Raw genomic sequence first — 288,358 nt, 5'->3', positions numbered from 1 at the left:
CTGTGGGGAGAAGGCAGCTCTTCAGCCATGTGGCCTGGGAGTTTCTACACTTCCTCAGCCAAGGATGAAAACATCAGAAGGAAACTGCATCTACAATGAACACACACAGCCTCTTTCTGTCTCTGCTCTCTATTAGGGATCTGGGACAGCTGTTCCCATAGACCTTCCAGTGAGGTTAGTCACAGAGGGATCCTTTTAGAATGGGTAGGATGTATGTAGCTTACATTAGTGTGTTAAGTTTCTTTCCTGCTGTCTTAGTGAAATACTCTGTCAAAAGCAACTCAAGAGGAGAAAGGTTTGTTTTAGCTCATAATTTCTTCCAGATTACAGTCCACCACGGAGGGGAAGTCAGAATAGCCAGCCCAGAATTCAGTGCTTATGGAATGCATCTATTACTTATGTGGATCTCCTCATATCCACTAGTGTAATCAAGAAAATCCCTCACAGACGTTCTCAGAGGCTAGCCCATTCTTCGTAACACCCCCCCACACCCAGTGTTCCTAGAAGCTTGCCTCCTAGGTGTTGGGCTGACAGCAAAGCCATCACAACTATATACCTTTTTTGTACCAGGGACTTGAGCATCTGCAGATCTGGAGGTCCTTGGGGGTCTGTCCTGGAGACAACCATCCAGTATGCTAAGGATACTTGTATTTCCCAAAAGGCAATTGGCCTTTCATCAGCAACAATGTATCTTATTCTATTAATATATTTACATATGTCCTGTTTAGATGTTGCATTCCAGACATTCGCTTTTCAAAGCGCAGTAACCTGAAAGCACACAATTGAAGTGGCAGCTCCTTGGGAAGGACTGGGGCCAGTTCTTTCCTGTTGACCCAGGTAGATGAATCCTTCTCATGATTCAAAGGTCAAGGTGGAGATTTAGAAAGCCAGCCCTAATGAGGCAGTGGTCTGGGTGACAACTGTGTCTCCCATCTCAGGCCATCCTAAGAGGGTGACAGTTTCTTGCACATGCCACACAAGGTGCAAGATTGTTTGAATATGCTCCGTAGCCTTCTTGCTGTCTTGGAAAGTACAGTCAGAGGTCCCATCCTAAGCCTACCTAGGAGCCCTCTGCCCTGTAGCTCTTGGCTGCCCTCTGGCCCACGTTGCTCCCCAGGGAGGACCCAGGAGGTGGAAGGAACACACACACAGGCAGTGATGGCCATTGTGACCCTCCCTGTATCCCCTTGGGTGGTCTGGGCATAGCCTTAGATCTCTGTGCTTGTGGTTTAGGAAGACGTGCACAGAGAGAGAAGAGGGGAGTTCCTTGCAGCCTCCACACGCAGGGAGCAGAGAGCACAGGGCTGGCTGTGTTGGCAACTGATCATCTACTCTATTTCTATGACTCCTATTACCATGGCATCGAAAATCTTGGCAGCTCCAGGCTAAAAACAGAAGCCGGGGGTGGGGGGAGTGTGCCCTTCCTGACTCCAGATCATCAGGAGTTACGTTCTTCAGGAAACAAAGAACACGGAGCTGGCTGCCTCCCTGACCCTGTGGCTTGACAAGGAGCCACCTATGGTGGCTCTAGATTGGTCTCCAGCAAGCAGGCAGACATGGGCTGTGCGGCAGTCCATATGCATGCTCAGGTCCTGCCTAGAACTTGAGACCTAGGACCCTCAGTCCATCCACCTATATCTAGGGTCCATTAAAAGGCTCGGGGCAACTAGTGAAGACCTTGGACCTTTCCTCACAGAAGCTCCCACAGAATCTGGTGTCATCCGGAACTTCCTATGACCAGATGAGGTGGGCTGAGAATATTGGTTGAGCTTCTAGAAAAAATGTTTTGGGTCCTGAGACGGGCCCCAGAAGGCTTGCTAGAGGGGAAGGTGGGCCCTACATGTTAGACAGCACTGGGGCATAGTGAGGACAAGCAGGGCAATCTAAGAAAGAAAGCCAGGGTGGGGCAGAGGGCAACGCAGGCCAGCAGCATGCAATCCGTCACCTCCTTGTAGCCCTCTGAGCACTGAGCACAGCAAGGGTGGCAGGTTCAGGAAATAACTGTGTACCATTCATACTTGGTAGATTTGGTTCTGGGCCATACTAAGCCAGACGAGAGGGTTTTACTGGAACAGTCCATGATGAAACCTTTCTTAGGGTTTTGCAGGTGGGAACTTGGTAATTGTGATGGTTAATATTGACCCTCAACTCGATTAGGTTGAGAGGAACCTTGGAGGCTAGCAAAGCAGACCCTTGGTGTGTTTGTGAGGGCATTTCAGAGAGGATTGGCTAAGGGAGCCCTACCCTGAGTGTGTATGGCACCATCCCTTAGGCAGAGGGCTTGGACGAGCTAAAGGGGAGGAAGAGGGCCCACAGCACAGGCTCACTTCCCCCTTCTCTGTTGTGTAAGTGTGTGCATGTGAGTGAGTGTGTGTGTGTATGTATGTGCATGTATGTGCATATACATGTATGTATGTGCATGTATGTGCATATACATGTATGTATGTGCATGTATGTGCATATGCATGCATGTACATGTGAGTGTGAGTGTGTGTACACGTGTGTGTGCATGTGTGTGCATGTATGCACATATGCATGCATGTGCATGTGACTGTGAGTGTGTGTACATGTGTATGTGTGCATGTGTACATGTGGGTGCATGTGTGTATGTGTGTGAATGTGTATACATACAAGCATGCGCACACACACGTGTATGTATGCATATGCATGGGTGTGAATGTGAGTGTGAGTGTGTTTCCTGGCAGCCCTGGTGTCAGCTGCCAGTCTCTGCTATACCCTGTTCACCACGAGGCACTGAGGTTTCTAAAGCAGAGGCAGTCAAGTCCTTCTGCATTGACTCGGCCATTGTCATAGTAGCAGCAGGTCAGCCTGCAGGACCATCAACTTCTGTCATGAGAAGGCATTGTCTGCACCTCGGGTCTGAGCAGAGATGACGTCTGTGCTCTGTCAGTCCCCTAAAGTCCCATTTCAGCGTTCATGTGTGTGAGAAGCCTGCCATTAGACAAAATCTTACTTCACAGTGCCTGGTTGTTTAGGATACATTCCAGGTACAGGGCTTGGAGGGTAGGGAGGAGTTTGAGGTTGAGCCCTGTAGTACAGTCCATATGTCTGGTGAGTGGGCGCCCCTCTTGGGAGCCAGAGATCCTGAAGCAGGGGTGCTGTGGCTATTGCAGTCTCTCAGCCTGCACTCCAGGAGCAAAGCCTCCGGAGCTGAGAAGATGAGCTCTTAGGCTGAGCCTGCCTGTGACAGCATCAACCATCCCAGCTCTCCTGGAGAAGCTAAATATTGGGGGAAGTTGCTAAAGCTGATTTCCTGATGGTAAAGATGCCTGTTCCCTGGGCTGTTACTAGTGTGGGCAGCTTTCTTACCTGAAAAGCCTGTGCTCAAGGTGGACATCCAGAATGGACGAAAAGCAAGTTAGAATGAACTGACTGGGATGCACCCTACTCCAAGAACACTGGGGTTTTTGAACAAGGGAGATGCTACGATTGTATCAGGCACAGTAAATGGAAGGTGGTAAACAGTTCTGGGAGAGAGAGTCTTCTCCAAGCCTCGGAGCAGCTGGGGTGAGCAGCACCAGACACTTCTGCTCTCATCCTGAGACCTTGACCTTAGCACCTTGCCTCCAGAACTAACGTGATAGGTTCTGGCTGTCCTGAGAAACCCAGTTGAGGACAAACACAGTGAAACACCTTAGTGCTTTTGGCACAGGGTCAACGAATTGCTTGGCCTCTCAGAAGAATGCATAACAAGTCCTCCATGAGACACATCTTGGCAGTGATGCTTGCTCCGAGAAATGCCCAGTGTTTAGAATGTCGTGTTGACGTTGCTTGGAGAAAATGAGGCTCTTTTGTTGTGACAGCGGCATAGCATCTCTGGATAGAGCAGTGGAACAAGCCTGTGGTTGTGTGAGCGCTGGGCAGTTTCAACGATGGAGCGCGTCACCTTCATTTCCTCTTGGAGTCTGATCTGTCCTCAGGTTAAGCGTGGCCATGTGGAGTCTTCTCTGTTGGTTGGCTCTTTCTCGGCCTCTTCTGTCAGTGTTAAAGTGCTCCCTCAATGATCACTTTCAGTCCCATCCCTAGGAAAGCTCCGATAATTAGATTTAAATCATAAGATATGCTAATGCATGCAGATAGTGGCAGGATGAAGATTTCAAAGGCGGCTTAATGTTCTCTTCCCAGGCAGAGACAATGCAGAGAGCTGTGTAGATAATAGGTCGTGTGCTGTTCCAAGATCCAGGAAGGTTAAATAAGAGAAGCGGAACATCTAGCTGGGGCTTGGTTCAGTGCTCAGGGCTGGGATCACTAGCAAGTTAACAGCTAATTACCTCCAGGTTTTGCGAAGCGCATTCCGAATGTGCTCTGGTGGGTACGATATGCGTGTGCCCAGTCCTGACAAATCCTTCCCTGCTACTTGTCTGTGGGGAACACACTGCGGGATACCATGGGGACTTCACAAGACCCTGCTTTCAGGAAGTAACTCACAGAAGAGCCAAGTACAGCCATGCAAACAGCACTGGTCAAGCCTCACGGTGGTCAAAAGTATGGAGGGGTTGGGGGGAGAAGGAACCCAAGAAGCAGAGTGTGTGTGTGTGTGTGTGTGTGTGTGTGTGTGTGTGTGTGTGTGTAGGGTGGGAGCCAGGCCTGTTGTGGTCTACAGTAGTAAGATCCAGGTTTGCCCAACCCTGCTGGTGTCCAAGGTATCCATGGTGTCAGTTTTGCTGGAGTAGAGCATTAACCCTAGTGGGTGCTCCTAGTGTGATTACTCCTGGGTGAACTGCAGGATTAGGAGGGAGTCCTGGGGATGACCCTGCTGTGTCTGCAGAACTGAGAAGGACCTAGAACACAGAGGAGGATTAGGCTTGAGTGTTCTTGTTGCCTGATGATGGTTCACATGGATGGGGGCAAGGACCGTGTAGCCAACACAGAGAGCAGGGATTGTGTCAGGACTGTGAATGTCCGTATTGTCAGTATTGTCAACAGGACGTCGGCACTCCCGTGAGGGCGTCATCCTCCGGATGTCCCCACAAGGGATTGTCTTGAATATATTAATAGATATAGAGAGGCCCATACTAACTGTGGACGGGACCATTCCCTAGACCATATAAAATGTGGAGGGTAAGCAGGGTGTATATAGCCTGCAGAAATTCATTACTCTCTGCCCTTGACTGTGCGTGCAAAGTAAGCCAAAAGCCAAGACTAAAAGCAAAACAAGACCAAAAAGAAAAAAAAAAACCCTTTTTCTTCCTTAAGTTGCTTTTGCCTGGCGTTTTATCACAGCAGTGGAAAGGAAACTAAGACAGCGTCAGAGCTCCTGTGTCTTAGTTTGAGTTTCTATTGCTTGTACAACACACCACAACCAAAAGGCAAGTTGGGAGGAAAGGGTTTGTTTGGCTTGCACTTCCAGGCAACAGTCCATCACTGAAGGAAAGTCAAGACAGGAACTCACACAGGGATGGAACCTGGAGGCAGCAGCTGTTGCAGAGGCCATGGAGGGTGCTGCTTACTGGCTTTCTCAGCCCGCTTTCTTATAGAACCCAGGACCACCAGCCCTGGGGGCGATGCCCTAGCATTTGTCAGGCTGACACAAAACCAGCTAATACATCCTGTCGTTTCGATGCCAGCTTGGACTGGTCATCAGCTCAGCTATCTCGGGGTATCACACTGAAGAAGTCAACTTCTGTATAAGGTACCTGCCTCAGAGGTGGTGTGCTTTAGGAATTCTGCTTGCCTGAAGAGAACATAGCAGGAGTTAACTTTACAGGTCTGGGACTAGGGGGGTGTGTCCCCCCTACCCCCTGCAACACTCTCTATGGTATAAAGGAGTGTCACAAGTGTGTCTACACGTAACACATCCTGTGCAAGCAAAAGCACTGTGGTGCCCAAACTCAAACAGATTACCAGGGAATGAGACCCTCCCTGGACACTTCATGGGAAGAGAAAGTGAATTCTGCCCATCAGCCCCCCTGAGCTCCCCTGTCTGTGCAGACAACATAGTTGTTATTGAAGGTTTCAGAGACTGTAGCCCTCACCTCTTTTCACCAAAGAACAGTGTCACTGAGGAATAGAGAGGGTGTGAGAGCTTTACTGGATAGGTGAAAGGATCATAAGGCAGGGCTTACAGTGGAGCACCAGACACCAGAGTCTCTGCAGGGCCACACCACTGTTGTATGGCCAGTGACCGTGTCAACCTAGCTTCAACTCGAAGGAGCAAACAGGGATTGCCTTATTCCTGTGTTGGGAAACATTTCCTGCAGGAAGCTCGGGGGATAGCCAAGCACAGGGAGGGGAACCCTCTGGCTCAGTGGTTCTCACCCTTCCTGGTGCTGTGACCTTAACACAGTTCCTCGTGTTGTGGTGACCCTCAACCAAAGAATTATTTTCATTGATACCTCATAACTAGAACTCTGCTACTGTTATGAACTGTACTGTAAATACCTGTGTTTTCTGAAGGTCTTGGGTGACCCCTGTGAAGGGGTCGGTTACCCCAAAGGGCTTGCGACACAGGTTTAAAACCACTGATGTAGCTCATCACATCAGTGGTCTTTGAGCTGCAAACCAGATCCTGCTGGGGCTTCCTCCATAGCCTGTCCATGCCTCCTTCTCCCACACCTGTTGGCAGATTTCCTGTTAAGCATGTCACTTGCATTGATATGGGGACATCAGAATCGATCATTTTTCTTGCTTTAACGGGATCCCTAAACAATTGACTTTGAAATGAGGGACAAAGAACATCAAGAAAAGACCTGTCCCGATGAGAGGACATGGCCCATGGACAACGGGTCCATGGGTCCAACTGCTGCTTCTCACAGTGGGGACTCATAGCAGTGAGGTCGCACCCTTCTCATCCAGAACCATTAAACATTGTAGTGTTCTACAGCGCCAACTACTGGAGGGCGATGATAGTGTTCTATACCTCCAACTATTGGAGGAGGATGATAGTGTTCTGTAGCGCCAACTACTGGAGGAGGATGATAGTGTTCTGTAGCGCCAACTACTGGAAGTGGATGATAGTGTTCTGTAGCGCCAACTACTGGAAGTGGATGATAGTGTTCTGTAGCGCCAACTACTGGAGGGTGATAATTGTGTTCTCTAGCACTACTGGAGGATAGCTGTGGCACCATCTGGATTGGCCAAGCTACCTCCCTGCCCATGATCTTCTCAGTAACTAGAGTCTTGAGTCCCCAGAGCAACACTTGGCTTCTCTTTCTCTTTCACTTTATTGATTATTTCACTGCAAAGTATATTTCCAAAGAGGTTTTTTTCCAGGCAGTATTGTTTGGATCTTCTGTTTTGCCACCAACAGAGGAAACCCAGACGATGCTTTTAGACTGAGGAGCTGAGCCTTGAGTAAGAAATTCTCAGGTCACTGCTCCTGTTGAACGTTCTCTTCCTCCTCCCACTTACCACTTTTCAGAAAAGCATCTTACAAAACCTTTCTTGGTTTTTTATTTTCCCATGGTATATTAACTACTACTATTCCTTCATTTACTTTATTTTATTTTCCCTTATATCATTTCACTTTATGTTGTGTTGTACAGTACATACTTTTCTTTATTGTTCTAGTAAATACTGTTCTGTAGTTTGAAAAGGGAAGTGCTAATCCTTTTCAAAAATACATTTTATTTATTTAAAAAATTTCGTTATACAGAATTATATTGGGTTGTTTACATGCACATATAGAATGCCTTTATGGTACTTTTAATGTGTTCTGATTTCTTCTAAATACATCTTTTTCTATTTCTTTGATGACAGTAGTTAAAATTTTAATCACCCTTGTACTGAATGGATAAGCTATGTGACTGGGTGAGGAACATTACTGAGGTCAGCAATATCCTGTGTTCCCTGTGTGTCTGGAGTTCTTGGAAAATAGGGTGAGCTCTTGACCTGTCTCTATCTGTTTTCCATTGTAGTAACAGAATGGCTCAGATCTGGAGGCTGGCAAACAGTAGCATTTACTTGGCTCCCAGTCCTGAAGCTTTTTACAGGAAGGTGGTCGGGGCTTCATGCTACCTTATCCCATGGCGGAAGGTTAATGAACATAGAGAACCAAGACAAAGAGGAAGCATGGTCCTCTATATCTTTTTGGTGGGTCCACCCAGACCAGTAGGCTACGGCCATAATTAATCTTTTGAGGAGGGTGGAGCCATCAAAGCCCATCCCCCTTCAAGGTCCTTCCTCTCAACCAATCACAGTAGCAGCTACATTTCAGCCCAGCATTGGGAAGGACGGGCTGACTTCTTTGCCTATTATGAAACTGAGAAAGATTTGTTTTTCAGGCATTACCGCGATTTGCTTTCAAACGCCCTTCTGTCTCTCTCTCAAGAGTTAATGATCTGTTGTGAACCACATCTGTGGAATTGCTGTTGCCCGACATGGCTTGGAACGGAAACGATCAAATATTTGGAAGCCAGAAAGCCAAGTGAGGATAGTCACACCAAATGCAGCTCTGGCATGGCACACGTGATAAAATCTCACAGGGACGTGCGAGGTGAAAGGGTGGGATGCTGAGACACGCGTTAAGGATGGCACGCGACAGTGCTCATTTCACAGTCTCTCCTGGCCGCTTTGACCTGTGTGTGAACACACACCTTCACAGGCCCCTGAACTCTGACAAGCACGTCCCTTCCTACTGCCATTATACCCTAGGTGCCCCAGAGGGTACCTCCACATACTTTCGCACTGGTCTCCATTCAGAAGAAATAGTTTCTGCCCAGCCTTGGCACCTCTGCCATAAGGAATCTTATTGAGCAATGAAGGAAGCTCTGCTTCCTCCCAAGGTTCTGAATTAGCATCAGGTGTGTTGTGCTAAGCTTCTGCTGCTGCCTCAGCTCACCCAGAACACGCTTTCCCTGTCCTGAGTACATGGTGGAGTCGGTCCACGTTCCATATGGTTTCTTTCCCTAGCGTCCTGGTGTTAACCATCGAGTTGCCACATGCTAGCAATTGATAACTAAAGGGATTGCTTTGCTGGTGGTCCTAACAGCTACTTTGAAGTCTTCCACACTTGGAATGGCCACAGAGTTGCAAGCAGCATTTGCAGAGGCAAACGTCCAGACTTCGTGGAGTAACTTCTTTCCTGGAAGCTGTGAGAGCTCTTCAGGCTGGTATCCCGAGTAAGTGGTATATAATGTAGGCATAGGTGAGGGTTTTCTGAGCCGGATTCTGGTGGCTCGGGAAATAATGACTGACACACGGAATCGCATAGAATTAAAAATTTCGAAGGGGACAAAGGAACAAGGGGAAGGCCTGCAGAGTGAGAGAAAAATCTGCCGGCCATTCATCTGACCAGGAATTGATACCAAGAATGTGTAAAGAACTTAAAAAATTAAACACGGGGAACAAGTAATCCAATAAAAACATGGATGGGAAACTGAACCGGTGTGTCTCATGTGAGAAAAATGCAAACAGTCACGAGCAAGTGAAAACAATGCTAGGCCTGATCTACCTGTGATGCAGAAACAAAAACTGTATCTCAGTCCAGCCGAAATGTCCACCTTCAAGGAAACAGAGCAAACGGTGGCAGAGTGGGAGAGGAGGGACTGGTACACTACGATGGGAATGTCAACTGAGCAGCCATGACAGAAATAAGTGTGGAAGGCCTCCAACAACTGAAAATATGGCTTCTACCTGACCCAGTTACACCGGGTATATGCGTGTATGTGCATTATATGTGTGCGCACACACACACACACACACACACACACACACACACACACACACATGATCATGTACTGTTGGGTCTGTACGCAAAGGGCCTACAGAGATATTTGCCTGTCCATGTTTATTGCCACACTGTTCTCAACAGCCAGGAAATAGAACAACCTTAGATACCCATCAACAGACAAATGGAAGAAGGAAATGTGAAAGCTGGGGAGATGGTTCATGGGGTAAGAGCACTTGCTGTGCAATATAAGGACCTGAGTTTGAACCCCCAGCACCCACATAAAAAGCAACCCACGGATGCAGATGCCTGTAGTACCAGCTTTGAAGTCAGTTACAAGTGAGCCTGCCTGGGAAGAGACTCACAGTGAGCTACCAGGCCATTAGCATGAGTGGGAACAAGAAAGGCTTGACCAGACTAGCCAGGTGCTCTGGCATAGGGCAGGGCCCTCTTGGTATTTGGTGGCTGTGGGCATGTGTCACTCAATATGCCTGTCCCACTAGAGGCTCTTGCAGGGTCACTCAGATACCTAGCTTTGCAACCCAGAGTCCACTGTGGCCATTTGTCAGAACATCCTTGACAGGGCTGGGCCTGGGCCTGGGGCTGGAGCTGGGACTGGGGTTGGAGCTCAGTGCTTGCCTTGTGTGTGTGAGCCCTAGGTTCTCTCTCAAGTGCTGCCAGGGAGGGTGGGGGAGAGACCACACTGTAAGCCGTTCAGCAGTGCCTGCTCCATGGCTGAGTCTCTGAGAGGTCCTTACAAGTGAGCAGGACATCTGGTAGGTCCATGGGCTCTGGGAAGAGGACAGGGAAGTGGGTGTAGGAATCTGTTCAGAGAGTCCTCAACCTTCCTAATGCTGTGACTCTACATTTGTGATGATTCCCAACAATAAAATTATTTTTGTTGCTACTTCATAACTGTAATTTCGCTACTGTTACGAATCATAATGTAAATACTTGATATGCAGGAACTATCTGATATTTAATCCTCAATGGGGTCATGACCCACAGGTTGAGAATCAGTGGTTTAGAGGCCAGGGCAAGAGAAGGACTTGGTTCTGTGACTGATGGCCTCTGATGGCCAAGGCTAGAAGGAACCACCTGTGATGTTCAAACTTCATGTCAACCTGGATGGATTCAGGATTGTACCTTTCTGGGTCTGTCTGGTGAGCAAGTTTCCAGAGAGGTTTAACCAAAGAGAGAAGATCCAATGAGTAGCACCATCCCCCTGCCTGGGGATGTAGGCTGAAAGAGAAGGGAAGATGGAAGCAGGCTAAACATTTGCATTCTCTGCGTATCTAATCCACTGGGGTGTGAGCCAGTAGTCAGCTGTCACTGGATACAAAGTCGCTGCCACTGGATACAAATTGTATCCAGTGAAACAGGGCGGAGTCAAGCCCCACTTGCCTGAATGGCTTGTGCCATGTATTATTCATAGCACAAGACAAGCAACCGATGCACTGGCCAAGGATGAGGGTTACAAAGGCCTTCAGGAACACTGTGACTGTTAGGTCTGAGGCTAGACTTCCTTTGGATACCCTCTTCATCCCCTCTGTCCAGCCCAAGTGAGGATTCCCCTTGTGACTTCCCACAAGCCCATGGTGTGTGTGCCAGGAATGAAACTGGATCACATAGGCCTTAAGCTGAGGTGCATGCATCCAACTAAGAGGATTTCTCAAGTCCCCAGGTGTAGGCTGGATTTTGGACCCAAAAGTGGCCCCCATGGAAACAGCTGGCCACACAGCCTTGTATAAACATCTCTAGTCTTCCTTTCACGTTTCCCTAATCTGCCTCAGGGCTCCTTGTGGAGCTCAGTTGCTGAGGAACGAGGGAGGCACTGGCTGTGTCATACACATGAAGCACAGGGCTATGACTACTTCCCAGTCTCCCCTGGGAAGCTGGTGGCATTTCCTTCCCACTGGATGAGTCACACTTCAGAGCTTGGGTCCAGGCTTTGCATTCTGCCCATGTACACTCAGTTCTCAGAAAGTAAAGAGAGTGGGTAGGAGGAAGAAACTCCATGACCATCTGAAAACAAAAACGTTGGTAAAACTGTAAGAACGAGACTTGACTGACGAGAGCCATTCTGACAGGCTGGCCTCCTGGCCTGCTGGGAGACTGCCTAGCCCAGCCTGAGAGATGGGCCTTCTGGACTGCTAGGAGGTCCAACCAGCCCTGTCTTTGTGAGGAAAGAGTCCCCCAAGGCTGTACTGCCCCTGAGCTTTGCAAATGAGCAGTGCTAATCTGATGAGCACGGGGCAGCTTCACCTTCTGTTTGTGATGAGAGCATCAGAGCCCCAGGGCCACAGTGGGCAGACAGGCCTGGCTCCTCTGACAGAGCTTCAAGATCACAAGGCACTGGACGGGGAGGGAGTCGGTCCCAGCCTCAGGGCCCTCAGGAGCCCTGCCATGAACCCAGACTACAGTTCTTGTGACCTTGTCCCCAGCACAGGTGCCTGCATGTGATGCCCCTTATACACCTGTCTATGTCAGCTCAGAGTCCCTTCAGCCCTATAGGCCCTTGATGGCCTCCTGCTGGACACTGGTCATTTGACACTAGTCGTCAGAGAAGAGAGGGCAGAGCTGATGTCTGTGCAAACACAAATCCCACCAAAGCAATGAACTTTGTGGGGGAGGCCGTACTCTGGTCTGTGCCAACTCCTGGCAGGAAAGGTGTGTTTAAACTCACAGGACTCAGAGGTCCATCACCCCCTCCTCCTTGGGAACAGACTTCTGATGTCCCCAATCTTGCTCCTAAGAGCGCCTCTCTGCCACCGGCTTTCCACGTCTTGACTCCCCAACAGGCATCTTGAGTTGGGGACTCAAGGCAGTGCAGCTTGGAATGGGTCCCCATGGCACCCGGTAAGGTCCCTGACGACTCCTATGGATTAGTTACCAGCCGGCTGCCCGGCTCCATTTCTTTAAATGCTGATAAGGTTGATCGCTATCTGCTCCTTAGAGTCTCCGTCAAGGTGACCAGGGCACTATCATTTGTCCCTAATCTCATTATCTTCCCTTTTTCTTTCCTTAATTGCATTCCCCACTTATCCTGCTTGGCACCCCCCCTCCCCCCTCTCTCTAACACACACACACACACACACACACACACACACACACACACACACACACACCTTCTTGTTCAGTCTTTGTTGGTCAGCTCAGGTCTCCAGGGTACCTTTGTCTCAGCTCTGAGCTGGCCTGGCCTGACCCCAGACTACAGTGATTCTCTGGCAGAGGCTGGTTGTCTCTCCAACCCAACAATGTCTTTACTAACTGGGGGGAGTCTTAGGAAGCTATGTTCCAATAGTGTAGGCATTACTTCTTTTGTCTTAATCATGCTTTGAAAAGAAACAATCAAAAACCTGCCCAGGGGACAATACTCTGTATCGCAAAATGTATCTGTGAGCTTGTCTCTGCCTCATAGCAGTTCCTTGTCAGGAGACAAAGATATGTTTGCCCAGAACGGTTGTCAGAGGCCGAGGAGTGCCTCAGTGTGGGGCTACAGAAGCCTGGGTTCTCTCAGCATCTCCCTGAGAGTATTCTGTATGTGACTCTGTGTCTATGTATGCCTCTGTGTATGTGTGGCTTTGTGTGTGTATATGTGTCTCTTTGTGCATATTCTATGTGCATCTATGTGTATCTGTGCGTGTTCATGTGTGCCAGGCCTGAGTGTAGGTACTCATATTCCGGAGTCAGCGTACATGTCTCTGTGTATAAATACATGTATGTATGCTTCTCTGTGCACACTGTCCTTTTGGGGTGGGATATGAGAAAACTAGTAGTCCGGAACCCTGCATCTCTCTTCGGAGCCCTTACGGTAGAACCTGTGGCTGTCCGTTGTTCGTTGCTGGCTGCTAGGGTTTTTCGTGTCTCCCTGTGTGGTCTGGAGGTAGATCTGCCTCAGTCCCACCGAGTCTTGGCTTATTGAATAATTCTCAGTTCCCAATCACCCACCCTGCTGAAATCACAGATCCTGCCCCCCGCCCCCGTTCATTCCAGCCTCTTCCTGTGGGAAATGGGCCCGCTGTCCTCATCTGCTGCTGGCTTTTGTGAGTGATGGGAGGAAGTATTAATTGACGTTTTAGGAATTAATTTTCAGCATGCTGCTCAGAGTCCCCGTGTCTCCTGGTGACCCCAGCTCTACAGCTTTGCATTCGGTGCCTCTCCTCATCACGGCCCGCCATGTCCTCTCATTTCAAAGCGTGACTTGCTTGCCTTCGTGTGTTTTTCTTTTAAAACTTTTTAAACTTCGTCCTGGCACAATTCCTGATTCTGCGTTCATCCCAACATTTTACACCGCAAAGGTATCTCCTCTCAGATCTGTCCTTTCCTCCTCGCTCGTATCAATACTTAGCATTTTTATAGAGCTTTCATCTTCAAAGCGCCCTGAAAATTTAGGGAGGTTTAATTGTCTCGCTCTTTGGGGCACTGCTGGATCAGCTCCTGGAGGCTGAGCTGTGGCTTCTAAGGTTCAGGAGGAGCCACAGAGCTCTGCACAGCCAGCCTCAGCTGCCCCTCTGTTGATTCTGCATGCAGGGGGTCTCTCTCTCTCTGATAAAATGAGGAGAGCCTGACTGCCGGGGAGCGTCCGCTAAGCCCACTTACACATCGCACCCCATTAAAATTGTAATCGATTTCTAAAACCTACATCATGGGGCCATGCGTGGGAAGCCAGGAACATTTACCACAAGAGAAGATGGAAAACCAGAGGCTGCACATTTAAATATCCAGCCTTCATCTCGTGAACAATCCTGCCAATGGGAAAATGAACTTCTCAGAAATTTTCAGCATTAAGCAGTGGTGGGTAAGTTGCTATTTGATATGCAAAGACCCAGCTAACGTTTGATTTAAAACAGCCCTTAAGGGGAACACTGTTAGTTGATCATCTACGAAGATCTTGTGACTCGGGTAAGGCTGCTGGGTAAGGTGAAGGCGCTAAGAGCCATTTCCGACTTGTCAAGGAAAGCAGTGGTCAAGAAGTGGCAAAGGAGGAGGCTGCTTCCAAGTGTTACCAACCACAGAGTCCCTTTATAAACAAAATCAGCAGCACACGGCCCTCGCATATCCCAACCTGAATTCCGGCTGCCCCTAGGGTCCATAAATATGGTATTTCTTTCTCCTCTCTCTTTCACTTTTAAGCCTTGACAATGAACATAAATATATGGCCGGTATCCCAAGAAAACAATATCTGGTGTCTTGTCAGATAGAGGTACTGAGGTGGCCGGTGCAGAGCAGAGGAGGGAACCCCTTGGAAGGCACAGAGGCCTCCTAGTCGTGCCTGAGAGTGAGCCGCTCAAAGAGATGCTCGCTCAGAGATGCCTGGGCACGCCAGTCTGTGCTGGTTGTGGCCCTGCCAGCCTACGGAGGTTGGTCAGGCAGTTGCCCATCTTCTTGATGAGCTTCACCTCCTTGTCCAGGAAGTGGCTTTCCAAGAAGCCACAGAGGTGGGGGTCTGTGCAGGCAGAACCCAGGGCGTGCAGATCCAAGAGGGCCTGGTTCAGGTTCTTCTCCAGGGCCATTCTTACTGGACTTAGTTAGAAGTTGGTTTTCAGGCTGGCGACCTGGCTCAATTGATCAGCGCTTACCAGGCAAGCATGAAGACATGAGTTCAGATCCCCAGCACCCAAGTAAACATCCACATGCCTTTACCTAGTGCTGCAAAGGGGGAGACAGGAGGAGGCCAGGCAGTCCAGCAGAATCAGTGCATCCAGATTTAGTTAGAGACCATCTCAAGAAAATAAGGTGAGGTTGATGGAGGGAGGCTCTCGGAGCCTCTGTTCGCATGGCACCTGCTTACACACACACATGCACATCTCGTCTGTGCTCCGCTCATGGTACCGTGTCTCTCTTCCAGCCTCACTGAGGTGAATGGCTCGGAAACAGCACCCCTGTTATATATCACCAGCAGGAAATCGTCATGTGTGAGCATGCTGTGGTCCAGTGTGAAGTAGGACAGGCAGGGGACAGCGAGCCTTCTCTACCTTGAATATTTATGCCTGTAGGCTGTGAGTCAACTCCAGAAAGGCTGCACTAGCAGAGCTTAGGAGTTAGCTTGGATGTCGAGAGCTTGGATGTCGAGACCATAGTGTCTGCATCTCACAGTGGCTTTGTGCCCCAGAAAGCCTCGCTGTGTAGGACACAACCACCAGATGAATCATTGCATATGGCTGGTGATTGGATTGCTTGCAGAGGCTGTAAGTGCATTGAGAACTTTATTGATTTCCCAGAAAATAATCATTGTCTTGACCTTGTGGCTGTTCAAATGCGATTAAATAATTCTTCCCAGCAGGAACAATGTGAGAGGCAAATGGGCTTCCTTCCCCTCATGAATGTGCTCAAACTTCATCCCAAGGATCAGGACTGACCCCATTACTTCCCAGGTGCTCAGCAACTGCCCTGAGATGCTCTTTCTCAATTATTCCTAATTGGAATTGGGTTGTCTCCCCCTATGAACTCATCTCCAGGACTGGGAGCTTGTCACTAGAGAGCCTCAAGTCTGGTGTCATTCAAACTTTCAATGAAGACGGACTGAGCGTCCAGGCATTGAGGTGAATTCCATGGGGCAAATTGGACCCAGCCATCCTGTCCTGTTGGATGGTGCTTTTCTAAATCTGCATGTGGGCCTGTGTGTTCATGCATGTGAACATATGTAGACATGTGTGTTCACGTGTCTGGACATAGGCACACAAGTGTGGATTGTGTGTTGGTGGTCAGGTGTGTTTGTGCATGTGAACATATGTGGAAATGTGTGTTCATGTGTCTGGACATAGGCACACAAGTGTGGATTGTGTGTTGGTGGTCATGTGTGTTTGTGCATGTGAACATATGTGGACATGTGTGCCCATGTGTGTGAGCATAGGCACACAAGTGTGGATACATGTGTTGCTGTAACTATGAGAGGAGCAGGAAAGGCACACTATAGAGAGCACTGGGCAATCCCACCAGTACTCAGTTAGTAACTGAGTACTGAGCACAGACAGTACCACACGCAGCTGACTGGACAGGGTACCGCCCATCTTCCTGGGCCTCGGTCTGTAGTTGCTATGTCATTGAGCTGCTGCCGCCACCTTGGGCTGAGCCGCAGCTACGCCAGGAGACTTAAACTTGGGGAGGTAAAGGCCAAACTTGTTTTCGATGCCAGCGAAAGTGGCTGTGGCAAGTCTGTAGCCGCCGATGTGGTCGGGGTTGGCAGGAGGGAGGTCTGCGATGCGTGACTTTGGTGTTGGTTCTGAGCCAGAAGGTTTCCTGTGGACAGGAAAAAGTACTCAGTTATCACCATGGGCTGAGGGGAAGGATCAGTCTTATGACCTGTGGGAGATGGTTGAAGTGGGGTTGCTCTCTTAGACCTGAAGAGCTTCATCTGGGACCCACAGGAAAGCAGTTCACATCTCAATGTGTGGGAACAGCGGAAGCACACATATGCATTTGAATGTCTGTCTCTATGTGTGTACACCAGTAATTATAACCATGCACTCTTACATGTGTTTGTTAGTGCTAAATGTGAACATTTATCACATGTGTCTTTGTTAGGTATGTTTATGTTTGTATAGCATGTGTGTGTTTGTGTATGTGGTATGTGTGATATATGTGTGTGTGCATGTGTGCAGTATATGTGTGTGTGATATGTGTGTGTGTGCATGTGTGCAGTATATGTGTGTGTGGTATATGTGTTTGTGTTTGGTGTGTGTGTGGTATATGTATGGTGTATGTGTGTGCATATGTGTGTATGAGTGTGTATGTGTCTATGTGGTTATGAGTGTGGTATATTTATGTATGGTGTATGTGTGTATGGTGTATGTGTGTATTTGTTTTGTGTGTATGTATGTTTGTGTATGTGTTTTGTGTTTGTGTATGTGTATGTATATGTATGTATAGTATATGTGTGTTTGTGTATATATGCCTTTGTGTGTCTGTATATGTATGTGTATCTGTGTGTGTATGTGTTTTGTGTTTGTGTATGTGTATGTATATGTATGTATAGTGTATTGTGTTTGTGTACATATGCCTTTGTATATGTATGTGTATCTGTATATGTATGTGTGTATGTGTCTATGTGGTTATGAGTGTGGTATATTTATGTATGGTGTATGTGTGTATGGTGTATGTGTGTATTTGTTTTGTGTGTATGTATGTTTGTGTATGTGTTTTGTGTTTGTGTATGTGTATGTATATGTATGTATAGTATATGTGTGTTTGTGTATATATGCCTTTGTGTGTCTGTATATGTATGTGTATCTGTGTGTGTATGTGTTTTGTGTTTGTGTATGTGTATGTATATGTATGTATAGTGTATTGTGTTTGTGTACATATGCCTTTGTATATGTATGTGTATCTGTATATGTATGTGTATCTGTGTGTATGTATATTTGTGTTTGTATGTGTGTATGTATATGTATGTATAGTGTATGTGTGTTTGTGTACATATACCTTTGTGTGTGTGCCTGTATATGTATGTGTATCTGTGTGTGTATGTGTATTTGTGTGTGTGTGTGTATGTGTATGTAAAGGTATGTATAGTGTATGTGTATGTATGTGTGTTTGTGTAACTATGCCTTTGTGTATGTATGTGTATCTGTATATGTATGTGTATCTGTGTGTGTATGTGTATCTGTGTGTATGTGTATTTGTGTGTGTGTGTGTGTGTGTGTGTGTGTTTGTGTTGGACATGAGACATGCAGCAAGTGCGGCAGGGTGCCAGCTGAAGGACACAAGAGCTCTAGTGAGACACCACTGTCCCCAGCCCTACAACTCGGAGCTGCAGAGCCAAAGGAAGAAGGGAGGGCGCATACCCAGCTGCTGCTGGCAGGTCACTGGCTGGACATGGGCTGGGTATGGCTGCACCATGGTGGGTGAGAGTCACTGGCTATGTGCAGAGCTTTTGTGGAAAGCTCTGGAGTTTCCAGAAGAATCTACTGTGTTTAGTCAGCATGTCTGACTTGGATTTGTCTGGTTCAAACTGGTATCAGCAAGAGCTGAGTTGGTGGGACAGGGATGCTGACAGTGACAACCTGTTTGTGCTGAGGCTCTCTGAGGACAGTGTCTGCATAATTAGCTGTACCGTGTTCTACTTGTCCAGGGCCCCAGCTGACATCTGAGGGACAGGTCTCCCACCTCCATGTGTTGCATCTGAGCCTCTTGTCTTTGCTCCTCGCTGCTCCACAAGGTGATCTAGTTGCCTCTCATTGCCTCTCTCCACTGCAAAAGCAGCCGTCCTCCCAAAAGGACAGGCAGACAAGGACCAGAACCCGTCACAAGGATGAGGACGGTGAAGGGCTGCTCCAGAGGACAGAGACATCAGGGTGCTTTTGTGGCATGCATTGTCCCAGTACTGCTGTACCTCTGAGACATGTATTCTGCTGTCATTGTGAAGACTTAGAGGACCCCTGAGCTAGTGTACGGTGTGTATGGGCAGCTGAAGGCAGCAGAGACTTGTTTTGTCATGGTTCTGGAAGCCTCAGGGCTGCTTCCTTCTGAGATTGGGAGAGACTCCCATAGCTCCTGGTATCCTTGTCCCATACCTCCTGGTGTCCCCACATTTCCTGGTTCCCCACATCTCCTGGTGTCCTTGTGCCACACCTCCTGGTGTCCTTGTCCCACACCTCCTGGTGTCCTTGTCCCATACCTCCTGGTGTCCTTGTCCCACACCTCCTGGGTGTCCTGTATCTGCCCCTTCCTTATGAGGACACAATCACACTGGGTTAAACACCTACTCTGCTTGAGTTGTCACACCCTAATTAATTATACCTGCCCACAGAGGCACACTCTGTTCATGGGGAAAGCAAGACTTCCTTGTGTGCCTCGGTGGAAACAAGTCCAGCCATGGATTCTGGGTTCAGTTGCTAGAATTCAGGGGCTTTGTTCCCGGAGCCAGACACCACAGGGTGATCTTCATGGAGTACAGGGAAGGAGGCTGTCCTCACATTGCATAACTGGGTCTTGCCTAGCTGTCTCCCCCGGAACCAACACTTCACTGCCGAAAGCTCACAGGGTCCGTCAGGTCCATGAGTTGTGTGACTTGACCTTAAGAGCTTGTACAAATGACCCCATGGCCATATACAGGGCCTTGCTGGGGTGTCCAACCGTATCCACAGAGGCAAGATGTGCAGAGTCCAGGAAGAGGGACCATGTACTAGTTCATGCATTCGATGCCATGGAGATTTTAATAAACACCTGACCCCATAGCTTTCTACCCATAATCCTGATCACACTGGTTTAACAGACCCAGGTGGCTAATGTCATTTCAGTGCTGTGTCTACACAGAGACCTGACTACACACTTACCAATGTCACCTTGTCTGTACCCACTCCGGGTAATGTGATTGTGCCCTGCCAGGTACCCCATGTCTTCTCCTCATCTGTGAAGCATGACCTCTCCCATAGCACATGCTGGAATGTAGCATCTCCAAATGGCCTGTCATGAACTCACCGGTCAGAGAAGGTGACCAAGTACAGAGTAAACCAAGTTCCTGAAGTATGAAAGTGAGACATACTTCCAACAGTGTTATCCCAGCAAACCAGAGGCCAGAACTCCCAGACCAGGGTCTGATCAACATGGTAATGCCAAACAAGGAGAAGAAATCCAGGTGATGATGGTTGAGGCACAAAGGTCCTGGGAAGGGGGCAGGAAGGAGTATAATAAGTCACGTGTGGGAAGCTAAAAAGGAGACTTTGGACCGTCTCCTGTTTTAAAGGACTCTTGCTGCTGCCTTCCTTGAAGAAAAGTAGTGAATCCAGGGCACATTTTCCCGAATTAGCGCAGGAAGGGCCACAGGAAACGCCGACACCCCATACTGCGGGTCACGTGATTTTTGACAGGGTGGGGTTGTAACGCACGCAATTGGTTGATTAGTGCCGGTGGGCCAACAGCTCGGCCTTCCGTGCTCAGGAACAGCGGCTCTGCTACTGCATAGTCCAGAGGGGACTTTTGAAAAAAAAAATAGAGCAGAGATTGACACCAGTCTGTATGTTAGCGTGCTTCTCCCCCTCCGATCTCAGGACTTTCCCAGTGCCGAGTGAAAGCTTGAGAGTCTGTTCTACATCCTCCCAGCGACCCTGGGGAGGAGCTAATGACTGTAATAGCAGGAGTGGTGTACCTGCAGCCAGCAGGCACAGCATGCTGGTTTCTACCCACCACACAGGTTAGAGCCACAAAGCCCGCGTGCTTATTTATATATTTGAGATGAAATAACTATAATGAACCTACTAAAGCAATCCCCATGTTATCAGTCGGCAGAATGCCGAGCGCTGCTCTGTGTTGCTAGGTTAAGACTTGGGGACAAATTGTATAAAATAGATGTTCTCCAGCAACATACTCAATTTTCTCAAAAAAAAAAAAATCTAAACATTCCAGGAACACTCTCGCATGTCATCACTGACATACACGCGGCGTGCTGCTGTGGCCAAGAATCCTTGCTGGAAGCAGAGTACAGCTATGCAACTGTGGGCTGAGAAGCCCTCCAGGCGGTCAAGGTGGGGATTGCTGAATGGACTGTGACCTTAAGGAGCCCTGAGGGTCACTGTACTGAAACAGGGAGAAACAGGTGCTGGTAGTACTGAAAGCCAGCTCAGACCGGACTACAGCACTGAGGGAGGGTCCCTTGGCAACAAGAGAGTGCCACCTATACACCATGTCACTGCAGAGGGAGAGGCTGAGGACCAGGAAGTGGAGTGAGCCATAGGCACCTCTTATGGAGAGACATCAAGGATAGTACTTGTACCCTGACTTCTCTGCCATAGTAACTTGTATCACTGGAAGACGGGAGAGATGGGGGTGGACCATCTGCTTGCGTCACTAGGGGACACAGATGGAAATGGAGCAGCTCTTGGCTTATTCCGTACCTTTGCTACAGAACTGTCCCATGTCACCCTCGTCCCTTGCTACCTGGTGGAGGCTTTCTGATTAGCTGATTTTGTTTGTTTGTTTGTTTGTTTGTTTGTTTGTTTGTTTGTTTTACTGTGCACAAACACACACACACACACACACACACACACACACACACCACAGTAAGACTCTAAGGACTGCTGACTGACGACAGTTTCAGGTCACAGCCGGGAGTTTTGTAACTGAAGAGACACTGGTTGCACCTACAGAAGAGGTGTCTTTCGGGCTGGGAACATCTCTCTGTTGAACCATTTGCAACCATCCTGCTGCTCCTTCTGAGCCATACCTGGACCATTGTGTTTTCTGAAGGCTATTTTTGCTATCTTACATCACACAGAATCTACAGCGAAATACTGAGTGGGGTGCAGGCTACCAAATGCTAAACACAGATCCTCAAAGTCCTGCGGTCATGCTGCACTGCTGAGTGTGACAGCTCTGGACTTCACACTCCATAGCCAGGCCCACAGGGGCAGCAGCCAGGTAGGGGCAGCAGCCAGGTGCCCCTTGCTCCTCTAGACCCTCCACGTGCAGCATATGACAGCTCAGGCTCAGTGTGGCCCCTCCTCTCAGACGCCAGTTCTCATTAACATTGCTTTGAGCAAGTGAACCTGGTAATGGCTTAAATCCCCTCTACAGGACCTAAAGAGCACATGAAGGGGAAGAAGCAGAGAAGCCAGAGGGACCCTGCGTAAGGAAGGGGAGGGGCCAGCTCCCCACCTGCTCTTTGCCCTAGGGTCTTCTGATTTCACATGTCTGCTTAGGGTATGGTAGCTGAAATGTTGCACATTATTAGGGGAAATAATTCACCACCATCAACATAAGGCTTACTTATGATAAGATCTCTCATTGTCTGGGTCATTCCAACTATGATCCCCAGAAAAGCCCCAGGCACCAACCAAACACTCTGTGTGTGTGTGTGTGTGTGTGTGTGTGTGTCTGTCTGTCTGTCTGTCTGTCTTTGTGTCTGTGTGTGTCTGCTGTGTGTGTATCTGTGTGTCTGTGTCTACTCTGTGTGTATGTATGTGTCTGTCTATGTGTGTATCTGTGTGTGTATATGTGTGTCTCTGTGTGTCTGTGTATGTGTGTCTACTCTGTGTGTATGTATGTGTCTGTCTGTGTGTGTATCTGTGTGTGTGTGTATATGTGTGTCTCTGTGTGTCTGTGTATGTGTGTCTACTCTGTGTGTATGTATGTGTCTGTCTGTGTGTGTATCTGTGTGTGTGTATATGTGTGTCTCTGTGTGTCTGTGTATGTGTGTCTACTCTGTGTGTATGTATGTGTCTGTCTGTGTGTGTACCTGTGTGTGTATATATGTGTGTCTCTGTGTGTGTCTCTCTATGTGTGTATGTGTGTGTGTCTCTGTGTGTTTCTGTCTGTGTGTGTATATGTGTCTCTCTCTCTGTGTGTGTTTGTGTCTGTGTGTGTGTATGTGTGTGTGTGTAAGAGAGAGAGAGAGAGAGAGAGAGAGAGAGAGAGAGAGAGAGAGAGAGCGAGCCATGCTGGGATTGTGCACCTCATAGGCAGGCAGTGGCACTGTGTGCTTAGGGTTGGCATAAGAGTGTGAAGCATCTTGCATTCGAAGTGTAGGCCAGCTTCCTCACTTCTTCCCTCAGAGATCTTTCTTTTAATTTTACTTTACTTGAGACCTAGTTCATGTGACAGCTACAGGAACAGTGTAAGCGTCCCCTAGGTATCTGCAAACGGATGAGTGGGCCAGGGCAAAAGTCCTCTGTGTTTCCTAAAATATTTACCTCTTTGCGTTTCAAGCCTTCTGCCTCCATCTTGTAGCTAGCTCTCTTTATGAACACGCAGCAGCCACTCTGACCCTCAGCCTCCCTCCTGTGTGTACAGACATGCACGCAGGTTCATTCCTCTAGGCTGGCTGCTTTCCCAGTGTCCTGCCTCTTTGTGTCCCTGCTTTGCCCCGTGCTGGACATTCTACTTCTCTGAAAGCAACGTTTTAGCCTCTACACCTGGGTCAGAATGTGTTCTGTGCCCGCCTCAGTTCATTTTTAAGCACCACTGGGTGGCCATGAGTTGGGAAGGAAAGCAGCTAGGCAGTAAACTTGTTGGAGGTCCTGTCTGGGATGAGCAGGAAGGGGGTCTCAGTCAGTGCTCCAACCAGCCATCCAAAGATTGCTTGGGGCGGTCTTCCTGACAGGCAGTCTCCCACACTACCCGAAACACTGCAGTGTGTGTGTGTTGGGGGGGGGTGGCTGTCTGTCAGGAAGACTGCCCCAAGGACAATGAGGGACTGTAACCTGGGGCCTGGGCCTTGTCCCCACGGTCTGCTCTATGCCTGAACCCGTGTCCCCTCCCTTCGTGCCACTGCTCCGGGCCTGCAGAGAGCAAGAGTGATGGGGACCCCACCAGGGTGTTGTTCAGGCTGTCTGGGCACACAAAAGCCCATTTCGGGTGACTGGCAGGTACTTGCCCTCTGCCTCCCGCTGAGCTATTGGTGAGCCTTCCTGTTCTCTGATTTTAAGCCGTACAGTTCCTGGCCTGAATGTTAATATGGAGGGTCCAGTACATGGGAGAAACGGCGGCATTTTGCCCCTTTATCAATGAGCGTGCGTGCAGTGTGGTGCCCCAAATCTCCCAGAGAGCTCTCCCTTCGGGTTGGTTGCATGAAAGGCAGAGCTGCATCCAAGACCTCCCCCTTCCCCACACTGGAGCTTCATTGAGTGTCTTCCTTGGAGCACATGCTCCCATGTCTGGTGTGAGAATTCACTGCTGAATGCAGACCCCGAGAAGGTCTCTCCCATGTGCACACTGAATGTGGGGTTTGTGGTGTCTGTTTTTCTTATGTTCTTTCTGGGTAAGTTTAGGGAGCTACTGCAAACAGCTTTAAAAAACAAAACAGCTTATCACAGGGAGCTGGGGACAAGTTCAGTCTGCCAAGTACTTAGTGTGAAGTGTGATGGCCTGATTTCAGACCACCTGCGTAAAAAGCCAGGAACGGCTACAAACACCTACAATCCCATGGCTGGAAAGTTGGGGGCAAGAGAATTCCACAGCTTGCTAGACAGCTAGTCCAGCCAAATCGGGGGGTTCCGGCTTTGGCAAGAGACACTGTCTCAAAAAAATATGTGTGTGTGTGTGTATATGTGTGAATGTGTGTGCATGTGTGTATGTGTGTGCATGTGTGTATGTGTGTATATGTGTGTATGTGTGTATGTGTGTGCATGTGTGTATGTGTGTATATGTGTGTATGTGTGTGCATGTGTATATGTATGTGTGTATGTGTGTGTATGTGTGTATGTGTGTATATGTATGTGTGTATATGTGTGTATGTGTGTATGTTTGTGCAAGTGTGTATGTGTGTGCATGTGTGTATATGTGTGTATGTGTGTATGTGTGTGCATGTGTGTATGTGTGTGCATGTATATGTGTGTATGTGTGTGCATGTGTATATGTGTGTGCATGTGTGTATGTATGTGTGTATATGTGTATATGTATGTGTGTATGTGTGTACGTGTATGTATTTGTGTGTATATGTGTGTATGTGTGTGCATGTGTATATGTATGTGTGTATGTGTGTGTATGTGTGTATGTGTGTATATGTATGTGTGTATATGTGTGTATGTGTGTATGTTTGTGCAAGTGTGTATGTGTGTGCATGTGTGTATATGTGTGTATGTGTGTATGTGTGTGCATGTGTGTATGTGTGTGCATGTATATGTGTGTATGTGTGTGCGTGTGTATATGTGTGTGCATGTGTGTATGTATGTGTGTATATGTGTATATGTATGTGTGTATGTGTGTACGTGTATGTATTTGTGTGTATATGTGTGCATGTGTGTGTATGTATGTGTATGTATGCGTGTGTGTGTATGTGTGTATGTGTGTATATGTATGTGTGTATATGTGTGTATGTGTGTATGTTTGTGCAAGTGGGGTCAGGGGCTGATTCTGTGTGGGTAAATGCTTACCACACTAGCATGACAGGCTCAGTCCAGATCCTCAGAACCCAGATAAAAAGCACACTCACAGGCTGGCTATCCCAGAGTTTGCAATACAGCATCAGAAACAGGAGACCCTGACTCCAACAAGGCAGGAGAGGGCCAACTCCAAAAGGTTGTCCTCTGACCTCTTTATCAGCACTATGCTTTCTCTCTTTCTCTCTCTCCCTCTCTCTCTCTCTCTCTCTCTCTCTCTCTCTCTCTCTCTCTCTCTCTCTCGGAAGTGACTGAGGAATATGCATGGCAATGGCTTCTGGCTTCCACCTGCATGCACACACATGAACACGTATGCACAGATAGTCCATACACACATACACAGGCTTTGTTCATTAGTTTTTGGTAACTTGATAGAATGTGTGTATGTGTGTATGTATGTGGGATCACATGAGAAGAGGGAACATCAACTGAAGAACTGCCTCTATTGGGTTCTCTGTGGGGTGGAATGTTTTCCCAATTAGTGAGTGATATGGTAAGGCCCATCCCACCATGGGTGGTGCCATCTCTGGATAAGTGGTCTGGTATAAGAAAGCAGGTTGAGCAAGCCATAATTCGTAAACTTCATGCCCGAATGCTTTCTGCCCTGGCCTTTCCTCATGGTGGACAGTACGCTATAAGCCTCAAGGTGAATTAAACTTGTTCCTCCTCTGATGGTTTTGGTTAGAGTGTTTAATCACAACAACAAGACCCAAAGTAGGACACAAATTCTCTCTCACACATACACACATGCACATACATTCCCCATAATGGTAGATAGCAATTGAGGAAGATAACATACCTGGCAATGACCTCCACCTGCATGCACACACATGTGCCTGCTCACATATGCACACGTGAACACATATGCATATCTTATATACACACACATACACGCACATGCACACATGCACATACACATATACACATGCATATACAGACACATATATACACACACATAAAGAGATGCACACATACACACATGCACACACATACACACATGCACACACATACATACATGCACACACATACACACATGCACACACATACACACATGCACACACATACATACATGCACACACATACACACATGCACACACATACACACATGCATACACACATACATACACACACATACATACACACATGCACACACACATACACACATATATACACACATGCACACACACATACACACATACACACACACACACGCACACACACATATACACACACACACCTCTTAGAAAAGACATCATGGAAGAACATTTATACACAAATGCCTTCTATATATCTTTACCTAGTTACTTTTAATACCTCAGTTGTATCATTTCTTTCTTTTTTTTAAAGTTGTATCATTTCTAAGGAAAATTATCCAGTGTCAGAAACATTTGTTGTCTGATTTAAGCAAACTAGGCATTAGCCAGCTTCCTGCAGAATCAGTAGGTGAGGATTCAAAGTGACAGGTGGGGATAGTCGGTGTGGGAACAGTGAGAGTCTCTATCTAGCTGAGCCTGTGGCCTAGAGACCACACAGGCTCACACCCTCATGTGAGCAGTGCAGAGAAAAACCACACTTGACACGAGAGTCCAGCCCTTTCCCACCGTGCAAGCTGTGTAACGTTGCAAAGCCTGGTTTACCAAAGACCTGCCTATATTTTTCAGGCTCACAGGAAAGTGCACCAAGTTTCAACAAAATAAAATGGGCTCTCACTGGTCTCGAACTCATCAAGTAGGCTACGGGCCTGGCTGGTGAGTTGTAGGGATCCACCTGTCCCCACCCCTCAGTGCTGGGATTACAATCAGGCCTTACCACACCTAAGTATTTCATGTGGATTCTGGGATTCAGTCTCAGGCCTAGCATGCACAAGGTCCGGGGTTCAATCCCTGCTACTGAGAAACATAAACATAAATTATTTTAATCCCCACCATGGCAGTGGTCACTACCTCTGTCCCAGGGGCAGTGATCCTCCAACAGAGCCTCCTTCTGAGTCTGCCAACAAGGTAGATGAACGATCGGTGAGTCAGCAGCATCCACGTGGTCTGAGGAGATGGTTCTGCATGGTAGAGGAAGGAAGCAGGGATTTGGGGAAAGAGAAGAGATTTGGAATGCCCTGGGGACAGAGGGAATGCATTCTATGATGTCTCCAGGACTTTAGGGGAAGTGCATGCTATGATGTCACCACGTCTCTTCAGGACGATGTTGTAGAAACTCCATGCAGCTTCTGAGGTGGCTCCACTTTTCTTTCCCTTGCTGACATTTGGAGATGCTGTGTCCTCATCCCAACTCTTCTCAGCACCTATTGCTTCCTGGCCCTTCTCTCCTCTCTTCTAAGAAAGCTATCTCCAGGCAGGAGGCTGAAAGGCTCTGCAGATGTCTGTGAGCCTCCGAGGGGAGAGAGCTGAGTTTGTTACAGGAAGAGATATCACCATGATCAACTCAAGGGGATGCCTGTCTCTGCTGAAGGTGGGCGAATGCATTTGCTTGGCCTGGGAGGCAGCCTGCCCCTGTGCCAAGACCACATGGACACCTCTGAGGGGCCTCTCATGCCTCCTGCTGTTCTGAATGGCCCTGTAACGGTCAGCCTTCACCTGTCTCTGATTCAGCCTGTAATATCCCCCACCTCAAGATGTAAGGCTTTGGCACAAAACAGTGGAATTGCTTGAGGACTAGATCCCGGAACCAGAGCCTTTGTCCTGTGTGAGGTTGGATAGAGTTCCTTGGCTGTTGTCAGCCAGGGATTACTGAAGTAGGGGGTGGGGACCTGGTCACAGACCAAGCCGATATGCATCCCATGTAAGTTGGTGACAGCCCATTCCTGTGATAACAAGCAAATCCTCTGTCAGCTTAACCTTCTTTCTCCGGTGGCTAATAATCTTAGTGGCCCAATGTTCGTGGCTCCCGGCAGGCGTGGGGTCTGGGGTTGGACAGCTTGTCCTCTTGGCAAGTCATCTCGGGTCAATGATGGGCTTCACGTCCTGCCGGGCACCCTCAGTGGCACGCCTCGTGATTGCTCCACACGGTGGAATCATGGAAATAAGTCGGTGTGTGGAAATAATAAGCAATTGATTAAAATGGAGGAGCCGGCTGATGAGAAGATATTCCCTGGTGATTCGTGTTAAGTGTGTAAAATCAGGTCATCCTCTGTGTGGTAACTGAGGGGCTCTTGTGGTGGACAAAATATCTCCATGCCTAACAATTAATTAGCAGATTAGCCAATGCTCAACCACGGGGGAGACAGGGATCCATCCGGGGAGTACCACAGCCTCACCATTCCCTATTGAGGGGTCCCGAGAACCCACTCCCTACAGGCCTAGGCAGTATGTCACATTGGGCTGACGTTAAAACGGGTTTCTGACACATGTGAGGGGACCTCGGACAGACACATCTGTTGGGCAGTGCTTTCGGGCTGAGGATGAGCCGAAGTATTGATGCCTCTCCAGGGCTTCCCCAAGAAAACAGCGGCCAGACTCTCTTCAGCAGCTCCTGGGGTACAGTGAGGGATCAAGCTGGGCATGGAGGCCTTGGGGTCTTTGCATAGGCAAGCCCCAGTACACGGGAGTCAGCAGTAGCCTCTATTCCTACGAGTATGCATAGCCCACTTTGCCTCAGAGGCTAACCTTTAGACAGACCAAGACCCCCCAGCCTGAGCCAGCAGTTGAGGGAATCACTATTTCCTATGTCCACCGGTGCAGCTGGAACAGTCGTCCTCTGGCAGTTGTGGCTGACTTACCGGAGTGTGGCCTCAGGCTCGACTTGACAGTTCCAGGCTGGGGTGTGTACTCTTGTTATGTGGCCTGGCTCAGGGAGACCTTCGGGTAGACTGTGGCATTGTGTGCATGAGCACATGGGGCAAGGCCAACCTTCCCTGTGTGTTTTCTGATACAGTCCCACAATTGGGTGAGTTCCACCTTAGGCAGGGAAGCCGATTTTAGTCACTCTAGAGGAAAGTTTGGAGGCAAGAGCTCTCTAAGGGCATGCCGTGAAGCAGTAGGCTTACTCTTAGAACATAACAGGGTTCTGCCTGAACTTTGCCTTCTGACCCTAGAATGATGACGTCAATCATACCGGTGGAAGATGGTACCTTGAGAAGGGCTGGGAGGAGTTTCCTTAGGCTTTGAGGTTACCGCCTCATGGGAAAGGGCGTCCTCACCACCTGGGATGTGGTGTGGCCTTCAAAGGGGCTGTGTTTAAGAGGAGATTCCACCGGAGACATTTTGGACTTCTGAGAACAGCGTGAACATCAAGGGACAAGGTAAGGTTCGGAACCCGCATAATACGAGCCTCCAAGGAGCAAGTGACAAGGAGAGAGTGGATCGCAGGAAGCCATGCCAAACCCATGGGTAGGGCTGTCTCTCAAAGCGTAGATATACACAATGTAGACATGGTGTCAGCCAATCCTTTACCATAAAGTTTCCCCAAGGAAAAAAGCAACCAAAACCACCAGGGCGAAGATGCTCACTACTGAGTGTGGCCAGTTTCGAGGTCACAGCTGCTCTGTTGGGAAAAGGACAGCTCAAGTCGCACACATTGCAAGGTCTCTGTGACCAGAAAGCCAAAGAGGTGGCTGCTGTTATGGTGGGTGGTGCGAGTGAGTGTACGAATGCTCGTTAGAGCAGTGGCATGCATATATATGCTGCTGTCAGGGGGTCCAGCTCACCGTAGAACGTTCAGACACATTGTCCTTAGGGAGCCTGGGCTCACAGGTGCATAAGGTCTAGGTGCAACCTCCCCGTTGCTCGCCGCTATTAGGCGTGAAGTGGGACCTTCTAAGAGGAGGAATCTGAGCTGCCTCTGCACAGAGCGCCGAGGTGATCAGAGACAATGGAGTGTGTAGGATGGCCTCTGTCCCCTACACGTTGGCCACTTTACCTCTTCCCACACCTCTGTGTGTGTGTGTGTGTGTGTGTGTGTGTGTGTGTGTGTGTGTGTGTGTGTGTGTTTTAAAGAATTATCCTTAGGGGAGTGTGTTTCATACGCTTTTGTTTGGTTCTTCCAAGAAGACCAGAGGCCATCAAATCCCCTGGAGCTGGAGTTACAGGAGGTTGAGACCTATGCTTGGAACCAGAATCAGGTCCTATACAAGAGAAGGAGGTGTAGCGTTCTACCCCCTGAGCCGTCCCTCTCTCTAGCACCTCCTCCCTTCCCAATCTGGTTGTAACAATGTAGCTTTTGTTCTGCTGCTCTTCTGAGTGGTGGAGGAGGTCCTGTGGAGGAAGCACCACTCACAGGCAGATTCCAGAGATTGAATTCCTTCTGTCCTCCCAGGCTCAGGGCTCACATCCACAGCCCAAATCTGAGCTGTTTCTTCAACTGTGGTCCTTCAGGGGTGGGACTGCATCCATCTTTTCTGATCTCCCACAACACAGGCTAGCAGTAGAACGGGTCAGCAGTGGCCCTGTGAGCAAACTTATCTCCTAATCATACTTGAGGTGAGCGACGCCTACATCCTCAGGACCACGGACAGGGGAGTCCTTACCATACTTCAGTGTATCCGGTGGGTCCTGTGGCTTTCCAACACCGCCTCAGTTACCCAGAAGAGCTCGGGCAAAAGCTACATATTTAAAACAAGACTTAGAGGAGGGAGACTGGAGCAATGGCTCGGCGGTTAACAGCTTCGAAGAGTAGTTTCTGAAAGATTCCAGGACTGTCGCAAAGAGACCCTCCCTTCCAGAAGCAGCCCAGTGCTGGAAGACCGTGGTGACTCTGGGCAACACAACCCTCTGGCCCTTGGTCCTCACTTGTCCTTTGGATAGGACCTGGTAACGTGGATGGTGGGGGTGGGTAGCCTCCTGTTCCACCTTTCTCCGGCTCTTTGTAAGTACCGTGAGCATGGGCTGTGCATTCTGCTATGACTCCAGGAAGCATCCCTTCACTCTGATCCTTTCTGTTGAAGCGTGACACTCAAATTTGAGATGGGAGCAGAGATCAACAGCCCCTGTCAGCCGCTGTCAACCCAGGTGTGACAGTGCCGTCTCCCTAAATTGCTGCTAATCTCCCGGAGCCCCCTCTCTCCGCACCCCTCCACCTCGCTGTTTGCTCACATCCCGTTAACACTTGAAATTTCCCCTCCGAGGTGTCACCGTTTGCCATTTAGCGAGCGGGAAGAACGGGGAGAGGAGCTGGAGACCCGGATTTGGGGAACTGGGAAAAAAAAAAGCTGATTAGCTATTCAGGGAGGATAATCTTATTGAGAGAGCAAGAGCTGTATAAAGAATGCCTCTCCCTTCCCAGTAACAATCTTCTAATTATGTTGTCAGGCTCACTGTTCAGTTCTCCCCTGTGACGCTAAGAAACCCGCTTCTATGTTAAGAAAGAGATTTCCTCTCTCTGATGCTGTTTGATGATTTCTTATTATTATTATTGTTTAAAGACTCCGTATGTATTAAAGCAAACATTAAAACATGATTCATGCACAGTGTAGTCAGGAGAGAGGGGGCACTCGGGCCTCCGTGGGAGTGGGAAAGAAGGGGTGCCCCATGGGGGTGCCCAGGAGCCCAGGAGTTAAGTGGGGGGTGGAGATTTTACAATTTTACGCAGGCATGTAGCTTGTGCGTAGGGGCGGAATACAGTCGCAAGGGGATGCAGGTCAGGAGGGCAGGGCAGGTGGGAAACTGCCCAGCTGTATGCGTTCCCGGGAGAACTGTGGGTTATGCTCTCCCGCATACCACTCTGCTTAAAGGGGAAGAACCTCAGACTGTCAAGCCCTAGGTGCAGTACTCCTCCCATTCCCGCCCTCTGGCAGAAGCATGCTAAAGGGCAGGGAGACCGTGAATAGAACAGGAAGGACAGACTTTGTAGTGTAGCTTGGTGAACACTGAGAGTTAAGTAGGACCGAGCACAGGAGCACAGATGACTTAAAAGCATAGGTATATCCCTGAGGAAAATGCCTCAGCAGCTGGTACCTGCTTTCGTACCCTTGGGGCTCTCCTCCCCACGGTGGAACGTTAGTGGACCCGGTCTTGTCCAAGTCTACTGCAGCCAATTGCATTGCTGAGGGCTTAAGGGAGCCATTCCACACCAGCCTTCTACAGCAGTCTGAGTCAGGACAGCTCCTTGTGCATGTGACACTGACGGGGGGCGGGAGTGGGGTGCATAGAACATTCTGGAACATCTTGGAAGAACCTGAGGTGGCCTGGATGTACAGAAAGCATGTGCCTCCTCCAGACATCTGTACTTCTTCAGATAACTGGTGTTAGGGAGAGAGGCCTACAGAAGCACTCAGAGCAGAAGAGCAGGGACAGTCCGAGAACCACGCAGGCAAAATGGCTCGTCTTCCTGCCAGGTGGGGTTGTGAGAAGTCAGAAGAGCAACCAAGTCTACCCTTAGAACTGTGCAGGCCCCTGGCTCTGTCAGGCGGGGGGCATGGTCCCCAGTTCAGTCTGGTCCTCAGCAAATTCCCAGCACCACTGTTCACAGAAGGCTGCAGAAAACATAAAGGACATGAGCATGAATAAATGTGTTCTTTGTCCCTAAGAAGAAAGATGTCTTCCCAGGAAGGTTCCAGGTGGACAGCAGTACCCACGAGCACTGAGGTGGCTCCTTGCATCTGGGAGGGGACAAGCAGGTGACGCTCACCACAGAGAAGAACAGAGCTCCACTGGAGGGTTATAAGGCTACCAGGCATGTCTGACGTTTTACCTTTGCTGCAAGCCATTGTCATTTACAATGGGTTGGACTATAGTTTTGATTTGTGGTACATTGCCAACTATCCTGGGCCTCCTGCGGCTGTGTGGCTGCATGTAGGACACACTTGGTCAGAAGAGCGAGCCCAGAGCACTCTAGGAATGGTGTGCTTCCTTTTGTGAGCTAGCTCAGGGGTCTTCCTGAATCTCGTTTTCTCATAGCCTTCTCTGCGTTTTATTTTGAACGACCAATTCATGCACGGATTTCAGTAGACAAAATATACCAACTCCCTTAAACGTCAAGACTCTGCCCTTCTGGTTGCCAATCTGAGCCCTTCCTCCTGTTTTCTCACTTGGACTAGACAGAAAGCTCAGTATGAGCTCAGCCCACCCTGAACTCCGGGCTGTGGAGGAAGACCTCACCTGGGGGCAACCTTTGTCTGATTGCGTGCATGAGCCTTGAGCTGTCTTTAGGGTCTCTTCCTTCATTAACTTTCGTAACTTTGTATTCTGCCCGTTGCCACAGCGAGTCCCTTTGAACACACATATTTCTCACGTGTATCATTCGATTTAAAGTAATAATTTCCCAGAGTATTTCTAGGTCAAGATTACGTGCATGTATAGTTTTAAAAGATTCCGCTGACACACACTGGTTATGTATTTATGGGTAGTGTGGTAATTCAACACATGGGCGTGTCATGAGAGCAGCACCATCATCTCTGGAACCTTTGATGTCTATGTCTAGCCTTCAAGCTCTTCCCCTCCAGTTCTTCATAAAACACAAGTAACTTGTGACCTCAAACCCCCCTGCTGCTCAGAAGTGTACGAGAACCCAGTCCTTCCAGATGACTGTTTTGGCACCTGTCACCCAGACCCCAGGGACTGGCCACTTTTTCTCTGCAGATCTATGCCAGAGGCCCCATGACATGCAGTCCCCCCACTCCCCCCACCCCTCACTAGCTCAGTCTGCTTCACAACTCTTTTCTCTGCTGAGCTGAGAGAACAGTGGTGTGTCAGTCCGGGTTAAATTTGCATTTCTTTTTTGTGCATTGGGAATTTCTTCAAGAGACACATTTGTGTTTCGTTTTCCACGACAACTGTTTCCTTGCATTCCTTGGTGACTTCTTCTCTTGGATGGCTGATCTTTTGCTCATGGATCTTTAGGTCCTTATCTGCTAGTCGAATTAGCACTCCCCGTTATGAATTCAAATATTTTGATCCAGTTAGTCATTTGTCTTCTCTCTTTGTTCCTGCTTCTTTTTGCAATTCAAAATTTTTCTATTTTTTTATGTAAAGTTAGGCAAAGATTTCTTGAGTATGACACAGATAGCATGGTCCATAGAAGACAAAAAAAGTGATAAATTAAATTTCACCAGAAGTTTGACATTCTGCCGTACAAAGGGCAGAGAGTGAAAGACAGGGCACAGCCTGGGAGGAAGTGTTTGCTGATCCTGTATCAGGCTGAAAGAAAGAAAGAGGCTTGCAGCCAGAATACGTAAGAAAAAAAAAGTTCTTAAACTCAATAATAAAAAGACAAATGACCCAATTAAAAATAGGCGAAAGGTTTCAATAGACATCTCTCCAAAGAAGTTCTAATAGCAGCTAATGAACCTGTAAAGACATTCGACGTTATTAATCACCATGAAAATTATGTAAAATCTATAGGAAGATAAACGTGCCCAATTGGATTTGCGCACTAACAAAAACAAAACCCACACAATACAGGGTGTCTCCCAAATCTCTGGCAGGCACAGAAGTCATGTGATCACTTGAGGAAAATTCGACCTGACACCCTCTATAGGAGTTGAACAAACTGACCATGTAGTTCAGGAGTCCTGAACTCTGGGGATAGGGGTGCCCGGAAAGACAGGAGTGCAGGCTAGTGGCTGGCAGTGTGAGCTCAAGCTGTGAAGAGCTCAAGCAGCTGTCTGCAGGTGGATGCCACGGATGGATACAGGACGTGCGGAATAGCCAGAGGGTGAAGCGCTATTCTAGGAGGAGAAGGAACGAGAGACTGATGTGTGCAGTATCATGACTAATTCTTCAAACGTTCCCAGCAATAAGAAGAGGGAGACAGAAGCGTGCTGTGTGTCTGTTTATAAGACTTACAAGAAAAGCGTGCTGGCCTTTAATAACAGACACACTGTGACACGGAAGTCACACAGTAGGGGTGGAGACTTCAGGTTTGATGGGCAGGTTATCACCTTGATTGTCATGGTATCGTATGGATACAGGCTTGTTATCCCTGTCAGTCACGTACTGTGGGGGGGGGGGCAAGGGGAAGGTTACTATACACCTTATGCATCTCTGTGAAATTGTGCGAAGATGAGAAACCAGGTGTAATAACAGTCTTTTAAATTAGGCATTTTGTATTTATTTATTCGTTGGGGAGGGCAGCTTGTGAGAGTTGGTTCTCTCCTGCCGTGTGGCTTCCAGGGACTAAACTTAGGGCCTCAGACTTGGGAACAAGCGCCTTCAGCCACTGAGCCATCTCACTGACTCTTATTTTGTGAATTCTAGATCATAGAATTTTTTCTCTCTCTGGATATGAAAAATATGTCTACCTTCCCCCCCCTCTAGTATTTGTGTAAGTCTCAACAAAGACTCCTTGGCCTTGAGAGCCAAGATGCATTTTCTTGTGTATATAATTGATCTCCCTGGAATTCGTTTGGGGATACAGTGTAATACACAGCTTTAGAATTTTCCCCCAGCTGGTCCAACATGTCTTGAAAAATAGTCAGTCTCTTTTATGGCTTTCTAAAATGTTATTTATGAGGTAGAAAGTTCCTGGACCATTCCTCAACTTTCTTTTTTGATTTTTGTGTCTCCCTTGGTCTCTGTCTCTCTATCTCTCTTTATCTCTCTGTCCCTCTCTGTCTCTATCTCTCTATCTCTCTGTTTCTGTCTCTCTGTCTCCCTATCTCTTTATGTCTCTGTCCCTCTCTGTCTCTGTCTCTATCTTTCTATCTCTATCTCTCTTTGTCCCTATCTGTCTCTATCCTATCTCTCTCTGTCTCTGTCTCTCTGTCTCCATATGTCTCTGTCTCTATTTCTCTGTCTCTGTCTCTCTGACTCCCTGTCTCTGTATGTCTCTCTCTGTCTCTGTCTCTCTCCTTTTCTTTTTATATCAATACTTCATTTTTGTCACTGTAGCTTTGAGTAATGTCCAGTCATTTCTTCATTGCTTTGTTTTCTTTTCTGTAAGGACTTTAGAGTCAGCACAATGCTCACATTCAGACAAGCTCACCCCTTTTGTAAGGCAGTACTGCAGAGCCCTGAAGGTTAGCAAGGGCACAACTGTGCCATGAACCATCCTCCCTGAGCTTCAGAGCTCTGTGCTTCCTTGCTTCAAGTGCTTGGAGATGGATCAAAATCTTTCTTTTGAGCTGAGACCTTAGAGTTAAAACATTTGGGGTTAATCTTGGTGGGGGGGCAGTTGGGAGTGCATGTGTGCACACACATTGGCAGACCAGACTGCAATCTCAGGTGGCGTTCCTCAGTAGCCCACTTCCTTTCTTTCCTTTTTAAATAAGGGCTCTTGTTAGCCTGCAGTTGGAAAAGTGGATTAGGTTGACTAGCCAGGAAGCCCTAGGGAACTGCCGGTTCTTCCCTCCTGCATGCGCTCAAAGGATACGTTCTTCATAACTGGGGCAGTGGGGCTGGGAGCAAGCCATGGAGAGCCAGGATTACCCTAGCTTTTCAGGACTCGAGGTATCCCAGGTTATCCTGTTGACACCTGCCTTTCAAGTATCCTAGTACTGACACGGGAGTGAATCTAACTTAGGGTTGGGCATGAGTTTATCTCAGCTAGCCCTCAGTCCTAAAAATGGGAGTTTAATGGAGCAGACAGGACCCCCTGGTCCTAAAAGTAAAGGCCCTGCAGAAGTGAGGCTATTCCCTCCCCTCCCCTGCCCAGTCCAGCCTGGGGTGGGGGCTTGGTGCAACGTCCTGAGGACAAAAGAGCTCCTCTCTAGCAGTTTGTGGAGCTTTGAGCTACAGGAAGTCCCCTTAAATACAGAGAGATAGGAAGAAAAAAAGGGGCCAGAAAAGAATGGGACAGCGACAAAGCCTATTCCTATTCCATAGTCCTAGGATTGCTATACCGCTCGGAAACTCTCCCCAAGGCTCCATCCTAACTATGAGGCATGACACATCCACGCAGCTTGCTGGCCACTGTGCTGATCTCAGGACAGCCCCATCACAGAGAGCACTTAGAGGGAAGGGACTGGAGGAGAGAAAGGCTCAGGGCCTGGGACCCCCGTGGTTCCCCCTGCCCCCACAAAGCCAACCGCCCTCCCAGAACTTGGTTATTTATGTGGTTACCACCATTTCTCAGACTTCTGCTCATGCCTGCTTTGAGAGCCTTGGAAGCCTGGCATAGTGGGGCTCCAACCACAATACAACTGTCAGAGCCAAAAGTCATTCATCTTTGTCTTGTCAACCTGTCCTGCGGTCTCCAAAACACACACACATTCCAGATCACTGAGGCTCCGTGCTTGGAAATTCAGGGCGTGGAATTGAACAGGCTCCTTGGTGGTGGTCGGTTGTAAGTCTGTGCTGTCCTGTGTTAGAACCGTGAGGTGTTGCTATTTTAAGGCCTTGAGAAATTACTTCTTGTATTGTTCTCTTGTATGTGTGTGTGCATGTGTGCACCTGCTTGCGTGTGCGTGCGTGCATGCGTGGGGGGGGTGTAGGGCAGAGACCAACTTCTGGTACCTTCCTCTATTCAACTTTTCTTTGGAGGTGATCTTTTACTGAACATGGCTTTACAGACATGAGCCGGACTCTAGGGTTCTCCTCTCTCCACCTCACCAGCTAGGATTACAGGCCTTTGCAGCCACACCCAGATTTTTCTTTATGTGGAGGCGAGTGGGTAGAGCGGCGCCCAGCTGCTCCCGGCTTTCCAAGTAGGTACCGGGCATCTGCACTCCGGTCCCTATACCTACAGAACAGAGACTGCTAACTGAGCCATCTCCCCAGTCTCCTTGTGTGTCCCTCTGTAGTGCGATGATGCTTCCTGCTCTCTGTGACTCTGGGGTAGCTAGCTGGGAACTGATGTAGGAGGTGAGTAGGCACCACAGTCAAGTGGTCAAGTGGTGTCCCATCGTGCTTCAAAACTCCCTCAAGAGCCTCTTGATGGAGTAGACTTAGGCTCTGTAGTTTCCACCAAGTCCATGTTGGGCTGTTTCCTCTGGACTATTTTTCCTCCTTGCCGTACCCCATCATCGTTAGTCTCTCAGCCTTTGTCTTGTTTGTTTTCCTGCATCCTCCATGCAGCAAAGCAAACTTGGCCTTTGTGCCAAGCTCCAAGCTGGGTGTGGACCTCTGCTAGTGACCTGCACACAAGAACCACCTGCGAATATGGGGTCCTCAGCGAAGATTATTGAATGAAACTAAGAAAGGGAGGAGGGGAGGGCGGAAGAGCTGCTTCATCCGGAGGTGGCCTTGGGAGAACTGCCACCTCGCTGTCAATCCGTCCCCGGGTTAAGTTCGCTGACTATACCGTGGGACTCCAGTGTGCAATTACAGTCAGAAGTGCTTTTTCACTCAGGTACATAATGACTCATGCTGAGAATGTAATTAAAATATTGTGGTAGTTTAAAAATAATACTCTATTAGGATAATACACAAGATGGCTAATTCAGAGAGAGAGAGAGAGAGAGAGAGAGAGAGAGAGAGAGAGAGAGAGAGAGAGAGAGAGTGCTTCCTGCTTTGATTGGGTCCTGGCTAGGCAGTACCTCACTTAGGCGTTTCATCTGCAGCACAGCGCTGGGCTAAAATACCTTGCCTGGCTGGAGAGTGCTGCATACTGCATGCTGGGTGGCTGACATTTGAGAATTTCTACGCACGGCCCAGAAGCATCTGAAAGCAGGGGCCCAACTTGATTTTGCTGTTTGAAGTCCGGGCTTTGGGCTGCAGCAAAGCTCCTTGAAATGCCACCTCTGGGCAGTCCCTGCCGAGATGGGGCTGGACACCTGCCCAGCGACCTTTGCTTCTGTCCTGCAGATTTCACAGGTCAGGGTTCTAAGCTTCAAGATGCGGGCTCACTGCCTGCACAGGAGAATCGTGGGAGCCTGGGCCAGCACCTCCCCATAGTCCCAGCAGGGCCGGTGTGTTTCCTTCTACAGTATTTCTTCCTTTATTTCATCTGGACCCTGGATCAATGATTTCATAACCAGTATGAACTCTAGTCACTGCCACTGGCCAAGAGCTGCCCTCCAGGTTTCTCAGCCCACCCATGACTCTCCTCTTCCCTTCCTCTCCTGGGAGCTCACCCCTGAAGCCATGCCAAGCGACTCCATGTAACTATGTTACAACTTTATAATTGTATCCACAGCAGCGGGCCATCTAATAAGCCCACACTCCATGGTCCTCAAATGCCGGCAGCCCAGCCTGATGCTCAAATGTCTCAGGGCACACAGTGGAAGCCTCTGAGGACCATAACTACCTTGTGAATTCTGAAAAGACCCTTCCTCAGGAGGATAGCTGTGTGGCTTGGCAGTGACTCAAACAAACAGCGTTGCCTCCAGGCTCCTGTCCCTGCTGCCATCTGTTGATATTTCTGTTTGCTTTGCTGTTTTGGAAATGGAGTTGCTGGGTTTGGCCGAGGTTTGAGGATGAATGTAGAACCAGGGTCAGAAGGGCTGAGGGAAGGAGCTGTCCCACCAGGAGCGCTGTCTGCAAAGGTTTTGGCTCTGTGAAATGGCCCCAGCTGTGAGCTTTGGGAGGTGTGGACTCCTTCTGAGAAATCTGCTGGGACTCCTGTGCACTGTGTGAGGACCAGCCTTCTATGCATCTGGTTCTGTGTGCTTTGGTCTGGTTTTCTGTTTAGACTGCATTTTTGTTTTTACTGAGACAGTATCTCACTGTGTAGCTCAGGTTATCCTCAAACTCTCCACCATCCTATCCTTGTCTCCTGATTACTGACATCACACACACACACACACACACACACACACACACACATACACACATATACACACACAGACACATACACACAGAGTCACACACATATACACACACATATACACACATACACACATACACACATAAACACACACAGACACAGACACATACAGTCACACACAGAGACACATACATACACACACACACAAACACACACACACACACACACACACACACACACACACACTCCTCCCCTAAGGTAGCATAGAAGGGAATTGAAGGTCTACAGAGAGCTGCTGTGGTAGTCACTTACCTTGAAAGAAGTGGGTAGGTATTTCTGCTCAGAAACTGAGTTTTCCTAGCAAGCTGCCTTTCCTCCAGAGAAGATAAATAATTGGAGCCACCATGCCACTTTGGGGTACTAGGAGTGGTAAGGGCTTGGAGCATCGTAGAGTGAGGTTCAGAAAGCCTAGTGCTGAGATGTGCCAGCACTGCCCACGTGATGGACTCCCACACCTTAGCTCTCGCTCTCCCTCTGCTGCCCCCTCCCTCCCCAGAAAGAGCCCCCTGCCCCCTGGCAAGGAGCAATCTGCCCAGGCCATCCTGCGCTTCCTTACCAGTGCCCCTAACTACATTCACCATCCATTCACTGTGGTCCCCTAGGATCCTTACTGTCATCTGCTAACTCCATCCCCCAGCCTGACTGGTTAGCTCTGTTCTTATCTAGACCGAGAAACTGAAGCTCAACACCTGTTAAGAATCCCTAACCCTGTATGTAATGCTGGCAGACAGTCTAGCATGGCTGTCCTCTGAGAGGCTCCATCCAGCATCTGACTCAGACAGATGCAGACACCCACAGCCAAACAGTGGCTGGAGCTTGGGGAGTCTTAAGGAAGAATAGGAGGAAGGATTGTGGGCCCTAAAAGGGATGGGAACTCCACAGGAGGACCAACAGAGTCAACTAACCTGGTCCCTTGGGGCTTTCAGATACTGAACCACTAACCAAAGAACATACAAGGGCTGGAGTTTCCCTGCACATATGAAGCAGTTGTGCAGCTTGGTCCTCAGGAGGGTCCCGAACATCTGGAGGGGAGGCTGTCCCAAAAGCTGTTGCCTGTGTATAGGATATGTCCTTGTAGCTGGGCTGCCCTGTCTGGACTAGTGGGAGAGGAAGCGCCTAGCCTAGCAGAGACTTGAAGTGCCAGGGTGGGAAGATAGCCGGGGGTCCCCACCTCCTTGGAGGAGACTGGGATGGGGGATGTGGGAAGGATTGTGGGAGGAGGTGGCTGGGAGGGGGCCAGTGAATGGGATATAAAGTGAATAAGTGAAAGTTAAAAAAAGAATGCCTGGATTCCATGGGAGTGGGGTGCCTCTGGAGCTCAAACAAGCATCCATCAGTCTACACCTAAGGGAACAGACCCTGCTCCCTCCTGTGGAGGTCAGCCTCTCCCTGCCTTCCCTGGCCCCATTGCTCTCTCCTAGGCCTCCTTTGGGATCTTCCCGGCTCTCTGTGGATAGTGCCACACATTTTCATATGTGTTTGCCTCTCGTGTAAGGCTGCTTTGAATAAAAAATATCGGGTTTATGTCTTTCTTTTGGAAGAAAATTCACCTTAGGAAACAAGTGTTTATTGTTTCAGATCATGGGCCAGAAACATGGAATGGTCTGGCTTCTACAAGCACATATGCCTTCGGGTCTAAAGGGAGTCAGTAAGACAGTCCCCCAACCCATCATCAGTCCCAGAAGCGGACACCTAGAACTCCCCAAATCCCCAAGTTACCGAGCACACATCTTGGTAGGTAGTCCAGAAAGTGGACCCTGGGGCTCACTACATCTCCTGTCCATAGCTGTACACATTGGCTACTGATCTGGTATCATCAGAAGCTTGAGGTTTTCCGAAGACCACATGAGTTGTCACTTTATTTCCCTCAGGGGATGCCAGCCGTACTCTCAGTCCATTCCAGTGTCCGTAGAAAAGACAACCCTCATTTCCGAGAACGTAGCCACCCCATCCCATGTCTCACCGTGTTGAGACCCAATGGAAGCTGCAGCCTCTTTCTGTCCTAGAAACTCCCTAAGCTCTCACACTGGTGTCTGGAGAGAACTCAAAGTCCACATTTTTGGTTCTTCTGGAAAGCAAACCTCTTTCAATGGACAGTACAGTGCAGTATAGGGATAGACCCAGCGTCTCTTCTGCCTCCCCTTGGTCTTCTGACTTTTCTATGTGTGTTTGCTGCCCTCAAAACACAACTCATTGATTGCTGTAGCCCCAGTCTGAGTGTGTGAGCACCTCCGTGTGTTAGCCGCATAAGCACTACATTTGGGACGGTGCTAAACAAGCACTCCGTTGTCGCTGCTGCTTCAGGGTCTGCCTTCCCTTCATCATGCTTGAGGCTTTGATGGGCAATGCCATCTCAGCTTTGTCCATAACTGCTGGGGTGTCAGCAACTTGCCACCTTTACTAATGGTACCCTACCTCTAAGGTGATCACTGCCTTGCGATTCTGACCACTTCTTGAAGGACCATGATACCGGGCATCCTTACTGGGACCCTGTAGTGTCCCCATCATGAGAAGACCACTACTCGAACGCTCTGATCTATCTTGGGGTGTTGGAGCACCAAAGCATTTACTCCCCCACTGGTTCTTGGAGTCCACAGCCTCAGGACTGCCCCCCAGACCACCAGTCAATTCACTGTGCCATCTCTGCAGTTTCAGAATTGCCTAGCACCCAGATAATTTGACATCATGCTCTGTGTGTGTGTGTGTGTGTGTGTGTATGTGTGTGTGTGTGTGCGCGCGCGCGCGCGCGCGCGCGCGCGCGCGCTGATCCCAGAGCCCGCTGCCCCTTGGGTCCCCAGGGGTCCTCTCCCGGGAAGAGTTGTGCATACTTGAGCAGAGGCCGTACCCTCAGCACAACTTATCAGTGCACATGGGCAGGGCTCCTGACTTGTCTCCATGTCTGCACGGGCTATTCTAGAGTTTTCTAGCTTTCGAATTGCATCCCTGCTGAGAAATCCAAAGCCCTTCCAATCCTTCTCCTGTCACCATTCTCCCTTTTCCTCTGAGTGTCTTTAGACTTTTTCTTTCATTCTTCCTGTCTGTGGTTCCTGGATATTTCTGGCTAGGTCCATGTTGATCTGGGTACCTGGATCCGACATTCCCCTGGCTCAGCTGCTGTCCTCTAGTTCTCTCCAGGGGTCTCCTTGTCCCTGAGCCTGGTTCTCTGCTTCAGCAACCCCTCCTGTTTGAACATACTTTTGTGTCCTTGTCTAGGCCGGTCAGCCTGGGTCTCATTGGAGACTTCCATCCACTTAGCTCTATTTCTGAGTCTTAATCTTCCTTCACATGGCTTCCTTCACAGCCATGGACTTACCAGTGTTCGGGGGGGGGGGGGCTGAGTATGTAGCAGGCATTCTGTAAGCCCTGAGGGCCATACTTATCAAGAGCAGACCTTCTCTTCAGTCTGCTACCAGTGGGGAGTATTTTCCCATGGACCTCCAAACCCTTGCTGCCCTTGTCCATGAAAACAGGACACCACAGAGAAGGAGGTGAGAGGCTACACACAGATTGTCCCAGCTCTTAATAATGCTGGATTAGACATCTCGTCTCCACGAGGCAGAGGAAATAGGGCAGGTCAAGCGCAGAGAGCCCAGAAGGCTAAACGTACTACTGCAGTCCTTTAGGAAGCAGATTGTGCTGAGTGGAACCAGCAGGCACGGGAATGGAGAAGAGAAATCCAGCAGCGGCCTAGACCCAAACAAGCCTGAGTCCAGGACAGCCAGGCCAAGTGCAGGGCCTCAGCCTGGGCCCCACCCAGCTGACTGAACCAGCAGGGTCTCCATGGAGACACAGTAGGATAAGAGCTCACCCCACCCTTCTTGGCCACACATCTTTCTTCAAAATGGCTGTGCATACCCTCTACCTGACCTCAGACCAGGGGCCTTTCCTGTCCACCGGTCAGTCAGCCCCATGTCTGCCTATGAAGTTGGTTACTATACCACGGAACTTAAAAGTGGCAGCCAGGGATGCAGAGCCTCTGTGTCCTTGATCGTGAGATTAACGATCATGATGACAAATACATTGGACGATTAAGGGAGGCAAGCTCTTCCTCATCCATTTCCATCCCTCGGGTCATTAAGCCTTGCAGTTAAAATGGAAAGATGTTCAGTGAATTAGCACAAGGCTCAGGAGCCATGCTTGGGGAGGAAGCCATCCGAGGCCGGGGATGTGTGAGAAATCCGTCTTTTCACATCAGACTACAGAGTCTTGGAGCAGCTCCAGTGTGGTCAATGGTCTGTCCACATCGCGTGCTCCTGGCCTTTGATTAGACCCATGGCTGAGATCTTACAAGCTTAGTGTAGTCTTGAGGATTGGGGCAGAATCCAGGCCTTGTGGATAAACTTCACGGAAAGTCTTTCCAAGGTCCCATTTTGAGGTGGCCAATCCCAACTTCCTGACTTGGAGATGACTCCCGAGATCGGCTCTTGCTGCCTTAGCCTGGCTCTGTTGTTGCTGCTCAGTGGGTTACACTGGGTCTCGATACACTACACAGCCAGCCTTCTGTTGTTGGTGGGAGCTGGACCTTCTGTGCCTTCAGCCGCCCTCACAGCCTTTCTCTAGCTTTGAGGTCAGCGTCCCTCTTCCCAGCTCAACTGGGACAAAAGCCCCTCCTTGCCAAGAGGCCTGACACTGACAGTTCTGGAATTTCTGGTTGGGAAAGACATCAAGCCTGGGGAGTCTCTGATTCCTCCTCTGGAACTGTGTGATCACACGACCTCATGCTCCTGCCTGTCCCCCACCTCCAGACCCAACAAGGTCCCTCCTTCCTACTGACTGTGTAGTTCTGGACTTCCTGAATCCCACAGCCAGGTCTAGCTTCGAGAGAGGCACAAAGGACTTAGAGCCATAGCTTGCCTGTGACCATGCCTGAACACAGGATTCTCCCTAAAGGCTGGCTGTGGGATCCTAGAAAAGTACCTACACAATGACCCCAAGAAGATACTGCAGGGTATGTCTTTATAGGTCACAGGACTGGGGGTGCTAACAGAAAGAAAGGACCTGGGCCCATCCTACATGCTGTGTCTGCCTATGACCCTGAGGCAAGCGCCATGCTGGGTACTATAATTCCTCCCATCTCCTTGCTGCCTATGGGGTGCTAGATGGCCATGCTGATTTCTATGGGGTGCTAGATGGCCATGCTGATTTCTATGGGGTGCTAGATGGCCATGCTGATTTCTATGGGGTGCTAGATGGCCATGCTGATTTCTATGGGGTGCTAGATGGCCATGCTGATTTCTATGGGGTGCTGATGTTCCATGCAGGGTGAGCACAGACAGACTGACAGGCTGGCTTAGCCTCTCCTTGGCCTCTACAAAGCAGCTCATGTTGTAAAAGGCGTGAGCCCAAGACAGGAAACCAAAGAGATGGTTACATGGGGACTGGAAAGCATGTGTGGGGAATCGAGGAAGCTCATGGGCTGATCCAGTGAGGAGTGACTGGAAGCAGAGCTTTCCATGGACTTCGGAGAGGGCCCTGATGGGAGGCTGGGCATGGGGTTGCATAGACAAGTGCTGGCTAATAGTGTGCGGGGTGGAAGCAGCTGGGTCCCCGAGGCTCATTTTCTCAGGAAGACGGCCATGACCACTCCAGCAGGAGGCTGGGTGATGAGGAAGGGACTGCCTGGCCTGGGGCAGAACTGTCTCAGAGCTACAGCGGGAGGGCGTCTATCCTTCAGTTCATAGTCTGAGCGCTTCAGACTAGCGGGAGATTGGAGGACTTCTTTCTAGGGAGACTGGGGGGGGGACCAGAAATTAAGTTTTGTTTTTTTTTTGTTTTTGTTTTTGTTTTTTTAGCATTTTGAAAGCAGTCACAAAGCAGAGTTAAATAGAGTTCTTCAGACTTCTCCTCTGTGAAGCCAGGAAATTCTCCTCTGTGAAGCCAGGAAACAGGAGAAACTCACTTCAAAGATAGCATAGGGAAGATGGCTTCCTGTCAGAAATTTTAACCCAGTCACTAGGGACAAAAGTCTCCTCAGAACTAGTCAATAAACTCATCTAGAAAGAGAGCAGAGAAAGGCACGATGGCAGGAAGTTCTATGGAAGAGGAGGTGGCCGGAGGGGAGCATCTCCCCGGGACAGGACATAGGCTGACAGTCTCTACCTTGTGATGGGAGACAGGATTCTCACAGTCTTTGAGTAAACCAAAATATTGCACCGCAGATGCTGGGGGAGGAGATGTGTGTGAGACGGGTGTGGCCTCCATGGCCAGGGTCTCATTTTCTCACACATGACAGCAACAGAAAAACTGAAGCTTAAAAGGTGAAGAACATGGACCTCCTGCGTGTGAGGGGTTCTCCCCTTGTTCCTTAGAATACCCTCTGCAGCCTAGCCAGGCCTCTGGCAAGCTGGGCTGGACATAGCCCTCCCGATCCTGAGCCTCCCAGGTCTAGTTGAGTGTTTTATGTTATGCAATTGGGAGCTGGTAAAACCATTTTTTTTGAAGGTAGTATTAAAAATAAATAAATAAAAGTGTACCTGGGTCCCAAGCTGGGTTTAATGAACACAGAAAAAACACAGTGGCCAACTGTTCAGGGTCCCTGGACCTTCCCAGCATTCCTTGGCACTCAGTTGGCCAGACTAAAGAATTCTGAGCCATAAATGGTTGTTTTTCCATTTGCAATTAGCTAAAAATAATTAACTGATTTTCCCTCGTTATCTAATTATCCCTATTCCCTAATTACCTGTGTGGGCTTTGCACTGGCTGTGGACTTGGTAACAAGTGAAGGAGAGGAAGCCAGGCTTACTGGCAATACTTGGCTTTGGGTTTCCAGCTTTAGAGAGTTTTATCAAGGAGGATTGCCTCAGTGATCACCCATTCCTCTGTGCCTACAGGGCTGCTGAAGCTTCCACTCGGATGATTTTAAGGTGTTCACGCTCAATTTAATGCTCTCTAAATATACATTTAACTAGAAAGTTGGTCTTCTCCCCAGAAAGACAATGGTGGGGGTTTGAGGCCCACGCCTTTGAGCTGGGACCTCACGTAGCAGCAGGAAGCCAGGCTCCCAGACTTCAGAGTCTGTATCAGGGCCTGGCTGGGCCCTGTGTCAAATTCTCACACCTCACAGCACAGAGCAGTGGCTCCTACACTCTAGCTCTGCCCCTTGACAGATGGGCACGCAAAGCCCAGAGAAGTGGAGCAGCTTATCTAAAGACACACAGCTAATGCTAGGAAGCAGGGGTGAAGCCTGGGTCCCATGGCCTGAGGACTGTCAGTGTATGGCAAGTCATCAAACTGTGTCCCTGCCCTCCAGACCTCACGTATTCAAAGCTGTACTAATCTTATGTGCAGAAGCATTCAGCTGGATAGTCCTAGAAGCCAGTGCAGTATGTCATAGAAAAGCCACGAGGGCACACGTTCCTGGTTCCCATCTTCTGATAGAAGCATAGACTCTACCTGACTAGAAACTGCAGAATCTATAGGAATGGGCTACTGTTGAGAAATGCCTAGGGTTAGAAAAAGAAGGAGGCCCACAGGATAAGCAAGGAAGGAAAAAAGAAGAGTAAAGGGGGGGAATTTGCTGTGGATTTCCAAGATGGTACCCAGAGACACCCACCACAGTAAGTTAAGGAGTTCCAGTGGACATGTGGGTTGTCATGTGACCTGGGGTCAACATCAGGTCATGACTTCCCTTCTCTGCACCCAGATGTCATGTGGGCACAGCTCTGGAATAAACATCTGCAGGCATCCAAGACCCAGGGTCAGCCAGCCTGGGGCCAGCGCAGGAGCCCCAGGATCAGGGGATGAGGCATCTTTCCCAGGACTTTCAGCTCTAGAGGTAGGCTTTGGTATTTAATCGGCCCTCTCTTATGAACCCCCAGGAACCCAGTGTTCTTCAATGTGTGGGTGACTATACGGTTAAGACCCTAAAGACAGTACCACTTTTTATGGTGACATCTTCGTTCAAACCAAGTCCAGTGGCATTTTGATATGAGAACTGGTGACAGCATATCTTAGTCACCGTTCTATTGCTGTGAAGAGACGCCATGGCCAAGGTAACAGAAAGCATTTGACTGGGGCCTTGCTTACAGTTTTAGAGGGTTAGTCCATAATCATCACACTGGGGAGCAGGCAGGCATGGTGCTGGAGCGGTAGCCAAGAGCTTTACATCCTGAGAGCTTTACATCCTGATCTGCAGACAGCAGGTAGAGAGAGCAGGACTACCCTTGGCATGGGCTTTGGAAACCTCAAAGTGCACCCCCAGTGACACACCTCCTCAACAAGGCTATGCCTCCTAATGCTTCCCAAACAGTTCCAAAAGATCTGGGGAACCAAGCATTCAAACACCGAGCCTACGGAAACCACTCTCATTCAAGCCGCCACACAGCTAAAGTCACAGGTTGGGGTATCATTGCTTCATCTCATGCCAGATGCCAGACCCTGGGGTCTCAGAGGACCCATGAGACCCCCAAGTGTGTTGGTGTAGTTCAGAGCCTAGAGGGTAGATCTGAGCCTAGGACGCTATCCTGGTGTTAATGTAGGACGCTATCCTGGTGTTAGTGTCCTCTGTTCCTGGAGCAGTTTCCTGGCAGGATTTACTGAGTGCTCTGGTTCTTGAAAGAAAGACTGAGAGTAAACACATGGGGTGGGGGGCAGTGTTCTCCGAGGCTATGGGAAATCCATGGTCCCACCCAAAATAAAGGGAAGCCGGCAATGCATAAAACACGTGGAAGATGGCTGCACCTCCGTTTAGGTCTCTGAAGACACGTGCGCCCTGCCCTTCTGATCCCAAGGGTGTGAGCCATTCTCCTCTGTTTCTGAGACATTACACTGGTTCCCCTGGAGCCAAGAATTCTTTGCTCTGACCGCAGATCTCTGCTGTGACCGTTCCTGGGGAAACACAAACAGATGTCTATTTAGACCCAAATAGGACACAGGGATGATAGACCTGAGAAAGAATTCTGCCTAAGTCTAGCTTGGTGAACCTGTGGTTTCATGGATGCCTTACATACGTATGGACGACGCAAGGCAGCCTCTTCCCCATGCTGAGTGATGGGAAAGCATCGCCCCTGTGCTCCCTGCCTGATGTGCAGGTAGCTGGTCCTGTTTGGAGTCTTCTCTCCACAGCATCAGTGCTGTGTGTCTAACCTCAGGGAGGGGCCTGTGAGTCTTCTCAGTTTCGGGATTTTGTTGAGGTTTAGAAGTTTCCTTACCTTCCTGAGGCTTACGAGTACCCCTCCACCCTCCAGAAGGAAATTTCAATTTGGAGAACATGGACAGCTACCTATTACTCTCACAACACGGCAAATTACTCCCCAGAGGCTCAGCTGACATAGGTTCAGACCCTGCAGGGCTCAGGCGGGCTCAGGAGGCCCCTCACATTGAGGGCTCAGAGACCACTTTGAAAACCACTGTCTGGGTCTTTCCAGGCAGAAGTGGAGACAGCAGGATGCGAGTCTATCTAGAAATAGCCCAACTACAGCTAGTTTCTTGGCTTTGATTATCTCTCCACTTGGGGACTGAAGGGGGAGCCCCCTTAGTTCCCTGCTCACTTGGGAATGTGAGTCTTTGTCTCTGCTCTGTCCGTATCTGGTTCTGCATTCCTGCTGCAGTGTAGCTCGGGGCCATTCATCTGGGTCACGGGGACCTTTGTAAAGAATGTGTTTTCAATTAAGCTGCTCTAACTGTGTGCTGGGTGCTCACCCAGGGCCGCCCAAGAGGCAGCACTCAAGGCCCCTGTGAAGCACCATTGTGCTGCCGTGGTCCTCATGCAGAAGTAACTCTCGGTCACGCACTCCCCTCAGAGGGACACGATGCACATGCTGCAGCAAAGCTACTGCAGTGCTGGGCGTCACAGTGAGGACGCTGGGGGCTGCATGGCTCTGGGGTTAGATCTTTCTGAGGCAATGAGAGAATGAAGAAGTGACAGATGGATAAAGGCAGACAAATGAACCGACAGGAAGCTGGGATTGGGCGGACTGGACTCTCTGTTGGAAAAAATCCCACAGCGTCCCAGAAGTGCAGCCTGTTTAGTACCCAGGGTGGAACAAGGAGATGGTGTTATGGAGTTCAGCAGGATGAGGAGGATAGATTATTACACACAGATAAAGAAGAAGGCAGGGTTCATGATACAGGTCTGGATCAAGGGGACCCAATTTAGCTGATCTCAACAGGAACGGGTCTCTATAAGGAACAGATCCCGGGCCGTAAACACCCAGGAATGAAGGCTACGGTGCACACTTTTAGTCAAGGCACAAGGCGGTGCCTACATCAACAGCACACATTCAGTCAAGGCTTCACTTCACTGTGGGGCTCTCCTCACTCCCTATAAAGTGTCACGGAGCTAATGAGAAGGTTCTGGGTATGAGACAGCTCTCCCTGCTGCTCCACGAGGTACTAATCCTTTGTTGGTAAGGTAAACATCTTCTTCTAATTGTTTGAATTCATCTCAGCTTGATAAGCTCACAATGTAAGCATTTTATAGGTGTAATTCAATTAATTTCCCCCCAAAGAAAAGTATCAGTTAGATGCTTGTAAACATACGGGTTAAATTGTATGTCTTCATTCCTCCCACTCCAGTGACGGAGATGGGGAAGAATAGACCGTAAACATCGTGCCATGAACTTGCTCTTCTTCTTTCTCCTCTTGCTTTTTCATTGCCTGTCAAATTATTGCCGAGACGCCCATAGTTGGTCGCGAAACATTGTGATCCAATACTAGCGAGCAGGGAGACGCCATGTGTAGGTTACACATTGAGTTTAGGTAATGTACCAGAAAACACGGCATGAAAACACTAATTTTCTCAATATATATCAGTAGACATGCTGTTTACCAATGAGAAGTGAAGATGGTTTTTTTTTTTAAACAATTTGTGAACTTGAAGTCTCGGCTGGGCAGCAAGCAAACTTGCTCTAGCTGTACTTGAACTGGGAATGGAAGTGCCTAGGACTCCGTAAGTCCACCTGCATGAGAGGATGTCCCAGGTCCTGGGTTCCAGAGAGAAGACTGCTTCGCTATTTGCTAGGTGGGCAACACTGCTGTTAGACCAAACCCAGGCAGCTCCCCTTTTCCCTCCATGATGACTCCTAGGGCCACTCAGAGCCTCCTCCTGGACATGACCCCCACACCCCGCAGCCCATCCTTTCGTGGCGGGAGCAGAGAGAGCTGTTATTAACCGTGCGTCTTGAGCTGTTGAACAGGAGAGATGGTTTAATTTAATTTATCTGGCCTATAAAAAAAATAAACTAAAGAGAAGCGGGAGATGTGTCATTACCCGCCTTCGATGACACCGGCACTCAAACGTTTTATTAGCGCATTATTGAACGGCGTCTCCGACGAGAGCCTCTTTGTCTCTTGTGCCATTCTGCGAAACCTATTCTTCAATTTTAAGGAATAAATGTTGTCTAAGAGCACGAGAGAGAAATAGAATCTTGTGGCTCGTGGGTTGGTCTGGAGGTGGCCCTCTGGTGCTTTCATCAGCTCTTTCCTTAGATTCAGACATCGGGGTATCGGGGAGCTTCCTCCAAGGATTCTTTAAATCAGTGAACCTTACAAAATACAGCAGAAGAAACAAACTCCACGAGCCCCCTTTGCTCGCTGGCTCTGTGGAACATTCCAGGGAACGCTGGCTTGGTCACCAGAGTCCATTTTTGGCAGCTGATGCTGCCGTGTTCCAAGGCCAGGCCTCGTCTTGCATACTAATAAGTACCTGCTAACACAGAAATGAACACAGGGTGACCCAACACAGAAGCCGTGGCTTTCTCCATGCTGCAGAACCTGGCAAGACGACACATTCATTCCACAGCCCCATTTCTTTTTTAAAAAGTGGTTGAAAAACTCTTTGAATCGTGGAACAAGGCCATCAGCCTTGAAGGGCACATTAGCCCAAGCAGGGACAAGGCCTGCCAGGTAAGCAGCCTTGGGAACCTGTACCGTGACAGGAGGAGGGGGTGCTCTCTCTGGCCTAGCCTTATATATGGCTCTCTCCTTACCCGTCCCTCTGTAGTGATGTGCTTGTGGCTGTGAAGTTTGAGGTCTGAGGAGATATTCCAAGGAGTTGAGTGAAAGGGCCAAGGAGACGCTTCTGCATGTGATCTGTCAAATAAATTAAGTACATTTTACAGACCTCTTACCTGTTATCTAAATACAGCTTTGTGAAAGGTGGTTTGATTGTGACAGGGTCTCGTGTAGCCTAGGCTAGCCTTGAACTCACTGTGAAGCTGAAGTTGCCCTGGGATTATAAACTCGCGCCACCCACCGTGTGTAGCTCTGTCACCATATTCCATTTTATCGGCACCAACAACGAAATCCTATCACTGCATTTGCTCGACAGCGACAGACCTGAGTGTCCTTATCAGCAAGCGAACGAGGATGCAGAGAAACAGCAAATGCTCTCTCCACCCCTGTCACTGGATCGTGCCACCCGATCTCCGTCAAAGCAGTTTGTAAAAGTACCAGCCAGTGAAAACACTGCCGTGGCCACTGACTTAACAGACACCAGAGCCAAAACAAGTCTTACTCTGTAATAGACAGTTTTTTAAAATCTTTTATTTTCAGAGACCTGGTTTATTGCTCTATGTTTAAAGGTTAAAAACACTGGTAATCATCTTTATATTGATCTGTGGCTCCCTCCCCCCCCAAAAAAATCTGCATGTGTTATGGATTCATAAGAGAGCATTTTAAAAGAAATGTAGGACATCCACATTAAAATCTGTCCCCAGGGATTTGCAGCAGAGGCCAAAGTGGTTAGTGATCGGACTCCGTTTCTCTCCTCTTAAGTTTCTTGGGGGCGTTCCTCCTGTGTGTCAGTGGAAGGGCAAATAAATCCTATGAAAGAAAAGCAAATCTTCAAGTTATAATCATTTTCTCATTTCTCAGAGTCAGTGCTGTGACTGTGCGTGGTCCCTGTGGTATGAATTTTTCTGTTGTGTGGTGGGGAAGTGCTGTAGGCCAGTGGATTCAGCGAGGCACTGTCCAATAGTTGCTGTTAGCTATGCGTACCTTTTCAGATTTAAATATGATTTTGATGTACTTAAAAAATCAAGTAAAATTAGAAACTCAGTTCTCCCGCAAGCCGCGTCTGCGGTGTCTGGTCACGCTGTGTGGTTCATGGCCACCACATTACATTTAGTGACATACTTTTCCATCACCAAGGTCTGTCGATGCCACTGTCTTGAGAGAGCTCAAGCTTCTAGTCGAGGTCTTGCCAAAAGTCAGGGTATGGTACAAATGGGTAGCTCTCTGCACTCTGCCCATCTTTGCATGTATGTGAGGAGTCTTTTGTAGTGAGGGGGAAAAATCATTTTGATGATGCCTCTTTTTGAGTTTAGACTTGCATGAATGTATTTCCAATTTGGCTCTAAGGTCCACTGATTTGGAGATCCACTCGCTGTTTGGAGGTTCCCAGGCTCCTACAACTATGTCCCAGGATATCCCACACTGCTGTATCCAACTCAGGATAAACCCATTCCCTAGGAAGGGGGTGCTCACAGGGTGGCGTCTTCATTTTTAGCTCTGACAGACAACAGACTGAGTAAAACCCTTAGCCAGGGTCGCCGAGAGGAGCCAAATCCCTCAGGACCACACCAAGGCTTGCACAGTGTGGCCTCTCTAGGGAGGGACTCAGAACCACAATGGGTCACACTGGCATGGAAGGTTCTGGACAATGATCCCTCCTGTACCTCAACGCCCTTAACTGCCCGCCCTTGAGCTTGGTGCGTGTTAGTCATCCTGGGGCATTTATCTGTGTTGGATCCAGTACAGGGCGGATGAGAATCGCCTGCTGCGTCCACGGGGTCATGTGGAAGTTTCTTCCTTCCTGGTACTTATCTTACTCAGCGTATCTGAAAGCTCCGATGCCCGCGAGGATATGTATAACCCCGGATGATGAAGTAGCCAGCCAGAAGGCTGCAGGTCACGTGTGATAGGACCGTGGCGCCCTTCGGAGCGCTTGCTATCCTCCTCAGGCCCTGTGCACCCATGCAGCTGCTGGCGGATGCCGTTCTGCACTCGTTTTGTTCCCCCACCCCCCTGTAGCCTCTTTGCGCAGGGAACCCAGATGCAAGTGAAACGGCCACAAAGGAAGGATCTGGGTTAAATGCGTGCTAAACAGGTTTAAAATTACTGTTCATTGTGTGGGGCAGATGCAAGCTTCACACAAATGCAAAGCATGCAGATGCCCGGGAAGGCGGTTCCACAGCCGCAGCTTCAGTGCCTGATGCTGCAGGGGTGAGGTGGGTGCCTTCCTTGTTGTCCTCAGCGAGTGGAGCAAGTGGGGCGGGCCAGCCCATGAATACTGGAGAGCTAGCACGGGGCAGGCACCCTATTCCTTAGGCTGTATGTGGTTCTCTTGTTGCTCTGACATGAGTCCTTATCTTTCCAACATCAAACAAGTGGCAAGCACATCCTTGTGTCTTCTGGATGTCCCTATAGAGGTACCTGGAGACTTCCTCTTTCTTCTTTTTTTTTTCTCAATAATTTATTCATTCACTTTACATCCTGTTCACAGCTCTCCTCCCTCCTCCCCTCCCAGTCCCACCCTTAAAGTTCCTTCCTCCCATTACTCCCTCTCCTTCTCTTCAGAGAAGGGGAAGCACCCGCACCCCTTGGGTATCACCTCTCCCTGGGACATCCAGTCCCAGCAGGACTAAGCACATCCTCTTCTACTGAGGCCCAAGCTGGCAGTCCAGTTAGGGGAAGGGGATCCAATGGCAGGGAACAGAGTCAGAGACAGCCCCTGCTCCAGTGGCAAAGAGTCCGAAAGGCACAGGAACACAGAACATAGTGAGTATTCCACTAGAACGTGTACCACGTCACACATCTAACAGCACAGCCCAGGATTCCTGAGGAACATGCTTCGTGAGCACATGGCGATGAGATTAGGAAGTTATGCCCTTCCCCCTGCTCCAGTGTTTGTCCATCAGCATCTTTATGAGGTGGGCTGGCTTTGGAGACAAACTGACTCTATGACTGACTCTTCAGAAAATACCCAACCAAAACAGCGGTGCCTCCACTGCCTAAAGGAATGCTGACGTATACGGGACCCAGGAGCAGATGCTCATACAGCAGACATAGTATGTTTAGCTGTATAAGATTGCTGTCGACGATTTCCACCTCTGAGATCCTGCTGGTGTGGTGTGTTCTTCAGAAATTAGCTCCTTTTAGAAAGACATATGTTTAATAACTCCTCTTCTGTACTATTACTGCTTGATGGATGTCAGGGCAGGAGGTCCCCTTCTCAGAAGCCTCACTCTGTGTAACAGTCACACAGAGAGCTGTGGGAGTCTGCTCCCAATCAACAGGTCCTCAGATGCCAGCTGAGGACCCAGTGCTCATCAGTCTGCTGTCCTCCCCTCTCTCTCTCTCTCTCTCTCTCTCTCTCTCTCTCTCTCTCTCACACACACACACACATTCATACTCTCTCTCTCACACACACATCTCTCTCTTTCTCACACACACACATAGTCACACACACTCACTCTCTCTCACACAGGCACACAGTCTCTCTCTCTCACGCACAATCTCTCACACACACACACAGTCTCACACACACTCACACACACACTCAGTCTCTCTCTCTTTCTCTCTCTCTCACACACACAGAGTCACACACACTCATTCTCTCTCTCTCACACACAGTCACACACACAGAGTCACACACACTCTCACACACACACACATACTCCCTCTCTCACACACAGTCTCTCTCTCTCACACACACACAAACACACACTCACACACTCAGTCTCTCTCTTTCTCTCTCACACACACACAGTAACACACACACTCTCTCTCACACACACTCATATTCTCTCTCACACACACAGTAACACACACACTCTCTCTCTCTCTCTCTCTCTCTCTCACACACACACACACACACACACACACACACACTTAGCCAAGTTTGGAACAGGGGACAGGGGTAGCTATTTTAGAAGAAGGTTCTGTTTTCCCGCTTGAAAAACATGCAATTTCTCCTGCATTCACTAAGGAGGTTCTGTGTGTTGGATGGCTCCCATGGGTGGTAAGTTCTTAGCCCATACCCACTAAATTCCCATGAGACAAATGTGCCCTCAGTGAAGACAGCGTTCTCAGTTCCTGACCCCAGCAGATTTCCCCTAAGACTACGCCATCTCTCTACCACCATCTCTCGGCTTTAATGCAGAACATGACAGTCTGCATTCTGTATCAGGCCAGACATTTGGGGGTGAGGACCAAAAGCCCCCATGCTAAAACTGGTGAGGGTGGAAGAGAGAGCATTTTTGGGGGTGTCACAAACCAGTCAGTTTCTCCTTGTGTCCCCTAGAGGAAACTGGAGCATCGGGAGTGCCCAGGCTGTTTGCTGTGCACGCAATGCTAAACAGGAAGTCAGCACGGAACAGTTTGCTGTGCACACAATGCTAAACAGGAAGTCAGCACGGAACAGTAGGACACACACATCATCCCGGCTCTCCTGCTACATTATTCCTTCTTTATTAGGTTCAGATGTGGTGAAGAGCCTGGCTCCTCCCTGGAGGGTGACAAGTGGTTGTCTAGAACCCTTTCGGGCAACAATTATCTTTATAAACAGGCCAGTGAATGGCCACCGCCACACTTGCAGGAACGGGGACACCAGGGAGAAACACTCCAGCCTTTGCACACAATGCAGCCGGGTATTAGTCACACAACTTGGGGCCATGGAACCAGGAGCATAAAGAGTGGGTCATCAACAGCAGTCCCCTGTCCCTGAAAACATTCTCTGCTCACCCACTCCACTTTCAATTAGCAGGGAACAGACGGAGCCCAGGTCAACCCTGATGTGCTGGGCTGGTGAGGCGGCAGGGAAGGATGTCAAGAAGCAAGGTGGGCGGGCGCTTGTTTGTATTGGAGAATGGGCCTTGGGAGATAGGCCTTCTGTAGGTCCCTATTCTGGTCACCCACCCCCACTACTAGCCCTTACTGTGATGGCCTTGATGACCTCTAAGGTGAGACGGTGACAGGTCTCCAGAGCCAGGGAAGATATATTTGCCACCTCGCACAGTGACAAAGTGACAGAATAGTTCTGAAAAGTTAGTGGATGTTTGAAGAAAAGCCTCATCCACTGGGGTCCACTCATCGCTCGATATGCCCATCTGCAAGTGGAAATACAAAGGGTGCCACCAGGCCTGAGTGGCTATAACCAACACACACACACATACACACACACACACACACACACACACACACACACACCAGTATTTCAAAATCACCTCTGTGGTGAAGTGGGGCAAGGAGCCTTACTCCACTCCTAGCAGGACCAACTAGGGGAGCAGTGATTTTGGTTACAATGTGGCAGATGGATTAGCCACAAGGTTTCCAGCCTGGGCAACCTACTCCCAGAGGGAGAGTTTAAGAGTCTGTAGAGAGATCTCATGAATGGTAGAGCAGTATGCAGGAGGTCTCATGACCCAGGTCAGGAACTCTGGGTCAGCCTTGTCTTTTCATGTGGGAAGCTAGGGTGGGAGGTGGAGAGAGGTTCCCAGTAGGAGGGGAGAGGGAAGCCCAGAGGAACAGAGGCTCCAACACTCCCTGTACATGGCTCTACACAAAAGGCCTCTTCCACAACACTGGTTGAAGTAACTGTACCAACCCATACTGACTGATAAACCGAGACTTGAAGAGAGAGCTCCCATCCTAGGGCTGTCCAGGAGGCTAGAATCGTCTTTTCCCAACTCAGATCTGTCGTTCTTTCCTCCAGGGAAGTTGGACCTTTGTGGAGTTTTGCCTAGCGCAGGTTCCTAAACTAAGGCAGTGGTCTCTCAGACTCACCAGAAGTTTCCTGGAAGTCTGTGGGTGCATTTTTATGTCCAAGTATAAATTTAGGAAGCAGTGTGGTCCAATCTGGCCCCAGTCAGAGACATGGACTGTTTAGTAAAAAGGGTTCTTCCCAGTCTTCCTCAGCCCCCACCCCCACCCTGTGAGCCATGAAGAGCACCCGCCAGTCAGACCAATTCCTCTGCAAGGAGCACCCAATCCAAATGGAGGAGAGCATGTAAGGGAGAGGACGGCACTCGTTTGTCAGTTCTGGTATTGGTTTAGCAGCCCCTGCAGGGTTGACACTCAGCTCGGATAGTGATACTTACAAAACAGTTGCTGTGTGGCCTCCACATTCGTGTTTTCCACTCTTGAAAATTTTTTAAATGATATTTTTCCTATGCATTGTTGTTGTGTCTGTGGAACCAAAGCTACAGATAATTGTGAGCTGCCAGGTGGGTGATGGGAATTGAACCCAGGTCCTCGGGAAGAACAGCCAGTGTTCTTCACTGCCGCGCTATCCCTCCAACCCCCCGTGTTTTCCACTTTTGAGGCAGAAAAAGAAGAGGTCATGGCTAAGCGTAAGGAGGTAAGATGTGGTGTTACAATTTCGTTTCACAGAACCCGGGATCCCTTGGCTATCTAGCCACAGCGTGGCTGGGAAGTGCTACCAAAGCAGAGGAGGGGAAAGTAAGGAACATTAGGCTGAGTTTGGGTGAGCCAGCCTAAAATAAGTCATGCTCCTGTTGTAGGATAGCTCAGGCTCCTCCCGGTCCTCTCTCATGGAAGTGGAGACGTAGTGTGTTGGTGGAATGCTTGAGTTTGCTGTGTGGACTCCACACATGTGGTGAAGAATCTGTAGAAGACAGAATGTTCTAGTAACCAACATGGGGAGAGACTATCCCAGAAACCATCCTTCAGCAGGAGAGATAAACCCATACATCAGGATATGGTATGGCATCGGGGAGAGCCCTGTGCAGGCACTCAAGGTAACTGGGACCTGAGCAGGTTGACTATGTTCAGTCAGCGTCCCATCACTGGGATAAGACATCCAAGATGCTTGGCTTATAAGGATGAAAGGTTTGTATTGGGTCGTGGCTTCAAAGGTATCTTCTGCCCATGGCTTCCATGGCTTAGTTCTCAGCACCACACTGGACCCATGGCAGAACAGTGCCTTGTGGCAGGGATGTGGTAGAGGAAGGTGGGTATGCCAAGGTATCCAGGAGGCGAGAGAAAAGCAGAAGGGCCAGGGTCCTTCTAGCTCCTTCAAGGAAATGTCCCAGTGTTGGAACTTCCTTCCCCTCCTATAGGGTCCACCACCTTCCTATAGCACCGGAGGCTGAGGACCAAGCAAGCCTTCAACGTATGAGCCTTTGGGGATAGGGTATCTAAAACATAGCATACAGATACCTGAAAAGTCTGGTCTGTGTCTCCCTAGTGGACCATGTCATGGCCAGTCTGGAGGATCCTCTTGGCTACCACACGAACCTAGCAGGCACTGTGGGAATTATGTGGCTTGGAGCCCTAGGACATCCTGCTGTCTTCTGGGATCTGTGGTTCCAAGGCATAATGGGAAGGTGGGGTGAGAAGACAGGCAGGGCCACACTGTGCTAGCCCTGAGCAAGCTGCCATGCTATCCTACCTACCCTGGGTGAACCCCTAGCCCCTTGCTGCTGCATGTTGTTTTTCTGTAACAAAGTGGCCTCTCTGTCCCCAGACAGTGTCCTTCGAGGTCCTAGAGAGATCTACCCTTGGAGCATGACAATCCGAACATGGATCGTGGATATTGGTGCTGCCTACGTGAGCACTACTAACCACCATGGCACACGGCGTTCACCCACAGGGGAGGGCCACTCTGCCAATGGGCCTTCACCACAGATGTCAAATGATAATGCCTGGGATCCAGAGTTCAGCCCATGGCTTGAGCAAGTGCCCTGTTTCTTCCTTGATCTGCACATCTCTAGGCTGAGCACTTCCCTAACTGATATCTAAACTAAATATAGAGAGCCTGTCTAAATTTAGCACCACGAATGAATCTCTCTATTCATCGCCAGTCTCTCCACTGCCAACCCCCAGCACCCCACTGAGATTTAATGATCAGACCTTGGATGTGAGCTGCTGAGCCTTCCTGGAACTGGAGGAGGCTAGCGCTGTAAGGAGAGAAGGAACAGAGAATAAACCTCCCGCCCTGTATCCTGTGCCATGAACCACACCGGGAATCAGAAATAACCATGGATGTTTGGAGAGGAGACAGCATGGTCCAGGAATGTTGGTTTATTCTAGGAAGAAATGGAGATGCTCACAGCTGAATAAGTAGCCCAAAGTTGACCGTTAGTGTTGGGTCATGAGATGATGACATGTTCGTTAGGAGAAAGCCCTGATCAGCCATGATGAGCTTTACGACCCGCAAGTAAGAAAGCCCAAGACCACCCACAATGGAGAGATCCAGAAATGGGGCTAGGCTCATGGTCTGCTGGATCTGCAGTCTCCTGACTTCTGCCTTACCTGCCATGCATCTCAGGGTTCTCAGGGTCCAAGATGGCTGCTGGTGCTCCACCCATCAAATTCTGCGCAGCAGGACAGCAGGACGTAAAAAGAGAAGTGAAAGCTGTATTCTTGTCCTTTCAAGAGACCGAGAGGTCTACACAGCCTGTTGCCTTGCATTTCATTGGGAAACCTTGGTTGAATGGCCATACAGTGTGGCAAGGGACAACCGGACACACTGCAACAGTATGATTGGTCAAGAACCAGGTCTCAGTTAAGGCAGATAAGAGGGAAGTGGGTATTAGATAGTTAAATCTGCCTCCTTCCAGAGAGAATTCCTAACCAGGGAGAACATTTCAACAGGTCCCAAGGAGCAGGGGGTGTGGGTGGATCTGGAGTTGCCTGAAGATAAATCTTTATGAGAGAATGGATAGGGTGGGAGCCTGGCCAGCCTAGTGAGGCAAGCAGGTTCTGCCGGGTCACAGAAAGATGAGTTTGGATGTGGTCATCGGTCTGCATCGCAGCCACCAGCTGGACCGGTGACCCGGCCCCAGGCTGAGCTGAGGAGTCGGACATGATTAGAAGACACCTGGAGGAATTCATCAGTAAAGAGGCACCAGTTAGGAAATCTGTTTCAGGGGTGGCCTCTGGGCAGCCGTAAAGGCCTTTTTAATGGAGGAGTACGTCCCTAACTACCCCCACACATATTCCAGAACCCAAGGGAAACAGCCTGAGGGCCTCTTGGTGTGAGCAGTGAAACACCCCGGTGGGATGAATTACTGCTGCAAGAGCAGCATATTCATATCGGACTGAGAAGCACAACAGCCGGGTACAGTGTTCCAGGCAAGACATCAAAGTGAGCCCAAGGCACAGGGGGGGGGGCCTCCAGTGGCATAAAGGGAACCGTGGGAGTGAGCTGGTACAGCCAGCCTTCCTGGGAAGGGCGCATAGCTGCTGGATACCTCAGCCTCTTCCAGCCTCCACTCCTCATCCCCACAGGGGCCTAAAGCCTGAGGTAGGGAGCGTGAGCACTTGCCATTCTCCACAGAGTAAGCCTTCCTACTAGTGGGCACTGGGCTGCTGGTGTGGAGCACCTAATAGAGTCCCCGGGTGGAAACCGCCCTGCCTGGAAGACATTGCTCCCTAAGTATCCTGGGTGCCCTGGATAGCAGTGAGTGGACCTCAAAGTGAGAAAGACAACACGTATGACTTTCACAGTATATTTGTGTGTGCGTGTGTGTGTGTGTGTGTGTGTGTGTGTGATATAGATAGAGACAAAGATATATATATATATATATATATACAGAGAGATAGAGAAATACATAGATAGATGATATATAGATATATATACATTAGATCTATAGATAGTATAGAGATATAGAGATGACATATAGATATATAGATAGATGATATATAGAGAGATGGAGATATAGAGAGATTGAGAGACAGAGAGATAGGGAGATATAAATATAGAGATAGAGTATTTTTTAACAAGTTTACGAACTTGAGTTTTAATGATGGCCCAGTTCGATGAGCAGCTAGGTCCTAAACGTGTTAATATTTTAACAAGGGGTCTTTTCCAGGGCAATAAGATAACCTCATGCACTATTTCAGACTTTCCCTTCCACATGGGGCCAGATCCCTGGCACTTTCACACCGGCCTCTACTTGGCAACCCCAAGTTCTGATGATGCACCAGGAACTCCCTTTACTGGAAAGGAATGGACACCGGCAAAAGGGAAGTGCAGGTGTAATCCCAGCATGAGGAGGCAGGGGCATGAATATCTGCTCAACTTGAGGGTAGCCTGGTCTACAGAGAGAGTCTTAGGACAGCCTGGGCATAAATAGTAATACCCTGTGTCAAAAAGGCAAACCCCTGAGAGAAAACAAACAGAGGGGGGTTGGGTTAGCTGCTCTCACTGGCACCTGTTTGTCTTGAACAAGTCTGTTGGCTTGTGACTGGCTGAGACTTACCTTCTCCTTCTGGCGGTGGGCTACTGTGTATGGTCACGGTACACAGAAAGCCTTCAGGCCAAACTTAAATAACTTGGAGGCAGCTTTCGGCCAAGCATCCCAACAGTCAGGATGTGGCTTCGATCCGATTCTGCTCTGTGTGGCTCCTTCTTCTGCACTTGCCTTTTTCACTTACTGTGTCTAAGACGGTGACCTACTTGGATATTAGCCAGTGAAAGATGGGCCCCTGGCAGACGGCAGTTCTCACCATCACAGGTCTCCCCTCTTTCCTTCACTTATTTGTACGGACACCATTTGTCATGCTCTACATTAAAATAGGCACACGCGTCTGGTCTGAACTTTCAGAGATGTCATAGATCTATCTGTGGGGCCACATGACAGGCTTTACTGCCCCTTGGGGAGTCAGTACTTTCTTTTAAAAGTAATATTTGTAGTTGGGAATGTGTGTGGCTCGGCGTTTAAGGACATGATTGTTTCAGCAGAGAACCTGAGTTCTGTTTCTAGTACCACCCATGTCTGGGGTCTCACAGCTGCCTGTAACTCCAGCTCTTGGGGATCCAGGACTGGACTTCTTCTGGACTCCGTGGGTACACACACACACACACCTGAAGATAATATTCTTAGCAGTCCTGCCTATTCATTTTTCAGAATATCCTGCCCATTTCTGAAGGGCGAGGTTTTACTGGAATTATTACTTTTCATGTGAAGAGTGAGAGCTAGACTCTAACTTCCACATTACCCTGCCGGCGTTCATTTTGGTTTCCTCTCGTTCAGCATTACCCTGTGTCCTGAGAAGCAGCCACAGCTTCCTTGTGAATTCTCTTTCCTGCTGTCTTGTTTCCTCTGGTTGTTTGAATGCTCTCCTCCTTCTGAACCCTTGTCTCAGGGTGTGACTGGCAGGTCTTCTCAGACAGATGACAATTCTCCACATTTTACGTCCTTGCCTTTCTTATGTGCTTCAGAGACGGAGGATCTCCCTCAGCCCAGCCTGAGCAAGAGCTTGCCTTCCCAGTAGTAGCTGTAGATTCTACCCTTTTGCCCGCCATACCTTAGCCACCTCAAGGTCCAATGGGTGCCTCACAGGCACATCCAACCCCAGGCCTGAAGGCTACATGTGTCCCAGCATTAAGTCATGAATTTACTGAGAGCATTATGGAATATAATATGATTATTTATTTATTTATTTATTTATTTATTTATTTATTTATTTAGGAGTGGCTCTTGGGTACGAGCTTTGCAGATGACAATATGGCCCAGAAGGAAAAGGTGATAGCTCATGCCCACTCTAAGCAATTCAGCGAGGTCTGTCTATTCATGATTTTTTTATGGCATGTTTGTCAACATGCGATTACACATAAAAGAATAAGGTGTCACTTCACAAGTGAGGGGGGTCTCTTCTCTGTGTGTAGGAGGAATGGTGTGTCGCTGTGAATATCATGTTTTTAAAAGGGAACATTCAGGTCTGCTCACCAAAATTTCCTTCCCAACTTATGACAATCTTTCCGCTTTGCAGGCCCAGGTCGTCACCCTGCAGCTAACCAGGATCCAGTGTGTCAGACATGAACTGGCTGCAGCCCAACTGTTCTCAGCTGCTAACATGACTGTAGCAAGGAGCTCATGTCACCAAGAACTGGCAGAATCTTCTCCACACCTTGCTTTGCTCTTCATCACACCTGGTATAGGTGGGGGAGGGAACCTGACTTCCAAGACATTTATAGTCCCACTGAAGTCGTGGTGTCTGCTGCGTATGGGTTTCCTGTTCCCCATTGGCTCCGTCTTCTGCCACTGAGTCTGGGTGTCTCAGAATGGGCTCCACACCCCATGGCTCACATCCGGTTTCCTAAATGGCGTCACATGGCACAAAAGGCTCTGCATATGCTAGGAGAGGTCCGTTGGCCATGGCTACCCTTGGTCTCCAGCACTGTTCTCTGAAGACGGTCAAGACACTGCCTCCCAGGAGTTGGAAACAACCAGTTGCATCACATCTGAGAGCAGAGACACTAAATACAGGCATAGAGATAACTTCATTAGTCGTATACTATTGAGGGACCAAAACCCAGGAATGGTGCCACCCAGGTGGAGCTGGGTCCTCTCACATCAATTAAGAGAATCAAGACAATCCCCCATAAATAGACCCACTGACCAACCTGGATTAGACAGTTCCTCACTGAGAGTTACTTCCCAGGGAATTCTAGGTTGAGTGATGTTGATGGAGACTTGCCATCACGTGGAGTCTCCTGGAGACACAAATATGAAGCCTCCTGTGGAAGGAACCCTAGACCCAGGAGGGCTGGGAAGACCAAAAAGTTCTGGGACCTCGGTTTGGGCGGCGCTGAGGACAGCCAGACATAGTGGGTGCTGCCTTGTGCATCCAGGAGGCTGCTGGGAAATGATAGCAGCGACCAAGGACACATTCTAGAACCTGGACTAGCCACAGGAAGGTGTCTGGAAAGGAACTCAAACAATATGGGGTAGACCTCTCCTTGCAGGCATCCAGGGCTTATCTGAGCTGAGTGGCAACTGCTTCTAGGAACAAGGGCACTGGGAGGTGCTGTCACTGCATTATGGCTGTGTAAATGGAGGGGGCGAAGCTTTAGTGTGAGGAGAGCCGAGTCTGGGCCAGGCAGGAGTATCCCCCGAAATGGAAGGCACAGGGAGAAGGACTCTGTCTTCAGCTTTAGCCACAGTGGAGTTGCACCCTTTGTTCTTCCTGACACCACCCTCCTGTTCTGAGGGAAGAGAAATTCCCCATGTGATCAAATTATCTCCTCCATAGCTCAGATTCATCCTGTTTAAGACTGGGGGTTACCCCGATGTCACAATTCTGTGCTTCCCAAGAAGTTGAACTCTGGCCCTCGAACATCCAAACATCCAAGCATCCTTTTTATCTCCTGCTAAAATCCAAACTATCAGAAGAAGGCAGGCCCTGGTCTCTACTCCCAACCACCATACACAGAGCTTTGGCTGTGTCCCCCTTGGAGTCCAAGCCCAGGGACAGCAGCACAAGTCAGCATGCCCACGAGAGCCCATTTGGATTACAAATTGCCACAGACAGAGAGGAACTCTTCAGAGAACTCCGTAGAGCACCACAAGCTGGAAAACAGCCGTCCTCTGACAGGTAAAGTCGATGTCTTTGTGCTCATGATCTCTGGGGAAGTGTGTCTTGGTACATGTAGGTCATAGAATGTTCTGGAAGTTGCTGGTTTCTGTAAGAACCTTGGCGTTGTGTTCACAGGACTCACGGAAGTTGGGTTCACAGATGGTTGCCACTGTGTTGTGATCTCCAGATGAGGAGGAGGGCTAGGCTCAGGCAGACTTGCCCGTGTTCTAGAAAATCCAAATCCAGTTCGCAAGGGGAGAGGGTAGACTCACAGGAGGGTTTCCTGAAAGACTGGAAGGTAGGCTAGTGAAGAGCCAGTACTGGGCAGAACTGGATTGTATAAAATAGGAGAGTTCAGGATTACGTCGAGTTGGTTTTTTTTTAATTGTTTACAGTAGACTGAAGAACTGGTGTGAACAGAGGCTTTTCTTGATCTGAGCTGGCTGGGAGAGTGTGGGGTGTGTGCTGATGTGGGGACCATTTTCTGAATGGATGAGGAAAGGGTAGACAGACAGTAAGGAGGTACTGTCTAAGGCTTGGCTCTGAGCTCCTTCCTCCAAATCGCCCCGCTAGCCTCTGCACCCTAAGCCTCACATGTAAAAGTGGGGAAATCAGAAAAGGCTGGTAGCCAGGCATCCAAGGGGTGAGGTGGGCTTGGGGAAGCTCTCACTGGGAAGTTAAAGCTGGGTACCTTGTGAAACAGTCACCCTCTTCCTAGTTCCAGGTTGATGGTGACACACTTCCAAAACAGGAAAGTTAATGGGGGTAACCATGGTACCCAGTGTGCTGGGGGCTTTGGCACCTCTGCAGCCATTTCCCAACCAAGGACATGCGGCTTCTTGAATGTCATAACCTATGATTCTATGGACCCACACTCAGGATTTTCTCCTAAGGGAAAAATATGATATTCGTGAGAACAAGCATGGTGACCACTTGTAAGAAAGGAGAAGAAAATGCCCAACAGTGGAGTGGTGGTGAGGACTGATATAGGGCAACCCTGCAGGACTATATGTCAAGGGGCCAATGTGGCATATGTGGATGGCATATGTCCTGATCATAAAGAAGAAAGCAGGAGACGGGGAAATGTTCTTCATATACTTGACAGTATTTTGAACTTGAGTCTGGGCTCTTTCTTTAGGCTTCCTGTGTGCCCTGTCTGTGGAGGGCAAGATTCCAGTTGCCATTAGGGTCTCCTGCCCCATGGACACAGACCATGCGACCCTCCATCTCTGTGTACAGAGATGGGCTAGCCAACATGCCAGGATAGGAGATATTGCCCAAGAGGAAGCATAGGGACAAGCTTTGTTGGTCTTGAAACATCAATAGTCCTTTGTGAGTCTGAGGAAGCCATCTATGCAGACCTCTGGGAGAACAGGGCATTTCAGGCCAGAGCCTTGAGGCACCTGCTTCTCCAACAACTAGCAAGCTTGGAAATGGGTGCAAGCATCCAGTGGGACAGCAGCCACTGCCCCTGCCATGGCTGCAGCCCTGCCCCTCGGGCTGCCCTGCCTCTCAGGCTGGGGATGCTGAACACAGGTGCCACCCAGACATTGCTTGGTGGTGTGTGTGCACTGCTTGTACATGTGCATGTGTGAGAGAGAGTGTGTGTCTGTGTGACTGTGTGTGTTTTGTGTGAGTATATGTGTGTCAGTGTGTATGTGAGTGTGTGAATGTGTGTGTGTATATATGAGTGTGTGTGAGTGTATGTGTGTGAGTGTGTATATGAGTATGAGAGTGTGTTTCAGTGTGTATGTGAGTATGTGAGTATGTGTGTGTGTGTTTGTATGTGTGTGTGTGAGTGTGTGTGGGTGTGTGTGAGTTTGTCTGTATGTGTGAGTATGTGTGAGTGTGTGTGTGGGGTGTCTCCCCTCCTCTCATGGTCTTGGACTAATGGCGATTTCTTATTTCATTTCTCTCCTTCGCCAACCTAGCTCCCACCAGTTGTTTCTATCCTTTGGGCGACTAACCTAGGTATTAACACAGGAATGAGAACTTGTTGCTATGCAGGCAGAGCCCCTCCCCCATTCCACACTGCCTCCACAACTCTATCCCCGGCCTCTGACCCCACTAGCTGGTAAGCACTGTGCCTTTCTTTTACCATTCTATCTCCCACTTCTCCCCACCTAGCCGGCATCGCTGTCCTTCTTTGATAGCCCACATTCCACGGTGTTTTTCTTTAATTGACATACGTTTTGCAAATTGGTGGGTTTTATAATGATGGTTTTGATCAATGGCGGTATTCACTCCCATTGTTCCCCCTCCAAAATCCGTTGCCCATGCTCTGTGTGTGTGTGTGTGCGTGTGCGCGCACATGTGTGTGTGCATGTGTGTGTCTGTCTGTGTCTGTGTGTCTGTGTGTGTACATGTGTGTGTGCATGTGAGTCTGTCTGTATATGTGTGTATGTGTGTGTATGTGCACACATGTGTGTGTCTGTCTCTGTATCTCTCTGTGTGTGTCTGTGTGTGCATGTGTGTGTCTGTGTATGTGTGTATATGCATATGTGTATGTGTCTGTGTGTCTGTATCTGTGTGTGTTTGTATGTCTGTCTGTGTGTGTCTCTCTGTATATCTCTATGTATCTGTGTGTTTGTGCACGTGTCTGTGTTTCGTGTCTATGTCTATGGGTCTGTGTGTGTGCGTGCATGCACAAGTGTGTGTGTGTGTGTGTGTGTGTGTTATGTGCCTATGTCTGTGCATGCATGCATGTTCCTTATGCTTCCTCTGTGATTGAGCACTTGGGGTGGTTCCTTACCTTAGCTATTGTGATTAGAGCTCCAGGGAGCATATGTGCTGACTTGGATTTTCTAAAGCCGCTTTGTATCCCTGGACATTTGGAGATCATCTGACTGGGTGCAGCATCTTCTGTGGGCAGTCATACTTTGTCAGCCCATTGGAGACAATTCCTCATCTCCAGTATCCCTGTGGCAGAGGACCCTGCTGTGGTCACTCCCTTACAGGATCTCCTTCCTCCCCACATTATTTCTCAGAGTTGCTGTTAGCCCTGCCCTCAGTTCTGTTCTTAAACTCTTTGGCTTGCAGATCATTCTGGTCCTTCAGTCTGCAGCCTCTCACCAAATCTGGAGCCTCCCAGCCGCTCTATCTCACAAGCCCCGCCGGTCCAGCCCTACCCTGTACTGCCTGCAGGAGGCCCAGCTCCCTGGGAGACACCTGGGAGGTGCTAGGTCTCCCCGATGCTCACGCCTTCATTCCTCTTCCTGATGCCACTCGATGTCCTCAGGTCTAGCCCTTCTGATCCTGTGACCCACACTTCCACTGAGCTAACCTACTTTTCAACCTAGCAGAGAACCTTTTACTTTAATTATTAGATCTCCTTCAGACGTTCTGTTTGGCTGTTTTCCCACTTTGGTGGCACCTGCCCTTGCATTCACATTCTAGGTTTTGCATTTGCGAGACATGATAAGATGGCGCTATTGTACGTGCGCATAGATCACCATTGCTAACAGGACAGCACTTTCTCCCATTTGACTCTTGTACTCTGTTTTCATCTCCCTGCTGGGATTCTTGTCTGTTCCTCGATGCCGACCGTCTTTGCCATTGAGCCTTTAAAGTATCGATCACAGTTTCTAAAGTCTCTTGTGTCTGATTGTTCTGACCCAGGGTCTTCCTGAGTCTCATTCTCTTGATGGCTTTATTTCCTAATGGCGAACCAGCCTGTCTTCCACTTTCCTCCGTCCTGTCCTCTCCCCCACTCACCTTCTCTCCTCCTTCCCCTCCCTCCCTTTCTCTCTTCTGTGACTTATCTGTTTTCTGTAGAACGTGAGGCCAGAGCCAGGCATGGTGGCAATGTCGATAATACAGTACTTGGGAGCAGGAGGGTCAGAGGTTCAAGTTCATTCTCAACTCTGTAGCAATTTAAAGGCTGCCCTGGGCTGTGTGGTGCTGCCCTGGGCTGTGTGGTGCTGCCCTGGGCTGTGTGGTGCTGCCCTGGGCTGTGTGGTGCTGCCCTGGGCTGTGTGGTGCTGCCCTGGGCTGTGTGGTGCTGCCCTGGGCTGTGTGGTGCTGCCCTGGGCTGTGTGGTGCTGCCCTGGGCTGTGTGATGTCTGTCCCATCTCAATAAAGAAACAGATGTGAGCAAACTCAAAACCAAACATCAGCAACGTCAAAGCCGAAATGGGAGAAGCTGAATTAGTGACTCGGATTCCCAAGAAGAGCACACAGCCTCTGGTTGGCTAATGAAGGGTAAAGATGTGATATGAGCTGAGTTTGGGCTATATTGTTGCTATGGTTACACTCAGTATACCCCCTACTTGAACCTTTCCTGCCATGCTCAGGGAGAGGCATTTGGCAAAACCTGCTTTCTTCTGAGTCCAGGCCTTCAGTGTCCACCCTGTCCTGAGTGAGTGACCCCTGGCCTTTTCCCTCACAGACATGGCCACAAGCAATGGCTGGGCAATTTCTCAACTGAGGCTCCCTCTTCACAGGTGAGTCTAGGTTGTGTCAAGCTAACAGTAAAAACGAGTCGGTTCAATTTGGTTGTGAAGGTGATGCTGTCATGCTGGCCTCTGTGAAGGATGCAGAGGGTTCATGCCAGGTCCCATGACCAATGCACCCCACCATCCCTGCAGAGCCCTGTGCTGACCGGTGCACCCCACCATCCCTCCTCAGTTCTGTGCTGACTGACACACCCCCACCATCCCTCCTGAGCTCTCCTGTGACCCATCCACCCCCCACCATCCCTGCTAAAATCCTTGGTGTGAAGACCGTCAACGAAGCTGCTATTTGTTTTCCTCTCCCCGTCCCAAGGTTAGGATTCTCTTCACACCTTAAAGCCCTTTGCATGCATTGCACACCGTTTCAAACAGTGGAGATGGCCTGCTCTTGTTTCGTCTTTGTTCTTCAAGCCAGTTAAAACAAAGTGTTCTGCATCCTTTTCTTGAACCGTGGAGGGTTTGTGCCAGGTCTCTTGCACTGAACATTTGACCACCGTGGTCACTGATGATCTTGGGATTCCTTAACCAGGAAGAGGCATTCTGGTCCTCCTCTGACTTTTACAAAAGTCCCTCAGTGTTTTCACCTCTAACGACGTGTTATGATTGGTTCTTGCCTCCTTATAAAGGATCAATATCTATTATGAGTTGCCTGAAATTGTCTTTTACTCAAGAAATATCCTGTTTGCCTCATTTAAAAAAATGCAATAGAAAAATGATAATAGTTCTGTATTTGGCTTGTGTACTCTTTTCAGGAGGTAGATGGTTGCATGGACTACTGGTGTGTGTTCTATTTGTGGTTGGCCTCTGTATGCACCACCATCCCATGGTCTTATCCATCGTTTATAGTCACTTGTAGTTGGGGAATCTTTGTGGTATTTTTAGGAGAGTTAGGTGGAGGGATTTCTGGTGTTCACCAAAGTATCCTTCTGTTGCCATTATCTACAAGCAATAGCCCAGTTAGACAACAGACCCTTGGCTTCTGACTTCCATCTCAGTGTCCTGTCCTTGCTCTGTGCTATATTTTCACATCAAAACCAACGGCTCTGTCTTCCCGTGTCTGTTTTATACGAAGTGGTTCACCTGCATGTGGACGCGTTTGATGCTTAGAAGTCAAATTGCCGGGGACACCTCTACTTGCATGCCTCCCATTGTTAACTTGTTCCCTTGGTGTATACTATGTCACCTTAAATGATAGACTCAGGTTTCAGTTAAGAGTCGAGTGCTGGACAGCACCATGGAGTCTTCGTCTCTCTGTGCGTTTGGGTCTGTGACTCCCATCCCCAACTCTGCCGTTCATTCTCTGTCCCCCCCAGCCATCACTTCAGACAGGGTTTTCCTCCTCCGTCGTGTTCCCAGCTCTTATTCGGTGCTCTGCAGTTCTGCCTTTCTTGTCCTGTAGGATTTAAAAGTTTTCATTTCTAGCCTTCGATCTTATCACCGTGTCTTTAAGCTGAGATCATAGGCCTCACGTTGGCTCCTGTTTCACAGCCGGTTCAAAGCAGGAGCGTGCATTTCTGCCTTCGTCCTACAGTTAAGCTCTTTTCAAAACTATGTTAATCTGCCTGGAATATTCTATTTATCCCTTTTGTATAGAAAAATATTTCCATAGATGTCACGTGATAATTTGGTTCTGTTTTCCCCCCTTCTGTACGCAGCCAGCCTTCCACACCTGCAGGTTAGCATCTAAATCGTTTAACCACCCAACGAGAGGAAACACTCCGAAAAGAAAAGAAAAAAAAAACAATTACATTGCTTCTGAGCACAACCAGACATGTTCCCTGTCTCACTGCTCACACACACCTTGTACAGATGCACAAGGCACCCTTATCACATCAGGCACCACATGTCACATATGGATGAGCAAAGGCCGAGAGAGGATGTGTTGGATTATAGGTTCCTGGCACCATTTTCCGGAAGGGATTTGCACCTCTGCAGATGCAGTGTCTGCAGACTCTGGAGCAATGCACCACCCCCTCCATGGGCACACACATGATGACATTCACTGTGGACACATTAGCCTAGTCACTGCTGCACATGTTTTCTAAAATGCTCCTAAAATGGTGCTTTCCAGCAGCCTGCTTTAAAAGTGCATGCTATTCGGAAACCTGGCCATGTGGGAACTGGGGGCTACCCATGACCTTTCTCTTCAGGATGGTTTGAGATACTCAGCCTCCCTTGTGCCCACCCAGTGTGCTGTATCTGAACCCTTGCTCACCTCCATCCCTCCTCCCAGTGGGATGATTGCATTTTGGGGACGATCTCTGCACCACGGTCCTCATGCCTGGTTCCTGGGGCTTCAGCCATATTGCCCAACAATCCAGATACGTGATGATGATGAGGTCTGAGCAGGAGCCTCACAGTCCTTCCAACTGTGGGCTCTCACAGGTCTTCAGTCCCACAGCCTTCCTCACATTATACAATATGGCACTTTCCCTTCTCACAAAGGCAGGCTCAGTGTTCCACACACAGGAGCCAGACTCCCATTGGGAGCATGTGAAAAAGATGCCCTGGTATGCTGAGTGCTATTCTTTCTCAGGTAGCCAGAGCTGAGGATCTCACACCCTGGCTGGCTGGAGAACGCTTGAGCAGGGTGGGTTCTGTACCCTGCCTCCAGGCCTTTGCTGATGTGGAAGCACCAATGCCAGAAAATAGGGACTCTCCACACATCCAAGAGTTAGCCTAGTCAGTGAATATTTCAGATGGCAGCTCGGGGCTTCAGAGACCTTCATACCCTGTGTTGCCAAATACCTCAGAAGGAAGAACCAGGGAGGTCTGCAGGGCGCAGGCTTCTCTTGAGGTGTTTGCTGACTCCTCTCTGACAAAGCTGGGTGGTCTTAGAGAACATGGCAAGGGATATTCCAAGATCTGTGAGAAAGCAATGACTGCACCCACCCCTCCCCTAGCCACCTCATCGATGCTCCACTGGCGAGACTGATTGGAGACCCAAACAAGGTCTCCTGTGTGAGGGAACTTCTAAGGTTAACGGGACTGAGATGCACACTCTGGGGGTTGTCGGGTGCTGTTCCCTTTGGCACCCAGTCAAACACAGGTTGGAGTATCTGGGGAAGGAGCAGGTGCTTATAGAGGCCTCCTGAGCAGAGCAGGCTCACTTACCCAACGGTACCAGTGCCTCTGGCCAGCCACCATTGTCCACTCAGGCAGGAGTAGACGGCGAATGCTGACAGATGAGCGTTGCTTTTCCAAACACATAATATCTACAGAGGAACATGCTCACATGTCTGAGAGCTAAGCCAGAGCATCCATGAGAATGCTCTACACTCCTGCTGCCACAATCCTCTGGGAGGCTCTTCTTCAACTCTCATTAACTCTACATCAGGCCAGAAATCAGGAACCTCAAACCATGGAGCAGACCCTCAACACAGCATTCAGAAGGTATCTATGAGGAGACAAGGATTCTGGGTAATAGGCCAAAATGTGATAGATCCTTTGGCATCCTTCCAGGACAAACTGCATGAGGATAGGAAAAAAACACGGCTGGTAGGAAGTGTCCCTGAGAGTTTGGAGGAATGGGAGGATGTGTAGGTGGAAGAAGGCATAGATGGCAGGAAGGGCGGATGGGCTGCCAGATAAATACTTAGACTGCACCATGGAGCAAGTTCTGTGGTAGAGAAAAGGTCCCTAGATCGATCCAGCCACAGCTCTGCTAGTATGCAGTCTGTGTCCCAGAGCTCCAGCTTTGTGTGTGAGTGGGTGTGTTGTGTCGATAATCTCTAGAAGGTTCCTAGCTGACAGACTCATTCTGTGGCTAGGGGCTTCATTGCTATGCTGGCCGAGTGTCGCAGTCATTAGAGTTGATGTGAGGGCTGAACACTTAAGGAGTTCAGCTGCTCTAAAAGATAGCCAGATGTGGCTGATTTAAATATGCGTGCTTGACTGCTGTTTTCCCGAGGGATCTGAGATGTCAAAATTGTGCACGTGGCGGTTGCGAGCCTGCAGTGTCATGGTCCCCGTCTACTTGTCATGCACAGGAGAGTATTGTGGCGGTCCAGCTCGTTAGGTTGGGGGCGTGGGGGATGGAGGGAAGAGGGGGTTGTTTCCTTGAATCTCCAAATTCCTAAAAAGTTCCAACCCGTGAGTGGACATTGGAGCCTGTGTGGTGACATCATGGAAGGAGGGCCCTTCAGGTGGTGGGTCACTTTGCATCCAGGGACTGCTCTGAAATTCAGATGTGTGAAAGTTCCTGTAGACAGTCCATGAAGCAAGGAGCAAGAGAGCTGCTGACCTTGGGTCCCATAGCCGCTGAGGACTAAAGAATCAATGGGGCATTCTGAGGAGATGAGTGAAGACCGCACCAACAAAGAAGACAAGGACTCCTTATCTCCACAGTGGGGTTAGCACAGACTCCAAGGCAGTCAGATAGGAATGTCTCCTGATGAGAAAGGAAGGCCCTGGGTCATCGCTGGCCTGTGCACACTGGAGCCAGCGACAAGAAGCGATGGCCCTATGTAGTGGCGAGGGTGTGCGTGATTTGTTTTCAATGATTGGCTCTAGGATGGAAAGGAGTCCTGACGTCACTGAGGCTGTTGGGATGTGAGGTCTTGGTCATAAGAAGTAAGCTGTTAAGAGCTTATGCCTGACTTCAGTTGCCACTGATGGCAGTTTGGCCTCCAAATGACGCTGGTCAGAAGATCTTGGGCGGTTCCCACAGCAAGGGAAGGGTCTCATGCCTTTCTCCAAGCTGTGGCTCTTCACTGCGAGATTGTGTGCCTCTGTTTTCACACATGGCAGGGTAATGAACCTTCCCAACCCTTGGAATCAACAGGGCTCCCAACTCAGTCCACTCCTCGCTATATCTATCTTCAAATAAAATCTTCTCAAGAGGAGGGGCTCGCTGGAAACCAATCAAGGAGAGTAGGGCCTGGTCCACTGTGATGTAAATGAGCTCTGCTAATGGATTGTAGGTCACCTCCTAACAAAGGGCCTGAAGTCTGCCAGGTCCAGACACGGGGACAAAGGGGATGGGGAGGCTCCAAAAGGGATAAGGGTGCAAGTCAAAGGGGAGCACTCCCCCTAGAAAGATGAAGGAGCCCCGGCAACCCGGCCACCATTAAAGTCACCACATTCCTTGTAAATTTTGACTGATGTGTATATGATGTGTATGTGCACACACAAACATAGCAGTGCATGTGCATTTGTGTCTGTCTGTGTGTCTGTATTTAAGTGTGTGTGTATGTGTGCATGTCTATATGTGTGCCTGTCTGTGTGTAAAAGTATGTGTGTGCATGTGTGTCTATGTGTGTGTTTGTGTGTGTGTATATGTGTCTGTGTATGGATATATGTCTCTGCCCATGTGTGTGTATACATGTGTACCTGTCTGTGTGTGAGAGTGTGTGTATGTGTGTGTGTCTATATGTGTATTTGTGTGTGTGCATATGTGTCTGCCTGTGTGTTAGCTTATCTGTGTTTGGATATCTCTATGTGTGTGTGCATATATGTCTGTCTGTGTGTGAATTTGTGTGTGTGTGTGTGCATATGTGTCTGTCTATGTGAGTTTGTCTGTGTATGGATATCTGTGTGTCTCTGTGTGTATGTGTGTGTGTGCATGTATATGTGTGTGTCTCTGTGTGTATGTGTGTGTGTGCATGTATATGTGTGTGTCTCTGTGTGTATGTGTGTATGTGTCTCTCTGTGTGTCTCTTTGTGTATGTGTGTATGTGTCTCTGTGTTTGTGTCTCTGTGTATGTGTATGTGTGCATCTCTGTGTGTGTCTGTGTGTGTTTTGTGTGTATGTATGTGTCTGTGTGTATCTGTATGTGTGTGTCTGTGTGTGTGTCTGTGTGTGTGTCTGTGTGTGTGTCTATGTGTCTGTGTGTGTGTCTGTATGTCTGTGTTTGTGTGTTTCTGTGTGTGTGTGTGTGTGTGTGTGTGTGTGTGTGTAAGCCAGAGGACAACTTTTGTTGATTTTTTAGGATCCAGCTACCTTGAATTGTGAGACAGAATCTCATATTGGTAGAGGCTCGCCACTTCAGTGAAGCTGACCAGTGAGCCCCAGGGCTCTGCCTGCGTCTGCCTTCCCAGCACTGGAATTATAGGCATACTAAAAGCTGCTATCACCAGACTTTCTTCACAGGTTCCAGGGGTTGAACTCAGTCTTTGCATCAAGCACTTTCCTGACTGAGCCATCTCCCTAGCCACCGATGATGTGTGTCTTAAGGAAAATGAGTTATGACCTGCAGACAATGGGCAAGATTGTCTGTGTCCCCTCAAACAGGTGCCTCCTCCATCAGGCAAGTTCCAGTGGCAGCAGTGGAATCCTTATTGGGTGGGGGGAGCTGCCTTGGAGTAACTGAAAGGACAAGTGAAACAGATGTGGACAATATGATGGCTTCCTGTGGGATGTTCCTCATGAAAGCATCCCCTCAAATTCCCTGAGGGAGCCCCATCCTCAGCCTCATCCCCACAGTGCTCCCCCTGATGCTTCCGAGCTGTCCCAGCCCTGCTAGATGGTCACCGAGCTTCCAGTATCTCACACATAAGCATCTCTGTGGTTCTCTTACCTTCCCTGGATGCTGGAGACCCCTGCCCGATTGATCAGCGATGACTCTGAACCACTCTCTCTTTATACTGCCCACCTTCCCAAGCCAGAATTTCCTTAGTTTCCATGCCATTGGGGGCAGCACAGTGGGGACTTCAGGAGATGTCCCAGATACAAACAGAGTAACCGAGGCAGAGTCCTGCCTGCTTTGCTCAGCTGGCGGATGCCTGGCTATTCAGGGAGACAGGCACAGTGGACCTACTCTAAACCAAGAGGAAGCATACGTGACAGGTGTGTGGGGAAAGAATCCATCTGCTTCTCACTGGTGCTGCGTGGAGCTTCTCTGCTTGCTTACCTTGTCTGCGCCTACTTGGCTGGTAGAGCATCCTCAAAAGAGTGTGGCCACCCTTTACATGCTCTGACAACCCTGAACAGCAAGGCTCTACTGGAAGGAACTGTCCTGTGACCCATGAGGAAGCTTGGGGGTTACTGGGAGTCTGGGGGAAGGAGGTCAGACATGGTAACCAGATACCTCTCTCCTCAGCTGCTCTCCTAGAAGCCCAGAAAGGTTGGGTGGCTTCGGTTCCAGGTCTTCCTAAATCCCTATTAAAAGCCTCTGCGATGGAAAGATGCAGGGTGCGGGTGGAGTGGAGGAGGGGAGGTAGATGATTAAAGGGTCCAGGGCTGTTTGATTTATGGTTTGTGCATAGAGATTTGAAGAGTGAGATAGTCTGATGCGTGTTAATTGTACAATGACTGATCGTTCAAAGGCCAACGACAGAGATGAATGCCCGTAAATATCTTTCTGAGCAAACGCTTCAAAGGTGATTAAACTCTGCCCGGATTCTCAACAATGGTGCAGGGCTAAGGAAAGGGGGGAAAAAGTTCTTAGGATTAAAGAGTCCTCAGCATTTGGTCCTCCACTATGATGAGTCTGTCCAGCATTCCGTGGTGACCTCCAGCATTTCACCTGATAGCCTGTTCTTTCAGCCTTTCTTTGTGGAAAAAAATAAATCTCAGCTCTGGAACGCTCTTTGCAGCAGGGATGGAGGTGAGGGGTGGGGAAGACATAGGAGGTTCTGCTTTCCAGATGAAAGGTCGGGAAGAACACACAGAGGGACGGACACAGACGTCCGGAACCAGGAGAAGAGCCTGAGCACAGGTGAATGTGCAGGGCTAGCTTCATCCCACAGCTGTAGGGAGAGAGGAAGAAGATAGCAGAATCAGGATGGGGGATCGTGGGGGTCCTGTGCGGTCATTTTGAGAGATGGTAAAGACCATTGCTTTGTTTTATTGGAGCACATGTTCGAATCTTCTGACTACAAGGCAGACCCCTACAGTAAGCCTTGTGGACCACATCCCACCCAGTTGCCATCTGGACCTTCCTTTTAAGCAGACCATCCCTCTTGAGCAGACTGCATCTGGGCCATTCCAGAGAGCTCTACCTGCTACTGATGCAAACAAAGGGAGAGGAAGAGTAGGGACAGGAGCTTCCTGGGTGACTCTGACCCCCACCTTTGTGTGTTCCAAGCATGAATGGCAGTGCCCACTCCTGTTGAAAATCTGGGTTTGGCATTTTGGGATATGCCCACTTGAAACATCCACATCAGCTGTCAGAACCCCATAGCACACCCAGTAAGCTGGCTCGCCCACCAACAGTCCATGGAGAGCACTTTGCCATGACTCAGCGCTGTCCGACGGTCCCTTAAACATGTGCATGCCTTTCTCATGCACATTCCCAGCATTCTCCCCCATGTCGTGAGTCACGTTGACCAGATCCCAAGCATGCACTCGCTCAAGTGCCCCAGGGCTGAGGACACCGTCGTGCAATGACACATTTGAGCCTCGGAGTTCTACTTCACCAAAAAGCACAGCTAGCAATCTTCCAAGTATTCATTAGCTTGTAAGCAGTTCATAATTTATAACGTGTATATAAGAATTCGGCTCAGGATAACTATGAATTTATCTGTCTTTTATTTACTGGGTTGTTTTTTTTCTCTCCTTTTTATTATTATCTGGCACCTATTTCGTTCAAGCAATTAGAATATAAACTTCAAGGCAAAGAGTATATATTAATAATTATAATTACGTCTAGGAAAAATTAAAGCCAAGTGAAAATAAATGGCTGTGGCTTTGGAAGGAAATTTACTTCTTTGTTGTTGAGCTGGCGTGGAGTCATTAAGAATTACAGATTGTTCACAGCCCTCGACACGCTGTCCTAATGTGGTCGCAAACATGAGGAGGAAGAATGAGTATAACGACTCCCCGGCCCCGCCCGTGTGTTGAGCATCTGTTTCCCACCTAACGTCTAATGTCTGCAAACAGAGTGTGTTCCAGCCACTTGGTAAGAAACCAGAGTTGGCACGCTGCAGTTTTGCGGTTCTGTTTCCTGTCATCACGCTGACAACACAGTCTTTCTGGGGCCATTGGAAGCAGGTAAATGGCAGCTGCACGTTTAGGGAAGAGTGGTGGTCCTGGAGATGGTAGGCAGGATCCCAAAATCCTCGTAGTCCTCCTGCTTTGGGAGAGAATGTCATCCGTCTTGGGAAGGGACATGGCTGGGGCTTCATAGAAGTCCCCACAGAGGCCCTGAGGGGACCATAGGTTCTTCTGAGATAGGATAGTAGTAGTTTCAGTGCCCAGGAAGTCCATGCTGGTATTGCCAGAGTTGAAGGTTGTGTTTTCTGTGTGGGTACCAAACCCTGGAAGCTCACGGGAGAGGACGCACGTTCCTCACTTGATAGAAATCTAAATGGCCTGTAAATGTTTATCTGAGTGGGGCAACAGATGGCCACCCTGGGACAAGAGAGATGGCTGTGGTCCGTGACCACCCATAGGCCATACGGAAGACCCTGGATAGGGACAGGGATGTGGTTTTAGTTCTGTCCTTGGTGATGACAACGTCTCCCCAGGAAGATCACTGTCCTCTCTGTGCTTCAGTGCTCCTTTTTAGGGATGGACTAGGAGGTGTCCCCCGCAGGCTCAGGTGTTAAATGCTTGGTCCCCATGGTGGCACTCTTTTAAGGGGTGGTAGAAACCCTAAGAGGAAGTGAACAGCTGAAGAAAGTTTATCACTTGAGGTCATGCTTTGAAAGTTATACCTAGGTCCCTTCCTCTCTTCTCCTCTCCCTCCCTACCTCCCTCCCTCCCTCCCTCACTTACTCCCTCACACCCTCTTTACTCCTGTCACTACGATGTTCTACCTCACTGGAGCCAGGGACTGTGTGTGGAAACTGTGAGCCAAAATAAATCTTCCTCCTTAGTTGTTTCTCTTGGTGTCTGATCAAGGCAACCACATAAGCATCCAGCGAGCTGACCCACAGAACAAGGGGCTGAAAGGCCGTCTCTCCTTATGTTCCTGAATTCTGAGTTTCACAGATGCAAAGATTTATCCTAAGCTCAAAGCATTTCTAAAACATTGTGGCTGTTTCAGGCCAACCCCTCTGCACAGCTAGAACCTCAGACTCAGGGCCAGTGTGCCCCTGTGGCCAGGCCGTGTGAACTCCTCATGCTCAGAACTGTCCCCCGGCAGGCAGAAGGCATGGCCTGTACACACAGACCCTGGAGTTCACTGCTGTACACTACTGTGCACTAGTCCTTGCACACGGAGGACCTCCTCACTGCATAGTTGGTCCTTCACAAAGAAAAAAAAACGGGAACTACAAAGAAATCAAGCTGATCTGGGTTGCAGAGTAGAAAAGGGGGAAAAATCATTTTTTAAAGCTGCAACAGCTGTTACATGGTATTATATTTTTAAAACCCTTAAGAGGGTCTAGTTAATTAATTTCCACATTGTTACACTTTCTTTAATAGTGTCCCAAAATACCTCGCCTCGATTAATCATGATTGGAATTTTTATCAGTCACAATCTAATACATTTTTCCCAGAAGAAGGTTTTGTTGCACGTTAAAATAACTCTGTTTGAGTGCTTTAATTGTAGACCTTAATCTTGTTTGGAAATAAAAATCTTCATCCAATTCAAAGTCAGACAAAGTTAGTGTCTCTGCCTGAAGTGTCTCTTGCAACTTTGCCCTGCGCTCTCCCTTCCTCCTCCCCGATCCCTGCCGCCCGCTCGTTTCATACGCTTTAATGAGTAATTGTTTTCCACGGTTTCTAAGAGTTTCTCTCCCCAATATTTCACTCCAGAATAAAAGGTAATGATCCATAAATTCTTAATGCCATATTTTTATAGCCAGTAAATTAGTCTTTAATGGGTTCAATAAGTTCTGTGATGTATGTCATTAATTGTTAATGGTGTTTTAACTAGATAATTGTTATGAAGGGCTGTTTGTCACTGTGCTGGTGAATGACGGGTCCACACCATTTGTTCTGCTTCACAACGCTCCGCTCATTGTATCTGGCTTTGTGTGCCGAGAGCAGATGGGAAGAAGCCACTGACAGGAGGGGTCAGCCCTCTGGGTCCGTTAGCCGGTGGTCCTTCAGGCTAGATAATAAGCCGCCATGGAACTCAGGGGTGGAAACAGCTCGCCCGTCACTGTGACCTGTGCTTTTCACGTGTCCTTTGGGCTACTTGACAGACAGCCACTGTGTATTGTGGCTGTGATACTTGGTCTCATGTCACCCAGTATAAGCCGGGGCACTCAGTCATTTAACTGAGAGTGAAGCCCCTCGCTGCTGCCGTGAAGCCAGTTTACAGATGCTAATGTCAACATCCTTGTGATCCGCCAAATGGGACTGACTCCAGAATGTCTGTCCACTGCTGCAAAAAGTGGGCTTTCCCAGAGGGGAAGGCACTTGCCCCCCCCCGCCACCGCCTCTGTATTCACTCCTGCTTGCCTGCCCTCGGGCTGCACCCCTGCCAGCCTCCACTTAGGTGTCCAACTCAGGGGAGGAGCCAGTTTTGTCTGGGTTCAACTTGGCTAGCTCCACACTGCAGGCTGGGCCCCTGTCTGTGCCTGCCTCTCTCCCCTGCCCCTCCAGCCAGACTTCATGCTCTGCTAATGACCAAAGTCAGAAAGTGAAAGGGGGCTAGCCTGAGCATCCGAGCACACCCACCTCTCTTACCTGCTACTTACTATTGGCCAAAGCAGATCACATGACAAATCACCAAGCCTTGAGCGTGGGCATCACTTGGCCCCAGTGAGAAGAGCTACAGAGTCATCGTGCAAATGGATTTGGAGGGATGCGTAAAACTCGATTGCACTCCATGTCCTCCACCAAGAAGGTCTGGATGTCTTTGAGGCCTCTCCGCCCCTCACACTCACTCTGGGACAGAGGGACTTGCAACACTGGGTTTACTAATGGCTTCTTCAGGATTAAGTTTCCTGAGGGACCTCAGCAAGCACCTTTGGAAATGATACCAGGACTAACTGTACTAGCTGTACGCCTCCCCTTTGTCGCTCCTACCGTGCGTATTCTCATCCGTTCACTCGCTTTTCCATTCGGGCAACAGCACACAAGCTGGCGTCAGATGCTGGTTGTAACATACATACTTAATTTTTTTTTAAGATAGCATTTTAGTAAGTGGCCCAAGCTTGCACTTGCAATCCTTCTATCTCTGCCCCTCCCCCTCCCAGAGCGGCCACCCTGAAGCTTTTGTATTTGTGGTGACACTGAGCAAAGGCAGCTCCTCTCCACCCACACATCCAGGACCAGTCTGTAACCAGTCTGTACAGGCTAGGCCCACATCTCCCAGCAGGGACCGTGGTCAGAGTCTCATGGAGATTCGGCAGTGGGCATCTCAAACACCCAGGTGAGGAGAGCACAGCTTGCCAGGAAAGGTGGTTGAGCATGGACAGGGGAAAGTCATGGAATAGGCGAGCTAAGCCCAGCTCAGAAGACACCCAGTCGATATCAGGGTGCACAGACACAAGAACGGTATCTGTCTTGGTATCCTGCCAAGTCATCCTGAGAAACACATACAAACACACACAGGCAAACCACACTACATATGGACACATATGTGTACACAACCCACCCACGGGAAAGCACATATACCACATAGTACAAAAATGCGCACACACACCACACTGCTTATGCACACCCACACCACTTGCATAACATTCTCTCTCTCTCTCTCTCTCTCTCTCTCTCTCTCTCTCTCTCTCTCACACACACACACACACACACACACACACCACTGCCTATGCACACACACCACATGCCCCACACCACTTGCACAACATACACCACACACATACACTTTCAAAGGCTTCGGGACAGCCGCACAGCCTGCAGGTTAGGTAACCTACCATCCCAAGGATGCTGAAGTCTGTCTACGTCTCACAGCTTTTGATGAAGCAAAAGTCACAAGGAAGCAGGCCTATGGAGTATGTGAGACTACAAGAGAATTTAATCCTGAATTGCGGCTGTATCTGTGTGGTTCTGCTTTTGGATCCATTCTGCCATACCAAACAACATATCTGTCTTTTCACCCAAACCCACGTGGTTTTGAGTGTTATCTGCTTTATACTGAGTCTTGAAATCAGGCGGACGGAGTCCTTCAGCTCCGTTCCTGTCCCTGGGTGAGCCACGGCCCAGGGAGTCTCCTTTCTGAGACACCAGTCTCTCCTTTCTTTGGTCCCATGACACATGCAGTCTTGGTCCTTTAGGAACACTAAACATTTAAGACAGTCCATTGGTGCTGCTTGCACACCAAACAGACAGAAGGTCAGAAGGAAGTCCAGCCCAGAAATGAACTAAGTAGAACGAACTTCGGAAGTGAATGGGAAATATAAATGTAATTGTCATTTCACAGACTCTGTCAGGACCCACTTTTTGAGTTGGTATTAACTACCCTTAATACACATGCAGAAATATCTAAAGGAATTCGGGGGATACATTTGTGGGGTACGTGCGTGTGCGTGTGTGTGTGTGTGTGTGTGTGTGTGTAATGCATTTGTGTGCATGATAGGGGTACATGCATATATGCACAGCATCCATGTAGAGGTCAGAGAACAATTCAGGTGTCAGACCTCAGGCACTTCCTACCTCATGCTCTGGAATCTTGTCACGCAGACCAGCCCTTTGAGCTTCCATGGGTCTGCCTCTCCATGCCCTTCTCACTACTGTAGGGAGAGAATATAGGCAAGTATTACCACACCAATTTTTAAAAACTATGGTTTCTAGATTTTCAATCTCATGTCCTTGTGTGTCTAAGGCATCACTCTAATAGCCTGAGCCACCTTTCCAGCTTTCCAGTTATTAAACATTAATACCTCTAGGGGCTGGAAAGACATTTTTGTAAACAGCATCAGCTGCTCTTGCAAAGTACTTGGGTCTGTTCCCAGCACCCACGTGTTGGCTCACAACCCTTTGTTACTCCAGTTCTGGGGAATTTGATGCCCTCTTCTGATCCCCACAGCTCCTGCACTCACAGACACAGAACACATAAATGCACACATATATACATACAATAAAAGCACTTTTTTAGAAAGGTGTCTAAATAAGCAAGGTATTGTGGTAGATGCCTTTAATCCTAGCATTGGGGAGAGGCATAAGCAGAGGCAGATGGATCGCTACGTGTTCCAGGGCAGATGGATCGCTATGTGTCAAGGCTAGCCTGGTCTTTAACCAGTTCTAAGCTAAGCAAGGATACATAGTGATACTTTGTCTCCACTCCTCCCCAAAAGATTAGTAACTATTTCAGCATACAAATATGAAGTGGGCTTCAAGGATACACATGTGTCATTAATTATAATTGCAGAAAGTAAGAGAAGAGATAAAGGGGAGAGAGGGAGGAAGGGAGGGAGTGAGGGAGGAATGGAGGGAGGGAGGGAGGGGGAGAGAGAGAGAGAGAGAGAGAGAGAGAGAGAGAGAGAGAGAGAGAGAGAGAGAGAATGGTTGTTTGTTATTTGTGTCTAAATGGAGAATGAGCAAATTATGCAGTATAATGTTTCCTTCAAAATATTCCACTCTGTTTCTGCAAACCACTGGCTAGAGATATCAGAGCCCACTCAGTGTTGGGCCATGATCCACACATATGAATTGAACTATTGCTTAACACACAGTGCTTGGTAGTCTAGCCCACTGTCTTCACTTATCTGAAATAATTGCTGGAGATTCAAATTCATATTCTATGTCTTTAACCCTTCTACATTACAAAATTCTGTATTTTTTTCAATATTCATGAACTTAGACAACATTCACCAGTAACCCTATCATGCCTTCTAATATCACCTAAGGAAGTCCATGGTCATTAGCAGTCAGTGACCACGTCCCTCACTTTCCTGGCTTCATTCCCACAGATACAGTTTCTGTTTGCATGGATTGGCTTATTTTAGACATTTCATATAAATGGAAACCTGTAATACATAAAGGCTATAAAGATCACCATTTGTAGTGGTTATCAGTATTTTATTCCCTTTCATAGCTGCATAATACTCCATTTGTATGGATGTACCACAGTTGGTTTGTCTATTAATCCATAAGCATTTGACTTGCTTCCACTTAGGGTTACTATATACAACTTTGACACAGATAAGGGTACATAGATTATTTTGCATACACACATTTTCTAATCCTATTAATTATGCATATAGGCGTAAACTTTCTGGGTCAAATAAGTCGATATTTAAATTCTTCAGAATCTACCTGGCTGCTTCCCACAGCAGCTGACTCATCTGAAATTCCAATCAGCCAAGAATCAGGTTGCAGTTTTCCTCAGTCACATCAGGACTTCCTGTTAACTCTGTTGGACCCAAAGGATTTGAAGCCTCACCCATTGCAGATTCGATTTGAATTTCCCTGATGACCAATGATGCTCTGCATATTGTTGCATCTTCGTGTACTTGTTCTTTGAGTATGTTTTTGAGGAATTCCTACTCGAATCCTTTGATCATTTAAAACTGGATTATTGGTCCTCTAATTATTGAATTGTAAGAACATATTACATATTCGGAGATCCTGGCCCTTATCAGATATATCATTTGAAACTCTCTCCTGTTTTGTAACCTGGATTGGGTTTTTTACTTTTTATTTTTTGGTAATATTCTTTCTAGCTTATTTACTTTTTCCTTTTGTAGATTGTATTTTCCATGTTACATCTAAGAGGCTGTCAGCTGACTGAGAGTGAAAACTGTTGATGACCAAGTTTTCTCTCAAGTGTGAGCCACCTCTTTCTTTCACCGAGGTCTTTATCGAGTTGCTCTGCGGTGCGAGACAAAGTCTGTTGCATTTGTTAGCACAAGATCTCAACCAGTCCAACACATTTCAGTCTGTTTCCACCTATTTTCTTTTCCTTTTTAGTTTATTTTTCTATTGGATATTTTTATTTACATTTCAAATGTTATTCCCTCTCCCAGTTTCCTGTCCATAAGCCTCCTACCGCCTTACCCCTGCCCCTTCTTCTATACGAGTCTTCACCCACTCCCCATCCTGCCTCCCCACTCTGACATTCCCCTACACTGGGGAGTCCAGCCTTGGCAGGACCAAGGGCTTCTCCTTCCATTGGTGCCCAATAAGGCCAGTTACATATGCAGATGGAGCCATGGGTCTATACATGTGTATTCTTTGGATGGTGGTTTAGTCCCTGGGAGCTCTGGTGGTTGTTATTGTTGTTCTTATGGGGTTGCAAGCCCCTTCAGCTCCTTTAGTCCTTTCTTTAACTCCTCCAATGGGGACCCCATTCTCAATTCAATAGTTGGCTGCTAGCATTCGCCTCTGTACTTGACATGCTCTACCTGAGCCTCTCAGGAGACAGCTATATCAGGCTCCTGTCAGCATGCACTTCTTGACTTCATCAATATTGTCCAACTATTTTCTAAAAGATGGTTCTTTCCCTTTGACTTGCCTTTGCACCCTGGTTGAGGGTCAACTTTCACTAAAAACGTTGGTCTGTTTCCGGGCTCTCCTCTTCCACTAACTTGTATTTGTGTTCTGGGACAGGTGCAGGTCGTTTACTTTTGTTCTGTGTAAAGTTTTGAGGTCAAAACTTTTCTCCACAAGGCAACCTGGCTACCCAGTTCCTTTACTCTTCCATACAAAGCAACTCACATCAATGTGTATGGAAAGAATTCAGCGGATTTCTCCCCCGAGACGGTGTCACACTGTGTAACCCACGGTGGTCCTTAACTCAGAGAAATCCTCCTGCTTTAGTCTCCCAAATCCTGGGATTACAGGCAAATGCCACTACGCCCAGCCAGCCTGGGATGTTGTTAAATGTTACACAGAACCCGAGGCCTTTCCAATCTCAACATTTTTCTTTGAATCTGTCAACATGTGGCATATTTTAGTCATGTTTTGTTTAATTCCTTTCTGTGGTGACCTGCAGTTTTCAGCATAGAAATGACACTCGTTTTGTAAAATTTCTTCTTAGTTATTTTAATTTGCTGCTATTATAAACATGATTGGATTTAGATTTCATTTTTAGACTCTTTGTTGCTGGTTGTACACAGCTGACACAATTAGCACTTGTATATTAATCTTGCATCTTGTAACACAGATACATACATTAGTCCTAGTACCAGTGTGTATTTGTGTGTGTGTGTGTGTGTGTGTGTGTGTGTGTGTGTGTGTGTGTGTGTTTCTTGGGTTATTGTGCCCAGTCAGGCCACCAGTGAATGAACAGTATTGTATTTCTTTCCTTACAACATGAACATCTTTCTTGCTGATTTGCTTTGGCTGTGTCTCCTGCATGGAGTCCAGTGGAAAGCAGACAGCACTCCGACCTTCGTCTTGTTCCTGATCTTGGGGGTGTGTGTTGTGTTTTGCTTCTGAGATGTGCCCCTCCCAGATTGAGAGCATCCTTTTCTATCCTCAGTCTCTTGGATGTTGTTCTTGGAAAGGGTGTGGGGGCTTCGTTGGATGACCAGGCCCACTGACCTGCATGTATGCTCCTTCTTGTTGCCTTGGTGTGATGTTGGGAACCAACCCATTTCCACATGTCTGGTCTTTCCTCATCTGGCTACTGCCCCAGAGTGATATTAGTCACCAGGAACAAACGAAAGGTTAAATACCTCACCTCTTCTGTGTTCTTCAATCTATAGAACCAACCCTGACACTGTTTGGTCTGTGGAGATTTTGATCAGCCCATCAGCCACGTGTCACCTTTCAATAGTGACGTTCTGGTGCTGATGTGAGTGGTTTAAGTGGTTTAATTCTATGTAAAATTTTAGCACTCTAAAGTTTCTCAGTGATGTCTGTCTTCTAAGATAAACAATTTCCTGCTCTGCTAATTTTCTCCATTTTCTTACTCTTGATTCCATTCATTTCTACCTTAATATGTTTTTTTATTTCTTCTTTGTTTTGTTTTATTGAGAAAAGTTTTTTATGTAGCACAGGCTGCCTTGAACTCCTGACCCTCTTTCCCCCATCTCCCTGGTTCTAGGACACAGGGCTCTCCTCTAACCTTAAGATCTCTTCCATGTGGTTCAGTTTGTGTTACTTTTTCTTCATTCCCCAGCATTCTGTGGTGCAAAGTGCTTCACTGGCCATCTTCCTCTGTTAAGGGCAGACGTTGATGGAGCGTGGATCGCGGCGAGCACTTCTTACCCCACCCTATGAGTTTCTTCTCCTTACGTTGCTTCAGCTCACATCAAAACACTTCTTTCCCTTTGACAGGTCTTCAAAGTAACTCGACCGTCAGTTACCTACAGGGGCAGAGATTCCTTCCCAGTACTTGTATTCTCCTGTTACCGATTTCTAACTTCACACTGTGTTTCTGATCCTCACAACTGTCTGAGGTCAGTCTTCCTGCAAGCCACTCCACTCCACAGTCCACTCCCCCTGAAAGCACTGGGTCTGTCTGCTGCTGGGGGATGGTGCTGGGATGTTGGCTAGCACGGGCTCTTTTGACATTTCTCAGATTCCCTGTTCTTTATTAACCGTATGTGCAGTGTTCCCGCCATTATGCAAAGTGGGGTGATGTGATCTTGTTGAGCACTGAGAGTTTGCCCTTTCTGCCTTCTTTTCTGACCACTGTTACCTCATGGACTCCGGGTGCTAATGTCACTTTTAACTGGCCCTTCCTCTAGGAATATTGCCCGTCAGTCATTATAAATCGCCTTCTTTGTACAGTGGCGTTTTTGAGTGTATTTTAAGTGTGACCACGGAAACATTCTTTATTTTTGGTTGCTGTTTGGATAGTGTATCTTTTTTTCACCTTTCTCCTTTCAGCTTACTTGTGTGGACTGATGTATTTCATCCCATTCGGAAGGATTTCCCTAGCCATTCCTTCAGATATTTGCCCCTCCTATTTACGACTTGACCTGGGACTCCATCTCGGGGAAGTTTGTGTACTCCAGAGGTTCCGTGTGTGTATAACATTCTTACTGCTTGATGTTTCTAGGGTGGATGACTTCATGCCATGCAGCTGTGAGCCCAATGGGTGTTTTGTTTTTTGTTTTGCTTTGTTGATTTTGTTTGTTTTTTTTTTCCTGTTCAGATCTTCTGCTGAGAACCCCCCGGGAATCTTTGTTTCAATTATTGTACCTTTTAACCCTAAGTTTCTAATTTGTTGTTGTTATTGTTGTTGTTGTTGTTGTTGTTTTGTAGCTCCTATGTCTGTTCTGACAGGTTCTGTGTGGTGAGATGTTCCCGCTCATTCTGTAGACACTGAAATGTGTGTGTTTGTGTCCGCTGCTAGATGTCCCACCCTTGAAGAATGGCAAGCACCTTAAGGAATCGCTGTTTGGGAAGGCTTGTGCTCTCAGACAGGGGTAGATTTCTCTTGTTCTCTTTAGATCCCTTAGACTGTTCTTTCTTTTCCTGTCTCTCTAGGACACTGCTAAACGCAGACTGACTTGAGGTTTATCCCATGTCTTGGCTTCCTTGGAGACAGTTCCTCTAGCTTTTTTCCCCATTCTGTATAGGGAACACACTTCTTCACATGTGTGTGTGTGTGTGTGTGTGTGTGTGTGTGTGTGCCTGATTTTGTTTTGTGCGTGTGTGTATACATATATACATATATATATACATATATATATATATTTGTGTGTGTGCATAGCCATGTGAATGTGTATGTGTCTATGTGTAGCTATGTGAATGTATGTGTGTACCCATGTGTACTGCAGTCTAGTTCCAAACATGACCTAGGAGGCTGCTGACCACCAACAGGAATTTACACCACTTAATCCACTAGAAGTTCCTCTTCTAAATGCATCACCACTTCTGGCATTGAGAGTTTCAATCGCCTGAGCACATCACAGCCTAGAAGGATAAGGAACTCACATAAACCAAGCCCTATTCATTACACTTAGTCTGTGTATCTCTGTGTGAGTGTGCTTGCCTGTCTGTGTGTCTGAGTGCTTGTCTGTCTGTGAGCCTGAGTGCCTGCCTGTCTGTGTGTCTGAGTGCCTGCCTGTCTGTGTGTCTGAGTGCCTGCCTGTCTGTGTGTCTGAGTGCCTGCCTGTCTGTGTGTCTGAGTGCCTGCCTGTCTGTGTGTTTCTGTGTCTGTGTATATATGTGTGCATGTTGGTATGTTTGTGTACATGTGTCTGAGTGTGTACATGTCTCAATGTCTATATATGAACATCTGTCTGGGTCGATTCCTGTGTGCATGTATATATGTCTATAGATGTGTCTCTCTGTGTGTCTCTCACACACAGCTCTATAGTTTGTGTTAACAAATGAATAGTCTGTATAATTCACTGTACTAGCTCTGAGACTCTGACCTCCCTTCCCAGAGTTCCTTCCTGATGCAGTTCACTCGTTGGCCCTTCTACACTAACCCTGTAACATCAGTTCTTGTTGCTCATGGCTAAGCATCTGCTCACCATAAACCAGTCCTTGGCGAGTGGGTAAACAAACCGTCCCTCTGCCCTTGGAGTCAGACTGTCCACTGGCTTCACTGAGGGCCAGGAGCCACTGCTTTCCTTAGCCCCGCAGGCTCAGTCTGTACCACACTCAGGAGGCTAACGTCAAACTGACTGACTTAGGCTCAACATTTCCAACTGAAGTTCTTCTGTTCATTTCTTCCATTCGGAAGTTTTTCTCTCGGTAGGAAGGATGAGAAGATGGGCCAGAGAGCTTTACAACTAGAGACTGGACGTTGTGTCCTCATCTTAAATGACAGGGAGTTGGCTGAGGTGAGCATGTCCTGCAGTCAGCAGGGACCTCCCTAGGCCCGGAGGCGAGCCTCTCCTCCACTTCTCCAAGCCTGGGCTACACAGTGGCCACAGCAGTTGCATGGGCTTCCTAGAACCCCTGCTTCCAGGGTAGTGGGGACACCTTCCTCACTGGATGGTAACCATGGAGGACGGGTACCTATGTCACAGAAAACGCCTCACAGGGGAGAGTAAGAGGTTGTCCTCCTGTGCCGGGCCATACCCTGACTTAGTCAGAGCCCAGTCGCTCATTTGAGGCAAAGAGCTGTTCTTTTGTGTGTCTGACGTTCCAGAGAACTAACCCTGAAGTCAGTAAAGGCCACATGGGACTAACTGAGCAGAGACAGCTCTTAGTCTGCTTTTTTGGCTGTTTATTTATTTATTTTTTTGAGAATTTTTATATGGAGGGAGTTCGCTACCAAATCAAAGATGTCCCCTTGTAAAATGCACACACAAACGCAGGCCTCGCAGGATCGACTAGGGGACTCCCTGTGTGGTGTCCTGGAATGGGCCGCCCCTTCTCCAAGGCACTTAGTAGAAATGATGGTGTCCAAATCACGGTGGAGACGAGGAAAGGTTCTTTGCTCTGCTTCAGTGCACAGGGAGCACAAAGCAGCGCTGTGGAATGCTAGCGGTTTACGACCTGGCAAGAGGAAAAACAAGCAAGCAAACAAATTCGTAAGGGTTGAGTTGGTTTTAGAAGGCTCTTTACAGCTGGTGCCTGGCTGGAGCCAGCAGTAGTCCTAGGTCCCACTCTCTTCCAAGGCGAGGTTCTGGGGGGGAGGAGGCTCCTGAGCTGGTTGGGGTCCAAAGACCTGAGGTCTAATTACTGGCATAATTAGGGTAAGAACAAGTTGCTCTCTGCAGAGGGCCTCTGTGCCCTGGGAGAAAGTGCTTTTAAGCATTCCCATGGAGTCGCCTGGGAGGGAAGGCGACCCCATGCCGAGCGCCGACTTGGTCTTTAGCTTGTCCTATGTAATTTTGCGAACTGTTTGAATGTGCTAACGAGGAACGTTATTTTTAGCCGTGTCAGCAAAGGGATTCAATTCCCCGAGCAGTTGTGCTTCTTGCGTAAGTGATTTGTTTCCTAAGGCCCTTCATGAGAGCCAGAGAAATTCACCTTCCCTGGAATGAGCCCCGTGTTGACCCTGAGCATGCCTGGGGCAGAGGGTTGGGGCAGTGGGGTCCCTAGAGATGGCCCACTCTACAATAGAGGGGGGGGGCACAAAGGGTGCTGCCTGGGAGAGAGGTTCGGAAGATAAAATTAACATGGCGTATGACTGGTTGGAAGTGGGCGGTTTGCAGGAGGGGTGAGGGAGCCTGGTAGGGTTCTGGCCCTGACAGAAGAGCTTCTGAGATGAGCACTAGGAAATGTACTGCCTCTGTGCTGAGGAGAAAGGTTGGGGGCCAGGGGCAGGGGAATGCTACAACCAGGCAGCACTCCAGCCTGGATCCCAACAACCCAGGCAGGGAATTCTGAGGAGAGACTGTCCAGTATGATTGTCATATCTTGCTGCAGTGAGTAAAAAAGCAGTCTCCCTGGGAGACAGGCAGGAGCAGGTGGAAGTTGTCACCTGGGGCCAGTGGCCTGGCTTCTGTAGGGGTTGGAGGAAGCTGTGTTGCCTGCTGAGAAGTAGTGACGGGAAGGTAGTGGGAGGCAGAGAAGCTGCAGGCTTGGCTAGTCCAGAAGCAAGAAGAACAGTGCCGACTCACTTCTGGGAGAGCAAGGATTTGGGGTAAGAGGCACCCACATATGAGTTTTCTCCTCCCCAGTCCTGTCTCCTCAGAAGGAATCAGAATCATATCGTGCTTGGGAGAGGACGCTTCGACTACGTGCTGTGTGAGAGAAGGAAGTGGACAAAGCCTGGTTAATATGCCATTGCAGCTCTTCAGCGTTCTCTAAGAAGGCGCCGTGGAGTCAGGGCTTTGCCAGATTTGTACAGGTTGCCTACTCTCAGAACCTTTCAGACCCTCAGATTCATCTTGGTGTGACTAATCTCTGAGCTCAGTGGCTAGATAGAAGCAAACACTCAGGCAGGAAATGCTTCTAAATATGAGTTCTGGCTCTGGCTTTAAGCCATTTTCCTGTCAAGACAGTTTTGAGCAGAGGGGAACGTCCTAGGGTTGTGAGGTCCCCGAGGTGAGAGGAAATGGAAGAGAGAGGTGTCTGGTCTCTGTGTGAGATGAACTTTTCGACTACAAATCGGAAGCCAGCACTGCAGAGAACCCAGAAGCCTCCATAAGGGAAAAGAGGCCCAGGAAGCCAGGCTCAGAGGCAGGTGGGAGTGGGCAAGGAGGCTTACCCTGAATGAGGAGGCAGGCTTTGAAGGCCTTTCTGAGGGCAGATGGATGCCCTGCAGCCCCAGGCAGCCTGAGGACCAATACATAACGGCCATTTCAACACAGGGCCATTGGACCTAAGTTTAAACCTGAGAAACACCAGCAGAAACAGAAGACAAGGAAGAGAAGTTTTTGGAGGGTCGCCACAGACAGGGAAGAGCAGTGCGCTCACGGTGAGCCTCTGTTGCTGGCAAAGGAAGAAGGTGCTCATTCTTGCTTTCAGGAATGAAACATGTTCACGTGTGTCAACCGACATGCTTGTTAGAACGTCGTGTGAAAGTGTGAAGGATGAGAAGCAACCGTAAAACCCCACCGCTCTTCCCACGTGTTTGTGACACACGGTGGCAGTTTGAGGTCAGGTAGATTTTCAGTTTTAAAAATAAAACTGGTGTCTAGCTGCAGTTTGCGGGAGCTGGGGTTCCTGAGAAACAATGAATATGCAATAGAAGTGACAGGACCAGCCATGGAGACACGTGTGTTACAAATCCACAAAACCAGCCAGTCACAGCAGCCACAGTGTGTCACAAGCATCCACAGGACCAGCCACAGAGACACGTGTGTCACAAACACCCACAAGACCAGCCACAGCAGTCACAGTGTGTCACAAGCATCCACAGGACCAGCCACAGAGACACGTGTGTCACAAACACCCACAGGACCAGCCACAGAGACACGTGTGTCACAAACACCCACAGGACCAGCCACAGAGACATGTGTGTCACAAACACCCACAGGACCAGCCACAGAGACATGTGTGTCACAAACACCCACAGGACCAGCCACAGAGACATGTGTGTCACAAACACCCACAGGACCAGCCACAGAGACACGTGTGTCACAAGCATCCACAGGACCAGCCACAGCAGCCACAGTGTGTCACAAACACCCACAGGACCAGCCACAGCAGCCACAGTGTGTCACAAACACCCACAGGACCAGCCATGGAGACATGAGTCACAAGCATCCACAGGACCAGCCATGGTGTGTTACGAACACCTGTTCACTCTGTGTCTGGGGCTGAGACAGAAATGCAGTGGTGACAGGGTGTGGAGACTGTCAGAGTTTTGAAGGAGGTCACTTAGCTATGTCAAGAAAACCCTGAAATGCTGAACTTTGTCTTCTGAGAGCCGGTGTTAGCAATGACTTCAGAGATGCATCCCAAAACTGAATGCAAATATAAAAAGATAATGCCTTAGGTCCCTAGACTGGATAACTTGAGAGTACCGAGTCCTGGTTTCCACAGAGGCAGCTACATTAGACAGGCACCCTCCGTGTGTGTCCCCTCAAAAGAGAACTTTGTCCTCAGGCAGCATGAGACTGGCCCCTGACTGGCCCAGGGTTCCTTCTCCCCAGTGTGTTGATGGTTTCAGACGCCTCCTGATTTATCACTGTAAGGATGGGGACTCTGAGACTCAAGGCCATCCCTTCCTGCAACCAGCAGTTCCTTTCTACATCCCAGCCACAAGGAGCCCACAGATTGTGAGGACAGGCATCGCAGTATGGCCGGTCATCTGATGTCCTAGAAGACAGACGTTTCTGGAACTCCATGTCCTTTTAATGGGAGAAATGAAGAGGGACTAGCAGGCAGCCTGTGTGACAGCCAGGGTAGAGCGAGGACCATTGGCACGTGACCAGCCAGCACGCCGGCAAACGGAACCTTCAACATCAACCGTGATCTGCCACATTACTGCAGAGATGCTGGAGTGTAGGCGTGTGACACTACCTGGTACCTTCCTGGGGACACAGGGCACACACAGGGTCCTGAGCAGAGTCCTCAGCTTAGAGGGAAGACGTTCCAGGGGATACGGACACCTGCTGCATCTGACCTGGGTGCACAAAGCCATCCCTTATGGTACCCTCTGACCTGGTCTCTACTCTGGACCTGAAACTTCACCAGGACATTCCTAGTGAGGCCAGAAACTCCAGGCCAGGAGAGACAGGTAGTTGGAAGATGTTGCTCCACCCACGCTGACACAGGATGAGTCCAGGAAAAGCCGATGGCTCACCATGGGGTGGCAGGCAGAACACAGATGCCCTGCTCACTGCCCCCACGTCATTGCCACTGACCCAGACGGACTAGATGACCCTCTTAGATGGATAGATAAACGCTCGGCACAGGATAAATACAGCAGGAAGCTCCAGGCAAAGATAGGGTGGCAGCCTTCGAATCCCCACATTGCCAGCTTACCCTGAAAAGTTGACCTTTCCGAATATACACGGGTTTCATCCCCTCAGAAGGTGACAGCGTGTCCCCTGCCCCGTGGAAGCAGGGCCCTAATAGGTCCCCCTCTCTGCCGCTTATCGCACATCGAAGGCCAGGCCGTGTCTCTAATAGTTCCCTTTCACCGCACTGCCTGCTACTGACTGCGGAAAGTGTAGGTTTGGCTGCATTGATGGCCCTCGGTAATGGCTATGATTACACCCTCTGCATCCTCTTCCCAGTGCCAGCCTTTCAGCTGAGCAGCGCATTATGCCTGGATAAGACTCAAAGAGCCGCTTAATACCAGGTTCTCGGGGCTGTAATGAGCGGTTCAGGATGAGACAGACACGGCCGTCGCAGTTGCTCAGCTGCCCGCGGTTCAAACACATCGTGGCGTCCGTGGGCACCTTTCTGAGTTAAAGCTCGGCTGGCTTACACCTTTGCCTGGATCCTAGGAGACGTGAGTGAACATAAACAGGAAAACAAATGCCTTCCACGTGGCACTCCAGGAAAGCAACTGATGGCCCCGCCCTGTTAGCCTGGGGAAAATGAGCGTACCGAGCAGAGGAAACCGGCTGCAGCAAGCTCGTGTTTCAGAGCTCGCGTGGGTATCACAGAGGTGGCTTTTGTCACTTCCTGTGATGCCGTTCGGAACCCTCCCATGTCTACTGAACTCCTTCGTTTTCATTATTTGAGGGTGAGAGGCAAGTCCCACCTACTTAACTCAGCCTGTGCAGGTGTCATAGCCCCAGAGATGTCCCAAGCATCAGGATGGCTCATGGCTCTACCTCACTCCTGTGTGCTGTTCCCAGGGTGTAGCCTGTAGGTGGTGGACACCCTTTTCCCAGAATGCGTGGAGGCCTAAAGGCTGACAGACAGCAGCCATGTCGTAAGCTGCCTCTTTCCTATCATTGTCTTCCTACGAAAAGACCTGAGGCTGCATCAGGGCTGCACTGTGGGCCCAGCACCAAGTCTTAGGGTCAGACCTCAGGATAAAGGACAGAGTCACCAATAGCATGGGTTTGGTTTCAGATGATGACCATGGGCTCAGGGTCCCAGGTCGCCCACAGTTCTGTTAACTATCTATAAACCGGGGAGCTCACATGACCTCTTCAGTTTGATAATTCACGGAGGCAACTTTCAGCACTCAGGAACACGCTGAACTCACAATAATGGTTTTCTTACCACAAGTCCAACCCAGCACAAACCCAAAGAAGAGGAAGTTTCTACAGTTGGGCTCTGAAACACCTTCTCTTCCTGGTGTTGGGGGACTCCTCCCTTCTATCTTGGTGGGTGCCCCCCAAGGTGTCCTTACCAAATGCTTACTTCTCAGTAACCCACTGACCTAGAACAAAGCCGCCATCCTCTTCTGGTCATGGAGAGCCCAGCTTACATTGCACACCACAGAGCACTTTCCTAGGTCATGTGGCTGCTCTCTCAGTGTGACAGGCTCCATTATACTTAAGATTTCTAGGGCCTAGATTAATCATGGGGTCTCAGAGGTCACCTCTGGAGAACATAGGATAAGGAGCAGACACGCTGCACCAGGAGTTAGAAAAAGTTGTGTGTCACAGCAAAAATAGAAGTCACCCTGCCACCTCGAGGAATCTCAGTCCCATGTGCGGCAGCGACACGGACCCAGGGCACCTCGGTTAAGAGCCAGCAACAAGGTCCGTTTGGCAGATTCTCTATAAACCCATCTAGGAATAATCATTTCTGCATGAGTTAAGACACACGGCAGCCCGTTTTTGTCAAGCTCTGAGATTTCCGCTGCTTTTCTGAACAAAACAATTTGTCAGAATCTTAAACTGGCTTTTGTTTACGCCATCCATTACCTCTGAATTTTGCGTGATTGTCTGCTGTGTTTTATGGAAGATTGATTAGTTAGCCCTGTAAACCAAGAGGGAAACCAACACATTCAAGCTGCTTCTGCAGCCCCACAGCGTCACCTCCAATGGTGTTTTGAAATCAGTGTTATTTTCCACATTTGGGGAACGCTGATTCCGATGAAGCATAGAAGGCTGTGTGGCCACAGGCATTCGTGAATCCAACAAGGGACGGAATGGAACAGAAAGGTTCAGAATAATCACACACGGCAGTGAGCAGCTCAGAGAAACAAGCGCCACGCCTGGACAGGAAGAGGCTCAGTTGTCTTCTGTCTGCCAAAGAGGTCACTTTGGTAGCAACCACAATAGCTGTTGAGGCACCAGGGTATACATGGGATGCCCAGGGAACTGTGGGATGGTTTGTCCTCTGGACTTTCCACTGAGGTGATCAAATGACCTCAAGTCATGGTGCCAAGGTCCTCAGCACCAGCTGTATGCACATTGATTACCGCACCATAATGGCTTTGAATCTGGGCTACACAGTCATAGGTCACACGCTTGCTGGTGACAAGTCTGTCACCTTCAGAGCTGTCCAGATCTTTGGTGACAAACTGGCAGTGAAGAGCATGTTAAAGATAGCGCCTAGGACTCTATGAGAGACCTACGTGGCCAACACCTCTGGATGTTGAACAATGCTCTGCCTGTTCAACATGTGCCTAACCCGAATCACATCCCTCTCTTCTCATTGACACATTAAGAAATAGTAAACTCTGGGAACTTTGCAGATGGGCAATCAGCCCTACTGACTTTTATAGAGGTTGCTGTTCACATGTAGGGTCTCCAAACTCAAGAAAGTCTGTGCTAGATTTCAATAATGGACAATGTCATAGACTTGAGAGCCTTTCCTCCGCCATATTGCTTTTGGTTTGGATGTTTTAGTACAATAACAGAAAGGAAACCAGGACACCAGAGAAACAGAGGACTTGACGGTTCTGGACTGGGTTGGGTGGAATAGTAGAAAACATTAGAAGAATGTGGGCCATCCAGTACTGGAGCAGCCAAGTGTTGATACCAGAATGGAGATTCCAAAGCCTCAGTAGAACACAGTAAAGGAGATTAGGGAAGTGTGGGTGAAGCAGTAGATAAAAAGCAGGCTCCCAACTCCCAGCACCCAGAGAGACTGCAGGTAAAACACAGGCAAGGGATAGCATTGCAGAAAAGTCTGTTAGAACACTATGAACGAAACTTTAATCTTTACATGTTGCTGAAGAGTCAGTATCTTCAGAGCCATATCTCTAACTGGGTCTGGAGTAACTTCCCCTCACTTCCATGACATGAGTTTCCTGTGACCCTGGGGACCAGCCTTCCCATCCAGGTGATACCAAAGTTCAGACTGCAACCACTAGTCCTGTTCCCTCCAGAAGCTCATGGAAGAGTCTTAGATTCCTGTCCAGGTACCACTGCTGTTCTGGGCTTGACTTTACCTAGGCCACAACTCTGACTGCACCCAAGCTAACTCATCATAGCAGCCAGAGCCCAGGCCAATTGTTCTTTCTCCTGACCTAACTTCGGTGGGACCTCTACTGTTCACTGTCTTCTACTCTGTGCAGACCAGACTGTGGGATCGAGGGCAGGGAAAGGTTGATTAAAGCAACTAGTCCTCTAATGACCTTAGGTGGCCCGATGTGCCCAGAGAGGTCCTTTGCAAATGCTGTGAGGATTCCTAAGCAGGGCTGTTTTGTTGCTTTGGTTGGCTTTCCTGTGCAAACTATCCCTGATGTATTCCTTCCTTCCCACACCCCTCATACCCCTGATCCTCTCCAGGCAGTGACTGAATCCTTACTTTGCATAATGCCCTGGGGATAGCTCTGGGAATCCTGGACCTGTGCAGGGCCGGTACTTTCTAATGGGTCCATGTCTCCTCACCATTCCTACCCGGTGCCTTGGCCCTTTGACCCAAGCACAGCACACAGTAGGCGCTCAATAACTCTTGTGAAGCTGGTCTCAATCGCAACTCAACCTAACCCCATTCTATGGGCTGGAGTGAAGAGTGCCCCTTGTTTCTCAGCTTTCACTGGAGAATTCTACAAGAGCCAAGGTGCTCAGCTCTCAACCTGTTTCCCACCGGAACCAGCGTAGCAAGCTCCCCACTCCTTCTGTGTGAGCCTTTCTTCTAATGAAAAGATAGGCTGCTGTTTCATTAGGCCATCATTAGAGAGCAGAACTGTCCCATAAATCTTGGAAGCCATGCAATATGGCTTTCCCCTCCCCTTCCTCTTTGGGTGTATGGCAAAGTCTTAGTGAACAGAATGGATGATCTTTCAGAAGGAGGAGATCCACGGTTGTAAATGAGCCTTGCTTGATCTGGAGATCGCAGAACTTGATGGCCTTGGGGGCAAAGAGCTCCTTGCTATACTCCCAAGGGGACAAGAGCCTGAGCTTCAGGTGTCTCTGTCTTGGAGATCTTGGTTGCTACAATATCACAGGACAAGGGGAATCCATGGGTTCATTCTATAAGATCAACAATGGATGAGCTCCTGCGCTGACGGTCAGAGATTCGCAATGGCCCTGACTATACACTCAGTCAGGCCAAGGCTGAGGACAGGACTGTTTCTACAACTCCTGAGAGGAAGGAGTGATTACTCACGTTACATGTTTGTTTCGATGGTTTTCTATTGTGATAAAACACCATGACCAAAAACAGCTTAGGGAAGAAAGGCTTTATTTCAGTTCATACATCCACATCACCGTCTGTCATCAAAGGAAGTCAGGACAGGAACTCAAGCAAGGCAAGGGCTTGAAGGCAGGAGCCGATGTAGAGCTGAAGGAGGAGTGCTGTTTACAGGCTTGCTCCCTCGTGGCTTGCTCAGGGGGCTTGGTGGTGCACCCAAGATTACCAACCCAAGGGAACCACCACCCACAGTGTGCTTGGCCCTCCCACATCAATCATCAATCTAAAAAAATGCACCACTGGCTTGCCCAGAGGCCAATCTGAAGGGGCCATTTTCTCAATCAAGGTTCTCTCTTCCAAAATGACTCCAGCTTGCATCAAGTTGACATTAAAAGAAAAAAAAAAACTGACCAACACACATGGTTTCTGCCTAAGGCCAGAACATACAGGAAACCGTGTTCCAACATGTAAGAAAATTCTTTTCACCAGTACTTGAGTAATTGGCTTTGTTGTGGTTGTCTAGTTTCTTGGTTAACGAGATGTCTAGTTGGATGGCAGACACTGTGGTTATCTAATTGACTGACTGGTTGGCTGGCTGGCTCACTGGTTGGCTAGGTACCACCTATGTTGCTGGTGCTGGTTGCTTAACTAGTTGGCTGACTGGTTGGCTGGCTGATTGGCTTGTTGGTGGGCTAGTTGGTTAGCTGACTGACTGGCTGGATGGTGGTCTGGTTAACTGTCTCCTTCGCTGTCTTTGGCTGACTAGAGGCTAACTTTTTAAAAGACAGTATGATAGAATTTGGATTTCCACCGGTCAATTCCAAGCTTCGTCAGAAGAAATCTTTTTAAGTCTGTTTTATTTTCTACCTCATATTAAAATGAATCAGAAATGTCTCTCACCCTGGTGTTCTCTCTCTCTCTCTCTCTCTCTCTCTCTCTCTCTCTCTCTCTCTCTCTCTCTCTGTCTGTCTGCTTGTGCAGTTTCTTTTTATTTCAAAAGTATGAAGCCTAAAGGACTACTTCCGGGCCACCACCTCCAAAGAGCAGGAGCCGAATAATTTTCATTAAGTGGTGTTCAGAGTAATTCCTGAATATAGCTTCCCTCCTATCTATGAGCTGGAAAGAGATTTCTTTAGAATCCAAAAGGATTTGCAAAGTAGCAATATTTTGTCACAGCAAGATATGCATCTTTACAAGCGTAAAATGCAGTATGCAAATATATTCCATTAAATAGGAAGCATAATGCATATAAAATATAAAAATGATGCATGTCGTGTGTCTTTTAAAAACATTTATTTTTATTTTATGTACATACCTGTCTTGCATGTATTTGTATACACCACATACAAGGCTGAAGCCCAAGGAGGACAGAAAAAAGGACCTCAGATTCCTTGGAACTGGAGTTACAGACAGTTGTGAGCTGCCTTGTGGATGCTGAGAACTGAACCCAGGTCTTCTACATGAACAGCAAACTCTTCTAACCTCCGAGCCATCTCTCCAGCCTTTGTTTGTAGCCTTATATAAGTTATATGTGCACACTGCTTTTGAGGGATGACTTGGGTTCTCCAATCTCTCTATAGCAGAATGTAACATGGTGTTTAAATGCTTCCTTGACTCAGTTCTAAGGGCCTACAGAGACCCTGGTCAGCTCCTTTTCACTCACCCACAGAGCACCTCCTCCATGGCTCTTATACTCTGGGTTACTGTCCATCACCCTAATCCTCAGAGCCAGTGCCTGACACCTTATTACAGCTCCATACACCTCAGCCCACTGACCAGTTGCCCTGAGCCTCAAGTATTAATTAGTTCCTGGGAAAGGCCACTATGTGCCCCTGGCTGATCCTCTTGGTATGCTGACCTCACCACACCAAAATAACAAATGCTTGAAAACACAGAGGTTAGCCAAGCCCTCCCTGTCCAGATGAAGAAGCCACACAGTGCGGAGTCAGGAAATCTGTTGACCTGACAGAGCAGGAGAGCACCACTCCTTTTCTTCCTGTAGCTGAGTAGATGGTCAGTGGATACAGTTGGCTGTGACCAGCTCTTCATGAAGAGGATTCTGGGTATCATCCCTGGCTCTGTAGCTGACGGTGGAGAGAGGTGACTCACGTCTGGGCATCTCTCTGTGCCATTACTGTTGGGTTCATGGTGTTTCTAACCACAGGCTTTAAGCCGTACCTAGTTCTACAGTTGCTTGATCTTTGAGGCCAATTATCTCTTAGCCAGGGAAGGAGTCCAGGCCCTGCAACTGGGGGTGGGTCCTTTCAGCTCTCACCCAGTACACAGTGGGACTGTGCCTCTCTCCGGGGTCTCTGTGGTATGTGGTGGATACCTTGATGTAATGAGTGGCCACCAATTCTAGAGCAATATTATCAGAAAAGTGGTGGTACCAGGGGATGAAGGTGGCTTTGCAGCCCAGAATGTGACTATGATGTGTAAGAACAATGTCATAGGGACCATCCCAGGCGGAGCAACCACTGAGGGCCATTCAGGATCCTGCATGGAATCCTGCCCAGCTCTCATTCTGGTGTCCCGTGTCCCGAGAGAGAGACATCTTCCCCTCACTCTCCTGACTTCAGACATGCAGCTGAACCCTGTTTTGCATCTGGCATCATCCTCAAACTTCTGACCTCTCCTGCCAATGCGGGCTGAACAAGTTTCCTCCTGTTACCGTTCCAGTCAGGCCATCGCTTGCTCCACGGTGTCTACTGCTCCAGGATAGGCCCCACAGAGGCTTTCTGTGCACCACACTGAAGTGGCCATTAGAAAGAGTTAGTAATTCCAGGCATTTAATTCTTGAAGGAAAGCCAATTCAGAGGAACACCTGGAAACTTCAGACACCCTCTAGTGGGACAGGACAATAACAGGACGCTGCTGGGTGACAGTGATAAATGTTATGCCTATAGTCTGCAGGAGTGGAGGAGGGTGGGTGAGAGAGGACCGAGCCACACTGGGAAAGGATCCCAGCCCAAAAGCAACCCTGAGCCAGCTGAGTGCACACAGCTTCCTTCCCCAAATCCACCATGAACAGAATTCCTCTACACTGGGGAGCGAGAACAGGGGTCAGAGGACAGGGAGCTGGGCACAGCATCTAAGGGATTCTGATTCCCCTTCTCCTGAGGGTGACTTTTCATCCCACCAAAATGTCACAGTGTTCAGCTGTCAGGGGATCAGCTGTAGTCAGGATACTTTGACCATTGATCCCACTTTCCAGGGACTAAGCTGCCTACAGAACCTCCTCCCTCCACACGCACAGGTCTGCATCCATGAGCCCAACCCCAAATTAGAAACGTATCCCCAAACTGTTTCTGTATCGTATGAACATGTTTTTCCTCATAGTTAACCCGAAACAATACAGTAAATAGCTCCTTTCAAAGCATTCATGTCCAGGTACACATTATCAGAAAACCATTTTGGTGAATAAGGGGATGAATGTAGGTGATATCCAAATGCAGTATTTTGTATCAAGGACTTGGTATGTGTGAATTAAGTTATTATTTTAATCATGTGTGTGTGTGTGTGTGTGTGTGTGTGTGTGTGTGTGTGTGTGCATATGCGTGCAAGTACTGGTGTCTGCAGAGACCAGAGGTGTCAGATTACCTGGTGCCGGAGTTTCAGGCAACTGCAAGTCCCTTGATGTCAGTTCCGGGAATTACCTCTGGCCCTCTGTGAGAGAATGCATGCTCTTAACCACTGAGTCATCCCTCCGACTCCCAGGTGGGGATTCTGAGCTGTATGGCAGATTCTGGGACCAACCTCCATGAATGTGAAGGATGGCTGATCTTAGCCTCTATGGAATTCTGAGGCTGGGCTTCTTGGAGCATCAGCCCAGTGGGTCCCATCTCATTTCAGTGATGCTGACTTTGTGTCTGTCAGGGTGCAGCAGGAGTGATGTGGGTCCCCAGTGGCCTTGAGAGAGGTGTTAGAAGTGGGGCCTTCCTTTACGTTTGGAGTTTAGTGAGCATCACAGCCACCCTGAACTTTACTCTGCAGTCCCCCAGCATGACCCTTTCAAGGCTCCATATAGCTGCAATACACCCTCTCTTTAGCCCTCAGCATCTGCACCCAAGCTCCACTCTAGATCCCTACAGAGAGGCAACCTCAGAGCCCCTGGGAGCAGGTTCAGTCTTCTCCCCTCCACCCTTCACTGTATCTCAACCTCCTGCTTCCTGGCTGGACTTAGGAGTCAGGATGTAGTAACAGATGTAATCAGACTGGTAATGAAATATACCCCAAGTGTTCACACACCCCGTGCCTGTGTACATATGTGTGTATGTGTGTGTGCACACATGTATATGTGTGTACATGTGAGTGTGTGTGCGTGCACATGTGTGTGCACTTGCGTGTGTGTGTGTGTGTGTGTGTGCGTGTGCATGTGTACACACTTTGTCAGTGTCTCTAAGGAAAGGCTTGGCATATAAAGAAGTTGAGAGAGTAATGACCAAAATGAGATGGCTGACAAGGTGACAAGATGTGTAATGACGGGTGAGGGTTGAAGATGTATCACTCAAACCTCAACGAGCTGATGTTCTGCATGTATGAAAGGATTTCCCAACTCCACAGCCAACCTGTCAGGCTGCAGGCAGGGCACGCCTTACTACTCTGGTGTCCTTACTGTGGTCAAGTGTCTGACACTAATGTGGTCCTCAGATTGCAGCACCACTGAGACCAGAGCTGGAGAGGTTGAGGGGCTGGGGGTGAGGGAGAAGCTGGGGGGTAGAAGAAGCTGGGCAGGGAGAAGCTGGAGGGAGGGAGAAGCTGGAGGGAGGGAGAAGCTGGAGGGAGGGAGAAGCTGGAGGGAGGGAGAAGCTGGGAGGGAGAAGCTGGAGGGAGGGAGAAGCTATGGGAGGGAGAAGCTGGAGGGAGGGAGAAGCTGGAGGGAGGGAGAAGCTGGAGGGAGGGAGAAGCTATGGGAGGGAGAAGCTGGAGGGAGGGAGAAGCTATGGGAGGGAGAAACTGGAAAGAGAGATGCAACCTGAGGAAGGGCTGAGGGTTTGTGGTGGAGGGGGAACCCTGGATATGTGATTGAAGAAGGGCAAAATGGTCTGAGAAGGAGGAATGCTGGGGAGACACGGTCTGAGAATAATCAGAGTGTTTGGGGGACAGCACTCTAAGCCAGGACTTGGTCTTCCTGCTTTCCCTCTCTGCCACCCAGAACGAGGCCCGAGAGGTCTGTTCCTTAGAGTCCCATATTCACAGGGTCCGTCCTGAGCTGCATGCTGTTACTCTATCTTCATCTGTCCCCTCTCCTCTCTGTCTCTCCCTTTCTGGGGCCCCTGCCTTGTAGCTCTGTAGCCTAGTGAGGCTGCAGGGCCCCCTTCTCAGGTCTGCAGCTTGAGGCTCTAGAACCCATGCTGCAGACAGACACAGCTCATCTCACCAAGGAAACCATGTTGGAACCCCACAGTAACCTGGAGGGAAAGCAACCTGGGAAGCTGGGCAGTCATTTGCACAAGCTCTTTTTCATTTTAAGGTATATATTATGAAGCGCGCGCGCGCGCGTGTGTGTGTGTGTGTGCGCGCGCGTGTGTGCGTGTGTGTGTGTTGTAGTATATATGTGAGAGAGTTAGTGTGAATGTGAGTGTGTTGTATAAGAGAGTGTGAATATATGTGTGTGTGTAAATGTGAGTGTGTGTATGTGTTGTGTATGAAGTTCGTGTGAATGTGAGTGTGTGTGGTGTGTATATGAGAGAGTTAGTGTGACTGTGAGTGTGTGTGTATTGTGCTGTGTATGTGAGTTAGTGTGAATGTGAGTGTGTGTGTGAAAGTGAGTGTGTGTGTGTGGTGTGCATGGAGTTGGTATGAATGTATGTGTGTGTGAATGTGAGTGTGTGTGTGGTGTGCATGGAGTTGGTATGAATGTATGTGTGTGTGTGAATGTGAATGTGTGTGAATGTGAGTGTGTGTGTGGTGTGCATGGAGTTGGTATGAATGTGAGTGTGTGTGTGTGTGTGTGTGTGTGTGTGTGTTTGTGGTGCCTATGGAGTTGCTGTGAATGTGAGTGGTTTTATGACATAGCCTACATGAGCCATCATGCTTATGATATGTAGAGCTCAGAGCCACAGATGTCAATCCCCCCTTCCACCCTGTTTTGAGACAGGATTTCCTGTTGTTGGACTTTCAATATGCTGGGCTGGTTCACTCTTGAACTTCTGAGAACAATCCTGTCTCCACCTCCCCCATCTTGTCATGTATGATGGGCTTACAGATGTGTACAACCCCATGTAGCTTTACATGGGTTGGGGGGGAGATCTGAACTCAGATTCTCATTCTTTTGCCGCAGGAACTTTACCCACTGAACCATCTTCCCATTCCTGCGAGAGCCCCTTCTGCTGACAGCTCAAGTCACTGGGAATTAGATGCCAGAAACTTCTGAGGCATTTTCTTGCCCCTCTTGTCCTTCTGTAGAAGCTCTGCTCTGTAGTGACTGTGACCTCAGCAGTAATGATGTCACCAGCCTACAGGAACATTGCTATAACTGAATTGGAGCTCGAGGACACCTCACTGGCTGGTGTGAAAGCAGCGGGCTGACTTCAGGGACGAGCTGCCACCAAGCAGCCAATGGTAGAGGTCCTCTCTGGCTCCCAGCAGGAGTGTGTTAATCTCATGTGGGCAGAATTGGACATCTGCTTCACGCAATTTCCCACATCTGCAGGTACTTGTCTCCCGCGCGTTGATGGACTCGGTAGCAAAGCTAGAACGTAAATCATGTGTATTTGCTCTCTTTGAGCGAATAGAAGAGGGGTTAGAAAGTCATCCCGGCATTTTCCTCTGGAAGACACTGGAATCTGCTTATGGTTGCAAAACCAGCAATTGTGACCATCAGGGATCTGCCAGAAGCAGGTGCTTCAAGCCAACACCTGCTGACTGCATATTCCACACTTGACATTCCTATGGTCTGTGCTGGAGCTAGCTCGGGGCAGCCACTGCCAAGGGACACCTAGTAGCCCTCAGCTCGTTACTATTGGAGAATATGCACATTGAGGTAAACAGGATTAGCATTCATTTTCTAGGCTTTCAGAGTTTCTAGAGATGGCATGGGTGTTAGAAGCTATCCATCAGTGTACACCGATGCTGGGTGTCTTGCTGTTGCCCTGACTACAGTTCCTGGGGTGTTTACAGGAATGGGTGGGAAGGAGATGTTTGTGCCGGGAAGATTCACAAGCATGGTTCAGCACACAACCAGCTTCCTTTGACCCAAGCCCCATCCGTGTAAACCACAGGAACCCTAAGAAAATCAGTTCTTGCTGGAACCCTCCCGGACCAGAGCCCATCTTTGCCTCAAAACAGTTTTATGAAGTGGGACGGTTAGACCCATTTTGTGGATGAGCCATTGAGTCATGATGACTTCCACCTTATTGCAAAACTGTCTGAGTTTGTCACAGTCCTGTTCCTGGACCAGAAATGCCTACACCCATGTCCTTCTTCACTGTGGCCAGTTTCTGGCAGCCAGGCGCTCATTACTAGCTGTGCCTGGAGAGCTCAGTTTGTTCACCCGCACCCATCAGGTTGGAGAACTGAACTTCAGTTGGAAGTTCATTTAAGGAAAAAAAAATAAACGTTTGTATTGATTTAACTATTTGAAAGCTGGAGAGTTACAATTTTCTGATTGTTTTCCAATCCTAGGAGATGGCACAGAGCTTCTTCTTCCTGCCTGTTCCCTCCGAGTTCTCCCGTTTATTCCAGGGGCACCTTGCCTGCAGCCAGAGAAGGTGGCTTCAGAGCGGGACCCTGGGCAGCTTCTTGTGGTATCTGCTTTGTTCTCCACAACCCTGCCCGTGTCTCCAGGCTCCGTGGCTTCTGCATACACTTGAGGCCATGCATGCAGTGTGAAGGAGGGGCCTCTGCTGTTAGCTGGTGCCCCTGCCCCATCTACCTGCACAGGGAGACCCTGGGCCTGCAATGCTAAACCCTGAGCATGGAGCTGGCTCATTTAGGGACAGGTTCCCACGAGGACTCTGGTGTTAGGTGTCCAGTTCCCAGGCCCTGAGCTCCATCAGGGATGCCTGGGCAGAGCAATCATTCAAATGAGCTGAAATCCATCATATAATGGGGCCCATTTGATACTCATCTTTGCAGAGGAATGAATAAATCATTGTGCCCATCAGGAGACCTAGGCACAAACTGGCCCGGGCAGAGCCACGGAGACACTTTGATGAACAGACTGCAAGACAGCAGCAATTTAATGATGAATGCCCCTTTCTGTCCCGGCTCACCAATGTCCCTGGCACCTGTTGAAACTAAACCTAGACCTGGGCACAGGGCGCAGCCAGCAGCCAAAGAAAGGCGGAAGAACAAAGCCGTCTGCTTTTACAACACTGCTCCGAGGCACTGGCAGACAGGCGGTGATGGGCACCGCACATCCTCGAAGCCCCCTTTTCAGGGAGACAGTCTCTTCCTTTGCCTCCTCTGCTTCCTCTGTCCTCCCACTCATGCAGGGTGGTGGAGGGTCTCACAGCAGACACAACTACCTCCTGGTGGGCCAGAGGTTAGCGCCTCACACATGGTCTTCAGCCACAGTTCGACCACAGTGGCTGCGGACATGAGCTCCCACTTCTTGTTTCTCTGGGTCCTTAAAGTTATTTTTCGAGTGCCCTTTCATACATATCATTTAACCTATAATTCAATTTTATTTTTACACTTTTCTTTGACCGTAATGATACATACTCTTATCTACTTCCTATCTCCCCCCAACTCCTCCTATATCACCCCTGTCAAGACCCCTCGAGAAATTTCATGTCTTTTTTTTAAAAAATAGTTGTTAAATCCAGTTAGCATTGCCTATACGTGCACAAGAGTGGGGCTGTCCCCTAGGGCATGGGAGTCCTGTCTGTGACCATATTCTTTAAAAAGAGTGAAACTCTCTCTTTCCTATTAATAAACTACCAACAGCTCCTCAGTAAGGGGTGGGGCCTGGTGATCGTTGACCCTGCCTATAACAGAATTTCGGCTGGCATATGATGCTGGCACCATTTCTCATTGTCATCCTGCCATATGAAGAAACAGATATATGAGGGTGTGGATGGATAGACGGACAGATGGACAGATGGAAGGCTTAGAGCCGTGCTGCCTTTAGCGTGTTCTGTTGATCCCCTGGGTTGCCCTCTGGAGCTCAGCAGTGCTGTTTTCTGGGCCTAGAGGACTTTATTCCCTGAGCTGGTGAACCACACAGAGCTTAGGGCCTGGGAAAAATTCACCTTCCTTTTCAATATTCGAGAAGGGAGACAGAGACGGGGAGGGAAGAGAGGAGAGCAGATGGCTACGTGATCCCCAGCACCTGCTCTTGGCAAAGAAGACTGGGACGTTGAAGGTCTGAACAGAAATGACAAAGGCCAGCTGGGTTGTGGAGGGCTGCCATGTTGAGCTGCAATGTGGTACCCACTGGCTTCATGCTGTGTGGCCGATCTGTGGTGTTCCTGACTCAGAGAATAGCATCAGACTTTTTCTAGATCCCCTGGTCCTGCCCTCTACTGTCTACTCTTGACCCCAAACCAGGCAGCACCTGAGACCTTTTCCCTGCAGTGTTTTCAATATTCATATACATTCTCCAGATAGAACCTTCTAGAAAGCATCAGGCAGAACAAACAAGGACAAGGAAGCAGGACTGAAGGACAGGCAGGCCTACTCTGGGCCCCAAGGCAGCACCCAGGACACACAGAGGCACCACCAGACAAGGCAAGAGCTCCTTGAAGCAGCTCACAGACCCCCACGCTACCCTTCAAGACCTTTGTTGGATACCTAGAAAAGCAGGCGTACCTGCTCTCAGCCTGCTCCACTACAAGTCATGGGACACACCTACAAGCTGTCTAGGAGGAGTGTGGCTAGCCCATCTCAAGCCTAAGCACTGCCACTTGGGAACCTGGTAATGCCGGAGGCCCAGTTTCCAGTGTCGAGCCGCCACCGGCTCTTCTGCTCTGAACTCCTATTTTCAGTGATTTATAATGAGGCAACTCTTTCAAACTAGCGTCAGCTGCTTGAGCTATATGTAGCCAGGAAAATAGATCCTGGGGGCTTTTTTAGATATGAAATCGTCTGATTCTTACAAAACATATTTAGCAAATTGTTAAAAGTATTGGCTAAACACAGCATTTCATAAATGACATGTTGAGGGATGGAGACGTGAACTTCGCAATCATCTGTCTTCGCAGAGCGGAGGAGCCTCTCTCCAAGAAGTTCTCTTCGGTGAGAGCTCCAGCCCGGCTTCCGGTGAGAGTTCCAGCCCAGCCTCACACACCACATCGGAAACGTACTGCTGCACGTAATAGATCTCACAGGTTCTGATCACCTGATTACACTCATTTACATTAAATTTGTAATTAAATGCAATTCCGTGCATATTGAGTGAGAATCCTTGGGGAAACCCCCTGACTCACGTGTGGCCAAGAGCAGTGGGACCCGGTACTTGCTGGAGCTACCAGCCACTCGTCTGTAAACCAGAGTCTCCAAAACACATTGCACATCAGCTAGCTGGGAATGTTGGGGCGTGGGGACAAATTCTTGCGTGTGTGGCTTTGATCTCTTGGAGTCACAGAAGACTGAGGTGCTTTGCATCTGTGGTGCTGACGGCTGTGCGAAATAGTGGTGGCTGGTGCCTGCCTGGGCTCTGAACTCTCTCCACTGTAACTTTTTTCTGTCTTTATCCAAATTCTGTCTACCTCACCATGGCAACGTCATCTATGGCAAGCCTGGGGACATTAGGGTCAACTAGGAGGAGAAGGCCCCGTCCTGGAATTGGCCGTGAATGACTAATTGTACCTCTGTGCACTTTGGCAGCAAGCAACAAGACAGCTCAGTGGCCAAGCCAGTCTGTGGCGGTTTCTTGCTGAAGCTTGGCCTCCTCTGACCCCATGGTACTAAGGATGTCCCAGATTTCTCTGCCCTGCCTAGCAAAGAGAGACGAAGTCCCCAAAGCATCTCTGTCTCACTTCTTAACTATGGAGAGACACTTCTTTCCAGAGAAGGTACCCCAGACATTCCTGGCTTCAGAACTGGACCTTGCTGACCATTGGTGGTCAGTAATGACGTCCCACTTCCAGTGGTTAGCCTCTCTTCATAGCATGAGTATTTGACTCAAACAAAGCAAAACACAAAACTTTCACATTATAGAGGGATGTGAGGGTAGGAAAATGTGTGCATATCAGAACGACCTGGAGGGCTGGCCCAGGAGGTCAATGGGTCAGTGGGGCAATGCCAGCCTCACAAACTCTCACGTGAGACTAAGAACCCTGAGGGAAGCTTCCCTGCCTCTCAGCCATTGGATTAACTAGCCATGCTCAACACGGTGACAAGATACCTGAGCAAGCTGTTCTTACACAGGACTCAAGTTCAGTTCCCCAAGCCCACACAGCAGCTCACACCATCCATAACTCTAGGTTCAGATGACCCAACACACTCTTCTGACCTCCACAAATACCAGGCATGCGTATGCTGTCCATATATACATGTAAGCAAAATACTTATACATATAAAATAGAATATTTAAAATACTAAATAGAAAACCTTTTTAAAAGCAACTTAAAGAAGGTTGGATTTGGGGGGTGGTTTGGGGGTTGTTTGTTCGGTTTTTAGTTTTCATTTTGTTCTGGTTCACTGTTTGAGGGTGTGGTCCCCTGTGGCAGGCATGCACAGTGGCAGGAGAATGAGGTGTCTGCACACATCACATCAGGAAGCAGAGAGAAGTAAACGCTGCTGCTCTCTTTCCCCTTTCTATTCAGACCAGGTCCCTCAGACCATGGGGTGCTGCCAACCACATTCAGGTCTCGCCTCTCTCACAACACTCCTATAGACACACCCAGATGAGTCTCCTAGGTGACTCGAAATCCAGTCTGACAGTAAGGATAAACCATCGTGGTCGTGTGATCTGGACACCGTAAGTTACTCTTACCACTGAGTCCCAACATAGTATTGTGACCTCAATTGTTCATCACTGAATGACTGGGACCACATGGCCCTGGACCATAAGCAGAGCCTACCGTGACGGTTATATCCAGTCTGAACTGCTCTAGACAGGGCGGCAGGCAAACTACAACCTAGAACTCCTGTTTTGGAAGGGAGTGGTATAGTCAGGTGTTCACTTGGGAAGAGGAGAGAGGGAGGAGGATGGGGAGGATGGGGAGGAAGTACTCCCTCCTCCCTGAGGCGCTTGTAGGTTTATGCCTTGCTGACTTCCCTATGACAGGAGAGGGAGGAAGGAGAGAAAAGAGGAAAGAGGGAGAGAAGAGAGGGAGGAGGATAGGGAGGACGGAGAGGACGGGGAGGAAGTGCTCCCTCCTCCTGCAGTGCTCATAGGTTCATGCTTGGCTGGCTTCCTATCACAGCCCAGGGCAGGTAATGGTGCAGCCCACAGTGGGCGGGGCCATCCAACATCAATTAAGAATCAAAGCAATCCCCAGAGACATTCTCACAGGAAATCTGGTCTAGGAAATTCCTACGTAGAGTAAGATTCTAGGCTGTGTGGAGTTGACAGTTAAAGCTGATGCTCCTCCAGGATGAGGAAAAGGGCAGGTTGCTTGTAACATGAAGGGGAGTTCTGCCTCTGAGGAAAAGGAGCACAACGTCCATTAAGTCACAATGGGGGTCAGAGAGTCATAATGTAACGGTGACTTCTCAGGCAAACATTCCCTTCAAGAGGACTCAGAATGCCCAGAGGCGAGTAGCCATGGGCAATTCAGGGCACTGGAAAGTCCAAGTTGATATCCCCAGTCAGTGGCAAGAGTGAATGGGAGAATTGACTGACCTCTCTGAGGTTCTGAGAAAATCATTTAACTGCCAATTAGGCACCGCCTCTTGGGTTTCATGAGAAAACAAACAAACATGCATTGTTGAGAACTAGTTGGAGCCTAGGAGCAGCTCCTGTCTACTGGGAAGAGCAGAATCCCTAGGGGAGTCAGAGGAAGGGCTTTCGAGGCCACCACGCATCTGCAAAGCAGGCAGGTGGGAGGACTCCCTACCCCCTGTTTTAGTTAGGGTTTACTGCTGTGAACAGACACCATGACCAAGGCAACTCTTAGAACAACATTTAATAGGGGCTGGCTTACAGGTTCAGAGGTTCAGTCCATTATCATCATGGCCAGACAGAGCATGCAGGCAGGCATGGTGCAGGAGGAGCTGAGAGCCCTACGTCTTCATCGGAAGGCTGCTAGCAGAAGACTGACTTCCAGGCAGCTAGGATGAGGGCCTTAAAGCCTGTGCCTGCCATGACACACATGCGACAACAAGGCCACACCTCCTAATGGTGCCATGCCCTGGGCCAAGCATATATAAACCATCACGCCCCCTCGGAGCCACTGTGCCCTTGACCCAGGCCTCCCGAACCCCTCCTCTTAGCTCCAATCCCATCACCATAGATTCCTTAGTTGGTTCTGTTCATAGGGAATGGATGGTATGGCACTCTCCAGTGTGCCCTGGAAACAACGACTCTTCCCATCAGTAAACTGGACTGTAAGTGATTGATTTGGGGGACTTCCACATAACTGGCACCACAGCAGGTCAGCAGCCACTGCTGCCACTGTGGGTGGCTCAATGCCAGTCAGGAAATTTCAGGGCTGGCTGAAGACTAGGCCCATGATGCCCTATGCTCTGAAGCACACGCTCTAAGGAGAAGAGGCAGGAGCAGAGGTCATCAAGGCAGGGCAGCCACATTAGTATCATCTGGGCACTGTCCCCAGCAGGTGGCTTAGGGTTCATCCCTTAGGGACACCTTTCACCTGAACCACTTTCGTAGGATGACCCAGACCTGACTGGTGTCTGCAGTTTGAATGGCAGTGGTGGACCTGCCCTTCTAGGGCCCCTCTTCCATCCTGAGCCCTGTTCGCTCTTCAGTTCTCTTCTCTCATCATCCTGAACTGTCGGTGAGTTGGAGTCAAGGCAGAGACCAGTCAGATTCCTTGATGCTTGCCCGTGATCACCAGCATCCCTGCTCTCTCCCTGCTTTCCTCCCCGGCTTTGTCCTGGTGCTGCAGGCTGAGAGCAGCTCCAGCATCAGCCAGACCTGTCTGCAATGAGCTGCTGACATTTCTGAAGCTCCAGGTGCAGGAGGGAAAAGGACCCCGCCGCGTTTCAGAGTCAGACGCCATTGTACAGCGAACGGCTGATTTCAAAGCCGGGATCAGGTCCTTTCATGCGTTCAGAATATATCAATTTGGAATGCGCAGTTTGAAATTGCTGGTTATAGAATTTGATACATTTGATTGTAGTATAATTTTCCAAGGGCTGTAATATCCAAACCCTAACCTGGGGGTGACAAGCTCACATTCAGGTTTACCGCTTCTGGAATCGTCACCTGGTGCCCAGAGAGGGTTCTACAGCAAAATCTGGCTCTATCTTGTTTGGTACTCTGTGTCACCCAAGTAGTTACCGCACTTCCCAACTTCCAGGACAGTTTGGTGTTTTGGTGTTGTTTGTGTTTTTGTTCTGTGTGTGTGTGTGTGTGTGTGTGTGTGTATGTGTGTGTATGTGTGTGTATGTGTGTGTATGTGTGTGTATGTGTGTGTATGTGTGTGTATCTGTGTATGTGTGTTTGGTGTCTGTATGTGTGTGTGTGTTTGGTGTCTGTGTGTGTCTGTGTGTGTGTATGTGCGTGTATGTGCGTGTATCTGTATGTATGTGTGTATGTGTGTGTATGTGTGTTTGGTGTCTGTGTGTGTGTTTGATGTCTATGTGTATGTATGTGTGTGTGTTTGTGTGTGGTGTATGTGTGTGTATATGTGTGTTTGGTGTCTCTGTGTGTGTATGTGTGTGTGTGTGTTTGGTGTCTGTGTGTGTGTGTGTCTACCTTGTTTTTGTGTTTTCCTCTGTTCTTCATATTTGTACTTTCTCTCCCTTCCTACTAATGGTTCTGACCTAAGTACATTTGCAAGTGAACAGAACCACAGCTTTAACCCCAGGTCCAGGTATCTGTCTTGTCTTTCCAGTTCTAAGGGTCGAAGCTCTTGAGACTGTGGCTGGTGCTCTGGGAGCAGCCCCAAGTGCAGAGAGTCGAGTGTGATCTGCCCCGGGAGCTACGGCGGCCCACACTGCTAAGCACTGGCAAGCAAGAGTGTTTTCCCACACAGTCCAGAAAGGACTGAGCAGATTCCTCAGCTGCAGACGTGTGGAAGAATTCAGTAACAGAGAGGAACTCTCCACCCTCGTTTCTGGGACCTTTGGTAGAGTGGTTTGACTGGCAAGAAACAGGCATCCTGACTCATCTCCACCAGGCCAACAAGCTCTGGAAGAGTGTCGTAGACTCACAGCCACTCGCTTGCTAGCTCTCTCTGGCATCCCAGCATCTGTGATTAAACCCTGAAATGAGAGGTCAGGCTCCCGAAGCTGATCGGTAACAATGTAGAGTGCTCTATAGATTCGGATGAGCAGGAATATGCATTGAAGCCTTTATCTTAGAGACAAAGGAAAAAGGAAAGAGAGGGAAAGAAGGGGGACGAGAGGAGAGGAGGAAGGAAGGAGAGAGAAAGCCCTTCTCACTAATAAGCCGCAATGTTAAGATACCAAAGCCTTGGGACAGCTTGGGAACTGAGGCTGGAATTCCCAGCCAGTAAGACTTTCGTCCCAAACTGCAGCCTCAGGATCCCCTCTGTACTTGGCTCTTTTCTTTTGCCTATTGGCACTTATTTATAATATGTGGTTTTAAAAACAAGTCTAGATCCACACTCTATGATGAGCTTCACCTCGGGCTTTTTACTAAGCGTCCATGGGGACCATACCACGCATGTGTCCAATTCCTTCTTAGGGGTTTTAGAATTTTCCTTTCTATTTGTAACAAACGGTTTCCTGGTCAGTCCTGTAACACTTTTAGTTTGGGTGTGAAACGTGCCCCCACCAGCCTGTGTGCTTGGATGGCTGGTCTCCAGTCGGCGGTGCCCTTAGGGAGGTTGCAGAACCTTTAGGAGGTGGATAAAGATAAAGTGGCTCACAGAGCAGCGTTGCGGTTTATAGCCTCACCACACTCTGTCAGCTCTTTCCATCCTGATTGTCTGAGATGTGAGGATCAAGGACTTGCAGTGGCACACCCTGCCTGTCACCTAACTGCTGGGTGCCCTCCCTTCTCTGCCATGCCGCCTGCCTGCCGCTGCCAACTGTCCCATCAAACCATGAGCAAAGCCAAATCCTTCCTTTAGGTACTTTGTCAGATACTTGGTGACCTGGATAAGAAAAGAACCAACACAAAAGTCGTATTCCAGTGCGCCGCTGTCTTGGTCAGGGTTTTACTGCTGTGAACAGACACCATGACCATGGCAACTCTCATAAGGACAACATTTAATTGGGGCTGGTACAGGTTCAGAGGTTCAGTCCAGTATCATCGTGGTGGGAGCATGGCAGCATCCAGGCAGGCATGGTGCAAGAGGAGCTTGGAGTTCTACAGCTTCACCAAAGAAAGCGAGGAGCAGACTAACTTCCATGTGGCTAGGAGGAGGGTCTCAAATCCCTCATTGACACACTTACTGCAACAAGGCCACGCCTCCTCCAACAAGGCCACGCCTCCAACAAGGCCACACCTCCCAACATAGCCACGCCTCCTCCAACAAGGCCACGCCTCCAATAATGTTACTCCCTGGGTTAAGCTCATTCAAACCACATGGTTAATCTCTCCAGCCCCTGGCAGCACCTGTGAGCATCCTTCAGTGGTTTCATGATGGGAGAGCATTTCTGTTACATGAACTATTGGGGATAAAAGAGCGAACATGTTAACGCTGTCACTGCACTGCGCCCTGAAGTTGGTGCACCCCCTTTTCCAGCCTACATCTTACCCAGCAGTCTGACCACTTCCTTGAAACTGGTCACCTAGTCAGAGGGCCATCCTACCCAGTGCGTCTGCCTGGACTTCACAACCTTCAGACCACGCTGCTGGGTGTAACAGAGCCAATATACCCTGGGGAAATAGTGAGTGGCTCCCGTGGTCTCTACATTGGTGGAAACCGGGCTCTCATAGACCCGCCACAGCGTGTTCCCCGGGTTCCCAGCTTGGTGCTTGCCTTTCTTTACTGCCTTTAGTTCCCTTTTTCCCACTTATGTAGCAGAGTGATAGTTAAATTGCAAACTTCCCTCCATTCCACCAGTTAAATACGACCCCCCCCTCCGTTCCATCAGTTAAATACGACACCCCCCCCCCGAGTGTGCTGCCTTTAAAGGTTTTAACCAGGCGTCCCGAATCAGCTGATGGGTTTGCTTGCCTGCTTTCTTCTTCGGAGCAGTCAGGCTGCTCACCATTGATCGCTGTCTGCACAGCACATCCCAGGTCTGTACGTGTCAGGGCTGTATGCAGGAGCCAGGCAGCATAAGTCGAAGGAAGCCTTCGACAACATGCCTACCTGTTATAAGGTGCTTCTGTTGTGCACACTGCCTCTTGAGGACAGCATGAGGGATAGGTGGAGCAAAGCCCTATGGACACCTTTGCTAAACCGGGAAAGCAGGAGGGCAAACACCCACGGCGTTGATCTTACGGTCGGGGCGTTGTCCTTTATTCGGGGTGCACTTAACCTTCAGCCTGGATTTGCCACAATAACGTGTATTCCCAAACGAATGGCAACTTCAGCTAGGAGAGTGGGGCTTTCCTCCCAATGGGAGGACAGACAGGCAGTAGTCAGGGTGCAAGAAGCCCGCACAAGATGTCAGCAGGGGCTGATTGTGTACTTCTATCTCACAGCTAATGGAGACCTTCCCCTTGATGCTCAGCCAGCCACCACATCTCAACCCCTTTTCATTGGTGTCCCCGTCCCCACGCCCCTGGTTTCTCCTTTCCTCCAGTACTACCAGGATATTCTCCTCAAACTTCACAGGGCCCATACTTGGCATGTGGCTAAAGTGTGTAAGACCCAGACTCTTGAGACTCATTCCTAGTGATGCCCTGGCTGCAGGTCCAGCTGCATTAGGAGGGAGAAGGCCTGGGTCAAAACCTGAGTCTCTTATTAGTTGTCAATAGAAGGGCTTTTTAAAAAAACTGTTAAAAGAAATAAATTCAAGTGGCTCTCTTCTCCCCTTTGTGCAGACTCACACTCTGGGTGGTGACTTGAGGCACTGAGCATCCAGAGCCATCAGGGAAGGACAAGCCACCTTCTGCTCTATGCAGCCCAGGCTTGGGTGTGTCCTGCAAATTTTTCTAATGCCGTGTTTCAGAACCAGTGGATATGCCGTGGATTGATGGTGCTAACCAGGGGGTCGGAATCTGCCCAGGATACCACCTTATAACATATCTGTTCATCTGGGCATTCTGCACGGATGGGACCTTGTTGCTATAAACTGGGTTTGATGGGTGCTACCAGGAGCCCCATCTCCCCCTGGCACCCACCAGTAACTTGGTAAAAGGGCCCAGGACTGTACACGTGGAGGCCCCGTGCTGTGGGCTTATGGCCTCTGTTCTATAGCAGCGACATGGGTTTCCTCCGGGGGAGGGCAGGTATTCCACCGAGCACACAGATTTGCGTGGCTGAGGCTTTACTCTAAGCTATACTAGAAAGCTGACAGGAGCACAACAAACTTATCTTACGGGTCCTGTTGCTTAGCTAAATGCAAAGGAAAATGAGTCGTCAGTTTGAGGAGCATTCAGTAAATGTCAGCATGAGCAGATGGGTACTAATAAGAATGGTTCAGAGAGCATGTGGCACCGTCCTCCTCCTGACCCACACCCCAGTACTTAACTGAGCACGCACACACTCATGCTCACCCCTGTGCACCCTGGCACCTTTCCCCTTGTCCGACAGGACAGGTGGAAGGTTCTGCCTGCTCGCAGTTTCCAGATACCTGAGCGTTAATCCCAATCTCTTGCCTTCTTTCAGGAACCAATAAAACACCACTTCCAGACCAGTTTATAATCTGTATGCATTTGTGTGTAGTAGGATTTACTCTAACTGTAGAACAAATTCATGTTTGTTTAAAAAGAAGAAGAAGAAGAAGAAGAAGAAGAAGAAGAAGAAGAAGAAGAAGAAGAAGAAGAAGAAGAAGAAGCCAGACAGAAAGTATAGAGTAAAAAGAAACAGCCATTACAGCCCAGGAAATGAAAATTGATTTTTCTCAGCACACACACCCACACACTCACAGACTGTGCAATTATGAGCTATCAGTGGTGTTCCCTTTGTGAGATCCTCCTGTGTCCTGATTTCAGTGGTCCCCACTTACACCAGGGCTTCTTAAGACTTCCGCTCATGACCCCTCTCCTTCAGAGAAATGTTTGCATGATCTCAGGCACAGAGGCCCATAAAATAGTTATACGCATCACACACTTACTGGCAATGATCTGTAAGTTTATTTTAAAATTTCTTTGGTGTGCATATAACTTCGCCGTTTACCACAACCCGAGTAAGAATGCACACTAACACGTCTAACACGTGGGTTTGCTTGTTTGGTTTTGTGTAAATAAACCTCGGCTGAATATCGACACCTCGGGATATAGAATTTTCTCTCGACCTTCTCTCGGAGCGCTGCGATGTTTCTATTTGACAAGCAGAAGATGCTGCCTTGTGTTAACGAGCAAAACCAGGCAGCAGAAGTGCGCTTGGGGCCAGTTGGAAATTCTGTTCTAATCCCAAGCCAAAGTTCACACGAGGCTTGAGTCACCACCTGAAACAGCAGCTTTGAAAACTGAGCATCCTAATGCATCATGAGTCAAATGTATTTTAGTCGTCACTTTCCTTATAATAAACAACTTACAAAAGCTATCGTTTAAAAATATTTTTCTCGTTTTAATAATTTTTTCATTTATTTATTTTTCATTTATTTCTACTTTTTTTATTAACTTGAGTATTTCTTATATACATTTCGAGTGTTATTCCCTTTCCCGGTTTCCGGGCAAACATCCCCCTCCCCCCTCCCCTTCCCTATGGGTGTTCCCCTCCCAACCCTCCCCCCATTGCCACCCTCCCCCCAACAATCACGTTCACTGGGGGTTCAGTCTTAGCAGGACCCAGGGCTTCCCCTTCCACTGGTGCTCTTACTAGGATATTCATTGCTACCTATGAGGTCAGAGTCCAGGGTCAGTCCATGTATAGTCTTTAGGTAGTGGCTTAGTCCCTGGAAGCTCTGGTTTTAATAATTTTTAAAACGTGTGTGTGTGTGTGTGTGTGTGTGTGTGTGTGTGTGTGTGTGTGTGTGTGTGTTTTGTGTGTACTGGCTAGTTTGGTGAGTCAACTTGACACAAGCTGGAGTTATCATGGAGAAAGGAGCCTCCCTTGAGGAAATGCCTTCATGAGACCCAGCTGTAAGGCATTTTCTCAATTAGTGATCAAGGGTGGGAGGCCCAGTCCATTGTGGGTGGTGCCATCTCTGGGCTGGTGGTCTTGGGTTCTATAAGAGAGCAAGCTGAGCAAGCCAGGGGAAGCACGCCAGTAAGTAACATCCCTCCATGGCCTCTGCATCAGCTCCTGCTTCCTGACCTGCTTGAGTTCCAGTCCTGACTTCCTTTGGTGATGAACAACAATGGAGAAAGTGTAAGCTGAATAAACCCTTTCCTCCCCAGCTTGCTTCTTGGTCACGATGTTTGTGCAGGAATAGAAACCCTGACTGAGACAGTGTGTGCGTGTATGTTTTGTTTGCACGGAATTATGTGCACCGTGTATCTTCAGTGCCTGTGGATGCCTGAAGAGGGCATCAGATCGCCTGGGACTGGAGTCACTCACCGGTGATTCTGAGCAACCACGTGGGTGCTGGAATCTATGCTGAATCCTCTGAAAGAACAGCCTACAAAAAGCAAGTTGAGGAGAGAGGGGGTCCTTTTGGCTCACGGTTTGAGGGTACAGTCCGCCGCGGAGAGAGAGGTGTGGCAGCAGAGAATGCAGCAGCCACTCACAGTGCTCTGCAGTCAGGAAGCAGAGAGGGGCAGACACCCCATTCGGCTGACTCTCTCCTCTTTCACTCAGCCCAGGCCCAGACCACGGATGGTGCCGACCGCATTCAGGTTGCTTCTTCTCTCAAGTGAACCTGCCCTATAGGCAGGCCCAGCGTTGTGTCTCCTAAGTCCAGCCAAGATGGACACGGAGGATGAACCACGGCTGATGCATTCATTTCATGCTGAGGATGCTAGGCAAATATTAGAAGTATTTACTTGCTGTCATCAAACCATTCATGCTTATATAAGAGCAAACACTTCGTACACGCAGTTAAAAGACTGCCGTTCACAACAGAATTCTTGAACCTAAGCCAAGGGTTTCACACAGTGAAACCTCATTGGCACTGGGGTTTGTGGCAGGGTGCACACTGCAAAGTGGACATGTTGGATGCTCAGAGACACGGCTATATAGTGAGGTCACTCAGCACAATACAGGTGAGCACGGGGGAACAATGCCAACCACTGATTCATCACACATTTAATTTCGAGGTAATTTTGGTCACTGAGCATTCGGAAATCTTTTAGTCTTGACCTCTCCCTTTTTTTTGCAGCGACCACCATATGCGGTTGCAACCCACAGTTTAAGAGGCACAGTCTGGACTCCATGCTTCCTTCCCATAGCATACTTCAAATGCCAGTTGGGATCCATTAGCCAAGAATCACTGTGCGAAGCACATCCAGGGCTCTAGCTCTCTAGTCACCAACAGGCTGGTATAGCACACAGACATCCAAGCACACATTGCGTAACCTCCTTTTCTCCATCGATAAGTGAACATTTTTATAAGATAGAAAAGAAGAGGGGGCGTGGAGAATCACTAGTCAACCAGGGACGGGGTTAAGAACTCTTTGCTGGAATGCTGTACAGCTGGGAGCTTGGCATCTTGACTTTTCCTAGAACAAGGTGCAGAAGAGGCTGTGGAAACAGGGTCGAAGGACGCTCAAGGCAGGGGCTGTCACAGCAGAGAACACTAGAACATCTCCTGGCTCTGAGAGTGCACAGGCTTAAATGCCAGCAGCTGGCCCAGACTTAGGAGTGTTACACAGAAAACACACGCGCGTTCCGTTTCATTAAATGATCCAGAAGGCCAGCACTGTGCACACTGCATAATGCATGCTCACACTACCAACACCGTGCACGCTGCATAATGCATAATGCGTGCCCACGATGGAATACAGTAGTTTATTTCTCAGTGTCCCCATTGTTCTAAATTACAGTGCAGGAGATCAATATTGGTAAAATACTAGACTAAATATAACTTTCTTTCTCTGTACCTCCTAGCTGACAGTAGGAGAGTCCTTTATGGTTTCTCAACAGTCTAAAGGTCACTGAACAATTGACATCCCCTGTTGATTGCGGAAGGGGGATGGGCAGCGTTGTGGCTCCCATGGCCACTTTCTGCAACAGCGAGGACAACTATGACTCCTGAGAAGAAATGCTCTGCACTGGGTTTCCCTGACAGCCTCCTTCTTCTGTCAGCACATGTGAGCACAGCTCGTGTTTCTTCACGTTGCTTGGGAACCAGGCATGATGCAGAGGGTAGCACCATTAACCAAAAATCCAAACCTTCCTCCATGGAATTTTAGATTTATTCTTTGCTATGAGCAACAGCATCATATGAGGTCACTCACACATGCACACATGCACACACACATACACGCACACACATGCACGCGTGCGCGCGCGCACACACACACACACACACACACATGGACACACACACACACACACACACGCACACACCAGCAAATGTGCAGGCACACATCCTTAACTTCAACCCACCATGGTCCATTCTGAACTATATATCTGAAAGTAGGACACTGGCCATTGTGGGTACCTGTTGGATGACTATTTCTGGTGAGACATGAACAAATTCTATTCTAGATAATGCACCAATGACCTTATGAAAGAGGAAGGAAGGAAGGGAGAGAGGGAGGAAGAAAGGAAGGTTCCAACCACATCCATATTAATGAATCACTGAATTTATTTGGGTTACTTACAGGAGCATGGGTAACCCAAAGGCAAATGCTTCACCAAATAGCCAGCCCCACCGTAGCCTGGGTGACTCCTCAGGACAGCTGCATCTCAGGAGGTCCCTACTCAACATGCAGGCATTGTGGCTGGTAGATCTGTTCTCCTCAGTACTTCTTATTATGCATATAATCCAAGGAAGGGGCTTTGAGAACCTTAAGAGTTTCAGAGATTTCCTGAGACTCGTAGATTTTGTTCAGTTTCTGAACCTGGTAAGTTTCAGGTATTTCCTAAGCGAACTATCAGCCTGTCTTCAGAAGGAAATGCCTGCTCTCTGGCACCCCTCTGCCTCACACGACTCAAAGATGGCTTGTAGAGATTGAGTGTTGTTACTGCTGGTGCTGAGCCGGTTGGCCCAGGACTCTCTGTGTAACCTCTCCTGCCTCCATGTTCTAGTACCTGGCGATGGAAACAGACATAGTTTCAAGCATTGTGTGAGGAGGGAGGCTGGTGTTATGGCCACGTCTGACACTCAGAGCAGTGGGTGATGTTTTCTAAGAACTCAATAAGGTACAAAAGAATGAGAGGCAGAAGTCCCTGACTAATGCAGCTCTTGGGTCTGCTCTTCTCGGTGGGATTCAGGGCCCATCTCTCAGCCCGGGCCCCTAGACACCTCAGCTTGGCAGTCCTCTGCTTAGATGCCCAGTAGGAATGCCAGGTGGTTTTTGAATAGTCTGTGGCATGGTGTCCTTTCGGTGAGTGAGAAGAGAGAGGGGGCTTATTGCTTTTGATCTTGTTAGAGCCCAGCACAGTCATAGAAGCCTCTCTGCTCACTTGGAGCCAGCACTGTTCTGTGGAAGCTGACATAGACCTTCCCCATGGCTCCTGGTCCACATGCCCCATGGGCCACCCTGTGAGCAAAGTGTGTGCTCCCCAACCCTGGGACTGAGTGGTGATTGATCGCAGGTAAACCAGTTGGCAAGGATCAGAAGCATAACCTACACAGCCTCACTCCACCTTTGCATAGATAGATAGATAGATAGATAGATAGATAGATAGATAGATAGATAGATATAGATATAGATAGATAGATAGATAGATAGAGATAGATCGATAGATAGAGAAGATAGAGATAGATAGATAGATAGATACATAGATACATAGATACATAGATACATAGATACATAGATAGATACATAGATACATAGATACATAGATACATAGATACATAGATATAGATATAATCTATCTCCCTCTCTAAGACAGTCCTGGTTTTTTGGCAATGTGAAGATCTGAGCCCTACTTGATGGCCAGGAACTGACTCATGTTGTCCTGTCTCCTGACAGTGACCAATCCATACACAGGTCCACCCACACCAGACAGAAAGTTTCTGCAGAGCAAGGCCTTGGTGAATCAGATGGATGTCTGAATCATAGCATGTAATGTGGGGCCACGCAAGCAGAAGGTATTCAGTAAGTGCGTTGAACCCAACGAATCGGTTCAGTAGTCCACTTCCTGCGTTCAGGGGGGTCGGGACTTCATTCCCATTCCCGCAGGAAAGCAGGACAGATGAAGAACACGCACACTGGTGGGGGACACTCTCAGGATATCCCAGTGTGCACCTAGGTGTCTTCCTGGGGAGCCATCTGCTCTTGACTCATCTGGTGACAGAGTGAGTTGGCTGTACAGGAAATGGTGGTAGACGGCAGACACAGACATATCGCCCCACACTGAAGAAGCCAATGGAATTCACGTGCTTTTGGTAAACTCCCAGACGTGCCACAGAATGTTAGCAACCCGACGTCATCTCAGCAATAAAAACACATCCGACAGAACACTGAGAGCAATTCGTATTTTCCCCAGTGCAACTGTCAAAGGTAGGAACCTTCTTGGTGACCAGGAGCTGCCCCTCTCGTGTGGTAATTAAGTGCCCTGAGAGTAGACAATCCACAGGCTTCCCATGTAGGACAGAAAATCCCCCAAAATACCAGACCATTTCAAGCAGCCTGTTTCTGGACAGCCATGAAGGGCATGGCTTTCACTGCCATTCTCCTCAAGAATTCCCTTTATCTTTCCAAAGTCTGTCCCCAGTAGACACCAAACCTCCATGTCTCTTCACCCTAAAACTACCTTCTAACCTGTCTCCAGGCCCAACCACCTTAGAGATATATGTAAGTAGAATCCCTGAAGCTGTGTCCTTTCCGGCAGTTTATTGATTCTTCGATGCCCTCAGGGATCCTCCATTCTACAGCACGGGTCAAAATATCTTTATTAATAAGGCTGAATCATGTGTCACTGCTTGGGTAGACTATATTTTGTCTATTGTCCATCCACCAGTGGACACTCAAGCTATCTACATCCTTGGTTACTGTGAACATGTTACACAGCAATGGACACGGGTTTATTTAGAGTATAGCAACTACTAAACTCTCTTTGAAAACTACAGAGCTACAGACCCAGTACCCGATGATGATGATGGTGGTGGTGGTGGTGGTAGTGGTGGTGGTGGTGGTGGTGGTGGTGGTGGTGGTGGTGGTGGTGGTGGTGGTGGTGGTGATTAGGGGAAGAGCCATTGTTTTTGATAGAGACATCACAGCCAGGAGGCAAGAGGCTGAAAATGCAACTCTCTGAACATCAGCAAAGGCTCCTGGGCTGGCCCATGGCTAGGGCCACATCCTCAGCTCTCTTCATCCTCACAGCAATAAGGTATAGGTCAAAGTGTCTGCCATCCACCAACATGCTCTTGGAGCAAGATGGAGACATAGCCTCATCTACTGAGGAAAGACAGACCCCTGTGCATGAGAGAGTCAGGTCAAGTGGTCTTTCCCTCTCTTGTTAAGTAACCTTCAGCGCTGTCTTGTCTCTGCTGTTCATAGCGAGTCCTGGGTTTCAGACTCGCACCCTGACACTAAGGGTGCTATCTATTACACTGTCAGCGAAGTGGGACGCGGCGAGGGCCAGGTGTCAACAGAAGGTGAGCAAGAAAATCAGCCGCCATCTGAAGTTAATTGCCCTGCCTGGAAGTTAATTAAATACTTGTTGGGAGCAGCGGGGTAGATCCTAATTAAACGTGTCTAATAACAGGGCCCTGACATTTCCTGACACTGGGGATTCCTGGCGGCTTAAATACTTCTGCCGAGGGCAATAAGAGCTGTCAGGTTGGCATATGCAGGCGGACTTCGAGGCACGGGCTCCGTGTTCTCTGTGCTAATTTGCCACATATTGAGCACTTCACGTGTGTTTAATTTACACACATTTTAATTTGGGAGACCCTAGATGGTTCCTAATGATTTTGTCACTTTCCCCTCTTTTCCAAGAGGAAGAGAAAGGGAACGGGAATTCAAAAGGCACTTGGGAGTGAGCGGTCAGCAGCAGCAGCATTTGGTGCAATTGGGCTAATGACCATGATTAACGCCTGTTTGCTGCTGCCTCTCTTGTGTGAGGTAAACAAAGCTGTGACCTCTCCCCCTCCGCTTCTGGGTGGTAGGGCTGCTTCCATGTGGGATGGACACGCCGAGGGCCCCACCCACAGTGTCCCAGATTCCCAGGTGCAGTTGGCACAGGGCTAAGGGATCCATCTTGTTCTCCTTTCTTTGCTCTCCAGCTATGCCCGGGAAGTGCAAACAACAGGAATCTTCCCAGAGCTAAGTGATGGGTAACTGATAGGCACTGGCTGGTGGGAAGATAAGGGTTATGACCCAAATGCTGTAGCCCTGGGGTCTACTTTTTGCTCCTTAAGAGCCGAGCACTGACCGCAGTGGCTGATGGGAAGTTAAGGGGCGTGGCCCAAGTGCGGTGGCTCCAGCTTCTTTCTGGAGGTTCTGCACCTTAGTCCTTAATAGCCAAGTACAGAGAAGGTAGAAGAACATGAGGGTTACGTGCGGGGAGGGAATGAGAGGCCTCAATCTCTGGGCTCATTCTAGGGATGGGCCTTAGCCTCAGAGTGCTGTGCTACCCAGGGTATTTTCAAGTGTCCCAGTCTTTCTTAGGTCCATTTTGAGCGGTTCCCTTTGTCTCATCAGAGCATCTAGTGATACCTACATTCGTTTCTCGCCTACAGAAACACTGATCTTGAGTCAGGTCCCGCTGCCCTAGCTATGCTCCATGAGAGTGGAACCCAGTGGCCACCTTATGATTGCTGGCACACACAGCCTCCCCAGAAAGCCCCAGATAGCCTTCTTCCAGGATAATCAGCTGTTTGACGGTGCACAGCCAGCCGCCAGGGCCCTGGGAAATACTACATGGAGGTTACTGCCACCCTCAGTCCCCAGGGCTCAGCTCTACTGGAGGCTTCCTTCCGGTCATCGTGTTCAGCACACGGATGGTGGCATGCTGACACTGCAGTTAGCACAGACTGCCCTCCCAGGCTTCCCTAGAGACAGGGCCATGAAGGAGTTAAGCCAAGCAACCTCTTCTTGCTTGTCACCTTCTCACCAAACAGCGGGAATTAATGAAAAGATGTAAGCACTCGGATCTTTTCTGGCAAGAAAGCTTGTTGAGATAATCAATTAACCTGGGAAGATCAAATTGACGGGGCTTAAGTGCAAAGTCATTTAAGACGCCAGATTATCTAGCCAGATGATTGCATTTGTTGCAATGCGAGGAAGCTGTAAGAATGCTTTTGAGAAATTTCAAGCCTTCAGAAAGATTTAATGTTATTTCCCCACAGAATTAATCTGCCCATTAGAACATACTTTAACCTCTTACGGGTAATACCCTGGGACAACTTTAATTTACCTCTCTTCCTTTCTTCAAACTGCGAAAATGATTCAAAGACAGCAAACATATAAATTGGTTTCAAGCTTTTGCTTTCGTTTATTCTTAAATGGAGGGTTTTTTCTTTCAAAAATTAAACCAGATCTCTGTTTGCATGGCAGTTTTCCTTCGGTTCAGGTCTTTCTGAATCACCAAAGTGTCTCTTGGATAACCCTCCTATCTCAAAGGAGGCTGTGCCTGCTCGTGACTAATCGCCACAAGAGAGCTGCGTGGAGATGGCCAGACTGAGCCAGGCCCAGGCCAGTCTGAGCCTCTTTACAGATAACTCCTCCCTGAGACTGTGTGAGCGTCCTCAGGCAAGGCATACTTTGTCCACCGAGCGCATGCTGCTGCCAAGAACGCTGGCACCCGCTCAAACTGATGGCAAGGATGCTTTCTTTAAAGACCCCCTTGTAAAATGATGTCAAGAGCAGCTGGCTCTCACATAGTGCCTTACTCGCCCACTCTAACAAGTCATTCATGGGACATAAGCCTTGCTGTAATTTGGAACAGTAACTCAGCAGAGATCATATAATTCAGACTCCCATTCTCTGACCCTGGTGAGCTCTGTGACATTTTTTGTTTCCTACGAACGGTCTACTTATTGGTGATTCCCGTAAATAAAGGACTTATTTTCCTAAGCAGTTTGCCTTGATTGTGCCATGCCCTAGCCTCTCCTCTGCTGTGGAAGGAGCGTGGGTCTTCTGGCTTAGCATCTTGTGCAACAGAAAAGACAAGAGGAACTCGGGGGAATTTTCAACAAGCTAAACTTCTAATTTTTGTGACAAAATGTGAATGAAGATGATGAACTTATTCATAAGAGATGAGAAGTTTGGGATGAATGATTTATGGGTTGAAGCATTAAAATGTATTAATTTAGCTCAGAGGCAGCAGATCTGAATGCTGGCTTGCAGAAGGGACATGCGCAATGGGTATTGTGGTGCAGAGAGGAGCATGCTCACACAGTCGTGTAGTCCGAGCAATATGTATCTAAGAGGTTTTGCAGTGAAGAAGGCAGTTGCATTTACATAGCACAACCAGATGTTCACCCATCAGATCGTGGCAGAGCCTAAGAATGTGAACACGCCCCCAGAAAATGCACCTTCGTACAACCCTACAGGTTGGGAGGGCGGAGCGAGATGAGCATTCCATAGCAGCGCATGTCTGCAGTGGTGCATGGCTTCCACAGCTTAGCGCTTGGATAATTCTTTGTTGTGGGACCACCCCGTGGTTTTTGGAATGGCCAGCAGCCTTCTCACCACCCCCCATGAGGCATTAGTAGCCCATATGTTACTCCAGAGTCAGGACATTTCATATTTCCTTCCCGTATTTCCATAGATTCCCCCTGGAAGGCTGGCTGAGTGCTGCCACTGTCATTCACTATCCTGATCATGTGACTACAGGGCTGGGGTCTCTCAGGGGACATGCTACAGTTCCATCGAGCATGATGGTCATGCTGTATTAGCAGCTGAGATATACTCGCCAGAGCCCCTAGCCCCCTACCGTCAATAACCATCATCTCTATCATGTGGTCTCTATCATGACAGTCTTGGTTATTTCAAGACCTCTGGCATGTCTCCATTTCTAGATATTCCTCCCATGACCCTGAAGTCTGACACCATCTCTAAATGCGAAGCCCACAGAGCTATGGGAGCCCATGTATTCCAACTTCTTCTGTCAGCTTGAGCACACAACCAAGCTGGGTAGGAGTGTCAGGGTGAGCCCTGGGAATCTGACCTACTGAACATTGATTGCACACCACCTCAGAAAGCTTCCCCTGGACCTCTACAGGGAAGGAGTCGTGTTGAGACCAGCATATTCTCAACCCAAGACCATCATCTGTAGCCCTCAGAAGCACCCAACACAGGAGTGACCGGGGTAGGTGTCTCAGTGCCTTGTGTCTAGCTGTGTGATCTCAGAAGTGATGCCACCTACTGAGTTTCCAATTCTGCCACACCATGTGATGAACACAATTTGGTTCATCGACCCTGTGGCAGCCCAGGGAGGCTCTGCAGCAAGACATCTGCTTCTTATTGACACTTGAGAAAGACTATTGGGACAGTCACAAGCTCACAAGCTCTTCTCTGAGATGACTAAGGAATGGCTACCCCATATCTGCTTCCTCGTTTGTGTGCACATATGGAGAGTATGAGAGGACCCTGGGAAGATGGCTGCCTATGTGTCAATCAGAGGGCCAGCCTGAGGCTCTGCCAGCTCCCATAGTTCTGGGAGAAGGTAGGCAAGTGCTTTTGTACCAAGCACTCCATGAAGTCGCTCTTGTCTATTCTTGCCTGCTGAGCATATTGGTGAGGAAGCCTTTGCTGACTCACCCCCACAACTCCCCCCCTCATTTCTTTAGACCTCAGATTAAAGCTGCGTAGACCTGTAGATCAGATATTACCAACAGCTAAACGAGGTATCCAGGACACAGCTGTCCTTTGGGAGTGTCCCCAAGCTAGTGTCGGAGTCTATCTTTACTACAGGAGAAGACAATCTTGCTAAATAACGTCACCAAGAATGCTTCTGTGTCTTGGGACAATCGAGAAGGGACAACCCTGTCTGCCAAGTCAGCCATGCATTTGATTCACAGTGAGGTCTCTTCTTTGACAGTCTGCCTGCAAGGCAACGAGCACCACACTTTGCTCCTGGTGAGCACAACCCCTGCACCACTCAGTGTGGCCAGTGGAGCCATCCATACAGAAAGCAATGGGCAAGCTGTCTCAGCCACTGTCTTAGGTAGGGTTTCACTGCTGCGAGCAGACACCATGACCGAGTCAACTCATATATAAAGGACAACATTTCATTGGGGCTGGCTTACTGATTCAGAGTTTTAGTCCAGTATCATCAAGGTGGGAGCATGGCAGCATCCAGGCTGGCATGGTGCAGGAGGAGCTGAGAGTTCTACATCTTCATCTAACCGCAGCCAGGAGAAACCTGACTCTTCCTCACTGGGTGGAGCTTCAAAGCCCAACCCCACAGTGACACACATCCTCCAACACCTCCTAAGAGTACCACTCTATACAGGTCAGGCGTATTCAAACCATCACAGTCGGTGTTCTTTTGCTGTGAAGGGACACTATGGCCAAAGCAACTCTTATAAAAGAAAGTGTTTAATTGGCGCTGGCTTACAGTTTCAGAGGTTTGGTCCATTACTATCATGGCAGGGAGCATGGTGGCACACATGGTGCTGAAGCAGAGAGAGAGGTGGGGGAAGGAGAAGAAGAAGGAGAGGAGAGGAGGAGGAGAAAGAGAAGGAGAGAAGGAGAGAAGGAGAGGGAGGAGGGAGAGAGGGAGGGGGAGAGGGAGGGGGAGAGGGAGGGGGAGAGGGAGAGGGAGGGGGAGGGGGAGGGGGAGAGGGAGAGGGAGGGGGAGAGGGAGAGGGAGAGGGAGAGAGCTGGCCCAGGTATGAGCTTTTGGAAACCTCTAAGCCCATCCTCAGTGACACACTTCCTCTATCAAATCCATGTGTACTCCAACTTGTACTCCTTCTCAAAGGAATAGAAGTGCCACTCCCGGGTGAACAAGGATTCCAATATCCCGAGCCTATGGGTTCCATTCTTATCCAAACCACCACACGTGTCTTATGGAGGAGAGCCAGGCTGAGCTACCTTGGGGTGACTCTTCCCCTAGAGTTATCTGTACCAGCCCTGGCAGGAGAGAGTTCGAGTTCACAGAGTCCGGTCTGCAGGACGGACGTTACCTAGGAGACACGAGGCTGCAGAGGTTGCTAAGGAACCAAGAGTGAGCCAGTCTTGGGTTCTAACCCCCTTCCCCGTGACTGGCTATCACGGCTGACGTCACTTTTCCTCCCACGCAGCAGCAGCCGGTGGCGCTGACATCCACCTTTCTGCACAGAGTTCTGGAGGGTTCCGCAGTTCGCAGTCCCAGCAGCTGGCACTCAGAGAGTGCTCACAAGTGCCCACAACCACAATGTCTTACCAAGAGCCACAGCTGCCGCAGGAGTCCAAGCCAGCGCAAAGTAATACTTACCAAGGCAGTGAAAGAATACGCCAAATTTTAGGGGGCCTGAGAACAAAACAGAAAATGAGATAGAGAGCTTTTTTTTTCCTTCTAAATGAGGAAAGAAAATGAGAAGGGGCCAGGCAGCCAGGAGAGAGGAGGAGCCTGGGCTCTGAGCAGGCAGAGCGAGGGAGCCGAGTGCTTGCTGGTGGGCACAGGGCAGCGTGCCAAGTTCTGTAATAAAGAAGTGATTAATTGAGGCAGCCCAGGAGAGGATTAGAACAGAGCGCTTTTGATATTGTGCAGTTAGGAAGGAAGACTGCAAGGAATTTTAAAGCATATTAAAAAAATAATCATAAAAGGGAAAGCTGAAAAAAAGGGGGAGGGGAGGGACCTTGTTTTCCGCAGGTTAGCTGTTCAGCCCAGTGGTGCCTGCAAGCCCACAACAACCATGCCAGTCCCCTCCTCCCCAGTTACTCTTCTGGGAGAACCGAAGCCCTCATTTGAGCATGCCAGAGCGAATAAGGGGGGGACTAAATTCCAGGGTGGCTGCGTGAGGCCGTGGGTTGCTCAGGCGCCTGAAAGATCTTCATGGTTAAGCCAGGAAGGCAAGATTCTCCTCTTAAACATTCAGAGACCCCACTTCTCTGTGAAGTGCGTGGGTGGCTGGCTATCTTTCTGCCTGGTCTAAATGTGGATTTGCTGTGTCAGGAATTCTGAGCAGCTGAACAGGGGTTAGGTTGCTACAAGGAGAGGGCCCTGTGAGTTCAACATTCAGCCTTTGATAACAGACTGGGGTTTCAGTGAATTCAAATTCTCACAGTACCTCCCTGTCCCCGAATGGGGCGTCTTTGTGTCTCCGTGCAGTGAAAAACATCCGGGTCACTCTGCATTTGAGCATTCTCTGAGCAAGATGGAAAGCTCACAGAAATAAGGGATGAGTCCTGTAACGTCTGTGTACCCAGCGTGATGAAAATATATTTCATTTCTACTTTTCAAAGGTTACATTCAGTCACCCTTAGTATCGAAGGGAATAAGGTGGATGCGGGACCCCACGTATGCTCCAGTGTCAAAAGATAAAAACCACACCCGCATCCCGCACCTGAAATGACAGTTGCCAAGCAGTGTGAACACCTTACACGGGGGTCCTTACACTCTGCAGTTCGGAGAATAAGGACATGAATATCCACACATGCTTAGGAAGGAGAAGTCTTCTCTTTCAAATAGTTTTCATCCGTGGTTGATTGAATGCTCTGTGAGGAAGCCACAGAGACTAAGAGCCAACTATATTTTTACATTCCATGCTGAATAAACCTGAGATCTAGCCCTTCTTCATCTACCAAAAACTGGAGCAAGTCAAGTTTCTTGAGATCTCCTTTTTCCCCCTCTGTCAAATGTGCACGTTACAGATCTCTTAGACTCCCTCTGGGTCTGTCTATGTCACACACACACACACACACACGCACACACACACACACACACACCCTACTTTGGTTTCTGTGTTCCAGAGTTATGTCTATCAAGGTCAAGGCAAAGTCGATGGCCCCTGAGACCTTTGGTTCCACATGAGGTCAACAACGTGGGCTCGGATGTTCACATCAGTCACACTGGCAGCAATTCGGAACTTTTTATAAAACCTGATGCTGTAAGGAATTCTCTGGAGAACTGGAGTCATGGGGCCCAGTGTGCTGCAGGCTGTGTCTTGCTTCCCTCTACCCGCTCATGTGCGAACGGTGTGACTGGTGTGCAAGTGAAAAGGCTTGCTGACCAGAGAAGCACATCTAAGCCGTCCAACCACTGAGGTGGGTCAACACCTCCCTCTCGATGACAGCCTCCACCTTAGAACCCCTACGTACACAAATGCCACCCTGTCTGACTGAAAGGAGCCCTACTATGGGCTCTGGCTGACCATCCCAAGGCCTTGTCCTGCCATGTCTTATGTCTTGCATGGAGAAATGGGAGGGTCTGATAGTCAGGAAGGCCTGATCTCACAAACACACAGCTAGGTTGGGTTTGCCTTACAGGACTTCTAGTGTGTCTTGTTGATGCTTTCGCTGTAGTTGTATAGCTTTTCCATAGAGTATTGTGCTAAAATGACATTACTATAGTCTTGGCAAGCATTGAGTTCTCCAAGATTTGAAGACACTTCAAAGAATTCTCATTTGGGAGTGCATTGTGGTGAATCTTAGTTTGGTAAGAGGACGTAAATAATTTTAAGATATTTCCTTGAACAGAAATGTCCTGTGACAAAATCAAGCCACCGATCAGCCTCAGAGACCATCCAGGAGATTCTGAGGGTGGCAGAGGGAGCGAGTGGATTGCACGTGGAGTGGGGTCATCAAAAACTGGGGAGACCCTCATGCCCTGTCTTGCTGTCAGGGAGTGTCAGTGTTGCTGTGGCCCGGGGCTCTCCAGCCTCAGCAACATTCATTTGCTCTGCTGGAATGAAGACTTAAAACAGGATGGCCAGAGCCTAGATAAACCAAGCCCAGAGATTAGGTGCCTGAGGCCCCTGCTAAGCCCTGGCCTGGGAAACCTCTGCTCTGAAAGGTTTAGCCTCTCCATTTGTCAAGTGTGCACATTCTTGGAACTCTTTTCTCCGTAGAGATGGAGCGTGCCTCAGTCTGTGCCCAACTCTTGCTGATCACGAAAGCCAAGCTCCCTGAGTGTCAAATGCTGCAAACCAGTTCACTTCCTCTCCCTGTGACCCAAAGAGTCATATCCCTTCTTTGATATTTTTCCTGCAAGCTCCCTTCTAAGCATGCATGATCCCCAACCTAGCCTGGCTCGTTTTGTGGATAGAAACAGCTGACCTGGACCAGCCACTCCCTTGAGAATGATAGCAAGAGAAGTATTTAACCAGAGAGAGACTGGGCATCTATTACAGGGCAGTGACACAGGGAAGGGACCAGTGGTTCCTCTGTTGTGCTAAGGGTGGGAAGACACTTCATCCGAAGAAATAACATGCACCAAGGTTGTGAAGTTGTTAATGGCACAGTCCAGCCCCTCCTACAAACCAGGAGCCATTGTTTTAAGGCAGTACACGGCTGCTATACCTGTAGTCGAACAAGGAAGCACTGTCTGCCTGGGAGGCAGTCAGCTGCTAGAGGTACCAGCTTAGAGACTCCATGCAGCTACCAGCTTGACAAGCACGAAGGGCCCTTTTCTGAGGAAGGACTAGCCTAGGCTACAGGATCCATTCCAGTCTCAGCAGCACGTTTGGTGCCCCAAAGCCATACTCGTGTGCTCTGAAACCTGTGGGTACTGTCTGCAACAGAGGTATCCCCCAAGAGGAGACTCTGGAAATTACCAGAAGAGTCAAGCAAAAAGACACCGTTTACATCAGGCAGGGGGATAGATATAACCTAGCCAGTGCTGCCCAGTGGAATGCTCTAGAAGGCCCAGCAGCCAGCCTCAGGGTTGGTGGGTGGAGAGGAGAGCACAGGAGTGAAGCATTCAGGAATAACTTGCCCTTCGAGCCATCCCAGTTCCTGCTTTCCCTCACAGAGTAGGGAATGGCTGGAGGTCCAGCCAGGCCTCGCTGCCCATATGCCAGTCAGCTCCTGTCTGCCTTTTTTGTTTACGCCGAAAGCACAATGGGAGCTGTAGTCCCTCCAATACATCATTTATAAGTGTATTCTACCTCTGAATGTACAGACAGGGCTGGCCGTGGGTGAATAAGCTCTGTGAATATTGCCAAGACCCCGCCCGGGCTTTGCTCAGCATTCTTCTTCACAATAGACAGCACACTTTGGAAGTAATTTTAAAAAGAGAATCAAAATAGTGGTACTTTTACCCTTTGTTTCTTTTATACCACAGTGCATTCTCTGTCTCTCATTCAGCTGCTCCCATTATACTGACAAATTAAATAAACCACTCCATTGCAAAAGGCTTGGGCAGGCAGGGCTTCACTCCACCGCAGCCCCAGGAAGTCGCATAAACATTGAGGTGGCTTCAGTTGCAAGTCCAGCTAACTTTTAGTCAAGGAGGAGAGAAACGAGGCTGAGGGGTGGGGGGCCCTCGGCAACAAGGACGAACCGGCCTCTGAAGCAGGGACCTGCCCACCACGACCACCACCCAGCCAAGGGCAGCAGCTTCCAGAAATGCTGAGAGTCCCTTCCTGCTGTGAGGCTCTGGGAGTCTGAAGGGTGAGTCACCCAAGGGTGTGGGCAGAGGGACTATCAGCCTGGGTAGGCAGCGGTGTGCATAAGGAGAAGCATCTTCATGGGGATGCAGTGGGAAACCGGAGTGCACCCCAGACCCCACAAGCATTGTGAACTTTCTCTGCTTCTCAAGAGCATACTGCTTCCCAAAGAGAAGCAAAGCAATGCTAAGACTCTCCTCTCTCTCTCTCTCTCTCTCTCTCTCTCTCTCTCTCTCTCTCTCTCTCCATCCCTCCCTCCATTCCTCCCCCCCCCATTTCTCTTATATCTCCCTCCCTAAACTATATGTGTACATGTAGAAGTTTTTCGTCTGTGCAATGACAACCTAATTTCTAGATTCAAACAGGGAAGGGGGCGCGATGAGAAGTCGGACAGAATTTTCGAGTACCGTATTGTTTGGGGTCTTCTTTCAGATTAAAAAAAAAATGCATTTGCTTGCGAAGAGGCTGTTCTGACATGTGATGTGACCTTGACATTTAATTTGTCCTTGTGGGGTTTGGAGGGGAAATCCTGTGTGTTCACAGAAGCTCTTTTAGACTACTAACTGATTGTTTAAAAAAAAAAAGAAAAAGAAAGAAAAGAAAGAGACAGAGAGAAATGGAGAAAGAAGAAAGAAGAGGAAGAATTATTTTCTAATAGGATGTTATAAAGTCACGGGTTAAATTCCAGACCCGTGGTTGTTGTTGGATATTAACACTGTGGGCTGGGCTTTGATTTCGGGAAGCGGGCAGGACTATCCTATGAAATCAGGGTTGTCAGGACTCTGCTGGGCACGGAACAAAACAGGTGGAATGGGTGGGTGGCAGGGGACCATGGGGTGAGGGGCCCCAGGCAGCTGCTTCCCTCCTGAAAATTGGACTGCAGTAAATGCCAGTTGGGGTGGCTTTGAAGACGCCAGCCACCAGCTAAGATGGCCTCATCTAAAATGCAGGTGGTGAGGCCTGAGGGGGTTGGAGGGCTCTGTGTTCCAGCAGAGGCTTCCCTTGGCTCCAAGTCAGAGGACACCACAGGCAGAGGAAAATATTGAGCCAGTGTGGTTTGAACAGAAGCACCTGATTCGTCTTTTATTACCAAAGAAAGACTTGAAAGGCCCAGGTGAAATTTCCCTCCATTGTTTAGAAAAAACTCTCTGTAATTTGCCCCCAGGGAAAGGCAAGCTCCTTGTGGCCAGAGCCCCGCCCCACCCCTCTGTCACCAGGCCTGTCTCTGGAAGCAAATGTCTCCAGAGTCCCTGGAGAACTGAGGCCAATGGGGCCACTGAAGGTCAGGGCTGCCCACTGCGGCCTGACTTTTAGCTAAAGAGGCTTCGCTTTCCAACCGCCCTGTCGAGTCTAATTTGGTGGCATTATGTGAAGGGGTGGGCCGCTTCTGACAGGAGGGGGTTAAATGAGATTACAAGCCCGGCAGGCTGTCAGCAGCCACCGCTGGCTGCGATGGCAAATTGCAATTTAATGGTCAGCTTTATCTGTACAGTATCAGTGGAAATCGGCTGTTTTCAGCAACTTAATTGGCACTGTTTGCAGGAGTTTTTCGAGGAGGTAGGAGAGTTGACTGGATCTTAATGTTGAATTATTTAGAAAGCAAACTGGCTGAAGGCTGGTGGAAATCTGCCGCGGGTTTTGTCTTTCTGAAGCGCAGAAAGCTTATGAATGGGCAAGATGCTGAATTCCGCTGTAGTATCCAGAACTTTCTAAAAATACTCCGAGGGTCTGATATACTGGGGTTTATTTATAGAGACATAAACAAAGAGTGGCAATTGCTTTTCCAATCTGTGTGCATGTCTGACTGTTGAGGGCGTGAGAACACAGGAAGAGGTGGCAGCCAAGGAAGCCGCCATGTGCACCAGTGGATTCGTGCAGAGTAGAGGCCTCAGGCTAGAGGACAGGTGACCAGAGAACACGCCTAGTACCAAACTGATGGCCGGACTATGTGAGCATGCGTGTAGGGGAATTCATGCTTTATGCACATGTAGAAATAAATAAGCATGTGTGCCCATGATTGTGGGTCAGTCTATTCCAGCATGAGAACACATGAGGGTATAACGTGTGCATGTGTGCAGCTTTGGATATGTATGTATACATGTGTATCTATGAGTGTGTATACCCATGTTAATGTGTATGCATGGATATGTGTACATATGTATGTGTGTGTGTTAGAACGTAAGTATATGTACTCATATGTGATGTGCACACGTTGTGCATTTGGAACATGTGTGTAAACCTGTACGTGTGAGTTTTGTGAGTGAGTACAAAAGTTTGATGTGTGTTTATGTGCCTCAGTGTGTACATGTGTGTGAGTTGTTTGTATATATGTATATGAGGAGTCTGAGTCTCTGCACACTGAGTTTAGATGAATATGTATGTGTTCAATACATGTAACTGTGATATGTGTATACATACATGTGCATGTGTTATAAGGAGGTATAACTACATACATATGTGGGTGTGAAGTGTGTGGTATATGTTGTGTATGCATGTATGAGAGAATGTGTGGGTATAAGTGTATGAGTGTGATGTGTGTATATATCTTATGTACATGTATGTGAAAATTGAGGGAATATACATGTTGGATTGATGTGTGTGACGTATATTGTATGACAATGTGAAATTGTATGTCTTTGGGTATACATATGTGGGTATGATACATGGTGTGTGGATGTATGTGTATGTTCATGTAGGAATATATACACACATTATGATGTGTGTGATATATTTATGTTTTTATATGAGAAAATGTGAATATGTGTGTGATGTGTTTGTGTATGAATGTATATATGTGTGTGGATATGTATGGGTGGTGTTTGTGTTGTATATAGTGTATGAGCATGCATGTGTCCATGTGTGCTATGTATGGTGTGCTTGTATTGTCTATGTGGGTATATACATAGGGTATTTGCATGAGTGTGCACGTGGAATGTTTATATAGGTGATGGAAGGACACATGGCTTTGTGTGTATGCATGATTATTGGGCATGTAGATGGGGGTGGTGGCTAACCTGTGGCAAGCATGCTGGTTTGTCTGTGTCAAAGCAACAGTAGTGAAGGTTAGAGCATCAAGCCTGCCCAGAGAGTCATAGCTTCAGTGTCTGGTGCACGGATGCTTTGCCCTCTATGTGCACATCCACAAGGATGGTGGTGCGTGGCAGCTCCGTGTTTGGTCACTGTGCCTAGCAAGGAATCAGGAAGGAAGCTGCCCAGTAGGGAAATGGCCTGGCAGCTGATTCTGATCATGTGTGTGGCCCTGTAAACCTGAGGGAGGCCGGAGTTGCAAGGACAGGAACACGTGTGGTATCCTCGGAGAAATGAGGCAGAAGGGAGAGAGAAAACAGACAGCATTGCTCAGGCAGACACCAGCATTGTCTGTTCCCAGTGAGGGGTCAGTTCGGCAAGTTCAGGATTAGTAAATTTAATATCCTGTCAAAATCCTCATGATAATGAACGCTGCCTGGCCGGCTGGTACAGCAACCCCACACTGCAGCCGGCAAGATAGCACAGCTAATTTATGAGCAAGGGATTGGGCTGGGCTGGCAGAGCAGGCTGGGTCCAGCGACGGAGGTCTTCGCTTGATGGAGAGCTGTCGGCTGGGGATGTCACTGGGTTCCAGTGACCCACAGCATGGGTGACCTTGTACAACTGGTTCACTGGGGCCCTGGCTTTCAGAGAAGGATGAGGAGAAACACCTTTCAAACACTGACCCAACTCTATCTGCCTACAAGTCCCTGGGTCGTGTTTGCTGTCTGAGGTAGAAAGTGGGCACAGAGTGGTCATGACGTGGGAAACGAGGTCAGAGGCTCACCGCATGTGAGCCCAGGCATGCTGGGAAAGGGAAGACTGGGGCTACAGCTACCGACTCAGGCTGACTAGGGTGCGTCGGAGGCTGCACAGTGATGCAGAATGCCGTGCTCCTCGGCGAGGAACATGCAAACGACAAAGTTCCCGTGCAATTTGTCTGAGGCTCTGCACCTCTCTAAGCAGCTGTCACCGCCGTGCACGATGGTGCATTGAATCTGAATGGGGCTCTCCACATCAAAACCTCGGTTCCATTATGATACCATCTCCCGCTCAGAGCTGTAATGCTTATTAATTCTGCGCCCATGCTCCCGGCTGAGGCAAATGTATTCCATCAGCCCAGCATTTAATTTAATTAGTACAGCTGGGCTCTCATTCTCCTCTCTGTGTCAGAGGTATTGTCAGCACGTTCTGCCGTAACACAATTACTGATTGCTTTTAGATAGGCAGAAATATGATTAGGGTATTGGGTGACTGTATCATAAGCCTTATTAGATTCATTTGAAATCTGGAGATAAATAGGAAACTTTTATTTGCAGTGTAATGAGATTATGCTTATTAGGCCAAAGCCTCGCAACCTTTTGCAAAGAACACAGCATAGCGGTCGGATTAGACCCTGGAACTACACTTTCTGCTCTCGGCTCCGAGCCGCCACGCCGCCCAGTGCAGACTTAACTGTTGTCATCCTGCACATGGTTTGGATCTCAGATGCCTGGGTATCCTCGCCAGATAAAGGAATGGGGCGGCTCTTCTCCTTCCCCAAGTCTGGGGAAATACAACCATCTTGAAATGGAAGAGGAGGGAGCGGTACTAGATTTTGAAAAATCCATGTAAGGACTAAAATGGATGGTTCTTCTCAGCACATATGTGTCACTTATAGAGATTGGCATGTAGCAACCATCTCAAAAGTCCCTGTGCTCCATCGGAAGGCATCCATGCTGCCTGTAGTTATGATGATAGCAAGTGAGTCCCACGGTGCTGTATCCTCTGTCCCCATCATTCATCCGAGGCCTTGAAGCTCCAATGTGGGCAGGGCTCCTGAAACCACGCCTTCCTGCCCGGACGCATGCGCAGGGATGTGGCGAAGCTGTGCATGTGGCTACAGCCTGCGTCCTGAAAGAACACATAGGAATTAAAATGCAATGTTCCCTGAGCTGAGCCGGGACCAGTGAAGCTTATGAAATACAGAACTTTCATGTACAAGGGAAATTGTAACTTTTTTTCTGAATATAAAAAAAAAATCAAGGAACAATATTTTTATTGTCTTGTTTTTAGAGAAAAGATTCAGAATGTAAAACCTAAATTTGTGAAGTGCGTGCCATTTCCCTGACTCTTGTGATATTCCCTCGCTTACTCCATTTTCACTGGGTCGCTCCCTACACGTACAGGGCTTCAGCCAAGCTAAGTAGGTTGTTTCCAGTCATGTGTGAAAATCGCTGTTAACTTACACAAAGTAAGGGACATTTATTTATTTATTTTGTTATCAAGGTCTCAGTTAGCATATCTCAATTATGCACAATAATTGATTTCACTGTGACATTTGTATACGTGTAAATACGTGCAAATACTCGTGTGCGCGCGAGTATGTGTGTGTGTGCATGCGTGTGAGGTGTGTGTGAATGTGCATATATACATGTGTGTGTCTATGTGAGCATGCATGTGTGCATGCATGTATATAAGTATGTGTCTGTGTGTGCATGCATGTGTGAGCATGTATGTGTGTGTCTTTTTGTGTACATGCATTGTGTGAGCGTGTGTGTGGTATGTATGTTTGCATGTGTATAAGTGTGTGTCTTATTACATATGCATGCATGTGTGTGATGTACATGTGTGTGTCTGTGTGTGCATGCATGTGCATATTGTGCATGCATGTGTGTAGTGCGTGTGTGTACATAAATGCGTATATGTCCGTGTGCATGTATGCATGCATGTACATAAGTGTGTGTGTGTGTGTGTGTGTGAGTATGAGAGAGACAGAGGGGAAAAAGACCTAGGGTGTTAGGGTTGTTTACTGGAGCATGGGTGAAGGTTTTACAGGCTTGGGGACACATATTAGTCACCATACTGCTAAATTAGTGACTCTCTCCCCACTTCCCCAGAAACCATGAACCGCCTATAGACCCTCAGGAAGAGATGGGGCGTGAGAGGCTCTTCCCCAGCAATGGGAAGCATGTGTGTTTTAGTTAAATGTGTGCTCAAATGAAGGTCTGTATGCAGCAAAACCTGTGCCGACCCCACAACCCAAAGCAAAGGAGATGGGGGGTCTGAAGGTTGTGGGGAACAGGGCTTGTCTCATAGGTGAAGAAGCTTTAGGAAAAGTAATGGAACACCTTTATGTGGGGAATGTACACAGAGCCACTAAGTTTGACTGTTGAAGATGATCCAAATGTCAGAGGTTCAAATGCCTTCAGTTGAAGGTGTGGACATGAAGGGTCCAGCTGAGCACAGTCCCTCTCAGTTCCTGGCCCTCACTGGGCTTTGGGTTCTAAGGTCCTGAGTGGTCCTTCTCCTCTGATAGTCATTGGTCATTTGTGGCCCAGTCAAATAACTCCCATGAGGACTTATGTTCTTTCCTCACATAGTCCTTGACAGAGCTGCTAGGCAGGGTACAGGAAACCTGGACAGCGCAATCTGCATTTGTAATTGAACCAGCTCATGTGATGCTGACGTTTGGACTGAGGACAAAACAAGAACTGGGGGACAACCTGGCCTCTCAGGACAGTTAATGGCCACTGGCACAGAGAAAACCACGTTTCTAGGCTGGTGGGAGACCCTAGCTGCCTCCCCTTCCCCAGCTTGCCAGATACACTTCCTCCTCAGTCCTTCCATGAAATACAAAACACACTGGCGAGTGGCTGCTGGCATGATTTAAGTGTCATGACTACTGAAACATGAGTGCAAAAAGGAATGTACTTTTTTTTAAATGAAAACCGAATTGAGTATCTTAGAAAAACCAGGTAGAAGTAAGTTGTTTTTAAAAATCTAGAAGTACCGTGCGTCCAATCAGTGTAAATCCTGGGTTTGCAGGGGAGTGGCTAGACCCTAAGATGCCACAGTCAGGGGTCTTCTCAGGAGGTTCTACTCAGTTGTCTCTCTTTAAAGAAGCCTGGGAGATGCGTCTCTAGCCAGTGTTTTTGAGGCAAGAAGGCGGTTTGCTGAACTGCCAGATGCAGACCATTCACTAAGCAGAGACATTGGCACGACGTCAGAAATGTCCATGTCCTTTTTTGGGAGGTAGAGGCAGGAGGCACGAGAGTTTCCAGGCCAGGTTCATCCCATAGTGCACTGGAGGCCGGCCTGGTTTACACGGCACCTGCGCCAAAAAAAGAACGGAACCAAAACAACAAAAGGCATGCTCCCCATTAAGATGCTGCAGGCGTGGGTCTGAATTGTTTCGTGATTCTGTTCGCCTCCAAATCAGAGCTGGCCACAGACCCATTCTGGGTTGTGGATCTGGAGGACTTCCAGGATGGAGGAGGCTTGCGGACCGGCACCCTTCTGACTGCAGTGCAGACTCCAGCGACCTTCTGGCGTTGTGCTGAGGTTAATGGAGAGTGCCGTAAAAGCAGAATGAGCAAGCACATAGGATGCGTGTCTGCAGGAGTGGATGACAAGGTCTGGGAGTCTGAGGACGGGCTCACAGAAGGGTTGGACATTTTCAACTTGGGAACAGGGAAGCGGTGTCCGTGGGGGGCACTTGGTATACCCCGTCCACTCTTCCGTGTTCTCCACATCCAAATCCCACGCCAACCTTCTCATAAGACAGTTATTGGGTCAGACCACCCTGTGCCAGTGTGACCTCTCTCAGATAGTGCTGTCTGCAAAGAACTGTCTCCCACCCCCCACCCTAATCCCCTAGAACCGGGACTTATGTGTCTTGGTGGGTGTACAGTTGGACCCCGGAAAGGCCAGGTCATATTCTGCAAACATCGTCGACCAACATACCCGGAACGGACCTGCACCTCATGTTGCCTGTTGCTCCCGGGCTGCAGTTCATCCCTGGAATTCAGTGTCAGGAGCAATCAGCTTTGCCTCAGCACAAAAGTATTTAGCTGTGTGTCATCGTTTTCCCCGGTGAACCAGATGACAAGTTCGTTCTACTGCTGATTCAGGGAGTGGCCTCGTGGCGTCTCTATAGACTCAGGACCCACACCGAGGCACACGTGAGACCCAGCATGCCACGGGCACCAGAGTAGCCTGGGAACTGAACAGGACTTTGGACTTGGCATTCAGCACAGATGCCAAGATGGGGCTCTCGGTACACAGCACCCAGAGGCAGCTTCCAAGAAGATACTGCTGCCTGCCCACGCCAACAGGGAAGATCTGGCCCACAGCTTAACAGGGGCAGGATGAGAAACCTGAGCTCCCTCAGGCCCACTACAAGCAGTGTAGCTTAAGACTGGGCATGCCCAGTCTCTTGGTGAAGGGTCTGCCTGTGGAGCCATCGGGTACCGTGGGTGCTCAAGGACCCCAACCCTCTGTTACTTCCTGTCTTCATCAAAGTCCAGCAAATTTGTTCCATTAAAACTTAGCCCAGGCACATGTGCCTATACATCTCTCTCTCTCTCTCTCTCTCTCTCTCTCTCTCTCTCACACACACACACACACACACACACACACATCATCATCATCATCATCATCATCATCATCATCATCATCACCACCATCTTCTCCACCATCACCATCATAGTAATTTAAGCAATAAATATAAAAGAAAGCATGTGTGTGGAGGAGGTGACTCCAAGGTTGAGAGCAGGCAGTGTACTGCGGAAGAACCAGAGTCTTGTCCCAGTTCCCACCTTGTCCCAGTTCCCACCTTGTCCCAGTTCCCACCTTGGGCAACTGGTAACAGACTAACTCCAGTTCCAGAGAATCTGACATCCGCTTCTGGGACTCTGCAGATGCCCGCACTCAGGTAAACAAACCCACATACGCAGATGCGCACGTACACGTAATTTTAAAGAGTGAGTCTTTCAAAAAATGCCAGTGAGCATGTCATATGATCGACCTGACCTCTGGTCACATGATCAACCTGACCTCTGGTCACATGATCAACCTGACCTCTCTCCTCGGGAACCTGAGGATAAAGAACAAGCCAGACTACAGTCTTCAGAGAGAAGGGGTCATAAAGAGCAGAGTAGAACAGGAAATTAGAGAAGAGGAAATAAGTCTCCCCTCATGTCACTGTTCACATGCCTATTAAAACATCACTTAGACGTCTCTAAATACCTGTTATTTTATTTTTAACTTTTTTATTTGTAAAAAGTTCTCTGAAGACTGGGGGTGGTTAAGAAGGCTGTGCAAACACGAGGGCCTGAGTTCAGACCCCAGCACCCCTGTTAACACCAGGCACCCTTGTGGTTCACAGCAGTGTGGGGAGCTTGGGAGTCACCGCAGTGTCTCCTCTGACTGTCCCAACTCTTTCAGGGAGGCACTGCTCTCCAGCACTGAGGAAGAAACTGGCAGCAGGCGTGGTGACACTCGGTGCAATGCCCACTGTGGACATTCTAGCAGTCACTTACGCATGGTGACGTCACGTAGTCCTTGTGATGTTCACTGCAGACTCTTTAGACACAGGAGTGAATAAAAGAGGAACCTGGTTTGACACGTCCACGTTGTTGGTTTTCTGGCTGATCTGTTTGTCTCTGTGTGCCTCTCTGTCTCAGTGTGTGTGCTAGTGTCTCTGTGTATTTCTGTCTCTCCGTCTGTGTCTGTTTTTCTCTCTGTCTCTGTGTGTGTGTGCCTCTATCTCTGTCTCTGTGTCTTTCTGTCTCTCTGTCTCTGTCTCTGTCTCTCGCTGTCTCTGTCTCTCTTTGTTTCTATGTATCTTTCTGCTTCTGTGTCTCTCTCTGTCTCTCTTTCTGTCTCCTTATCTCTGTGTCTCTGTATGTCTCTGTTTCTGCCTCTATGTGTCTTTCTGCCTCTATGTGTCTCTCTTTTTCTCCATCTTTTCTGTCTCTCTGTGTCTCTCAATCTCTGTCTCTCTGTGACTTTCTGTCTCTCTACCTCTGTGTCTCTCTTTCCCTCTGTCTATCTCTGTGTGTCTCTACACACACACACACACACACACACACACACACACACACACACACACATACACACAGGTTAGCCATGGAGGCACACAAGTGGTCTGACCGAGGTGACTGGAGAGGTGTCTGAGTTTAAGATTCTCGTCACCTTTTCCTCTGCCATCCTCAACTCCGAAGCAGGCAGCACCATTGTAACTTTTAGAGCTGCCAGCACACGAAAATCCCATATAAAGGAGACCGCATCATTAGGTGCTAAATACATGTTTATGGTGAAATAAAAACAATTTTTATCTCTGGCCTTGTTTTACAAGCAAAGTGAGCAAGAGGAAAATACTGACAGTCGGTCTTCCAGGAGTGTGGATTAATGAGAGTGTGATAATTGCTATATGTTTGCTTGGTGTGGATTCAAAGGTAAATCACAGCAGAAGTAATTAGATAATTATTAAAGTGTGCATTTAATCTGCAAGCCCCAGGGAATATTACACATGAATTCATTGGAGCCTGTTCTGCTTCCTGTTAAAAGCACGTGCTGCCTTCAGGATCCTCTGCCAGGCTGCTCCTGGGAAAGCAGCAGCTTGGGATAATGTCTTTGCCTCAGGTCATGTCTGGCTGTGCTGATCTCTGCCAGGCTATGTGAGGCACCTTCCCAGGAAGGCCAAAGCCCCTCAGAGGGTACACTTGTGTCTGTCATCATCTCCTTTGGTGTTTGTGATAACTCTCTGTTTTCTAGAAATTTGCCCTGAGGCTAGAAAGTCATTTCCCATGAAAAGCTCCTCTCTTGACTCTCTCCTTCCAGGTCTGTCAGAGCCAAAAGCCCTTCAAGACAGGATAGCACAGAGTGGTGGGATTTAATAGCTATACTTGAGAGTGAGTCCAGGCTAGCTTCTAGGCTTGTCTGGAGAATAGCCAGTAGACGGGAAAAACTCACAAACACAGACAGCTTTGATTTGTTTTTAGCTCGCTGAGTTCCGACCCTGTAATTTCCCTTCAGGCTGCAGGAAGGCCGTGGTGACGTTCTCATCTCCAGAGGCCAAGGGTCATGGGGTCGAGGTCAGTGGTCCATAACTAACGTGTGTTGGAAAGACCACGCCCATGTCCCACTCCCAAGTCCCGCACTGAGATACAAAGAGATTTGTCTTTCCATCTCTGATCACGTGGAAAGAAACTGATCTAACAACTCAGGGAGTACAGTCATGAAGGCTCAGCAGACTCACTCATTCACTAAAACACCAATCTCTCTATCTATGTGGAGATGTGGTAGAAAACACTTTCTAAGCTTGAATGTGTGAGGACCACATGGGAGCTGAGGTAATATCCCACCTCGAAGGCTGGAATTGCCCTTTTCCTATATCCAGCCCTGTGTTTATCAAAACAGGCCCATGGCCTCCCTGAGCAGCCTCTTCTCACCTGTAGCACAGTGTGGTTAAGAGGAATCAACCCTTAACTAATGCAGTAAGTCGCAGGGCCTGTACCTAGAAAATCCACAGTAAAGGTGAACCAAAAAGACCTGTGAAAGCACCCCAGCTGTTGCCAGAGTCAGAGCTACCAACTGCCAGAAAAGTCATTCTCCAGAGCCCATGGTGACATCATCCTGCACAGTGGCAGCCAGTCCCAGCTATCTGAACTATAACCTTTCTAGGAACATCCTGACATGAAACCCAGGCTTCTCAGCAATTCTTAGCATGCCCCTGATCTACCACACCTACTGAGAAGCTAATTATATACCCATTGGGTACCAGGGCTTCTCTGCACTGGTTTCACTATGACTTTGTAGACCCCAAAAGAGCCGCAGAGCTGGTAGCATTAAGCTGGGACAAAATCTGTAACAAGAGGTTGGCACAGGGATGGTCACTAACTCTTACTACCAGACTCTTTTTTTTTTAAGTCACCTAACCAAAGCAAGTTTCTAAGCCTAAGACCCAGGCTTTCCAGTCCTCTCCAGACTGATATTTCTCGATGACACCTTGGATATTTGCTCCAGATGTTCTCAGCGTGAATCTTCAGCAGAGTCTCAGATTCATCGTCTCAGTGAGCTCTTGGCTTGGCTTGCAGAGAGGCCAGCCTGGCTGTCAGGTTCACATCACAACCCGGACAAAGGTATTTGCCTTCATCCACATACAAACTGTGTTCAAAAATTAAATGTCGGGGCTGGAGAGATGGCTCAGCGGTTAAGAGCACTGACTGCCCTTCCAGAGGTCCTGAGTTCAATTCCCAGCAACCACATGGTGGCTCACAACCATCTGGAATGGGCATGTGCTGAGCCTACAGAAGCATTAGAAGTGAGGACTAGACCCAGAGTGTAGCAGCTATGAAAAGCAAAGGTGACAGGCTTCTGTAGGTAAACTCCAGGATAGAAGAGTTGGTTCTATGCGAATTACTGTCCTCAGACTGTCTGTTCCGGGTTGGACATACATGAATTACTGTCCCCTGAGTACCTGTTCCTGCAGCAAGCAATAGGTATAAAGTTGGTATTGCGTCACATGGAATGCCCACGACGTGTAGCAAACCAGTTCCTGAAGCTCCCGCCTTGCCTATAACAGGTACACCTTACAGCCCCAGCTATCCCTAGCTGCTAGAGATAGAGCCACCACCTACGCTCCTGAGAGGTAAATCTACTTCTAGAGATCACCTCCATGGGCATCTTCAGGAGCAATGGAGAGTGTCACACAGAGCTAGATAGAACTCACCGCTCTGTTCAGTCCTGTTGGAACGTGTCCAAACAGGATCTCCTGAGAGTCATGCTGGATGCCCCAACTGACACACATGGATGGGGTGAGGGAGGGAGACTGGATCAAGGGAGTCGACGGCAGAGTCACCCAAAGGATGTGCTATGCAAATGTGCCCCGGGGTGAAAGGGCATCCTGTAGTGCAGTGTCCTCCCCTTCCCAACTCATCTTCCCTTCAAGTGGATGACAGGGAAGCTACGCTTTCCTGCATACCCAGAACATGCCGGGATGCAAGACAGAGAAGTGGGGGAACTATGGCCATCTTGAAATCAAGATGTGGAGCACACACCTTGAGCCTGAAGGAAGCTTGCTCTTCACTTCCCGGTCTCCACCCGAGCTCCCTAACCTGCAGTTATTGTTGGTATGAGATTCTAACAGTGTCACGAGAACACCACCTCAGTAACAAAGTGAGGTCTGCTTTATGGGTGAGCACATGCTCTCCTTCCGAGTTCTCCCCAAGAGCCGCCTTCTGATTACCAATCTAGATGCAATGTGGCATTGGGGTTTGGCCAGAAAGTCGATTGTCACATGTGTCTATTTGGAGAAGGGCGGGAAAAGCCCGTGGAGATGGATTTGCTCCTCCTCTTTGCAATATGACATTCCCATGATAAGTTCAGACAGGTGTTTGCCTAATGAATGTGTGGGCCTGGGGTGTCCTTCAGGTGGGCAAGAGAAGCAGAAGGCACTGTCCCCAGTTTGCATCACATACCCTGTCTGCCAGACATGGGAGGACAAGGAGATTTAACCACCTCTGCCGTGAGCTGCCTATCCCATGAAGACCACATCTCTGACCGCTCTCTGCAGCAGGAAAGTGGCCCCTGAAGGGTTCAAAGAGACTCAGAACAAGCCCTTCTTATGAAGTCATTTGATTATGGAACATTTAGATTGAAAAGGTACCTTAAAATGTAATTAACCACGTCTATCCATTGTTCAAACCTCAGCAGACATGGGATAGTTGGTAAGGACGGGGAGAAACTCCAAATGGTGTCTGGCCTTGAGCAGCTTCCTCCTTAGACTTGGTAGGGTAGGGGGTAATATGGCGTGAGGGGCAGGAGATGACTGCAGACCTAATTCCTGGGTAAAAGTAGAAAGGGCCAGCTCTTTACTCTGCCTAGAAATCTGGTCTACAGTCCCCAAGGTGGGTCAACAGAGCAGGTGACAATATACCCACAGGTTCCAGAATGGTCTCCTCCATTCGTGAGATCTCTCCTATAGACATACGAGGTCAACATGTGCCTCCACGGGGACTGGGTATCTGCATCGTCCCAATGAAGCTTCTGGTTGAAGAATTGGGTTGTTTTCCTTTTGGATAGACTGTCCAATTGCATGATTGATATTTGTAGAGTCAAGGTAGATTTCTAGATGTATACACCTCAGGACTACTTGGAACATGACAGCATTGGGCAGAGGGAGATGACGAATTTGCTATGGAAGAACTAGGTCAGTCAGAAGGGAGAAATAAAAATGGGCAAATAGGAAGCCTACCAAACAGACCAATAAGAGATCAGAAGTGTGAATGGGCCAGCTGGAAGTTAAAACTGTGAATAACCCAACAAGGAAATAAGAAACACAATTGGGTCCACATGAGGTTGGAGTTGCAAGTGTACCAACGGGAAATCAGAAACATGAATGGGTCAGTGTGAGGTGAGAAATATGAATGAACCAATGTGAAGTCAGAAATATGAATAGCCAATGGGAGATCAGAAACACTAGTGGGCTAATAAGAGGTTAGGAAAGTGATCACCAAGCCAGTGAGAAGCCATCAGGATGCCATGTGAGGCCAGGCACAGAGGCCAGGCACATCCCTATCTTGCCTGGGGTCCTGAAGGAAGGTGAGTATGAAGAGAGGAAACCTTAGAGAGAGAGCTGTCTTGATCCCCAGGCTAACCCTGCATAGCCCAGGCTATCCCTGCCTGAACCTCCCATCACCTACTTTCTTCGTTCCAGACCCTGGAAGTTTTTGGCACTCACAGCAGCCCAACTTTTATCCAAAGCTATATTTTTACTTTAAATTAAATTTCCTCTTAAATCTTAAATGAAGATTCTCTCAAATAGAAAATCCTCATAATTTAAGCAGGCATTTTGTCCAAATTGAGGTACTTGTCAAACTTTATTTTAAGACACTGAGTACCAATCTTGTGAGATCTGCCCTGAAACTCCAGACAAGGGCAGGGTCCTTGCTGGGCAAGGCCTCTTCCCACCTCGCTGGAGCCAAGAAGGTCCTCATGCCAACTAATGTGGAGTAGTATTGGTTAAAGAGTCTGGGTTTCCCCCCCTGGGGAGGGAGGAACCCAGGCATCCCAGCACAGAAGAGTTCTATGGTAGAAGGAGAGAGGAGGCTGGAGGAGAGAGGGGACTTGCCCTGTTGCAGCCCTCTACAACACAGGAGATAGCCTCCTTCCTTCCTGTCACCAACCTTCCTTGCCCCCACCCCAGAATCTGCTCACTGTAGGGCAGGCTTCTCACCTGCAGGCATTTTTGGGATACCCTCCACCCCGAGGTGGCTTAAATGTCAGAAAAACATGGTCTTAGCTCTTTGGAGGAAGATCAAGACAGAATCTTCAAGGTTGGCTTGTCTGAGAGTTGTGAGGGAAACACAGCCCCAAGCCTCTCTCCTTGAGGCATAGTTGACCATCTTCTCTTTGCATCTCCTGACAGCACTGTAAGGTATTTCTATGTCTTTGTGTGAACCCTATCACAGTAACGAGGCCACCCTAGTCCGTGTGACTACCGCTTCATTATAATTGCAATGAGCCTATCTCCAGAGAACATCACCTTCTAGGGCCCAGAGATTAGGGCTGTTACATAGGAGTGGGGGAGGGGATTGCAAGCTAAGCTTCAGGACTATACCCACGTCACTGCAGAAGTCTGTCTACACTGCCAGTAAGCTGTGCTGAGAGGAGCTAGTGTCGAAATGAGTCTATTGATCACCTTTCTAAATACTAGATATTATCCTTTTAAACATGAGCAAATAGAGCTGGGTGTAATGACACGCACCTTTAACCCCCAACACTTGGAGGGCAGAGGCAGGCAGATCTCCATGAGTTCAGAGCTAGCCTGGTCTACGTAGGTCAACCAGTTGAACCAAGGTTAAGTAACTGGGAAACTCTGTTGCTAAAAACAAAAAGGTATGCTGATGAACCCTGTATCTAGTGTTTTGATGAGCAAATATCTCTGACTTCCCACCCAACACCTTGCCACAGACCCTCCCCAGTCCCGTGACCCTCTAGCCTCACCCACAAACCCCTTTTGTGAAACCTTTGCACCTCATGCTCTCTGTGAATCCTAACAACTCTCCTCATTCTGCTCTCAGTGCAGCTCTGCCTCACTCTACATGTGCCATGTGACCTCTCAACAGAACTACAAGCTGCTCCCCCAACATACACACACACACACACACACACACACACACACACACACACACTTCACTTTCAGTCCCTCACCTCTGTCAATTAACAGCCAATGAAGGGAACCTTGATGCCTTTGAATTTCCATCCCAGTCGGTTTGACATCCAAGTTTATGCTGTTATTTTGTGGTACTAGCAACTGGGGCAATTTAAATTCAGAGAATTTCATCCATAGGTGCCACATTTACATTTCATGAGTTGTTCACGGTGAATAGAGTTTATACACTCCCTCTGAATGAGAACAGCGGTGACTGAGGGGGCAGGAAGGAGCCCGCGAGGATGCCCGGGCCACCGCATAGCAACCGCCAGGTTTCCAAGGGCAGATCGCTCTCCGACCCTAAGCAACTGGATGAGAACATCAAAACATGCCTGCTACAAGACGGCTAATGCCCATTAGTGTTGGGGACTGTTACCTCAATCAGGAGTGACAGAGCCCTAATTATTAAGGTAATTAGAAGTTATAACACTGGCAACATGAAAGGGAGAAGTTCCCAGAGCCCATTAACAATGTTACTTTAAGTGATCTGGCTGTGAGCTGTTCAAGTCTCTAATTACATTACACGTCCGTCTTCAAGGGTGATGTGATTAACCGATGGGCGCGGGATTAATGTATAGTGACTACTGTGTAAGCTCCGTAAGTACTATTTTCACAGGAATGGGCTTTCACGCATGTCATTGAGTTTTCTTCCACTAAACTGTACACATTATGTCACAAAAAAAAAAAAATCCGCGACCTTGATGCATTCAAATGCTTTATGCACAAATATTTTGTGCTTTCCCGTCCCAATTAACTTGCTCCTTTATGCCGACGGCACATTCACAGGAGCGTAGTTAAAGGTACACCAGACGCCTTTCCCTCATGAACAAACGCAGGTGCTGTTTATTGATACACAGAGAAGGTTAGCAACGCACCTTTCCGTCAACAGCTGGATTCCCCACCCCCAACCCCCAGAGTGTAAAGCTACAGAGGAAATCCTATTTGTACTGAGCACTAAATTTTATATTGCATTTATTATTGTGGTTCTGCAGAACGGTTTGTCAGCTATCCGAACTACTCTTCTTAAGACCGGGTAAGAGGGCCGGTGACGTGGATCAACAAGTAAAGACGCTTGCCACAAAGCCTGTTGACCTGAGTTCAATTCCTGATACTCACATAGTTGTAGGAAAAGGTTAACTCCAGAAAATTGTTCTCCTGCCTTCGCATGAATGCCTTGACATGTGTACACACACACACACACACACACACACACACGGGCTTGCACGTTCAAATAAAGTAATTAATTTAATTTAATGTATTAAAATTTAAAGACCCAATAAAATTTACTAATCATTTCTAGGATAATTTTAATTAAATTTTAATTTTTTAAAAACATACACTTCCAGAAAGGACAGTCTCTCTGCTTTTTAATTTAATTTACTGTCTAATTTAACTGTGTTCGTATGTGTGTGCACGAAGGCACGTGCTACCACATGTGCGTGAAGGTCAAAGGACAGCTTTGGGCAGTGGGTTCTCTGCTGCCACTTGTTTCTGCGCTAGAGTCTCTCCTGTTCCTACCCTGCATACTCCAGGCTAGACGGCCTGCAAACTTCAAGCCAGTTCTCTAGTATACCACTTGTCTTACCCTATGCACACTGGGACTGCAGGTGGACACTGCCATATGCACCCTGGAATTTCAGATGCACACTGTCTATGCACACTGGGATTGCAGATGCACACCACCATGTGCAGGCTCGGATTGCAGATACACACTGTCTATGCACACTGGGGTTACAGATGCACACCTCCATATGCACACTGGGATTGCAGATACACACCACCATATGCACACTGGGATTGCAGATACACACCACCATATGCACACTGGGATTGCAGATACACACCACCATATGCACACTGGGATTGCAGATACACACTGTCTATGCACACTGGGATTGCAGATACACACTGTCTATGCACACTGGGATTGCAGATACACACTGTCTATGCACACTGGGATTGCAGATACACACTGTCTATGCACACTGGGATTGCAGATACACACTGTCTATGCACACTGGGATTGCAGATACACACTGTCTATGCACACTGGGATTGCAGATACACACTGTCTATGCACACTGTCTATGCACACTGGGATTGCAGATACACACTGTCTATGCACACTGGGATTGCAGATACACACTGTCTATGCACACTGGGATTGCAGATACACACTGTCTATGCACACTGGGATTGCAGATACACACTGTCTATGCACACTGGGATTGCAGATACACACTGTCTATGCACACTGTCTATGCACACTGGGATTGCAGATACACACTGTCTATGCACACTGGGATTGCAGATACACACTGTCTATGCACACTGCGATTGCAGATACACACCACCATATGCACACTGGGATTGCAGATACACACCACCATATGCACACTGGGATTGCAGATACACACCACCATATGCACACTGGGATTGCAGACGCACACTGTCTATGCACACTGGGATTGCAGATACACACTGTCTATGCACACTGGGATTGCAGATACACACCACCATATGCACACTGGGATTGCGGCCGCACACCACCATGTGCAGACTGAGACTGCAGATGCACACTGCCACATCCATCTCTTCGATGTGCATTCTGCAGACTGAACCCTGGTCATCATGCTTAGGTAGTAAGCACTTTTACCTGCCAAGCCACCTCTCTAGCCTTCAATTTGCTTTTATTGTGAGCTTGGCTTTTTAGTTTTCACATCATTAGTCTTTGGAAAATCATCTACTGGTGCATGCTAACGCATGTGATGCGTGGCTATTGAAAACCATTTCCTTCATTCAAAACTGGGCTGTCTGTATGCTGTTCCCAGTGGACCGGGGCGCGACACTGACTACCACTCTGTGGCTCCCACAAGTGAGGTGATCTCATCCTCTGCAGTCTGACTGATGTTTGGTGTTTACTGCAGACGGTGCTGGGAAATGAGAGGCATTGGGGTGGCCTCTCCTCCCTTGCAGCTTATACATAGGTAGGTGGCTCCTCACCTCTCCTGTGGTCCTCTTTGCTGTGTGTGTGAGTGGTTGGAAGGCCTCAGTATTTGGGGAGACCATGCACCCAAGCTCTTACTGTGCTCTGGCTGACAGTGTTCACTGGGCAGGGATCTGTGAAAAGCTGTAAGGAAAAGGACAGAGCCTCCTGTTGGCATCCTGCTGCTACTCACAAAGGCCCCGAGGAGCTTCTGCCTGACCCCTACTACCCTCCTGGATTCCTGGGGCCCTGGGAATGACATGTAGCTAGGGAGAAAGGACACAGGTCCACTCCAGGGCCTTCATCCAGGGTCTGGTGATGACAAACAGATGTGGCCAGAGACTCCAGCAAAGGACAGGTCACCCAAGGCCTTGGATTTCCTCCCACCTGTGAGCATGAAGAGTGGATATCTACATTTTGGTCTTTTTCTCACAGAGAAGACCTATGTGAGACCCATCCCACACCCCACTACACCACGTTTATTTATGTAGTTAGTAAGTTAACTAGTCAGTTAGTTAGTTAGCTAACTAGTTAGTTCTACTCCCCAGATAGTTGAAGACCCACCCTTCCCTACCACCCAACTTTGTATTTTTATTCTAGATATGTGACCATTCTCTGAATCATGGTCAACCAGCCAAGGGCAACACGCTTAAAGAACGCTAACTGTCCCCTGGCAGCTAACGATTGCCAAAGCTCTTCCAGACTGGGTGGGGTTTCATCTCTACCTTCCCTATGCATGCTGAGAGTTCTTGTTGCTTGAGCTTGCATAAGTCTTGTGCGTGTCACCACAACTGTGGTAAGCTCACATGTGCAGCCTCCTTGCTGTATCTTGTTGTATCTGGAAGATATTTCCTTGTCACCACCTCTGGCTCCTGGTCTTTCTGCCCCTCTTCCACCATGATATCTGAGCTCCCCAACCCCAACCCATGCTCTCTTAAGAGTCTACTCTACCTCCGTTCAGATCATGAGTTCAAGGGAAATGGCCCAGCACAGTTCCAAGGAAGCTTCCAGATAGTCAACCACAGCCGTGGATTGAGAGAACAAAGGGGAATATAACAAACTCAGCCACACGAAGGGAGGATCAATCTGTGGAGGCTGAGTGTGTCTGCAAAGGGCACTCTGTATGTGACTTCTTTGCTCAGGAGATAGGTACAGATCTGGCCTGTGTGTCTAGGACACCTGTGAATGGCCTAGCATAGCCCCAGGGACTTGCCTGTGCCTAGCTCTAGACAGCCCTGAGTCCTACCAGGAATTGCAGCTTGCCCGAGCTCAGCCCTAGAGCCAGACACCCTGGCTCTTGTTTCACCTAAAATGTCATTTCTGGGCTTTGAGCAGTCTCACCGTGAAGAAGTAGGAAGTTGGTGAGGTGTGCTAAAGGGAAGTTCTGGTGTGTGCACAGTGACCCGTGTATTCTATTGCATACCCCTCAAACATGCACCCTTGCTCTTTGTCAGCTACAAGAGTAACTGTATGAAAGGAGATCTTATAAGTAGCAGAACAAGATACTCCCTTCAGTGCTGAAGATACCGTAGTCCTCCACACCCACCTCCCAGGGCATCCCGCTACATCCTTGACATTCCTATCACAAATGATCTGACTTAGAGAAGGCAGACGGTATTGCACCGTGACTATGAAGCAAAGTGAATCCTGATTCTAAGAAATAACCAGGTGCCTCATAATGACACCGAAGAATCTTTAGCAACCTGAGAGGTGTTGAGAACCTTGTTGTCACCTGAGGTAGCTGGAAGGGGCTCTTCTGTCATCAGGCTCCTGCCTTGAGATGGCCATTTTCCAGCCTGCAATGGTAGGCTCAGCATCATGGATCTACTGACTTCCAAGCGACATACTATTTCCCATGAATTATGCACCTTGCCTGTGTAACAGCCAGGACCGATATTCAGGCAACCTCCTTCTTTTAATAATCCCAAGCTCTCTCTTTACCACACTGTGCCTCCAGTGACATCTCAGCATGGGTGACAGAGCCAGGAAAGCATTGATGGGAAGGATACAGGAAGGACGGGTGTCTATGCTCACAAGAGTTGATAGGGCTCCCAGAGCCACTTGGCCTCCACTCGGTGCTGAATGTGTCAGGTAATCAGTGGCCCAGGCTATGGCAGTCTCCCTCCTAAATTCCACTTAATCTTTACCTCAAGCCAAACAATGTGTATTTCTAAACCCACTTTACCTATACCTTAGGGTGAAATCAAACCTTTGGGAATTAGTGCAAGGCTCCAGGAAAGACAGAGCAGCTGTTCCACATTTCAGCCCACTTTTCCAGCTCTCCGGTGATGCTTCTGAAAGCCCATGACGAGAGTCTTAAGAAGCAGTGTGTTTAGGTGTGCACATCTGTTAGGTTTCCCTCTTAGAGCACAAGTTGCTACTTTGTCTGGTACTTCGGACATTGTGACTAGATACCAGCAAAATACACAAGCTGAATACATACAAATTAAGTTGAATCCCCACTCCCTACCCTATCAGATGTACAGGTGGTGCATGGACTATACGCATCCAGTCCCGAGTATTCACTCAAGGATGGTGTGCCTGACTCCATGAGCAGCCCTGAGATACTTCATACACACAGAGAGGGAGGAGACAAAGACAGACACAGAGAAACTGCTGAAACTGAGCCTGTAAGAGTGACCCATGCCTTTGCACGTCTACCTCAGCACTTGGCAGCTGTTCATGCATGGATGAGTCTACATAAGCCAAGAGGGTCGGAAGTCACTCCACAAGCACACTGCAGCTACACATAAATGTTCTTGTTTCTCCTCAATGGCCAAAATGGCCCCACATGGACCCAAGAGTCTCTGTGTGTTAGGGCTTCCTGCCCCCTGTGTTTAGAGGCAAGTCCATTTCTCTGTTTCCAGCTTAACAGCAAAGCAGCATCCTTGTGAGCAGACGGGAAGGGAGTTGATGAGCATCGTGTTTGCCCATGACCTCTGACCTCTGCTGGCTTATGCTGCCTCTCCATAAATGTAGACATGGTTTGTCATGACTTTGTCACTGAAGAGTTCACTTGGAACCCATGGAAGATCTGGGTCAGAGATAATCCTGTGAGGTGTATAGAATTTTTTTTTAGCTAAAAATCGTTGACATTAGTGCTAAAAGACCTTCATTTTTTTTTAGAATATTCTGTGGGTGGCACACAGAAAACACATGGCACTCAGGGACGGAGGAAATAGATGCAATAGATGTCTCTGGTGAAGACACCCTTGGCACCTCTCTCCCTTAGCTTCTCTTGCTACTAAGTATTGACTATGACAAGATCGAAGACTGAGCCCTGAGGTACCTCCTCTTCCACAATGACCATGTACACGGAGGTGACTCACATAGAAGGAAGGAAAAACTCCAAGTTGTCCCCTGACCTCCATGCATGCACTGTGGCACAGGCCCTTGGCACTCAACTCCACACCACTTCAACCATTTTTTTGAGGCAGCTTCTTAGGTTACCTCAACCTTTCCTCAAATGGATTCTCTCTATAGCCAGTGATGCCCTTGCATCACCACCCTGTGATGTGTATATCTGTGTGTCTGTGTGTGTCTGTATTCATGTATGGGGGTGGACACATTAGCACCCCCATGGATTGCATCAGCCCTCACATGCACTTTGCTTGGGATAAGTATGCCACTGGTAAGCTAAAGTAGATGGCCTGAAAGCTTTTGGACACCCTCCTGTCTCTACTCCCCATCTCCCCACAGACACTTGTGGTACTATGTCTGGCTTTGACGAGGACTATGGGAACCTGAACCCAGATTGCCAGGCCAGAGTTGATACCCAACACGCCATCTCTCCACCCCTCAGCCATTCTTAAGCACTCAGGTCAGGGCTGTAAAGCACACACCCATCCTTCTGCAGTCATCGAACCTTGTCCCGCTAAGTCATCATTCTCCCCAGCCTAGTGCCTGATGTCCACCATTTTGCTTTCTGTCTCTATGAAGCTGTCAGTTCCTCCATACAGCATGTGTACTTCTGTGACTGGCTTATCTCATTTGTGGTAAGACCTTTGACGCTCATCTTGGTTTTTGGCCCTGCCAACCCTCATCTGTCTTTCAGCCAAGTAACATTTAGAGTGACAGGTGGTGTCTTCCTCTATTCAGTAACTGTTGTGAATCTGGGAGCATGGATATTGCTTCAAGACCCTGCTTCCTCTGGTTTGGGGGTTTGTCCCTCTCAGGAAACTAGCTAACATGTAGTGATTTTATTCTTGATGTCCCTGTGTGCTGCCCTAGTGTGCGCCAAGCCACTCCTCTGGATGACACCCTACCTACAGCACATAGGTGCTCATGTCTCTCCACTCTTGTCTACGCTCCTCTTCTGGTGGATAATCATCCTAATGGATGGGAAGCCAAGTCTCACTGTGCTTCTGATTCACAATTCCTGATGAACGGCTAGCGATTGACGCTGCACCTCTTTGTATGATGTGTTCAGTGGCCACTTGTAACTCTTTTGGGGAGAAATGCCTCTTCAAGCCCTTTGCCCATGTTTTAAACCTGTTGTTCTGGTTGCTCCTGAGCTGTGGGAGTACTTTAAATATTCCGGGTATTAACCCCGTTCCCACTCCATGTCTGAAGAGCATTTTCGATGCCTTTCAGAAAGTTGTCCTTTTACCCTGTGGACAGTGTTCCCAGGGGTACAGTATTTTTAATTTGTTGTGATTTAGATTATTTCTGTTGCCACTTGTGATTTGTGTGTGTGTGTGTGTGTGTGTGTGTGTGTGTGTGTGACATATCTGAATAGTGACTAGTGAATTCTGATGATTTTCGGTGTAATAATGATGTCACTCAAATCTTCTGCAACTCCTTGACATGCTGTTGGTGGACTATAGGTTTCTGGGTTAGCTTTATACCCCTGAGGGGTAACGAATGGAGGGAAATGCGCAGGATTGGCTGAGCCCTGAAAAGATTCAGGGGTTGCATTGTGCCTTGGGATTCCTTTGAAATGTTCCACAATGAAGAGAATAGGAAGCCCAGAGGACCTTGACCACGTGAGTCCTTCCCAGATGCACAATGCTGAGACAAGGGACTCAGGTCCGCACAGGATTGGTTGCAGAGTCGGGAACTCAAGAGTCTTCACTGAGTTCTGAGCACATGCTCTAGCACCAAAGACCTCATCTTTCTGGGAACCAGTTCTGTGAGATCAGCCTCCCAGGAGCCCTCGCTTTACAGAGCAGGCAATGGAAGCTCGGGGAGAGTCATTTTACTAAGGTCACAAAGCCATGAGTGTCGGGATTCAGAAGTGACTGGACACAAGACTGTTCACTTGGGCTAGGCTCCTGGGTTCCCTTGACCTCCCCTGCTTACAATTTTCACACACCCCCTTCCCTCTGGCTCCCATTATAAGACAAATCTATGAGGTTGGACCAGTCTTCCTAAGTGTGTGACACATAACCAGTTCCTCAGAAAGCCATGGAGGCCTAAGGATACATATCGAGTCCTTGTGCCCGCACATCCCTGGCTACTGCAGGACAGCCACATAGGGACCCTTCTCACTAGGGCTGGTTCCTACGGCAACACATGTGGATGCTTCTCACCAGCAACTCTGATATGAAATGACTGCCCCGACTTCAGATGTGAGCCTGCTCCATGTCCCTTCTGGAGCAAAGGGTAAGAAATCAGGCAGTGAATGACCAGGCGGGTAGGGCCTTGTGCTGGGGGGGGGGGGGCTGGTTTATTTTTATTTGGGGGCTATCTCCACTCTAATTAGATTTAGCACATTTTATAAAAACAACCGCCCTATAGATAAAGCACAGAGCCACCACACAGTTTGCCGTGCACCGATGACACAAACCCACATTGTAAACACGTTATAATTGCCGGTTCGGATGAAGCCAAGGCAGTCCCTGCCATCAGTGTTCATTTCATTGAAAGCTCCAGTAAACACCGTACTGTGGTTCTGGAGTCTGGGGTGGCTTATTACACAGCGATGATGTGGTCAACCAGTGCACAAACAGGATTTAAAACGCCCTGTAAGTAATTCGCAAGGATTCTCTGGATATACCAGTTCCACGATATCGGTATCTTTCAAAATATCGGCGCACATCAGCAATGCATCTATTTCCTGGTTTTAGACCCTACTCCTTTCTGTTTAAAAAAAAATGCTTATAAAAGACGCTCCTAACCACATGCACAGCCTCCAAAACAAATGAACGCAGAGTCGCTCGCCGCCTTTGGCACAGATCTGAGAGCCCCTCGACGTTGTGCATTTTCAGCCTAGCTCTGCTTCTTGCTGGAATCGAAGCCAAGAAGCTTTCAAAATGCTGCGTTCACCAAAACCTGAGGAAACAGCCAAGGCAGGAATTGAATTCTGAAGACGTGCTGGGGCTCCAGCCACACTTCTCTTTCATTGTCTCTGTTTTCATTTATATAAAAAAAAAATGTGTTTGCGGTCTGAAATGAGGATGCTGGAACGCTGATATATTATAAATGGGCTCGGCTTCACGAGTGTGATGGTTTCTTACTTTCTAGGATTTTTATTATTATTATTATTATTAAACCGGTGTGTTTTCCGCAAGACTGGAAGTCATATTCCTAGTGGGTTTTCTTTTCTCTTCTTTTTAATTGAATTGTGGTTTGGAGGAAAACTAGTTATAAATCTAAATTTCCTGAATTGCAGTTGTGTGACTTTTTTTTTTTTTTCTGTGCTTCACTGAGGATGCGAAGACACGGAAAGTCCGAGTGTCCAGTTGGCTCCTTGGAAAACGGAGCAAAACATTGCTCCACCCCAAGCCAAGCTCAGTGCCATGGATGAGCCCTGGCCCTGTCTGGGTGTGGCTGGAACCTCAGGAACTGTTTCATCTTGCCTAAGTCAATGTCCAGCTCTTTCTGGCCAGGCCCTGAGAGACCACCACACACTTGCAGCTTCTGTGGTGTAGGAATCTGCTGCCCCCAGGGCCTACTCTAAGTCAGTTTCATTGTCCCACAAGACTTTTAGCGAAATTACCACCTTTTCTTTTATTCTCTTCCTTTTAAAAAAAAATTATAACCAGAAGTTCTTGAAATGTGGCAAGTGCAGAGACACAGGGACCTCAAATCTCCAGAAAGATCCCTGCTGATGAACTGCATGCCAAGATGACCTTCGTCCTGTCCCATGTGCTGACACCCTGGATGATGGAGCACACAGAGGGTGAACAGAGGGTGAACCTCTCGGACCAGGGCCACACCCAGACTGAAGCTCCAGACAGAGGCACCCGCCAGCCTAGTCCCTGTAGCTATATGTTCACAGTGGGAAGGAAGACAGGGGTGCCTGGAGCTGAGAGCGCCATTATGCTGCTCCTTTTTTGTGTGTCTTCTGGCAGAGTCTCCTGTATCCCAGGGTGGCCTGGGACTCCCTGTGATAATGAGATGACTTTGAAATCTTGATTCTCCTGCCTCTGCCTACTAAGTTCTAGGACACAGGCTTGTGCCACCACCTCTGGTTTATGGAAGGCTGAGAATTGAACCCTGTGTCTTACGTGTGCCTGGCAGGCAGTCTACCTGCTAAATTGCATCCTCTGCCCCCAAACCACCAACCTTGTGTGCCTGCCTGTGTGTGTATAGAGGTCAGACGCTAATACTGTGGGTCTTTCTCCTCCACTCTCCACCTTATTGTTGGACACAGGGCCTCCTCATTGAGCCTGGAGCTCACTGTTTCAACTGAGTTGACTGGCCAGGGGTCTCCTGGGATTCCTCTGTCTACCATGCGTGCACACACACACACACACACACAGAGAGAGAGAGAGAGAGAGAGAGAGAGAGAGAGAGAGAGAGAGAGAGAGCGAGAGAGCGCGCTGAGGTCACAGATGTCTACTGTCACTCCCATTTTTCCTGTGGATGCTGGAAAGCTGGAATCGGGTTGGTCTTTGTGTTTTTGAAACAAACACTGTTCCCATGTGTGCTGATACGCCTCCCCACCTGGAAGGTGGCAGTCACAACATGAGAATTTGACAGACTTCCTGCTGAAAATGAAAAGTGTGCATGTTGTTTATGGAAAGTGGCCAGTGGCTGTCTTCACCTCACCACTGGAGGATGCAGTCTTGAAAACTTATTTCCACCACAGTGAGACCAGAGCTCCTTTAATCTTAAAGTCTACTCTGACGAAGCTGGTGGAGTTGTCAGAGAATATATCCTTGGGATGTTGCGCGGTGACATGCAGGTGACAGGATTGGTACCTACTTTCCAAAACGACTGGTGTTTAATGTCACAAAGTCACAAAGGAGTGAAGGATCAATGGATCCTGCGCAGGGCAGGTCACCACGGCCATGCCATGCTCTTCAGTGTGTCCTCGGGTTTCACAAGCTGATGCCCTTCAAGGCCCCAGCACTCACCACACTGCAGAAGAGCTGTGTCCATGGTTATCTAGGAGACGGAATGCACACACCGCACAGGACTGCACAGGGCTGGGTAAGACTCTGCTTTCCTCATCTTATTCCAACCAAAGCAATATATTGCAACAAGCAACATTTGTGTGCATGTGTGTGTGTGTGTGTGTGCATGTGTGTGTGAGTGTGCATGTGAGTGTGTGTGAGTGTGTGAATGTGTGTGAGTGTGCATGTGAGTGTGTGGAATGTGTGTGCGAGAGTATGTGTGTGACTGTATGTGTGTCTATGTGTGTGTCTGTGTGTGTCTGTGTATGTGTCTGTGTGGTGTCTGTGTATGTATCTGTGTGTGTGTGTCTATGTGTGTCTGTGACTGTCTATGTGTGTCTGTGTGTGTGTCTCTGTGTATGCATGTGTGTGCATGTGTGTGTATGCGTGTGTGTGTGCCTGTGTGTGTGTGTGCATGTTTTAACATTTTAAAACAAAAGTCAACAAGAGTTGAAGAGATGGCTCTTTTGACAAAAATGCTTGTGCCAAGATAAGGACCTGAGTTCAATCCCAGGCACCCGCACAAAAGGCCGGCTGCAGCATCTGCTCTTATAACCTGTCTCCTGGAAAGGCAGAGACAGGAGATACCTAGGGCTCCCAGGACAGCCCGCCCAGGCTAATCCATGCTTCATAAATGTATACGGTTGCTGTTTACCTCCTGATTGATAAGAGGCCTGGCAGCCAGACAGGACTAACCAGGCGATGGCCAGCAAGGCTGGCTTCCACCCTGCAGGGACTATGCCAGTCTCAGCAGTAGCCAAGCCCTCTGCTTCTTCCCTCTGCCCCCGTGACCCTACTAAGGCAGAGCTGTTACTGTAGGGCTTAAGGCTGGCCTCTGAAAGGACGGAGCTCTGGGTCAGCCCAGGAGACCTGTGGTTACCGGGAACATCTCCCGCCTGCCAAGGTACCATCAATCTTGGAAAGGACCACACACGGACAAGACAGATGATGTGGAGAAAGGGCCGTTCAGCCAGCAGTTCAGAGCCCACTGCCTGCTGAGCCTCCAACATGGCAGTGTCATGCAGGACTGTCCACCTTACATGCAGCTTGAGTGATTACCCTCTTCTTCCCAGTCACCCCCTGCACATGACACTCTTAGATCCTGGGGTTCTGCGCCCTTGTGTATCAAAGGAGAACGAAAGACTCTTATGGTTCTTAGGGAAGAAGGTAGCTTGGGAGTTATACCAAGTGCAGATCTGTGTGCAAACAAAGCACCTGTGTCCAAGCCTTCACTTGAGAAGGACTGGTGTCCTGATATAGCCTGGAAGAAACTGTTCTTCACTTCCTGTTTAACACTGAGGGCTTGCCCCGTCCCATGGGTGTCTGGCTCTGCTGTTGTCTAACACAGTCTGCTCCCGTGACCCTTGAGTGAGCTCTCCAGCCTTCAACCAGTGCAGCTAGCTGTGTGTCACGTGACCTACATTCCTCATTCCCCACCCAACTCTTCCTTCGATCCCTCTGCTCCCCTCCTTCTATGTAATTAAGAGTGGGTAGCATTTTTCTCTCTGTGCCTGGCTCATTTTAGATCCTACGTTGTCCTCTTGGGTTGTCCATGCTGTCACAAGCGACACTGCTACCCTCGGTCACTTTTCTAACATTGAGTAGTAATCCATCCTGTGCAGAGCCATAACATCCGTATCCTTCATCTGCCAAGGGACACCGAAGTCGCTTTTCCTGGTAGCAGTTGTGAACACAGCTGCAGTTGAAGTGCTGATCCCTTAGAGGTGGTGGGCTTGTCCCCCTTATATCTAGTGGTCATACAATAACCCGTCTGCCATGTCTTTGGGAACCTCTATGGGTTTTTCCATAATGGCCGTGCCCAGTCATATTCCCACCAACAGAATCACAGGAGTTACATCTTCCCATACCCTGCCTCACTTTCCCAATGGTGGCCATTGATAGTACACTCCTATCCATCTTATGGGTGGACAGCAAAGAGCAAATAGATGAAGAAGCCCTTCAGTTGCTGAATGGAAGCTTAGGTCTTCACCCTAAGATGGGAAAGCTGAAATTCTCAATGGAGGCAGAGAGGTCACTGGCCAATGTTAGATCTCTGTGTCCTCAGCAGGCCTTCCGGGCCCCAAACAGGAGGCTACAGCTTTGTGCTCCTAAAGGAGTCTATTTCTGCCCACTCTCAAAACAAGGAGCTGAGTTCTTTCTCCTCTTTCCTCTCTAATGAGAGGTCCAGTCTTCCTCCCCAAAAGAGCATCTGGGAGCCAGGCCCTAATCGGAGCTGTGAGCTGGCAGAGAGCCAAATTAGTGGTTTTATATAGACTACTCAGGATGGCTCTGATTGGCTCGATGCATTTATCCAAATGAGGTGTCCAGTAAGGACCAATCAAAAGAAAGCCTATTGGCCAGGGGAGGAAAGCAAAGGCCCACCAAAACAAGGGAGAGTTTTCAGTCAGGGCAGCTGCTCTTGTGCCTTTTTCTTCAATGGTTCGGTGGAAGCAAACCAGGGAAACTGGATGTATTGTGGTGTGTGGTGTTAATTGTCAAAATGGCAGACTCTAGAGTCACTTGGGAGATTGGAAGATAGGCATGCCTGTGGGGGATTATCTTACATGTGATTTAATTGAGGTGGCAAGACCATCCACTGTGGGCAGGACCATTCCCTAGGCTCTATAAACTGAAGAAAGTGAGTTGGACACTAGTGTGCACTGCTCGCTCTTTTGCTTCAAGCCCCTGCTGCCCTGACTGCCACACTGGGGAACTGTGGCTTGAACTGTGCGCTCAAGTAATGTATGTCTCCTTTAAGTTGTTTTTATGATGCTACTTTATCACAGTAGCAGGAATATCAGAGTAGCAGGAATAGAAAAATGTTGAGTCCTTTTTCTTTTATCTCTTAATCATTGTTGTCATTTGGGATAAATGTCTGCTCGGGTCTTTTGTTCATTTTAAAGTCATTAATTTTTCGTGCTTTGTTGTAAAGGTTCTTTATAAGTTTTGTCTACTAACTCTCTAGTCAGATATATGTATTTTTCCCACTCGGCATGTGGTCTTTCTGTTTTGTTGTTTCCTTGAGGCAAATTTTTAACTTGTCCAAACCTTTATTTTACACCACACACAAAAATTAACACACACATTAAAATGTCACACACACACACACACACACACACATACACACACACACACACACACACACACAAAACCAGTCCCCTCTGTTTATTGTTGCCTTGTGGTTTAAACTCACAGCATGACTAAACTTGCATCACCAAGAGCAAGGTACATTGTCATCCTTCCTTCTCCCTGGGAGCTGTTGGCCACCAGCCCATGAGGACAAAGAAAGTAGCGTCAAAGAACAGCATTCAGAGGCCCATGAGTATGACCAAAATGACCGACTTCTGGAATCAACTCCAGAGTGGCAGCTCAATTTTATTGGGGGTGAATCAAGGGCTATATAGTTTTGGGTAAGGAGATAGTGGTTTCCATGGTGAGTAAGTATCATTGACCAGAGCTTAGGGTACCAAAGAATGTCTCATTTGCATGGAGAAGCAACTTCAGACCATTACTGGACAGGTTCTTATTGAGAGAAAGAAGACTGAACCTGTAATCTCATCAAGGTTATTTCACATTCCTCGGGTAGAGGACATGGGAGTCAGATTCCCCAGAACAGGCACAGAAGAGGAAGCCCCACTAAGAAAAGGGAGTCCTCCATCTTGAGCCAAGCTCAAGAGAGCTGTCTGGACATGGAGGACTTTGACCTTTAGCAATAGCATCCAACACCATCAGTCCTCTGGAACTCGTAACTTGTATGGGTTTGGATTCTGCACTGTGGTCTCCTACTCACTTTAAGCTAATTTTTGTGTGTGGTATAAAATAAAGATTCAGAAACATGTGGGTTTCCCCTGTCCCCAGCATGACCCGTCTGTCCTTCCTCCCCCTGTGTCCAAGTTGGCTTTTCCATGACCCAGTGTAACTTGAGGAGGAAGGGGTTTATTTCACTTTACAGGTTACTGTTCATCATGGACAGAAGTCAGGACAAGAACTCAAGTCAGGAACCTAGAGACAGGAACCTAGAGCAGAGGCCTGGAAGGAATGCTGTTTCCTGGATTTCTTCCTAGTTCTCTACTCAGGTTCAGCCAGGGATGGTACTGGCCACAGTGGTGGACCTTCCTGCATTAATCACTTACTTATAGAAGCCATTCCTCACAGGTATCACCAAAGACAACTTGATGTAGGTAATCCCCCCAGTTGCAAGTCCTTCAAAAGACCCTTGGCTGTGTCAGGTTGACAGCTATAACTATCTAGGACACAATGTTTTGTGCGATGTGGCCCTTGTTACATATTAGTTGACCCCTTATGTTTAGATCTATTTCTGTGCCTCTGTCCTACCCGCATCTCACTGTGTCACTGTGTGTGACAGCTCTCTGTGATTTTAAAATAGGATGTGTCATGAGCTCAACTTGGTCTTCCTTTCCCATTGCTTCTGCTGTGGGATTCTTTCAGAGTTCTGTGCAGATTTTTTTCCTTGTATTTCACATACATTCATCCTAGTGAAGAATACCATTGTAACTCTAGCAGGGATTCAAGCAAAACTGTGCATCACTTCAGGTGACACAGATATTGTCACACTAGTTCTGATCCAAGCACAGGGTGTCTTCTCACTTGTTTGCGGATTGTTTTTTTTCTTCAATTTCTTCCATCAACTCTATAGTCTTCAATATGCAAACCTTTTGCCTCCTTAGTAAAGTTATCCCTGGCTATTTTTTTGTGTTATAAGTGGGGTGGATTTGTTGGTCGTCTTCTCCGTCAAGTGATTAGAGGAATCCCACTGACTTCTTGTGTCAGCCTTTCATGCTGAGACTTTGCTGAACCCATTAATTAGTCATGTATGTGTGTACAACCTTTTAAGGGTTTTGCAGATAGAGGCATGCTGTCTTCAAATAGAGGTAAACAGCATCTTTCTCTCTGACTAGGACTTTTTTTTCTCTTGTTTGATTGTTCTTGTGAACACTCCAGTGTTGCATTAGTGGAAGCACAGTAGAGTGGGCATCCCTGCCCATGGTGGGCTTCAGTGTGAAAGAAGGCTTTCTGTTTCTTCCCAGTTGGTTATGAAGTCAGCTGTGGCATTTTCCTAAGCGTCCTGTTGTGCTAAAGACTGCTCCAGCTATACTACATTCCTAAGACTTCTTCAGGGAAGGATATCAAACTGGACCAGCTATGTTTGGTCCTCCCCATGTTAATGTGACCCACCATTTGATTGACTTGCATATGTTGAATCTGACTTGCATGCCTTGGAACCTCACTTGGAGATGATAAATGAATGATCTTTCCCATGTGCTGCTGGATTCAGTTCATAACGCCACACTGGGATGACCCATGACTTCTTTTTATCTTTGTAATGCATATGTGTATTTGTCTGTGTGTGTGTGTGTGTGTGTGTGTGTGTGTGTGTAGTGTGTGTGTGTGTGTGTGTGTGTGCAGGTACATATGTGTATGAATGTATGTGACGAGCAGAGACAATCTCAAGTGTCATTCTTCAGGAATGCTGTCCAACCCTTTTGAGACAGGTCTTTCATTGGCCTGGAGCTCACCAATTAGTCTAGGCTGACTGACCAGCTAGCCCCAGGGATCAGCTTAGCGCTGAGATTACAAGTGTGCCCCATCTGGTGCGGCAGTTTACATGTGTTCTGGAGATTGACCTCACATCCTGGTGCTTGCCCAGAAGGCGCTTGACCAACTGAGCAATCTCCCCAGCTCTGACTTCCTTTTCTGGGGGTGTCTTGCCCTGACTCAGGTGCACATATCTGAGTGAGTGTGTGTGTGTGTGTGTGTGTGTGTGTGTGTGTGTGAGAGAGAGAGAGAGAGAGGGAGAGGGAGAGGGAGAGAGAGAGAGAGAGAGAGAGAGAGAGAGAGAGAGAGAGGCTGACTGTGAGACATGGATAACTAGGGAGAACTGGCAAAGCTGCCGATGGCCACGCTTTGGGCATCCTTGCCACACTGGTTAACAAGGAGCGAAGTTGAAATGTTGGCTGGGATCTCTCTGACCGAAGTGATTACCAGAGTTGATTTGCATGTCTATGTATTCCCTTCCTCCTTTGCTCACTGCTTAACACCGAGTCCCTCTCAAAGCTCTGTGCTCTGTGGAAGAGGATGATGTCCTTCCATGGTGGAGGAGGACCATTTCAGGGGTAGACAAGCAGTGTGCTCCCCTGCTAGAACCTCCAAGCAAGCTCTTGAGAAGAACGAGATTTGGGGGCTCACGGTTTGATGCCGTCAATGTTTGAGGCCTGTGACAAGATACACATAGTGGTGGGAACATCGGGCAAAGCTGGAGAGAGGAGGTGAAGTCACAGCCCTCGGTGGCATGTGCCCAGTGACCCGAGGACCTCCCCTCAGCCCCACCTCCTCAGGGTCCACAGAGCTTCCCAGTTACACTGCCCTCAGGACCATACCTTTAGCACATGGCCCTCTACAGGCATTCGACGTCCAGCCCCACATGACTTTTATTCTTTTTTCTATGATTGGTGGAGCCTTCTCTTCCTTTTATGTTTCAATCTGTTGTGCAAATCTATGAGATGTTTTTATCTTAACACACACACATATCTGCTCTGAGAACATCAAGGAACACAAAGTCATGAAAATATAAACAAACAAACAAACACATAAATAAGCAAACAAAAGCAGAATGATGGTGAGCCATGCGTGACTATTGGCTGCAGAGCTGTGCGTGGTCATCGGCTGCGGCTGCGGTGTTTCTAGGAAGCTGAACACCTGCCAAGCCCAAGCCATACGGTTCCTCCTCACTCTCCTGACTTGGAAACCTACAAGAAAATTTTTGGGCTAAGGGGAGATATATAAGTGAACTCTAGAACTGGAAGTCTGTCTAGGGCACTGTGGCTACTGGGAGAATGTCTTGTTTCTGAACAACACAAGAGGGTGTCAGAGTTGTGAGTATGCAGTTCACTTTGAAGTGATCTAGCAAAGATGACAACAAAGCACAGCAGCACATGCTTAGGTAATAATACACATGCACATAGATAGCACATGTGCACACCAATAACATATGCACATAGATAGCACATGCATGAAGACACAGATAGCATATGAGTACACCATAACATATGCACATAAATAGCACATGTGCATACCAATAACATATGCACATAGATAACACATGTGCACACCAATAACATATGCACATAGATAGCACATGTGCATACCAATAACATATACACATTACACATATAGCACATACATGTACACACAGAAAACACATACATGTACATAGATAATACATGTGCATACAGATAATATACACTTGTGCACATAGACAGCATACATGTGTACCATTTGTACACACAGATAACATGGATAGCAGTGTGCACATTAGTAACACATGTGCACATGGATAACATGTACACAGACAAATAGCACACACGCACCAAATAACATGCATGCATACAGATAACACAAGGACACACAGACGCCCACACACAAGCACACACACACACACACACACACACACACACACATACACACAGGTGCAGGTTTGTCAAGAGAGAATATAAACATGGGGAAGTGTTACCTGTTGCTAAATATCAAGTGTTGATTGCATAATTTGTTCAGATTTTCTGGAAGTCTATAATTTTTCAAGATAACACAGTACAAAAACAGAGTTTCTATGTAGATAGGCATGTATCATGTCTGTAGAGATGTTTGCTGTGCTGGTTCACATGCCCAGGGAGGCGGGTATGGAGGTTGAGACACCCGTGTGGTGCCACCTTCCTGTCCTCACGATAGGCTGGGTAAGTGAATTGGACCCTGGCTCCCTTTTATCTTTAACCACAGCGTATCCGTCAGATCCTAGAGAGCCAAGGGCAGAAAGGTGCCAATGGACTCAAGAACTCTTACTTTACTCCGACTGAGAAAGGATCTTCAGAAATACGGTGGAAAGGTTCTGAGAGGAAAAGGCAGTGTGTGCGGGGCGGGGAGGTGAGGGGGGACTCCTTTAGAACCAACGGGCAGGTCATGGCTAGCAGCTCCAGGAACAGAAGAACTCTAGACCTAACAGTGTCACTTGGAGGGGGCATCCCAAACCCTGAGGCTCTGACCTCCTACAGCACGCATGTCTGCATTCTGATCACGTCACTGTGCTCCCGTGCCATCAACAACCACTTCCGATGCCAACACAGGACTGGGCACCGGAGAATAGCACAGTGTGAGTGGGCATCTGGCAGGAAGCTGACCCCTTACCCAGGCCTCCCAGAAGTCCCCGAGGCTTGGAGCCAATGTGGAATCCAAATTCAGGAAAGGTCCTGAAGAGGCGTCTCTGTGGAGAGACATGACTCTGTCAGTCCGTGGCTGTGTCAAGTCCCCAGACCTCCACCATAAAGTAACCTGTCTCCCACAAACCTCTGTGGACTGAGGGGCCCTGAGCCGCTGTGTTGGGGTCTCCCTATTTGGCATCCTGGCTAGAGGGGTACGGACGTGAATTTGAAAGATAACTAAATTCTAGAGAAGAAGCCATCTCAGGGGAAGACTTAGCATGACACTGTCTTCCAAAGTGAGTGGTGTCTGTCACAAGACAGAATCCTCCTTGTGGGATGTGGACTGACAGTCTCACCTAATCGACTCTATCTGCAATGCTTCCGCCACTGACCAATGCCCAGTAGTGTGGGATCCACTTGAACATGGCTCCGCTACCCAGGCTGGCCCCAGAAGTCTATTCCTCAGGCAACCACACAGTGAGCAGGACTTCAGATAACACAGACTGACTCAGAGCCAGGAAGAGGAAGGCCTGTGGCCTCTGGAGTCAAGCAGGCCAAGACACGAGCAGTTTCTAGAACAGATCAAAGGAACCAAGAGGAACCCGTGGGACCCACATGGTCAGCACACACATGGTCAGTACACGCATGGTCAGCACACACAGCCTGGAGGACTGCAGATCTAACCCAGCCCAGACAGTAGACAAGACTGAGGCCTCGAGTCTCCGAAGGTGCCAGCTAGTGCCTCACAGGTGGAACATCCCTGGAAGGGCATCCCAGGGAGAACTGATCCCAGTGTCTCATGCTGTCCTCAAGAGTCACTCATCTAATTGTGTTAATGACCCAAGAGGCTTCCTGCCAGTCCCTGATTAAGCTGTGACCATGGAGGATAACACACACACACACACACACACACACACACACACACACACACACACACCCACCAAGCTCAAATCTCTCTCAAAATCACAAAGATGTGGTCTCACCAATGTACAAGGAGAGGTTTGGTTTGGTTTGGTTTGGTTTGGTTTGGTTTGGTTTGGTTTGGTTTGGTTTGGTTTGGCTTGGTTTGGTTTTTATAAGAGATAGACAGCAAAGGGGAGATGTGTGAGGAGAGGACACATGGCATGCCTGGATGCATACCTTGGGGGTGGCACAGGTGGCTGTGGAGAAACGGTACCCATCATCTATGAAACTTACTCAAGAATATCCTTCAGACATCCTGCAAACTCGTTCTATGTGCCCCCAGCCGCCTGGGATGCTGGGATATGTTCAGGCCCCCTACCATACAGGGTCCTCGAGACTCTGGAGCAGGACTTGAAGATGTCTGTGTAGGCATGAGCATGAGCACAGGTGACCATGTCGTCACAGGGCATCAGGGGCCAGGGTGCTTCGTGTTGCTTGGAGGCCATCTTCAAGGGTAAAAATCTCTTTAAGGCACTAACCTTCTAAGGTACACAGGAGGGCGAGGTCCCCCTCAGTGGATCCTGGGCAAGTGATGCCTCAGGTGAGACCCAACAGAGCCATGCGAGAGGAGCATGACTGAAGGGGGTCTAGATGAGCATGCCCTGTGTCATGCATAGAAATTCAGTCTTTTTCCTGTAGTGTGTGTGTTTCCAACGGGTCTCCAACCTCTCTGCATGTTTGAGGATCCAAACTATATTCACACACACACACACACACACACACTCACACATACACACACATACACATACACACACTCACATACACACACACACTCACACATACACACACACATACACACACACTCACACATACACACACACATACACTCACACATACACACACATACACACACACTCACATACACACACTCACACATACACACACACATACACTCACACATACACACATACACACACACTCACACATACACACACATACATACACACACACATACACACACACACTCACACATACACACACACATTCACTCACACATACACACACATACACACACTCACACATACACACACATACACACACTCACACATACACACACATACACTCACACATACACACACACATACACTCACACATACACACACACATACACACACACATACACTCACACATACACACACACTCACACATACACACACACACTCACACACACATACACATACACTCACACACACACACACTCACACTCACACTCACATGGGGTCGATGTCTATCCCTGTCAGCAAAGCCTTTGTTCTCAAGGAGACAGGCTCCATGTTGTCAAACCCACAGAGTTTCAGATGATGTCAAGGCTCGAGCAAAATGCCACGTGGCTGAGCCACACGAGCTAAAATCAGAGGGCAGCTTCCGTAGAGGGCCACACCTGGCTTTGTTTTCATCACTCCCTGGGTATGGATGATTCTTAGTTATCCCCAACTCATGCTGGATTACTGCCACTAGGGAGAATGTGGCTCTCGAAGGCCCGTCCTCATTCACAGGCATGGCAGAGAGAACAGAAATTAACAGTGGCAGAAGGAACTGTCTAACGGAGCAAGAGGGAAAACTACACACACTGATGATCTCAAAGAAAAAGCTACACACATCGATCATGTCAGGAGCAGTCTACGTATTGTAGCGGTCATGGTGGGTGGGGGAGAGAGAGGCTCCGGACCTTCCTGAGAAGTGGGTTGGCGTCCCTCCTGAGACTAGAGCCTGCCAAGGTACCTGTGTGCAGCAGGGCTTTGGGGCTCAGGAGTCCCTTTCTCAGATGCAGCTCAAAGGCTTCCTTGGTCCAAGCTCACAGAAGAGTGAAGGGCGGGGCTCCAGGGCAGCTGTGCTGTTCCCAGGGGCTGGGGGTCAGGAAGAGTGCTCACCTTCACATCCCCTGAGGTCAGCTTGCTCTTACCCCAGCCATGGCATCAGATGACCTTCTTCTGTCATGTCACCTGATATCTGTCCATCCCTCCATCCTGAAACCCATCCACACTGGGCTCCCCCATCCCCTCAGCTCTGTCTCCCCTGTGGGCTGTCCTCCCTCCTGACTATTACCACCTTTCCATCTCTCTCCAGCTTCCCCTCCCCTCCCCCATAATGCTCACCCGCTTTGTCGATGCACAGACAGTTCGTACCCATAGCTAATCTGTCCACACCATGACAGTAGCCCCTGGCATCTCCTCAGCTGTGTGACAGACATCGCAAACTGATCTGATCGCCATACACCAAGCCTCTCTGTCTCATCCATCATTTCTAACGTCAACCCTACCAGACTAACTTTCCCCACCACACCGCCAACCTACTCCTCTGGCTGACAGATAGCCTTACCATTGGCCAATGTGTGATTTTCCCACCAAACACTGGCACCGTGAGTGTCTGCCTCTAATGGCCTCACAGCTCCATCTCCAGAGTCTGGATGACAGCCACAGGCTGGGGTGTTCAATAAAGAACATGTGGGGAATTTAGGGAATACTGTTTGGTGCCTGTAAATACCAGCTGAGAAGAAATGACCTACTAATCTTGCTAGACCCTAGATCTCTTAAGAGAGGTGCTGGGATCAAACCTGAACCATGGCCTCAGGCAGAGTACTCCACCCCTGAGATCCACCCTGCAACCCCCAAGACAATCTCTTAACTCTTCATTTCAGTTGTTTCTGCTGTGAAATGGGAGCCACTCGAGCGTCGCTCTGGGGAAGCACACTGAATTCTCTTGCTAAGGAATTTACTGTAAATATCAGTATCATGCCCCTGTCCTAAACCAATACAATCTCCAACTAATTCTAAATTAATATTTATATCTACAGATAAGTATGGCTCCAACCCTGTATCAAACAAGCTCCCTGTGGAAGCAGACAGAAGTCAGTGCATAAAACTACAATAGGTTTAAAGGCAGGGACCGTGGGGTGCCTGTCCACAGTTAGTACATTTATAACACAACCCCCATACCTAAAACTCAGAGACCATTGTGGAAGGGGGTAGTGGAAATTTTATAAGAGCTGGAGGCTTCGAGATAGTCTCATCTGAGAAAGAGAGGACATGAAATGGGGGAGGGGTGAGGGAGGGGGAGGATCTGGGAGGAATTGGGGGAGGGGGAATGGGGAGTGAACACAACCAAACTACACTGTATGACACCTTCAAATAAGTAAAAATATATATGATTCTTGAAGAAATAAAAAGCCAAGCCATTGAAAGAGGTTGAAGGGGCTTGAGACCCCATATGAACAACAATGCCAACCAACCAGGGCTTCCAGGGACTAAGCCACTACCCAAAGACCATACATGGGCTGACTGGGCAGTCATGGCTGACTGACTGCATAGGTAGCAATGAATAGCCTAGTAAGAGCACCAGTGGAAGGGGAAGCCCTTGGTCCTGCCAAGACTGAACTCCCAGTGAACAGGATTGTTGAGGGCGGTAATGGGAGAAGGATGGGGAGGGGAACACCCATATAGAAGGAGAGGGGGAGGGTTTAGGGGGATGTTGGCCTGGAGGCCGGGGAAGGGAATAACAATTGAAATGTAAATTTAATAAAGATGGAGAAAAAAAAAGTCAAGCCGTCATACCAAGCTTGGGCACCCACACCAGTGTGCCAACTCTGTGTTGCGCTCTGAATTTAAACCAAACAAACCCATGTAGCTGGTGGCCCCAGCAGTGGACAACTAGATGCAGGGCACTTCTGCCCTCATGGAAAGTGTCTTGAAAGCTGATCCTGAATGATCCTCTGTCTATTGGGGGGGCATAACAGGGGAGAGGAAAGGAGACAAAAGAACGGTGTTGTCTTCTTACAGCACAGCAGTGAAAACAGCAGGTGTAAGAAAAAAAATTTTTTGGTTCTTTTTTTCCGGAGCTGGGGATCGAACCCAGGGCCTTGCGCTTCCTAAGCAAGCGCTCTACCACTGAGCTAAATCCCCAACCCCAAGAAATGCTTCCACTAATTTACTCTGCCCTGTGGCTGGATCCCAAGTGAATGCACATGTGGCACAGGCCAGCAGTGAAGCCACTGGGCCTGCGCACTGACCTGTGGCACGTACAGCGAGTTATTCCCCAAATGTTCAAACTAGGTATAGTGGAGAGGTCACCGCAGCTGACAGGGAACTCGGGCCTCACGGTCTTCAGTGAATAAGTTAGGGCGTCATTTGGATCCTACAGGATCATTGCTCCCAGCAAACGCCAACCCTATTGTGAACTTAAGATCTCTCCCTCCCCCTCCCTCTTCTCCATCCTCTCTGCCTTCATCAAACCCCTCAACTGACTTGCCACTTCCTCCTCGGTCTTGTCCAGCAGCCCAGCCATCCATGTAAACATACACACCCCACCCTGGACCTCTCACTGGAACAATCTCGGTGGCCCTTGTCTGGTCTCTCTGCGGTCCCTTTGGCCTTCCTCAGCTCAGGTCTACTTCCCGCAACCGCAACAGAGAGCCCGCCATTATAATCACAGCGTTTGCTGCCTGTTGGTGGCATGGAAGAGTCTTGGGGACTTCTCAGAGGACGCCTTAAGGAACTTTCACCCCACCCACACACCCCACCCACACGCCGAATGTGCGTGTATCACCGCACATCGCTCACCCCAGGCTGCCGCTGCAAGGTCTCCCTTGGTTAATGTGGAGCTTTCTAAAATGGCCTCCACGCTAACAATATCCCCGCCCTGGAATCTGCAATACAAATCCTGTCTTCGGAACCCAGCACAGGAAGCTTCAGATTTTGCAGTCAGTCTGGAGAACAGATAGCGCTTCATCATGCAAGGGCCTGGTGCCCCCCCCCCCCCCCCCCCCCCCGCGGAAGGGAACCTCTCTCACTGGCCTAAGTAAATGTGGTCCACAACTGAAACGATCTGATACAAATATAACCCCATTGGGTGAAAACTGAAAGCTGGAGAAATGAGCTACGTGGCCTCCTATGCTCCGTGCCAAGGCCTGCAGCCCGCCCGAGCACATCCCTCGGAGGAGGGGTTTTCCAGAAAAGATTTCCACTGGGGTTGTGATTGAGAACCAAGGTTCTTGGAACTGATACGGGAGTTCTGGGTTTTACCACCCAGCTGTGTGTGAAACAAGGACCTAAGATACCAGATAATTCTTGGCCATCAGAAATTAACCTGCGAAAATGTCTCTGGGCTCGTGGCCTCACACTAGAAAAGAAAATGATAAGAACTCTTATGGGAGTGTGCAAGGCAAGTGCATACTGTTAAAAGCTTTACGAAGAATATTAAAGAAAAGTAAAAATTTGAGGAAAAGGTATGAAATTAAATGGGGAAAAAAGAAAAAAAAAACATCAAAAAACAACCCTGAAAACTTCCAAAAATTATGAGGAGTTCCCAGGGAGGAAAAAGCTGTTTATTTCCTTTGTCTGGGTGTTTTATAATAAAACTAGGTAGAGGCGAAAGAAATCCCCATTGAGATTAGCTAATTCTCTGGGCTCTCAGGAGCTGAGCAATGTGGGGTAGGGGGGGAACACATGTTCTATGCATGTCCGCCTAACCCTACCAGGGAGATGCTCAATCAGGATTCTGTATGTCACCCACAGTTAAGAGTGCTTGAACCCTTCCTCTGCCCATCTCTGACTCAGCTCTACTACTGAAGATCTGCTGACTCACTCACTTCCCACCACCATTGCAAGGATCTCAAGTGCCGTTAATTATGTGATGATCTCTCCGTTGTCCCCTTTGCCTGATCCATGGGAGGGGTTACTCTGCCCTCAGCCACCATGAGGTAGCTACAGTCTTTCTCGTCTACCTCAGATTTAGCTCCTTAGGATGGTCTCTAGGGTGGTCTGAGGTGACCTGCTAGGTCAAAGCTTCTGTGAGAAGGCCACCTCACAATTTATCCTACCCAATTAGCTGCATATATGGATAAGAATGGTGCCATCGTTGGGGACAGTGTTGGGGGACAGCAATCTACTATCACTAGCACAGAACCCTGATTCTCCTCTTATCTCTCTAGCTTGGTTAACTCTTACCAGACCAATAAGGCCTCCGATTCCTTTTCCTCAGGCTCTGTATGTTAAACCTTGGTCTTCCTTTAACCACAGCCTCTGTTCTCACTACAACACAAGTGAGCCACTCATGCTGTCACTGTAGCACCTTCCCTGTCTGCCTGCTCTGGACAAATTCTGCATCCATACCTCCTCTGCGATGGGCAAGTGGCCTCCTGAACATGCAAGGGAAGACAGACACGAGTGTAATCATGCAAATGGCACATCTCCTTTGACTGAGTCAGACACCAGCAATTTGAGCCAATCTCTTGTCACGATGACATCTTACAGATTTTTAATGAAAGGCCGGGTCCTTATCCATTGTCAAATAGCCAAATAGTTGATTTCTTGCAGACTCCAGCTTACTAAAGTCACAACTTAGAGCTATAAAGATAACAGGAAGTACCTGGGGGTGGGGTGGTATAGGCCTTTAATTCCAGCACTCAGGGGACAGAGTCAGGCAGATCCTTGCCAGCCTGGTCTACAGCATGAGTTCTAGGACAGCCAGGGCTACACAGAGAAACCGGGTCTCAGAGAAACCGGGTCTCTGAGAGGGGGAGGATGGGGAGGGAGAGGGACAGGGACAGGGACAGGGAACAAAGCAAAATGACAGGAAGTCACTGATTTTGGTTGAAGCTGGTGAACAAAGACATTCTCTGTTGAGAAACAGTGGCATTGAACTGAAGGGTAAGACAGACCAAACCCTCAGAAATCACCCACTTCATCATTTCCCCCAGGAAGAGAAGCTGTAGGAATTTGGATTCTCTGTAAAGTTCTTCCCTGTGGAGGGTAGGCTGAAATGTGGAGAAAGATTCTGGAAGCATCGCCTCAGAGCTGACACAGGAGGAAGGTGAAGGTCGCCTGGAACCTAGAGTTCAAATCTAGCCCTTTCTGACCTATTTATTGTACCTGTAGAAAGGTCTAAGAAAGCCTCCTTCCAAAACCCTGTGACAATGACATGGTTGGGAAGTGGGGCCTTTGCGGGTGCCATTGGTCATGCTGAAGTCATGTGGGAAGGCTGGTTCCAACCCATCATGGCTGAGATCTTTATGAGAACAGGAAAGACACCCTGAGCAAGCTGGGAATAGACAGATCACGAGAACACAATGTGACAGAGGGCAGAGGGCCAGAGAAACAAACCAGGAAGCGCCAATAACCAAGGACACCATCAGAAGGTAGACAAGGCCAGGAAGGATGCTGGTGGATGCTGATCAAGACCTTGGTCACCATGGCTTCAAACCTTAACCCCAGAGCTGTGAGAGAGTAAATCCACTCTTGCCTGGGAGCTGCGGTCCCAACTCAGTTCTCTCCAGAGGAAGGGAGGAAGTCAGGTGTGGGATGAACACACCTATTAGGTGTACCTGCCGGTCCTGTTCCTTCAAGTGTGTAAAATCACAGGTGTAAGAGAGAGAAAAGCGATCAGGAAGCTTCAGGGTGGGAGATAGCTCTCACAGCTCCATTATTGTGACCTGGCCAACTGATGTTAAGGCCAATGAAGAAAAAAACGTGCAAGGAGTTCGAGATGGCTCAGAGGTTGAGAACACTGGCTGTTCTTCTAGAGGGCCTGGGTTCAATTTTCAGCATCCGCATGACAGGCTCCCAACCATGTAACTGTGTTCCAGGATATCTAATGGCCTCTTCTGACCTCTGAGGGTACCAGACATACATGCAGGAAAAACACTCATACATATAAAATTTTAAATTTGAAGAAGAAAGGAAGGAAGAAAGGAAGGAAGGAAGGAAGGAAGGAAGGAAGGAAGGAAGGAAGGATGTAAAAATCATAGACCAGAGATGTTTTCTGGTTTTCATAACTCACTCCTGCCTCAGTGCGCAGCCACACAGCTCTCTGGTAAACAAGTAGAGGCAGATCTCTTTCTCTTGATAGCCGACTGCTTCAGTCGCTCGACCTCAGCCCCACCCTGCCAGAGCATCCTTCCTCACCTTCCTTCTGGGAAAAGGCCACTGCTCCCTTCCACATAGTCTCACATTGACTAATGAGGTTGTGCCAACATTCACAGTGTGAGCATGGCTCCTTTGTTGTGATGATTTGGGGCACACTACAGAACATCCCATCTCAGTCTAATTCAGTCTTAAGCCCATCCATTGATTCTCCGTTTGAGACAGGGCCTCCTGTAGTCCAGGCTAGCCTCATGCCTTACTACTAGGCAGCAGATGACCTTAGACTTCTGACTCTCCTGCCTGAATTACTGATGTGTGCCACACACGCGTTAGGTAGTTAGGGTTCCGTGCATGCTGGGTAAGCACTCTGCCACCTGAGCCACAGCCACAGCCTCTCTGTGGATCCCTAGGTGATCGTATTTGCCATTTCAATTTTTAAATTTTCATATACAAGTCACACAGTTGACATTGTTTTCCTACTTGGGTCACGGCAGTTCTGGTCTCATCATCTCTTGCTCCTGGCCATTCTCAGTAAGCTGCATCTTTTTTTCTTTTTATCTGATAATATTGAGCTATGAGCTTAAAAAGTATGTCTTCACAGTAGTCGAAAACACGCAAGGCCTGGGACTGTGTCTTTCGTGAAAGAGACTCTTTCGGCTTCTTTAGCGCACCTTGAGAAATAGTAGTCTGGGGCCAGTTGTTCCCAGAGTCTAGCCTTGAAGTTGTCCTCATCGAGAGGAGGCCAGGATTCTGAACCTGAGGGACATGGAACCATACCGGGGCCCCCACTCCAGCGGCGAAGCCCTGCAGGATGCAACGGCACCCCAGAGCTGGTGTCTCAGTTAGCGAGACCCCCGAATTCCACAGCACCTGCCGCCATCCAGAAATGCCTAAATACCAAATGGCCCCACGGCTCTGGACACAGGGCCCCTTTAAGATTTTGGTTTGGTAATGTTCTACACTCTTGCTAATTCTCTTGGTGCTCAGCAGGGGGCTGGCTGCCTATCTTTCATGCGAAACAATGCTATGACTAGATTTTTGCAGAAGGAAGGGCTTTTATTGAACATCAACCTGCACGGAAGCAGGCGGCGTGCTCCAGTCCGTCTCCCACCTGCTGGTGGAGAATGCAGTTGCTGGAATCTGAACGGAGCTGCTTGAGGTGGCTACACATGTTGCTGCGCCTCCTCGTGGGTCCTGTGTGCCTTGGTGCAGGGATTTGTTCTCCACAGGGAACTTTGAGTGTGTGGCACCAGAAGGTCATCGTCAGCTGGGTGAGCAGTCATTGTCTGCACATGATCCGCAGAGGCAGTCAGCTCCCGGCTCGCCCTGACAGGTCCAAAGCATCTTCCCAGCACTCGCTGTTTGCCTAGTCTGCTCCGCTCTGTTGCCTTAAATCTGTATTTTGTTTATTTTACCTTTGCCTGGCTTCTTGGAGAGCCCTCTGTGAGAGAGTTATTGAGAATTACCTTGCCTGCTATTCTTGGAGGCTCTCTTCCTTTCAGTGAGACACACCCAAGTGTAGGAATGGTCTGACTTACAAATAATTCATGGAAAAGAATCCTCCCGAAGCCCTTTAGGATCTTTCCAAGTGACAGAGCTTCTGGTGCATCTACCTAGCTATGGCTCCCTGCACTCTCTCTCGGGTCGGACTGCTTAATGTCTACATTTTAAAGGACAAGGAAACTGTGGCCTGGAGATAGACCACAGTTCCATCCAGAGCATAGGAGAACAGGATGTTCAAAAGTTGCCACTCTGATTCAAACCCATTCTTGGCTAACTCAGACCATACCCTTCCCTTGAAGTTGGGGGCAGGTGGAAGACTGACATTTCCATCTTTTCGGTAAGGAGAAAGAGTTGTTCAGGAGCTGAGCTTGTAGCTAAAAACAGCCAAGAAACCAGTGGATCAAAGAGGCTCTTGCTGCCTGTTCTGTACAAATCACTTCGACCGTAAAAATTGACAGCTTGTAAATAACAGCCGGAGAAACCCAGAGAGAAGAGGAGTGGGATTAATTTGAGGCTGACTGTCCCAGGTCTGTGGCCGTAACCCCCAGTTCTCTGCCTCCCAACCCGGAACAGCCTTTCAGAGATATTTACTTCATTTCCACGCTCCTCCTCTCTCCAGCGGCGTCTAATGAGGGAAGTGTCAAATTCGATTATCTGCTTACTTTAGGAATTATATAGACTTGAAAGTGAGTTTATAGTTTTTAATCAAAGGAACTAGTTCGTGGGTTTTTTTTTTCAAGGACACGGCCGCATGGGATGGCAGTAAGAAAGCAGGCATCGGGAATGTAAATATTGAAAATGTTCAGCTAAGAGATAAAGGAGCGTGACCCCAAAACGACTGAGGAATTATCTTAGACAGTGGGCTTGGAAGAACATCATAATGCACTTTATCATTATTTTAAAACATAAAACTATCCATCTTTGTGTGAAATGCCGAGTTTAAGCACACATTCCAGAGAAGCACCAAAAACAATAATTAGAAATTTTTATTCCCTTCTGTTCGGGGATCCGTTGATGAGCCTCCACAGTGCAGCATGCTACAGAGACTGCCTCTAAAACTCTTCCAGGAAAGCCAGTCTCCGAGGAAAATCTGAAAACCTGTGTTTGGCCCCTGCCAACAACATATTCATGAGCACATGCCCACACATGCACACACGCATGCACACACACATTATATGCATACATGCATGCATACATATGAGTACAAATAGATGCACACGTGTATAAGCATGCAGGCATCCAAAGAGCGCGTGCGCACGTGCGCGCGCGCACACACACACACACACACACACACACACACACACACGCACAATACATGCAGGTATAATGTGGTTAGAATGAGAATGGACCCTATAGGCTCATATATTCTCTTGACCCCCACTTGGTAGAACTGTTTAGAAAGGATTAGAAGGTGTGGCCTTGTTGGAGGAGGCACATTACTAGGGATCAACCACTCAGTATTAACTCAGTTAACCAGAGGCACAAAGGTTGCTGTGCAGCACTGGGAGACAGACAGTGCTACACCAGACCCCACTGCTACAACTTACTCCCATAGGGTTCACAGACATGGAGTGCATCACACCCCTATACCAACGCATGCCATGCTGCATCTACCCAGGCACAGAGAAGAAGTACCACTCAGTATGTCCTGTGGGAACTGACCTGTAATTAAAATTAATTTTGAACAGGGAACTCAACAAGATACAAGAGAATTCAGTGAATTTAGTGACAAACTTCACACACAGTGTAAGAAACGCAGTGGAGACTGAAGTCTCAGAAACTAATCAGAGTCTTAGGTCTAGGCTAGGGAGTTGGTAAGGTGGCTACTGAACAATCAGGAGATCCTGAGTTCAACCCAAGAGCCAAGGTGGGAAGCCAGGGGCAGAGTTGAGTGTCTGTAATCACAGTGCTGAATGCAGGATATAGGTAGATTCTGTAGTCTCGGGGATCTGGGTGAGTTCTAAGCCAGGAGAAACCCTGTCTCAAAACAAGCAAACAAAGCTGGGGGTGGGGATGGCACACATCCTTAAATCCCAGCACTCAGGAGACAGAGACAAGCAGATCTCTGTGAGTCTGAGGCCAGCATAGTCTACAGAGTAAGTTCCAGGACTGCCAGGGATACACAGAGAAACCCTGTCTCAAAAACAAAACAAAACAAAACAAACAAACAACAAGGTAGATGTTGGCCTGAACATCAGTACATACACAAGATTGACATATGTGCACACATGTGTGCATAAACATACGCAGTCCTAAAACTGAAGAACTCAGTTTTTTTTTTAAAGCACAATAGGTAGCCTCAACAACAAACAATATCTAACAGGCAAGAAGGAAGAACTTATGAACATCACTACTAGTCTTTTTAAGTAACTCAGTCAAACCAAAAGGCAGAACAAACAAATATTTTAAAGAAAATAAAAACTAAATTTAACTGGATAAAGAGAGCTTCTAAGATTTGTGGGATTATTTATGAATGAGGAAGCTTTTAAGTTAAATATACTCCAAAAAGAGAAAGGACAGGTGGTATAAATTTGCAATAATTTACTTTAGAAATAATAAACAGAGCCTTCCAAACATAGAAAAAATTTTGTATTCAGAAAGCTCCAAAGATTAAATCAGACCAAAAGGTGTCAACTTTGAGGTACATAATAGCAAAGTATCAAAAGTCCGAAACAGAGAAAATTCTAAAAACAAGAGAAACAAAACCTCAAGTCTTACATAAGAACTATAAGGAAATCCCCATTAGTGTAACCATGGATTTCCCAGCTGAAATCCAACAGGCCAGGAGAGAATAAGGTGGCATATTCTAACTCCTGAGAGAAACAGAATTGGTGCCCAGAATACTACACTCAATAAATACATCTTTTGAAAATGAAATGAGAACAAAAATAGCTTAAAGTATAAGCAAGTGTGAAGGGAATTCACTACCGAACAGTCTTGCAATAAATACATAAAGGATATAGAATCTCAGGGCAAAATAGATAAAAATTACTAACACAAAAATAAAAAATACATGAAAGTGTAAACATTGTTAATAGACCAGATATACAAAAGAATGAAACCTCATCAAACGGAGAACCTCTAAAACAAAAGCATGAACTAGAGAAGAATAAAGGTGCTGGAGAGATGGCTCAGTGGTTAAGAGCACTGGCTGCTCTTCCAGAGGTCCTGAGTACAATTCCCAGCAACCACATGGTGGCTCACAACCATCTGTAATGTGATCTGATGCCCCTCTTCCGGTGTGTCTAGAGACAGTGACAACGTACCCATACATAAAACAAATAACTCTTTTAAAAAGAGAGAGAAAAATAAGGATGTGCAAAACACACACACACACACACACACACACACACACACACACACACACACACAGAATTACTGGAGTAAGTCCTTAACTATCATTAATAACCTTAAATGCAAACAGCTAAAGTCCCCAATTATAAGAACTAGATTGGCTGAACGTACTAATAGGAAGGGGCTCAATGATATGCTGCCAGCAAGAAACTCAATGCCCCTGGAAAAGGCACACAAATAGAAAGTGAAAGGTAATTCTTTACGAAAGAAAAAAGCCAGCAGGAACAGCTATCCTTATGTCAGATAAAATAGACAAAGTTTAAAAAGTTATAAAAAGAAATAGTCACCATATAATAATAGAACTTAACTTGATAATAGAAAGCTCAAAGTCATGTATACATACTTCTAATATGGAATACTCAGTTACATAAAATAAGCACTATTAGACCCTAAGGAAAATGGGAAGACAGACTGCATTTAATACAGCAAATTACCTGAAGAGACAGATAAATGGGTCAGGGAAATGTGGTGTGTACATGCAATGGGAATGTAGTGTGTACATAGAATGGGAAAGTGGTATGTGCATACAATGAAAATGTGGTGTGTACATACAACAGGAATTGGTGTGTACAAACAACAGGTCTGTCCTGTGTACATACAATGGGACTGTGGTGTGTACAAACAATGGGACTGTGGTGTGTATAGACAATGGGACTGTGGTGTGTACAAACAATGGGAATGTGGTGTGTACACACAATGGGACTATGGTGTGTACATACAACATAAATGTGTTGTGTACATACAACAGAACTTTGGTGTATATATACAATGAGACTGTGGTGTGTGCATACAATGGGATTGTGGTGTGTACATATGATAGGATTGTGGTGTATACACACAATGGGACTGTGGTGTGTACACACAACAGGGATGTGGTGTGTATATACAATGGGAATCAGGTGTGTACATACATTAGGACTGTGGTGTGTACACACAACGGGATACTATTCCACCACAGGATACACAACCTTTTTGCTGTAGCAATGTGAACAGAGTTAGAGGACACTGTTAAATGAAACAAGCCAGGCTCAGAAAGGTTAACACCGTGCGCTTGCATCCATATCCTAAAATGTTAAAATGTCGATTTCACACAGGTCAAGAGGCTGGAGGTCACTACAGGCTGGGAGTGGTGGCTACCAGGAGGCTGGAGGGCAGGACATGAAGCATAGCCACATGGGAAAAATAGGTTCTCATCGTCTACAGCACAGCAAGCTGTTTACAGTTCAGGTTATAGACCCGGTAAAGAACAAGAAGGAGAGAGTTTAAGGTTCCAGAACCAAGAAATGGTCCATGTTTAAGGAGACTGAAGTGTTAGTTGCCCTGCAACTATCGCATCACACTTCAGAGGACCCACCATTTTTTTTAAATAAATAATTTTGAATGAAAAATACCCCAAAGGGCACAGTGTTTGTATTCCAATAAATATATTTTCTTTTTTTCTAGGCATCGAATTCAGTCGTGTAGCATATTTGCTTTTATTCCAGGTTGTAGGTCATTTATAGTAGAAGATTCGCAACCAAGACTAGAGAGAGTTATCCTCTGTTGTCATGGGAAAGAGCAAGTAAAGAAACAGAGGAAGGAACAGGAGAAACCGAGGAAGTTCTCAGTGGGTGTTCAGTTATTAGCTTCTTTAATCTCATAAAAAAATGTGTGTGTGTGTGTGTGTGTGTGTGTGTGTGTGTGTGTGTGTGTGTGTGTACATTAAGAGTTAAGATTATAGCTCAGTGGTAGAGCACATGACTAGTATAATAGTCTAGAGTCCAGTACTCAGGGCACAGAGAGAGAAAGAGACAGAGACAGGGAGATAAACAGAGATGGAGAGAAACAGAGACAGTTGCAGTGAGAGACAGACAGACAGGGAGACCGAGTCCAAGTAACCATTCAGTCTGACATCTGCCCATGAACTTACAAGGTCATGTTCTTACAGAGCAATGTGAAAGTACACGGAACCAATCACACCCTGTTAAGGTGGGCCAGATGCTTCCCCCATGTTCCCACCCTTTAGGCACTCGAGGACTTCTGGGGAACTGGGAGAGAGTAAATCATCTCACATTACAAAAGAGGTGGGAGAGTCACTTCACTCAGCTCCTTGGCATAAGTAGCTTCTGGCTAGAAAAGTAACAGCAGGCACTCTGTGTTTAAAAATCTAAGAAGTGAGGGGTTGGGGATTTAGCTCAGTGGTAGAGCGCTTGCCTAGCAAGTGCAAGGCCCTGGGTTCAGTCCCCAGCTCCGAAAAAAAAAAAAAGAAAGAAAAGAAAAGAAATAAAAATAAAAACCTAAGAAGTGGACACACAGATTCACTGTGGGCTGAGTATTCTGGAAGCTCCGGTGCTGTAACCTGTTTGATGATGGACTGTTTCGTTCACAGTATGCTGTGGTTCTGCTCTGGGCTTTGTGGATAAGAAACATTCTGAGGCTAGTGAGCTGGACATTGGCTCACGCTTACAATTCCAGGAGGCTAAGGTAGGAGAATTGCTGAGTTAAGGCCAACCAGGACTGCGGAATAAGACCCTCTTCCTTAAGACAAGCGATTTGACCCACACAGGATGCCTGGACTCTCCCTGTCACCTCTGTTTCTATTTCATTTCCTCCTTTGGGGAACGGTGCATGCACTTCAGCACCCACTGTGCAGAGCTGTTGCCTCTGAGCACTGCCAGGTCGCCTAAAGTTGTGTGTCCTAACCCTCTTTCCCCTTGGAAAGAGGAGACTTGGTGTAGGCTAACTAGTAAGGTATTGACGCCTTTCCTATTTCCAGGCTCCCACCGGTTCCTAGGTGGGCAGCTTCTCACTTCCTGCATGCTGTGTCTCCCTGGCTGATTTCCTTTGGACCCTGCTTGCAGCTGTTGACCTACAATGTATCTGGTGTGGATACTTCTGTTTCTCTTGGAGTATGCTTAGTCTTGGAATCTGAAAGTTACCTTCCTCATCAAAGGAGGCAACTCCACCACAATTATTTTTCTCAGAGAGGAAGAGGAGGACCCAGCATATCAGCATGTCTGGCTGTCACACATCTATAGAACAGTGTGTGTGTGTGTGTGTGTGTGTGTGTGTGTGTGTGTGTGTGTGTGTGTGTGTGTGTGTGTTGGGCTGTTGAGTTCCACCCTTAGGTCCCTAAGGCTCTGTGCATCTTTTTCTTTTTTTTTTCTTTTTCTTTTTTTTTTTGTTGTTTTTTGTTTTTGTTTTTGTTTTTGTTTTTTGTTTTCGGAGCTGGGGACCGAACCCAGGGCCTTGCGCTTGCTAGGCAAGCGCTCTACCAGTGAGCTAAATCCCCAACCCCGGCTCTGTGCATCTTTCTTCATGTGTTTTCTCTCTTGGGATTCCGTGCTTTTTCTTGAATTCTTCACATGAATTGTTCTTACATTCCCTTCCTGCTGTTACGCCTACCTGGTTCTGTCTTTACTGAAGCAACTACACTTTCTAGAGTTCTGTATGTTCCACTTGGCCCTTTAATCATTTCTTCACTGAGCTCCCCATTCTGTCCCCCTTGTTGCTTCTCCAGTTCCCTTCTATTTTCTGAGGATGTCAGAAACATCCACTACAGTCTTTGCCAAGCACAGTAGCTGTTGTTCCCCTGGCTGGTTTCCGTCCCCTACTCCTTCTTCTTTAACCGTGGATGGTGTCCTGCATCTCTGTCTGGTGACCAGAACTCAATAATGACCTCTGTGGGTGTTCTCTGGAGACCCTGGGTTCTAGGATCTCCTCCCCCCTAACCCCCACTCCCACCCCAGTGCCATCTGCTGGGTCAGGGAGTGGTCACCATGAGCTTGGCTTCACAGTTTGCTGGGGCATTATTCACGGAAATCCAAAGAATTTCAGACTCTTTCACTTGGTCATCCTTGACTGTCTCTCCTGTGTCCCATATGTGTCTTTGCAGGCCTAGCAGCCACACGAGATCTACCTTCAAGGGCTTCCTGACTTTTCTAGTCAGCTCTGTCAGCCTTAACATGCAACCTGGTGGGCCAAGGAGCCCGACAATGGCCCCCATTCAACCTCCAGCTTCCATGCTTCAGGATCAACTCCCAGCCAGATTTGGTTAGTCTTCCTTCAGCCTGGAAAGCTTCATCCTGAGCCACGGCCTCAGGAAGGGCCTCATGAAGATCCCCAGTGCTTCAGGATGAATGGTCTCTTCTGTGTCACCTGCACAATCTAGCTGTTCTATGAGCTCAGGGCTCTGCGTGTCTGTATCTCTCCTTGGGTTTCGGAGAAAGATTATCCTCAGGCAGCATATAGGGCACAGCTAAGTCCATGAGCTGCTTTTCAGTGACCATGTGTGGGATGTGACCATCCCCTGCTGCAGCATGGTGGCTTCCCATAACCTGTCATTGTTCTCTGCAGTCTATGTGCCACGTTCTCCGGCAGAGCGGTTACTCATTGCTGCTCATCCTCTCCTTACCAGCACAGACTCAGTGAGAGCCCACGACCTTCTTGGCACTGGGGATGCAGAGCAGAACAAGCACTGAGACCTTCAAACTCACGGAGCTCATGGTCTAGGAAAAGGCAAATGCTGAACAACCTTAGAAACGAAGCCGGCTAGCACCGTAGTGGACATCGCTTGTTGAAAGCAGAGGACAGTGAGCACTGGTGCCCCGGTGCCACCAGGGAGAAGAGACTTCAGACAAATGACTTGGCAAGTGAGAAAGCCAGACCTGAAACCCCTGCACAGTTAAAGGGGTACGGGGGCATCCGTGGCAAGGTGTAGGGCAGTCTAAGAGAAGGCTCTGGGTAAGAGAAGCTCGTGCGTGGTGGGAGGGAGCATCTAGAGCAAAAACCCAGATGTGGCTGGACAGGTCAGAGTCCTGGTCATTTCACCCTTGAAAAGAAGGGCCAGACTTCATGGAGTCTGGAAATCGGTATCACTCAACTTGGGCATCAAAAGCCTAGCTTGTGCACATCTGAATGAGCCTCCCCAAGAACCAGAGTAAATAAACTTCTCAGAGCATGAGGAAACAGGCTGAGGAAGCAGGCCTTCCACAAATCCAGGCCGTGTGGACCTGGGCCCGATCTTCCCTCCCGTTCTAATCTCCAGATGAGGAAATCCTGCCTGCTGCCTCCCTTCACACTAGGAGCCTGTCCTTGTGTCCTGACAAGACTCAGTTCTTTGTGGCTTCGTTTCCCAGAGCTACGTGGCTCTGTTTAGTTCTCTTGGGGGAGGGGTTAAGATTCTGGAAGTAAGTGGGTTTGGCCGGCACTCAGAGGGAGCTAGGACACAAAGAGAGTTGCTGTGAAGGGTTAAAACTGTCCAAAGGGATGAGGACAGGCCACATGATGACACGTACCAGCTGCCAGGTGCAGCCTGCCCTGTCCATCTATTTCACCAATAAATCTTAGGTACTGAGAGCTGTCTATTAGAGCATGTCTCAGTGGTGGACCCTGTGTGTCGCCTGTACGTGTGAGGTTCCCGGGTTTGGGATGGGGGTATGAGAGAGTGACGTATCCTAGATTTCACTCTGTAATTCGAGCTTAAACATTTTTGTTTTCTTTTTTTCGGAGCTGGGGACCGAACCCAGGGCCTTGCGCTTCCTAGGTAAGCGCTCTACCACTGAGCTAAATCCCCAGCCCCGAGCTTAAACATTTTAAATTACCAAAGGAAAGGTTTCAAATATAGTTTCTATAGCTCGTATTTTGGGTCAGTCTTTTACCTGCTACCTAATTGCTTATATCCAGGTCCTCAAGATGGGAAAAGTTTGCCCAGATATAAACAAACATCGATCGTGATAGCCAATTTTTAACCTCGATTAACTGGTGATTAGAATATGTTCTCTTAGGCAGGAAGCAGTCGATACTCATATTCACATCGTACTTTCTCGGGCTGTCGTAAGGAGCCACGGGAATCAGAATTTTTAAGGAGATCCCGCTGCGGCAGAGGCGTGCACTTTAGAGTATGAGATCCCAGAGGAATACATAGCTGCACACGCTAGACGCAGCTAAACGCCCGTCCTCGTGTGTGGATATAACCTAGCTGCTTAGTGTCACGTCACATACGTTTCACTCAGCCAAATTACTGAACATAGAATGTATAGTGTGATATATTGCAGCCATATATTGTGTACAGTTTGTATATAAAAAAGAAAGAATGATTAAAAGTCGATGAGAGTGTTTATAAATCTTGATTGCTTCATAATTTTAACTTTGAGCAACATTTTTATCATAATTATAGGCTTTCTTAAAGCATTTATGCAGATTGTTGTTGCTCAAAAGGGGGTTTATTCCATTTTGGTGTAAACTACACTTTTTTTTTCTTTATGAAATCACTCTTTGGGTTCCTAATACCCAGTACTCTGCCAGAGCTGTAGAATCAAGTGACAGGAGGCGTTTGTCCCCACAGTGTGAGTTGTCCCTTAGCGCCCTGGCCATTTTTTGCCTATGGACACAGGGTGAGATGCAGCAGTTCCCATAGTGACCAGCACTTGGCATGTGAGGTACTCCTGAACCCTTCACCCCATACTTTGTGTCCCTGTGAGACTAGTGTGCTTCTGCACCCAGTTCACAGATTAAGAAACTGAGTCCTGGAGGCTTAACTAATGACAGAAGATCCCATTGGACATTTGACCTGGAAAATGGACCTAGGAACAATCAGTGATGCTGGGGTTCTTTTTATCTTGCAAAATTTGGGTCCCAAAAAGATGATGTAATCTGCACAGTATCATGTCAAGATGTCTACTGTTGCTGAACCCAATAGACACAGTGTGACTAAGATTCAAGTTAAATCACTCAGCAGTTCATAGATTTGCTGCTAAGGTCAGGGGTGGGGAAAAGCAAGGTTTTCCCCTAGAAAATTTTCATTTTTGCCACATGGTCATAGATCTATGAAAAGAGGGTAAAGAAAAGGCATCACCAGAAACAAAACTATGTGGAGAGGAAGCACAAAGAGGAACTGACCCAGAAAAATACCTAGTAGACGCCACCAAACCCACCTACAAATCTCTCCACATTCTCTAAGGACAAAGACTGATCTCGTTCTCAGTTCTCCCATTCCCAAGGCCTAGCAAGTGATCTACATATATTTTTATGGGGATGGGTGGGTGAATGTGAGGATGAGTGGATGGATGGGAAGGCGGAGGATGGATGGATGGATGGATGGATGGATGGATGGATGGATGGATGGGCATGTGGGTGGATGGGTGGACGGGCGTGTGGATGGATAGGTGGATAAGTGGGTGAGAGGGTGGATGGATGGATGAATGGGTGGAGGATGAACAAGTAGATAAATGAATAGATCAATGGTTGGATGGATATCTGAAACAAAATGGACAAAAACTGAACAAGGGGTTTCATTCACATAATGAAATAAGCCTTTATCAACAGGATCGGTATAAGCCTTAAGATACAATCACTCTTATTTAAAATAAAAAAAAGAAAAAGAAAAGACTGAATGCAAGACAATGTATAACCAGGTGCCCTATTGTTACCATTGTTACCGTGGATGGCATGTTTAAGAAGACCCCAAGAAGGTTTGGAGTGCTCATGAAGACATAAAGACTAGCCAGAGAGTTCAGTCACTGCAGACAGACACTGTCAGTGAGTGGAGGAAGTCTACCTACAGTGTGGAGCCTGGGCCAGCCTGTGGGATCTCCATGGAGAATCTAGGTGTTTCCCGTTTGACCTTCATTGCTTCCCAGCACTGAGATCTAAGGAAGACCGGGATGTGTGCACATGAACACAGGAGAGGCTCTGTGAGCAAAGGCCCAGTGCTTTGCATCAGATAAGCCCTTTGTTTCTAACAACATTTCTGCAGTGTGGGGTCTCAGCTTTAGGATTAGGAAACTAAGGACTGGCGAGGTTAGAGCCAGCTACTCTCACGCAGCTTGAAACACAGTCAGGCTCTGGCCCAATTATCTTACATACAGATGTCCTCCGTTTCTTCACTTATGATCGGATGTGTCAATACCTGTGGGGTGTTGAGGTTTGGTCTTTTACTATGTGAGGTAATGCTAAATACTGGCCCCCAGGGGACGAGTCTACAGGAAGACCCAAGAGACACTATGTGACCTTGCACCCCAAGTTTGCCTGATAGGTAAATAAAGATGCCTACAGCCTATAGTTGGGCAAAATTGGGCTAAGAGGGAGTTGGGGTTCCCGGGCTTGGTGTTGAAGGAGAGGGAGAAGAAAGGGAGAAGGAAGACACCATCGGTTAGGTGAGTCATAAGAGCATGGCCATGAGGGCTAGCCAGATGAAATTAAGAGCAGCCCAGATGGAAAATGGCAAGTTATAATTAGTGGTTATTAATGGGGAAATAGATTCTAACAGCTTAGAGGGCAGTTATCTGCCCAGCTCTAGTGCTAATTGCGGCTTATTATAATAATAAAAGTTGTGTGTCTTTTATCTGGGAACTGAATTATCAAAGGTAGCATAGAAGCCCCTGATTGAGATTAAACATTTTCTACAGCCGTGGGGTTTCCACCTTCTGTTCCAGTTGGGCTTATTCAATGACTTCCTTCCAGAGACTAAGAAAAGTCTGGAAGTTGGTCAAGGTTTTTCCCACACCAATGTCAAGTCGCCTGGCATAATCAATATGCTTTAGAAATGTGACGTGCTTGTTTTAACTTTCAAATGACTTTATGTTGATTATAAATTAATAGGGCAGGTGAGATGGCTCAATGGGTAAAGTGCTTGCCACCAAGTCCAACAACCTGAGTTCGAGCCACCAGACCCACAAAAGAGAAGGAAAGAACTGACTCCTACCAGGTGTCCTCTGATTCATATGGTAGTATGAATGTGCCACAAATATTTAAATAGCTAATAATTGAGCCAGATATAATGAATGTCACATGCCTGTAATCCAAGTACTTGGGGGGAAGAGGCAAGAAGTTCAGAAGTTCAAGATTACCTTTGATTGAGTAGAGAGTTCAAGGATAACATGAGATCCTGTCTCCAAAAGAAATTCAACTGCAATTGAATATCACAATTGTATATCATAAGATTGTTGACAGTGTGCTGTGCTATTTATACCATATTGTGCATCGTATGCCCATATCTAGGAACTTATCCTGCACACAACAGAGCTGAAGCTCTTCACCACCAACAGTGCCTTGCCCTTTGGTGAGATCTTCCCATAGTGAAGGAAGGGTAGTGTTTAGCTGAGGTAGAGAACATTTTGATGACCAGTGTCATTCTTATTCTACAGTCTTTGGTTTTGGGGTTGTTTGTATCTTGTTTACTATGTGGGTTAAGAACTGGGAAAGAAGAGAAGAACGGGGAGAAACTTTGTCCTGTGTCCAGTTAAATGTGAAGACATAGCCAGGCAGTGGTGGCACATGCCTTTAATACTAACAGAGAGAGAGAGAGAGAGAGAGAGAGAGAGAGAGAGAGAGAGAGGCAGAGAGACAGAGAGACAGACACAGAGACAGAGAGACAGAGATAGAGACAGAGAGAAAGAGAGACAGAGACAGAGATAGACAGAGACAGAGACAGAGAGAGAGTTCTGATGTCTTCAAGACTGACCTTCCCTTGTCTTTTCTGAGTTATCTGTAGCCTTCAAGCCTCTGACCCCAGGGTTCTAACACTCCTGGATTTGCTGGGCCTGAACCCCACAATTTAACCTGGACCCCACAGTTTAACCTGAACCCCACAGTTCTTACCAACATCTTCACTGCACATGAGCACATTGCGCAGGAGTGGCTGCCCCCTCCTCCTGAAGACTTGCATCCTTCATGCATAAGAAGTGTATCTAGGGGTTGGGGATTTAGCTCAGTGGTAGAGCACTTGCCTAGCAAACGCAAGGCCCTGGGTTCGGTCCCCAGCTCCGAAAAAAAGAAAAAGAAAAAAAAAAAAAGAAGTGTATCTAATGAAGACCTGCTCCTGTCAGTGCTGTCCTGTGGCAGGTGCAGATGTCCTTTACACCACTGGCACTAATCAGGGATGCCCACTGAAGGGGACCTCTGTCCTGTTTCAAGCTCTCCTACCAGGAGAGCAATGCACTGTGGGGGACCGTGATTAAGAACTCAGGCAAAAGGTGAAAATATGTACCGTGGATATATTCAGAATTAATTCATCCTGTAGACCTATGGAAACAGTCTTTTAAAATCCTATAGATCAGCAAGGTGTGATGGTGCACACCTTTGATCTCAGCACTTGGGTGGCAGAGGCAGGCAGATCTCTGAGTTTGAGGTCAGCCTGGTCTACAGAGTCAGTTCCAGGACAGCTAGGACTACACAGGGAAACCCTGCCACCACCACCACCCCCAATTAAAATGTCATTAAAGTCAATGGCACAGAAACACTAGATACATTGGCCACTGTAATCGTCACTTTGTTTGTTTGGGGGTATTATCAGGGGTCAGCCGTGTTTTTACTGCACACCCTTAAAGAGACCATAAAGAACCATGAAGGTCTGTATCAACTGTGTGTCCTTCATCCAGCACAAGAAAGAGTAGGTCTCAAGCTGATCTGAGAGTCAAAGATTGCAGTGACAGAGCACTAGTCACTATTACAGCATAGATGCTGGCCAGAGGCCAGAACACCTCCCACGGGGACACTGAAGCAAAAAGACCAATTTCTGGAGGGAAGCCCTGAGAACTTCTAAATCTCCTTAGGCCACATTTTGAGGTACAATCTAAACTTTTTATTCCCAGCTTCTAAATTCATGTATAAATTTGAAGAGGAAGAGGAAGAGGAGGGGGAAGAGGAAAAGGAGAAGGAAGAGAAGGGGAGGAAGAGGAAGAAGAGGGGGAGGAGAGAGAAAGAGGAAGAGGTATGAGAAAGAGGAAGAGGAGGAGGAAGAGGGGAAGGAAGGGGGAAGAAGGGGGTAGAAGGAAGAAGAGGATGAAGAGGAGGATGAAAAGGAGGGGAGAAGAAAGAAGGAGGAGGGGAAGGAGGAAGAGGAAAAAGGGGGTAGAAGGAAGAGGAGGGGGAAGAGGAAGAGGAGGAATAGGAGGGAAGAACATAGAGGAGGAAGAGGAACTGACAGGACAAGGAGACAAAGGACAGGACAATGTCTGCCAATGCTGGGTACCAGCCAGAATTCACCAGGAAAAGACACATTCGACAGATATTCCAGGAGGAGCAAAGCCCTGTGATTCAAGTTCTTACTGCTGAGTAATCCTCTCCTGGAGGAGGAGAGAGTAGACACTAGGTTCCCAGTGGAGAAACACAAAAGCCACAGGGTCCCCTCCAAATGCAAAAAAAAAAAAAAAAAAAAAAAAAAAAAAAAAAAAAAACCACAACCCCACTTAAAGCCATCGAGCCATCGACTCTTGTTGGAAAGTCAGCCTCTGGAAGCCTAAACAAAGATGTTCTTTTGAGTCTCAGCCTTGAATCCAGAACCTAGGGTCTTTGGGTCCCTCCACTCTTCCCATAGCAATTGACAAAACCGAGCTGTGTCAGACTCCCAACTCTGGCGAGGAAAAACCAAAACCTAAGACTCTGCACTAAGCTCCCAGCCTCCTTGACTCTGGCCAGGACACAGCCAGGCTTAGGGTGGGGTCTGCTTCAACCAAGACCTCTTTGAGGGTTCTTCGGGCTCAGTTTGTCTGCTACAGCCGAGAAAGGCTTGCCGTAGCATAGCAGCCAAGGAAAGCAAGTGAGCAGCGGTCAAACTCCATGCAGTGTTCTGGATAGGCAAAGAGCAGCCCAAAGCTGGGGACTGCAAAAGAAAAGTCGAGAGAGGCATGACAACCACCCACCCCCATGACCTGCAAAACTGGTTGGCTCCAAGCTTCTCCCGTGCCGGTACAAGAGGGAAGCGTCCTAGTTTGGACAGAATCCGCGGGATGTGTGTCCAGCGCGTAGACCCCAGGCTTTGACTTGTAAAATCCCGCACCTCCCCTACACTGAGGACCCGAGTGCACACCAGCTCTCCGTGATGTGGGTTAAACTCCACTTCACAACCCCCATTGATACGGGTTTGACATCTGTTTGCCAGAGTGTTTTGCACTTAGGCTAACACCCACTATTAAATGACAAAACTGTGACAGCCTGTCAAAGCCAGCTGACTGGCAGCTGCTCCACTCACAAAAACCATTCAAATATTTGCAGGTTCGCAGTCTTTATACACTGTTGTACCCAATCTTTCAGTGATTTAACATGTAAAATATAAGTCAAAGTTTTAAATCTGGATTCCAAAATGTTTCCATTTTCCATACAAAAGGAAAGCGCTTCCTGGTGTCTGCTGGAACGACTCCAACTTCAGAGTCTCCCCGTTTCCTGCCCCCCAGATTCCTGCACAAACCCGGTTTTTTTTTTTTTTAAACACCCAAGGCCAAATTCCCTCTGTGCTGCTGACATTCGGAATAAATGAACTAAATTATTTAGAACTCCAAGGGAATGCGGTTCCTCAAAAGAAGGCTGAAAAAAACAAAAACAAACAAATAAACAAAAAACCCAAAAATGAGTCACCAAGGCCTTCCGCTGTTTTACTCTTCCTCTCTGTCAGACCAACGAGTCTTTAGGGGGAAAGTCTTGCAACTAGGGAAAGTATTTCTAGACAGCTCATCAGCGTTGGCGAGTCCCAGCACAGTAAATCCTGCATTGCACATCGAAATCGGCTCAGTCCGATTAAGAAATAATTTGCAAATGACAAAGCGTTTGCCTAGATTAAGATCCATGGAGGGAAAGTCATGTGGGATTTTCTATCTGAGGTTAGAACCAGACACAGAACTGCTGAAAACACGCAGCTGCAGGGGTTGGGAGGGGGGCATATGTTTGTCCATGAGAGAGAGTTCCAGATAAGTACACACCGCCAGCATCCCGACCGGGTGAGCAAACGCCTGATATTGTCACGTGTGCTGTGTATGTACATAAAAAAAAAGAAATATTAGTGACCGTCTTGCCTTAGGTTGTGAGTGAATTGTAAATCCTTTGGGCGTTATCTTTAAGAAAAGAAAAGAAGGAAGGGGGAAAGTTTGCTTTTGAGACATTTCCTAGGTGTCACAGAGGGTTTAGGTCTCTAGTCCAAAGTGCTGACATTTCCTACAGTTAGGGACCAAAGGGGAGAAGCAAGGAAAAACTGAAAGCCAGACTTGAGCGGCTGCTGTCAAGCGGCCTTCTCAGAGGCGCTACGCCCCGGGGACCGTGCGCCCTGCTTGGAGGTGGGCTGGTTGGCAGCTCCAGCCTTGCAGCAGAGACCAGGGACAGGGACCGGCGGAAGGAGGGAATTACAGAGTGTTGGGAGGGTCTCCCGCTGCAGACCGGCTGGCCACGCAGTGGCTACTGCCCCTGAGAGCCCCGCCCCGCTCCCTCTCTCTGTGCGCACCGGGACAGACCCCTGTCTGGGCGAGAGTTTTTTTTTTTTTTCTTTTCTTTTCTTTTTCTTTTTCTTTTGCTCTTCTCCTTTTTTTTCTTTCCTTTCCTTTTCTTCTTCTTCTCTCTTTTAACCTGGAGAGCTTTGTGTTCACACTCTAATCCTTAGACACTGTCTTTCGTTCTGTTGCTGCCCTTGGTAGAGGGAGTACTAGAGGGGGGTGGGGTTGAGGAGCGCATCGTAGGAGGGGGGAAAACGCTGCCCTAGCTGCTCCCGGGGAGACCTGGCGCGGCGCCCACGTCCAAGGTGTCCCCTCGGCAAGACAACAAAGCTCCAGCCGAGAGCAGAGCCGAAAAAAAACCCACTGCGAGGACACGGTGGGGGCGGAGGGGGCGCGCCGCTCCGATCCCACGCAATGACCGCGCTGACTCAGGAGTGCGGGCGGGGGCGTCCCCCCTGCAAGAGGTAGGGAAAGCCGGAAAGCCGCTCCAGGTGAAAGTCGCCGCCCGTGGGATGCCACAAGTGACTGCTGACAGGGAGAGGGGGTGTGCGATCCTCTCTGGGGGAGGGTGCGGGATCCCTACGGTTCTAGGGTCCCGAACCTCTGCGGTCGGGCCAGCGGGAGGGGCGGTGGACGCCGGCGAATGGGGAGCGGCGGGGACCCGGCTGGGGAGCAGCTAGAGGAGGGCGAGCAGCGGCTCCACCTCCCCGCTCGGCTCGGCGTCCCAGCTGCTCACGAAGCAACGGCTCCCTTCTATTCACTGCCGAGCAGGAACAAAAACGCGGCTATTTATTAGAATACTTGTTTGGTATTGTTCAGTGCCACACAAAAGGCGCTTCATTATGTGGCGGGATCCCCCTTTTCCAGAGAGAAACAATAACCTGAAATTGTCTTGCGAGTCTTTTCTATCAATAATAAATTTCATTTTCTTGTCTCTCTCGCCTGCAGTGTGTGCGTCTGCGAGTGTGTGTGCCGAGCTAGGAGCAAGGAGCTTGCTTGTGGGAGCGAGTGTGCGAGCGGGGGTGCGCGTGTGAGTGTGCGTGCGCGTGGCGCGGGCGCCGTCGCTGCTAGGAGCCTGGCCGGGCCGGGGTCCGCTGGCTTCAGCGCGTGCGCTCGGCCTGCAGGGAGCCCAGGTCCCACGCGGCGGGCAACCAGACAGGGCTGCGAAGGTGCAGGCCGGCCAAGCGCTGCGGACCCGGCGGGCTGCAGGAAGAACTAACTGTAAGTGTGTCTCGAACTCGCGCGGGGGCTTCACCGGCCGAGCAGGGATTGGTGGCGGGAGAGGCACGAGGATGGGCGCGGGTCTCTGTCGGTACTTTCCGGGAGGATGTGCAGGATGCTAGCAACATTCTGGACTCTATGGAGAGCAGCCCAGTAAGAGGGAGACCTTCGCGAACGGTCTCACCGGTCCATTGGTCATTTTCTTATCTGTAAGTTCACTCCTCCCCGGGTCCTCAGCCTTTTGGATTGGCCACCGCCCAACGGCCCAACGCCATGTCTAGGTGGGTCGCCCTTACAGAGACGGGTGAAGGGAGGTCGAGCCAGTGGCTATGGAGGCAAGATTTAGTGGGTGGCTGTATCCCTTCAGGTCTCCTGCCTCCGCCCCGCCCCCGGCCCTACCGGGGCCAGGCTGCGGGCTCTTTGCCACCACTCGAGACAGCGTCAAGAACTAAACCCGCGGGTTGAAATTACCTTCAAAAATTAACATGTTGAAGCGTGTGCCACTTAGTGAGAGGTGTTTTGGGCAAAGAATCAATTTAACTTTGACTGACCGACAGACTTGACTGTATTAATTCTGCTACCAAAGGGGGGAAAAAAAATCAATCAACCGGAAGCCCTCGACACGCAGAGAGCCTTTGGACCGGGTGCCTGCCCAGCAGCCGTACTGGCGCGGTGGAGGTCGCGCGCCGGCGAGAGGAGGACTCCCGGAGTCCGATCTTGAGTACTGCACTTCTGAGGGGCCCGCCCTAGGTAGGGGTGACCCAGGCATAGAGGCCTAGCCTGGGGGTGGTGTCCTCCCTCGTCAAGCGCACCATTAAGGGTTTTTGTTGGTTAAACTTGTGCACACTCAGTAGTCTCTAGGCCACCGTTGACCACCCTCATCTGCCGCCTCTTTTACCCGGTTCGAGTAGCAGACGGACGGAAGTAGCCAGAGACTTTCAGAGGTGAAATGGATTTTCGGCAGTGCCTTGAGTCGATGAGCAAGGTGGACGGATGTCGCAGCATCGACCTAGGCAGGGACCAGACAAGGCCGCCTCCGCTGGCAGGAAACAGGTGTTTGAAGGCGATAGAGGCCTCCAGTCAATTAACCCATTAAAGGCCTTCTTTCTGCCATTGATTTCCTGCAGTGCGAAGGGGTCGGCTTTCTGGATGAGCCTTTGTGAAAGGCTGGGGTTGGGAGTTGCATTCATAGCACCCTAGAAGGTTCAGAGGAACCCCTGGAACACTCGTCTCGCCTCCTCCTCCGTGGCTTGGGCTGAGGCTTTTCCCTCCCGCCGGAGCTGGAGAGAAGAGTCCTGCTTGGTCCACATAAGTCTTATCTCCCGCGGCTTGTCCGGTGGGTGTCCCTGATAGGAAACACCCTTGCTGGCCACAGATACCCTCACTGGCCACAGGCCCAGTAGAGCTGGGATGTGAATATTGACTGTGGTCAAGTTCAAGATCCTCAGGAAAGAGGAAAGAGAATTCTCTCTCTCTTGAGCTCTGCCAGGTTTCTTCACCTAAGAGTTTTAGGGCAGAGCAAGGCAGGCCGAGTGGCACTGCCTAAACAAGGACTCCCATGGGAGATGTTTGGGTGCTCAGTGAAGTTGAACAGAAAGCCACCAGGTGGCTTCCCACTGGGCCCTACTAAAGAGATTGAGCCAAAAGCCTGGGAGTTAAAGACTGAGGAAGGGGCTGGAAACGGGGACTGGGGTTTCCAGTCTGCCGCACCTTCCAGCAATGAACCCAAGCCTGCAGTTGGTCTAGAGAGATAGAATTATACTCTGTGTGGCTGACCTGAATCCCAGGGGAGGTGGGATGAGCTGTGTCCAGTCTGTCTTCCAGAAATGCTTGGGCATTCATAGTTATATATGGGCGACTTCAGATATCTGGGAGGTTAAACAGATGGGGTTCAAACACACCTCTCCTGCTGCCTGCTAGGATTCTTTGTCCTTCTGAAATCCAGACTCCATGTCTGACCCTGTCCCAGAGGGAGACATGAGGCATTTCTGGGGAAGGGGAAGAGGTGCTAATCCCAGCCCTTAGCCGATTTTATAGAAAAATTGCCTCTTTTTCTCTTCACTCCTAAGTGAGTACTCAAAGGCTAACCCCACATGTCTTATTCATCCATTTATCTCTCTTTATCTCCATCTCTGTCTCTCTCTACTTTTGTCTCTGTGTGTCTTTCTCTGTGTGTCCCTCTTGTCTCCTCTCCTCTCCGATCCTCTCATTTCTTCTCCTCTCTTCTCCGCCCCCTTTCTCTGGACCTCCTTCCCCAAAATGTCCCGAAGGGCATCTGAGCCCTGGAAGGTGGCTGTGATCCCTCTCAACCCTCCTGTCCAGACTGTGCTGCTCCCAAAGGCTTCTGTGCACAGGCAGTCAACAGGCCTCTCTCCCCAGGGAAATCTGATTTCTGCTGCTGGACCAGCTGCTTTGAATCTCTGCGAGGGGAAGATGAATGGCGTTCAAATGGGGCCAAGGGGTCCTCCATTAGCCCCTCATAGAGCAGTAAAGCCCTTCCCACAGTCTGAGATATTCGCAGACCTACTTTTCCCGTTAGCTACTTTCTGAAGTAAAGCAAGGCACATGACTGAAAGGGCTTGAAATTGTGTCAGAGTGATGTTTTAATCTCATTGAGAAGTGTATTAAAGGACAAGATGTGATTTATGTGAGCTGCTCCGATGAAAGGCAAGATTGGAGTGGATGGGTTTTCACTGGCGTGAACCTCCCGGCATGTTTATATTGCGGCCTGTGTAGCTAATCTAATTTGCAATAACTGGGATGGCCTGTGAGGGGACAAAAAGCATCTCTAGTTTCACTTTATTCCTCTTCATATAGAAATTCCTCATGACTTGTCTCCTCTTGTGAGTGATGCCTTTTCTATTGGGGGGGGGGGCTAATGAACAGTGAGACAGAGGATGGTGCACACTCCAAGTGTGGCTTCTAGCACACACCCCGGGTCATGGACACCCTTGGGCCTGATGGGCCGTGGCACAGAGCTGAAACGTTGTTCCAGGCAGGATGGAAAGGTTACCATTACCACCCCTAGTGTGTTTCAGTTCACCTTGCCCTCCACTCTCCAGGCAGCAGGGACTGCAGGCTTGGCTGCTTAGCCCAAAGAGTCTTGCTGTTAAAGGTTTCTTTGGGAATGTCCCTTAATCAGACACTTTCTATCCTCCCAGGTTTAGCCTCTGCAGATTTTGAGTTGAGCAGTTGTGAAGCCCAACCGTTCAGAAAAGTTTGATCTTGTGCACAAGCTTCCCGTGGTCTTAGGGGAAAGCCCAACACCCCTCCCCTGGGAGGAGAGCTTTGAATCCTTCTGATCACATCTAACTTAACCAGCGTTCTTTATCGGGAAGACACAACATGCATTGGAAAATTACAACTTTTGCACAATGTAAAAAAGGTGTATTCAAACTGTTAATTACGGGGGGTTGAGTAAATGAAACTTTCACAGTGACCCATTTAATTTTGCAGTAATTGCTGACAAAATAAGACACGGATGAATCACAATACAGTATATTTATCTTGAAGGAGAATATTGTGCTGATGTAGTTAAACCAAAGACTAAGAGAAAAATTTAAGAACAGCGGCAGAAAAAATTTTAAAGTACATAAAAATCTCACCCTGAAAACATCTGGGTTAAGACTGCAGAAAGAGCAACTTCCGTGGCTTTTCTGAAAAGCGCAACCAAATTACAGAGACGACTGGGTCTCTTCTCAGAACCCGAGGCTCACTGTGAGCCCTCTCCTCCCGCAGGGTCAGATACTGACTTCCAGGCTTGAGCACAAAGTTTTGAGTGTATTAGAAATCTACCGGCAAAAGAGGGTCGGAATGAAATTTCCAGCCCAGCCCAAGTAGAATGCGGCATGGGGTAGAGCCCGATGGCAAGCTGACCCTGAAACAGCGGCTCTAGCCCAGGCCCTACTTGGCAGAGAGAATGGGAAGCGAGAGGAGGGGTCACTAGTGCCCCTGGCACAATTTGCTTCGCAGGCAAGTGCAAACGGATTTTTGCTTCCCGGTTCTTTTGCAGGAAGGGAAGCGGGCCCACACCCTCTAATTTGTTAATTTTCCCTTTTAGCCCAAGGCCAAGTAACGGCTCAGCCAAGTGCTGGGTGGGGGTGGGGGGCAAGGCATTGGGCACAAGCCTGGGCACCCACTAGCGCTGCCCGTTTTCGATCGATCGGCATGGACACAAGAGTGTGGACAGTCTCCGGTGTCACCAGCGCCCGGCGCACCCAGGGTACCCGCGGAGGTTAGAGCTACTCTCGGCCGGCCAAGTGTGAGTGCCAGGGATGCTGTGGACGCCCAGCCGGCACTCGCGATGGGTGGGAGCCCAGGCAGCGCTGGCCTTTTCAGAGGCCACTGGATGGAAGGACGTAGCAGCTGCTGGAGGCTCAGCCCTCCTGCAGGCATTGGTTGGGGCCAAGTTGATAGATTCAGAATCTAGTGACCAGGTGTACCCCCAAAGTAGGGCCTGCTGAAATTCTTTCTTGTCAGAAAATTTCACGCGGCAGAAGCGGGAGCTCGGCTCCAAACCCGCGAGGCCTGGCATCCGCCGGCGGCCCAGCCTCGCTGGCATCTCAGTCGCCTCTTTCCCTAGTACCCGCAGCTCCGGGGAAGAGAAGGCTCGATGCCCCCTTGGGTTTCAGGCTTTCCTCCTCTCTTCCATTCATAAACCTGGTGGCTACAGACGCAGCTTGAATATTGACGTCTCTCCCCCGACTGCTCCGCCGTTAACCCAATTACAGAATTCATCAAGAACTGTGTTGAATTATCTCTTTCCATACAGTATCAGCATTAGCCTAATTAAAAGCTATAATGTCTGATATAATGATTAAATCGTTAGCTCTGCTGTAGGGAAGCAATATTTTGTTTTCCCTTCAATTAGAAGCTGATTGAGGTTTTCAGAGCAGGTCAGCTGTGAAATTTGAATTATATGTGTGAGTACTGCTCACAGGGTGAGCCCCTACTCGAAGCTCCCAGAGATTCTCCGAATGCTTCCACCCAGAGAGCCGGGAGGCAGGCACGCACACATAGTGAGTGCAGCTCCCGATGGTGTGCGCGGGTCGCCACGAGGACGGCTGGAACCAGAGCCTGACAGCCTGGAGGAGAGGACTTTATTTTCCCACAGGCGCTGTTATAAGCAGCTCTCTAAACTCAGAGTTTTTACTTTCAAGTTGAGAGCGGCTTAGGAGAGCTGGGTTCTGAGGGATGCTGGTAAATACACTGATCATCCAAAGTTCTCATTTCCGAGTGATTCTCTTTCTTCGTCCCCACCCCCGACTTTCCCCCTTTATCCGTTTTGTTTCTTTCCCCTTTTAAACAAACCAGCAACAGCAAACCAACCACAACCAGCTTTGACTTTGGGTCCCTTTGGTATTTGAGAAGACCCCCTCCCCAAGTCAGCCCGGGTTGGGCCCCAGGAGATCGACTGAAAAGGCTTGGAGACGACCCAGCAGAAAAGATGCTCACTTAAAGACCGGGTTCAGAGGCGCGCGCAGAACAGCAAACACCGAACTGCCGGCCGCCAACCCTAAAGTGACGCCGTGGTGTCAGTAGTTGGGCGAGGGGCGCCTCCGCCACACAGGTGACAGCCCGAGGTGGCTCCGTGAGGGCGGAGAGGGTGGTGGCGGCCAGCAGACGGCGATCGCGGCCCGCGCCGCAGCAGGGTCCTCACAGACAGGCCTAGGGGCTTCGGGCCCAGTGCGCCGCCCTCACTGCAGGTCCCGGGACAGCGAACGAACGGCAGCCTCCAGGTCCGCCCCTCTCGGATGCGCTCTGCCTTCATTCCGCCCTGAATCTGCGCCTCCTGTTGGCAGAGATGACCTCAGAGACCTCTTCCGAAGTTCTTTATCTCCTGATGCTAAACTCTTTCTCCCTGCACAGTCCCGCCATAAACTGCCGGTTATCTAAGGATTTTTCTTCAACCATCCCCTCAGCCCTTTAAGGTTACATCAGAGCCAGAAAGTCTTTGCCCCGGGAGCTGCCAGGAGGCACCTCCATGTGTCCTCTGACCTCCAAGTGCCCCACCAGCCCTTAGAGAATCTTGTTCTGAGCATGGCCAGGAGATTGTCATCAGGACAGACATCCGGACCCCATATGAAATAATTTCTAGTCTTGCATGGTCCTTAAGAACCTCAAAGTACCCAACTTGTGTGGGGCCTGAGAGAGCAATGTCGAGTTTAAAAATCCACACACGGCTGTCTCAGAGACTCAAACTGCTTCTCAAACTGGTTGTAGACTGTTCTTTTTGTGTGAGTGAAGAGCCTTCAAAAAGAGGGACAAGAGATTCTGTTCCCAGGGTACCTCTCTGTCTCATGAGCACAAAGATGTGTGTAAAGGAGTGAAGTATTGGTTATTCTATGCCAGGGGTTCGAGCTGAAGGCGTTTTAAACACAGGACTTGGTTTATTTGAAAGTCAAGACTTTTGTGCAGGAGCTTAGACACATAATTTCATAAAAACATGCCCTGATAATTTATCTATGAGCATTTACATATACAAGCACACATGCATACACACACACACACACACACACACACACACACACTAATTTCCTCTAGCAATGGGCTGGCTTGAATTTTTGAAGATTATTACCATAGGCTGAATAAAAACTTTGTAAAGTCAGTCTTTGGCATTCTGAGCAATGGCACAGTGAGATCTCTGAGTTGCTAAGAGAACAAAGATTGGTCGGTGGACAGTGAAACTAATCCTTTGCCTTGGGTTCTGAACTTTTCTAGTTTTATTTGAACACAGTACAGTTTTCAAATCCTAAGGAATATAGTTTTTAGGAAGGCATTAGGCTGGAAGGCAGCCCCACCCAGCTGCTGTTGGAGAGAAGCTGGGAAGCACACAGTAGTGCTTCTCAAACTGGCTGTAGACTGTTCTTTGTGTGTGTGAGAGGAGCTGTTGGGAAAGTGAGCATAGGAGTAAGAAACGGAGGGAGGCTTCCAGAAGTTGTCACTGACAGGACTCACTGCTCATACCAGGTTGGAAGGCACCAGGAGGTCTGGCACACCATGCCCACCACTGCTTAGTTGGCACAGACTGAGGCCACCAATCTTCTGTCACTTGGCAACAGGTTACACCTGCATCTCTGATTTCATACTTCTGCAGGTGGGCACCCGTGGGGTTTTCACCGTCTTGGACTTGCTTCTGCAGAGTGGTTCCCAGAATGACAAGCACCAACGTGCTGGTATGCAGTGTGATGCCATTTACCTACTATTTAGATGTTCTGGAAAACAAGAGTAACATCCTATTTGGAAACAACGTTCAGCGCTATGGTAGGAAGAAATGAGACCATTTCAAAGTCATCTATCCAAGTTCCCCAAAGCATAAAGCATTCCCGCAAAGCTCACTGGAGTGCGGGGTGTTTATAAAATAAATTGCCCCATTGATATGGAAAATAATGTGCCAAGCTTGATTTATACAAAGCATTTTCAGGGGGTCTTTGGCTATTTAGTTTTTTTAAAAAAAAATATAAATTGAAAAGCACAGGAAAGAAATCTTTCAATTGCTAAGTGGATAATATAGTTTATAATTTGTAAACCGTTTCCTTTATTTCAGTTTTGCTGACTTCCCCTAACACAGTGGATCTCTGTGCACACCCATCAGCCCCTAAGTTATCAAAGGAAAATGGTTCTACGGCATTCTTAAACAATAGTCCTATTCGGTTTTTGTTCATTTACAATGTAACTGATATTTGTAGGTAGTTCATGAAACAAATCAAAAGATTTAACAAACTTGATGGCTGAAATAAGAAGGTAGCTGAAAACTAAGTTTATAACCTAGATGTTTACAAAAATATGAAACGATGTTTCCTTTCTAGCATAATTCTATGCTATTTGTTGAGTTTACTAGTAAGTGCTGAATGGCCTGAAATAAAAGCTCAATTGGCAGAGGGATAGATTTGCTGCTGCACTGTGCTGTAACAACCTGGATAAAAATAAAATAAAATAACCCCCTGTAATAATCATAGCAAGGGAGCAACGGGGCCAGGAAATTCACAGCCTCAGATATTTTTGTTAACGGGGGGGGGGGGGGGAAGAACTGTCACATGTCCGACGTCCAACATACTGGAACACCTGTATTCTTGCTATTATCCGGGTTATCTCCGTCATCAAAAGAGCCCTGGATTACAGGAGAAGCGGTCTGCAGGCATCTGACTTGCATTGCTTTACCCACCAGCAGTCTCCGGAGGCACCTACATCTTAGAAGTAGAAACTCACCTTCTATCCCCTCCCCTCCCCACCCTGCCATAGGACATCTGAAGAACTTGTAGACTCTGAGGGTCTTTCTGGAAGAAGCCTTAGAAACTTCCCACCGGGTTGGGTTGTTTGGGTTTTTTTTGTTTGTTTGTTTGTTTGTTTGTTTTTTTTGGAAATGGCGGTCTAACCCCAAGTGGCCTAGGGTGGGGATGGAAATCTCTTGTACCTCCCAGAATCACACTTGCTCTGAGATTCGTGGATTACAGCCTGTCTGTGTGTGCCTTGGTCAGAACTGGTCTTTCTTTTTTCACAACGTAGGAAGAAACAAAAACAACAACAACGCAAAACAAAAGGCGGCCCTGTCACCCGACCAGGAAGCACCACTTTTCAATTCCCTTTCAGCACCCGCAAACCACCCCCTCCAACCCCGACTTTACACGGTTTTCGAGATCCTTTGGCAAACAGTTCCTGGGAGAATCGCTTGAGAAAAGCATAGGCTAGGTAGGTTTTTCTTTTGCTGTTTCAACAAACTTTTTTGGCTGTCGGAGTAACTAGATTCCAGATAGATCTCGATTTTGACCTTCGCAGAAATTCAAGAGGATAAAGAGTAAATTGGGATGACCACCTGACTATACTCCGCTCTAGTAAAAGACACCCCCCACCACGAAAGTTCAGAGTAGATAATGGAGCTGGGCGCACTGCACCACACAAAAACGGCCGCACCTCCTGCCACGGAGACCCGAATTACAGATCCCGAATCTGTAAAGACCTTTGCAGGCTCTGAGAATGCACTGAGCGCAGGGGGTGGGAGAGACTGAACGGCCCCGCTTGGCCTGAAACCCAGCAGAGGTACTTTAGGCCCAAGCTCCCCCTGGGAGGATCTCCCCCGCACCGCTGTTATTCTGCACTCTGGCTGAGCTGAGCGCAAAGTCAGGCCTCTATCTCCAACTTTCCCCTTCCCAGCGGGCCAGAGTTGGCTGGCTGGGGACAGAGGAGGAGCTGGGTCTCCAATGAGCGCATTTAAACACGACCCGGGGCTGTATCCCCCCCCCCGCCCGCCTCCCCGGACAGCGATTCTTTCTTCCTCTTGGTTTTCAACCCAATCGTTAATCATTCGGAGCGCGCGGGCGGGGAGAGGCGAAGGGGGCGAGCTCCGGGTTCGCCGCCGTCGCCACCGCGCGCGCGCGCTCAGGAAGCAATGTAGCTGTGACCCCGCCCCCCCGCGCCCCCTTTTCCCCCTCCTTCCTGCCCTTGCTCCCCCCTCCTCTCTCCTCCTCCACCTCCTTGCTCCGCCGCCCGCGCCCAGTGTATCTACTCCCTCCCCACGTCACTCGCCAGCGCGCCATGCAAATCACCGCCGCCGCCAGCTCCCATTGGCCGCGGCGCGCTCATTTAATGGCAGCCCGGGCCCGGCGTATGGCTGCTGGGCCCCCCGCGCCACCGGCCCCGCGTGCGCCTCCGCTCCGAGCGCACGGCCCCGGGCAGGCAGCGGACAGCTTGTCCTGGGCACAGCGGCCCCGCTCTCTGGCTCTCTGCTCGCGTTGGCACTCCCACCGCTGTCCCTAACCCCCTCACTGGCTGCACAGCGATCGCCCCCTCCGAACCCCCCTCCGAGTCCCCCTCAGCGCCTGGCTCCCCCCAGGCACCTGGGACCAGCACATGCCCAGCGCACGCGGCGCACCGCCTTGCTAGAAGTTGCGGCCCCAGAGTTGGAAGCCGCCAAGGAAGCCAGCACAGGAAGGAGTCTTCCAGTCGCCAAGAGGAGGCAGCGAACCCCGCGTCGGGCCCAGCGGCACCGCTTCAGACCCAGAAAGTGAAGCCTTAACTTGGCCACGACTGCACCTGTTTGCACAGCTCAGCCTTGAGCGACCGGACTGCGGCAGCGGCGACGGCAATCATCCTGGCCATCGGCCTCTTTGGCAAGTGGTTTGTGCACCCGGAGAAACTTTCCACCTGCGAGCTGGACCCGCGCTAAGTGCGTGTGCTTTTGCCTCTTTTTTGTTGTGGCCTCCACCCAACCCCCTTCTCTCTGCTAGGCACCCACCCCACCCCCCAGTCTCTCTGGGCTGATCCTCTCCCCACCCACCCACCCCCACCCGGCCGTCTATGCTCCAGGCCCTCTCTTTGCGGTACCGGTGAACCCGCTAGCCGCCCAGATGTACAGCATGATGATGGAGACCGACCTGCACTCGCCCGGCGGCGCCCAGGCGCCCACGAACCTCTCGGGCCCGGCCGGGGCGGGCGGGGGCGGCGGCGGGGGCGGGGGCGGCGGCGGCGGCGGCGGGGGCACCAAGGCCAACCAGGATCGGGTCAAGCGGCCCATGAACGCCTTCATGGTGTGGTCCCGCGGACAGCGGCGCAAGATGGCCCAGGAAAACCCCAAGATGCACAACTCAGAAATCAGCAAGCGCCTGGGGGCCGAGTGGAAGGTCATGTCCGAGGCCGAGAAGCGGCCGTTCATCGACGAGGCCAAGAGACTGCGCGCGCTGCACATGAAGGAGCACCCGGATTACAAGTACCGGCCGCGCCGCAAGACCAAGACGCTGCTCAAGAAGGACAAGTACTCGCTGGCCGGCGGGCTGCTGGCGGCCGGAGCAGGTGGCGGCGGCGCGGCGGTGGCCATGGGCGTGGGCGTGGGCGTCGGGGCGGCGGCCGTGGGCCAGCGCCTGGAGAGCCCGGGCGGCGCGGCGGGAGGAGGCTACGCGCATGTCAACGGCTGGGCTAACGGCGCCTACCCCGGCTCGGTGGCCGCGGCGGCTGCGGCCGCGGCCATGATGCAGGAGGCACAGCTGGCCTACGGGCAGCACCCAGGCGCGGGCGGCGCGCACCCGCACGCGCACCCGGCGCACCCGCACCCGCACCATCCGCACGCGCATCCTCACAACCCGCAGCCCATGCACCGCTACGACATGGGCGCGCTGCAGTACAGCCCCATCTCCAACTCTCAGGGCTACATGAGCGCGTCGCCTTCGGGCTACGGCGGCATCCCTTACGGTGCCGCGGCAGCCGCCGCCGCCGCTGCGGGCGGCGCGCACCAGAACTCGGCGGTGGCGGCCGCGGCGGCTGCGGCGGCCGCGTCGTCGGGTGCCCTGGGCGCCCTCGGTTCTCTGGTCAAGTCCGAGCCGAGCGGCAGTCCGCCGGCTCCGGCTCACTCGCGGGCGCCGTGCCCCGGGGACCTGCGCGAGATGATCAGCATGTACCTGCCGGCCGGCGAGGGTGGCGACCCGGCGGCGGCTGCGGCTGCCGCGGCCCAAAGCCGGCTGCACTCGCTGCCACAGCACTACCAGGGCGCGGGCGCGGGCGTCAACGGCACGGTGCCCCTGACGCACATCTAGCGCCGCGGGGACGCCGGGGACACTGCGGCTCAAGGCCGGCGCCCCGGCGACGAAGAGCGTGAGGCCTGTTCCCCAGCCTCCAGAGCCCCAGTTTGTACAGATGTCTCCGCGCTCTAGTGAAAAAGACCGCTCTGGAGAGCCGAGCGCCAGGTGACATCTGCCCCCCTCACCTTTCCCGGGACTCTGAGGCGCTGACACCAGACTGGCCTCTTAGACTGAACTTCCGTGTTTTCACGAGACCTTTTGTACAGTATTTATCGTCCGCAGAGGAGGCACACAGCGTTTTCTCGGCTCGGGAGGACAAAAGACAAAAACCCAGCGAGGCGATGCCAACTTTTGTATGACCGCCGGCTCTGTAACTTTTTCCGGGGTTTGCTTCCCGCCGGCTCTTCTGCCTGAGGCTGAGGGACGGACCTCGAGCCCTTCTCACTTGTTATAAATCTAGTAAGGCAGATCCAACCACTTACGAGTTTTTTGTAGCTATTACGGCTCTTTTGGGTTGGTTGGTTAATTTATACCGCAATGCCCTCTCAGACGGTGGGGTTATATTCTGGGTTTTGTAAAACTCTGTATCCGAGCATTTGCAATTTTTTTGTTTTGTTTTGTATTATTTCTTGTAAAGGAGTTGTGACATTTTTATTTTAGGCGTTGCGATATGGGACGGGAGAGGAGTCGGATGTACATAGCCTACAAGTCTTTCATCTAAAAACGAAAAACAAAGAGAGATCCCCCCCCCAAAATGCATCAAATTTGAATCAATACATTGAAGAGAGAATAGCCGGTTTCCCTACGAAATCGAAACGTGCTAATTTTATATGCATGTTTGTTTTTTTTTTTAGTTCAAAATACAATTAGAAATCTGTTGGAGGAGAAATTATCAGGATGGTCCAAGAGTAAGGAAGTCCCCGCCAAGCAGAGGGCAGCGTTTCCGTGGCTTTAGTCTGTGGGGAAAGAGAAATCTAAACTCCATAGATTATTTTGTAGAATTGAAGTTGACACAGAAGGGAAGTAGTTACAAAATACTTCCTAATGGTTTAGCATTTTAACTGCCCCCCCTGCATATTTTTGCATTTCTTTCCAGTGTCTCTGCCCTTCACTCACTGTAGCAGTTTTGAGGCAGTTTGGTCTTGGAAGGAGAAAGGACAGTGCTCAGTAGTGAGACAAGGCCAAGGATAGGGACAACCACCGACGCCAAGACAGCGTGCCTTTGATTTCTTTGTAATTGAAATTGTAAGTGAAATGATCTTCCTGCGGTTCAAAAAAGCAATCCTAACCCAGCCGGCACCGCCAGAGTCTCTCACCCAGGTCTTATCCCAGCCCTCCCGCTCTTCCTCTCTGGGAAAATAATTTTACCGATTTTCTTACGTACACCCACCACCCCCTCTCCTGTGTGAACCGAGATGCAGGTCGCTGGGGATGTAAACACAAAGTGCCCGTGTTTATCATTCCTGACCAGACCTTGAGGTTGTTTGATGCTTTAAATATTTTTAATTATATTTTTTCTAGGTGTTTATTGGTATATTGCAGGTCCCCCCCCCCCCGGAATTTAAAGTTTCCTGTAAAACTTTGTCTTCAAGTAACCTGACAGCATTAAATATTGCATTTAAAAGTTACACTGTAGCAAATATGTTTTAAAATCAATCACAACATTAGAATGACATTCTATTTTTGAAGGAAATTTTCTTTACGTCCAGATGGGGAACCATACTATATTTTCAGCATCCTTTCCCCTCATTTTCCCCCCAATTTCTTTTCTTGGAATGAATGTGGACTGGCCGTTAAAAGTGGACTTAATCTATCAATTCAGTAAAACCTGGGCTCAGCCTACATTGGAGACTATCTTTCAGTATAAATGCTAACATTACAAGTGACACGTGTGATTTTTTTAAAGTCCTTTTTTTATGATTTTGCTTAAACCCATCATTCCTTAAAGTGATTGAAAGAGATTCAAGAATGACGCCCACTGCTTTCTGATGAGGTAGTAAAAGAACAACCCCCCCTTTTTTCCCCTTTGTTTTTCTTTTAGGGTTTTGCTCTGTTTCTAGAACTGCTTTGCTTGCCTGAGAGTCCATGAGGGGAGCCACACTCTGAGGCCGGCTAGGCAGACGTGTCCAGGTAGCCTCAGGGAGATTCTAGAGAGTACTTAGGGTCCAACCCACCTCCTCCTTGAAACAGAAGCACTTTTGCCGACTGACCCCAACAACACCGGGTTCTTTCTTTAGTGGGAATCAAGGGTGATCACACTCACCTCTGCTATGCCCGGGCTTCTGGGGTTCCTCTATGTGCCTTGGCTTTGGGCAACTAAGCCGGGGTTCACTGCCATAGAGGAGTTATGGCCCACTTTAAGTGAAGCACGTCACATAAAGTTAGTCATCTTGTTAGCACCAGACAGCTCAGCCCTCTCGTGCCCCCCCACACATACCCAAGACCTTCATAGTTTTGTGTTCCCTACTGGAGCTCCACCCTGTAAGCAGGAATTCTTTGTGCCAGTCCTTCAAGCCACCTTCCTTTGGGTTCTAGTGATGTGAAAGACACGGAGAAATTCTTGAATGACTTAATTTGAAAACAATACGGACAGGGGGTGGGGGTTGGTGGTGGTGGTGTTTCTCTCAAGATTGAGGCCAGATCTGGGCAGACTCTGTGCAGTTTAAATAAGTGGAGAGAATTTTCTCCTAGGCCTTACTTAGAGCCCAACTCAAGGATAAATTCAGTACCTAACGGAGCAATGCACACTTTTGTTCAAGTGGGGTTCTTTATGGCCGTGATTACAGGATAACTCAGTTCCAAAGTACGGGCAGTGTTTTCTTTCTATTAGTGCGATATTGTTTAAAATCTGTGTGGAGATGGGGAGGGATCATTGGGAAGCATGGATAAAGTTTACATAACTTCCTGTAGAGTGCCTGGGTGGCTTCTAAACTCTCGGGCAAACTAAGCAGGGTGGCTTGCCTTATGGTCATCCTCTCCCCCACCCCACCCCCGCCCCCTTGTCCTCCTCCCTCCCTCTCTCCTCTTCTCCTTTCTTTGCTCACTTTAAAAAAAAAAGAAAAAAGAAAAGAAAAGCTCACTGGTCCCTTTTTTATTGTTGCCACTGAGGCTTTGACACCCTCCCTCAAACCCCACTAGTAGGCAGATGAAACGAATTAATTTTTTTTTAAAGGAGTTGCGGGCGCAGCGCGCCTGATCTGCAGATGTGTCGGGATGTGACTGATAGGTCTATTAAAATCATGCGTGTGGGAGAAGAATAACACTCATATTCACGCATTTCATCCCCCCCCCCCCCGACAAAGACTGGGCACTGCGGAGCTCTGTCTCCGGAAAATTCCAGTCTATTCGAGAAGCCCTCCCCAGCGCTCCCGTTCTGGGGACGCAGGAAAGCAAGCTCTGTCCAGCCCCGGTTCAGCACTGCTGGCTCGGGGCCCCTGAGCTCTTGCGGTCACGCCCTCTCCCCAACCCAGCTTCCGCAGCGGGTGTCCGGGAGCCGGGCGGTGGAATCCAACCTTAGGTTAGAGTCCTGGGAAAGTTCAGGAAGAGAGCAGACTTGGCCTTGGCGCAGGGACTACTTGGCGGGATTAAGAGAGAGAGAGGGCGGATGGGGAAGAGAGATGCAGCGAGGACCCCGGGGCGAGAATGTCAGAGTCCCTCAGCGCGGGGTGGCGGGTGGACTGGCCCAGGCTCCAGCAGCGCAGCTCAAGGCTGCCTCCCCAGCTCCAGGCTGGGAAGCCTCACCCCTCCTTCTCTTCTCAGCCCTCCCCCTCCTTCCTCCCTCCCGGCCCTTCCTCTCCAGCTGTGCCTGGCAGGACCTGGCTTCACCCGCCCCCAGAACCAGCAGGGCAGTGCGGCGGCAGACAGCATCCTTCGCCCCAGAAGTTGGGGCCAGGACCCCTCGGGGAGCAGGCCAGCCTCCCGTGGATCTTCACGCTGCCTCCGGAGTCCCAAGTCACTCGTGCTGGCTTCTGTGGTTCTGCTGTCCGCTGAGTCCCGCACCTTGCTCTGCTCTCTAGTCCCTCTCACCACTATAGTTCACCACGTCTTTCCATCCCCGCCCTTCCCTAGCCCCCGTCTGCAGCCTCTGCTCTTGCTTGGCTTTCCCTCCACGCGCTGCCAAGGCCTTCCCTTTGTCTTGGTGCTCTGTCCGCTTCCCGCCTCCTAGGCCCCTCTCGTTCTCCAGCCCCGCCGCCCCGTCGGAGGCACAGGTTCAGGGCGATTCGTGCTCTCTTCCATCTCGTCCACCCTCGCGGGGATGGAAAGTAAGGGCTTAGCGTCCACCTTACTCGTATCCACATTTGCCCGGAGGCCGTTGGGGAATTAAGAAAAGAGCGGTTTGTGTTAAAGACTGCAGGATTACGGCGGAGAAAGTCCTGACCTGGGGTCAGCCTCAAGCCAAACCCTTTTTTTTTTTTTTTTGGTTCTTTTTTTCGGAGCTGGGGACCGAACCCAGGGCCTTGTGCTTCCTAGGTAAGCGCTCTACCACTGAGCTAAATCCCCAGCCCCCCAAACCCTTTTACAATGGTCGGGGAAACAGAGCAGGTCCCAGGCGGGACCGCAACAAGTGGGCGCAGAGAGGGGGAGGGGAGACAGGGTCTTCAGGCAAGCAAAGGCAAGGAAGGGTCAGAGTGGCCCGCAGCTTCAGGCAGAACTGGGTTCTGGGCAACAGCAGGCACAGACGGACGCTCTCGGGCCTGGGTCTAGGCCTGGGCAGTGACTAAATCTTCAAAGGTTTCGTTCTGGGGAAATGTGTGCACTGGCTAAGTCTAAGGGTTCACCTGCGTACTATTCCTTGGAATTGGAGTCTAAAGAGAACGCTGCGAAGGCCTCTGCCCAAGTGGTCCCGTTGTCTTAAGTAGCAATAGTACATAAGTAAACAAAACCGAGAGCGCGTTCTTGGAAGCTGGACTTAGCGGCCCTTTCGTAACCCCTGCTTTATTTTAGACTGTACAGTCCTCCGTGTCTTTGGGGGCTGTGGAAAAGGTGGTATTGAAAGGATAACATTATTAAGGCAGTTTTGTCACCAGACCTGGTTTCTCTACTGAAGAACCAAAGGCCAAAATCTACTTTTCACATTGATGGAGACCTGGGACATGGAGGGAGGCTGGAGGGCAAGGAGGGGGATAGGTTCGTCTTCCTTTGAGCCCCATTGGGAATTCCTCCTGAGATGCTATCCCGTGAACTGGCGATGTTTGACAAAGACGGAAGAGATACAAAAGCCCAAGGAAGTAGTATACCCACAGACAAGGAGCATATGTTTGGTCAGGACAAATAAAAAGCACAAAGTTGCCAAAATCTTCTAAATTCTCACCTGCACATGAGCAGACTCCATCAGCAGGAACAGGACAGAGCCAGTTTTCAGTGTCTCTTTGTATTTGTTTTAAATGGTAAGAACTCTCGGTGAACTCGCGCATCCTTGCACAGTGGGCACACCGTGTGGACTCACAGGCTTAGGTAGAAAGTATGCTCCGAGTTCAAAGTTCACAATGGAAGACCAGAATGCTGCAGAACCAGCTGCTAAGTGACCTTGGGTGTGGAGGGGGGGATTTGTCCGTGGCAGAGCCGCTGGCTGGCCTTAGAGTCTTCCTGAATGCCCTGCGGGCAGCTCGTGAGGATTTAATTGCCCTCAGCCACTTCAGAACGGCCGTGTGGGTACATTAAAGACTCTGTTTGTGGAGAACAGCAGGTCACCACACGCAAAGCCTTGGAATAGTCAGCCAGTCAAATCAGTGGAAAAAATCAGCTTTTGTTAGATTTTGCAGTTTCGAGAATTAGGCATTCACTGCAGAACTGCAGTTGTGAGAAATTGCAATGTCAGGCCTGTTCCCAGTGGGGAAATATTGTGAGTGTGGAGGAACGTAAGATTGGGCCTGACAATGGGAAACTGACAAGAGCCATCACCCAGACAGTGTTTTCTCTCCCAGCACCCCGGAAATGCTAACAAGGGATGCCACTTGGCAGAGGTGGTGGTACTGAGTCAGGTCTGCACACTGACTGGAAAGAGGCACACACCGTGCAAAGTCCTGACCCCAACTTCACACAGAGAACCCACTGGCAAAAATTTCCTATAGATTTAAAAAAAAAAGAACCCCCCAAACGCCAGCATCAGAATCTTCTAGAAAAAAAAATAAAATAAAGGGACCAGTGTCTTGCTTTTAAGTAGCAGAACTGAGGACATCCAAGTGAGTGTGTTTAACCAGTGAGCAAGCAGATTCAGGCTTTAATAAGCTCAACCTCTCAGTCGCTAAGAGGAGGGGCTTGCACCTCTCTGTTGGGTGAAGGAGCTGAATCCCAGGCCTTTGTTTCTACAATGAACTAAAGAGAGATGACCAAGACATCTGCTTTCTGGACTTGACAAATAGAGCTTTCTCAACATAGGGTCTGTAGTTCAGACATAAGACCAAAATCACCAAACACCCAGCTCCTTAGGATATGCCCTAGAGGGCTTCAGAGCCCAGCAAACAGGAGGCTTCCATGAATGGTCAGGTAACATAGAAGCTCGCCCTTGAAATTAGTGACCCGTGGAACTGGGGCTTTAGCAGGTGTGGCAGAAGGAGCAAATGCCACGATGCACTACATGCATAGGTATTCTCAGAAAGCTGTCAGATTCCCTATCTGCTCAGCAGATGTCCTGTGTCATGACTGGCCTGTCACCGGGTGCCCATAAGTTTAAGATCAACTGGGCAAGTCTCACTGCCTCCTGGGTGAGACACATGTCACCCAGGAGGAATGATATGGCAGTCATTCAACAGAGCACATGTCAGACGTGTCTGGCCTAGCCTGAGGAAGACAGAGAAAGCCTTCCAGAGCACATGAAGCCACATGTCCCGTAGCTGCCTGGTCCTCCCTGTGTGGAAGGTTCCCTGGGTGATTTGCCCAGTGGTAGACTGTGATTGGTAGCAGTGGTAATGTGACTTTAAAGAGAGCCTTTGTTACGGTGGGTTTGGACTGGGCTTGTGGTACTAGACACAGAGCTTTGCAAGAATGGTGGCCTCTTACAGTCTGTACAGTGACCGGACAGGCTGACCAGAGGGGCTGCATAGTAGGAGAGATGCTGGATGCTGACCCTGGAAGACACTTGGAAAGCCTGTGTTTCAGACAGTATGTGTGTGTGTATGTGTGTATGTGTATGTGTGTGTGTGTGTGTATGAGTGTGTATGTGTGTGTATGTGTGTATGAGTGTGTATGTGTGTGTATATGTATGTGTGTATGTGTGTTTATGTGTGTATGTGTGTATGTGTATGTATGTGTGTATGAGTATGTATGTGTGTGTATGTGTATGTATGTGTGTATGTGTGTGTATTGTGTATGTGTGTATGTATGTGTGTATGTGTGTGTATGTGTGTATATGTGTGTGTATGTGTGTATGTGTGTGTATATGTGTGTATGTGTGCATGTGTGTGTATGTGTGTATGTGTGTATATGTGTATATGTGTGTATTGTGTATGTGTGTATGTGTGTGTATTGTGTATGTGTGTATGTGTATATGTGTGTGTATTGTGTATGTGTGTGTATGTGTGTATGTGTGTGTATGTATGTGTATTTGTTTGTATGTATGTATGTGTGTGTATGTGTGTATGTGTGTGAATGTATATGTGTGTATGTGTGTGTATTTGTTTGTATGTGTGTGTATTTGTTTGTATGTGTGTGTATTTGTGTGTGTGTGTGTGTGTGTGTGTGTGTGTACAGTGGGCAACTATCATGATCATTAAGATCAGAGCGGCAGTTCATTGTTATAAATTGCTCATTTAGTTCTTCAATTTGTGATTTTTGAGGGAAAAAAAAGCACTGAGAGAAGAGAGTTGTGGGGTTGCTTTGTTTGGATCTGAAAAGTAGTGATGGAGCCCAGTTTTGTTTCCTACTCCTGGCTGGCTGTCTCAGCCCACCCAACCACACCCCAAATACATCTGGGATGTCCTGAAGGGCAACCTATGCAGACCAGGGAGGGGAGGCACACGCGCGCGTGCACACACACACACACACACACACACACACACGTGAATGTTTTCAGAAATGAGTGAGTGAAAGGCCTGTTGGGGCCAGTCTTCCTAAGGCCTTGTTTTTTACCAAATGGGTTTGAGTATGCATAACCTGGATCAAACCACCCTGGTGTGCACCAAAACATTCCTGCTAGCCGTATGGTGGCGGCAGTATTTATTGGTACATACAAAATCATTCTCCTCAAATAGGTCGGAACTACATCTGTGAAATGGGAAGACCCTGGGAGAGCCATGTACATAAAGGTGCTGTGTGCAAATCAACTGTCTTGTCTTGCATGATGGTGGGGTGGTCTTCACTGTAGTCACAGGTACAGCCACTGACCACCACTCCACTGTGAAAGAACTCGGTATCTGATTGGCAGGTAAGTTAGATTTGAAGCCAGAGGGAGCAGGAAATCTCTTTCGTTTTGAAATTTAAAATGCTCGATTAAAACAATAAATCCCTTATCTCCATGTTCTACCGGGGGGGGGGGGGAGGGGGGCGGAAGTGCCAATGTAGTGTTGATTTTTAAAATGCTATGAAATTTAGGTAAATTACATGATCTACCTGCTAAGGGAAATTACACATAGCATAAAAAAATAAGACGATACATTATTATTCTAATGTAAATAGATCAGATTCAGTAGCTATCCTAAACAACGGAATGGCGCCTAAAGTCACAGTCAAATTACATTATCCCGTTGCATCAAGACATAATATAAATTTAAAAATAGGTAAACTTAAAACCAGCCCACAGGGTCCAAGTTTGATAGCAATATCAACAGCATACATTCTAAAGCGACACTCTTATGAAGAAATTCAAATAGAATTTAGGGGACTTATTTAGGATTTATTCTAATTAGCACCCAAAGGGTCACCTTCCCATACTTGCTCTTACAGTCCCTGCTGTTGGCACTGTGCGAGTGAAGCTCTTCCGGAATGAATGTACTCTGAGGGACCAGAGGTCACATGGGGACAGATACCCCAACGTCACCAAGCGCCTGTCAACAAACGGCATGCTGCGAGCACCGCAGCTATGTCTGATTTGGGATTTTAGGAAGTTGTAATTTTCAACACAGCCGGGTTCTGTGCACATCGCCGAGAGACAACATAATCGTTTATGTGAGATGGGTTCACGGGGCGGATGCGCGGATCGCAGGAGCGGCATAGAGAAAGCTGGCCTGGCCTGCTCCCGTGGAGCACTTCGGCCTTCGACCTGTAGTGCAGAGATGGGACAGCGGAACAGCACATCTCCTGTGTTTTGGAGTGTGTGAAGAGCTGTGAGCTCCTGGCTGTCGCTCTGGCCCTGTGGCTACAGTAGGGCAAGAGTGGGCAGAGGAGCTGTGTGGCTTCCCCGCTGGGGCAGGGGTGTGCATCGTTCCTCAAACCGCAGACTTAGAGAATGGACTCAGAGGTTTCACTGTGGCCTCAGTGATGGGAAACATGCTCTTCGTTTCAGAATCCCCTGCTATTCTTGGGCACCTGGGGAGTCCAGGGAGCGCTGTAAATGGCAGAGTATTAATTAAGATGGGCTTTCCTTTCCCCTCTTTGCACTAGAGGGCTTCAGGCATCTGGAACGGAGGTGAGGCAAGGAAGAACTGCCACATTGAACCAAACCTGTAAAGCGCTATTCCACCCAGCTGCTCAGGGATTACGAGGGACCCCGGCATGGAGTTATCTAGATGCTGTGGGCATAGTTGTCAGCTGAACCCAACAGTTACCTCCAGGCGTCTGGGTTATTAACCCTTGTGGTGCGAGTCTGAATGTGTGGCCTGCGGATTTGAAATACCTAAACACCAAACTGATTATAGCTGTGGTAGTGTCCGAGTACAGGAGGCTGCTGAGTCCATGCCTCTGGATCGAGCTGTACACACTGCCCGTTCCAACTCTGTTCTCTACTCCTAGGGGTCCCAAGCTGCAGGTTCCTTGGGACCCCACAGTGAACTCAGAGAAGCACTGCGGGGGTTTTTAATTCACGGAGAACAGGCAATTCAGGGCATGTTCTGGGTCTTGTGAAGCAAGTTCCTCTCTGAGGGTAGTTCTCAGCCCCAGTGTGAGCTTGGAGCTAAATGACCCAGGTGAAGTACCAGCTTTAGGAAACTATGTTTTTTGACAGACAAGTGTGGCATTAAAACCGATTCCCGTGGGGACAGTGGAGCAGACCAGGAAATGCAGTGCCAACCTCAGCCTGGCAGGGTTGAGCAGTACATGTGGCTTAGAAGCATTAAGGCAGGCGTCCCAAACTTGTGATCTTCAAATGTGTCTGACTGAGGCCAGCTATCCTGGGATACATGTGACCCACAGACCACAGGCCTGGCACGCCTGCAGTAGAGAATTTTTATTCTTTAGTGAAGTGAAAACATGTATTTTAATCTCTGTATATCGCTTTAAAATGACTTCCAAGCTATTGTAACAAAAATATCTATTAAATTGTTTGGTGGTCTAAAGCGTATAACAAACCTAGCAGGTGTTTCTCTTAGCCTGGGAGTTGTGCATAGTGTGAAATTTTGCACTGTTCACAAAGGCATTAAATCCCAGCTCACAGATTCACTTGGAAACGTGAATTGTCGCTTATGTCCTCACGCGGTTGCATAGCTTAATTCAAGATGTGGCTCGAAATACAATTTTATTTTTCCTGCAAATAATTGCCAGAGGTGACATATTCGTTCTGGGATAAATAGTAAAGTGTTGGTTTAATTAATTAGCTTTTAAGAATTGTATATAATTTTCCCCCTTACGGAGTGAATCGTTTACTTTATTATCCAAATTTCACAGTCAGTGTTTTGAAATTGAGATGACATTTCTAATAGTATTCTCAGTTTTTAAAGACCGAAGCAATTTATTTATTTATTTATTTATTTATTTATTTATTATCTATTTTTGAGTGAGCAAGAAAGTTTTCACATTGGAATCTTGCTCATTGGTGTAACAGAATTTAAATCAGGGATGATGGAACATTAGCAACGTGTGAACTCGGGTGCTTGCGCCGGGCACTTGTGTCATTAGCTCTCTGTCACGTTCGGAGGTGAATGATCCACATGCCAGGATGTCTACTCTCTCCTCAACAAATGTTTGTCTGCAGGAAGAGACCCTCAGTAAAGGCCGTGCAGGTTCCCAACTTTAAGTCTTAGCTTAGTCCATGGGCTCTACTATAAACAGTGGTGGACCAACATGTTCCTTCTTTCCTTGGGTGCAGGATGGTGACAGCGTCTCTGATCCCGGACGTGTGGGCAGTGTGCAAGTGGCAGAGATGATGCTGGCACCACGTGACAGTCAGCTCCCTCCGTGAGTGCAGAAGCCCGTGAAAAGCAGAGGGTAGGACTAGTGTACAGCTGTATCCTGGCAGGTGCCAGCCCCCGAGTCCCATCCCCTACAGGGAAGGAAACCCTATGGAGAAGTCAGTGGTACCACCAAGGCCCTGAAACCCCGGCGTCTGAGCGGTGTTTTATTTTTATTTTTTTCAAATGGTTTCCCTTGTGCGTTCAGCAAATATATACAAGTATTCCTTCGACGGTAGTGTTTCAACCTCGTATATTAAATTACTCTTCACAAAAGATTTTTGTTACCTTAGATTGTATTTTCTTCTTTTGTTTTGTTGAGTAAAGTTAAGGAGGATTAAGTGGTGGTGGCGGGGGTGAGGGGGACACTGTTGTCTGGTGAGTATTTGCTGGACTCTTGTTTAGACAAAAGCGTAGAGTCTCACTCCATTCTCTAGTTCCTCCCCCAATGCCCAGCAAAAATACCCGGGGTGGTATATTTTCCCCACTATGAAGAAACCCATCAGAGCAGGTGAAGATGACACCGGGCTCTCTGTCATGACCTCCTAACTGCGCATGAACAAGGAGATGTTACCTTTTTAAAAACTTGTGTCTGTCACAAGGTCCTGGGCCGCAGGAACAAATGGAGCAAACAACTCTGGTTAAGAAACTCGTGTAATGTTAAAGGAATCTGAAATAAGAGGTTCTCAAGAAGCAAGAGAGGAATCACAGAGACAAGAGAAGCCACTGCCAAGGGCAAATCTGGGAAAGGTAAAGTTTTAGTGACAGACCTACAGTCTAGCACAATGGGGTCTTGGGAGACCTCTCCTCAGCCTGGAAGGAGCACATCAAAGTTCCCAAGATTTGGAATTAGGATCCAGCCATCCACGGACTGATGGAACTATTTCAAGTCAGAGGATTACGCGAACTGACTGTGCAGTCAGACAGCCTCTGGGCTGGTCTCTGGGACGCCCATAACAGAGTGCCATGCAGGGAACCTTGAAGGATAAAACTTACCTTACATATCTCTGGAGAGAAGACCAAGCTAGAGATGTGAGCACCATAGTTTCTTTCTTCTGTCATATCAGAAGACATGGCCACATTCCCTGGGTGCTGCCTTAGGACTTTGCACTGCTTGGCTTGTAGAAGCCACATCAGTTTTCTGCCTCCACCTTTGCTGTGTACAAAAACTCCTGTGGGTGCCTGCATCTAAAGTCCCTTTCCTTCCTTTTCTGTTTTATTCTTTCTGTATGTGTATATATGAGTGTGTGCATGTTTGTATTCCGGGGAGGCAGTGCACATGCATCTGTCTACACACTTGCGTGTGGAGGCAAACATTGGATATCGTTACTCAGTCATTGTCTACCTTGGTTTCCGAGACAGGTCCTCTCACCAAGTAGTCTGAAGGAGCTGACCAGTGAACCTCAGAGATCTGCCTGTTACTCTCCAGCACTGAGGTTGCCCTCGAGTACCTGTCTCTTTAAGTGGGTTCTGAGGACCAGAGCGTTTTTTACTGACTGAGTGATCACTACATTTTTCCAAACCCCTTTAAAGGACAGAAGTCACTAGCTGAGGCCCTCACAGATGAGCCTGGCCTGATCTGTCTGCCTGCAAAACCTTTGTTAGCCACTAAGTGTCCTGGGTCAAGGTTTCCAGCTCTCTCTGGGAAATTCGATTCAAGCCACGATGTTCACTGTTGACTGAGAGCCATCTTTCCTAGTAAACACTTTTGTTCGTTCTGAGGTCCTGCCTCCCTCGCCCCAGAACAGGTGACACAGCCCTGCAAGCTCTCACACAGTGCAGCGTCTCCCAGGGCCTTTGCAGCAGCCTTTCACACAGCCGGGCAGCTGCCCTCCAGTTGACCTGAGTCACCCGAGTTAATAATCTGCTGCCTGTGTGGTGAGAGTCACAGAAGGCTGGAGGGGAGAGATGGGTCATTGTGTTAGGACAGCACCAGTGAGCACCTATGTGAAATTCACCCCTTGGGGACACAGTCCCAGAGGAAGGGAACTGAACAATTTCAGGGTGCCATGCTAGACTTACCTCACTTTTTCCTATTTATCCTTAATCCAATTCCTTTTGTGGAATTACACGTGCCACCGTAAATCGCCTTCATCCCTGTGGGAAGAACACTGTGCAGGGACAATGCCACACAGCAGATGCCAGCTCTCCAAACCCTCCTCTGAGCAGTCAGTACAGTAAGCTGAGATCAAACCCCGGGCTTCCAGCAGGCTAAGTGTGCACCATCTAACTTAACTATATCAGGCCCTCAAAAGAAACCAGGAGTTAAGTCATCTACCAAAGGATGTGTCGTTAAGGAATCTAGAGCGGACGGGGTCTAGTAGTCATGATTAATATCATACATGTGAACATTGTACAAAAGATCGAGAGTACCGTCAGGCTTTCATGGTGCCCAGCAGCCCCTTGCTCCCCTTACCCCAACTGTCTTTCCTAGCAGTCGCTTCTTCAACCTCTGGCCATCTCCCCCACGCCTTTATATCCATATTTCTGCATCCCACACCGGCCACTGCTTCGTGTTGATCTGATCATTTGATCATTTGGTCATTGCACAGTCAGACCTTTGTAGCAACCGAGACTTTCCTGTCCTTTTATTTTTTCTATCTCCTCCCCACACCCATCTTTCTCATAGCAGGTGAACCCTGGTTAGTTCCATTGACGTTTGGAGTTTGTTTTGAATAGACAACTCTGTTCACCACTGAGCCTGTGGTAAAGTAGGATCATATTCCCTTTCCTGAGGGCAGGACTGTGGTCTCTAACGTCACTCACGGCCCCGTTTGGTGAGATTGCTCACCTGCTTAGTTTTTTGTTACTCGCAGAGCAAACAAACAGTGGCAGATGCAGAAGAGCAGGAACACCGTCAGCTCAGCTCCTCAGTGCCAACCCTTCAAGGGCCTACTGTGTGTCTACTTGCTTCAAGTTGGAGGGTGCCGTATGGCCACTGCCCTCTCACAGTGGTCCATCTCTCTTCCATGTAGTTCTCAGATTTGTAGACCCCTTGCTGATCTTGTGTCTCTCACACTGGTCTCCAACTCTCTGCTAAGAATGATCCTGAACACTTGTTCCTACTGCTTCTCCTTGAGAGCTCTCGTGACAGGTATGCGCTACACATCTGAATTATGTGGTGCTGGGGAAGGAGCCAGTCTCACACATGCTAAGCAAGCTCTCTACCAGATGAGCTACATCAACAAACCCACTGGATCCCTCACTTTGTGTCTCCTTGCTTTCCACCCTTGTTCTGGCAGGTGATCTCTTCTAAATAGCAGCTATATGAGAATGGTATTTTAGCTGGGTATAAAATTCAAGTGAAAAATTGGTATGAAAAATATTCCCTTGAGAGTTTGTCTTGTCAAGTAACATTGTGTTACTTGAGACCAGTCCTTACCTTTTAAAAATATATAGTTTGTTTATGGATACTTTATTTGTAAATAAGCTGTGCTTAATGTAGCATAAAGCTGATACAGTTGGACAAAATGGCAGGACCACAATCAAGGCAATGGATACATTTAATTTATCACCCCCAAGTTTTCTTTTCTTCCCCTCAGGCCCCACAGCACTTCTATCTACAGACAACCACATGCTGCCTTTCATCACTACAGAATGTTTTGTAGTTTCTAGAAGTTTCTAATCAGAAGAGTTTTTATAAACTTTTTTTTACCTGATTTCTTTCACTTACCATAATAATTTTGAGATTCATCCATATTATTATAGTGCAGGTATCAGTGGGTCCTTTCTTTCTTCTTTCTTTCTCTCTTTCTTTCTTTGTTTTTTGTTAAGTAATATTCTGCTGTATATACCACAGTCTCTTTACTCACCAAGTGGTAAATATTTTTTTCAGTTTTATTTTATGAATTTGGATATAAGTTCATGTAAAGACATGTGCTTTCATTTCTTTTCAGCCCAAGGAGGAGTGGTAGGGCATGTCCAATGATATGCTTATTTGATTTAAATTTTTTTTTGAGATGAATTCTAACTCTGGTCACTTCAAACTCTCCATGACACTGAGGGTGATCTTGAACTCCTGATCTTTCGATCTCCGATTTCCAAGAGCTGAGATTTTTTGAGTGTATTTACTTCTTATGTGCCCTGGGAGTCAAACCCAAGGCCTTGTGCACACTTGTCAAGGACTGTACTAACTGAGAAGACCCTTTCCCTGGTCATGTTAGTTCGGTTTAGGTGATGGTGTTGCCAGGCCTGAGGGTTCCATCTATCAAAAGACTACCCACACTTGTTTTTCTATCTTAGTTCTATGACTGAATACTATATTACTATCATATTACTATCCCACAGTGGTTTCAATTTGTGTTTTCCCTGACTACTGCTAACCCTGGCACCCTCTTCCCAGAGGCTCATTGGTCAACCTGACATCTTCTTAGGGGGAAATTCTCACTTACGTTTTGCCTGCAGGTGTGTCTGTGCACAATGGTACATGCTGTGCCCTTGGAGGTCAGAATAACCCATGTTTGTGGGTTATTTTTATATTACAAAACTTTAAGAGTTACTTTGTTTTACTTTTTGAGACAGGATCTACTGTGTCTGAGGCAGACATTGGCGTTGATCCACCTTCCTCCACATCCCAAATGCTGAGGTTCAAGGCACGAACCATACCTCACTAGAGATATCATATATTGTGAATACAACGCAGCTGTTGGGCAAGCATTGTGTCTTTTGAAGAAGAAACATTTAGAGGAGTTTTGATGAAGGCCTCATTTACTGATTCCTTTTATACCCAAACTTTATGTATCATAATTAAGAAATCCATGCCAAATTCCGAGTTACTATAATTTTCTTTCCCAAGTTCACCCCAGAAGGTGCTGCCCAACTCAATAGCCATTATTACGTGCAGCCATTGATATTTCACATGTAGGGGCTGGAGCAATGGTTCGGTGGTTGTGACCACGTGTTACTCCTGTAAAGTTCTCAGTACCCCCACATCATGGCTCACAAGCACCCCTAACTCCAGTTCTTGGGGCTCGAAGCACCTCTTCTGACCTCCAAGGGCACAGCATGTACCATTGTGCACTGACATACCTGCAGGCAAACACCCATACACAGAACGTAAGCAAATCTAAAATAAATACATTTAGCAGATACCCAGTCAAAATAATAAAGAAAAACATGGCGGTAGACCAGTGTAAGCCCAGAACATTAAGACATGGAGGCAGGAGAATCACTATAAGTTCTAGGCCAGCCTAGTCTAGTATTTCAAAGGCACCATTCTCTCCTTTCCCCTGCCTCAGCACCTGTCAAACAGTGGCCATGGAGATGGCCTAGAGGTTGAGCACTTCTTGTTCTAGCAGTGGATCCTGGTTTGATTTTCTGCACCCACAGAGCAGCTAACAACCATCTGTAACTGCAGCTTCATGGGAGCTGGGGCTCCTCTCTGACCTCTTATGGGCACCAGACACAAATGTGGTTCGCGGATATGTATACAGGCAAAGCAATCCTATGCATTAAAAAAATTAAAATCTTAAACAAACAAAAACCTATTGGAATACACAGAGAAGAGGAGTTTGAGAGTAGATGCCTGACCAAGGCTAGCTAGGGCTTCATAGTAAGACCCTATCTATGAGAAAGCAAGTAAAGTAGGTAGGTAGGTATGTAGGTAGGTGGGTAGGTAGGTAGGTAGGTGGGTAGGTAGGTAGGTGGGTGGGTGGGTAGGTAGGTAGGTAGGTGGGTAGGTAGGTAAAGTAAGTAAGTAAGTACGTAAGTAAGTAAGGCACCCTCCCTCCAAATCCACTGGCCACCTGTGCCTAGTTCTACTTTCATGGCTGTTTTGCAACACTGATCTACTGATCTATCTTTGTGCCAACATCGCACAGTTCCAATTGTGTTTTCCACTATGCCTCATAGACAGGTAGCAGTGTAAGTTACCCAGTTTTGTCTCCCCTAACAAAGATGTTTTAGTTCCTCTGTGTATTTTGAATTTCCATATAGGGTTTTTTAACTCTCCCCTCCAATAAATATAAGCAAAGACGTCCCTTCTATTGGACCAGCACGGTGCTGCGCTCCTCTGTGTCCTGCTGCTCCAGAAGGAGCTGTGGAAGGAGGAGCAAAGGTTTGAAGCCACCTGGCAAACCTACCAAGACCTTTTCCTTCCAGGGCAGGGGTTGAGTGTTTGCCTGGCATGCACCAGGCTGTTAGTGCAATCTTTTTTTTTTTTCCTTTTTGCCCATCTTTATTAACTTGGGTATTTCTTATTTACATTTCAATTGTTATTCCCTTTCCCGGTTTCTGGGCCAACATCCCCCTAACCCCCCTCCCCTTCGATATAGGTGTTCCCCTCCCCATCTTTTCCCCCATTACCACCCTCCCCTCAACAATCACATTCACTGGGGGTTCAGTCTTGGTAGGACCAAGGGCTTCCCCTTCCACTGGTGCTCTTCATTGCTACCTATGCGGTTGGAGCCCAGGGTCAGTCCATGTATAGTCTTTGGGTAGTAGCTTAGTCCCTGGAAGATCTGGTTGGTTGGCATTGTTGTTCACATGGGGTCTCAAGCCCCTTCAAGCTCTTCCAGTTCTTTCTCTGATTCCTTCAACGGGGGTCCCGTTCTCAGTTCAGTGGTTTGCTGCTGGCATTCGCCTCTGTATTTGCTGTATTCTGGCTGTGTCTCTCATGAGAGATCTACATCCGGTTCCTGTCAGCCTGCACTTCTTTGCTTCATCCATCTTATCTAGTTTGGTGGCTGTGTATGTATGGGCCACATGTGGGGCAGGCTCTGAATGGGTGTTCCTTCTGCCTCTGTTCTAAACTTTGCCTCCCTATTCCCTGCCAAGGATATTCTTGTTCCCCTTTTAAAGAAGGAGTGAAGCATTTGCATTTTGGTCATCCTTCTTGAGTTTCATGTGTTCTGTGAATCTAGGGTAATTCGAGCATTTGGGCTAATATCCACTTATCAATGAGTGCATACCATGTGTGTTTTTCTGTGATTGGGTTACCTGTGAGTGTAATCTTTTGTAAGACCAGACGATCCCTGAAAAGACAAGAGCATTACATACATTCTCTACAACTTCAGGATTTCCTATAATTTACCAATGAATTTTGAAGAAAATGATGTCTTCGCCATTTTGATCCTTCAACCACTTACTTAATCACTCTTTATTTTCTCTTCGTTATCTTCTGTAGTTCTCAGGACCCAGCCGCGTCTGTCCTTTGTCATATTTGTACTGAACAATTCTCTCAGACTTGAGGTGGAGAAAAGCAGCTCTACCTCTTTCTCTTGGGCCATCACGTGGCATGGCTTCGGACAGAGGGAGCCCAGACACTGTTTGGTTCTTGATAGGAAGCTGCCAGCCTCCAGGAGTCTGTGGACACCGCCTCTAAACTGACTCCTGGTCCTTTCCTTATGACCTAGTTTGTTCCTCTTGCTTTATTTTAAAGTCTTATCTATAGCCTTTCAGGGTTTTTAGTTCTTTAATTTCTGGGATTGTTTGTTTGTTTGTTTTTAATTGCACAGCCGTGTGCTTGGACATGAGTCTTTTCTTGTCCATTGTTCTGGGAACTTGATGTGTTCTTTCAATCCTGAAAATCATACTCTTCAATTCTGAGAAATCTGTGTGTCTTTAAAACCTCTTTCCTCTGTTTTCTCTTTGTAAAGTTCTTATTAGGGTGATAACTTCTCTATCTTCTTGTGATTCTCATAATTTTCCTCTCTCCTATATTTCTTTTTCTCTCCTGGTTTCTTTTTACCACACAGTCCCTCATGGTTATCAATCCTCTATCCTACATCTGTTTTATTTGGTGATCATACTCATATACACCAGGCCTTTTTTTTTCTCTGAGTATGTCTTTTGGTTTAAATATTGCTTAGATTTTGTTTTAAGAATTAAATACCTTCTTTCTGATGTTTTTTCTAGGAAATACTTTCTGTTCTACCTTTTCTGATTCCTCTCCACTTGTTAGTTCTAGATGCAATCTTTCAAAAGGAGGCTCTTCTCTGAGAATATCTAGCAACCTTTAAACCTTTAATATGTATTAATATTTTAAAGCAAGCATTAAGAAATCTGGGGGGAGCCTCGGGTGTGGGCTACCCAACACCTGGAAGCTTTTCAGGAGACTATGACTTAAATTTTTTGTTGCAGGAGTCCTCAATATCATCTAATTATGGCTGTCTCCCCCTCGTGGGTTCTGCTTCTGCATTCTTGGTGCTGGGTGGGGTCAGAGGACCTGAAATCCAGTCTGTGGACTTTGTTCAATCATTGCTTTCTGTTTCCCCTTTCCCTGGGCTGTGTCTGTGGTCTCAGCCTGCACTGTCCATCCAGCCTAGTTTTCTGCAGAGAAACCTGTGGTGTTGGAAGTGGCCCATTCAGCCTAGTTCTCTGTGTTCGAGGTGGGATAGCTGCCAATGCCAGGCTGGGGAGGATCCTCCTGGACCAATGGTTCTCCATCAGGGCTTCAGAGGGTCATTTCAGAACTTAATACAGTAATCTGGGCCTCCGTGGCTCTGCTGTAGGAACCAGTGTGTTTCTTATGATTCTGCCTGTTTGCCCTCTGCTTTCTTAAGTCTTCTCACCCTTCCCCTCCTCTCCCCTCTGTCACCTAATTCTCTTCTTGGTGGGGAGGGAGTTCTGAAAGAGGAAAAAGAAAAAACAGAAATAAATTGTTTCAAAACACTGAACTTGACTAGGAGTTGCTCGGTTTCCAAGTTTCAAAGCAAGCGGCTTCCACTCCGTGCCCTCGTTGCCCTGCTGGCTACACAGAGTGCACTCATGCTGACTTCGCTGCTTTGCCTTATAATCAGTCTGTCCTGAGGTTTCACGGTGCTGGCTACATTGGGGCTTTCTCTTCCATCGGGCCTCAGGCTCTCTGCCTCTCTCACACGGCTCTTCCTCTGTCCTTGATCTCCCACATCCTCGTGAGAAAGGCAGGCTGGCTTCAGCTCCTCTACCTCTGCATTTTCGTTTGGCATCGAGCTTTGCCATGCCACACCACACTGGGCTTCAGTCCAACCAACCCATTCAAGAAGGGGAGAGATCTGAACTCTTCCAGGTTAAATCATGAGGTAAAGTCCATCCTCCTGACATCATTGGAGCCACTGCATTAGATGTCATCCAGGCACGGTCATCCAGTCTACCTCTTCCTCATCTCACCTCTAGATTGACAGCCATCAGTATTCACTATGACAGCCATGGATGGTGGGATTCTTGTTTTAGAAAATGTCACAAATGTTTTCATGTCCACTGTGGTGGTTCTCAACCACACCCCCACCTCCACCAACAGTCTCCATGAGAGGCAAGTGACCAGGTGGCACTGAGGTGGCTGTAGCTGGGTCTCCATGCCAGCACATGCCCAGAGGACACAAGGCAACCAGCTGGCCGAGGACTGCATATAAGCATTGCGGATCATCCACAGACATGAGCCCTTACTCCTCAGTCAAGGGATTGCGGTGGAAAGATGACTCAACGTTTTCAGTGACTCATGAAGTCACACTCGAAAGCATTCAGGGCAGAAATTCTCCCAGGGTCTATGCAGTGCTGATTGGTCATTCCCCATCATGAAGAAAAGAGTTGGTGCAGGAACAGAAGACCCCAGATAAAGTCAAAAGGAAAGACTGAGGCCATAATCAGGCATATGTTTCCTGCACATAAAAAGAAATGTATTTAGAGATTTCAGAAACAGGCAATCAGCTTAGAAGTCTTTTATGGCAAGGCACTGTCCGAGGTTCAGAACCTGAATAGGAGCCCCATGCCAGGATTTTAATTAATTAATTAATTAATTAATTAATTAATTAAAATTTTTTACTACACTGTCCTTAAGCATCCCAAAGGTCGCCGTGCTCAACTGCTCCCTAGATTTGTCTTGAATCAAAGGTGGCAAGTGGGAGGTCAACCAGCTGTGAGGTAATCTCGCAATGAACCTGGAGCGTGTGTCAGGCATGTGTGGACAGGCAGTGTCATCTCTTCACACAGCAAGAACACCAAGACTGGAGCACACATCTGGGCTGCCTTTCCGAATCAGATGAGGAGCTTACGCAAGAAAACCCAGATTCCTATTAAATATCAGATCAGGGAAACCTAGAAATCACACATTTCCAGCTCGCCCACATGAGGGCTTCCATGCGGTTTAGGGTATTCAGTGGTTCGATGAGAAACTGACTCGATGGACTCACAGAATTAAGGGGTCATTTGCTAAGTCAGCATGGAAGTCAGAGATCAAACAAGGTCTATGAAACTCTTTCCAGGGCCACCCCAGTGTGATTTGCAGAAAGTGAGTTCCATGAACCAAACCTGTTCCTCGCATATGTTATTATGTGAAAGGAGTGGCCTGTGGTTACTCCCAGGGTGACTGAGTGTGAGTAAAATCCTGAAAATGTATTATTTACAAGGATGAGAGGGCAGCAGATCCAGAACTGTCTCGCCAGGACATGTTTGCTGTCCAGGAGCACTTCTCCGAGATCAGGTGTCCTGGTTCCAACATCATTAATTTACCAGGGCCCACTGGCTCAGAGCTGGTGTTCCTTAGACACCGGTCACATGCTGCCAGTGGTACCTACCACATTCAGGGGTTTGACATGCAAATGTGACTCTTTTTGTTTTTAATAGGGATCTCACTATGGAACCCTAGCTGGCCTGAAACTTTTTATGTAGACCATGCTGGCTTTGAACTCACAGAGATCTGCCTGCCTCAGTCTCTTGAGTGTTGGCGTGCACCAACATACCTAGCCAAAAATAGCATTTTGGGTCATCTGAGGGTATAACTTGTTTTCAATAAAATAAAGAAAAATGGAGAGAAATGCATTTACATATCTAAAATGAAGACAGTGGGTCAGTATTGGGATAGTGTGCCGGGTCAGTGCTTACAAAATTGCAAAAGGAGTAGCTAACTGTCCACAGTGCATGGTAGCCATCCCAAGGTAGCATCTGGCTGGGGCGTATGTTCCCTGGTGCGTCTTAGCAATGGAACGTATAGCAGGATCATTTGTGCAGCTTCCTGGAGATACAGCTTCTTGTCCAGGAGCAGATACCCATGCCTGGTCACCCAAGTGAGGAGCAGGCATGTGCCAACACTGTGCATGGATAGCAAACTGACTCCTGGCTCAGGAAACTCCGAGGACCTCTACACCCAGGTGAAGCCCTCCCGCTTATCTCAGATGTTAACTAACAGAGTGAAGGAGAAAAATCATCTCACCTGGCTTCCTCGGTGCATAATCTCTTCCTTCTGTAGCCTCCAAGTCATTGCAGACTTCAGAAATTAAGGCAAGTCATTCAACATTTAAAAACAAACAAACAAACAAACAAACAAATGAATGAATGAACAAAAACTAACTCCAGTAGGCCTGGGGATTGGGGGAGGGAGAGCTGGAGAGATGGTTCAGGGGTTAAGAGCACTGACTGCTCTTCCAGAGGTCCTGAGTTCAATTCCTAGCAACCACACGGTAGGTCACAACCATCTGTAACAGGGACCAAGACCCTGTTCTGGTATGTCTGACTACATAAATAAAATAAATAAATAAATCTTAAAAAACAAAGCAAAAATCCCTTACAGGGGTGCCCAGTAGCTTTTGTTTTAGTTGACTCCAGATGGTTGACAGACAAGATTTACCACTGCAGAATCCACTCGGAAAGTTGCAGGCTGCCTTGCAGGAAAGGTCTGGAATCCATGCAGCATGGCTGCCTTGTGCCTTTATTTACAGACAAGGACACGGTAAACAGAGCTTGTGCAAGTACTTGTTCTAGATCAGGATCTCAGGTCTGAAATTCCATGGGGTTTTGTAGTCTCTCTCTGTCTGTCTCTGTCTATCTCTGTCTGTCTTTGTCTGTCTCTTGTTCTCCCCATCACGTGCTTATCCTCTTTATAGTGGTGGACTTGTTTTACCTCCTCCATCCATTCAACTCTGATACTTTTGACTGATTTCTCTCACAGCTGTCTTTCCTCATTTCCTGACATACCTAATAACTTTTAAGTTGTATAGTGGACACCATAGATGTCACATTATAGAATGTTTCAAGTTTTTAAGGAATACTGATTAGCTTGATAGTGTGTATATGTGTGTGTGAGTGTGTGTGAGTGTGTGTGTATATGTGAGTATGAGTGTGTGAGACTTGTGTATATGAGTGTGTGACTGTGTGAGTGTGTGTGAGTATATGAGTGGGTATGAGTGTGTGAGACTGTGTATGAGTGTGTATGAGTGTGTGCATGAATATTGTGTGTATGAGTGAGTGTGTAAGACTGTGTGTGAGACTGTGAGTGTGAGTGTGTGAGTATGTAAGTGGGTATGATTGTGCAAATGTGGGTGTGTGAGTGTGTTTGTGAGTGTGTATGAGTGTGTGAGTGTGTATGAGTGTGTGAATGTGAGTGTGTCTGTGTATGTGTGCTTATTTACACATGTGCATGTGGAGGTCAGAAGTGACTTCTTCAATTGCTTTCCACTTTAGTTTTTGAAACAGGATCTCTCACTGAGCCTAGAGTGCATTAGTTCCGCTACACTGCCTTGCTGGTGAGGCCCAGGAATCCACCTCTCTTCTTCCTCAGCACAGAGATTATAGACAGGTGCCACTCGGCCTGGCTTTTACCAAGTTGCTAGAAATCGAACTTAAGTCTTCATACTTACAGGGGAAGCACTTTGCCAGCTGGGCCATCCCCCAGACTTAAGCTTGATCCTTTAAGATTGCCCTTTCATTTTCCTGGTGCAGAACAAACTTCTGGGCTGCTGGGCCTCTGTGCAGAGGGTAGCTTCTTGAGTGAATGCATGCTGGGACTTATATTTAGGATGCTGTGTGAGCTTGTCTGTGCATTAGCTATGTTTTCAGAACCTTAGCTTCTTTCTGATAGTGCTGACGTCGAAAACTCCTAACTCACCTTTAGTCTGAGAATAAACTACAGGCTGAAAGCATCTTGTACCTGGGATGTGTTAGCATGGGTCACTTCTCCACCTTCCTCCTTCCTACTGTCTGAGGTAAAGGTGGTTCCATCTTGCCCTGAATCCCCATCTGCCTGGTCTCACAGTGGTCCTCAGTACTAGGACAGTGGAAGGAGTGGAAGGTGAGCCACCCAGGTCCAGGTCCGAGGCTGAAATCCAGTATGTAGATCACAGGGCAAGCAAGAGCTGCCCTTGAGGATGAGGCGAAGAGCAAGGAGTCTGTGAAGGCAATGGCAGACACCTGGTGAACTCTGACCCCACCAAACATCCCAGCCCAAACTGCCCTGACCCTCATCACTCCACCCTCACCAGTCTCCACCCCTTCTAATGTCTCAGGCCCAGAAGCTCCCTTCACATTCACACCCATGCTCAGACCTGGCACGGGCCCAAGCATTGCCAAGGAGGTCACCCTGCTTCCTCCTTACCTTTCATGGCTTCGACCTACCTGATGTTTAGTAGCTCCCTAAGAATGCCTACTAAGAACTACTGGAATGTAACTGGAAGACTTTCACTCCAGGCTGCCTAAGTATTTGCATAACAGCTAACTCTCATCCAAATCTCTGACTTTCTTCAAGCGGGCCTTTGGGCCTTCGCCTTGTCTCTGTTGCATTTTCTCTCTCTGCTGTGGAAGCCCAAACCCCAAAGAGTGTGCTTTTAGCCTTCTCCCTTCCTCCTCTTTTAACGGTTCGGTAATTCATCAGTCTACTGCCTCCATGGCCTTTGACTGACAAGCTGGACAGTACTGAGCATACAGGGCGGCATTCCAAGCCTCCTGAGACAGGATTCCCAGCGTGTGAGATTCCTCTGTTCCTGCAGCCCCCTCCCAAGACCCTGCACCCCCGCCCAAGCCCCCGAAGTCCCCTCCCAAACCCCTGCACCCCCGCCCAAGCCCCTGCAGCCCCATCCCTCCCAAGCTTCTGCAGCCCCTTCCCAAGCCCCTGCAGCCCCCTCCCTCCCAAGCCCCTGCAGCTCCCTCCTGCAGTCCAATCAGTTTTCAACAACTTTCTTTGTGACTCACATCATGGCTGATAGCAAGTTCTTTCTCTGCTTTAGCCTGTAGAGTTAGTTAGTGCTCACCTGAGTCTGTGGATAGGTAAGCAAGGTCCTCTGAGGAGGAGGAGATGAATGCTGTGAAGAAGAAAATGTGTTTCCTTTCCTCAGAGGCTGGGTTCTATCTGCTTAGGCTGCTCGATTCAGTGGTCCATGACAGAAGGGATCTATAGACACTGGCCTGCACCCCAGCAGCAAGCACACTGGGGATCAGGAAACACCTTAGCTCAAATCCAGAACTCTGCCCACATTGCCTCCTAGATCTAGTCTCGTACATCCCTATGTCTCTAATCTATGAGCATGTTTCCCTGATGCTCATTCAAGCCCCCACCTAACAGGTCCAAAGTCTAGGGAAATCCCTGAGGTCTGAGAGTTGTAGTATATTAAAAACGAGTCCAGATACTTTCACAGAATCAAGGACTAGCAAGAAGTTCTGATTTTTTTTAAGATTTTTTTTAATAGATCGGCAGGCATAGCATCTATTGTAGCTGTTGGTTTGGTGTCAGTGAGTAATGAAAGTGTCATTCTCTGTGATTTTTATCAATTACAGTAAATATGCCAATAATCACCCACTTTAGCTGCTGAAACACCCGTGCTGTCTGGAGTCGAGGCTGGGGACCTCTCAGAGGCCTCGAGAGGTAAACCCCACAGGTGTAGACTGACGTCTAGGCAAACAGTAGTTAAGCTAGAATTTGGAGAGGAGGGAAGTGTTAATGTATGTCAAACAGACAAATTTGGACTTTTCCATGAGGGTCTGACAGATCAAACAGGAAATAGGCAGAAATTACTCTCACAGTAAAAATCTTGTCATTTACAACCGCTAAAGCAGCGGGCTCATTTAACACATCAACTCAAAGATAATGATCAGTTCCGCCTGGTGTTTATCCCTCCTCGAGAGTGTAGACACCAGGGCAAGCTTCATGTGTCTGTAGGGGAAACCTAGGGTGACCGTCAGCCCCTATGGCTGCAGAATGAGTCAAGGGCCGACTTAACTGCCATACAGGCTAAGATGGGAGAAGCTTTCTACTTCTTCAAACATAAAAATTATGAAGAAACATGACTGGAAAGTGACAAGAGTGGTAGTCTCTCTGTGACTAATGTCAGGGTAGTCCCACCTGCTCCGTTTGTTTGTTTTCCTTGGCAGCTGTTTGGAGTCATTGGAGCCGAGAATGCATTTCCACACTTCAAGCACGTGAGTGCTATCTGCCATGGTCCCTAACCAGTTCTCAGCCAGTCACCAGAGTTCCATCTATTTCAGAGACCTCGAACATCCGCTGTCAGCAGGCACAAGGCTGTGTTCCGAGATGAGCAACCGAAGCCTCCTCTGCATGTGTGAAAAAGAAGCAAGAGGAGAAAGCAGGGCTCCTGAAAGCCAGGCTGATGAGGGAAATTCCTGTGCTGAGTAAACATGAATTTCTGAATAGGCAGAGTCTATGTGTGAACAGCACAGGAGCTCGCCCCACCCCACCCCGGCAGGTAAGCACGGAGATCACATTCAGGGGCTTTAGGGAGAGCAGTAGGTTACCAGAAAGACATTGACCTAGACCATTCCTCTGTTTTATACTTCTCTGCACCTCTCTGGTTTCGCCTCCTCCTGGGCTTCACTCAGGTAGGAAAAAAAATTGCCCTCTGCCGCAGATCTCTAGGGTGCAAACCCACCCATGAACAATGCACACACACCTTTTATTATATCTGCTACACCTGTCGGGACACAAACCTGCACAGATCACTGTGCACGCAAACACAGCTACACATACCTTTAGGTACACACGCATGTACACCCCTGCCCACACCTGCTCATGCCTGCATACACAAACATACCTGTACGGATACACACACATGCCTATATGCACCTTAAGGGACACACATATGCATGCCTACATCTGCACAAATACATGTACCTGCCCATGCCTATGTGAACAAACACACTACATATATCTGCATGGGCACACACATGCTCACAACCACCCACACATTATCATACCTGCAGAGGCATACAAACGTACTTGAAGGGGACATACATACATACATACATACATACAACATGCATACATACAAACACATAAATACATACTACATGCATACATACACACACATAAATACATACACACATATACATACATTCTACTATTAATAATAAAAATCTAATGACTTTTCCTTCTTTATGGTTTTTCATGTCCACCCAGGGATACTCTGTGAGATCAAAACTGGTCCCTGTGTCTGTCTCCAAGGACACAAGCCAGTTTAAAAAGAAATCATTCGCTTAACAAGGATATTTATTTATTTATTTATTTATTTATTTATTTATTTATTTATTTATTTTTTTCGGAGCTGGGGACCGAACCCAGGGCCTTGCACTTCCTAGGCAAGCGCTCTACCACTGAGCTAAATCCCCAACCCTTAACAAGGATTTTTAAATCAGTTTCCACGGGTGCAGCTTGACTGGTTAATGACTTCTGAAGTTAACATGTTTTGAAAATAAGAGTTACTAACTTCCACAGACAGCCAGGGGTTTCAGGGAGCCATGAAGATGTCTCAGCAATGTACACAAGACACGCATAGGTGAAGCTGGACACTAGTCAGACCTGTGAAGTAACTTCCTGTAACAGAGGGAGGAAGACTGGCGGGGATCAAGTGATCGCATCACCTCATTGGCTCTGCAGGTCTAAGTCAACTCAAAGGCAACCGTGGCCCAGGTAACTCACTTCACTCCAGTGTAGGAATGTTCACGTGGGGGTGGCGAATGGTTTTCTGGGAAAGTGAACTTATCAAATGACTTGAGCAAGGGGTTCTTTCTGTAATCGATGTGTTTCCCAGGAAACCTGGACTTCTCCATCCACCTTCAACTATTCCTAATGGGAGAATATTTGTTTTCCTCAATGAGTAAATTATTATCATCACATCATCATCATCATCATCATCATCATCATCATCATCATCATCAGTGGTAGTAGTAGTAATAGTAGAGTGTAGTTATTTGAAACAGGCTTTCTATATACAGTCTTGGCTGCCCTGGAACTTACTATATAAATCAAGCTTACAGAGATCCTCCTGCCTCTGCTTCCCAAATCCTGAGATTAAAGGCTTGTGTTACCATGCCCAGCTAGAGGAATACTTTTAGATTGTAGTGCAACAATGTGTATGTTGTGTTCACCACACACTATTGTTAGCACACTTGCTAATTCATAACAAGTTAACTTTCATAGTACAATGGGCATGTTTGTAAAATATTTTGGCAAACCGTTACAGACTCATTATTGAGTTAATTAAACCTCTCACCCAGATTGCTTTGGGTTCTAAGAGGCACACATGGAAGGTTTTTATCCTCTCTAGAGTCTGATGCACCCTCAGATTCAGCAGCCAGTCAATGACATTCCTTTCTCCCCCTTCCACGGTGGTACATGAAATAGAAACACACAACACTCCCCAACAGTGCAACACCAAGGAAATGCTCATGCCCATGGAGGGAAGCATGACGGAATTTGTGGTACGAATGGTCTAGGATAAAAATGTAACTTGTGGCAAGATCAACTATTCTTGCTGATCCCCGTTTATTTAGGAGTTATAAACTATTCCCCCATGACTCCTTTTATCTCAAGAGCATTTTGCCACATGTATCCAACATAGAATGCCCCTCGCCATTTCCACTACCAACTGAAAAGGCTACAGGCAAACTCTAGCAATTTCTCAAAGAATGAAGCAAGCCCTTGGCTGCGTTTACTTAGCATACAAATGTTGTTTAAAAAAAAAAAAACAGACATTCGACTGCTGTGCAACGTTCTCTCAGGGAAACAAGTACTACAACGCCAAGAAGTTCACCCTCATCCTCCACCTGCCACCAGCTTCCCAGGCTGCTCCTCTGTGTCTGTTCTCAGAGACAGGACTTGTAGAGGGAACAGGGCCATGGTGACATGGTGAGGGGATGACGTCGTCGTCGTCATCGTCATCGCCATCATCTTCATCGTCGTCGTCATCATCATCATCATCATCACCATCATCATCATTGTCTGATCAGGCTCCCAGATAGGAGCATCAGTTCTGCTGGTGCCATGCTGGAAGTGATTCTCCTCCAGAGCAAGCAGGCCGTGCGTGCGCCTCATGCAGGAGCCAATGCTGTGAACTCATGGGGAGAGCCCTGTGGTCTGAGGGCTGAAGGTGGAACTGCTTTGCTTTCAGCCCCTGCCCCTTGCCTCGGCTCATTTTTCCCGGACCCTCCTATATGCACGGTGTGAAGGGAATTACCTATTACTTCAATTATTTGTCTCTTATCAGCTGATGTTAAACTACAAGGATTTGCATTGAATGGACACAAAGAAAGAGCAAGTCACGGCACATCGCCAAACGAAAGAGTGATGTTCAGGCGAATTTAGCCGAAATAATTTACTGCTATAAAAGTGGGGAAGTGGAAGGTACAGCCTTTGACCAATAAATCCCTGCTGCCCGTGAAACCCTTATCTGGTCCCCTCCGATACATTCCACACAAGGAAGCCACCGTCACTGGCTCTGGCTTGTTATGTGTAAACCTTGATCTTCTGCACTTGGTGTCCTAAATATGGGTAATTAGCATCAGTTTATCGCGCTTCTGCATATTTCCTGTACTCTCCAAACACGCGAGCTTCCGTTGGCTGCCATTCTGCTACAGGAGATTATGAAGACAGATTGCAGAGAACGAATATGCTAAAAGAGATTAGGAAGGAATAGAAATAGCAACTTGGCCAATAAATTCCTCGTGAGAGCCTTATCATGCAATTACACGTTGACTAGCTTCACTCTCCCAGCCTCTTAATCCAGTGCCCCCACCAGGAATAAAATTTCACTAATTTCTGAATTGCCGCAGATCCTCCTGACTTGTCACCGAGAGTGGCTGGAATGAGTGGTGCTGCAGGAAACGCGGAGCCGAACTTTACAATAAAAAAAAAAAAAGTAAACTTTGAATGTCAGCGACATTCGACGTGGGCGACGTGCGTTGGGATGTTCAAAGCGGCTCAGAACCTCTGAGTGAGCACATACAGTCTGGGTTCTCAGTCAGGTAACTTTGCTTTGAGTCCCACATTTCCTCATCGGGGGTTGTGCCCTTCCTGGTCCGTCTGAAAGGGAGGGCTTCCTCACCAGTCCACCAGACTGCCAAGCGTGTTTGAATGCAGAATGGTGCACTAGCTGTGACTCCTTCTTGTTGACCTGACAGTAGCCTGAGCAATTCTGGGACACTCCCTCCACCTCTTTAAGTTCAGTTTCCTCCTTTCTCAGACAGGCTGTCTCTCACAGCCTCCCGAGTGCTCTAGCCCCCTCTGCACATTAAGGTATATAAATAGGAAAATTCCTGCCCACTCTGCACCGTAAGGAGTGCAACCAAGAACACTGTAATAGGGCTGCTACAGGGGGAGCGTGATTCTTGTTCCTCCCTGACTGTTAATGTTATTCTCCCCAGGGCTTTATAATAAGTTAGGTATTTAAAGAGGCCCATTAAGCCTTTCGATCTACCAGGGGACTATTTATAGCACAGAGCCACAGTCAGACATCATGAGGCCCCACAGAAGCAAGGTACAGCAGCAAGAACCCCACAGGACTGAGCTTCTCTTGACTAGAGGGCATACACGGACATCTAGATCAAACACGAACCTGTGCTCCCAGAAAAGATGGGCCTTCCCCTTCAGGGTGGAAGGAATTCATTAGCTAAGAAAACCCAGAGCCATTGTGAAGCGAGTTTTAATGTGTAGATCACAATACGGCCTCTGCTTTCTTTTCTCTATAGACGATTCCTACAGGGATTTGCTGACTTAGGGGTCTCATGAGCAATCCAGAGGAAGGGTTCTAGGTTTCCTTTCTGAAACTGTAGCTCAGATCAGCATCCACAAAGCAAGCACTCCACGGTGCCTCTTTCCACACGGCCACTGCATGCACTGTTTCTAGAAACCTGGTGTAGCTACATGAGGAGCCCTCGCTAGATGAGCAGGCACCCAGAATTCAGGTATGGCTGGACCTTGAGAAGGACGGCTTTGCCTTTTGCAGGCTGTCTGGTCTTTTGTTGGCTGGCAAGGATTTTGTTTTCCAGAGAGGAGCCTTCACTAACCTTGAGTGGGAGAGAAGCCTCTGAGGCACACAGAAATACTTGTCTGAAGGAGTTGGCTCTTAGAAATCACAGCACAGAGGCCTCCAGCAGAAGGGGAAGCTCCTGTAGTAGCTGCCACCCTGCAGGCACCCCTCTTACTGGGGTCACCAAGAAACAGCACTACAGAGTCTTGGAAGTAAGAACGCTCCTCAAAAGAGAGGCCCAGGAACCTGTTGCTAAGGGGCCAGGAGGGCAGGGCCTCTGCTGGGTCTGCATGAAGGAGCCGGGTGCTTAGTGATTCCTTCCCGGAGCCTAGGTTAGGGATTCTCTATGATGTCACCCACAGCTCTACCCAAGCAAAGATGCACTTCGACTGCTAGGCCTAAGGCACACGTGGATGCTGGAGCTCAGCTCGACAACTGGGAATGGAGGACCCCTCCAGAGCCCCAAAAGACCCCCGCCCGGGGGTGACATCAGTTGGGGAGCTATTAATAACTGCCCTCCCCTCTGTCATATTTCCTGAACTGGTGAGCTTTGTGGAGGGGGTGGAGTAGGAGGGAGCCGCTTGCCATTAATCTGGGAACAAACAGCTAACCCCGGTGACTGGTATTTTCCCTTTTCTTTTCTCACTTTTCTCAGTGTGGGGAAGGCGATTGTGAGGCGCTCTGCTGGAATTTGGCAGCGCGGAGGCTTGGAGAGCAGCCCCATGCTGGCTCCTATTCAGCCGGCCAGTTTTCCTCGAGCTTTGGAAGTTTCACTCAGCCGTGCACTCAATGGCTTCACAAAGCTGATTACAAGCTTCAGCGCATTCCTGAAGGAGCCAAAAGCGACGCAGGTGCAAACGAGCCGAGGGAGCCCCTTATCCCGGTGACAGAATGGGACAAGCTGGGAAAGGCTTGGACCACACAAATCCAAGGCTCACCAGGCAGCAGAGAGCCTGCCTTGGGAACCGGGGGTCATTATCCGCCCTATTCAGCGGGGCCGGGGACCCTGGGGCCGGGGAGGCCGGCCGGGCGCAAGCGCCACCGCCAGTGCGCGCCTGCGGCAGTGGGGACCCCGCTGGGCGCTGCAGCCCGTTGGGCTGTTGGGCGCTGCGTTTGTTCCTGCCGACAGCGGTCCGCGAAATCCATCCTGCTCGTGAAAGTCGGTGTCCACGCTAACCCGGGTACTGGAGAACGAGGGTAGCGAAGATGCGCAGTACGCGGACAGTGCGCAACTTCGGTAATCGAGGCCGCATTCACTGACATGATCCTACCGCAGGCCACTCTCAGCCCCCACCCCCACCCTCGCCCTGGCCCTATCCCCCTCAGCGTGTCTTCATCTTTCTTCTCTACGAGTATTAAGGGGAGCTACCTTAACAAAGTGCTGTGGGCACGGGCGGAGGGTGCAGGGGCGGAGAATAGTGGTAGGTAGCCCCGCAGGACCAGATCACCAGGTGATCCAGTGCACCCGGCGGGGCAGTGGCGAGCCTGGAGAGCCACCTCTGCCTGTGTGAATTAACGACTTTACTGCCAGAGACGAAAGGACTACAGGCCGCGGGGGCAGGCTGGCTCCCAGTGTAGAGCTTGCAGAAGGGACCAGCGTAGGACAGACTGAGGTGGGACCACTGTAATTCAGGGGACGGCTGATCTGGCCTCCTAGGCTGCCCCTATTCCCCACCCCAGTCCCCGCTCCGCCATCTAGGCCAGCACAGCACGAGTAACATCAGCCTAGAGCCCTCCCCTCCCCCGTGTCCTCCCACTCCCCGCCCCACGTCTCGAGGCCTCAGCCCAGCCCCACGCTTTGCCCGGTTGCACCCCGAGGTGCCCGCGTGCAGGGCGCGGGCCGGCAGGGCGCGCTTGCCGACGCTCTTTTGTCTGATAACTAATTTGAGTTAATGCGATCTTTATGTAAAGCTAACAGCGGATAATTGTCTATTTTCTCGCCAACAGTCTCCATCACAGTCACTTATCTGGAAACCTGCGGCTGGATTAATCGCTATATTCCCAAGATGAGCAGTGCTGCAATCCGCCGAGAACACGGGTGGGAACACGGAACCATACCCCAGGTTCTCGCGGGGCCAGCAGCTGGCCAGCTCCCTGCAGCGAATGCTGCACAGTTGCTGGCACCTGTTCAGGTTGGGGGGTTCCGGGCACTTAGGTGCCCAGAGGCTGTAGAAGAAGGGAAGGACATAGGCCTGTGGGAACCCCGGCGCGTGAGAGAGATTGGTTGGCCCCCAGAGAAGGCAGAGAACTGCCTATGCAAATAAAGAGCTTTTTGACCTGACGGGAAATAATGCTTCTGAACCTTCAGACCATGGCCTATTCAGATGCAGAAAAATGTTCCCTCCCATCTTGATCTCCCAGCCTCACCCCTACCACACCCACCGCTGAGCCTTAGGCCCCTCCCCTGTGATTTCTGCCTTCAGGAGTTAGCAATATTTACTTAGGAACTGTGGGCGTGGAAATAAGTCGTACTTGTCCAGCCCCTGGTCCTACTTATTCAAGTTAAAGATGGTGGGCTGTGTGGTGCCAAAGCTCTAGGGAGAGTGCTTGTCTCCAAATCCTTTCTCTGCTGAAGTCAAAACATCACCTTTGAGGGAACTATTAATCGGTGCTGGAGATTGCCCTGCCTGAGGAGGTGTGAAAGCCAGGCATCAGCATGTGAAGCTTAAGGTCATAGAGATGGAAACTGTGTGCCTCCATTTTTGGCAGCATATTAAACATCCAAGATGGGCATTGGCCCATCACACTATTAGATTGTTAGATGAGGGGGTACCCCAAGATGCCCCCCCCCCAACAGCCTCTGCAAGCTCCTCTTAAAAGTGTCCTGGTTGTTCCTCTCCAGCAGCTTGAGGAAACCTTCAAGAGCAAATATGTGAATCCCTGCAAACCAGTTCCAGCTAAGGTTCCCAGGACAGCCGTCCTCGTGCCCTCTGGATGCCTTCCAACTTCAGCTCTCACCTGAATCCTGTCACCTCTGATCCGTGGACAATGCGGAGCCGGACAGGCCCTGGTCAACCAGGCAGAACAGGTCTATGCAAATGCTGGAGGCCAGCCCTGGGAACAGTGCGCCCATTGTCCAGGGCCTTTCAAAGCCGGGAGCAGCTGCTCAGACTTGCCGCCCTGGACCCTCGACTGCCAGAGTAGCCTCATCATTGCGAGACATAGGCTCTGAAATCATACGCCCCGAGTTCACGAGCAGCCTCGCCCTGGGTGTTTCTGTCTGTGCCACATTTCAAAGTCCAGAGCTGCTTTTCCGTTGTTGGGGACCATAGGAGGGCAGGGGCAGGGGAGAGTTTGCGGGTTTCTTACTAGAGGATCTGAAAACTTTACAGACTGGCCTTGGCTCAAAGGACTAAGTGGGCAAGGCTTTTCTGTTGTCTCTCGCTTGCTGTTTGCAAGTTTAAGTGCATCGAAAGGAGCCAGGGTGAAGAGACAGAGCAAGAGCCAGCCACAGTGCTGAGGATATTTTCATTAGCTTGGCGCTTCCTAGAGAAGCCAGCAGGCTCACTGGATCAGCACCCTCAGACCACCTCAGCTCCCTTCACAGAAGCATCAGTGGTTTATATAACCACTTCCATACTCCCTCCCTGACTTCCCCTCCCCTCCTCTGCAATCTGAATTAGAAGGGATGCTCTTGGGCCAGGAGATGGTGGTTCCTAGTGTAAGAGATGAGAATGAGGACCAGCACTGGGTGGCCTGTAGTGTGTCAAACCTGAGACTACATCCCTCTGGTCTTTAGGCACAGAGCCTAGTGGAGAGGATTTCCAAGGATTTGGGGGGAGAACCAGGGCTTCTGGTGAGACAGCTTCCTCCTCACTTTAATATGTTTGGTCCCAGGGACCTCAAGTGTATTGCATTTTGCTTTGTTCTGGGTCTCATTCTGTAACTCAAGCTGGCCTAGAACTCAGTGAAATCCAGGTGTGTCAGCTTTACCGAGTGTGGTAGCACAGGCCTGAGGCACCCTGCTCTGTGGACACGTCCCCTGACTCTTCTCAGGACTCTGCTCCTGATCTCTCTGCCTTCTCCCTGGATGGAGCATGCTTCCAGAAAACAGCAAAAAAACCACTAGGTCACTTCTAGCAGGATCGTACTCAAGATAGGAAGGTTGCAGGGTGTGTCCTCCTATACTGCGTAAGGCCTCCCCTCTGTACCTCAACCCTCCCAAGGAGCCTTCCCAATTCTTGATAGCCTGAACAGGAAGGGCTCAGATAGATGTGAAGTGCGACAAAATATTGTTTTACACAGGAAAAAAGGCTGGAAATTAGTGGAGCAGAGATCCTGTAACACACGAGGCTTATATATTTGGGTTTGATCCTCTGAGCATTCTAGGCTGCCCAAAAGCAGGGAGACCATAGGGCAGCCATTTGAATATTACTGTGGTGGGGAAGGCATCAGGATGTAAACTGCATGGACAAGCTGGGCTGTCAGTAAGGACCAGATGCCCTAGAGATGCTCAGGAAGTGCAGAGGTCATGGATAGGAGGGTTGATAGGGCTGGCAGCCAGAGATGTCATGGACAAAACAGGGACTCCTTTCTGCAAAAGAGCCTTTCCTGTTTCTGGGGAACAGTTATGGGCTTGCCCTTGCCTCTCTCCCCTTCCCCCACACAGTGGGCATTCATCCTCACATGCTTATGCACACTTGCACACATCAGGTGCCAGACATCAGCTCGTAGGTATAGCAAGTCATTCACAAGTGACAGACTCACACTCAAAACCAGGGCATTCCCTAGTTCTAGAGCCGGGTTCCAGCTGAAGGCTGGATGACTCATCTGGCCCGAGTGTTTGACCTCCAGGCAGAACCTGAAGAACTCTGGGTTAGGCACACAGGACAGTGTGAATCCAAGGGCCTTTCCTTCTGTCCTGTCAGGATCTGGTTTTGTCCCAGGTTGGACAACTTGTGGGTGGGCTTGTCAACTTTTCTTCTGTGGTTCCTGCTTTGCCTTTTCTGTTTGTATTTGTTCCTGGGTTGCTCTCAGAGTTACATATTTAACGCTATCCAGGAGGGTACCTGGCCAGCACACATGGTCCCAAGCACCCAAAATTCAGACTGTCATGCACAGATTTTTAAAGCTGCTGAATGAGAAGGAGATCATTGATTACTTGCGATGTTGGCTACAGAAATAGCGGTACTTGGAATGTGTTGCATTAAATAGAACACATTGTTAAAGTGAGCCTCACTGACAGCTGCTCTTGGAAGTCAGCGTGGCCTTGTTAGCTCCTCTTTCTGGCTGTGTGCCTTTGGTCTTTCCATGATCCTCTAGGAAATGGAAAAGGAAAAAACAAGTGCAGAGGAAAGGACTGAGCCTGCGCTGGGTAGAGGCAGCCAGAGACCCTCCCAGCTCCTTTCTAAGTTACTCTTGTAACAATCAAAACTCCCTTGCTTGCAGCAACAGAAAAAGAAGTACACATTGTATTTATTGCTGGAATTGTATTCTTTCTACTAGAGCTTTGATTCTGTTTAATTACATTATGATCTCCCACAGCCTTCCTTAAGCCCTGCAGCAACTTTTGAAGAATCTTGGTACTACCATTGGGTGGCAGAGGAATGTTGATTCCAGGAGCCCCTGTGTGAATGCCATGGCATTATAAAGAAACCTCTTTCTGCTATTTTCAAACTTTTAGTCAGCTCTTGACACTTTCTGGCTTTAATTTTGCCTTACAAATGAGTCACACAGGTCTAACTGCCACCACTCAAACCAAACACAAAATTCTGAGCAGAAACTTGTCTTCTATGAACAGGGCCTGTCCCAAGAATGAGTTCAGTCTGGAAATTCTTCTCTGGGCTAACACAGAGCTTTAGAAGCATATGAAACCAGACTTAGGCCAAGGAGGCCATGAGGGAACATGCTTATAAAGGTCTGTGTTACATCCCCTCATGCACTGGGGAGTGTGCTTGCCATAGTGCACGTGGAGGACAGAGGACAGCCTTCAGGAGTCACTTCTCTCCTTCCATGCTGTGGGTCCCAAGGATCTAAGGCAGGCCATCAGGCTTGGCACCAAGTGCCCTTAGATGTTGAGCCTTCTTGCCAATCTAAGTAAACTTTAATATTAAAAATTTTCAAGGTACTCTCTATATATAATATTTTAGATACCAGATGTCTGTAAGCGAAGTCATAAAAAAAATAGAAAATTTATTTCATCATTTGATAATAAGAAATGAAAAACCTGCTCCCTGCTTATTGTCCTCAACATATCCTATTAAAGTACACCATGAACATTTTACATGAAAAGGCTTGGAGTATATACAGCATCGTTCAATATATTTACTTTGGGTATTGTATAACCAATATGAAAAAATTTGGGAAAATATGAAGTTAAGTCCACTATGCCAATAAATTGGAAATATCTCGGAGATAATTTTGAATAAAATGATTTTTCATCATAAAAGGAGTTGTTGATCATTATTTCTATGCCCATTAACTCTTCTGATTTTGGCTGAATTCTATCTAAGAGAAAAATTATGAAATACCAATGTCAGGGTATATATAAATGAGCTGATATGGTTTCTTTGGGGAATGCACCCCTTGCAAAATATCATTCTTAGGATTTTCTGTTTAAGTAGTAAGAAATTAGTAGCAGCATCCTAGAATGTTGTATGTATGCATGTATGCATGTATGTTTATATGTATGTTTGTATATCTGTCTATTTATTATTGTTTGCTTGAAATGGGTTCTCATGTATCCCAGGTGGGTCTCTAACCCACTGTGTTAGCTGTGGGAGACCTTGAAGTTCAGATCCTCCTGCCCCTAGCTCCTGAGGACTGGGATTACAGATGTGTTCCACCATGCCCAGCTTTAGGCCATGCTGGGACTAGAACACAGAACTTGGTGCTATTGGGAAGGCACTCTACAAACTAAGCTACACTCCATGCCCCCACACTACATATTTTTAATAGTTGCCAAGAAAATACCTTCAAATGGGGCACATGTCTTGTTGAAGACATTAGCCTCCTATTAGCTGTCCAAAAAGGTGCCTCGTTCATGTAGGATGGCTGGTGTGTCCCTGGACAGGGTGCTTCTGTTTGTGATAACTCCCCGAGTTTACTCTTATTTATACAGACCCACAAGCAAAGCAGCAGGACTTCAGCCAGTGCTGTCCCTGTTCTCCTACTTTCTCAGAACCATGTAAGATTGGAAGATTCCAGAATGTTGAGTAAGGACACAGGAAAGATGAAGGGAGAAGGGGGCGGGGGTCACAGATCGCACATAGCAGAATTCAAATTAGCTAATGCTCCTGGTTTTTTAGGGAGTGCATTGCATGGCCCCATTTGCTTCATCTTCTAAGACCATGGAGATGCTCATGGGCCTTCTGTTTTCCTCCCCCGCCCCCAGGAGATTACAATGGTTATGCACTTTCAAATATTCACAGGCAAGATATTGTGGATAAACAGCTCAAGACTCACTAAATTAGGTCACTGCTCATATGGGGCCAGTGTTATATATCCCTTGTGTTGAAATTATCTGGTGTCAGCTACATTGATTGAAAAATTGAAAAAGCACTACAGACCAGGGGAAAAAGTCTTATTACAAGATGTCTCAGAAGCAGATAAGAAAGGAACGAGGGCCTCTGTAAACGAGGTTCTTATCTAGATTTTAATATGGCAGTAAGCAAATTATAAATGTTTTTGCAAGTAAGATAAATTACATAGGAAAGCAGACACATCTAAAGCTCTCGAGATTCTGGGCTAGCCATATAGACTTCGTGTGTGAGCCAAGCTGGTGTGTGTGCGTGCGCGTATTGTGTGTGTGTGTGTGTGTGTTCCCCCAAGACACATTCCCTCTAAGGGCAGAGCCTCAGCAGAGTCAGGATACACCACCTGGACAACTATCTCATTCAGTTCTCAAGGTTGTTCAAGACATTGAGGCCAAAACCACTGGGAGAACCCCTGGCCTTAAATCTCCTCATTAATGATGGGTGCATCAAGCAAGTTTTTTAGAATAGATCTCCCAAGGAAGCCCTGGACCATGTCCAGGGTGGACAGGCCCGAGGGGATGTTCTTCAGGCTTCCCTACAATGAATGGCTGAAGTCAGAAGCCAGTGGGTCCTTTTACCAGACAGCTTCTTGGTAATGCCTTTGGAAACCAGTAAGCCCAGTTGAATCTTGTCCCTGGTGTCCCCTGACCAACCACAGTTAACCAGCCTGTGTTCCAGATAATTGTTCACGATCATTGATACTATGTCTCAAGACATCAACACAAACGATATCAGTGGAGATATGTCAGGAATGCACTCGGTGCCCTGGAAGCTTAGCACCCTGGAGGGCTTTCCTGTGTGTCTGAGTGGCGCTAGCCATGATGACCTTTCACTCCAGGTCCAAATCATGTTACTGTGGAAAGGACATACCATGAGCTCTAAAACGACGGAGTGAGAGGAGTCAGGCTGCCTGTGAGGACAGCGGTGAGCTCCCTGCTGCACTGCAGGATGGCTAGAGAGGAGGTTAGCCACAGCTGCTGTGGCTGGGAATGGTGCTGAAGCAGCTGCTGAGACCGAAATAGAAAACATAGACGTTAGAGGCTGGGGTCTGGAATGAAGAGTGTTCAGGCCTCAGAACACGCAATTTCATGTGTAAAGAACAGAGCTGGACGGTTCAAAGTCACCCCAACTAGGCTTGAAGGCCTCTGTTCCTGTCTGGTATGAACTGGGAAACCTAGTGTCCTTGCTGGGGCCACTGTGGTGTCTGCTCTAGGTGTCTGTGCTTGACCACCCATACCACTCATGTGGGGAGCAATGAGTGTCTGAGACAGAGCTGGACTCTCTCCTCAGTTAATGCAAATTGGGTATTGTGGGGGGGGGGAGTCACACCTCCAGGAGGTGAGGCCTAACACTCCAACCAATCCCTTTGGAGCTTCACTGGCTGGCCCCTTCCTAAGCCATTTTGCAACCTCCTGGTTGGTTCACTGGATTCAGTGAAATCAGGACTTGTCTGAGAGGTACAGAGCTAGGGACTTCTTCCAGGCTTTTCACAGCCCCACTAAAGTTGCACGAAAGGATACGCACTGAGGGCTGACCGGAGGAAGGTTGGGGGAGTCTTCACTCAAAATCAAGCTCTCGCTAATTGGGAGGGCTTTCTTCCTTGTGGGTACAAGCACAAGGTTCCTGGCTTGTGGAAGTTTCTACTTCAAGGTTCTGTCATGAAGTAGGCAGAGAGGGTGGGCAAACTCTTTCCCCCCCCCCCGAGGCTTCCTGAAGCTTTTCGAGCCTTCTGATCCCCAGCCTGAAAGGTTCTCTGTATCTTCCCTGGGTTTGTTTTCATCTTGATAAGACAAGGAGGAGATACGACTTAAGAAACACAGGGATGACCTTGGCATAGTTGTAATCGTGAACGTTTCTTTGAGAGGCAAGGAGGAGCACCGTCACCTTGTCCTGGGAGTACAGCAACTCCAGGGGTCTCAGCCAAGAAGGACAGACAAAAGCATTCCTGGTGGGAGAACAGCATTAGCAGAGGCATGGAGGTGTCGTCGGAGGTGTGGGGGAGCACGGGGTCTGCAGGGAGCTGTTAAGGGAAAGCATTCGGAAGCCAATGAGGGAGGGTAAGCGGTCATAGCAGATAGGCTGTGTTCATGCAGGGCCTGACCCCAAATCACAAACCTGGAGAGCGGAGTGTAAAGAACAGACTTCCTGGAAGAGGTGGGACCTCGTGCTGCTGGAAAGAGGGAGACACAAAAAGGGAGGCTGTGTTTCTTGGTCCATTCTGTGAAAGATGCAAAGAAGCCAGGTTTAACAAGGGCAGTGTGGACCAGTGAGCACACACACACACACACACACACACACACACACACACACACACACACGGTGCCTGGTCAGAAGAGAGAGAGCCTATGCCGGTGCAGTGTAAGAGTGACCTCCAGGTGCCTATATTTGAAAAGGGTGCGTCTGAGTGATGGCCCTGGCTAATTGAAGGTGATTCTGCTTCCTGAAGTGCTTCTGTGAACGCGTGGAGTGGGTGGGCCATGCGTGAGTGCCATGCCGGCTCTGAAGTGCTTTCCAGGCTTTTAATGAAAACATTGATTACCAAGGTTATTATCTTGGTAAAATAAAGTGCTTCTCCCACTGTGGTGGGCTTGAAATTAAAACACTGGCACTAAAGCACAAATTATAATTCGTGTTTAAATATTCACGTGCGTTATTTTTGTTGATTTTTGTCTCTGTGCGTGCGTGCATGGGTGCATGCGTGCGTGCGTGTGTGTGTGTGTGTGTGTGTGTCAGGCAGTCATGTGTGGACACTGAGTGTGAAGACACTCACTCGATCGCTATCTACGTTATTCCTGAATCCGAATCTCACTGTAAGGACCTAGGTAAAATATTCAGGCCTAAATGGAATTTTAAGGTCCTGGTAACAGTTACCTGGCTCGCCTGCCATAGTAAGGAAACTTCCTCGCATGTTTCTGCTGTTACTAAGTAACTTGCTAATGCCAAAATTGATCGCATATTCTGTTGTGCTCTGTACCCTTGGAAACCAATCACAGCAGAAGTCAGTAGAACTGCTCTGTCTAGTCACTCGCTATAAGCTTGGACCGGAACCAACCACTTCTGGACAGCACTTCCTGCACCTGTGTATGAGCCTTTGGGGTAAAAGCTACCCCTGCGATGGGCACCGATACAAGGAACTATTTGGAATAAGACTTCCATTCTGAGTAGCTGTTGAGTAGAGTTTAAGTTCTCAAGGCCGCCCTGGGAACTGACATCCTGCTTGGCAGAAAGAGACATGTATGTGGGTAACTGACATCATGGTTGGCAAATTAGGACTTGAATGTTAGGCAAGTCCCCTGCCACAGTTGAATGTGCCAACCAATGGGAGCAGGTTAAGTGTACAACAAAATCATGTTCCTAAGGGAACCCCTATCCCTAAATCCTGATTGGTGGAATAACCTGGCACAGATGTTTGAGACTCTGGGGCTTAAAAACCCTGTAGGATCACTCTGGGTCATGGTTCAGTTCCCTGGTCTACCAGTCAATAAACCATCCCTGTCTGAGATCAGTGTTCACGTGGTTTGTAGGCAATTGCGGGAGCCCAACGCTCAGTGACTAGCTAGAGTGGCAAGCTGTGAGCCTCCGGATTGGTGTGCGGCACCATGCCTGGAGTTTTATCTGTGCCCCGGGATTGAACTAGTTGACAAGTATTTTACTGAGTCTTCTCGTCGAGCCCCCCTGTTGATTTTTCAATAATAAGATAGAGGAAATTAGCATATTTCAAAAGACTGGTCGTTGTGTTTGAGAGGAGGACAAGCTGTTACACTTTTCTTTTAGACCTACAGACAGTGCACAGTTCTCAGGATCCCAGCCAACTTCCGAGCACTTCCTGTGCCTTCAGCTGGATCGCCTCATGCGATCCTCAGATACCCCACAAGGCAGCTTATAACCCAAGATGGCCACCTTGCTGGCTAGAAATCTGGGGGTGTCACTGCACTCAAGATCTAAGCTGCATGAACGGAAGCCTACTCTCCACTGGTCTTGCCTCCCATATTGTTTTACAGACGTTGTATCGGTCAAGTTTCTCTGTGACAAAATCCTGGAGAATTACATCTAATAAAGTGAAAAGATTTATTCTGCTCACGGTTTTGGTGGCTTTACCCAATGGTACAGCCAGCTCCACAGTCTTCAGGCCTGTGGTGAGGAGGGTAGCTCTTTGCTTCCTAGCAACCAGAAACAAAAGAGAAGGACAGGAAGGAGTGGGGATCTCAAGACAGCCTATAAGGATGCGCCCCCAGTGATTTAACTTCTCCCTAGCTCCTGTACTAATTAGTCTACCATCCTCCGGAAGGTGTGTCATCCACTGTAATCCAACTCTTTGGTGGCATTTAGATGACAGTCATAAAAATGGGAGGGGGAGGGACGCTGATGCTCGTGCTCCACCAATGCTGTACCGAGACTCACATATGCGCATGCGCGCGCGCACAAACCATCATTTCCCTCCTATCACGAGCAATCCAGCGCGAATACGTTTGCCCCTAACTCGTACAGGAGTCCTGGTTTTCCTGCTTCGTTTTCTTGAAGGCCCATGGCCAGCATGCTTCAAGCAGGTCCATCATCTTTCCCAAAGCTAGAAAAAATTTTTTCATTTTATAAAATACTTTTTCCTTTTTTATTAAATTATTTTTATTTCCAACATTGCTCCTCTTCCTGACCCTCCCTAATTGCTGGTACTTCTTTGCTGTAAAATATTTTGGATTGAGATTTGCCCATTGCTATTTTAAAGATACAGTGTTATTGCACACTTACAGAGTAAACACATGTTCTGTGCACTACTGGGAAACCAAAACATTGTGTGAAAATTCCTTTACCATCAAATTTGTTCCTTATAGTGGTCTGACCTCTGGACTACAACATGTCTGAAGTACACAAGCAGACATGGTCTGAAATGTACAGTGTTGGTAAGATACGTGGAGTGGGTATGGGGCGCATTCATGTAATCTCAGCCAGTGGGAAACTGGGCCATCCTCACATATATGTTTGAGGCCAGCCTGAGCTACACGAGACGCTGCCTCCATAATAAATAAATACAACCTGGATCTCTTTGTCCTTAATAAAAACAGATGTGTAGAGAAAATGACCCCATACAGGGAGGCAAAATAAAGACATTCCGACTTGGATCTGGAATGACCTCAAAGTGGTTGTCAGCGGATGGTATTGAATGGAAGTTGGTGGAAACTTTAGGAAGTCAGAGCCAGCTAGAGGAAATAGGTCACGCTGTGGTGATGTTCTTGCCTCTCATCCTTTTACCTTCCTGTGTTTCCTGGCTGCCCAAAGCTGAGCAGCTCTGCTCCTCTATGACTTCCTTCCACGACTTCTCACCACGACCGTTCTGCTCCTCCGCGAATCCCCACTACGACCATGATGCTCTGCTCCTCCGCGACTCCCCACTACGACCATGATGCTCTGCTCCTCCGCGACTCCCCACCACGACCATGATGCTCTGCTCCTCCGCGAATCCCCACTACGACCATGATGCTCTGCTCCTCCGCGAATCCCCACCACGACCATGATGCTCTGCTCCTCCGCGACTCCCCACCACGACCATGATGCTCTGCTCTACCACAGGAACAGCACAGCCGAGTAGCCATGGACTGAGAGTGTTGGAATCATGAGCCACGCTGTCTTTCCACCTCGAAGCTGATTTTTCTTAGTCCATTTATCATAGCACCGGAGAGTTAACCAACATGGAACCCCAACCCCTGACCCCGTTCCACCCAGACACTAACTCTGCCTCTATTCCTGTCTTGGGTTCAACTTGTGGGACCACAGGTATGGACAACCTAACAGGAGGGAAGGGAGGTGAAGGCTGAACGGTGCTCATGAGAGAATGGTGAGGACCAGGGATTTCCTCATGCAGGAAAGGGCTTCAGGCTTGGTACTAAGACAGCAGCAGAGAAAGGGAGGACTGGGCGATGTCCTCTGAGTGGCAGGGCAGCGTGCCCCTGAGTTGAGTCATGACTACCCCCTCTCCAGGTGTAAAATCTTAACTCCTCTGCTTCAGAGACTGCCCCGATTAATAACTCCCTTTGTAGATGTAATTGGTTAGAGGTGACCCAGTCCCTCTGAGCATGTAGCTCTAGTTGACACCTTAGAATGAGAGCAAGGGCCCACAGAAAGGCCAAAGCAGCCGGAGCTGCCTGCAAAGCCCACCTGGTGTTCCGAGTCAGGAAGACACCTCTCCAGGTACATTAAGGCCTGCCTGTTTCCCTAAGCTACCTAAGCTAAGATTTTCACTCCCAGAACCGTGAGGACTCAGTGTGGGCAACCCGGGCTGGCCACATTGTGCTGGGACGGCCCCAGACACTGACTCAGAGCCCCTAAGAGGAACAGGCTGGCGTAAGCATGGTCTCCAGGGCTGGAGTCAGGGGTGGAACACTCAATGCCCAGAGCAGGTCCCAGGGTAGAAGGGAGCTGTGCCTGAGCGAAGTGGGTTGGCAGGAAGTGGACAGCTGGTTCCACCCCTACAACCTGCCAGGGACATACGTGTCCCCTATATCACACCTGGTTGAGGTTCTAGGACAGGGAGATCTCAGGTGTACTGGTGTCCTTAGCTACTAGGTGAGAGGCAGATCAAGTCTGAAGTTCCTGCGGTGATGATCCAGGGTACACTCCCGTGCCAACTACACTTAGGTGATCCCCTGGGGGACATAGACAGTGATCCCCAGTTTACCTTTGAGGAGAAGCATTTAGCAGGCTGTGTAAGTGAGCTAGGGAGAACGGACCACCACCAGCAGCAGCAGCAGCACCCTGGGTGCTATGAGCACATGGATCTGGAAGCAGTGAGGTCTCTGCAGCCCATGGTTCCAGAGGCATCAGGACGCTCTGCACAGGCAGATGCTGGAACTGGAGGGAGCTCAATCCTTACTCCGGTAGGCACAAAGCCCTGGGCTCAGCACTGCCTAGAATCAGGGGATACACACTTGAAATCCCAGGAGTTCAAGGTCACCTTCAGCTACATAACAAGTTCTAGGCCATCCTGGGATACATGAGGGAAGGAAGAGAGGGAGGGAAAGATAGAAAGGGAGGGAGGGACGTCAACCACTTCAGTGTTTACCGTATTTGCATTTATACACATAACATCAGCACCCTTTTCCTTGTCCCCTGAGCCAACAGGAAAGGCTCCTGACCCTCCTACCTTGTCATCTTTCCTTGGCGGTGGGCTGGGGTCTTTAAAATAAATTGGACAGAATGGGCCACCTATTCTAACCTCTCAGTTCTGGTGCATCTCAGGCTGCTGCTCCAGGGGTGCAAGGCAACTCAGAGACAGGCCGAGCTGATTTCAGATCTGATTGCAGCAAGCAGGGCAGGGTAATTGCCAATCAGGCGACAGGAGGTGAGATTCAGAACTGCATCATGGGTAGCCCCACCTTGGAGTCCTCCGGAGCCCCGCAACACTGGCTACTGCCACTCACAGAGCTGAGAGGCAGAGAAGCCCCTGCATTGTCTCACTGAGCTGCTGGACCCCTGCTGGGTCCCGCCAGCCCCAATCAGGGTCCTCTTGGGAAGCTGCCCCTTCCTGAGATTGCAGGGGAGACCAGGATGGCCTCAGGGTTCTTAATGAGCTCAACATCAGCCAGACTCAAGACTCAGCTGACACCATGGGATCAGGGCTGGGTGCAAGGCCTAGGGGCTGCTGCTGGCCACATCTGCTTGGCCTTCAAACGGGTTCAGACTGGGACACCACCTGAGGTGAGAGGCGTCCCCCAGCGTCCCCAGCGTCCCCACCGTCCTCTGCAGATCTCTGAGTAAAATCACACATTCTGAATTTGAATATGAAGGCTAATAAATGAGACACGAAATCAAAATTCCTCGTATATCAAATGCGAGCTGCGCAGCGGCAGGACTTTAAATAGATCTGTGGCGACACGCTTCAAAATGGGCAATCTGGATGGGGGAGCTCGAGTGGCACGGGTGACTTTGGGGAGCAGACCACATGGCCTATGGGCCCTGCTCCTGTCTGTGATGGCCAGGGCTGTGTAACCTGTCTTCTTCCTGAATGTTGATTCTGGTTCCCACTTGACCCGTTTAGAGGATCCTGACAGCTCCCCCTCCCCCCCCCCAGCTGAGCAAACATGTTTTTCTTTGTCTCTTTCACCCTTTAAAGCAGAACCCCTGTCCTAGTGACCTGTGTATCCTATAGTGAGGGTAGTGCTCTGTACATGGTGGAGTTGGCTGAGAGGGTAAGAGGGAGAGAGAACTGAAGAGGGGCAAGGAGGAAGAGAGAGAAGGAGAGAAGGGAGGAGGGAGAGAGAAGGGAGGAGAAAAGAGAGGAGGGAGAAAGAAGGGAGGAGTGGAGAAGGGAGGAGGGGGAAGAAGGAAGGGGAAGGGAAAATAAAAGGAGAGGAGGGGGAAGGAGAGAGGGAAGAGGGGAGATAGGGAAGGAAACCAAAGAAAGCGAAATGTGGAAATGAAGCTAAATTCCAAATATGCCTATGGTGGCTTTGATCTCTGGCTTGCACTGTTGGAGGGAGAGAGGAGAAGGGAGAGGGAGAGGGAGAGGGAGAGGGAGAGGGACGGAGCTCTTTTCCAGGTGGCACTACAGGGACTCAGGTATTGGGGCCTTGGAAGCAGCAGCATACATTGGTCTGCCCTCACCACCCAGTGCCTCATGAAGGGCAGTTTCTGCAAGCCACACCCAACACCTTACAGATGCACCTCCTCCCCCAGTGGCCAATGCCAGCTGCCAGGGCTGTAAGCACAACCCTGAGAGCTCCTAACATTAGTGTCACCCTTATGTCTCATCCTTCCTCAGTTGCATGCTCCAAGAAAGAAAGAGCAAATCTTACTTTAGGGGTAATGCTCCAAGGGGACCACCTGCGACCACAGGATGTGTGCGAGCCTGCTTTAAGCCTAGTTATCCAGGCACACAGACAGACACAGACAGACAGACACAGGGTATGTGAACTCAGAAAAGCAGTACATTGCTTTTGACAATGTTTACAAAAAGATGAACTTTCCTTTCATGCACGGACCTGCATACGTGTGAACTTGACTGGAGGCTCTGCTGTCAAGAGCTATAAAGTCTCAAGTAAAAAACAAATTAGATTTATTTGTTGTGTATTTGCTCGCACAAATGTATGTGCACCATGCGCTTGCCTCATGTCCAGGAAGGTCAGAAGTGGGTGTCAGGCAGCAAGGAACTAGAGTTGTACATGGCTGTGAGCTGTCATGGGGCTGGGTCCTCTAGAAGAGCAGCAGCTGCACTTAAGAAGCACTGAGTCATCTCTCTAGCCCCTAACATCTCAGCGTAGGTCCTGAGCTGCAGCACTGCGAAGGTGTGAGCAAAGAGCTTTTGTGACTGGGGAGAAAAGGTCATTTTACTCTTGTGTGTAGAGGATACGGGCTTTTCGGGAAGTGTGGGAATGGTGTTCATAGCCAAAGACTTTTGGGATGAATGGGTCTGAGGATTTGATGGTTTTCTAGAGGTCCCCACTCCCCACTGACATCTCTTTCTGCATGTTCAGACACCAGCTGCTGTTGTATGCCACATGGGTACTAGAGGTACTGGGGGCATTTTAGAAACCTCCAGTGCAAAGATTTGCACAGGCACTGTTAGATTCCCTGGAAAGAGTCACTTAAGAAGAAATAGCACCACAGGGCTCTGTGGCCACACACACTTGTACTGGCTGGTTCTATGTGTCAACTTGACACAGAGAAAGGAGACTCCATAGAGGAAATGCCTCCATGAGACCCAGTTATAAGGCATTTTCTCAACTAGTGATGGGGGTTTGGGGGCAGCCCCTTGTGGGTGGTGCCATCCCTGGGCTGGTGGTCTTGGGTTCTATAAGAAAGCAAGCTGAGCAAGCCAGGGGAAGCAACCCAGTAAGTAATATCCCTCCATGGCCTCTGCATCAGCTTCTGCTTCCTGACCTGCTTGAGTTCCTGTCCTGACTTCCTTTGGTGATGAACAGCAATGTGGAAGTGTAAGCTGAATAAACCTTTTCCTCCCCAGCTTGCTTCTTGGACGTGATGTTTGTGCAGGAGTAAAAACCCTGACTAAGACCACACTCTGAAGCAGTTAGAGTTGCATCGTGATTACTGATGTCTTCTGAATATTTGCATTGAGGAAGTAGGAAGGGGTAAAAGGAATGGCTGCTCTTCTATGGATACCTGTCTTAGGGTCTTATTGCTGTGAACAGACACCATGACCAATGTAAGTTTTATAAAGGACAACATTTAATTGGGGCTGGCTTACAGGTTCAGAGGTTCAGTTCATTATCATCAAGGCAGGACCATGGCAGCATCCAGGCAGCTACATCTTCACCCAAAGGAAGCCAAGAACAGTCTTAGCATCCCCAGGCAGCTAGGAGGAGGGTCTCCAATCCCACCCCCACAGTGACACACTTCCTCCAACAAGTCTTCACCTTCTAATAGTGCCACTCCCTGGGCCAAGCATATGCAAACCATCACATTCCATTCCCTGGCCTCCACAGGCTTGTTTAAACACATGAGTCTATGGAGGCCATTCCTAAACAGAGTATAATTTTTAAAAAAAAAAGTACATTTAGTTCAACTTCCGAAGTCCCCATAGTCTATAGCAGTGTCAACAAAGTTAAAATTCCAAAGATCAAAGTCTCTTCCAAGATCCATCTAATCACTCAGCTGTAATTCCCAAATTAAGACAGGCAACCAGCTGGGCAAACTTCAACATCTGCCATCTCCATGTCTGATGTCACGCGGTCTTCAGATAGTCAACTCCTTTTTCATCCTTGTTGACTACAGCAAATTTCTTTCTCCTGGGCTTGTTCCACTCCCTGTTAGCATCTGGCATCTCTAACATCCTTGGGTCTCCAAGACAGCTTCAGTGTCTGAGATCCACACATGATCCTCCAAAGGGCTGGCTTCACTTCTCCCTCTGTAACTCTCAGGTTGATCCACTCCACTGACTCAGCTGTTCTTGGTGATCATCCCATGGTACTGGCATCTCCAATGCACTGGGGTCTTCTGTTGCAACTAGGCTTCACCAGTAGCCTCTCACAGTCTCTCTTCATGGTGCCAAGCCTCAGCTCCTTTCCATGACACCTTCAGTCCTGGGCCATCAACTGCAACTGGGGCTGCACTTTCACCAATGGTCTTCTATGGCCTCTCACAGTGCCCAGCCTCAGCTGCTTTTCTTGACCCCTTCATGCCTTCAAAACCAGTACTACCTAGGTGTCTCTTACACATTACCAAGTCCAGCCACAGCACAAAGTACAACCTTGGTTGGCTATCTCTGGAACACAGCCTCTTTGTGCTCTCAGAAACACTTCCCAGAGGTTTCACCTCAATGATTTTGGTCTTTTCTTAATCACCACTAATTTCTTAGCTCCAGCTGACCAGCATCAATTGTCCCAGTAGTCTCCTCCTCTTGAATATAAAGCCACAGACACATGGCTGAAGCGGCTGAGCCCCCTCGTTCTATTACATTGTCACCAGCTTCCTCTTTTCTAACTCTTTCACCTGGACCTTACTCTGTAGATTGACCTTGAATTTAGAGATCTGTATGCCTGTCTCCTGGGATTAAAGGTTTGTACTAAGTTGCCTGGGGCTAACATAGCTGGGTGGATCTTGCCCCAAGGTCATTACTTCCTTCATTCAATTTAATATCCTTGAACACAGAATTCAGCTCCATTTTACTTCCTGGTGTCCCTTTAATACTCAAACTATATATTTTGGGTTTTTTTTTTCCTTTTGCAACTTCCCTTTTTTCATTAAATTGCTCTTCAAGAGACTTAACCACAGAACAAAATCTATGATGGGCATTTCTGAGACTTCCTTTGTCAATGCAATTAATATGAGTCTTTTCACCTTAGCCTCAGGCAGACTCTTCAGACAAGGTTAAAAAGCAGCCACATTCTTCACCAAAGTACCAGAAAAGCAGTCTTTATAGCACATACCAAAGTTCTTCTGATCTGAAATCTCTTGGGCCTGGCCTGCAGAATTCAAATCACTCTTAGTAACAAAGACTTCTGCATTCCTACTAGGATAGCCCATTAAGCCCCATTTAAAGCATTCCACTGCTTTCCAAATCCAAAGTCCCAAAATTCAGTCTTACAAACAAAAGCATGGTCAGGCCTATCACAGCAATACCCCACTCCTGGTACCAACTTCTGTCTTAGTTAAGGTCTTATTGCTGTGAACAGACACCATGACCAATGTAAGTTTTATAAAGGACAACATTTAATTGGGGCTGGCTTTACAGGTTCAGAGGTTCAATCCATTATCATCAAGGCAGGACCATGGCAGCATCCAGGCAGCTACATCTTCACCGGAAGGATGCCAGGAACAGTCTTAGCATCCCCAGGAAGCTAGGAGGAGGGTATCCAAGCCTACCCCTATAGTGACACACTCCTCCAACAAGGTTACACCTTCTAATAGTGCCACTCTCTGGGCCAAGCATATGCAAACCATCATAATACCCAAACCTGAGCTATGTTCTATGCTGGAGCAAGTGTGTGCATGAATGTGTGGTGAGGTTAATATTAGAACAATGGAGTGTGCCAGCTTACACATATTTCTGCAAGTGTGCAATGTGTGATCACATGTGTCACAATGGCATTAAGACTCTTGGAGGACATTTCCTGGGGAGATGTGAGCATCTCAAATAGGAAAGTGTGCTGTTTGGTTCTTGTCAACTTGACATACTCGGGAAGAGAGAAACACAACTAAGAAATCGCCCCAATCAGATTGGCATGGAGGCAAATCTATGAGGCATTTTCTTGATTAATGATTGCTGTGGTAAGTCCCAGCCCATTGTGGGTGGTGCCACATGTGGGCAGATAGCCCCAGGAGGTATAAGAGCAAGCTGAGCAATCCACGGGCACCAAGGTAGTAATCAGAGTTCCTCCATGACATCTGCTTCAGTTCCTGCCTTGTGCTTCTGCCATGGCTTTCCTTCATGGTGGGCTACAAATTGTAAGCTGAAATAAACCCTTTCCTCAAGTTGATTTAGGTCATGTCTGTCACAGCAATAGAGAGAGAAGTAGGACAGGAACTAATGACAGACCAAGGCATTAGAAACAACAAGACCCAACTTGGTGAACCAATGTGTTTATTGGGCTTATTAACAGATGCATAGGTGGTGGGTTAGTTACAGGAGCAGAAGTGACACATCACCAAACCATGAATGACAGCTCAAGAAAGCTGGAACTCACTGCACGATTTGCAGGCAACCCAACAGAACAGGTTGGAGAGTGAACCTTCCATGCATCTGGGTTTATCTGATGGTGTCTTTAAGCAATCCTTACTTTGTAGATAAGCTTGGGGAGATTCCAGTATATCAGAACTGGTCAGTTTTAGGGACTTTCTGAGACTTCTAAGTTGTTTACTCCCTGAGTCAACAACTTTAAAACATCCTGAGTCTCAAGAGCTTCCCTCCAAGGCGGAATGTTTTATCTCAGAGGAAATACACACACACACACACACACACACACACACACACACACACACACACACACACACACACGTATGGCCATTTTGCCTTGAGAGTTCTGGTCACTTTGCAAGTCCACCAACACTTAAATCGGCAAAGCTAGCCCTCAGGAAGTGGAGTAAGAGCTTCAAACACAGGATTTCACTAGTGAGCCATGAGTCTGGGCGCTCTGTGGGCATGACTTCTGGGCGCTCTGTGGGTGTGGCTTCTGTCAGACTCTTCTTTGGTAAAGTGTCTCTTCACAGAGTTAGGCAACTTCCCAGCCAGGCAGGTTAATCTTACTGATGGGTTTTTGACAATTCTCTCTATACCTTGCATAGGGTCTTTGTGAGGTAGTAATTTAAAAGCATCCCGGAATAATCTACACCTTTGACCTTTATAATTTATAGTGATTTATAGTGATCTGGACACAGCCCAACTTTTAATTTGGATAAATTCATGTTTTCCTCTATAGATCTGTTTTTCACATCATATTTAAGAACAATTTGTACAAGCAATGCAATGTTCTTTTTCCTACATTTCTTCCAAGTGTCTCTGCTACAGTTTTGAATTTTACGTTTATATCTGAGGTCAATTTTTAGCTATAGACAGAAGGTTTGTTTTTCGTATGGCGTCCAGTGGCTGCAGTGCCACTGGCTGACAGGACTGTCTTTTCTCCATTGAATTATCTTTGTACTCTTGTCAAAAATCAATCGTGTGGGTCTATTTCTGGACTCCATCCTCCTGTATTGATCCCTGTCTGTCTTTTTGCCAATACGGCATTGTCTTGATCGTTACAGCTGTAGACTGAGTTTGGGAATTAGGTAGTCTTAATTTTGTGCCTTTTCAAAATTGTTTTTTGTATGATTCCAGTAACTTGTCTTTCTACGTAAATTTTTGAGCCGGCTTGTCTGTTACAAAAGAATCCTGCTAGGGCTTGATTAGGACCAGCTTCATATCTGCAGATGGATTTCCAAAGAATCGACAAGCTAATATTACCTTCGTATGCATGCCTGAGGTACTGCCCTGTGTGTGCATGGGTACTGCCCTGTGTGTGCACGGGTACTGCCCTGTGTGTGCAGGCTTTTCCAATCATCCTATGACTTTTAATATGTTCTGTCCTCTATTCCATGATATAAACACCTGAATGTTTCATTTTTGTGATTCAGTTGGAAGAATATTTAGAAGTTAATTCCCAGTTGCTTGTTGGGAATGCATATATACATACATGTCCTTCCATGTTGCTGTATTACACTCTTGTTAATGCACGTGTCGGTCTTAGCATAGATATGTGGGTTCTGCAGGATCTGTGTGTGTTGATGACATCGCTCGTGAAGAGATGGACGTTTGTTTTCCTTCACGACTCATGTAATTTTTCTCTTTCCCTTGTCTATGCTTAAAGGAAACCTCTCTTATGTGATATTGGATAAAACCGGAAATGGTTGAATGTCTTACCTTGGTCTGGCTTCTTTCTTTGCTTTTGTTTTGTTTTTCTTTAAGACAGGTTCTTTATGTACAGCCCAGGCTGGCGTTGAACACACAGCGATCCTCCTTCTCTGGCTTCTCTCATGCTGACATTACAGGCATGTGCTACTGTGTCCTGCTCATTCCCAGTGTTAATAGAGAAGCAGCTACCCTTCCCCCAGTGCCTGCAGTAGGAAAGGCTCAGGCTTGTGGTAGAGACTGGCTCTGTTGGGTAAACATTCCTAGTTTACTGGGGTTTTCATAGTAGTTCGGTGTATTTGGCCAAGGGCTTCCTGAGCCTCCACAAAGACAACAGTGTTCATTTTTTGTAGTCACCGATGCATACACACACATACACACACACACACACACACACACACACTCACACACACAGACACACACAGACACTGACACACAGACACACACACACTCACACACAGACACAGACACACTAATAAAACATTTTATAAAAAGACACCCAAGAATCTTCCCTTCCCTTCTACCCTTTCATCCAGTTCTCACCTATATTAGCACTTTTTCTCACTGCTCTGACCAAGTACCCAACAAAGACAATGTAAGGAAAGAGAATCCATCTTGGCTCACATAAGAATTTCATGGTAGGGAGCCCACAGTGGTGGGAAGTGGGCTGCGGGCCTCGGCACATCCTTGGTCAGGAGGCAGGGAGAGACAGACGGTGGGGTGCAGCTGACCTCCTCACCTTTTTCTACTTTAGGACCCCAGATGGCTCTGATCTCACTCAGGGTGGGTCTTCCTTTCTCAGTCAATCCTGCCTGACAACTGGATGTGGAGTACATTCTTGGAGCGCACACATGGTGCTGTGGTTACTAGGACAGTGCTGGCTCCATGACATGCTACACTTCATCTCGGCACCCTGGCCCCACAAAGACCTGGGATGAGGAGGTCTCAAACACCCAGCTTAACCTTGAGCAACAGGACATAGAGCAAGAGGCCTTGATGTGGGCAAGAACATTCCCACCCACTCACCCTTTCTGTTTCCCTTCCAGTTCCTCTAATAGTAAGCCATCCAATAGTAAGGTATATAGTCCTGCAGTTTGTTATGGTACTGAGCTGGACCATGAGGTCTCCAGATGTGATGGGATCAGCTAGGCCATTGATGAGTGACTGTCTTGCATGCCTTTCATTTTCCTTCTGCTTCCTTGCCTTCCTTGTCCTGTGCCAGTCTCTCTCCTTCCTCTATGCCTTCTCTAACCTCTTTTCTTTTCTCCAAATGTATTCCCTGCTCCTACTGCCCCCCCCACCATCACCACCACCACCACCACCGGCACCACCACCACCACACTGCCTGATACAGATTCTCTAGTCTGGTCTCCAATCTCTCATTCAAACCAACTGGCATGGCTTATGAATGACCTAAAACACATTCTAATACACAAAGTGTTCTCTAGGGAATAAGGAGATCATGGAGGCAGAACAGGAGCTGTGGGGGATGGGGGAGGGAACGCTTGACCACAGTTAGCAGAATGCAGACTGCTACTGTAGAAAATACCATACATGTAGTCCAGTGAAGAATTAAAACAGACTGCTACAGCATCCAGAAAAGCAGTTCACAGGTGTGATGGTTTGTATATGTTTGGGCCAGGGAGTGGCACTATTAGGAGGCGTGGCCTTCTTGGAGTAGATGCGTCACTACGGATGTAGGCGTAAGACCCTTGTCCTAGCTGCCCAGAAACCAATCTTTTCCTGCTTGCCTTTGGAACAAGAGGTGGAACTCTCAGCCTCTCCTGCACCATGCCTGCCCTGGACACTGCCGTGCTCCTGCCTTAATGAAAATGGACTGAACCTCTGAACCTGCAAGCCAGCCCCAATTAAATATTGTCCTTGTAAGAGTTGCCTTGGTCGGCTGGGGATTTAGCTCGGTGGTAGAGCGCTTGCCTAGGAAGCGCAAGGCCCTGGGTTCGGTCCCCGGCTCCGAAAAAAAAAGAAAAAAAAAAAAAGAGTTGCCTTGGTCATGGTGTCGGTCCACAGCAGTAGACCCTAATAAGACAGGGCCCCTTTCTGAGTGTGCACAGGTAGTCAACTGCGCTGAGTAAAAGCTACTTACTTCGTGCAAACTCGGTTTCTCTGTGTTGAAGTTCAGGAGGGAGCAGTATCTAGTGCTCAGAACACTGTACTGGAGTCAGCAAGCATCCAGATCTGGTTTATTTTGAGGACTAGAGAGATGGTCCAGGGGTTGAGAGCGCTTGCTTCTCCTGCAGAGGACCAATTACCTGCACCTGTATAGCAGCTCACAGACATCTATAACTTCCCAGGCATCAGGTGTCCCCTTCTGGGCTCTGGGGGCACTAGGCATGCACGTGGCGTTCTTACACACAAGCAGGAAAAACACCCACACACACAAAATAAATCTTCTCAAAGATTGTTATTGGGTCTCCTGGAGATTGTGAAGAATGGACAGACAGGAAGGGTAACTAAAGAAGCCGCACCTCCTATCCTTGTTGCTGTGCTAAACATTGATTTGTTTGCTTGGTTGGTTCATTTTGAGACAGGCTCTCTCTAGGTAGCCCTAGCTGGCCTTGAACTCACAGAAGCCTGTTTGCCCTGCCTCCTGAGTGATCTAAGGAACCCACCAACACTCCCTCCATGAATAGTAAATGACCTTTTAAAGAAACAATTGATACAAGCTTTTCACACTGTATTGGATCTTGCTAATGCTTCTTTTAACAGACTCTTAGCAGAGGACTCCAGAGACCAGTTACCACCTGCCACCCTTTGTATAAAAATGTCCTTACAAAATGTTGCAATGCTGCCCTATACTGTGCCCTTCAGGGTTAGAAAGGCACCTGAGAGGTTTGCAAGAACCCAGAAGGAACAGGGTTGGGGAATCAGACAGGCTGCTGTGGCCAGGCATAGCTACAAAGTTCTTGGAGTTTCATGCTTAGGTAAGGCACAGATGATAACACATAAAAGAATGAGAGAAATGCTCTAACAACAGCCTGCCTGTGCCTGTAAACAGAGCAATGGTTCAGGAGTTTGAAGGAAAGCACCCTGGGTAGGTTAAAAAAGACACCTCCAGAAGCCAAGGTCCCAATGTCGGAGATGGACTACTTCGTAACTGTTGTGGGCCAAAGAGGCCCCCTGGGACTTCTTGCCCACAGACTAGATAGCTAGGCTCTACTGCTGAACACACCCGCATATGTTGGTTGTAGACCTGAGAGGTCAAGTTGGGATGGAACTGGAAGCTTCCTCCTTGCTGTCTAGGTTTTGCTTCACTAGAAGGCATTAAATAAGCTACTGGTGGAGAATTTTTTAAAAGCAGTCCCACTCGGCTGCAGATCTTGCATGCTGTATTATCAGCATGAAACATTGTATCTACGGATACAATAGTGGCATGACTGCTAGGGGTGTAACCAGTTCTTTCCAGTTGGATTTCATCCTGTTCCACATCTGGTGCTGTCAACCCTGTCAATATTCTGTACTCTTGGAAACCTGGGGTGTAATGAGAGAACCAGAGTTGTTGTTTTAGTACAAGGGTATGCTGTGCTTGTGAAGTTGACTTTGGAATGTTTGTATTTAGGACTGTAAGTTGCTGTAAGTTGTCAACCACATTTAGGGGAACTTGTATTTGTAGTATCAGTTGCTGTGAAGACCCAGCCAGCCCAGATCACTCTCTCTGACTTGTTCATTCTCTGTCTCCCCGTCTCTATCAATCTGTCTCTAGCTCTTACATCTCAACCTGAAGACAGCCTTTTGCTCTCCCCCTCCCCAAATAAACCTCTTGTGTTAGATCTCCCACAGGGTAGCACACCTTACTCCCAACCTGCCAAGCGTATGTTTCACCCTGTTTTACCCTAGCAAGACTAACAAAGACTCGGCAGGCATATTAGTCAGGGTTCTCTGGAGTCACAGAATTTATGGAACGTCTATATTGAGGAAATGTATTGTGATGAGTTAATGTAGTCCAACTAACCCAACAATGGTCAGCTGTGAATAGGAAGTCCAAGAATCTAGTAGTTGCTCAGGCCCATGAGGCTAGCTGTGTCAGCTGGTCTTCTGTAGAAGTAGGTTCCAACAGATGTGCTGGCAAGTAAGCAGGTAAAGAAGAGTGAGTCTTCCTTCTTCCAGTGTTCTTTTGTAGGCCTCCTGCAGAAGGTGTGGCCCAGATTAAAGGTGTGTACCACCATGCCTGGATCTGGGACTTACTTTGTCCCAGGTTGACTTTGAACTCAGATATCTCCTTGCCTCAATCTCCTGGGATTAATGGCCTGTACTGCTTGCCTGGGCCTAAGTTTTTCATGGCCACTATGTCTCAAGATCTCCATGCCAAGATCCAGGTCAGAAATGTGAGCCTTTCAACCTCAAGCTCTGGGTCACAGGTGTGCCCTCCAATTCTGGATTGTAGTTCATCCCAGGTATAGTCAAGTTGGCAACCAGGAATAGTCATTACAGTGGCTTTCCTGGCACTTGTGTGCCACCCACCTGTGATCTGAGCCACACTAGGAATTTCTTATCTGCAGTCCTCACCTCCACCCATCACTGAGCATCCTATCTTTCACCCGCAATTGGTAAGTTCTCCCTTTCAGTCAATGTAAATGCTTCCCTGAGTCTCTGACAAAGGTCGTCTGACCATCTCCCTTGGGTGAGGTTTCAAGCATGATTTTTCCCCTTCTGGTTTCATTTGAAAGTCCTGATACTAGGCGTCTTAGGGTTTTACTGCTGTGAACAGATGCCATGACCAAGGCAACTCTTATAAAGGACAACATCTAATTGGGGCTTGCCTACAGGTTCAGAGGTTCAGTCCATCATCATCAAGGTGGGAACACGGCAGCATCCAGGCAGGCATGGTGCAGGAGGAGCTGAGAGCTCTACATCTTTATCTGAAGGCTGCTAGCAGAATACTGCCCACCCCCAATGACACACCTACTCCAACAGGCCACACCTCCAACAGTGCCACTCCCTGGGACGAGCATAGCCAAACCATGACACCAGGCCTTCCATCAAGGTACCTTTAGCTGCCTTATTCTAACAATCACCTCCCAAAACAGTGCCACAGCTGGCAACTAAGCATTCAGTTCCCGAGCTGGTGAGGAATGATTTCATCTCAAATCCCCACTGGGAGTTCATCTGGCCCACAAAACCGTCAGCCCAATAGTGTAGGCTTGCCTTATTAATTAATTAATCAATTAATTAACTTATCTATTTATTTTAATGAAAACATAAGACCAGCAAATCTCCCAGAGTTCTATTCTAGCTTCGTCAAGGCTTATCTGCAAGCAGACAGCAAGCCTGACCTTTCAAGCAACTTAAGGCGCCTGAGGTAGTGGTGAGAGAGCAGAAGCAGGGAGGGCAGTGTGAGCTACAGTGTGTGATACAGCAGTGGAGATAAAAAACATCCGGTCAGCCTCACGATCCGTGCGTCTGTCTGTACGGATGCCAGCCTGTCCCTTGCAATCCTTCCACAGACTGCAAGTACCAGGCGTGCCCAGGCATGTCCACGCAACGTGCCCAGATTGCAGAGGAGCGAGGGCCTCCATCGTGGTACAAAGACTTCTCGATGAAGGGCGGTATCCCTGGGGCTCCATACTTGGCCCACGCCTGATAGTGAAGCGTGGTCTCTTGAGAAGGGAGCCTTGAGAAGGCGTTCCTGGTTTCCGAGGGCTGACCATCACTGCAATGTGAGTATTGTGTTAATAGGACCTATTCCTTTGTCTGTTACATCACCGGCTGTCTCACAGAGGTGCTTAAGTCAGTTCTCATAAACACCGGGGAGCAGGCATGGACCACACAGCAGGATGCTCTTTGTTTTAAAACCCAGAGTGTGGAGGCAGCCTGTGACCCATGGGGACATTTTCTGGCAGTTAGCAAGTGGCCAGAGGAGTTTAAAACCCTGGGGTGAAATCAAAGGCCCTTAAGAGAAAAACACATAAATGAAAATGGCCACTTGGTCATTAGTCACCAGGAGTTGTCTGACCCGGGGGTGGGACAGCATTACTGCTATTATGAACTATACAAATGTAGAGAAGAAGGTAATTACCTCCTTCAGACCCTGAAAAGTTAATGTTGAACCGCTTGTTACCATGGACACACCGGCTGTTTGCAGCACTGGTCTTTCCATGGTCAGCCAGGATGCTCAGTAAAACCAGCCATACCACCATGGTTCCCTGCCTCAGTGCTACCTTCCTGTGCAAAGAAAGTCCCTCGTTCAAGCACACGGTCTTACCAATAGACGCAGAACTGGGACAGAGAAGGTGTGCAAACTAATGTGACTGGGCCGCAGCTCTGTGGGACCCCAAATAGCAGGGGTGGTGAGAAGGAGAAGAGGAGGGGTAGGGGAGGAGTAAGAGGGAGGGAGGGGGAGGGGGGACAGGGAGGAAGCAGCAGCTATAACTGCAGTAGCAGCCAGAGAACCCTGTCCTATAAGGGGATCCCAAACTCTCTTGATCCTATAGACTTAAAAACATTTCTTCAAGATCTTTTTGGGAGATCCCGCTGGTGGGCCAGGAGATGCTTAGGGATCTCCTTGTTCATGAGAACAGAGGAAATAAAGTAAAGCCCGTTTTAAAGTGGATGTAAGTGTTTTCAAAGGCTTCTCTCTTGATATTTCTGTTTCAGGTGGGTGTTTCCAGGTTTTCCCCAAAGAACACAAATGGATTTGGATTTGCAAAAGTAGAAAGAAAATTTTATTTTAGAGCAAATCCACAAAATAGTTCAGAAGCCACTGCTGTATGAGCAGTGTGCATGTGAGCGGGGATATTCCAGGTCCCTGATCACTATTTGGGGTTTCCTTTTATGAGGTTTAAAAGAAGGGGGAATTGTTTGTTTGTTTGTTTTTAATAGATCTTCCTTTACATTTATTTATTGTACTATGTTAGGGTTTGTGTGTGATACCACAAGGATGTAGAAGTCAAAAGACAAGTAAGTTGCAGGATTCTGTTCTCTTCTTCGACCATGCGGGTTCCAAGGATCCAAATCAGGTCATCAGACTTGGCAGCAGACACTTTTGTATGTGCCGAGCCATCTCACTGACTGGGTTCCCCATTTTGCTTGTCGAGTTTAGATTGTATCGGCCTTTGTTCTCCCTGACTGAACTTTCCCATAATGCATCTGATTTCAATTGGCATGTACAACCAACTGTGCTAGTCATGAGATGGCAAATGGGGAATTCTTCGTATGTTAAGGATGGTTTGTCTTTCTGCACACACAGGCTAGACGGATCCTTCCACTCTTCAGACATGAATACAGTGAGAATATATTTGAATGAACACTGAGCTTGATGACCATTAGGAACGAATAAACTCTCGCTATAACCCAAGAGAAGTACATAAGTAGCCAGAATAAGTAGGGCAGGTGTCCAAGCTCACTCGTTGCATTGCTTGGAGAGAGGTGTGTGTCTGTCACACATGCAAGAAAAGGAGCTAGACTTCCAAGGACCTTGTTTACAGGAGAGAATGTTGTGGAGAGCTGATGAAGTCCTGAGTGAATACATGTGCTTGACATGAGTTCGGCCATGTTAAGGACCCAAGTGAAGGCAGCCTCAGACACTGAGAACTCCAGATGTCTACACAATTCCCTAAAAAAATGGAAATAAACCTACACAGTATATCCTGACTCTCCTGATAAAGACAGCCAAGCTTGGGTCGCTTCTGCTATTTTTAGTAATTTGTCTTCCTTGGGAACTGGGGCAGTAGACCCCAGACACGGTTCAGCAGAAATGGTCGCAAATGGTTTTAACGCTATTTTTAGAAGCAGATGAGAGGAGGGCATTTGTTACCTTTCCTGGGACACAGAGCACTTGAGAGAATCAGCTAAAGGGCTTGTCCTGGCCCACAGTTTCAGAGGGATTGGCCCATGGTCACTTGGCTTACTGCTTTGGAATTCAGGCAAGGCAAAAACTGTCCTGGCCAGAGCATTCAGCTGAGCAGAGCCGCTCACCTCATGGTGCCAGGAAACCAGAAGAGAAAGCCTGGGTTTCCAACATCTCCCTTGAGGACATACTCCTAATGACTTAAGACCTCCTGTTGGACGCTGCCTCTTTTTTTTAAGATTTATTTATTTATTTTATGTATATGAACACACTGTTTCAGACACAGCAAAAGAGGGTGTTGGATCCCATTACAGACGGCTGTGAGCCACCATGTGAATGATGGGAATTGAAGTCAGGACATCTGGATGAGCAGCCAGTGCTCTTAACCCCTGAGCCATCTCACCAGTCATGGACACTTCCTCTTAACGATTGTGCCTACTGCTGATAGCAACATCCCGAGGCCCCAAACCTTGAGCAGCTGGGTCTACCTCAGAGAGAAACCCCCTTCCACCTTTGCTTGGGCAACGTTCCTTCAAGGCACCACGGAAAGCTCCAGCCCTTTCCCAAACACTTTGCTGCCATCTTGGGTGCCACCATCTGGGACTAACTAAAAAAACTGTCCCAAAGACCCATATCCACCTGGTGAGAGTGGCAGAGAGCCATGAGAAAGCCATCTTTCCGTTCCTGCCGGATGTAGAAGCCATAGCCTCAGAAGCTACATAAGAGTGCCCATCTAGTGTCAGGTGTGAAGATATGGAGTTCTTCTCCGTGGGCATGTTAACAGTGAAGTTAGGGAGGCCTCCCTAAGCCTCACTCACTCACTCACTCACTGTGCGGTCCATGTTTCCGGAAATACAATCAAACTTCATCCTGAGCTCCTTCTCTAGGAGTCTCAACTCACCCTTCCCTCACCTCAGCCTCAGCCTGTGGGATGCTCACATCAGCCATTCTCCCTCAGTCTGGTTTCTGCAACCTTCACACCTCCTGGTCACCTCACCTGCACACCTCAGTCTCCTCACACGTTTTTCTATGGGACAGACCAGGAGGGGGGTCTTCTGGGAAGACAGACTTCCTGTGTGCTTTAGGCTCCCTTTCCTCAAATCCAGCTGTCTCTTCATCCCTCAGGACTTACCTGACCTCTATTCTTTCCTTCTTATTGTATCTATCTGTCCAGATCCCCCAGCTCAGAACTTGTCTCCTGCACTGTTTATAGCATCCACGTGTCTCTTTCCTCCTAGCAGAGATGGGAGCTTTTCCTATAGAACAGAAGACACACAGAGAATGTGTTTCCAGAGGTCATGAGTCATGGATCTGGGTGGTTCTGGTGGATGATTGATTGATCTGGGGTCACTGGTGTACAGGAGGGCACCTGCTTCCCCTTGGGATTAAGGTGATCTTTACCTCACCATCAAGCTGCCCATGGTGCCTAGGGCTCCTTGCAGCCGTTCTGTGAAGGGGCATGCTTTAGGGAGTGGAAGGCTGCCCTCAAGACGTCATTGAGCTAGGAGTAAGGACCCTTGCCTCACCCACTGGGGTCCCTTCTGCTCCTACTGACAAAGACAGTTGCAGAAGCTTCTGGGAAATGGGCTGCCTCCCTCTAGAGAAGAATGACCCCTGCGGCCACAGCCAAGTAGATTCCAGAAGTGCACACATCTCCCAAAGGTTAGCCCTCTGCTGCTGTCTTCCCACCACACTTGGAGTGACCATGACAGGCCACTAGGGAGTCCAAGGTGACCTCTTCCATCCAAACTTTTTTTAAAAAATGCATTCAGCTGTGAGATGACACACAAATAAGGAAAGTTAAAAATAAGGCTTTACTTCATTGTGAGTATTTCCTTTACATTGTCAAAAAATATTATTTGTTCCAATTCAAAGCAATCCCTTAGCTTTGATTCTAAACAAGGCTCAGCATTTGGCCGCTTTACGTATTCATAAGCCTTTATTCATGCTAGCACTGTGATATTTAAATATGCTCACACACAGGTATTAAATTAAGTGCTTTACTTTTTGTTTGTTTAATCAGTCATCTGTATCATCTCCTGGTGCCGGCGAGCACGGGAGGCAGCAGCAGCTTCTTTGTGGGTCTCCAGACAGGGAGAATGTAGTCCTGTCAAGAGGCAGGGCTGTGCACTGCTCTGTCCCCTTCTCCTGCAGGCGAGAGCTGGGATGGGAGAAGACAAAGACACTGAGAGTTTGCGGAATCATGTTTTGTGTGTGTGTGTGTGTGTGTGTGTGTGTGTGTGTGTGTGTGTGTGTGTGTGTTTTAAATGGGAACTGAGAACAGTCTCAACAATAACTGCCTAGTTAATTTTGCCTCCCATCTTTCATTCTTTAATACTGTTTATTATGCACACGAAAGTCTCAGAATCTTTCTGCTACATTTTGCACTGTTGAAACAATGCTTGCCCAGATTTGGGTTAGCCATCGTCACACTTCAGCTAATCGGTCAGGAAGAAGCCTCCTCCAGTGCAGTTTCTGAGAGGCAAGCCTGGGTCACAGGAGCAAGGTATTTCTATAGCCAGCCATAGAAGTTCCCCAGCACCATCAAGAAAAGGTCCTCCCCTCGTAAAGATGCTGGCGAGGCAGAGGCATGGCCTGATGGTGAAGCTAAAACTCCCACATGCGCCAACTTTAAAGGCAGTGTTCCACTCTCAGCCACTAAGCAGGGATATCTTGTTAATGAATGTGTGCGTGGACTCCACAAACACCACTGCTGTCCTGCAGGACACTGTGGGTGTGTGCATCTACAGATGGGTTTGGCTACACAACCACCTTCGGACATATATCTCCTCATGAGCCCTGTTTGCCAAACTCATCGTGATTTCTGTAATTATACACAGAATGTATTTTCCCAAACACACAAAGAATATCTTTATGCCACCACTTAGGGTCTAGATTGAACTTAAACCACTACTTAGTCGATCTCTCTTAATAGGATACTAAAAGGAAATTTTATGACAACATTATCAGTAGCATTTTGCTGATAATTAGAATAACAATAATAATACCGAGATATTTTTTCAGTAATAATGGTGTTATTAATGAGATTTTTATGAAAGACAGGCTTCTTTGCTATAATTATGAAAATTGATCTTTTGCATTTTACTTGTTCGCTGAAATCAGATAAGTGGCTTAACTACATGTATTATTTCTAATAAATATTCAAAAGAATGCATTTAAACAAGGCTCCTCATTCTATTCTTGCTCATATTCCTTGCATTTAAATAAAAGTGTAATTGCTCTGCTTTTTAAACTGCTAGTTTGGATTAGCTGTCTAACCTGCACAGGGTAGCTGTTTGCTGTTTGCATTTTTAATAGCTTTATTACCATTTGGTGAAGCCTTAATTTCTGACTCCCTTGAAGAGTCCTGCCTTTAAGTCAGCGCTACAATTTAACCAGCAATAATCTGTCAAGATAAGATAAAGAACCATACCGGAGGAAGTGCTGTGTTTTTGTGTAGCATTCTGTCATTGTTAAAGGCAAGATCCGAGCGTGTCAAAATGTAACCTCCAAAAGTTTCCTAAACTTTGTAGCCAACTTCCTGGTTCATGTTTTTACTCACTCGCTCCTGAGTGTGTTCTCTCCACCAGGGAGAGCAGTTATAATGTGAGTCTCATTGTCTGAGAGCATAATGAGCCTAAGGACCCCAGCAGACTCTATACCTATGTGTGTTTATACTGTATGTATGTATGTATGTATGTATGTATGTATGTATTATGTATGTATACTGTATGTGTGCTCTCAAAGGAGCTGCATACACAGAAAGACCTGTGTTTCAATGCTGGAGGTAATCTGTGTCTGAGCATGTGAGCCTGTGGGTGCCTGCGTATACATACATGTGTGTTCCTGTGCACACGCATATGTGTGTGTTTCGTGTCAAACCTGCAACAGAGAAGGGGGTTCTGATGAACTGTCTGACACCCACTGTGCAGTACCAACAATTAGCAGTTCTCAGAGTCTTACTCATTCCATACCTCACCACCAGCAAAGCCCGAACGTGTAAAGTTGTATGTAAACATTCAAGAATGAATTTTCAAAGAAGGATTCTTTTTTAAAAGTAGGATTATGTGAAAATTAAGCTAAGTCATTAACACCATAAAAGACCTAATTATAGACCAGCTTATTTCTCAATTAACTGTTACAGAGTCGATATAGGTTCTGTTTTTCAATTTGCCTTATACCTTATGTTTGACTCGCACAACTGTGGTTTCAAATGTTTTTCCTGGCTTTTGACTTTCAGGTCTCTCTCACCACCCTTCACTTTTCCTCAGTCCCTGTGATTTATTCCTGGGGCAGCCACTACCTGCCCATCAGTCTTCTATCTGCAAGGTGAGGTGCCCACAGTTTGCCCACTGTTATACCCAGCTGGTCTGGCCATCTCCTCTGCGTTTTCTTTGGGCTGTAACTAGATCTGGGGACTAGCCAGATTCTGTTTGGGGTGGACTTTCTAATGGTCCTAAGACACCCATTCCCCTTTTTGTACTACAGGAGTCCTGATGCTCAGTATTTCAAGAGACATATGAATACATTCTGGGTTTCATCAAGGCCAGACCCTGAGGCCAACACCCTCTCTCCTCCACTTACCAGCTGGACACATCTCTTCGAAGAAAATGTTCCTGATATTTTAAGTCTGGTTACGAGTTGTGCAGTTTATATTGGGGAGGCGGGATAAGTGCCCAATCCCCTCTTTTTATTTACTAGTTGTTAAGATAATGAATCATTCATTAGCATCTTCACTGGCACCAATTATTTTTCAGTTTAATTAAGAACTCATGGGCTTAAGCAGATGCATTGAGTTGCAATTGCTGCTGTTATACTCTGATGATCAAATTGTCTGCTCCTGGCCATCAGAAGCTTGCCCATGTCTGTCTGTCACCCTGGAGGTGGGACAGACATACCGCTACTATGGTTGTCTACCTCCAGCCTCAAAGAACTACATCTCCAAGAAATCTGGCTCGGTTTAGTTGAGTCGTGTCTGATACTGCAGTCTGGCCCAGGTGCCCACCATGCCTACATGCAGATACGTATATCTGTAGTTACCTTCCTGTATGAAGACTCCAATAGAAAGCTCACACAAGGTGGCATCTACCTCTTGTCACCAAATGGGCTGTAGGAATGCTGATTCCAGCATCTAAAGAGTAAGTTCCTCCAAATCAACGCAACGGAAGCTTCAGTCAGTTGGATGCGTTGCCAACAGAGTAAAGCGGTTTCATCTAGCTTGGTACTTCTGTGACTAACTTAAGGTCACAGGATTTTAACGAGCCAGATGCTATGTCCAAGTGCTAGCTTCTGACGTTTGGATGCCCAAAGCCTTATGGATCTAAGGCAACCTTCCCATAGTGTTCTGCTACACCTACATCCTTGGCTCATGGGAGATGACCCCATGGGTGACCTCAGAGTGAGGAAAATTCATTGGGAAGAAACTCCCAGGGTGGATGCTGTCTACAGGAAGGCTCTCGTGGACGCTCAGCGGCTGCTTCTGAATGATGCCTGCCAGGTCGTGGGCTTATCAATGGGATAGGGATAAGAGACTGGCAGACACAGGCTGGCCATGTCGGCCAGAAAGGCGACTGGCTAGGTAGGCCATGCCAGCTCTACAGACTACCTTGCTATGAAACCTTATGAACATGTAGTCTCGGTTCTCCAAGCAACCTTCGGACCTACCTTCTGTTCTCCCCCACCCCTCAGATGCTCCATAGCTTCGTTCCCCAGACAGCAGATTCCTAAACAGCCCACCTTCACACTGTTCAGCCTCCCTCACAAAGCCCACATCCCACATCTCTGCACATCCATCCTGTCCAGGACCCCTCACAACAATGACCACCACCCCATCATACTCCCTGAGGCTCCTCCCCATAGCTGGAGTGGGGTGGGGGTGCTGTATCCTATACTGGGTATTTGTGGGCACTTAATTTCTGCTGTAGGTCACGATACCACCCACTGTGCAGACGGCTAAGTTTGCATCAGGATGTGATGCCCTCTCCGCTGTGGAGACAGTAGAGTTACCCAACTATGCCACACACCCAAGGGACTCTCCTCTGGCTCCTGGATGGCAGTCACCTGGGCTTTGCTCAGCATGAGTGGCCATGTCCTCGCTTGACAGTGCACAACTCTAAGTAGAAAAGGAAACCTGGCCAGTCATCCCTGGATTTCTGCTGTTAACAGCTCTGTAGATAATTTCATGGTGCCACATTTACAAGGCGCCTTTGCTCCTCAGAGGAGACAGAGTTGTGGTGATACTGCTGGGGGAGGGGCAGAGATGTGAGAAAGCCACCTGTACTGGCTGGTTCTGTGTGTCAACTTGACACAAGCTGGAGTTATCACAGAGAAAGGAGCCTCCCTTGAGGAAATGCCTCTGTGAGATCCAGCTGTAAGGCATTTTCTCAATTAGTGTTCAAGGGGAGAGGACCCAGCCCATTGTGGATGGTGCCATCCCTGGGCTGGTGGTCCTGGGTTCTATAAGAGAGCAAGCTGAGCAAGCCAGGGGGAGCAAGCCAGTAAGTAACATCCCTCCACGGCCTCTGCATCAGCTCCTGCTTCCTGACCTGCTTGAGTTCCAGCCCTGACTTCCTTTGGTGATGAACAGCAACGTGAAAGTGTAAGCTGGATAAACCCTTTTCTCCCCAACTTGCTTCTTGCTCATGATGTTTGTGCAGGAATAGAAACCCTGACTAAGACACCACCGAAATTACTGTTGTTGCTCTGGGTGATAATAGGGCATCAATTAAGTCGAAGTGTGGGGCGAAGGACTTCTGCGGGCTGAGGATCAGACCAGCTGGGCATAACAGTGGGCAAACCGTGGGCATCTCACCTTGCAGATAGATGACTGAGGAAGGGGAACCTATCCCTCTGCAGACCCCACTCGTCCTCACATGGAAGGAGGCTCCCCTAGGCTTCTGTCCACCATGCTGCATTAGCAGAGGATGGAAACACAGACGCCAGTAAAAGTGATTCAGACCTTCAGACACAGGGGTGAAGAAAGCTGGGCAAGGAAACCAGAGAGCAGTCATCATCTGACCTGTGGATGGCCTTGCCAAGGGACAAAAGGGATAGAGGTAAACCCAAGCAGACATCACACCTCGCTGTGCCCTACCACACTCCTCACCTCCCCTGCCTAGGCAGTGAGCTGCTGAGTGTCAGGGCTGCACCCTCCCAAGCCAGCCTCACCCTCCCACTAGAAGAGTCAGTGACCTTCAATCAGTTGCTGTGACGCTTGCTCCGAGCCTGGAATCAATCCCTCTGGTTCAGCAACAGAATCAAGCACCAACGAGGTTAACGGACATGTGTCCTGCTGTGGTCCTGTGTGCCCAGATCCTGTCAGGCTGTGTGGCTCCTCCAGCACACTGTCTGTCTCCTTCGAAGAGCTGGCTATCTAGCAAGATGACAAGGACCAGGGGACACGATAAGACTCGTGGCTTGTTCACTCTGCGTGTAAATTAATAAACAGTCCCTGAACTAAAATGACTTGAAGGTGTTATATCTCTGAGGAGATGTCTCTGGAAGCAGAGGTCAGAGGTTATGTGCCTAGTGTCTAACGAGTAAGAGATTTTTCATTTGTTCCTGCTTGCTGCTCTAAAGCACCACCTGGTTGAGGAGAAGAGTCTCCTCAGGTGAAGGAAGAATGAGCCCCCAGAAGCCCTGTCACAGTGGAGCGGCATGCTGAGTGCCAGCTGGGGCTGAGGCAGGCCCAGGAGTCCCTGCTGGGCACAGGAATTTGGGGAGCCTCTTTCCTTATTTTCTGCAGCCCCGAGGGCACATTTGATACAGACGCAAGAGAAAGTCGAGGAAGCAGCACCAGTTTATGCTCAGGCAATGTTAGAGGGAACTGCGGGTGAAGGAGCATCTTCAACGTAAGTCGACCAATGTGCGCAGTTCTCCTCGAAGTCAGCGGATTCACTGGGTCAGCCACGCAAACCAGTGCCCAATTGGCTTTCCATGAAACGAGGAGAAAGACAGCTTCCCAGTGGGACAGACGATTTCTTTAAGAGGTAAGAAGGAGCTGGAGAGACAGCTCAAGGAAAGAGTGGTCCTTGCTGCTCTTCCAGACGACCTGAGCTCTCTTCACAGCACACCCTGCCCAGCAGCTCACAACTGTTGGTGACTCTGACTCCAGCACTGGGGAATACATAGCCTCTGGCCTCTGGAGGCGCCCACAATCGCATGCACACACCCACATGCAGAAGACCCTTACTGACGTGCAACTAGAAATAAAACTAAAATAAATAAATCTACAAAAAGGATCAAGAGGGTTTTCTGTGTCACCATTTGGAACCGGGGCTTCCCCAGGTCGTTTCACAGGCCAGTTGTGAGTGTGCAAACTGCTACTATGAGAGTCACAATCTCAGAACAAATATTGTGCTTCCTTGACACATGGAAAGCCTACTGCTGACAGGGGGGATAGAAGAACCATAGTAACATTATGTGACAAGATTCTGAGTCAATCACAACAAGGAATGAGCCTCGAAAGGCTCTCCAAGTACCAGGGCACAGTGGTCAGAAGACAGTGTTCAGGAAAGAGCTCAACCCAGAGATTGTCAGGGGTTCTTCGAAACCTTCTTCCCACATTAATGCCGCAGGTTCAGGGCAACTGGATCTGGATTGTGACACAGCCACACACAGTGAACTTGACAGCCGGCCAGATTTCTGTTTTCAATCAGTTTAGGGTTACTATAATCTCATTATAATGCTTGAAAGACGACTAGTAATAGAATCTCATGGAGCCGCTCTGCTCCTCCAGGCTGCGGCTTCCCCTGATTACCTGGTGGGCCAGATCGGCTTTCAGCCACTGCTCTTGTGAGAATAATCATGTGTTCAGTGCACGGTTCTCCTTGCAGCCAGTGGATTCAACGGGTCAACCACCAAATTAACCCTTGAGCCCCTTCCCTGGGAACATCACACTTATTTTAAAGAGCCACCTGCTTCTCTGACGCTGGGCTGTGTGGTGGGGGAGCTCCAGTTCCCAGAGCCAAAGCTTTTCCAGGGCCATTCTGTATCTTCTGGGGTACAAAGCTGGGTTCTCATAACATAAAGTTCATTAGCACCAAGCACCATTTAATGTTCTGCAAGGGCCGGGGAGCACCAGGCTGGGTGACTTATTGACTGAGTTTGGGGATGGGGAGGTTGGGGCACACTTCTATTCCGAAAAGTTCCCGAGACATCAGATACTCTTTGCAACTCTGTTGCATTTGATTTTCTCCAAGAGACCCAACTTCGCAACTCTGTTGCATTTGATCTTGTCCAAGAGATCCAACTTCGAGCACTAAACGCTCTCAGACTTTAAGGGTGGAAGAACAGCCCCTCAGGGTTCCTCACGATGGGGTAGGCAGCTGTAGAAAGAATACAATATTGAAGATGGGAGTCGGGCAACCATCTGCTTCTTATTGGGGAAGGGGATTCCAGAGTGCGCCTGCACATCTCAGTGCTCTCATCACTGGAAAGTGGGGAGCACGGGGTTTGAGAGGTCTAGTTGACTGAGTGACAGAGGTCAGCAGCACCTGTGTACTGCAGGAACCAGGATGCTGACTGCAGGTATTTTGTGACTAGCAAGGAAGGGTCCTGAGGCTGCTGTCCTCACAAGGGCATAAGGTTCTAGGATACAGTCAACAAGCTTGGCCTTGGTGCAAGATGGTTTTGTTTTCTCCCAAGACTGCAAGAAAGCTGTGTGAAGAACATAAGTGAGACAAGGGTGTTGGTATGAGGGAGTGTGCTGGCTGCCTCCAGAGACCTGCCTGTGCTTGGGATCTCAGAAGCCAAGGAAGAGTGCAATACCTACCCACCCATCCCACTCTAACTCAGAATAGGCCCAGACAGAAGGCCCAGGGCCTTTTGTTCATCCAGCCAGGATATCTCACAGCACCTGGTGAGTTGAGAATTCTACTTGATAAGCCAGGCAACCCAAACACAGACAGGCCTAGCTCTTTCTCTGTTCAGTACTGGACCCCAGTGCTCTGTGCTGTATCCACACAGGATGTCCAACCCTAGGAACTATACAAGCGCAGGGAACAATAACCTGCATGTCTGCCTCTGAGACCCCAGGCCACCGCCAGTGGGAGGTCGGTGCAGAAACAATCCTATGCTTAGAAAATATCTATCACTGATGGGATGTCTGCACACACACACACACACCCTAAAAGGTCTGGGATGAGGTCTCATGTGTAGGGGTCATCCTGATGGAGTTCATGTCATTATAAGAAGAGACAACACAGAGTTTGCCACTTGTCTTTCTGTCTCTCTGGCACTCTCTCTGCCACACGGAGACACAATAAGATAGCTCTTTCAGCTAGAAAGAAAGTCCTTAGCAGGAGCGCATTGGGCTGAAGCCCTGGTTACAGACTTCCAAGGTGGGGATCTGTAGAATAAATGCCTGTGTTTTGAGCCCTCAGTCCCAAGCTGACTACGGCAACTGGCTTTGCATGGCTATAGCAGGGTGAATCCAGACACGATGTCACAGTCAGGATCAGACGCTGATCTGGAAGGAGGAACGTTGTGCTGCCTTGGGACAGAGTGACCACCTTGTCAACTTCACCCAGAGAAGACAGAGGAGAGCAGACATACTGTGGCTGTACCTAGTCCCTGCAGTGGAATATTAATTGGGAAGATGAGACGTGGGTGAGCATGTGCCAAAGCGAGGTTATTAATAAGACAATGCCCCACAGCTGTGTGGCACTTTTCAGCCGAGATGAGATTTACAAAATCAAACAAATATATGTGACAGCCACCTGCACTTTAAGATGAAGATGAGATCAGCGTGGGGGAGGGGCTTTCACAAGGTTACCAACAAGGTAATGGAAGAGCTGGAAATACCTCTTACGTGCCTGATGCTCTCTCCTCACCCCACACGGCCTGGCCATCACACTCTGGTACTGAGGCAAGAAAATGCCAAGTCCAGCACTTTGCCCTAAGTGTCATTGGTCCTTGAATTCCTTGGAACATTGTCCAAAAGTTTGTCTTTCTAGGCAATGTCCATTCCTATGTCCACCAAGAACAGACTGAAAACTGGATGTTCAGAGTCATCTCAGCCTCTGGCAGGAGGAGTTGGTACTGGTGACCTCCGGCCAGGCAGGCAGCAGATTTTTACCCTCAGGAATCTCCTCCCTGCTGTAGTAACTGAGAAGCTTTATGGCAAATGCCAGACCTAAAGAAGAGAGAGGCCGGTTGAAAACTCAGCTTTCCAGAATGCTGAGGTCCCAACTCTGTCACTCTAAAACAGTGCAACCCAGACCATAGCAGTCTTATTTGGAAATGGGTTTATGGTAGATGTGGAATAAGGGTTCTAGTCCAAGATGGTATTTTATAAGAAGAAACAGACAAAAAGAAAATGCTATGCAATGACACAAGCTGGGTGGAATGCTGTAGCTACAGATTCCCAAGAGCCACCATGGTCTCTATGGGAAGTCAAGGGACTCCAAGAGTTGCCAAAGACCACCAAGGGACTCCAAGAGACACCATAGGTTTCTTAAGGACACTAATGTCACCAAGGGGATGACAAAGGTCTTCAATGGACACAAATGTCATCAAGGGACACCACTAGCGACCAGTGGATACCACCAGAGTGTCAAAAGTTGGCAAAGGATACCAAGAGTCACTAACATATGCTAATGGTCACCAAAGGACCAAAGGGCTACCAGGGTATGTCAAGAGCCACCTAGATATGCAGGGGACCACTAAGGTATCCCCACCTTTGAACCATCTGGAGTGATAGCATCCTTGTGAGAGGAGAATCAGAGACGTCTAACATGGCAGGAAGGGAGAAGGCTTGGCTGCCTTCTCTGGGGTTCTGTGTGTTCCCAGATAAGCTTGATGGGGCATAAAGTCAAACTCAGAAGATGAAGTATATGTGTTTCCGAGCACCCTGTGGAGTTGCATTTCCACCCTCACGTGGTCAATTCCATGATGCCCACAGTCACAAGATGTACAAATCTCTCCAAACTCATGTCATCCCTGCTCCAGGAAGCTTTGGCCTGTCATTTACTAATGCTGGCATGGTCTAATGTAACTCAGCATGACCTGGGTCTACCAAGCCTACTCCACAGAAACATAGTCCGTTTCTCCTCTCAGCTTCCATGCCTAGTGTGCGCCCCTGCTGTGCTCTGTGCTGGTGTGTTACCTGCAGCGCTGTGTCCTCTCCAAGGAGCTCTCTCCTGTGTTACACAAATAGCACCGTGAATGAATAAATAGAGAAACATTGCTGTGAGGATCAGTCTTCACTGTCAGTTTGACTGGGTTTGCGATTACCCAGGAGACAGTCCTCCGAGGAGGGGAAGAACTCTTTGTGAAGGTGGGTAGTGCCATCCCGTGGACTGCTGCCGTCTTGGACTGAGCACAAAGGAACAAGGAGGAACCCAGATTGGCACTAAGCAGTCATCTCTCTCTGCTTCTTGATGCAATGTGACCAGCTGTCTCTGTCACCATGACTGCCCCAGCAAAATGAACTGTCATCGCAAGCCAAGTAAATCTTTCCAACCAGCAAGGTGGCACAAGCCTTTAATCCCAGCACTTAAGATGCAGAAACATGTGGATCTCTGTGAGTTCAAGGTCAGCTTGGTTTACAAATCGAGTTCTAGGACAGCCGTGGGCTGTTACATAGAGAAACCCTGTCTTGAAAGACAAACAACCCCCAAAACAAAACAAAACAAAACATGCTTTTGTCAGGCATATTTCATGGTAACTAGAAAAGTCACAGTCTAATTGCTGAGAGATTTAGCCATAAAGGTGAGTTTGGAATCAAGGAAGGTTTCAGCCATTGGGAAAGCCACTAGTCTCTCCTGAACCTAGGGTCTTCAGATATGGCTGTGTATCAGCCTTACCTACAGACTTTAAAAACTCTGACTATGAGGTCCCATCTCAGGCCAGTTGGATCAGAATCTCTAATGGGACTTTTTCCATCTCACACAAAAGAACATTCCCAGGGCATCTAACTTGCCCCCCAGATAGAGGACAATGACACCGTCTTTTGAGGACAAATTAACCCAAAGGAGGAAGCAGGAGATGCTCCTGTCTGTGGCCAGTTAGGAACTCATCCCCATCCCCTAGAATCAAACACTGAGGGTTTGCTGGCTTGAGGGTTCTCCCTAGGGATAGGGTACTTTTCCCAAAGTAGACCTTCAGTAGGGGAGCATCATGGTAGACATCTCAGTTACAAGCTGTGTCAGACTGAACTTGTTCATGAGGTGCCATCTGCAGACAGTTGTCACACTTTGGGAATTGCTGGCCCTGGGGACCTAGGGCTGAATACACATTCACCTGAGGCTCCCAAGACACTCAATGCTTAACTCAAAACTGTGTGAGATGTATAGCACACTGATCTCTCAGGGTTTGTTGCGGTAACCATATGATGTGGTAAGCAGTTCCGTCTTCCCAGACACCAAGGTCAGGGAATCAACTTGACTCTAGAGAAGTATCCAGGCTCAGCTACTAGGGTCCTTGGTGCCAGGAATGGATCTGGTGTCACTGCCTTGGTCTCCTGGGTGGTGTCTGAAGTGAACTCCAAGAATTCAGGACGAGGAGTGAAGGAAGTAGTATTTTCCAGAAGAGACAGCATCACACTGCCCAAGCAGGTAAATTATGGGTTGCTGCTGACAGTGAAGCAGCCTTCTCTTGACAAAGGGTGTGTCACAGGACTCACCGAAGTTGCTTTAAGCTGCTGTCTCCAAGTGGAGCTAATCACTTGTTTAGTGATAGTTAATGCTTCCGTAGAAAGGCTAAGAAGAGACTTAGAGCTGAAGTGTAAGCTCCACTGTCAGTGGAGAATCAATCAAAAAAGGAAAAACACAAATAGAAGTGGCCAGCTAGTCAACTGGAAAATGGGATTTCATTTACATAAAACTCACAAGCATGACTGTACATGAAGGCAAGGAATGTCTACTGAGACAAAGAACTCAGCACTTTTTTAAGAATATGACTACTGGTGGCCAGCTTTTCTCTCATAAGCAGGAGAAATTGCTCTAAGGTTTAGGGACCTTCTGGCCAGTCTTTCAACAGGACACCTCTCTGGGCTTACCTTGAGCAAGTCAGCCAGAGAATGGGTCTCTTGCAGAATGAGCTGCCTGGAACATCTATTAATATTGGGTATTTCCCATGGTAACTAATGTCTAAGATGGTTGATTTCTAGGCACCGGGATGGGAGGAACATTTTCCAAAGTTGTAGTTAGTCTATGAAATCTCTCAACCCTATTTACAAACTGTACATTGTTTCTTGTGCTGGGGGTGCTTGAGTTTCTCAGTGGAAATTGTCATCCTGTTACTCTACCATCTTTGTTTCTGCTTTGTTGCTACATCCATGTGTCCTTAGTTACTGACCCGTCTTGACAAACCGAGTTTCATGACTGCGTTGTCTGCTTGATGCTGCTGTTCCGAGCCACAGCCACTGAGGTCTTTACTCTGAGCATCATTATGCTTCTGTTTCCATTTGTTCATATCCATTTGCCTATTCAGTCATTGATAGCTTTTCTCAGCACCAGTAGAAGGAAATTTAAAATGAGAGCATGAGTGTGTAGTTTTTTAAAATCTGTCTGACAACCTCTTGAATTTAACTGAGAAATTTATCCTGTTTACATTTAGTGAATAACTGATGGGTCTAAACTTCTTCCCTGTCTTACCCTCTGGTTATTATTTGTTACACTGTATCTTTGTATAGTTTGAGCTTGTTGTCATTTATTTCTGTTTTCTTTATTCACTTTGCATTTCCTCATTTTTCCCCTGGTAACTGGTGGCTACTCACACTAGTAACACAGGCATTTAATCATGAAATGAAACCAAAGAGCTGGGTTCTCTTCTGCCTGGATGTTCCCTGATACAAAGTAGCAGCCTGCACCTCTGGTGGCCTCCCCTTTAACTCCCAGTCAAGAGAAGCTTTTTCAGCATTCCCAGCTCAGAGGACTGCTTAAACCTCCCATTCGCATGTGCTCTATTCCTCTTAAAGCACCACAGTCAGACTCTCATTGCAAATTTTCAATTTCATTGTTTTTTAATTTGCAATGAATCCGTCCCAAAGCTTACTGATATCTATATTTCTTCTTTGGCTTTACCGTTTGCATTGGCAACAGGAGGAAGACTGACACTCATTCTCTAAGTAGCAGTGTGGGTGCTATTTTATTACTAATGAAGGTGAGATGAAACACTTGGATCTGGCCAATGGGGGGCATTGTGAGAAGAGTAGCTGGAGTCTGTCCAGCTCACTGTATCTCAGGGGTATCCTTCATCCAAAGGTCTATGTCGGCATCTCTGTTGGCCTTGCCCTAGCCTCACGCTAGACCAGGTTTTGTTACCAGTATTTTTATCCTTATTCCTTGGGACAAATTTCTTAAGGCAGTGTCCATCAGCTAAATATGTTTTTAATTCCAGGTTACCTGACATGTCAGACTTGGGCTGAGGGTGGGATGTAATGTCTAGTATCTTCCCTGAGCTGAAGAAGCCAAAGAAGAAATATGTCCTAGAGACCTAGAGACTAACCCAGGAAGTCCTGGGACAGAAGAATAACACCTTGTAATTGTTCTAGCATAGCTATGGTAGCCATGAGTCAGGAATAGCAAACATCCTAACCTTAGCACCGTTCCTGTTCTACTTGTCAGACTGGGGAGGCAAAATTCAGTTTCCTGCCTTCACCCCTCAGGTTCCCGATGTTTCAGTTTCCTGGGTGACCAAGAGCCTCTCATTTTTGTCTAAGAGGATAACTTGGAGGTAAATGTCAATAAAAGAGGCTGCCATCCAGATGTGAACATGCAGAAGAATGCCATGCAGATGTTGCTTCTCGGGAAACATAATAGAAAACCCAGTAGAAAAGGAACATCAAGTGTCTTTGAAATCACTCATTCCCTTTTGTCAGTTTCTCAGGAGGGTCATCTTTCATATTCTCTGTGTGTCTTTAGTAACTGCCAGTGAGTGGACTAGGGTGGGGAGAAGAAGAGTGGGGCAAGATATGGTGGACCTCTGGGAAAGAGGTCCCCAGACTTCTCTTCATCTCCCAAGAGTTCCAAGTAGACTGAGTGCCCCAATTCTCCTAGCACATTATGTATTAACCAAGCATTTGTGAGTAAAGCTGGAACCTGGATGAGAGAATCTTCGTAGGGTTCAGAGCCCACACCATCTGAAGGTGCTGCCATCAAAATCCCAGCATCTCTTCCCTCATCTGGGCTGTGTCCCAGCTCTTCCCTGAGCCACATTGGGCAATGAGACCCCATGCATCAGGATATGTGTAGCTAGCACCAGGTACCTCACTATTTGCATCCAGGATTGTGCCTAGAGAGCATCACATCCAGGTCAAAAGTCAATGTCATCTTCTCTCCCACATCCCAGGATGGGTGGGGAAAATCACAGCTCTACGTCCTGAAACGCTGGTATCTAGTGGAAGCTGCTCTCGTCTCCAAGGTCTTTCTTGGGACAAGTTCATTCCTTTGGTCCTTCCAAGACCTGCGAGATATTCTAGAAAAGCTGAGCCTCTCAGCTCATCCACACTCACGTTCACTTTGCCCTAGTTATCCCTCATGTGGCCAGGCTGGGCATGGAGTTCAGGCGGTAACATGCGGACCTGACATGTACAAAGGCCTTGGGCTCCAGCCTAGCATAATGAAGCAATCCCAGAATAACAGAGTGTGCATGCAAACCCAGCACTCAGGAAGTGGACACGGAAGGATCAGGAATTTCTGGAGGTCGCATTTGGCAACATTTGGGACCAGCCGGGTTATGTCAGATGCTGTTTCCAAAAAAAAAAAGGGGGGGGGAGGATTTTACTTTTTCTTTGTTTCATTTTGTTTCTTTGGATCCACAATGTCAAGCAATCACAAAACAAGCGTGAGAATAGAGAACACAAGCAAGGGGCAGTGTCCTGGCTAACTTTATGTCAACTTGACAGAAGCTAGAATCATCTGAAAGGAGGGAACCTCAACTGAGAAAACGCCTCCATAAGATCCAACTGAAGGGCATTTTCTTAGTTAGTAACTGATGGGGGAAGGACCAACCCACTGTGGGTGGTGTCATCCCTAGGCTTGAGGACC

The 288,358-nt window shown here is 48.4% G+C and overlaps 1 protein-coding gene and 2 long non-coding RNA genes across 7 annotated transcripts; 2 read left to right on the top strand and 1 right to left on the bottom strand.

Annotated features, from left to right (window-relative positions):
• Positions 1-134,471: 134,471 nt before the first annotated feature.
• On the top strand, positions 134,472-247,643 carry LOC102553495 (uncharacterized). Of its 2 annotated transcripts, none has more exons than XR_005495106.2 (9): positions 134,472-134,932; positions 236,481-236,698; positions 237,724-237,918; positions 240,060-240,251; positions 240,975-241,190; positions 241,275-241,467; positions 241,618-241,798; positions 241,911-242,492; positions 243,203-247,643. It is a non-coding gene; the product is annotated as an uncharacterized LOC102553495 (long non-coding RNA). The 2 variants fall into 2 exon arrangements; XR_005495105.2 differs by lacking the exon at positions 134,472-134,932 and adding an exon at positions 194,806-198,550.
• Sox1 (SRY-box transcription factor 1) lies at positions 208,064-212,078 on the top strand. The gene is given in 1 exon segment (NM_001402540.1): positions 208,064-212,078. A coding segment is annotated over 1 exon segment (1,179 nt). The 5' UTR covers positions 208,064-208,893; the 3' UTR covers positions 210,073-212,078.
• A 2,921-nt stretch (positions 247,644-250,564) lies between the features above and the next one.
• Positions 250,565-252,906, bottom strand: LOC120097565 (uncharacterized). 4 transcript variants are annotated; one of them, XR_005495109.2, is made up of 3 exons: positions 252,812-252,906; positions 250,846-250,948; positions 250,565-250,750 (listed from the first exon to the last, which is right to left on the bottom strand). It is a non-coding gene; the product is annotated as an uncharacterized LOC120097565 (long non-coding RNA). The 4 variants fall into 4 exon arrangements; XR_005495108.2 differs by having other exon boundaries at positions 250,565-250,675; positions 252,812-252,899; XR_010058764.1 differs by lacking the exon at positions 252,812-252,906 and adding an exon at positions 251,602-251,845.
• Positions 252,907-288,358: the final 35,452 nt, after the last annotated feature.

Source organism: Rattus norvegicus, chromosome 16 (assembly GCF_036323735.1).
Source record: "Rattus norvegicus strain BN/NHsdMcwi chromosome 16, GRCr8, whole genome shotgun sequence".
Lineage (NCBI taxonomy): Eukaryota > Metazoa > Chordata > Mammalia > Rodentia > Muridae > Rattus > Rattus norvegicus.
The sequence above is the reverse complement of the archived record's forward strand: the minus strand, read 5'-3'. Positions and strand labels throughout refer to the sequence as shown.